Source organism: Heloderma suspectum, chromosome 3 (genome assembly GCF_057233095.1).
Source record: "Heloderma suspectum isolate Gila_16-S chromosome 3, 16-S_ref, whole genome shotgun sequence".
Taxonomy (NCBI): domain Eukaryota; kingdom Metazoa; phylum Chordata; class Lepidosauria; order Squamata; family Helodermatidae; genus Heloderma; species Heloderma suspectum.
The window spans coordinates 309,087,624-309,375,981 of NC_139460.1; the positions used below are offsets into that span (position 1 = coordinate 309,087,624).

Here is a 288,358-nt window from a genome sequence, read left to right on the forward strand (position 1 = left end):
CTTCCCAGAGAGCTTTGGCTATTGGGTGAAATAGAAATTAATTTAATAAATTTAACAACAGCAACAACAATAAAAAATATGACAGCAACAATTGTGTTATCCTAACAAACATAGGGTCTAAAATAAAGCCACACTGTAATTGGCATGTGACCATTGGAGCAACACACTTGTGACAACCCAAGTTACTCGGCAAGCACTTTTTCTGTTTTAACTGACTTGTTGGGTCAGAGGGCAGCCTGTCAGTTTCACCAGCAGCAGCATTCACAAAGCAGGAGTCACAAAGCCCTTGGAAAGTGGCTGCCAGGGTGTCCTCTCAGAAGGCAAGTCAGCAGCAATGGCAGTGACCCAAACCCTGGCAGCAGTGATGCTGGGTGTCATTGGAGGAAAGTGGATGTGTGATCAGCAGCGGAGAGAGTGAAATCAGCAGTGGCAGTATCGGTGATCGCAGTGGGATTGTTAGCAGTGGCAACAAATAGAGTGGTAAACTGGCAGTGGGGCAGGGGATGGGATTGGCAGTGATACTTCATGGGGGGCTGCAGAAAAGACCTGGGGGGGGAGTGCATGCAGCCACAGTCCATGGGTTGTTCTCCCCTGCCTAGAAGTAGGAGATAGAAATTGCACACCTCTGTCAAAAGACATTTGCTGTCTATGGGCTGTATCCAATGTTAGAGTAAAATGAATGGGACTTAAATTAGGGCCTTTCTACACGAGGCTGTTAATCCACTGCATCTACTTTCGTCCCAGAATTGAGATTCGAACATAACTGAGGAGAGTCTCCTTCCCTGCTTTTCCACTACATAACCTCTAGGCGGCACTGTGGTATAGCACAATAGCACAAATACACAAAAGGAAATTGCACTTTCTTTCGCCCTTGGAAATAATAGCCCATTTTCCCTGCTGTAAAAAAAACTCAAGGAAAGTGCTGTTTACAAACAAGTGAAACTGGAGGATCATGACATCGTCTAAAGAACCCATAAACAATTGTGAGTAGGGACTGATGCCACAACAAATGCCTCATGTAGAAAAGCTCATAGATCAACACTGGATATAACCCTATGGCTGGAAGGGAAAAGTTAAGTACAAGGGCATCAGCGCCAGTTGTTGAGATGTAGGGGTCCTAGCCTATGGCCCAATGACAGTTTGGGCCAAGGCTTGGGGGAAGCAAGAAGGAGAATGATGCCATTACCCATTTTTTCCTTCCCCATATGGGATCAAGCCTTTTCTTGTCCATGAAGCTCACAGGGTGCCCATGGGCCAGGCATGAGCTTTCAGCCTAACCTACCTTTACAAGGTTGTTGTGAAGATAAAATATGATCACCTTCCGTATGCCACACTGTGCTCCTTGGTGCAACAGCAGATACAAATGTGATGAACTGTGGTGATGATGATGGAGTGCCTGTGTGAATCAGGTTGCACACTGCACATTGAACCAGGTTGCACACTGATGTGAACCAGGATTTGACCTGTGAACCAGGTGATCATTGACCTGTGAACCAGGTTGCACCTTGCACATTGTCCTCTGCAGCTTCTATGGTCCGTAAAGGCACACAAGACCCTGAGCAATGAGCTAGGACAGGGTATTCTGCCGACTGCCTTGCCCTCCATCAGCCTTCCCCAACCTGGTGCCCTCCAGATATTTTGGGCTACAATTCCCATCATTTCTAAACTTTGGCCCAGCTGGCTGGGACTGATGGAAATCTGGAGGGCACCATGTTGCAGAAGGCTGCTCGACATGCATCAGGGGTGCAATGGTGCCAGTACTGCCCAGAAATGCTGCACGGGCTGGGATTAGCAGGGACGATCATGTAATCCCCACCCCTAGACTTCCCTAATGGGGCTTAATTGGCCATTCAAGACCAAGACACCCCCCAGATACTTAGCATTGCAACAGGGAACATCACTGATGGGAAAACACATTTCCCACTAGCAACTGTGAGGATTGCAGCTAAGCTCAGACAGAAAGGGTGGGACTGTGGGGCGGCAGATGACATCAGCAACCCTGCGAATTGTAACGTTCTGGCATTGTGTCCCTGTGAACTCTGGCTCCACTATACCACAGATGCTGGGGTGTGGGGGTGGGACACAGGTGAAAGGAAGGAGAATTCGTAGCTGCCTTGTCTCCTGCTGCATTTGGGTGATTAAGGGCACAATCCTATGCAAGTTTAGACAGAGAAAAGGCCTACAACTCCCAGCATGCCCCAGCCAGCAATGCTGCATGGGGCATGCTGGGAGTTGTAGGCCTTTTCTTTGTCTAAACATGCATAGGATTGCGCCCTTAAGGGGGCAACCCTATGCATGTTTAGACAGAAAAAGCACTGCTGGCTGGGGAATGCTGGGAGTTGTAGCACTTTGTTCTGTCTAAACATGCAAAGGATTGCGCCCTTAAAGGTGTATGACCAGTGGTGTAGTGGAGTCAGGGTTCACAGGCTCGTAGTGCCAGGACATTTTGATTGGCAGGGACAGCGATGTCATCTGACATCCCCTTCAGACTTCCCTCTTCCCTCTGAGCTTAGCTGCAATCATCTCAGCTGCATCATCTATGCAGATGGGAGGAAACAGGTTTTCCCAGCAACACTATATTGGTGTCAGCTACTGCTGTTGCAATGCAAAGTATTTGGGGATGGCTTGGTCTTGAATGGGGAATTCACTTTACAGAAGTCCTGCTCCTGGTGGAGATGAAAACTGCTAGACCTGGAGCATCTCTACACCAGCCTAAAATCCCGCATTTAAAACAGGGCTTTCTGCTTCCATTTTAAATGCAGGATCACGACAGCCTCCCTTTACACGCGCTTCCTTCCCCCCTTTCCCCCTCCTTTCCCCCCTTATCTGAGTCTTTGATATGTTTCATTATACAGCTGCTAGATAGCGCTGTGGTCTAGCTCCTCTTATTGTGGGATTTCCTCTTTTCACTGAGGGAACTGAAGCAGAACTCAAGCATGGTAATTTGATAGCTCATTATCTCCAATCTTTTAAAAAATGGAATAAAGTTCATTTAGTGCAGAAGACGCCCTGGAGATTGATGGCGTCATCTGAAAGATCCGCAAACTTCCATGAGTAACCATTCCCAATAGTGGGATAAAATCTCTGAGTGAAGAAGCCCTGGTGTTTTAATATGGATCAACACAGCTGCCTGCATTTTTGGACTCTCCTTGGTGGCGTGGCTATGGAGGCTGTCATGATGAGCATCTGCACTGCAAAGTTTACCACTACACCACTAGTAGGTCGAGTTCAGCTTGGTGGGTCAGGAGTTGTGCAAACCTGGCCTACATGCTGGGAAAGCAGCTATGGTCAAAGCATTCTATGTTCTTATGTGAGTGGCCTGCATGTCAATTCAATTTCTGTAGAAGAGACAACCCGCTTTGCGCCCTCCTGGATTAAAAGGTTGTTCCCTCTAATGGGCATCTTCTCCTGGAAAAGACCCACGGATGTGAATGGGAAGACTCGTGCAGGACCCCACCAATCGGATTGCGCCTAAAATAGGGAATGTTGCAGCGATCCAAATTCCCTACCAGGTTTGAATAAACAAGACCATTTGGCATAAGAACCCAGTCAAGCATCCCATGAACGTTTATTCCTGTCAGAGGAGACTAATGAAGTGCAGAAGCTTGTTGCTAAAGATGAGCTGTACGGAGGGGACACCTCATTAATTTGAAGGCCAGGCTTTGTTGTCCCAGCTGTCAAATCCCTGCTATATAAATGTCCTCTGTTGCCTTCTCTGGTGCAGGATGAGAGCCTCTTTTCCCCCAGTAGGCCTAGCACGGCTGTTCGCTTTGAAGCCGCTTCATTTTCATTTTCTGCCTCCTCGCTGTTCTGAGTTTTTTGGTCTTTAAGAAACTATCTTCTAATTGGTATAAGAAGTCTTCTATTATTCCAACCTGCAGGCAAACATAAAAGGATATGGGCTGTCAAACAATGCAGCATCCACCTGCTTGCAGGTATTCAGTGTTCTTTGTTACATGGATTACTTCCCCTTCAAAATGAAATGGTTGAGTTGGTAAAGATTGGATGATGATGACGACGATGACAATGATGATGCACAAATTCTTTCCCAAAGGCACATTTCATACCCACTGTGTGAATTTGGTATCTCGTGTTCCTATTTCACAGATGGGGAGTAGAGTCTGAGATGTAGTGCCCACTTTGATCAAAATAAGAGGGTAAGCGCAAATGGTAGGAAAACAACAGGATGTATGTGTGACTTTTCTTTGGATGTTATTCTCGGAAAATAAATAGATTGCCTCCACCTTTGAAGAGAGGCTACCTAACTTCTTGCATTCACATGTTTAAAAGGCATCATGTTCAATTAAAGGCACAATCCTACGCGTGTTTAGACAGAAAAAAAGGCCTTCAACTCCCAGCATGCTCCAGCCAGTAGGCCCCAGCTGGGAGTTGGGCCCCAGTTTCTGTCTAAACATGCATAGGATTGTGCCCTGAGCCAGGTTGGGATAGACAGGTCTTACCAACCTTCCCCAACCTGGGTATGTCCAGATGTTTTCAACTACAACTCTCATCAATCCTAGCAGTTGGGGCAGATGGGAGTTACAGTCAAAAACATCAGGACGACCCCAGACTGGGGAAGGCTGCTTAGGCAATGAGAGGTTCTCACCATGGCATATCCTCTGGCCCCTATATTAAGGTAATTTCCTGGACCAAATAACTCCAAGAGAGGCTGGTGTCAGTCAAAAAGATATTCAAGTCAAAAGATTATCCTATCTTACAAATTTAAATAATTTTGAAACCGGTTTAAAGGAATAATGGGTATTGTTGTTCTGAGATGGTGCAAAGAATTACCTGTTAGCGACTTCCGCTTCCATTCTATAAATGTAAACAGGCTGGAAACAGTTATGCTGTCTCAGGTTCCTCCAGTCAATCTTAGGAATTGCAATCATGGCAAATCAACAGTTACAAATCCCTAGTCCCATCCTATCAGAGAACAACCTTCTCAGGCTGTCCTTGGTTGAATGCCAAGACCATTAAATGTACTTAGAAACTGGTTTAGATCTGTAGGGTAGACAGGCCTTTAGACCAGGGATGGGGAACCTTCTGCTCATGGGCCTAAGGTGGCCTACAGAGGATTCCCATCCTGCCCATGGATGATGGGACTCCCTCTGCAGGTCCCACCCCATCTCCAAGCCCTGCACCTGCTTTCTGGAGGCTTATGGGGGATTGTGGAGGGAGTGGGGAGGGGAATCCCCCTGTTATATCAGTTGCTTGTTCAGAGATAACAGTGGGGATTCCCCTGAGCACTGCCTCCCCTCCCAGTTGGGGGGTCGAGTGGGGGAACCCCTGCTGTTATCTCTGAGCACTGATCTCAGATAACAGGGAGATTCCTCTTATTTTGGGGCTGTTCAGACAACATGCTAATCCACACTCAGTGGTTGAGTGTGAGTTGTTGTTGAACCGTGGGTTGTTTGTTGAACCGTGGCTTAGCGTGTTGTCTGAACATCTTCAGGATTGTTTGTTAATGATGTAGCATGGCTTATTTTCTTGAACAAGCCTCCCTGGGAACCCATGGTTTGTTGTTGGGTTGTTCTGGGTGGTTAACAAGCCACACTGCAGACGTTTAGACAACACGCTAACCCACGGTTCAACAAACAATGCATGGTTCAACAACCCACACCCAACCACTGAGTGTGGGTTAGCGTGTTGTCTGAATGGCCCCTTAGTGTGAAGTGCTTTGCCCACGACACATCCCCCCCAATAGGGGAAGGTGTGGAGCAGGTGAAGTCGCCCCTACCAAGGTGTAGCGTGGAAGGGCAGTCATCCACCCAACGCCTTGGCCAAGGAGGCTTCAGTACATGTGGTTTTTCTCTGACGTGCACCAAAGTTGAATTGACATCAAGGGGTGTGACTTTGCCCCTAAGGTCAGGAAGAGGCCCCTGCCCCTTGAGTCATTCAGTCTGTGCGCGTGCACCCGAGGGAGGGGTGATCTGCCCCTCGACCCCTCTGAAGTTCCCCATCCCTGCTTTAGACTCTTGGTTGGTTTGAACTGCGCACATGAGTGCAGTTACTCTTGTGTGGTTTAAAAGGCAGGCTCTTGTCATGATACCTTTCACCAAAGTCATTATGAACATATTTGATTTATTTGTTGACTACATTTAAATGTGGCCCAATACCAATGTTTTCTAGGCAGCGTACAGTACCATAAGGGTGTAAGTCTGTATGAAACGTTGCCATTTGCCCCTCTCCACCCCCCACTTAAAAAAAAATGGAATAGTCTGCTGCATTTGCCAAATCATGCTGTGTGTGGATGCGCTTGTATGTGGATGCACATGTAGTATTCCTTTCCCCCCCTTGGTAAGGCATCTGTTATTTTCCTGATATGGGATCTGTTATTTCCTGATGTGACAATAGTGCCTTCTTTCAGCCTGTGCACACTGCCGTAGGGAATTTATCAAAATGCTGTCTTTAACTGGCATTGAAAAACAGCCACTTTAAAAGGAAGGCACGCCGGAAAAATTAATCTTGAGCAAGTTTTCCTGATAAGAAGAGAATGCTAACAAAAGAGCTGTAGCTTCTGGTGTTTGCAAGCTGAAAGTCAGTGCAGGGAGAAAAATGTGCATTCCATACCACCATGGCAAGAACCATTTTTCTATTAAATCAAAATGAAGTTCTGAATAAATACATTTTCCTGAGAAATATCATTCACCAGAGGGGCTCAGTAAAAGAATAAAGGATGCCAAAAAATAATTCTTGCAGTTGCCATCCATCTTCTTCAAGAACAAACTAATAATTATTTTAATAAGTGGCATATTGAAATGCCTATCTCCCTCTCTTCCCCCCACATATATCATGAACAGCTATAAAACAATTTCAAAGAGTATCTTTATATGTACAGATGAGGACAGCATCCAGGTGTTCTGTATGAAAACTGCGCACATGCGCGCACACACACACACACACACACACACACGCACACACACACACTTACATAGCTGCATATAGCCATCATTCATGTTTATTCATAGGCATCACTATTCTCAGAAATGCAAATGGCCTGATAAAGTGAACACAAGCTAGCTGTGAGTTTGCAATTAATTATACACCAAGCCACCCCATTGCCTCCATTCTGAGATACAGGAACAGAAGATCGGTTCTTACTGGATTGTAAACTGCTCAGTCCCTTTTCCTAAAAAATAAAATTAGATGAATGCATCACTCTGACATCAGTCTGGGGTGTGTGTGTGTAGTCATAACGGACTGGCAGAATATGAATCCATCTCAATACAATGTGCCTATTGTTGCAGCTATCTAAAGATAGGGCTTACACATTTGGGGCTGCTTCTGTGAAAATGCTTTTGATAATGTATACAATAGCAGGTAGCAATGGGGTGCTGTTCTGTTAAACTACTAGCATGGCTTAAGTGGCTCCATTTCACATGGCTAAAATGAAGTCACAAGGAATGTACGGAGCTGCCTCATCCTGAGTCCATGGGTCCATCTAGCCTAGTATTGCGGACACTGGCTGGCAGCAGCTCTCCAGGGTTTCAGGCAGGAGTTTTTCCAGCCCTGCCTGGAGATGCCGGGGATTGAACCTGGGACCTTCTGCATGCAAAGCAGGGGCTCTACCCACTGAGCCACAGTTGTTTGGCAAGGCTTAAACAACTCAATTTTAACAAGATTTCCCCATAGCTCAGGTTATTCCATGTAAATCATATGGTGTTAACAGTCATATGGTACCTAGTGGACAAGTGTCTACTACGTGAAGCCACCTGCTTAGTTAAGATCTTCATCGTGCTGATCCAGACTCCCCTCCTTCATGATAATAGGTTAGGTGGGTGGCAACCAGGAATTGGGCCTTCTCTCATGGTTGTGCCCTCATTATTTCCTTCTCCCTCCCAATCCCTTTTCCTTTTGTGTCATGTCTTTTAGACTGTACGCCTGAGGGCAGGGCCTGTCTTACTATTAAACTTTGTAAGCCCCTCTGGGAGCTCCCCTCTGGGAGCTGGAGAGTGGGGTAAAAATGCAAAATAAAAAAAAATGTCCATTTGGTACCCTCTCTTCTATCTTTCCAAGTGAGAATTAAAACCCTTCTATTCGCCTTGGCCTTCGATGAGCTGGGATGAGAATTCTATTGCTGCTGTCAACTTTTTGGGGTTTTGTATGTTAGTTTGCTGTTTTCATGAGATATCATTGTAGATTCTTTTTTTATTGTTTGTTTGTAAGACACTTTGACAGGGGGATATATACATGCCCTGAAGCCCTACGCACTGAGACATTTGATCTTGTCTGATCTCAGAAACTAAGCAGGGTCAGCCCTGGTTAATACTTGGATGGGAGACCACCTGGGAATCAGGCTTCCTGCATGGAGCAGGGGGTTGGACTCGATGGTCTTGTAGGCCCCTTCCAGCCCTATGATTCTATGTTTTAATTTTTTTAATGGTTTCAGAATAAGAACAGGAGGAATAAAAGTGGAAACCCAGGTAGGATTTACACTGGAGCTGCTTTTGTTTGTGAGGCATTGCAGTGCTGGTATGTTTTGGAAACACAAAATACCTGGGGGCTCATGTTAATGAATACAGCGTAGTATCCACTCTGTTCATAACCTGGTCAAGTGCCACATACCAATGCATATTGTTGTAATTGTGGGAGAAGTAGGAAGAGCTTGAAAGTTCAGGTGTGTTAAATTGTTTGTGTTTATAGTGTGAGCACATGCTAGAAGCCACAGAATAGCGCTGCAATTGTCAGAGAAATGGGGAGGCATGCTGCTGTTTCAGGTTGATTTTTTACTTTTTGAGTCTGCTAACTACATGCGTACCTTGGCAGAAGTGCAGGAATCTAGTTTTAAAAATAAATGGTGCAGTTATTCACAGCAGGGAACCTAGGGCAGTATCCAATGGGGCGCTTATGCCCCTGCCGATTCCTTTCTGCCCTGCCAATTCCCTCCCGCAAGTGATGGGTCCTTGCTGATTTCGTTGAGCAAGCAGGACCCATGAGGAAGCTCTGAAATGAAGAGAAATGCTTGCTTCTGGATCAGGACAGGTCGGCGGAACTCCTTCATGTGAACTCTGCTGACCTGCCCCGTTGTAGAAACCAGTGTTTCTACTTATTTTGGGGTGCTCCCCGGAAGTGCTAAATTGTCGTTGTAGAAGTGGTGGGGGCTGCTTGCCCATTGGAATCAGTGGGGCAGAAGGGAACTGGTGTAGGGGTGTAAGGACCGCATTGGTTACTGCCCCAGGGTAGGTGCATGGTGAAAAATAGCCTCGCCCCAAAATAATGGATTTCCTGCCCACAAATCACATCCAAATCCTTGCAAGAAAAAAGCAAGAACTGGGAGGAAGCGGGGCGGGGGGAGGAGAGGAGAAAGAATTGGGGAGGGAGAGAAGGTGGGGAGGTTATGCTGCCATTTCTAGTTTTGTCTTTTTTTAAAGTCTAGTAACTGCGTAGGTACCTTTGTAGGAATTTATAAGTAAATTGTGTAGATGTTCACAGCTGCAAAGCTGTGTAGATGTGCAATGAAAAATAGCCATACACACAAAATCACAGATTTCCTGCCTGCAAATCCCATCAAAATCCTCATGAGGAAAGAACAGGGAATGGGGGGAGGAGGAGAAAGACTGGGGAGGATGGGAAAGGTGGGGGAAAATGTTGCAAAACAGGTTCTGTAGATTTAAAGACACTCCCACTGGTAAAAGTTATAGTTCTTCTCGATTAGAAGTCACATGACTTTTTAGCGCATGGAAACTGCAAGCACCAAAAAAGTCATCATAAAAGTGGTCAGGGAAAAAAATGGCATAATGAGGCAGAAATAGCAGTGGGACAACGGGTACAGGAATATGTAATGTGCTGCATGCATCAGTGAGATGTTGCAATGCCAGGATGAAATGCTAGTTTAGCTTGGACCCCAGTTCCTGCTGTTCCTATTGTTAAAAATTTAGCTTAGTTCTTAGGAAACCACAAGCCCATACTGCCCCCAGTATTTCTTTTCAGGCAGGCTGCTGCATCCATAGCTGGTCTCAATGGATATGCTAGGCCCAATCCATTGTTTGCATTGGGACTTGGGGTCACTTCTGATGTTCCCTTGAGGGTTGTGGAAACTTCCGCAGCTGTTGTCCACCCTGCCCCCACTCCTCCATTAATGTTGGAAGGGCCAGGTCACGAGGGAGGAGCCCACAATGTGGCTCTCAGGGCTTCTCCACATTAGCAAAACCCCCACAGCATTACTGGGGGCGTTGTCTTCTGGAGTCTTTGTGGATTTAACACTCCCCCCCCTTTCTGCCGGTTTCCTTCCCATATGTTTCATTTATTCCACCAGCAGATGGTGCTGTTTTATTGCGCAATTTCGATTTATTATTACATATTCAGGGTTTTATAAAATGGCAGATTCCAGCTTGAAAACTGCAGGAGAGGCATCAGAAGTTGACGATGCCATGAAAAGGACCCAAAAACGTCTGTGAGCGAACAATCATGAGTGCATGATAAATGCCTCGTGTAGAGACACTCTCCCTCATACCACCATTGCCCCTGCTGCTCTGGGAAGGGTGATACTGGTGTGAATATGGAGCTGTTTCTCCCATATGATTGGAACATCGGACAACCAGAGCTGTGTATGTGTGTGTGTGGGGGACAGATGACGGGACAGACAGTATGCTCCCAAAGACCAAGGAGGGACCAGTAGTCATACATCAGTTCTGTCTGGTTGTGCCCACTGTACATTCCTGTTTGTAGTAAGAAACTGGAGAAATGCCCCCCAGTCCATTCACACCTCAGAATACTCTCAGTGCAAATTCCAGATCCTTACTGTGCTAATTCTGAGATTTTCAAGCTGTTGAGGGACCTGCTTGAGGGAGATCAGCCTTGAACAGAAGATACTGGCAGCTTACTGATGGTATGATTTAGTAATGATGCCTCCTGTTAGAAAGGCAATTAGCAGAGTAAAAACAAAAAGCAGAACAGAAACCACAAGAAACCACATTGTAGGCTATAGAGATCCTAAGGCTAGCTCTGTTCAAAATTCCCATGAACCAACTTGCTGCAACACAGCCCCCTTCCAGGAACTTGCAGCGAGGTTGCAATATTCCCAACACTTACTTGTACATCCCATCTCTTCTGCCTTTCTGCATGCCTGTTTCCTCCCTCTGTCGCAGTGGTTCCTAACGTTGGGTCTCCAGATGTTGTTGAACACAATGTTTTTAATATTTTTAAACTTTTAAATGTTTAATATTGCATTATTTTGATTCTGTTGTTGTATTTGTTTATTTGTTACTTTGTTGTTGTTTGGTTTCATGATCGTTAACTGCCCCAAATGAAGGAATAATGGTGCTCTCTAATCCTAGACACTACTACTTGATAGCATTTTAGAACTGAAGTGCAAATATAGAAGGGGAAGGAAACGCCATCTCACTCTGTAATTTGCAGCATAAAAAGATAGGTTTACATTTCTTCATGGTAAGGCTGGGGCTGGAAGCAAGGCAATGTTGCCTCATCTGCAATTTGCTGACTGAAGCAAGTGCATCATGCTGCTTCATGGTAAGGCTGTTTCTGCCTAGCGTGTAATGTGTGAAGCATCTCTCACCATTATGTTGTTGCCTCATGACTTGACTTGCTCAACTTGATAACAGGAAAGCAGTAGGATTATAAAACAACTCCATTCCTTGGGTCACACAAAGCTAGAATAGAGCACCTGGGTTGTGTTATCCCATTGTCAGTGGTATACATCAAGTTATGGCCGTAGTATTTTCTATTTCTATCTCATCTGTCAAAATGAGACTTTGGAATAACTGCCCTCCATTGTGGTGTGTGAAGGGTGGAACTATGAGAGGCATAACTGATTTTTTATGTCACCACCACATATGATGAAGTTCCTGTCGTAGCACTGAAGCCAATCAAGCTGTGTAATTAAACTACATGTAACCAGCCTGTGCAAGCATCAAAATATCACATGCACAGAATGGGGAGAAACACGCACGTGCACACACACGCACACCCCTGCACAAAACTCATTCTTTTGACAAGACATTAGGTGAAAACATTCTACAACAATATCTGTTAGGCAGTTATAGTGCTCATTGGTGGCTTTCTCCCTGCACATTGGATTTAAAAAAGCGAACTTGGGCAGTGGGGTGGGGCAGGAGAGACGGTCCACCCTTTCCCTCTGTTTGCCTTTTTAAAGGTGCCGGTTTATTTGCCTTTGAAAAGAAGAAGAGCTGTGATGGTGCATCTCCTTGGGAAATGCCAGCACTTTTTGCTTTGTGGAAAATGTTTAAAGTGTATGACCTGGATGTCAGGTAGAAGACCTGCAGTTGGCAAGTGGCAATGGAGGGGATATTAAAGAACAGGTCTTCATTGAAGCTGCCAACACTGCTGCCACAGGGATTGGGCTGTTTCCAGTGAAAGTGTTTCTGACTGAAAACTAGAAAGGACTGCTCAGAGAAGAGCAGATTTAGCCTTTTAGTGACCAAGTTCTGTACTGTGCCCTGTCATGCTTTGAGGTGCGCTTGACAAATGCATGGGACAGGGCCTTCTTGATGATGGCACTTAGGCTCCCTCCTTCAAGATGCTCATTTAGCCCCTTCCCTCCCAGTCCTCCCCCTTCATGGATCACTGCCTTGTTGTGGCGAAGGGGCTTGCGTAACTCAGTGAAGCCATGAGCTATGCCGTGCAGGGCCACCCAAGACAGACAGGTCATGGCAGAGAGTTCTGACAAAATGTGGTCCACTGGAGAAGGAAATGGCAACCCACTCCAGTATTCTGGCCAAGAAAACCCCATGGAACGTATCACAAGGCTAAAAGGTATGACGCTGGAAGATGAGCCCCTCAGGTCGGAAGGTGTCCAATATACTACTGGGGAAGAGCAGAGGGTATTTCCAAGTAGCGCCAGAAAGAGTGAAGCGGCTGGGCCAAAGCCGAAAGGACACTCAGCTGTGGATGTGTCTGGCGGTGAAAAGAAAATCCGATGCTGTAAAGAACAATATTATTTAGGAACCTGGAATGTCAGATCAATGAATCAAGGTAAGCTGGAGGTGGTCAAACATGAGATGGCAAGATTGAACATCGACATCTTGGGAATCAGTGAACTAAAATGGACAGGCATGGGCGAATTTAATTCAGGTGACCATCATATCTACTACTGTGGGCAAGAATCCCTTAGAAGAAATGGAGTAGCACTCATAGTCAACAAAAGGGTGGGAAAAGCAGTACTGGGGTACAATCTTAAAAACGATAGAATGATCTCAGTAAGAATCCAAGGCAAACCATTCAACATCACAGTAATTCAAGTCTATGCCCCAACCACTGATGCCGAAGAAGCTGAGGTTGATCGGTTCTATGAAGACCTACAATACCTTCTAGAACTAACACCAAAAAAAGATGTCCTCTTCATCATAGGGGATTGGAATGCTAAAGTAGGAAGTCAAGAAATCACTGGGATAACAGGCAGGCATGGCCTTGGTGTACAAAATGAAGCAGGACAAAAGCTAATAGAGTTTTGCCAAGAGAACACGCTGATCATAGCAAACACTCTTTTCCAACAGCACAAGAGACGACTCTACACATGGACATCACCAGATGGTCAATATCGAAATCAGATTGATTATGTCCTTTGCAGCCAAAGATGGAGAAGCTCTATACAGTCAGTCAAAACAAGACCTGGAGCTGACTGTGGCTCAGATCATGAGCTTCTTGTTGCAAAATTTTGGCTTAAATTGAAGAACGTAGGGAAAACCACTAAACCATTCAGGTATGACCTAAATCATATTCCTTATGAATATACAGTGGAGGTGAGGAATAGATTTCAGGGATTAGACCTGATAGACAGAGTGCCTGAGGAACTATGGACGGAGGTCCGTAACATTGTTCAGGAGGCAGCAACAAAATCCATCCCAAAGAAAAAGAAATGCAAGAAAGCCAAGTGGCTGTCTGATGAGGCTTTACAAGTAGCTGAGGAAAGAAGGGAAGCGGAAAGCAAGGGCGAAAGGGGAAGATATATCCAACTGAATGCAGAGTTCCAGAGAATAGCAAGGAGAGACAAGAAGGCCTTCTTAAATGAACAATGCAAAGAAATGGAGGAAAACAACAGAATGGGAAAGACTAGAGATCTCTTCAAGAAAATTGGAGATCTCAAGGGAACGTTTTGTGCAAAGACGGGCATGATCAAGGACAAAGAAGGCAGGGACCTAACAGATGCAGATGAGATTAAGAAGAGGTGGAAAGAATACACAGAAGAACTATACAGGAAAGATCTGAATGTCCCTGATAGCCATGATAGTGCGGTCACTGAACTTGAGCCGGACATCCTGGAGAGTGAAGTCAAGTGGGCCTTAGGAAGCATTACTAACAACAAAGCTAGTGGAGATGACAGTATTCCAGCTGAGCTATTTAAAATCCTAAAAGATGATGCTGTGAAAGTGCTGCATTCAATATGCCAACAAATTTGGAACACTCAACAGTGGCCGCAAGACTGGAAAAGGTCAGTTTACATTCCAATTCCAAAGAAGGGCAACGCCAAAGAGTGTTCAAACTACCGCACAATTGCGCTCATTTCGCATGCCAGCAAGGTGATGCTCAAAATCCTACAAGCTAGGCTTCAGCAGTATGCGAACCGAGAACTACCGGAAGTACAAGCTGGGTTTCGAAGAGGCAGAGGAACTAGAGATCAAATCACCAACATTCGCTGCATCATGGAGAAAGCAAGAGAATTCCAGAAAAACGTCTATTTCTGCTTCATTGACTACGCTAAAGCTTTTGATTGTGTGGATCACAACAAACTGTGGCAAATTCTTAAAGTGATGGGAGTACCAGACCACCTTACCTGTCTCCTGAGAAACCTGTACGAGGGTCAAGAAGCAACAGTAAGAACCAGATATGGAACAACTGAGTGGTTCAAAATTGGGAAAGGAGTACGACAAGGCTGCATATTGTCACCCTGCTTATTTAACTTAATGCAGAGTACATCATGAGAAACGCCGGGTTGGATGAATCACAGGTCGGAATTAAGATTGCTGGGAGAATTATCAATAACCTCCGATATGCAGACGATACCACCCTAATGGCAGAAAGCGAAGAGGATCTAAAGAGCCTCTTGTTGAGGGTGAAAGAGGAGAGTGCAAAAGCTGGTTTGAAACTCAACATTAAAAAAACGAAGATCATGGCATCTGGCCCTATCACTTCCTGGCATATAGAAGGGGAAGAAATGGAAGCAGTGACAGATTTTACTTTCTTGGGCTCCAAGATCACCGCAGACAGTGACTGTAGCCATGAAATTAAAAGACGCTTGCTCCTTGGGAGGAAAGCTATGGCAAACCTAGACAGCATAGTAAGAAGCAGAGATATCACCTTGCCGACAAAGGTCCGTCTAATCAAAGCTATGGTTTTCCCAGTAGTAATGTATGGCTGTGAGAGCTGGACTATAAGGAAGGCTGAGCGCCGAAGAATTGATGCTTTCGAACTGTGGTGCTGGAGAAGACTCTTACGAGTCCCCTGGACTGCAAGGAGGTCAAATCAGTCCATCCTAAAGGAAATCAACCCTGAGTGCTCATTGGAAGGACAGATACTGAAGCTGAAGCTCCAATATTTTGGCCACCTAATGCAAAGAGAAAAGTCACTGGAAAAGACCCTGATGCTGGGAAAGACTGAAGGCAAAAGGAGAAGGGGATGGCAGAGGATGAGATGGCTAGATAGCATCACCGGTGCAATGAATATGAACTTGAGCATGCTGCGGGAGAGAGCGCAGGACAGGGAGGCCTGGCATGCTATGGTCCATGGGGTCACGAAGAGTCGGACACGACTGAATGACTGAACAACAACAACAACTCCCAGTCCTCAGAAAGAGCATTAAAACTGTGTTTTCATTGCTGCTGCTTCTGTTTTGATGGGCTTGCTTTTGTTGCTTTGCTTTTTGTTGCTGTTCGAGGCTGTTTTTCTCTTTCCCCAAGTTAGTTGTTCCTTTTAAATCTCATTTTACTGTTACTTTTTCAAATAGTGTTTGTGAGCCATTTCAGGTGCCCTCATATGGGCCCCCAAAGCAGCCTATAAATATTTAAATAATGAAAGTGACCACTCTCCATGCCGCATCCAAGTTGCTATGTGAGATTTCTAGGCACACAGGAAGCTGCCTTATGCCAGAGGATGCTTCCAGTCCGAGAGTTCCTAGTGCTCCCAAACAAAAAGCCTTATGCAGCTATTCTGCCTTTTCCTCTTCACTGATTTTTTTCTGGAAAGAAAAAGGATGGAAGAAGCAGTGGGAGAAAATGGGATGGCTACAAATGGAAGACATTGTCTGGATGCCCCCAGTAAAATTCTGTGAACAAGGAAGTGAAGTTGCACAATAAAGCCTTGTCTGGAAGCACCTTGTGTCAGGCTATTTGCCCATCTAATTAAGTGTTCTTCATTGCAAGGCCCGAGGGCTATTGGCAACTCCCAGTCTTCTCAAATGCGACTTTCCACTTCTTTCTCTCATTTATTCACTCATTAGGCCGGTTTGCATGATTGCTGCAGCCAAAGGTGGGTTGCGGCATGCGCGGGTGACCATTTTGAATATTCAAGCTGCGGTGGGCAGTTGCTGTGGTTTATAGTGTCATGCAAACATGGCAAGGGTGGTTAATGTGAGGGTTAAATAATAAATAAATAACCCTCCCATAAGTCATGGGCTGATGTAAGGTTATGCGAGGGTTGTTTAACCCTGTTGTAGGGTTATGTGAGGGCTGTTTAACCCTGGCATAAGTCACCCTCACTGAGTTTGCACGACATGATAAACCACAGTGACCACTCGCTACAGCTTGAATATTCAAAAGGGCGGGTGGCACATGCTGCAGTGATCGTGCGAAACCAGATACTCTTTTTGCAGTCGCTGTTCACTCTCAGCAAGGGCTCAATAGCTTTGGCTTGTTGTTTGCTTTAGTGCTAGGTTGGCTGCTGTGATCTGGCCTACTGGTGGAGACACTGGGGTTGTGGAGTCAGGACACCTTCTTTTCCTCAGCTATATTGTAATGGAGACTCCTCTAATCGTAGACACAGTGCCTAAGGAACAGCTGGAAGGACGGTAACTTAGTATGCATACTGTTCCAGTTTCAATCCCCAGCGTCTCCAGGTAGGGCTGGAAAAACTCCTGCCTGAAACCCTGGAGAGCTGCTGCCAGTCAGTGCTGACAATACTGGACTAGATGGACAAGTGGTGTGACACAGTATAAAGGCAGCTTCCTATTTATTTAAAATATATCACAGTTGAGGCCTAGAGCCTCTCACTACAGTCAGTCAGCCATCTTACAACAACATACACCTAACAGAACCAGAATTGTTCCTCCGAGACTGCCTCTGCGAGGCTGATGCCCCTCCTGCGGTGATGAACTCTTCATTCACAACAGCCTGATTTCATGCACTTTAACACAAGCTGCAAAGTGGGGGGAGGGGGCGGGGAACTCAGGAACAATCAGCCAACTCACTGTGGCGGAAAGGAGCCCAAGAGGCAAAGAGTAACGTGACTGGCTCGCTGCAGTGGGCAAGCACTGGAGGTAGAGGGAAACTGAATGCATGGGCGAGATGGACCTGTACTGGAGCATTTTGCAGCACTGAATAAGCAAAGCACTCTTCGTGATGACAAAAGGATCCATCCCAACCCTGAATGAGCCTGTCGGAATTTGTCTGCCTGGAGACTTGGTGAATGACTGATGAGGCCTTGCTTGGACGAGGCAGAGACAGATGGGGAAGACGGACCCCAAAGTGCCTCCAGTCGAGTGTCCTGCACAGTGTTGCCACTTGACTGCGGGGGGGGGGGAGCCCCCCCCCCGACTCAGGAAGGCCCCAAGTGGCCTCAGCGGTGGTGCCTAGAGCCAAAGTGGCTCCTGCTTGGAAAACAGTGAAGGCCACTGATCTAGGCAGCATTGTGTCCCCTGACCAGTAGTGGCTTTTACAGAGATGGATGTTTACATCACCTGCTGCCAGGGACTGAACCTGGGATCTGCACGCCAAGGAAGTGCTCCACCACTGAGGTGAAGTTCTTTCCCTAACGATCATCTCCTGAAGTTCTAAAGCAGCTTTCTCTGACCTGGTGCTCTCCAGATATTTCGGACTTCCAACTCCCATTAGGGCCAGCAAGCATAGCCAATGGTCAGGAATACTGGTAACTGCAGTCCAAAACATCCGGCGGGCACCAGGTTGGGGAAAGCTGTTCTAAAGATCCATTTCCAGGGATGGCTCTATCATGAAGCAGAGAGAGGCAGTGGCCTCAGTTTGCAGATTATGAGTACCGTCCAAGCACGGCAAATGCCTGTCTCTTGGATCGTCTTACCTCTTCTTCTTTTATTATGTCATTTACTGTTGTTTTTGTTTTTACATGGTGGTATGTTGCTTTGGCAACGAGCAGAATATACATTTTAGTATAAATACATGGAAATACATTTATTATTAAATTGTGAGGAGGTTATTTGGATAACCCTTCACCATCAGTCTCCTCTCGGAGATTCCAGCCTGGGCTGGTGCTATAGATTAAAAAAAAGAAAAAGAAAACGACAGAGGAGAAATTACACGGATTAACATCAAGTGTACCTTGAGCCTTGGAGTGGTGTGAGAAGCTGAAGAAAGTGGTTGGGGGCAGCGTAAGGAAAGAGATGGGGTGATGTAGTGGTTCCCCAAGCTGGTGCCATCCGGATGTGTTCGACTACAACTCCCATCATTCCCTGAAAATGTTGGGAGATGCTGTCTAACACATCTGCAGGATGCCAGGCTGGAGAAGACTGAGTTAGGGTGCAATCCTATGTATGTTTAGATAGAAACAAGTCCTACAATTCCCAGCATGCCCCAGCCAGCATGGCTGGCTGGGGCATGCTGGGAGTTGTAAGAGTTTGTTTCTGTCTAAACTTGTATAGGATCGCACCCTTAGAGTGTTAGACTAGGACCAGGTAGATCCAGGTTCAAATCCCCACTTAGCCATGAAGCTCATGACACTAACTCTCAGCCTACCCTACCATACAGGGTTGCTGTTGTGAGAACAACCCTGTTGTAGTGGAGGAGGAAGAGCCATAAATGTGATAAATAAGAAGGGAGGAAACTTTAAAAGTAAGATACCCCTGGTTTTCTTTCATTGTTTGTACAGTCTCCTGTATGGCTTGAATACACTGCTTGCTTAAATGGCCAGGCCTCGGTGACCAAAGGAGTAACTTCAGCTCACAGGTTGGCAGCTAAAGTCAAATGCCTCACTTAGCTTTCTGTCAACCCAAAGAAACAGATGGTTCCTTCTGGAAGAGGCCCCAGGTAATTTTTGGCAAGTGAGGCCTACCTTCTGTGGCGAAGGCGTCCCCTTCCCACAAAACATCTGCTGGGTGCCAGGTTCTAAGTGCTGTGGCAGCTTCAACGAGACATAAAAACTGAGGTTTTTTATGGCATGAAATATGTAAACAGATAATAGGCTCGGTACAGTTTATTCCTTGTGCTATTTAATTTGATATTAAATCCAATTCGTTTTACGTGGTCTATAAATTTTCCTTGGTGCTTTAGATTTTAGCACTGACAGCTCATAACTGCACTGCAGACATTGTCAGTTTTAGAAGCCAGAGGTTGATCTTGGGGGCTCGTGGGAAGCACTCGATGCCAGGAATGGGAGAGGGAAGCAGTTTGTGGCATAAATAAATTGTTCAGACATTACAAACCTGCCACAAAGATCAGTAGGGAAATTCTAAAGGTCGAAACAGCCATCCTCAGAATTACATCGCAATGGCTCTGCTGTTTTAAACTATTCTAACTGCACCGATGCATGGAAAGCATGAAGTTAGTTTACATTTGTTGCATGCTTATAAGATTTGCTTGGCTGTCATAAGGACAAGAAACTTAGGAAGGTATCGTGAATTCCTTTCATTTTTAAAGCTGAGAGCAGAAAGTAGTCCTCAGGTTATTCTGACTTTGCCATTGAATAGGAGGCTGAGGCAACTTAAAAGTAAGTAAGTCCTCATAAGAGTAAATGAGATACTCACTGATCAGTAGATTCCACAGATGCTAAACTGAAGAACAAAATCAATTATGTATACTGAAAAAAAAGGTCAAATAATCTGTAACTGCCTGCTTTTAAACAGGCATTAAAGCCTATTTTATTTTAGTGGACAATTTTTAATTAGAGCCCCCAAATGATGTGTTTTCAATTGCTGTTCCTGGTGTGTTTTATTGTGCCTTTTAATTGCTACTATGGATTTCTTGCTGTTATTTTTAGAATTGTAATTTAGCTTGATTTTGTTATTATATTTTATATGTAATTATATTTTTTATTCTGTATGCTGTGTTGGCACTAAAAAGTGGAATATAAAATGAATAAACAAACAAACAAAATTTGCTGCTAGAAAACTTCATTCATTTGTGCTTTACAGCTGTTATCTTGTTTGCACAAATGCATTGTCCTTCCGTTTCTCTCTTCTTCCTCCATTGTAAGTATTGTTAGTTACATCCCGTTTGGACTACTGTAACATGCTCTATATGGGGCTGCCTTTGAAAACCGTACAGAAACTTCAGCTGGTCCAGCAAGCTGTGTCCAGACCATTGATGGGGCTGGTTACAAGAGAATGCAACTCCCTTGTTACAAATTTTTCACTGGGTACTGGGTTGTTTCTGGGTGGAATTCAAAGTGCTGGTTATGATCTGTAAAGCCCTATATGTCTTGACCAGGTCACCTGAAAGACTGCCATCTCCCATATGAGTGTGCCCAGTTCCTAAGATCTGGAGAGGCCCTTCTTTAGAGATTGCCACCTTCAGAGGTACATTTGGTGGCAACCTGAGAGAGGGCCTTTTTGGTGGCCGCTCCCAGGCTGTGGAACTCCCTCCTGTGGGAGGCTAAGTTCACTCCCTCTCTGATGTCCTTCTGCTGGCAGGCAAAAACTGCTTTATTTAAAAAGGCCTTTAACCTGTAAGTGGGTCTGGGGGTTGGGTGCCATTTTAAATATTTTTTGTTATTATGTTTTTATTGCATTTTAATGTATTGTTTTAATCATTTTTAATTTGTTCTGTAAGCTGCCTTCAGTGCCATTTTTTGGGAGAAAGGTGGGATACAATTTAAATAACTAACTAACTAACTAACCAACCAACCCTCGCTTAGAAAAAAGAATCAAGGCCAAACTACATGTGAAGCAAATCATATGTGATTAGATCTCTCAATTTCTTTTTTTTTGATGTCTTTTAAAAAAATCGGCCGAGGGCTGCCATGGGAAGGGCGTGTGTGTGTTTTACTCTTTCCTGGCTGGCTGTACATAACTACTGGTTCAGGCTTGGTTCCTTAATGTGGACATTTTGTCTGTGCAAATATTTGCTGTACAGACTTCCCCTGCCTTGCTCCCCTCTTCTCTGCCTGCTCTGGATCTTGATGACCAGCCTGCTTTAGACCCTGTCATTTGCCTCTGGCCCTGCAGAATCTGCCTGCAGTCTTGTCTTTGACCAGATTGCTTGCCTCTGACCCCACCAGACTCTGAAACAAGGCAGGGAGAAAGGAGTTGATTGGAAGGGAAGGTCTGCTCATCAGCTTCTTCTCCAACTATGGGGCAACTGTTTTCTCAGCTGTGGGGCATCTATTGCAAATGAGGAATTGGGAAGCAATGGAAAGGCTGGTAAACTGGGAAGCTAGGGTTGGAAAATCCATTGATCATTTTCCCCGGACAGTGGGATTGTGGGAGAGAGTTAAAATGGTAGTCATTTTTTGTCTGAGAGATTTCCTGGCTCTGATATCAGGCTGCTTAGATGAGCAGAACACCCTGTGAGTGATGAAAGGGACTAAAAGTAATGCTTAAACTGGCCCTCAGCATCAGGTCTTGATTTTTTGGGTTACTTGCTCAAAAGGAATCTGTTCATTGTCTGATTGCCAATGCACATGCTTCATCGAAGCACTGGGGTTAAAGGGTATTTATATTCAATTTTATATTTCCCCCCCTTTTCTGTTTTTAATCTTCATTACATGAGAGATGGAGCACTTGTATCTTCCTGCTTTCTGTGCAACACCAAAGGAACCTTAAAGCACTTTTCATCCTTGTGCATCGGGAAAGATGAAAGGTATAATTCACTCTGTAAATGGCTGGATGGCTGACAAGTCAATTATTCGGCATTATATGTTAATTCTAAATTGACTACAGAAAAGGAGATGGCCTATGGTTCATTTAGCCACAGAGGAGAAGAGAAGTGCACATTTAACAAATATGCTATTACGTCTGCGATAATGTGAGGAAATTACAAACAGTTAAATATTTTCTCTGCAATTTATTAAATGCTGTCGGGTGGCAACGAAGTCTCTTTTCGCAAGGTAACTGGATCAAGCTGAGGACAGTGAACTGTGGAATTACTCCTCAATCAACAAGACGGATTTAAAAAAAAATTTTAGAGGGGATTTTTTTATCCAGAAGAATTTTTGTACTATTCTCCCCCGTTCCTCCCCCAAGACATATTAGATGGAAAGGGCTTCTACCTCTGCTGGGAGATAAGAAAAAAACACACAGTCTTTGTGTGAAATGAATAAAGATCGCTCTCAGGTCAAGAATGGTCCTATCTCAAAAGAAGCATCTTGTCAAGGGTATAGACTGTTGGCTGGTAGATAAAAGAGGGAAAGCAGATAGAAGGGACAGTTGGCTGACTCTGTCAGTCAAAAGAGGAAAAAAAAAGGATTCAAGGCAGAGCCACACACTCCAGACTCAAAATGATCTCTCATTCCCTCTTCCCAGGAGAATGCGGGAACTGTAGTTCTGTGACAGGGGGAAGAGTAGAAACCTTGTACAGAATTTTCAATACTTCCTTAAACTATAATTCCCAGCATCCTTTAGGGGAAAACCATGATAGATAAAGTGGGATAAAAGTGAATTAAGTTTGTAATGTAGAGAGGACTTAATATAGAAACTGCTGAAGGAATGTTCTGTGTTCTCTTTTGGCAGCATCAAATCTAGGAGTATCTCTACACCAGCCTAAACTTGTGCATTTAAAGTGAGGCTTTCTGCTCCCGTTTTAAATGCAGGTTCACAACTCCCTTTTTCACACGCTTCTTCCCCCCCCCCGCTCCTCTCCTCCTCCTTCTCTCTGTATCTGAGTCTTCCGTGATCTTTCATTGATCTCACTCCTCTTCTTGCCGCTTTCCCTCTTTTCACAGAGGGAACTCAAGTGGAACTCAAGCGGGGTAATTTGATAGCTCACTATCTGCGATCAATTTAAAAACGGAACAAAGGGCATTTCATGCAGGAGACGCCTTGGAGGTTCACGGCGTCATGTAAAGAGCCTGCAGACTTCTATGAAGTCAGTCGCAGGATAAAAGCTCTGTGTGAAGAAAGCCTAGGATGGCCATGTGTCCCCTTTTACATAGCATAGTCCTCTGTTTGAAGGGCTGTCCAGTCCAATTTCAGTTTAAAGATAAAGGACAGAATCCAATGCTGCCGAGCCACTAGCGGAGCTGGTCACTGATTCTGGCCCATGTGCAGCCAGCCTTGCCACTTCCAATCCGCAAGCGGCCCCTACTGGTTGCAGAACCATGATTTAGCACTCTGGGAGGCAAGCCCCGACATGAGCAGAATGCTCCTCCTGGAAGGGGGCAGGTTGGTCAGCGTTTCTGCTTGTTTTGGGGCTTTTCTCCCAGAGTGGTAAATCGCGGTTCTGCAAGTGCTAGGGACTGCTTGCGGACCAGAAGTGGCGAGGCTGGCTGTGTGCAGACCAGAATCAGCAGCCAGTTCTGCTAGCGGCTGGGCAACATGGGATTCTGCCCAAGAGCCATAAGAATTGTTGCCCACCATCAATTAGCACCTGTGCAGCAGACGGAAGAGGCAGGCACACAGTTCATCTGTGAGATGGACTGTATTTCTGTAATAATAATAATGCCTAAATTTACATCTATGCGTATAAATTAGCACATGCAAATTTCCCTCTTGCTCTTTGCTTTCTGGTATTTCATTGCTCCCCGCCCCCCCCCCCCAGTCTGTGGGTAATGCTCTCCCCACCCCCTAAAATAAGTTTCAAGTAGATGTGACATTAAATGTTGTCTTTGTATCTGGTGTGCAGGTTTTTAAAAGTGCAAATAGTATCAGCTGGGAAGGGGCAATTTTGGGGATCAGAGAAGGTGTGGAGGGGGAATTTGACCCTTTCCTCCCCTGCTACGGTCCTGAGGAAAATCCCTCCCCTGAAGCTGGTATTTGCTTTGGAAGGAAATCCTCCATTGGCACCAGTGAAAAAGCCTCCTGGACTTGCTCCTCCTCATTACCATTGCAACCTGCTCGTTCACCTGCCTGCCTCTCGCCCAGAGGGGTGGTGAGAAGGAGAAGCAGTAGATGCCTCTGCCCGCTTGCTCCCTGGCTCTCTGTCTGTCACGCAAGCACGGGGTAGCGAGGAGAAGGAGCAGGAGCAAGAGCAGCTGGTGCGAATGGTGGTGGGAAGGGAGATTCACTGGGGGAACGGGGGCGCTATTGAGAGTGTCTAGCCCAGGACACCCTCAAAAACTTGGAAGCGGCACTGGTTCAGGAGCAGCCCGTGACTGGCTAGGCAACATGCTGTGCCAAGCTGTTGCTGGCAAACTAAAGAGTAGGCCAATCCTTAAGGAGCGTGCACCACTGATGGTAAGTGGAATGTGCCAGTAGATCTCCAGGAAGCTTTAGCTTCACAACGGCATGTTTGAGATTATCTGTGGACAGCCCAAATAAACAACCCAAATTAATTAAGGAAGGTTCCATAGCAGTCCCCCCCAAACCTGGGACCCTCCAGATGTGTTGGATAACAACTCCCATCATCCTTAGCCAGAATGGGTGGTCATGTTGGCTAGAGGTGATAGGAGTTGCTCCCCCATGTTGGGGGAGGGTGCTCTAACAATATGTGAAGACTCAACACCTGGAAAGGGAGGGTTTTATGGGGTTGGGGGAGCTATTTTTGTGATGTGTGTGACTGTGGTTGTCCTTATGTTATTTTCATGCAGTTCTGCAAATTCTGAGCTTTTGAACAATACAAGAACCAAGTCTGTCAGAGATTGGTGAGTGCCTCAAAATGATACCCACACAATGCTGGTAGTAGGAACTTTTCTGGAATTTAAAAGCAAGCAAGCAAGCAAGCAAGCAAGCAAGCAAAAAAGATGTGAATACTCCACTTGCGTTCATTTTCTTTTTAGCTGCAGTGCAGAATAGATCCCCCCAATTCAATAATAATAAAAAACAACCTACATCATTCAGAATCATTAGGATGATTGAATGAAAACTGAAAGAGAAGAAGATATATCCATAGGCACAACGAGAAGAAAATAAAGTAGTAAACTGGTAAGTTCGGGGCTGGTGTCAAGGGTCGATATGGTTGGGCACCTGCCAAGGTCCCAGACCCCAGCTTGGACCTTCTGACAAGAATCCCCTGGAGTAGCTCCTCTTCTTCACCACTGCAACCTGCTTGTTCACCTGCCTCTCAATCTGGCCCAGACAGTGGTGGTGGTGAAAAGGAGGAGCAGGAGATGCCCCTGCCTACTTGCACACTGGCTCTCTGCAAGTGGACACAAGCAAGTGGACATAACAATGGGAAGGAGGTGGCGGAGCAAAGCAGCCGGTGACAGTGGCAGTGAGAAGGAAGACAGACTGGGTGTTCTATAGCTGTGTGTACTGAGAAGAGCCAAGCTTTTAACAGCATGCGGCAACATTTGAACTGACTGGGGAAGGGCGGGGGGCTATTGCCCAAGGGCCCTCAGAAGCCTGGAGCCAGCACTGCTGATGCTATTTGCATGTATCAAAAGATGCATTTATGGTCTCGTCTAGCTTAGAGCTACAGAAGAAAGCTACTTTGTCCACGCTCGGTACATCGCTAGCGTGTCCTCTAGCACCTCGGAGATTAAAGTAGGGATATGCTCCGTTCGTATGGAGGAGCACTTTGTGAGCCTCACCCCCCTCTGCTATTCCCCCACCGGGCTGTTTGAGACATTTCTTTCCTCTGCAGTAGTCAGCCCTCTGCTGATTTAAAAGCCAAGAGGCCGATGGTTCTTTTGGTTGAAGATACACTAGAAAAATGCAACGGTCCTTACAATGTGTTGCGAACAGATCAAAATATATCATAGGCTGCAACCCAGATATGATGCCTGTTTGTGTAACATGTCTGCAGCGGTGGAAAAAAGAATGCAGCCCCAGTTTTGGGGTGGGCGGGGGGAGGGGGGATGTTAAACGTTCTCCTCCCACTGCCATTTTCCTAATCTAAATTCACGCCAAAGCTGCTAGGAGCCCTTCAGCCAAAAGTATACAGCTACCGGTGTCTTTCCTGTTTTGTTTTCTCTCACTGGGGTTCCTAGCACCTTCGGGGTGGTCCATTTAGATCAGAAAAATGTTGCAGGGCTTAATAGTTAATTCCCTCTCCTCTTAGAACTGCTGCTATAATCAAAATTGGAGCCCCCTGTGACTGCTTAGAAGTTTAACCCCCCCCCCAAATACCAAACTGACAGGGTATATCACATCTCCCACATCACATCTGTTTTATCCCTACACCCTGCCAATTGGCTTTTAAGTGAATGCATTAATCTGGGACAAGTCTCTATTCTACAGATAGGATGATGAATGTAACAACTGGGACTGTATGTATGAATGAGTTCAAATGTTGCCACATGCTGTTAAAAGCTTGACTCTTCTCAGTACACACAGCTATAGAACACAGTTAAGGAAACACCTTTGTTGTTTTCCTGGTAGGATGCTAATCTGCCAAATGAACGGTCCCACTGTCTCCTACTGTATCCCACAGAGAATCATCTGTTCCCTCTCTATGAGCCTTTCTATACAAGGCATTTATTGTGCGCTCGAGATTCCTCACTTACCATAGTTTGTAGTTTATATAATGTTGTCATCTTCTAGGGCATCTCCCATGCTTTGCAACCATTTTACCGGTGTTTTTTTTTTTTTTTCTAATGAGGAAAGTCTGGTATTATTTGTGAATGGCAGAGTAAAGCCTAGTGTAATTAGGCAATTTCTACAGTGCCACCTAGTGCTTGTGTAATGGAACAGAAGGAAAGGAAGACAAAGAAAACTCCTGGAAAAAAACATGTATAAAGGAGCCAATCTTAATCCTGCAAAGAATCCAGAAACAGAAGTCTTGGTAAAGTGGCAAGTTAAAAGCCTCATGTAGAAAAGCCCTATATATTTGTCACTTCTTTTGTCTTCCTCTTTCATGCAAGGTGAAACATTGTGGGACAGGAGGTGACTACCAACTGTTGAGACCCCTTTGCAAATGAATGAATGAATGAAAGAAAGAGCCGGGATTCAAATAAAAATGGGCAAGGAGTGAAATTGATCTTCTGCATACTGCTAATCCCCCAAATTGTGGTGGGCCAGTGGTTGAACATGTGCCTGGCGCAGGGCCCACTGGGGCAGGGGGTTTGGGTGAATGAAGTAAAAGCCAATTGCTAGCTCTTGGCTGTCCTTCAGCCTCACCCAAGCTTCCTGGTGGTTGACATGGGGGGGGGGGGGCTAGGTTGTAGGGTGCCACTTATGAATCGCCAAAAAAGAGGAAATGTATCACCAAAAATGAGAACAAAAGAGGTCAGCAGTTTGTATAAAATTTGCATGTGCTAATTTACAGGTACAGATGCAAATTTAGAAATAATTATTATAATGTAATTAGAAATACAGTACATCTCACCATACTGTGGAAGGTTGTGACCAGGTGATCTGTGTGCCCGCCTGTTTAAACTGCTGTTCTTATGCTCACTGTTGATGACCAACAATTCTTATAGTTCTTTATCTTTAAAATGGAATTGGACAGGACAGCCCTTCAGATAGGGGACAGTCCTCTGGCAGCCCTTCAAATAGAGGACTGTCCTCTGTAAAAGAGGACAACTGGCCACCCTACTAGGTTGGCTGACCATGCTCAACCAGCCTCAGGCCCCAGATCAGTCGTTCATTTCATTTATTACCTTTCCAATCCATGAAGTTGATCCCCATTCATTGGGATGGGCAGTTGTTCTGGCCTTCATAAGAAGCATGTCTTGTGATGTGCCTTCCTCTGAGCTCAAGTTGTGACCCCATGCGTGGGTGGCTCAGAGGCAGAGTAGACTGAGTGACCTCAGCCCTCCTTTGCTGCTAAAACCATTGTGCAGGGCAAGATTGGCTTGGTTTGAGGGGAAGAGTGTGGCTAGTTGCTCCCTGTCCCCCAAACCCAAGAGCAGTCACTGCTGCTGCTATTATTATTATTATTATTGATGATAACAACAACAACAACAATATCATGCATGCATTGCTTACTACCTCAAAAACCAGTCTTGAAGCGATGTATGCACAAAAATACAGAAATCTATAAATAATATAACCTCCCTTCAATCAATATATAATCAGCACAACAATGCAAATCAAAATAAACACTATAAAAACAATACAATACAAACCGTGTTAAGAACATGAGAAGAGCCATGCTGGATTGGACCAAGAGTCCATCTAGTCCAGCATTCTGTTCACACAGTGGCCAACCAGCTGCCCACAGGAAACCCACAAGCAGGACATGAGTGCAACAGCACCCTCCCATCCATGTTCCCCAGCAACTGGTGTACATAGGCATACTGCCTCTGATACTGGAGGTAGCATACAGCCATCAGGAGTAGTAGCCGTTGATAGCCTTCTCCTCCAGGAATTTCTCCAGTCCCCTTTTAAAACCATCTAAATTGATGGCCATCCCTAGATGTCGTGGTAGCGAATTCCACAATTATGCACTGTGTGAAGAATTGCTTTTATCTCTCCTGAGTCTCCCACCAATCAGCTTCATGGGATGACCCCAGGTTCTATGATTGTGTTCATCCACAATACACAAAATCTCTCTTCCCCCCCAATCCTCACAGTCTACAGTGAGGCGACCATGTGTCCTACTTTACAGATGACAACGCTCTATTTGAAGGTGTCTCTGTTTGAATGCTGTATAGTCCCAAGTCGAGTTAAAGATAAAGAACCTTAAGAACCAGTGTGGTGTAGTGGCTAGAGTGTTCGACTGGGAGTTGGGAAATCTGGGTTCTAGTTCGCACTCGGCCATGGAAGCTCACTGGGTGACTTTTGGTCAGTCACAGACTCTCAGGGTTGTTGTTGTGAAGATAAAATGGAGGAGGAGGAGGATATTGTACGGCGCCTGGGGTTTCTTAAGGAGGAAAAAAGGCGGGATATAAATGTAATAAATAAAAAAAATAATAAGGGAGAGCAGAAGCTGTTGAAGTTGCCCTTCAGCAGTTAGAACCTGGACAACAAACTGAGCAGCCACATAGGTCACTTGGTCACAGCCTTCCCGCTATGATGAGATATATTGTATTTCTATTTAAATTATATTCTTTCAAAATTTGCATCTATACATAAAATTAATCATATGAAAATTTTATCCAGCTCTGTATCCTTTCCTTGTTTCTGGTGATGTGTAAGTAGAGATGAGTGAATCAGCAAAACTCAGGCTTGCTGAAGTTCTCCAAATTCCATCTCAAAGCTTGCTCCAACGGTATCAGATTGTGAGCTTTGTTTTGCTTTTTTCAGTTTTGCATGAAAATCTGTTTTCATGCATCTTTTTTCAAATATATACATCAATTGTGTGCATCTTTGAAATGTATGCATTCTTCTCCCTTCTGAGTAAAGTGTATTTGTGTGCACACAAGTATGCATTTTTAATAGTCTTTTTCAAATGTATGCATGCTGTCGAACTCATGTTTTTTGGGTTCTGTGAATCATATTGCAAGCTCGGAAATGTATGGACTTCGACTACAGATTGTATCTGAGTCTGTGTTCAGTCAAGAAGGTGCAAACTGGGTAAATCCTGCTGAGAAATGAACTGAAATGAATTTCTCATACATCCCTATGTATAATTGGCCACCCTGCACTACAATCATTTCGGTGGCTACGAATGCTTAGTCCTCCTCCACTCCTGAAAGGAGTGCAAAGGCTACAGGTTGCTGTTCTCCACCTTATCTCTTTTGCAATTGGGGCTGGGTGATGGTGGTTGTGGTGGGAAGAAATTGTATTGGGAAGTGCAGGAGGTGGTTTCTAGGGGGGTTGTTAATATCCAAAGCTAATTTGCAACTTGAATTTGCAATTACCGCATGAAATTAACATTAAATTGATGTGGATGAGAAAATAGCATGCTAATGCTTATAGTGTAGCCTTTTAGCAGAGCAAAATGGGGATTGGTCCAGATAAACTTCTTCCTCCCTAACATTATCAGTACAAAGTATGCTTAATAGTATTCCAGCAGGTTTTGGAGGTCATGCAGTCCTGATATGCAACTTTTCATACAGCAGTTATCTTTATTTGTATGATGGAGTCCTAAGAAAAACCGTCCTATGGCCAAATATTTACGCTTGAGAAAATTGTAATGGAAGTAGTAGAAAACTCTTTTCCCTGCCATTCATAGGGTTGGATCGTTTCAGTCTTGCATGCACACTCAGTGACGCCATCAGGGCTGGACCACAGGGTGGAGGTCCAGGGCCCCATATTCTGGGGAGGGCCCCCAACCATCCTCTGACAGGCTGGGGCGGGTCCTCCTGCAGCGGTGGCTCTTTGCCACTCTTGGGCCCTCATTGGCCATGTCCCTCCAAATGCAGCATCTGATTGGGTCAGGTCGCTGCTACTCAAAGTTAAGAAAGGAAGAAAAGCCTTTCCTTGAAAATGGTGCACCATGGGTCTGGCACCTTGCCTGGCTGGCTGCTGCAGTGCTTCCTTTTACCAGTGAGTCAAAAAGAGGAGGAGGAGATGCAGCAACGCCTCCTGGTAATAACCAAAACCAAAGGAAGGGCTGGCAGTGCAGTAAGGGGTGATGGTGGGTGGGGAAGCTACTTGCCTGCCCCCCCCCCCCCCCGCAAACCTAGCACTGTGTGTACACTGTTAGGGGCAGAGCCAGTGAGAGACATTTTACTTCCTCAGGGGAAAGACAAGATGGTAGCCTTGTATTCCCCATATAGAAGCCAAGGGGCTGGCCATTGAATTTTACTTCAACACGGGTGCAGGGCCACCATCCTCAACTGTACTTCAAGGCAGAAGGCTAGCTTAGGGGTTCACGGCAGACCTCATGGACACACAGCTTTGTCCTCCAACACGTTGCCACTGCTTGCCACCCTCCAGCATCTGCCACCTAAGGTGGCTACCTCACTCAGTCTAATGGTAGGGCTGGCCCTAGGAGGTGTACTGCCCTCTTGTGAGGACAGTTCTCTGCTCAAGGAAGGGCTGCTGATGGAGAAATATGGTCCTCAAGGAACTCCAGTGTGCAGAACAGCACCTATCAGGAGGAAGGAAGGATGGGACAAGGGGCTGGATCAGGCCCCAATGTCTTGCTCTGATTTAGTCAATAAAAGAAGAATAAAATGTAAGCTCAGTGGGACTTCTCTGGAGAAAACAGCTTAAGGCAATGAACTACTTTCAGCCTGAGGGCTGAATTCAGTTTTGGAGAAGCTTTCGGAGCCCGCGTTACAGTGGTGGGTGGTGTCAAAGGCAAAAGGGATGGAGTCAAAAATACTAAAAACACCGGCATATTTCAGCATATTTTTACTCCTAGCTGTGTTGAGTGCTGTTTTTTGGTAGAAAACTGGGGCGTAAATCAAATAAATAAAAAAATAAATAAATTACTGCCAGTAAGTAAGCCTTAGGAGAGGCATTTCAGCCTTTCAGAATGAGTCTAGGTGAGTTTTGGGCTCACACGCTCCCCCGCCCTTCTTCTCCAGTGCAGCCGCAAGGAGGAGTTTGGAACCTTTGATTTCTATTAACCACAGTTTAGTGTGTCGTCTGAGCCCTCAACTGTGATTAATGTTAACTATGGTTTGTTGAAACAAGCCAGCTTCATGACCCATGGTTTGAAGTTGGCTTGTTTCAAACAAACCACAGTTAACATTAAGCACAGGAGGATGGTCTAGACCAGGGCTGGGGATCCTCATTCCGCTTGAGAGCCAAATTCAGCTTCAGAGAAGCTCTCAGGGGCTGCATTCCAGTGGTGGATGGGGCCAAAGGCAAAGGGGATGGGGACAAGAAAAGAAACCAGCATATTGTAGCTTAAAGCTCTTAAAAAATCTTTGCAAAAGCCCGGAAACCACCAAACAATTAGTGGTCGGGGGAAACGGGGGTGGGCAGGGGAAGGGACATGAGCCATCTAGGGAATTTGGTTCACATGGGGGCCAGATTTGATCTGCAGGTGGGCCAGATTTGGCCTGCTAGCCTGGGGTTCAGTGCTCCCAATTTAAGGATTGTAACCAGAGTAATTCTTTCCCCCAAGAAGAGTGACATGCACATGGCTTCAACAAGCTGCTTGATCAATAGCAATATTCTTCTCTTCCATGGATATGTCTTTGCTTCTTTTTGAAGGGAGTTATCTTCAGTCCTGTTCTACAGTTTAGTTTCCATTTCTGAGGCAATACTAACCAGGGAACAACAGCAGTAGTCGCTGGCAGTTCAAGAAGGCAGGCATAGAGGAAGCAAAGGCCTACCGCCCCTTAAATGTTCATGAATTTCCCCACAGCTACAATTGTTCTGTTGCGCTCCTTTTACTTCTTCATGATCCCATCTGTTGTTACAGCTTTCAACACTTCATGTTTACTTTGATGCTTGCTGCGTGTGTTCCCTTAAAGCTCTAAGTGGTGTTGGCTCTGCTTTTCCAGTTTATGAAATTGCTATTCTTCTGAGACAAGAACAGCATAATAATAATAGAAGTAATTCCTGGAAGTCTTGATCTCTGCCTGGGAAATCTCCCCCATAAAATCAAGACTTGCACGAGATAGTTGTGTTTACTCAGTTGTGAAAAAATACACTCTGGCAATGCTCAGAGGCAAACTCTTATTTATTATTATCTCCCATGATCCAGGTCAGAGTCCTGATATGGGAAATACGTTCTGGGGTAAACCTCAAAACGGTAACCCTCATAACCTCATTGTTTACTTGGACTTCCAAAAGGCTTTTGACAAAGTCCCTCACCAAAGACTCCTGAGCAAATGTAGCAGTGATGGAATAAGAGGATGGGTCCTCTTATGGATCCGTAACTGATTAAAGAGCAGAAAGCAGAGAGTAGGAATAAAGGATAAATTTTCCCAGTGGATGGAAGTAAACTGCGGGGCCCCACAGGGATCTGTATTAGGACCAATGGTTTTTAACCTGTTCATAAATGATCTGGAATTAGGAGTGAGCAGTGAAGTGGCCAAGTTTGTTGATGTCACCAAATTATTTAGGGTGGTTAAAACAAAAAGGGATTGTGAAGAGTTCCAAAAGGATCTCTCCAAACTGGGAGAATGGGCATCTAAGTGGCAAATGCAGTTCAATGTAAGCAAGTGTAAAGTGATGCATGTTGGGGCAAACAATCCCAACTTCAAGTATAACCTGATGTGATCTGAGCTAGCGGTGACCAACTAAGAAAGAGATCTTGGGGTTGTGGTGGACAGCTCAATGAAAATGTCAACCCAGTGCGCAGCTGCTGTAAAAAAGGCAAACTCTGTGTTAGGCATAATTAGAAAAGGACGTGAGAATAAAACTGCCAATATCATACTGCCCTTATACAAATCTTTGGTGCGACCACACTTGGAATACTGTGTACAGTTCTGGTCACCACACCTAAAAAAAGGTATTGTAGAGCTGGAAAAAGTGCAGAAAAGGGCAACTCAAATGATCAAGGGGCTGGAGCATCTCCCTTATGAGAGAAGGTTATAACAGCTGGGATTGTTTAGCTTGGAAAAAAGGAGGGTAAGGGGAGACATGCAAAATTATGTATGGTGTGGAGAATGTGGATAGGGAAAGATTTTTCTCCATCTCTCAAAATACTAGAACTCATGGCTGTCCTATGAAGCTGATTGGTGGGACATTCAGGACAGATAAAAGGAAGTACTTCTTCACACAGCACATAGTTAATCTATGGAATTCGCTGCCGTAGGATGTAGTGATGGTCACCAATTTGGATGGCTTTAAAGGGGGCTAGACAAATTCCTGGAGAAAAAGGCTATCCGTGGCTACTAGTCTTGATGGCTATGTGCTACTTCCAGTACCAGAGGCAGTATGCCTATGTACACCAGTTTCTGGGAAACATGGGTGGGTGGGTGCTGTTGTGCTCATGCCCTGCTTGTGGGTTCCTGGTCAACAGCTGGCTGACCACTGTGTGAACAGAATGCTGGACTAGGTGGACCCTTGGTCTGATCCAGCAGGGCTCTTCTTATGTTATATTCTTATGTTCTTATGCACTGGCTTGTATTAATCCCTGCTGTAAACTGGCTGAAGGTGGAGGGAGACAAATCATAGAGATCTTATGTAAAGAGAAACGTAATGTATGAAGGATAGGTCTGTTGCTGGCTATCAGCTGCTGTATTTATTTATATATTTTTAAAAAATATTTATAGTCTGCCTTTCTGCAAATGTTACAAAGACGGTATACAACAATTAGTCAGGGCTGAGACCTTCCACACAGGGCCCATGCATGGGGCAGTGAGGAGAGGGGAAGGGTACACTTTACCAAAGCCCAGAGACCCAGGGTGGGGGGTGGGGAAGACACAGACCTGGCTGCAACACCATTACCATGAGGAAAAAATGAGGCTAAACTGTAAATTGTGCTTGAGAATATTTGTAGAAACTTATTTCCCTGTATTCATGTTCCTGTTGTCATGACGGTCAGTGCCAGCTCCAGGTGTTTGAGGGAACTTGGGCAAGACCCCCTCAATGGGCCCCCTTCCTCAGTGAGTTTACCTTCTCACTGCCATTGTCACCAGCTGCTATTGCTCCTCATCCTCTTTCCCATCATTGCTGCCACTTGCTTGCTTGACAGGCAGAGAGCCGGTGAGCAAATAGAGGCAATGGCATCTCCTGCTCCTCCTCCTGCTCACCACCCCCATTGTCTGGGCCAGAGTGAGAGGCAGGTGAACAAGCAGGTTGCAGTAGTGAAGAGGAGGAGCAACTCCAGTGGGGCTCTTGTCAGTGGGCCCCTGCTGGGCTGTGGGCCTCTGGCAGGTGCCCAACCATGTCTGTTCTTGGCGCCAGCCCTGCTGGTTGTCCAGATTTTTGTAAGATTTGCTGGAGCCAATCAGGAGCGGTGCTGGGGCAGAACAAGCAACATTCAGAACAGGGAATTGTGTTGGCACCAGCCCTTCTTTAGAACAGAGACAGTGTGTGTTTGAAGTAGGACTTAGTTCTTGTGCTCTAGAGTCTGGAGCTGCATTACTGCCAGGGACTGGCCAAGAATGACCACATAGGGAGGCCATGCTGAATTCTGAGTTCACCATTTCTGCATGGCAATGGGGATTGCTTGGCTGCTATCCTCTTATTATAGAGGCACATCGCACCGTGGGCTTCCTGGCTATGCATAGTCATATCCAAGATAGCAACATGCACAGGTCACACACATAGTGTTCCCATCTTGGAAGGTGTCATGAATGAGCAGTGTAATTGTGGGCCATGGTCAACTAGGAAGAGACTATGGGGCATCCACCATGTTGGGTGCATCCACATAAACTCAGTACAGCTGCTGTTCCTCCAAGCACCTCACCAAAGCAGCCTTCCCATTTTCATGGAATCTGCTTTGGTCCCTCAGGGACACATGAAGCAAGAAAAGCCGAGTGTATCGTACCTTTAAAATCCAGTTTTCATGGGTCACACAGTGCTTCAGAGGAACATACTTCCAGGTCTGATGGGGGGAGTGGAACGGAACGTCATCAACCTGGCAGGGGCTGCACAACCAATGAGAGAAGCTTGTTTCCCACCCTGTCCAGGCTCCTCCCCACCTTGCATAAAGAAGCCAAAATCTCCAGTTCTCTAGTACAGCATCTGAAGGCTCCCTATGAAAGCATCCCCCACGCAGTTGTGCCCCATTCCAGCAAACTCACAGAATTATTGCTCCCTCCCCCTTTCCCCAATATCCAGTTGGACTGTCCAGTTCCAGTTTAAAGATAAAGGGCCATAAGAACCGTTACCAGCTAACAATTAACACCTGGACAACAGATTGAACAGGCAGGCACACAAGTCATCTGATCACAGTCTTCTGCACTATGGTGAGATATCCTGTGTTTCTATTTAAACTAAATGATTTCTAAACTTGGATCTATATGTACAAATTAGCACATGCAAATTTTGTGCCAACGTGTGCCTTCTTTTGTCCTCTCTTTTGGTGATGCAATTCCTCTTTTTCATAAGCAGCCAAACCTGTTGCTTTCCCCATTACACATACACACCCTCGTTGTTTTCAAGGTTAGACGTACCAGCACTGGCCAGATATTTCGCACCTTTGTCCCCCAAAGAGTGACTCCCCAGGGTTCAGTGAGCAGGAACCTACGCATGGAGGTGGCAGACAATTAACATCTGGTCAGATCCAATTTCCCTTCACGGCTTTCAGTTGAGGCCCATGGATATGCGGAAAAAGAATGCCCTGGCTCCAGGAATTCAGGAAATGCAGCAAGTGAGCAAAACCAATCAGAATCTGCAGGAGTCCTAAACCCTTAGGTACAGCACAATTTTCACCTGCAAAAATCAAGCGTTTTTCTACTTACTTGTTTTCTGGCTTAAAAGCAAAACAAAAGGTTTTTTTAAACCTTAAAAATAATGTGTGCTTTTCCACCTTTCTTTTAAACATACCCCTCTTTGCAATGCTTTTCACATTTCTACATCATCCCCTCCTGCTTTTCTTTTGGCTTCAGTTCTATTGGAGTAGCATAGCCTCATGGTGAAAAATGTTTTGATCCTCTTAACGACTTTGGACCCAGCATGCAACCGTAGTTTGGTTGTGCCGTATGTTGTTCATCGCTGGGGCCTCATTTAGCTTTTTGGAATGTCAAACCAATTTTGACTTCTGCTTGAACTTTGCCAGATTTTAAACAAGGATGCAAATAACTACACATAAAAGGATGCATGCCCTATTCGACTCAAGTCTTGCTATTTTCTTACATTGCCATATTCATATATAACTTGTTCTGTCTTCTACCAAATACTATGGTGTTTTGCAGACTTCACGGCTTTTCCATCACACCCAATTTCCCCCCACCCCTCAATCTGCTTTTCCTGTTTTGCTTAACATCTAGCCCTAAAAACACTGAAAGCTTGCTCACTACTACATGACATTTTGGTTGATCCTAATAAAGTTATTAAGTTACTGTGGCTGTTGGATTTTTTTCTAGTGGTCCACATGGTATCTACAATTTTTGTCTCTTTTGTGACAAAATTAACAGAATTGGCTCCTCTCTCTTCAAGCTTCCCACCTACTTCCTCACTTCCCTTTGTGGTCTGTGCCTTGCTTTATCTCCTTATCTTGGATGCAGATTAAGTATGCTGTAGCTCAGCCTCTCTCAACCTGGTGCCCTGCATGTTGTTTGAGATGACAGTTACACAATCCCTGGCCATGCTGGCTGGTGCTGATGGGAGCTGTGGTCCAAAACACGTGGAAGACACCAGGTTGGGGAAGGCTGCTCTAGCTGATCAGAGATTTCCCTGCTGAGCACTGAAAAAAGGGAGTCTTTTTCAGTGCTCAGCAGGGAAAAGCTTTTCTCTCCAAACAGCTGCTGATCAGAGAAAAGAGCTTTTCCCTGCTGAGCACTGAGAAAGAGAGTTTTTCAGTGCTGAGCAGGGAAAAGATCTTTTCTCTGATCAGCTGCTGATTAGAGAAAAGAGCTTTTCCCTGCTGGGAAAAGAGGCAGGGCCTCTGGAAAAAGCTGGAGGGCTCAGTGGGGAACCCTGACAGGCCATATCTGGACTGTGGACTGAAAGTTCCCCATACCTGCTCTAGCCTTTTGGCTGATGTGTTTGCTGGTCAGAGAGGGTGGGGTGGAGAATAATGCACTGTACAGGAAACACAGTCCAGGGTCAGCCTAAGATGTTTTGATGCTTGAGGCAGTATAGCAAATGGCATCCCCACCACTCAAGTTAAGCTGTATAGTACTCAAGCTTGGCCAAGTTATTTTGGCACTCCCTGGGAGTAAAGATACAACCATAATAAGTTAAAGTTGCAGTCCTATATACATGTAGTTGGGAGTAAGTCCCATTGAACTCAGTCGAACTTACTTCTGAATAGATATGCATAGGATTGTGCTGTAAAAATATTTTTTTTGGCCTTTCATTACATTCCAAATCAGCTGTCAGAGGCAGGATTTATGTCCTTCTCCTCTTCCGAGAAAATGAATCACAGGATTTCAGAGGCAGGAATGGGAGCAGGGCAGTCCCACTGGGGAGATGGCAGGGGTAATGAGACATCTGGCAATTGTCCACAAAGCACTCCCAGCCAAGCAAGGCCAAATATGCATAACGGCCACTGAGCTGGACAGCCCTGCTAGCAGCCAAAACAACCTATTAGCAACCCCAAACTATTATCTTTTTCTTTCCCTCCTTGTGTCTTAAAAAGAAAAGAAAAAGGTGCCAAATGACTATTTTGAAAATCCATTTCCACACATAAAAGTTTTCGGCGGTCCCTTTTTGTATCCATGTTGGCTCCGTCTTTCTCCACATGGCTAAATCAGGTTGCTTTGGAATACAAAATCCTTAAAAAAAAAAAGTGGTATATGTACTGTAGCAGGAATTCTGTCCGCCCCCTTTCTAGCTGTTTGGAAAACAGGCACTGCAGCCGATATTCTGCTGCTTCAAAGGAAAAAGCTGAATGTTTTTCATTAAGTACAACAGCTGTTTCTTTTGCAACCACCAGACTTCAGTACTGGGGATGACAGTATCAGCACTCTTCATTTAACACTAATTGCACAGGCTGAAATTGTGGTTATTTTCTCCAACATGTGTAAATTAATTCGGTAGCAATAAAGACAAAAGAAGTAAACCTGGCACTGTGATTGTGGTAATTTTGGGGGTGGGGTGGGGTGGGGTGGGGTGGGGTGGGGAACAGGTGGCAGAGAGCTGCATACTCACACATGCATGGGATATCAGAGTCCATTGGATCCATTTGACCGGCTTAGATGCGTTTGAGCCAAATTAAATGTGCAGAAAAAACAACAACAGAAAGCTTTGAATGATCATCCTTCCCTGCCCCTATGCCAAAAACGCTGCAAATGGAAGCACGTTTTAGGGTGAAGAGATTTGCTCTAGCATTCTCCTTAATGTGCTAACGTTTTACATTCACTGAGTTTCTGGTGGTGGGGAGCACAAATACGCTTGAACCAATGCGAGAAGAATGCATACATTTCAAAGATGCGCACAACTGATGCATACATTTGGAAAAATATGCACAGATTTTCATGCAAAAAAGAAAACAAAGCTTGCACTCTGATATGGACTTGAGTCAGAATGAGTTTCGAGATGGAATTCAAAGAACTTTGGTGAGCTTGAATTTTGCTGGTTCACACATCCCTAGATCCAGTTAATTTGTATTTACTCTGATGTCACTGATTACATTAATAGCACGGAATGTATTGTGTTTATTATTTCTAAAGAATTTTCTCCTGAGGCAAATGGGAGATCAAACAGCAGAGACCCGAGAATTACTTTTGTGTTTGCATTATTTATCTCTTGAGATGAAACACGCAGAAAAGGGGCACTGTTTGTTTCTTGGTGTGCTCTCAGGACAAATAGCAATAACAAATAAATCATTTGCATAGGAAGGCATCCCGTACATGCATCATGAGTCACCAGTCAACAAAATAAGCCATGGTTATTATCTCTTTCAGATAAGTGTATTGTAGGTGCATTCCTAGAACTATGGTTTAAACCATCCTTCTCCTATCTGGGGCCTTCCAGATGTGTTGGGCTACAACACCCATCATTCCCAGCTAGTGTGGCCATGGGGATCATGGGAGTTGTAGTCTAACACATCTGGAAGGAGCTACATTGGGGAAGGCACTGCTGGCCACTCTAGGGAGCTGCTCCTTCAGGAACTGCCACTTGAAGGCAGACAATACTGAATACTGAGGTAAAAACAATGGAGAACTTGGGACACCTTAAGCGGTAACACATGTATTTATTGTGGCATAAGCTTTCATGGACACTGCCCACTTTATCAGATTGAAGTGTCAGCCTCAGATGGGCCAATCAGTGACCATGAAAGCTGATGTCATAATAAATACATGTGTTAGTCTTTAATGTGCCTATTTTAAGGAGTGCCTCCAGCAGCACCAGACGGGCCGCTTAACAAGATCAGCCTCGGATGGCCTTCTCTCTGTCCCATCAGCCAGGACAGCTAGACTGGTGGGGACGAGGGAGAGGGCCTTTTCTCTGGTGGCCCCCACTCTGTGGAACTCCCTCCCTAGGGAACTCCGCCATGCCCCCTCTTTAAGGAGCTTCCATCGTGCATTAAAAACGTGGTTGTTCAGGCAGGCTTTTGGGGTGGGTTAGGGTATTTTAGAAAATGTTTTTACTGTAGAATTTTATTGTTTTAAACTGTTTTATTGTATGTTGTACATCGCCCAGAGTGGCTTAGTGACCAGCCAGATGGGCGATTAATAAATTTAATAATAATAATAATAATAATAATAATAAATAAATTCTTTGCTGTTTTTGCTGCAACAGACTAACAGGGCCACCCTCTGGAAATCAGTATTGAGGTAGTTCAGCCAGTGGTCTGACTTGGTTTAAGGCAGTTTCCTGCATTCTGTGCCTCCTGGTTGGAGGCTGACTAAAATTGGGCTCATGAGAATTCTCTCTGCTTGGTCTGCAGTTGGAATTAGGGAAGTATGAACCCCACACTGTCCGGTTTCAGTGGGGGGTCTGTTGCGGGGCAATTTGGGCTGCTTTGGGCCCTGCAGAGTCCTCTGGAGCCCTGCTGCGTCTCCCAGAATTGGCAGAATGGCTCTCAGGCTTCCTATAAAATGCGATACACGGGAAAACAGCAGCCGTAAATGGAGTATTTTACACCAGTTGCGGCTGTAAAGCACTGACCTACCTAAATGACAGCTTTTTATGGCTGTATTTAGGTAAACAAAAGTGCATTATGGCTGTATATGGCGTACAATACAACATTTACAGCCGTAACTTTCCTGCGATAAACTAATGGCAGCTGCCATTAGTGTATTGTGTTTTATAGGAAGTCAGAAAGCCACCCCGTGGGAACTCCTCCCGACCTAGAGGTGAGTGCAGCTGGTCCACCACGGACTCCGCAGGTCAGATTCTTTGGAATCTAGCCACATTGGAGTCCATGGTTGATTTCTTCAGCATCCCTAGTTGGAATCAAGCATCCCATTTGCATGAACAGTCTAAACTGCTCAGGACAATTCAGATACTCTGTCTCAGTAATTCTCATAACAGCTTTGTAAGGTAGACTAGTGTTGTTATCTCCATATTGCAAAGTAGACAGAGATGCAGCTCAGGAAATATTCGCTTGCCTAAGATCACCTAGTGAGCTCATAGCTTCCTTCTTTTCTTATTTCTTAGGAAGAAAAAGTCTTCAAGCCTGATGCCTTGTCCATACCCCCAATGATTAATGCAATCTTCAGGTGGCATTTATGCCCCATCCCTGAAACTTATAGATACTTCAGCCCAGCATGAGTTAGCACAATGTATGACGTGACAGCATGGTGCTGTGCATTGTCCCACCTCACCTCACATAGTTAGACATATGCAGAAGAAGTGGGACGTGATGCACAGTGAGACATATGCGGAGGAAGTGGAACATGATGCACAGTGAGACTTATGCAGAGGAAGTGAGACGTGATGCACAGTGAGACATATGCAGAGGAAGTGGGATGTGATGCACACTGAGACATATGCAGAGGAAGTGGGACGTGATCCACAGTGAGACATATGCAGAGGAAGCGGGACGTGATGCACAATGAGACATATGCAGAGGAAGTGGTACATGATGCACAGTGAGACTTATGCAGAGGAAGTGAGACGTGATACACAGTGAGACATATGCAGAGGAAGTGGGACGTGATGCACAGTGAGACATAAGCAGAGGAAGTGGGACATGTTGCCCAGTGAGACATATGCAGAGGAAGTGGGACGTGTTGCCCAGTGAGACTTATGCAGAGGAAGTGGGACGTGTTGCCCAGTGAGACTTATGCAGAGGAAGTGGGACGTGATGCACAGTGAGACACATGCAGAGGAAGTGGGACGTGATCCACAGTGAGACATATGCAGAGGAAGTGGGACGTGATGCACAGTGAGACATATGCAGAGGAAGTGGTACGTGATGCACAGTGAGACGTATGCAGAGGAAGTGAGACGTGATACACAGTGAGACATATGCAGAGGAAGTGGGACATGATGCACAGTGAGACATATGCAGAGGAAGTGGAACATGTTGCCCAGTGAGACATATGCAGAGGAAGTGGGACGTGTTGCCCAGTGAGACTTATGCAGAGGAAGTGGGATGTGTTGCCCAGTGAGACTTATGCAGAGGAAGTGGGACGTGTTGCCCAGTGAGAAATGTGCAGTGGAAGTGGGACATGATGCACAGTGAGACATATGCAGAGGAAGTGGGACGTGATCCACAGTGAGACTTATGCAGATGAAGTGGGACATGATGCACAGTGAGATATGCAGAGGAAGTGGGATGTGATGCACAGTGACACATATGCAGAGGAAGTGGGACGTGATGCACAGAGAGACTTATGCAGAGGAAGTGGGATGTGATGCACAGTGAGAAATGTGCAGAGGAAGTGTGACGTGTTGCCCAGTGAGAAATGTGCAGAGGAAGTGGGATGTGTTGCGCAGTGAGAAATGTGCAGAGGAGTGGGATGTGTTGCCCAGTGAGAAATGTGCAGAGGAAGTGGGACATGTTGCCCAGTGAGAAATGTGCAGAGGAAGTGCGATGTGTTGCCCAGTGAGACTTATGCAGAGGAAGTGGGACATGATGCACAGTGAGACTTATGCAGAGGAAGTGGGACGTGATGAAGTGAGAAATGTGCCATGGAAGTGGGATGTGATGCACAATGAGACTTATGCAAAGGAAGTGGGACGTGATGCACAGTGAGACATATGTGAAGGAAGTGGGACGTGATGCACAGTGAGGCTTATGCGGAGGAAGTGGGACGTGATGCACAGAGAGGCATATGCAGAGGAAGTGGAATGTGTTGCCCAGTGAGAAATATGCAGAGGAAGTGGGACGTGTTGCCCAGTGACACTTATGCAGAGAAAGTGGGACGTGTTGCCTAGTGAGACTTATGCAGAGGAAGTGGGACGTGATCCACAGTGAGACTTATGCAGAGGAAGTGGGACGTGATGCACAGTGAGACATATGTGGAGGAAGTGGGACATGTTGCCCAGTGAGAAATGTGCAGAGGAAGTGGGACGTGTCGCCCAGTGAGACTTATGCAGAGAAAGTGGGACGTTTTGCGCAATGAGACTTATACAGAGGAAGTCGGATATGATGCACAGTTAGACATATGCAGAGGAAGTGGGACTTGACGCAGTCAGACATTTGCCGTGGAAGTGGGGCGTGATGCACAGTGAGACATATGCAGAAGAAGTGGGATGTGATGGACAGTGAGACACATGCAGAGGAAGTGGGACGTGTTGCCCAGTGAGACTTATGCAGAGGAAGTGGGACGTGTTGCCCAGTGAGAAATGTGCAGTGGAAGTGGGACATGATGCACAGTGAGACATATGCAGAGGAAGTGGGACGTGATCCACAGTGAGACTTATGCAGATGAAGTGGGACGTGATGCACAGTGAGATATGCAGAGGAAGTGGGATGTGATGCACAGTGACACATATGCAGAGGAAGTGGGACGTGATGCACAGAGAGACTTATGCAGAGGAAGTGGGATGTGATGCACAGTGAGAAATGTGCAGAGGAAGTGTGACGTGTTGCCCAGTGAGAAATGTGCAGAGGAAGTGGGATGTGTTGCACAGTGAGAAATGTGCAGAGGAGTGGGATGTGTTGCCCAGTGAGAAATGTGCAGAGGAAGTGGGACATGTTGCCCAGTGAGAAATGTGCAGAGGAAGTGCGATGTGTTGCCCAGTGAGACTTATGCAGAGGAAGTGGGACATGATGCACAGTGAGACTTATGCAGAGGAAGTGGGACGTGATGAAGTGAGAAATGTGCCATGGAAGTGGGATGTGATGCACAGTGAGACTTATGCAAAGGAAGTGGGATGTGATGCACAGTGAGACATATGTGAAGGAAGTGGGACGTGATGCACAGTGAGGCTTATGCGGAGGAAGTGGGACATGTTGCCCAGTGAGACATATGTGGAGGAAGTGGGACATGTTGCCCAGTGAGAAATGTGCAGAGGAAGTGGGACGTGTCGCCCAGTGAGACTTATGCAGAGAAAGTGGGACGTTTTGCCCAATGAGACTTATACAGAGGAAGTCGGATATGATGCACAGTTAGACATATGCAGAGGAAGTGGGACTTGACGCAGTCAGACATTTGCCGTGGAAGTGGGGCATGATGCACAGTGAGACATATGCAGAAGAAGTGGGATGTGATGGACAGTGAGACACACGCAGAGGAAGTGGGACGTGTTTCCCAGTGAGACATATCCAGAGGAAGTGGGACATATGCAGAGGAAGTGGGACATGTTGCCCAATTGGGACGTGATGCACAGTGACACATATGCAGAGGGAGTGGGACGTGATGCACAGTTAGACATATGTGGTGGAGGTGGGACGTGTTGCCCAGTGAGACATGTGCAGAAGAAATGGGATGTGTTGCCCAGTGAGACATATGTAGAGGATGTGGGACGTGATGCACAGTGAGACATATGCAGAGGAAGTGGGACAGATTGCCCAGTGAGAAATGTGCAGAGCAAGTGGGACGTGTTGCCCAGTGAGACTTATGCAGAGGAAGTGGGACATGTTGCCCAGTGAGACATATGCGGAGGAAGTGGGACATGTTGCCCAGTGAGAAATGTGCAGAGGAAGTGGGACGTGTTGCCCAGTGAGACTTACGCAGCGGAAGTGGGACGTGTTGCCCAATGAGACTCATACAGAGGGAGTGGGACGTGTTTCCCAGTGAGACATATCCAGAGGAAGTGGGACATATGCAGAGGAAGTGGGACGTGTTGCCCAATTGGGACGTGATGCACAGTGACACACATGCAGAGGAAGTGGGATGTGTTGCCCAGTGAGAGATATGGAGAGGAAGTGGGACATATGCAGAGGAAGTGGGACATGTTGCCCAATTGGGACGTGATGCACAGTGACACACATGCAGAGGAAGTGGGATGTGTTGCCCAGTGAGAGATATGGAGAGGAAGTGGGACATATGCAGAGGAAGTGGGACGTGTTGCCCAATTGGGACGTGATGCACAGTGACACACATGCAGAGGAAGTGGGATGTGTTGCCCAGTGAGAGATATGGAGAGGAAGTGAGACTTATGCAGAGCAAGTGGGACATGATGCAGAGTGAGACATATGTGGAGGAAGTGGGATGTGTCGCCAGTGAGACATATTTAGAGGAAGTGGGACGTGATTCACAGAGAGACTTATGCAGAGGAAGTGGGACGTGATGCACAGTGAGACTTATGCAGAGGAAGTGGGACATGTTGCCCAGTGGGAAATGTGCAGAGGAAGTGGGACGTGTTGCCCAGTGAGACTTATGCAGAGGAAGTGGGACATGATGCATTGAGACATGTGCCGTGGAAGTGGGTTGTGATGCACAGTGAGACATATGCAGAGGAAGTGGGACGTGTTGCCCAGTGAGACTCATGCAGAGGAAGTGGGACGTGTTGCCCAGTGAGACTTATGCAGAGGAAGTGGGACATGTTGCCCAGTGAGAAATGTGCAGAGGAAGTGGGACGTGTTGCCCAGTGAGAAATGTGCAGAGGAAGTGGGACGTGTTGCCCAGTGAGAATTATACAGAGGAAGTGGGATATGATGCAGAATTTGACATATGCGGAGGAAGTGGGACGTGATGCAGTCAGACATTTGCCATGGAAGTGGGACGTGATGCCCAGTGAGACACATGCAGAGGAAGTGGGATGTGATGCACAGTGAGACACATGCAGAGGAAGTGGGACGTGTTTCCCAGTGAGACATATGCAGAGGAAGTGGGACATATGCAGACGAAGTGGGACTTGTTGCTCAATTGGGACGTTATGCACAGTGACAGATATGCAGAGGAAGTGGGACGTGATGCACAGTGAGACTTATGCAGAGGAAGTGGGATGTGTTGCCCAGTGAGACATATCCAGAGGAAGTGGAACATATGCAGAGGAAGTGGGACATGTTGCCCAATTGGGACGTGATGCACAGTGACACATATGCAGACGAAGTGGGACGTGATGCATAGTGAAACTTATGCAGAGGAAGTGGGATGTGTTGCCTAGTGAGACATATGCATAGGAAGTGGGACATATGCAGAGGAATGGGACATGATGCACAGTGAGACATATGCAGAGGAAGTGGGACGTGATGCACAGTTAGACATATGTGGAGTAAGTGGGACGTGTTGCCCAGTGAGACATGTGCAGAGGAAGTGGGATGTGATGCACAGTGAGACATATGCAGTGGAAGTGGGATATGATGCACCGTGAGACATATGCGGAGGAAGTGGGATGTGATGCACAGTGACAGATATGCAGAGGAAGTGGGATGTGATGCACAGTGAGACTTATGCAGAGTAAGTGGGATGTGTTGCCCAGTGAGACATATCCAGAGGAAGTGGGACATATGCAGAGGAAGTGGGACATGTTGCCCAATTTGGATGTGATGCACAGTGAGACTTATGCAGAGGAAGTGGGACGTGTTGCCCAGTGAGACTTATGCAGAGGAAGTGGGACGTGTAGCCCAATGAGACTTATACAGAGGAAGTGGGATATGATGCACAGTTAGACATATGCGAAGGAAGTGGGACGTGATGCAGTCAGACATTTGCCGTGGAAGTGGGACGTGATGCACAATGAGACATATGCAGAGGAAGTGGGATGTGGCGCACAGTGAGACACATGCAGAGGAAGTGGGACGTGTTTCCCAGTGAGACATATGCAGAGGAAGTGGGACGTGTTTCCCAGTGAGACATATGCAGAGGAAGTGGGACGTGTTGCCCAGTGAGACATGTGCAGAGGAAGTGGGATGTGTTGCCTAGTGAGACTTATGCAGAGGAAGTGGGACGTGTTGCCCAGTGAGACTAATACAGAGGAAGTGGGATATGATGCACAGTTAGACATATGCGGAGGAAGTGGGACGTGATTCAGTGAGACATGTGCTTTGGAAGTGGGACGTGATGCACAGTGAGACATATGTAGAGGAAGTGGGATATGATGCACAGTGAGACTTATGCAGATGAAGTGGGACGTGATGCACAGTGAGACTTATGCAGTGGAAGTGGGATATGATGCACAGTGAGACATATGCGGAGGAAGTGGGATGTGATGCACAGTGAGACATATGCAGAGGAAGTGGGATGTATTGCCCAGTGAGACTTATGCAGATGAAGTGGGATGTGATGCACAGTGAGTCTTCTGCAGAGCAAGTGGGACTTATGCAGAGCAAGTGGGACTTTTTGCTCAATTGGGATGTGATGCACAGTGACAGATATGCAGAGGAAGTGGGACGTGATGCACAGTGAGACTTATGCAGAGTAATTGGGATATGTTGCCCAGTGAGACATATCTAGAGGAAGTGGGACATATGCAGAGGAAGTGGGACATGTTGCCCAATTGGGAAGTGATGCACAGTGACACACATGCAGACGAAGTGGGACGTGATGCACAGTGAATCTTATGCAGAGGAAGTTGGATGTGTTGCCCAGTGAGACATATGCAGAGGAAGAGGGACATATGCAGAGGAAGTGGGACATGTTGCCCAATTTGGATGTGATGCACAGTGAGACTTATGCAGAGGAAGTGGGATGTGATGCACAGTGAGACATGTGCAGAGGAAGTTGGATGTGATGCACAGTTAGACGTATGTGTAGGAAGTGGGACGTGTTGCCCAGTGAGACATGTGCAGAGGAAGTTGGATGTGTTGCCCAGTGAGACATATGTACAGGACGTGTGACGTGATGCACAGTGAGACATATGCAGAGGAAGTGGGACATGTTGCCTAGTGAGACATATGCAGAGGAAGTGGGACATGTTGCCTATTGAGACATATGCAGAGGAAGTGGGACGTGTTGCCCAGTGAGACATATGCAGAGCATGTGGGATGTGTTGGCCAGTGAGACATATGCAGAGGAAGTGGGACGTGTTGCCCAGTGAGACATATGCAGAGGAAGTGGGACATGTTCCCCAGTGAGAAATGTGCAGAGGAAGTGTGATGTGTTGCCCAGTGAGCCTTATGCAGAGGAAGTGGGACGTGATGCACAGTGAGACATATACAGAGGAAGTGGGATGTGTTGCCCAGTGAGACATATACAGAGGAAGTGGGATGTGTTGCCCAGTGAGACATATGCAGAGGAAGTGGAATGTGTTGCCCAGTGAGAAATGTGCAGAGGAAGTGGGACGTGTTGCCCAGTGACACTTATGCATAGAAAGTGGGACGTGTTGCCAGTGAGAATTATGTAGAGGAAGTGGGACATGTTGCCCAATGAGAAATGTGCAGAGGAAGTGGGACGTGTTGCCCAGTGAGACTTATGCAGAGGAAGTGGGACGTGTTGCCCAATGAGACGTATACAGAGGAAGTGGGATATGATGCACAATTAGACATATGCGGAGGAAGTGGGATGTGATGCAGTCAGACATTTGCCATGGAAGTGGGACGTGATGCACAGTGAGACATATGCAGAGGAAGTGGGATGTGATGCACAGTGAGACACATGCAGAGGAAGTGGGACGTGTTGCCCAGTGAGACATATGCAGAGGAAGTGGGACATATGCAGAGGAAGTGGGACTTGTTGCTCAATTGGGACATTATGCACAGTGACAGATATGCAGAGGAAGTGGGACGTGATGCACAGTGAGACTTATGCAGAGGAAGTGGGATGTGTTGCCTAGTGAGACATATCCAGAGGAAGTGGAACATATGCAGAGGAAGTGGGACATGTTGCCCAATTGGGACGTGATGCACAGTGACACATATACAGAGGAAGTGGGATGTGATGCACAGTGAAACTTATGCAGAGGAAGTGGGATGTGGCGCACAGTGAGACACATGCAGAGGAAGTGGGACGTGTTTCCCAGTGAGACATATGCAGAGGAAGTGGGACGTGTTGCCCAGTGAGACATATGCAGAGGAAGTGGGACATGTTGCTCAACTGGGATGTGATGCACAGTGAGTCATGTGCAGAGGAAATGGGACGTGTTGCCCCATGAGACTTATACAGAGGAAGTGGGATATGATGCACAGTTAGACATAAGTGGAGGAAGTGGGACGTGATGCAGTCAGACATTTGCCGTGGAAGTGGGACGTGATGCACAGTGAAACATATGCAGAGGAAGTGGGACGTGTTTCCCAGTGAGACATATGCAGAAGAAGTGGGACGTGTTGCCCTGTGAGACATATGCAGAGGAAGTGGGACATGTTGCCCAATTGGGATGTGATGCATAGTGAGACATATGCAGAGGAAGTGGGACGTGATGCACAGTTAGACATATGTGGAGGAAGTGGGACGTGTTGCCCAGTGAGACATGTGCAGAGGAAGTGGGATGTGATGCACAGTTAGACGTATGTGTAGGAAGTGGGACGTGTTGCCCAGTGAGACATGTGCAGAGGAAGTTGGATGTGTTGCCCAGTGAGACATATGTACAGGACGTGTGACGTGATGCACAGTGAGACATATGCAGAGGAAGTGGGACATGTTGCCTAGTGAGACATATGCAGAGGAAGTGGGACATGTTGCCTAGTGAGACATATGCAGAGGAAGTGGGACGTGTTGCCCAGTGAGACATATGCAGAGCATGTGGGATGTGTTGGCCAGTGAGACATATGCAGAGGAAGTGGGACGTGTTGCCCAGTGAGACATATGCAGAGGAAGTGGGATGTGATGCACAGTGACACATATGCTGGGGAAGTGGGACGTGTTGCCCAGTGAGAAATGTGCAGAGGAAGTGGGACATGTTCCCCAGTGAGAAATGTGCAGAGGAAGTGTGATGTGTTGCCCAGTGAGCCTTATGCAGAGGAAGTGGGACGTGATGCACAGTGAGACATATACAGAGGAAGTGGGATGTGTTGCCCAGTGAGACATATACAGAGGAAGTGGGATGTGTTGCCCAGTGAGACATATGCAGAGGAAGTGGAATGTGTTGCCCAGTGAGAAATGTGCAGAGGAAGTGGGACGTGTTGCCCAGTGACACTTATGCATAGAAAGTGGGACGTGTTGCCAGTGAGAATTATGTAGAGGAAGTGGGACATGTTGCCCAATGAGAAATGTGCAGAGGAAGTGGGACGTGTTGCCCAGTGAGACTTATGCAGAGGAAGTGGGACGTGTTGCCCAATGAGACGTATACAGAGGAAGTGGGATATGATGCACAATTAGACATATGCGGAGGAAGTGGGACGTGATGCAGTCAGACATTTGCCATGGAAGTGGGACGTGATGCACAGTGAGACATATGCAGAGGAAGTGGGATGTGATGCACAGTGAGACACATGCAGAGGAAGTGGGACGTGTTGCCCAGTGAGACATATGCAGAGGAAGTGGGACATATGCAGAGGAAGTGGGACTTGTTGCTCAATTGGGACATTATGCACAGTGACAGATATGCAGAGGAAGTGGGACGTGATGCACAGTGAGACTTATGCAGAGGAAGTGGGATGTGTTGCCTAGTGAGACATATCCAGAGGAAGTGGAACATATGCAGAGGAAGTGGGACATGTTGCCCAATTGGGACGTGATGCACAGTGACACATATACAGAGGAAGTGGGATGTGATGCACAGTGAAACTTATGCAGAGGAAGTGGGATGTGGCGCACAGTGAGACACATGCAGAGGAAGTGGGACGTGTTTCCCAGAGAGACATATGCAGAGGAAGTGGGACGTGATGCCCAGTGAGACATATGCAGAGGAAGTGGGACATGTTGCTCAACTGGGATGTGATGCACAGTGAGTCATGTGCAGAGGAAATGGGACGTGTTGCCCCATGAGACTTATACAGAGGAAGTGGGATATGATGCACAGTTAGACATAAGTGGAGGAAGTGGGACGTGATGCAGTCAGACATTTGCCGTGGAAGTGGGACGTGATGCACAGTGAAACATATGCAGAGGAAGTGGGACGTGTTTCCCAGTGAGACATATGCAGAAGAAGTGGGACGTGTTGCCCTGTGAGACATATGCAGAGGAAGTGGGACATGTTGCCCAATTGGGATGTGATGCATAGTGAGACATATGCAGAGGAAGTGGGACGTGATGCACAGTTAGACATATGTGGAGGAAGTGGGACGTGTTGCCCAGTGAGACATGTGCAGAGGAAGTGGGATGTGTTGCCTAGTGAGACTTATGCAGAGGAAGTGGGACGTGTTGCCCAGTGAGACTTATACAGACGAAGTGGGATATGATGCACAGTTAGACATATGCGGAGGAAGTGGGACGTGATTCAGTGAGACATGTGCTTTGGAAGTGGGACGTGATGCACAGTGAGACATATGTAGAGGAAGTGGGATATGATGCACAGTGAGACTTATGCAGATGAAGTGGGACGTGATGCACAGTGAGACTTATGCAGTGGAAGTGGGATATGATGCACAGTGAGACATATGCGGAGGAAGTGGGATGTGATGCACAGTGAGACATATGCAGAGGAAGTGGGATGTATTGCCCAGTGAGACTTATGCAGATGAAGTGGGATGTGATGCACAGTGAGTCTTCTGCAGAGCAAGTGGGACTTATGCAGAGCAAGTGGGACTTTTTGCTCAATTGGGATGTGATGCACAGTGACAGATATGCAGAGGAAGTGGGACGTGATGCACAGTGAGACTTATGCAGAGTAATTGGGATATGTTGCCCAGTGAGACATATCTAGAGGAAGTGGGACATATGCAGAGGAAGTGGGACATGTTGCCCAATTGGGACGTGATGCACAGTGACACACATGCAGACGAAGTGGGACGTGATGCACAGTGAATCTTATGCAGAGGAAGTTGGATGTGTTGCCCAGTGAGACATATGCAGAGGAAGAGGGACATATGCAGAGGAAGTGGGACATGTTGCCCAATTTGGATGTGATGCACAGTGAGACTTATGCAGAGGAAGTGGGATGTGATGCACAGTGAGACATGTGCAGAGGAAGTGGGATGTGATGCACAGTTAGACGTATGTGTAGGAAGTGGGACGTGTTGCCCAGTGAGACATGTGCAGAGGAAGTTGGATGTGTTGCCCAGTGAGACATATGTACAGGACGTGTGACGTGATGCACAGTGAGACATATGCAGAGGAAGTGGGACATGTTGCCTAGTGAGACATATGCAGAGGAAGTGGGACATGTTGCCTAGTGAGACATATGCAGAGGAAGTGGGACGTGTTGCCCAGTGAGACATATGCAGAGCATGTGGGATGTGTTGGCCAGTGAGACATATGCAGAGGAAGTGGGACGTGTTGCCCAGTGAGACATATGCAGAGGAAGTGGGATGTGATGCACAGTGACACATATGCTGGGGAAGTGGGACGTGTTGCCCAGTGAGAAATGTGCAGAGGAAGTGGGACATGTTCCCCAGTGAGAAATGTGCAGAGGAAGTGTGATGTGTTGCCCAGTGAGCCTTATGCAGAGGAAGTGGGACGTGATGCACAGTGAGACATATACAGAGGAAGTGGGATGCGTTGCCCAGTGAGACATATACAGAGGAAGTGGGATGTGTTGCCCAGTGAGACATATGCAGAGGAAGTGGAATGTGTTGCCCAGTGAGAAATGTGCAGAGGAAGTGGGACGTGTTGCCCAGTGACACTTATGCATAGAAAGTGGGACGTGTTGCCAGTGAGAATTATGTAGAGGAAGTGGGACATGTTGCCCAATGAGAAATGTGCAGAGGAAGTGGGACGTGTTGCCCAGTGAGACTTATGCAGAGGAAGTGGGACGTGTTGCCCAATGAGACTTATACAGAGGAAGTGGGATATGATGCACAATTAGACATATGCGGAGGAAGTGGGACGTGATGCAGTCAGACATTTGCCATGGAAGTGGGACGTGATGCACAGTGAGACATATGCAGAGGAAGTGGGATGTGATGCACAGTGAGACACATGCAGAGGAAGTGGGACGTGTTGCCCAGTGAGACATATGCAGAGGAAGTGGGACATATGCAGAGGAAGTGGGACTTGTTGCTCAATTGGGACATTATGCACAGTGACAGATATGCAGAGGAAGTGGGACGTGATGCACAGTGAGACTTATGCAGAGGAAGTGGGATGTGTTTCCCAGTGAGACATATGCAGAGGAAGTGGAACATATGCAGAGGAAGTGGGACATGTTGCCCAATTGGGACGTGATGCACAGTGACACATATACAGAGGAAGTGGGATGTGATGCACAGTGAAACTTATGCAGAGGAAGTGGGATGTGTTGCCCAGTGAGACATATGCAGAGGAAGTGGGACATATGCAGAGGAATGGGACATGTTGCCCAATTGGGACGTGATGTACAGTGAGACTTATGCAGAGGAAGTGTGACGTGATGCACAGTGAGACATATGCAGAGGAAGTGGGACGTGATGCACAGTTAGACATATGTGGAGGAAGTGGGACGTGTTGCACAGTGAGACATGTGCAGAGGAAGTGGGATGTGTTGCCCAGTGAGACATATGTAGAGGACGTGGGACGTGATGCACAGTGAGACATATGCAGAGGAAGTGGGACATGTTGCCCAGTGAGACATATGCAGAGGAAGTGGGATGTGATGCCCAGTGAGACATATGCAGAGGAAGTGGGACGTGTTGCCCAGTGAGACATATTCAGAGGAAGTGGGACGTGATGCACAGTGAGACATATGCAGCGGAAGTGGGACGTGTTGACCAGTGAGACATATGCAGGGGATGTGGGATGTGTTGGCCAGTGAGATATATGCAGAGGAAGTGGGATGTGTTGCCCAGTGAGATATATGCAGGGGAAGTGGGATGTGATGCAGAGTGACACATATGCAGGGGAAGTGGGACGTGTTGCCCTGTGAGACATATTTAGAGGCAGTCGGAGATGATGCACAGTGAGACTTATGCAGATGAAGTGGGACGTGATGCACAGTGAGACTTATGCAGTGGAAGTGGGATATGATGCACAGTGAGACATATGCGGAGGAAGTGGGATGTGATGCACAGTGAGACATATGCAGAGGAAGTGGGATGTATTGCCCAGTGAGACTTATGCAGATGAAGTGGGATGTGATGCACAGTGAGTCTTCTGCAGAGCAAGTGGGAATTATGCAGAGCAAGTGGGACTTTTTGCTCAATTGGGATGTGATGCACAGTGACAGATATGCAGAGGAAGTGGGACGTGATGCACAGTGAGACTTATGCAGAGTAATTGGGATATGTTGCCCAGTGAGACATATCTAGAGGAAGTGGGACATATGCAGAGGAAGTGGGACATGTTGCCCAATTGGGACGTGATGCACAGTGACACACATGCAGACGAAGTGGGACGTGATGCACAGTGAATCTTATGCAGAGGAAGTTGGATGTGTTGCCCAGTGAGACATATGCAGAGGAAGAGGGACATATGCAGAGGAAGTGGGACATGTTGCCCAATTTGGATGTGATGCACAGTGAGACTTATGCAGAGGAAGTGGGATGTGATGCACAGTGAGACATGTGCAGAGGAAGTGGGATGTGATGCACAGTTAGACGTATGTGTAGGAAGTGGGACGTGTTGCCCAGTGAGACATGTGCAGAGGAAGTTGGATGTGTTGCCCAGTGAGACATATGTACAGGACGTGTGACGTGATGCACAGTGAGACATATGCAGAGGAAGTGGGACATGTTGCCTAGTGAGACATATGCAGAGGAAGTGGGACATGTTGCCTAGTGAGACATATGCAGAGGAAGTGGGACGTGTTGCCCAGTGAGACATATGCAGAGCATGTGGGATGTGTTGGCCAGTGAGACATATGCAGAGGAAGTGGGACGTGTTGCCCAGTGAGACATATGCAGAGGAAGTGGGATGTGATGCACAGTGACACATATGCTGGGGAAGTGGGACGTGTTGCCCAGTGAGAAATGTGCAGAGGAAGTGGGACATGTTCCCCAGTGAGAAATGTGCAGAGGAAGTGTGATGTGTTGCCCAGTGAGCCTTATGCAGAGGAAGTGGGACGTGATGCACAGTGAGACATATACAGAGGAAGTGGGATGTGTTGCCCAGTGAGACATATACAGAGGAAGTGGGATGTGTTGCCCAGTGAGACATATGCAGAGGAAGTGGAATGTGTTGCCCAGTGAGAAATGTGCAGAGGAAGTGGGACGTGTTGCCCAGTGACACTTATGCATAGAAAGTGGGACGTGTTGCCAGTGAGAATTATGTAGAGGAAGTGGGACATGTTGCCCAATGAGAAATGTGCAGAGGAAGTGGGACGTGTTGCCCAGTGAGACTTATGCAGAGGAAGTGGGACGTGTTGCCCAATGAGACTTATACAGAGGAAGTGGGATATGATGCACAATTAGACATATGCGGAGGAAGTGGGACGTGATGCAGTCAGACATTTGCCATGGAAGTGGGACGTGATGCACAGTGAGACATATGCAGAGGAAGTGGGATGTGATGCACAGTGAGACACATGCAGAGGAAGTGGGACGTGTTGCCCAGTGAGACATATGCAGAGGAAGTGGGATGTGATGCAGAGTGACACATATGCAGAGGAAGTGGGACATATGCAGAGGAAGTGGGACTTGTTGCTCAATTGGGACATTATGCACAGTGACAGATATGCAGAGGAAGTGGGACGTGATGCACAGTGAGACATATGCAGAGGAAGTGGGACATGTTCCCCAGTGAGAAATGTGCAGAGGAAGTGTGATGTGTTGCCCAGTGAGCCTTATGCAGAGGAAGTGGGACGTGATGCACAGTGAGACATATACAGAGGAAGTGGGATGTGTTGCCCAGTGAGACATATACAGAGGAAGTGGGATGTGTTGCCCAGTGAGACATATGCAGAGGAAGTTGGATGTGTTGCCCAGTGAGACATATGTACAGGACGTGTGACGTGATGCACAGTGAGACATATGCAGAGGAAGTGGGACATGTTGCCTAGTGAGACATATGCAGAGGAAGTGGGACATGTTGCCTAGTGAGACATATGCAGAGGAAGTGGGACGTGTTGCCCAGTGAGACATATGCAGAGCATGTGGGATGTGTTGGCCAGTGAGACATATGCAGAGGAAGTGGGACGTGTTGCCCAGTGAGACATATGCAGAGGAAGTGGGATGTGATGCACAGTGACACATATGCTGGGGAAGTGGGACGTGTTGCCCAGTGAGAAATGTGCAGAGGAAGTGGGACATGTTCCCCAGTGAGAAATGTGCAGAGGAAGTGTGATGTGTTGCCCAGTGAGCCTTATGCAGAGGAAGTGGGACGTGATGCACAGTGAGACATATACAGAGGAAGTGGGATGCGTTGCCCAGTGAGACATATACAGAGGAAGTGGGATGTGTTGCCCAGTGAGACATATGCAGAGGAAGTGGAATGTGTTGCCCAGTGAGAAATGTGCAGAGGAAGTGGGACGTGTTGCCCAGTGACACTTATGCATAGAAAGTGGGACGTGTTGCCAGTGAGAATTATGTAGAGGAAGTGGGACATGTTGCCCAATGAGAAATGTGCAGAGGAAGTGGGACGTGTTGCCCAGTGAGACTTATGCAGAGGAAGTGGGACGTGTTGCCCAATGAGACTTATACAGAGGAAGTGGGATATGATGCACAATTAGACATATGCGGAGGAAGTGGGACGTGATGCAGTCAGACATTTGCCATGGAAGTGGGACGTGATGCACAGTGAGACATATGCAGAGGAAGTGGGATGTGATGCACAGTGAGACACATGCAGAGGAAGTGGGACGTGTTGCCCAGTGAGACATATGCAGAGGAAGTGGGACATATGCAGAGGAAGTGGGACTTGTTGCTCAATTGGGACATTATGCACAGTGACAGATATGCAGAGGAAGTGGGACGTGATGCACAGTGAGACTTATGCAGAGGAAGTGGGATGTGTTTCCCAGTGAGACATATGCAGAGGAAGTGGAACATATGCAGAGGAAGTGGGACATGTTGCCCAATTGGGACGTGATGCACAGTGACACATATACAGAGGAAGTGGGATGTGATGCACAGTGAAACTTATGCAGAGGAAGTGGGATGTGTTGCCCAGTGAGACATATGCAGAGGAAGTGGGACATATGCAGAGGAATGGGACATGTTGCCCAATTGGGACGTGATGTACAGTGAGACTTATGCAGAGGAAGTGTGACGTGATGCACAGTGAGACATATGCAGAGGAAGTGGGACGTGATGCACAGTTAGACATATGTGGAGGAAGTGGGACGTGTTGCACAGTGAGACATGTGCAGAGGAAGTGGGATGTGTTGCCCAGTGAGACATATGTAGAGGACGTGGGACGTGATGCACAGTGAGACATATGCAGAGGAAGTGGGACATGTTGCCCAGTGAGACATATGCAGAGGAAGTGGGATGTGATGCCCAGTGAGACATATGCAGAGGAAGTGGGACGTGTTGCCCAGTGAGACATATTCAGAGGAAGTGGGACGTGATGCACAGTGAGACATATGCAGCGGAAGTGGGACGTGTTGACCAGTGAGACATATGCAGGGGATGTGGGATGTGTTGGCCAGTGAGATATATGCAGAGGAAGTGGGATGTGTTGCCCAGTGAGATATATGCAGGGGAAGTGGGATGTGATGCAGAGTGACACATATGCAGGGGAAGTGGGACGTGTTGCCCTGTGAGACATATTTAGAGGCAGTCGGAGATGATGCACAGTGAGACTTATGCAGATGAAGTGGGACGTGATGCACAGTGAGACTTATGCAGTGGAAGTGGGATATGATGCACAGTGAGACATATGCGGAGGAAGTGGGATGTGATGCACAGTGAGACATATGCAGAGGAAGTGGGATGTATTGCCCAGTGAGACTTATGCAGATGAAGTGGGATGTGATGCACAGTGAGTCTTCTGCAGAGCAAGTGGGAATTATGCAGAGCAAGTGGGACTTTTTGCTCAATTGGGATGTGATGCACAGTGACAGATATGCAGAGGAAGTGGGACGTGATGCACAGTGAGACTTATGCAGAGTAATTGGGATATGTTGCCCAGTGAGACATATCTAGAGGAAGTGGGACATATGCAGAGGAAGTGGGACATGTTGCCCAATTGGGACGTGATGCACAGTGACACACATGCAGACGAAGTGGGACGTGATGCACAGTGAATCTTATGCAGAGGAAGTTGGATGTGTTGCCCAGTGAGACATATGCAGAGGAAGAGGGACATATGCAGAGGAAGTGGGACATGTTGCCCAATTTGGATGTGATGCACAGTGAGACTTATGCAGAGGAAGTGGGATGTGATGCACAGTGAGACATGTGCAGAGGAAGTGGGATGTGATGCACAGTTAGACGTATGTGTAGGAAGTGGGACGTGTTGCCCAGTGAGACATGTGCAGAGGAAGTTGGATGTGTTGCCCAGTGAGACATATGTACAGGACGTGTGACGTGATGCACAGTGAGACATATGCAGAGGAAGTGGGACATGTTGCCTAGTGAGACATATGCAGAGGAAGTGGGACATGTTGCCTAGTGAGACATATGCAGAGGAAGTGGGACGTGTTGCCCAGTGAGACATATGCAGAGCATGTGGGATGTGTTGGCCAGTGAGACATATGCAGAGGAAGTGGGACGTGTTGCCCAGTGAGACATATGCAGAGGAAGTGGGATGTGATGCACAGTGACACATATGCTGGGGAAGTGGGACGTGTTGCCCAGTGAGAAATGTGCAGAGGAAGTGGGACATGTTCCCCAGTGAGAAATGTGCAGAGGAAGTGTGATGTGTTGCCCAGTGAGCCTTATGCAGAGGAAGTGGGACGTGATGCACAGTGAGACATATACAGAGGAAGTGGGATGTGTTGCCCAGTGAGACATATACAGAGGAAGTGGGATGTGTTGCCCAGTGAGACATATGCAGAGGAAGTGGAATGTGTTGCCCAGTGAGAAATGTGCAGAGGAAGTGGGACGTGTTGCCCAGTGACACTTATGCATAGAAAGTGGGACGTGTTGCCAGTGAGAATTATGTAGAGGAAGTGGGACATGTTGCCCAATGAGAAATGTGCAGAGGAAGTGGGACGTGTTGCCCAGTGAGACTTATGCAGAGGAAGTGGGACGTGTTGCCCAATGAGACTTATACAGAGGAAGTGGGATATGATGCACAATTAGACATATGCGGAGGAAGTGGGACGTGATGCAGTCAGACATTTGCCATGGAAGTGGGACGTGATGCACAGTGAGACATATGCAGAGGAAGTGGGATGTGATGCACAGTGAGACACATGCAGAGGAAGTGGGACGTGTTGCCCAGTGAGACATATGCAGAGGAAGTGGGATGTGATGCAGAGTGACACATATGCAGAGGAAGTGGGACATATGCAGAGGAAGTGGGACTTGTTGCTCAATTGGGACATTATGCACAGTGACAGATATGCAGAGGAAGTGGGACGTGATGCACAGTGAGACATATGCAGAGGAAGTGGGACATGTTCCCCAGTGAGAAATGTGCAGAGGAAGTGTGATGTGTTGCCCAGTGAGCCTTATGCAGAGGAAGTGGGACGTGATGCACAGTGAGACATATACAGAGGAAGTGGGATGTGTTGCCCAGTGAGACATATACAGAGGAAGTGGGATGTGTTGCCCAGTGAGACATATGCAGAGGAAGTGGAATGTGTTGCCCAGTGAGAAATGTGCAGAGGAAGTGGGACGTGTTGCCCAGTGACACTTATGCATAGAAAGTGGGACGTGTTGCCAGTGAGAATTATGTAGAGGAAGTGGGACATGTTGCCCAATGAGAAATGTGCAGAGGAAGTGGGACGTGTTGCCCAGTGAGACTTATGCAGAGGAAGTGGGACGTGTTGCCCAATGAGACGTATACAGAGGAAGTGGGATATGATGCACAATTAGACATATGCGGAGGAAGTGGGATGTGATGCAGTCAGACATTTGCCATGGAAGTGGGACGTGATGCACAGTGAGACATATGCAGAGGAAGTGGGATGTGATGCACAGTGAGACACATGCAGAGGAAGTGGGACGTGTTGCCCAGTGAGACATATGCAGAGGAAGTGGGACATATGCAGAGGAAGTGGGACTTGTTGCTCAATTGGGACATTATGCACAGTGACAGATATGCAGAGGAAGTGGGACGTGATGCACAGTGAGACTTATGCAGAGGAAGTGGGATGTGTTGCCTAGTGAGACATATCCAGAGGAAGTGGAACATATGCAGAGGAAGTGGGACATGTTGCCCAATTGGGACGTGATGCACAGTGACACATATACAGAGGAAGTGGGATGTGATGCACAGTGAAACTTATGCAGAGGAAGTGGGATGTGTTGCCCAGTGAGACATATGCAGAGGAAGTGGGACATATGCAGAGGAATGGGACATGTTGCCCAATTGGGACGTGATGTACAGTGAGACTTATGCAGAGGAAGTGTGACGTGATGCACAGTGAGACATATGCAGAGGAAGTGGGACGTGATGCACAGTTAGACATATGTGGAGGAAGTGGGACGTGTTGCACAGTGAGACATGTGCAGAGGAAGTGGGATGTGTTGCCCAGTGAGACATATGTAGAGGACGTGGGACGTGATGCACAGTGAGACATATGCAGAGGAAGTGGGACATGTTGCCCAGTGAGACATATGCAGAGGAAGTGGGATGTGATGCCCAGTGAGACATATGCAGAGGAAGTGGGACGTGTTGCCCAGTGAGACATATTCAGAGGAAGTGGGACGTGATGCACAGTGAGACATATGCAGCGGAAGTGGGACGTGTTGACCAGTGAGACATATGCAGGGGATGTGGGATGTGTTGGCCAGTGAGATATATGCAGAGGAAGTGGGATGTGTTGCCCAGTGAGATATATGCAGGGGAAGTGGGATGTGATGCAGAGTGACACATATGCAGGGGAAGTGGGACGTGTTGCCCTGTGAGACATATTTAGAGGCAGTCGGAGATGATGCACAGTGAGTCATATGCAGAGGAAGCAGGGCGTTTTGCACAGTGAGACACAGTATCCTGCCCTATATCATTAGGATCTCAGGGCAGCATACAGATAAAAACAATTTAAATGGTGTTAAATAATAAATAATTTAAATCCCTAAAAACGTACTAAATCATTAAGCTAGTACCAATACTAATACCAATTTAAAATCTAAAAACAATAGAACCGTTAAAACAGTGGACAAAGTCAGGGAATCCAATTAGCCCTCAAAGGCTTTGGTAAAAAGTATATTTTAACTTGGCACCAAAATGAAAGCAGTGTCTGTGCCAATTGGGCCTCCAAGGGGAGGGCATTTCACAACCAGGGTGCCACAGCAGAGAAGCCCTCTCCCACATCCCGCCATTGTGTACATCTTGCACTGGTGGGACACAGAGGAGGGATCTTCCAACAGATCTCAATCCTCTGGCAGGCATATATAGGGGGAGGCGCTCCCTCAACTATCGAGGTCCCAAGCTGCTTAGGGCTTTAAATGTCATCACTAGCACCTTGAATTCAGACCAGAAACTTTTTGGCAGCCAGTGCAATTCCTTTAAGACTGGTGTTATGTGAACTTTGTGAGATGTTCCAGTCAACAGTCTAGCTCCTGCATTTTGCACTAGCTGCAACTTCTGAGTCATCTTCAAGGGCATCCCCACGTAAAGTGCATTGCAGTAGACTAATCGGGAAGCTACCGGCACATGCACTATTAAATCATAGAATATTATAGAATCATAGAATAGTAGGGTTGGAAGGGTCCTATAAGACTATTGAGTCCAACCCCCTGCTCAATGCAGGAATCCAAGTCAGAGCATCCCTGACAGATGGCTGTCCAGCCTCATCTTGAATGCCGCCAGTGTGGGAGAGCCCACTACCTAATTGGTTCCATTGTCATATTGCTCTAACAGTCAGGATGTTTTTCCTGATGTTCAGCTGGAATCTGGCTAGTTGTCACTTTAGCCCATTATTCCATGTCCTGCTTCCTGGGATGATTGAGAAGAGATCCTGGCCTTCCTCTCTGACAACCTTTCAAGTACTTGAAGAGCACTATCATATCTCCCCTCAGTCTTCTCTTCTCAAGGCTAAACATGCCCAGTTCTTTCAATCTCTCTTCTTAGAGCTTTGTTTCCAGTCTCCTGATCATCTTTGTAGCACTCCTCTGAACCCTCTCCAGCTTGTCTGCATCCTTCTTAAAGTGCGGTGCCCAGACCTGGACACAGTACTCGAGATGAGGCCTAACCTGTGCTGAGTAGAGGGGAACTAGTACTTCCTGGGATTTGGAAGCTATGCTTCTATTAATGCAGCCCAAAAGAGCATTTGCCTTTTTTGCAGCCACATCACATTGTTGGCTCATATTCAGCTTGTGATCTACAACTATTCCAAGATCCTTCTTGCTTGTAGTGTTGTTGAGCCACATATCCCCCATCTTGTAACTGTGCATTTGGTTTCTTTTTCCTAGGTGCAGAACTTGGCATTTATCCCTATTAAATGTCATTCTGTTGTTTTCTGCCCAGTGCTCCAGTCTATCAAGATCACTTTGAATTTTGTTTCTGTCTTCCAAGGTATTAGCTATCCCACCCACTTCTGTGTCATCTGCAAATTTTATCAGCATTCCTTGCACCTCCTCCTCCAAGTCATTAATAAAAATGTTGAACTGAGCCCTGCGGTACCCCGCTTGTTACCTCTCCCCAGGTTGAGAAGATCCCCTTGATAAGCACTCTTTGTGGCTAGGTTATCCTTGTCCAGGAAAGGCCATAGCTGGCAGATCAGCCAAAGCTGGCCCCAAGTACTCTGGGCCACAGAGTCCACCTGGGGCTCCAGTGACAGGGATGGATCTAGGAGTACTCTGAAGCTATGCACCTGCTCCTTCAGGGGGAATGCAACCCTATCCAAGACAGGTCACTAACCAAATTCCCAGACTTATGAACAACCACAGAGCTTCTGTCTTGTCAGGATTCAGCTTCAGTTTATTGGCCCTCATCCAGCCCATTACAGCCTCCAGGCACTGGTCTAGCACCTTCATCGCTCCAGCTGACTCCGACAACAAGGAGAAGTAGAGCTGAGAATCATCAGCACACTGGTGACACCCCACCCTCAAACTCCTAGTGCCCTCACCCAACGGCTTCATATAGACGTTGAACAGCATGGGGGATAGAACAGAACCCTGTGGCATCCCACAGCTTAATAGCCATGGGGTACAAGAGGAATCCCGCAATACCATTCTGGAATTGGCCCTGCAGGTAGGAGTGGTACCACTGTGGCACAGTGCCCCCAATTCCCATCCCACAGAGCCGATCCAGTAAGATACCATGATCAATGGTATCAAAAGCCACAGAGAAATCCAGGAAGATCAACGGGGTAGCACTCCCAGTGTCTTTCATCCAGAGTAGGTCATCTGTCAGGGCAACCAAGGCCATTTCAGTGCCATACCCTGGCCTGAAACCAGACTGAAATGGGTCCAGATAATCAGTTTCCTCGAAGAACATCTGAAGCTGCCCAGCCAGCACACTCTTAAGCACCTTGCCTCAAAACAGGATATTAGCGATGGGGCAATAGTTTTCACACACCTCTGGGTCCAGGGAGGGCCTCTTCAGGAGAAGGCGCACTACAGCCTCTTTCAAGGTGGCAGGAATCACCCCCCAACAAAGCGAAGCATTTACCACTCCCTGGACCCTCCCAGCCAATCCACCTCTGCTAGATTGTATTAGCCAAGATGGGCAAAGGTCAAGCTTACATGTGGTGGGACGGACTGATTCAAGCGTCTTGTCCACATCATCAGGCTGCAACAACTGAAACTGATCCCAGGAAACACAACCAGACGGAACACTGGACACCTCCCCAGACTCTGTGATAACTGTGGCGTCAAGTTCTGAGCAAATACGCGTGACTTTGCTACGCACTCTCCTCGAAGTGCCTAGTAAATTTATCACAGCAAATGATTGAGGGTTCCAATCCCAGTTTCCTTGAGCCTGAGCCAGATCCCAACAGGTTCTTCACCACTCAGAACATTACTGCTGGGTGACATTTTGAGGATGAAATAATAGAGGTGTAATAAGATTTTTTTGCCATCCTCATTGCCACATAATAGGCACAATGAAGAGTCTTTGCTAATCTTTGATTGTACTCACTCCGAGACCTGTGCTACCTGCACTCTAGCCGTTGTCCGGCCTGTTTCATTGCCTGTAGATCTTCTGTAAACCAAGGTGAATTATGGGCTCCACAGCACTGGAGTGGGGTGCTTGGGAGCTATTTTATCGATGGCCTTTCCCATATCACCATTCCATAGTGAGACCAAGGGCTCAAATCGCCAGCCCTATCAGCTGGAAAATCCCCCAGAGCGTTCAGGAATCTATCAGATTCCATAAGTCTCTGGGGTGCACCATCTTAACTGGTCCTCAACCTCTGCAGGGCGGATCAGCTACTGCCAAACCAAACTTCACAAGGAAATGATGTGACCATGACAATGGGGTGGTTGACCTCCTGCCCCCACAACCAGATCACCCTTCTTCCACCCAACAGCAAAAAGCAGGTCCAGGGTATGTCCTGTCAGGTTAGTCTCAGTGTGGATGTTGAAGTCCTCCAAAACCACAGTCCTAGGGTTCTCCAGCACCAAGACCACCTCAACCAGCTCAGGCAGGGTGGGTGGTACACCAGCAGCATACCTGTTCTGTCTCTTTGGCCCAACACAAAGTACAGACCTTCAAAACTGGTGCTAGGATGGATGGCTTTCCTTGTGAAGGAGATAGAATCCTTGTGGATGATGGCAACTCCCCCCTGCCCCCAACTCTCCAACCTAGATTGGTGCTACACTGAGTACCTGGGTATCTCCTTTGGGCCACTGTAAATATTATAGAAACAAATCCAGGGCATGAGATGGCTAGATAGCATCACTGATGCAATGAATATGGACTTGAGCACGCTCCGGGAGAGAGCACAGGACAGGAAGGCCTGGCGTGCTATGGTCCATGGGGTCACGAAGAGCTGGACACGACTGAACGACTGAACAACAACAAAGACACCTTTTCCCAAGAGCATGCCATGTGAACCATACAACCCCCCCCTCTTGTATTTCTAAATATGCACCTGCAACTTACATTAAAATATTTTTAGGTAAAGTATAGAAATTGATAGGGAAAAAAGTCTGAACACTTTAAAGAAAACCTCTCCTTTGAGGACTTTCAACTAGTTACTGCTATTTTTCCAGGAAGCCAAAATATTCACACTCCATTATGCAGGACCAATGTGTTTTTCCTTTTGCATTACTCAGTGGGTTGGTTTGGATGTAAATGTTAAACCATAGTTTAACGTTGTGAGACTGAGCCTAGCCTTTCCCAGGACTCCCACACTCTTTCCCCCCGCTTCTGCTTTAAATTAACTACAGTTTACTGTGTCATCTGAACCCAGACAGATGGTGGCTAATCTTAACTATGGTTAATGGAATCAAGTCAACCTCAAACCATACGGCAGTATCCAACACTGCCACTGCGCCTCTGCTGTGTGCGTTGCGCCCGTGTTGTGCTAGTGCAACGTGAGGCTACTGCTTCCTACAGCAACCCCGGAAAAGAGCCAAAATGGAATGGGCCAGGTTAGCGGAGCTCCTTTCTGCTAGCTTTGTTGACCTGTTCTGTTTTGGAAGCAAGCCTTTCGGTTCATATCCAGTTGGTTTTAGAAGCACTAGCATTCCATTGTGCTAGATATTGCCCATAGTTTATGAAACTGACTTCCCCCCACTAACCACAGTAAAGATTAATCACAGTTTAGGGTTTGGAGACCATGTTCAACAGTGGTTAATGTAAAAGGGGAGTGGAAGCTTCCAATCTACCCCTTGCAGCAGTGGCACAGGAGCCTGGGGGGAGGATAGGTTTGTTTGTTTGTTTGTTCTTGACTTGAATGCAGGCACTATCACAATGTGCCTTTGCTCCTTGCATGCTTGGTGTGTGTGTGTGTGTGTGTGGTGCAGATGCATGTCTATATGTACATATATATGGTACTGTCACTATTGCAGTTTGCTCAGTACAGTTCTGCGTACATTTTCATCAATAATTCCTAGCATCTTTTCTGTTCCACCTTGGCAGATTGCACAGGAAGGGTGGTGGTGGTGGTGGTGGTGGTGGTGGGAACTAGTTGAAAGCATATCAGTGCTAGGAACTGAACCCTTTTCAAGGTGAGAAGTTTGGGCATGAATTTGCCAAGGCACAACTTCCAGATAGTGATGTGACCAACTTTTTCAGAAACTTCAGAACAAATTTGACCCCCGAGATAGACCTTTACTTCCCAGCAACTGTGATATATGCTGAGTCTTCAGCAATGACTTTTTTTTTTACCTTTTGAATTTTATTCCAGACACGTTCTTTATCACTTTTCCTTCCTTCGAGGGTGTCCATGGCATCTGCCATTAGTGACTGCAGCTGTGACACCAAGATAAAAATTATCGGAATGGAATTCACACAGAAATAACTTCTCTAAATACACAGATTAAAACCTAATTAAAAAATCATTTGTACGCTGATGATTTTATTGCTCATCTTTCACACAATGAGCACCACCATCACTTCTTTCTTTTTTTCTTTTTTGGTCTCATCCACCTTGGCCTTGTGTTATTGTGGGACGTATAATGCCCAACAATAAGGAAGCCTCCATTGGAAAATGTGTACTTTAGAATGTGGGTTTTTAGCATAGGAGGTTTTTGCTTTGTAACAAGCAGGTTCATAACTATTGTATTTTATAAACATAGAACATGACTATAGAACATAAATATGATGAAGTTAGATGCATTTTCCCATTAATTTCACAATGAGAATTGATTGCCCGAGTAAATTTCTTCCACTGAAATCGACAGGGAAGCAGAAGTGTGTAACTGGCTGGCTGGTGTCCATTAAAACAAATAAAAAAATAATGATATTCCTTTCAGACCCTTAGGCTCACTCTACATGATTCATAAAAACCATTAAACAATTAAAAATGCACTCTGTGATAGAAGGTTATACACATATGGAAGAAGCATCCATTCAATGTGATTGGAAAGAATGATCCAGTCATTCAGTGGGTGTAACTAGGCATGATGTCTCTCTCTCAGTTTTAAAAGAGTCAGCAGCAGCTGTGTGGTGGACAATGAGACTGGACCCTTTCCCTCTGCCATTCCCACCACTGCTGTTATTTGCACTGCTGTTTTTTACTGTATGTGTTCCCCCTAGGGATGTTGGAGAAATCCACAATGGAACCAAATGAGTTTGGATTTTTATGAATCTGACCAGTGGATTCCGTAGCGGACTGGCCTTTCCCCTGTTGGGCAGATTCTGCAGACTTGCAGATTGGTTTCCTGAATTTTGCACAAATTTGATCGTAGGGAAATATGCAAAATAAAAAAACCCTGACCAAATGCGCATTTCCCCCATAGGCGAAAGTGTGAAAATGTGCCTTTTGGGGCAATTGGCACATTTTCATATGTGTGCATTTGTGCTAATGCGCATTTGCACAAATTAGGAAACAGAAAACAACAGATTCTGTCAATGGGCAGACAACAGAATGAAAGACGCCTAACAATCCACGAAACACAGATGGAATTGATTTTATACAATCCGTACATCCCTAGTTCCCCCACGGGGCAAACACAAGCTTTACACTGGGGAAACGGAATACAGGAAAGAGATACACTCTCCCTCCCTCCCCTACTGTTCTCTGCAGTCTAATTCAGCCCTCCACTTGTGGCTGCTATCAACCCCAAAACCAAACTGCAGGAGATTCTGATCATGGACCTCCTGCTGCACCACATCTAGCTGTGCCCTAAGAAAGATGAGTTTAGTCATTGCTGAATATTCAGTCAGGGCTTCTGGTGCTGCCAGGTTTGATAAAGAAAAGACTGAAAGCATTGCAAACACTCCAGAGATCTGCCGGAATTCTACCCTTGAGAAGGTCACTGCGCTTTCTGGAAGGTGACGTTTGCAGCTGGGAGAGCGGGTTTTTAAGTAATGTTTTCACAGCATGTGCTTAAGCTGTGATGTATGACTTGGGCTGCCACCCGTCCCAGAGGAGAAACACCAGCCACTGCTCATTTGCATATAGTAATTAATTTAGATGCATACACGTTTAAAATTACCCATTGCATCAATTGGAAGCTGAGCACTGGATTGCGTCTTATGGCAGGAGGGCCATTACATTTACTGAGGGTCTTCCGGGAATCTTTTTGTTGCAGACTCCCTAGATGCCCCTGAGGTCATAGTAAGAAGAAGCATGCCCTTCCTTGGGATAACTCCTTGTTGCAAAACCAGCTGCTTCTGGAGGCCTCTCATATGAGGATTTGAGCTTACCAGAAATGCTGAGGCTGGAGGATGCCAGGTACATGGTTACAGACTCAATCAGGGGTGGGGAACCTCAAGCCCAGGGGTCAAATCCAGCCCTCCTGGGGGCCATGGGACTCTACCCTCTTTCTCCCAATCACCAGTGGTTGCTGGGTGGCAGCACCATCTGGACTCAAGTCACTTTAACCCCCCACATCGTTATGGTACTTTAAGTTCTAATGAGCAAAACAGAGTCTGCAAAAGCTGAGCTGCAGATCAGACATGAGCTACGTGCAAGGGCTCAGCTCTTTTTCAGGGTAGTGGACATGATATGTAAGACACAGTTCCATTGCATAGCTGCATTGTGCTGAGGACATTTAGGGTACAATCCTATGCATATTTAGACAGAAAAAATTCCTTCAACTCCCAGCATTCCCCAGTCAGCCATGCACAGATCTGCACCCTTAGTCTCCTTATCCAGTCAAAAAGGAGGATGGAGCAAGGAACTCACATATCTCCTGGAAAGTCTATGCTTTCTCAGGGAAGGCTGAGAAAAAGCCAGATCATGTCCTGCTTCCCATTTACTTCCTAGTTTCTGCCTTCATCCCCACACTAGGGCCAATCTACACCACAGATTTAATGCTGTGGGGGGAGCAGTTTGGGGTCATTTATGACACATGATGTTGTTGTCAATCTGCAGCAACCTTGCAGATTCCCTCTGGAAAAGGCGCATTTTCGTAGAGTACTTTTAGTCAGTTTCCCCCCTTAAAGTGGCTCCCATGCAGTTCAGCTGTTGTGTGCCTCTTCCCTCCAGATTTAATCTGGCATGATGGGCATGCCCAGGGGTGTGTCTTTCACCTGACTGTGACCTTGGTCAAGGGGTGGGTCCTTGTTTTCCCCCACTGTTGTGCTTTCCCACCATTTTCATAGAATAGTAGGTCTGAAAGGGGCCAATATGACCATCGAGTCCAACTCCCTGCTCAATGCAGGAATCCAAGTCAGAGCATCCCTGACAGATGGCTGTCCAGCCTCGTCTTGAATGCCTCCAGTGTGGGAGAGCCCATTACTTCCCTAGGTAATTGGTTCCATTGTTGTATTGCTCTAACAGTCAGGACGTTTTTCCTGATGTTCAGCCGGAATCTGGCTTCCTGTAACTTGAGCCCATTATTTCGTGTCCTGCACTCTGGGATGATCGAGAAGAGATCCTGGCCTTTCTCCCTGTGACAACCTTTCAAGTCCTTGAGGAGTGCTATCATGTCTTCCCTCAGTCTGCTCTTCTCAAGGCTAAACATGCCCAGTGCTTTCAGTCTCTCTTCGTAGGGCTTTGTTTCCAGTCTCCTGATCATTTTGTGGTATCCTGCGCAGATACAGGTCAGGCTTCTGTACCACCCACTGTAATTCATTCTTCTTCCCTTTTCCACCCCTCCAAAGTAGGTGATCTGGGTTTAGCTGCCTAATTTTCCAAAAGCACTAAGTCTCTAAGGGAGCAATCCTATGGCTGCCAGACAGCGGCTAGACGGCCGTAGGATATGTCATTTTCCGGGGACTGACGTTGGAGCCCGTGCTCCGAAGTAGGTTCCCGGAGAACTGACTCCCCCCCACTTTGCAAGAGGAGCGCGGCCGGAAAGGGGCGTGACTGGGGGCGTTCCAGGGTGAGAAGAGCGTAACTGCTTGTACGATGCACGATGTACAGCAGCCTCCTTCTCCGCTCAGTCCTCCCGCGGCTAGACAGCTGCAATAGGCTGTCTAGCCAAAAAAGCAGGGCAGGAGAAGCGCAGAGGGAACAATCCCCTCCATGCTTCTCCTGCCTTGCTTTGGATAGGTGGTCGCCTCTGAGTTTGGAGGCAGCTGCTGATCTAGTTAGGATTGCTCCCTTAGTCTCTAAGACAGCAATTGGCCACTAGACACTGTGTAGAGGGTCATAGGATATTGCGGTGTATGGGAACAGAGGTAGGATCCAGTGCTCTGACTGAGGTTGCCAGAAACTGTGCTTCCTCCCCCTCCATCACCCCCTCATAGGTGGCATGGTTCTTGCCAGTCTCCGTTCTCGGAAATGGAGTGTGCAGAGGGCAAAAAGGGGGTGCTCCTGGGGCAGGGGTGGGAGGATACTGAGGAAGCCGATTTACACAGCCTCCTATGTGTCCTGCAGCCTCCCCTGCTGCTCTGAAGCACCCTGGCTAGACAGCCAAAAACAGCCATCTAGCCACAAAAGCTGGGCATCTGGAGCACAGAGCAGAGGATCCCCTCCGTGCTCTGCCCACCCTGTATAGGGTACTCGGCAGCCTCTGACTTCAGAGGCTGTTCACTATCCCGATAGGATTGTGCCCTAAAACGCTAAACCTCCAAAATCCCCAAATCATTAAATTGCAAAATCGCTAATTCGCTATAGCACTAAATTGCTATACTGCTATGTTGCCATATAGCTAAATCACTATAGCACTAAATCATTATACTGCTATACCACTTTTAGTGCTTTAGCGATATGGTGATATACTGTGAAAGTAGGTTGTTTGGTAGGGGTATAGCCCGCTTTTTTCAGCTTGGAGTGCCACTGACAGACCAAAACTGATTTCAAGAAAAAGCAGAGAAAAGCTGAAAGTGATTCTCAGTGCGTTTCTGTGAAGATTGCCCCACAGATGCTGCTAGTTGGGGTTTTTCCCATAATTTTTTTTGATGCACTTGTGAACAGTGTGTATGTGTGTGTGTGTGTGTGTGTGTGTGTGGTGTAAAGGTCAGACAGAATCAAGGCAAGAAGGAGTGGTGCAGAAGATGACCAACAAGTAACTAGCCCTCATGGTTTCAGCATATATTTAAACTGGAGAGCTGCCTTTTCCCCCCCAGGACTAGGAGCATTTCTCATTCTAAGTATGGTACTGAAACCAGCTTAGAAACCCAAGGCAAACAAATTGCACCCTGTGCCTTACTGAGTTATGGAATTCACTGTCACAACACATGGATATGGCAGCTAGCTTAGGTGGCTTTAAAGGGAGTGAGTGGGGGAGGCAAATTAATGGCAGATGGGTCTGCCAATGGCTATTAGTTATCATGGCTATATGGAGCCTTTAGGTTCAGAAGCAGCTTGCCATTGAATACTGGGTGCTGGGTAGCAACAGTAAGAGAGGGCTATAGCCTTTCGGAAGCTGTGTTATACCATGTCAGACTATTGGTCCATCTAACCCAGTACTGCCTACTCTGACAGGGCCGGCTGTAGGTTTTTGAGGGCCCTTGGCCAAGACACCCTCAATAGGCCCCCTGCCTCAGTGAGTCTACCTCCTCACTGCCATTGTCACCAGCTGTTCTTGCTCCTCCTCCTCTTTCTTATCATTGCTACCCCGTGCTTGCTTGACAGGCAGAGAGCCAGTGAGCAAATAGAGGCAATGGCATCTCCTGCTCCTCCTTTTCACCACCGCTGTTGTCTGCGCCAGAGCGAGGGGCAGGTGAACAAGCAGGTTGCAATGGTGAAGAGGAGGAGGAGAAACTCTTGTCAGTGGGCCCCTGCTGGGTTGTGGGTCCTTGTCAGGTGCCCAACCATGCCAACCCTTGACGCTGGCCCCGACTGGCTGTGACTTTCCAGGCTCTCTCAAGCAGAGACTGGACTTCCCCTTCATCTGCTACCTGACCCTTTTTAATTGGAGATGCCAGGGTCCGAGTGGGTGACCTTCTGATTCCAAAGCAGATGCTGTGCCACGAGGGCTGGCCTAGGATAAAGAGTGCCCTGGGCAAAGAGTACCTGTAATGCCTCTGCCTCCGGCTACCTTGCAGGGCACCCAGAGGGTTTATGGGGCCTGGTGCAGGTGTGATGTTGGGGGCCCTGTTGCTGCCCCCTACAAGGACCCATGCATATGTGTGCAAAGCTGGGGGCCACATGTGGGAATTCTTGCATGCACGGACTGCATCTGAGGATTCTTGCCTCTAGCTCCTCCTTGCCCTGGGATCAAGCAGAATGATAGATGTGCTTCAGGGTTTTTTTTAACATGGGGACAAGGGAATAGGGATTAGGTTGGGCTTCTCCGGAGTACCTCCTCCAAATTCTGGCAGAGCTTCTTTCTGCTCCTGGGGCCCAGTCTCCCAGGTCTTCTGGTTGTGTCCTGCTACTGGCCTTCTCCAGTACTCACTCAGGAAGGATTCCTCCCTTCAGGCCTGGCCTCACACCACTCCTATGCCTTTCCCTGTGGTAATGGCCATGGAAAATTACTCTCCACTGGCACTTGCCTGGAAATCTCAGGTGGTGTTCACTCACTCACTTTCCCTGGTGGGCCTGGAGTTCTTCCTGTGACCAGAACAGGCTGCCTACTCTGCCACAGAATCCCTCCTGAAAGCCTTCCCTGTTCCTTCTCTCCTTAGAACAAACTCTGCAACCGAGGCTGTTTGGCCTGCCTGACCAAGCTTATCTCTATTGCTTCCTGGACATAAAGATTTTACCTTGCCATGATAGTTTAGACTCCCTTACAGCACAGCTCAGCACTCGCCTCTGCTCAGCCTGGCACCCCCTCAACTCACTGCCCAGTTCACCCATCACTAAGGCTGGTCCTGTGTACCACTCTACCACAAGCAGGGGAGGGAGCTCTGGCCCCTTCACAAGCAGAGGGATTTGTGGACTTCCTGATAGCATTTGGTTGGCCCTTGTGGGAAACAGTGTGCTGGTCTAGATGGACTGTCTTCTGATCCATCAGGGCTCTTCCTACATTTTAATGTTTGTTTCCTCAATTACCATGATATTCAGAAAGAGCATAATAGTTGCCCTGTTTAGCGGGCTCCTGTTATGGCTAGTGGAACAAACAAAGCTCCTTCTTTGATTTTAGAGGGTTTTTTGTTTGCCTTTTGTTGCTCCCTGAATTGTGACATAATTTATGCCATGGAATGCTAATAACATTGTTTATAACGTGCATTGTTCCGTAGCGCATTAAAAACCAAAAACCACACTCACACTAAAGAGATGGGAGGGTGGCCTTTTGAAACAAAATCATGATTTTTGATGCTTTATATGCGTTCTCTGTAGGGATGTTAGAGAATTCCACCACGGATCCCAGGGGGGCCGAATTCCAGTGAATTCAGCCCCCCGGAATCCATGGCGGAACAGAGCAACCCGCCCCACCACCCTGCGAAAGCCCCGCGAAACGGAGCCTACCTGGCTGCGGCTCCGGCGGTGGCTCCGGCGGCGGCGGTTGCTGCTGGGCTGCTGCTGGGCTGCTGCGGACGCAAATGGCGTCCTGAGTAGGGGACGCCATTTGCGTCCCTATGGTAGCCCGTGATAGGCTACGTAAATATTTACGTAGCCTATCACGGCTAAAGCAGTGATGCAAATGGCATCTCCTACGCCATTTGCGTTCCTGTTTTCTCCATGTTAGGCTATGTAAATATTTACGTAGCCTATGACAGCTAAAGCGGGAACGCAAATGGCGTAGGGGACGCCATTTACATTCCCGCTTTAGCTGTCATAGGCTACGTAAATATTTACATAGCCTAACATGGAGAAAACAGGAACGCAAATGGCGTCCCCTACTCAGGACACCATTTGAGTCCGCAGCAGCCCGGCAGCGGCTGGAGGCCCCGCTGCGGGTTGGCCCGGCCAGCAGCTCTGCGGCCTGGCCGCGGAGTGGAGCCGGCCGGGCAGGATTCCGGGGGAGAGGAATGGATCGCCTCCCCCCCGTCAAGGATTTCGGGGGGAGGGACAGAGCACCTCGACCCCACCGTGGATGTCCCTAGATGAAACCAGGTAAGTGTTTCGTACATCCCTAGTTCTCTGTGCTTAGCACTTGCTCTGCCAAAACGTTGTGTCCAGGTTTTCAGAGCTACTGCTACTACTTTGTTTTAAAGTGCCTAGAGAAAATCAAAATAACTTTATGCTTTGCTAACTCCCTTGTCTATCGAAGACAACACAAAGATTGAAAAAAACAGAATGCTTACCAGTTCAGCATCCTGCTGGCTGATGTCTTGGAGGTAGGGAATGGTAGCAAGCTCAGCCATGGCTTGATTGATCACTTGGGACTGCTCCTTGATGCGCTGCAAGCGGCCAAGCAGGCTGGCATGCTGCAGCTTCTCTATCACGCCCGAACACGCACAGAAAGTCTCCTGGGCTCAGAACAAAAAGCAAACGAATTAGACTAGAGCCACAGGATACAGCCCTCCCACCACTTTCCTTGAGAGCTTACATTGCAGCTTATCACCACATATTTGCCCTTCTAAAATCAGGACTGGGCCACATTTGGACGTCACATTACACCATTGTTTAGCATGATGTAAATGAGCCTAGGCGAGCTTTGGGCTTACACACTCCCCCGCCCTTCTTCTCCAGTGTGGCTGCAAGGAGGAATTTGGAACTTTTGATTTCTATTAACCACAACTTAGTGTGTTGTCTGAACCCTTGTGGTCAATGTTAACTGTGGTTTGTTGAAACAAACTGGCTTCGTGACCCATGATTTGAAGTTGGCTTGTTTCAAACAAACCTTATTTGACATTAAGCACAGTTTGATGGTCTAGACCAGGGGTGGAGATCCTCATTCTGCTTGAGGGCTGAATTCAATTTCAGAGAAGCTCTCAGGGGCCTCATTCCAGTGGTGGGTGGGGCTGAAGGCAAAGGGGCAAGGCCAAGAATATAAAAGAAACCAGCATATTGTAGCTTAAAGCTCTTACTGCCAGGAACTAAGCCATCGTATACCCACATATTTCAAGCAATCCCTCTAGTACAAACAACAATAACAAATGCAGTGCTTAGAGGAGATATGTAAGGATGAACTGTAAATAGGTAAGAAGAATGTAATTTTTCTTCTCATTGTCAGAATTTTCCATAATTCTCTTTTTTCCTTTTTTAATAATAATAATAATAATAATAATAATATTTTTGCTGTTTTATTTATTTACAGCATTTATATACTGCTCCATATCTAAACAGATTCTGGAGCAGTGAACAATAAAAGATAAAAGAAATAAAACACAATATTAATATTTATATTTTAAAAAACAAAGTACCAGAGAAAACTGGCTGGTGAGTCAAGGAAGGCTTTCTGGAATAAAGACGTTTTCAGGAGGTGTCAGAAACAACACAGTGTTGCTGCCTGCCTTACCTCCAGAGGCAGGGAGTGCCATAGAAAGGGGTCCACTGCACTGAAGGCCCTTCTCTGGGTGGATTCCAATGGGACCATACGTCCATGTGGAACCACCAGGAGTGTGCCCTCTGATGACCTCAGTGACTGGGCAGGTTGATAGGGGAGAAGGCACTCTCTCAGGTATCTTGGTCCCAAGTTGTTTAGGGCATTATACACTAACCTTAAACCTGGCCTGGTAGCGAATAGGCAGCCATTTTAGTGAAATGTTAGGATTGAAAATAACAATCCTGTAATATATAAATCTTGACAGCCTTTTCATAGTCAACATGAATCCAGAATATTTAAACAAAACCTCACAAATGGCAGGATTTGAACTCGACCCTGAAAACACATTGGGGATGGGCTTACATTTATGTATCTCCTCTGATGCAATCAACGATGCAAGTTGCTTGTTTCTGCTATGGTCTTGTTCACATGTTCAGCTAACCTTGGATAGCGTCTCCTTTGACCACACTTTCAAGGGAATTAATTAATCAGAGGTTGAAGCAAGTTGAAAGTTTCAGGACCTCCCTGGTAGGTGCAAAGTTTTTGAGTCACATCCTTCATACCAGAGTCAACAGTCTGGTAAGCAACAATGGCTGTTGTTGCCTCTGGTGAGCAGAATTCACAGTCCCCACTGTGACTTATGCGTGAACCAAGGTCAGTAAGGAGATGGGGTGTCAACACCTAGAATTGCTTGTTTGTGTTGACTCAGAGATTGTTATCTAAGGATGACCTTGAAATAAACTAGGAAACTCAATGGGGAAAAAGTGAGAGAGGGGCAGGGTTCCCCTAGCATATCTCAGAACTCTTATTAGGAATGATTCTGCCTCTCAATCATGCACCAGGCAACCAGCTTGGCCCCTGTCATGGAGCAGCAATACCCTGTTTTGTGTGTGGACAGGAAAACAGGCAAAATAGTGTGCCCCATTCCTTTTTGCCCTTCCTGTGGCCTTTTCTGCTACCACCAGGTGAAAATCTTTTTTTCTCTGGCTGCGTCCACCAAGCCAGGCTTAAAACTCTCTGGTAGAGATGGCGTGGGTGCCCAATTCCATCTGGTAACCTGGCAGAACCCACCCTTTCCACACCCCCGAGCCCCGCTCGCTGAGCCCCTGCCCCTGCTTACCCCCTGCCTGTGCTCGGTGAGCAGCCTGCACTCACCCTGGTGGCCTCGTTGAGCTCTGCAGTCACCATTTTTGTCAATAAAATGGCAATCACAAAAATGCACATATTTGCATGTGTGCAAAAATGCGCATTTTACAAATGTGAACATTCGCATACACACAAAAATGCGCATTTTTGTGAATGCACACATTTGCGTATTCGCAAAATGTATATTTTTGTGATGGCCATTTTATTTTTCAAAAAATGGCCACTGCAGAGGTTGACGAGGCTACCAGGGTGAGTGCAGGCTGCTTGCTGAGCATGGGAGGGGCTTGAGCATGGTCTGGGGACCAGCAAGTGGGGGCAGGTGCTGGGTGGGTGCCCGGAGAACCTGGACTGGGGTAGGTTTGCACATCCCTACTCTCTGGTCTTTGGTATCTACTTTGGCTAGTATGTGGGTTGACCATTGGACAGGGGTGATGTGAAGATTTGCGGCCTACAGTGGCAAAGGGGGAAAAGATTAGGCTTAGAGGCCTGGAGTTTTCTGTTGGGAGGGGGTAACCCTGAAAGGAGTAGTTTCATTTCTCCAGTTAAGTGTCAGTTTCATTTTTCCACTTAAGTTTCATTTCTTCAAGTCTGAAGCAGTACTTTTGGTTTTGAGGGAGGAGGGTGTACTAAGAGAGCAAGAGAGCTAGTAAGGAGAGACACAACCACAGCCTGAAGTGAGAGCAGAGTCTGAAGAGCGAGCAGGAAGAAGCAGCCTAAAAAAGTCTAAGGACAGCTAGGGTAAAGGAACTTGTGTTTTGCAACTTTTATTTTCTTTTAAGGCCTTTTGTATCACTCAGTCTACTGTTGTGATTTGTAAAACTATCACTTTTAGTTGTGATTTGCTAGCTTTAAACCTACTAGTAAACTGTTGTGGTTAAACCCTGTGTCTAGAGTGTCAGTCACCCCATGTCTCCAGCCTAAACCCCACGTTACTGGGAAGGGGAAGTTTAAAAGAAGGAAGGTGGGAATCTAAAGGAGGCACGAGTTCCTTAAGGTGTTGCTCAGGGGGTCCAGGTCATAAGGAAAGCCTTGACAGGTGGATAACCCAATAAAGAAAAGAAATCACAAACTTTAAAGCAGCAGAGTTGAAAAGTTTACTGAAGAAAAATGTCACTAGGAAAATGTTTTAAAATCTTACTGCATATACCCCCCCCCCCATATGAGCAATAGCATAAACCAGGAATAAAATGCATCCAGCTAACCTGACTAGACTGTGTCCCTATTTTATCTAGATCCTTTATCCAAGCAATATCTTACTGTCATTGGTTCAGTTCTCTCAATCAGTTCTCTAGTTCCAGTGGCTCTGATTCTTTCTTTCCTCTAAATATCTGGGCTTCTTGCTTTTTTTATTTCTCCCTGCTTCTCTGCCTTTCAGCCTTAGGGTTTTATATGTTAAAAATAGTTTTTTTCCTCTTCAGCTCCAACCATGCAGGAAAGCAGTTTCTTGTTCATTTCTGCAAACTAAGCTTCTATTCCCCAAGTTTAAAACTTTCCCCCTCTTCCTCTGACTTTTGGTTGAATCTCTGACATAACTGAACATACACTGTTCAGTGTATGTTCAGTGACATACACTGAAGGCTCTGTTTGGCTTTTTGTGGTTAATATCCACTTATAGGTTGATCCTCCATTTATTTGCCATTCTTTTAAAGGTGCTACACAGATTATGCATCATGCAGAATGATGCATAATGAAGAATAATGGAGTAGACTGAGGACCAAATCTGGGCAAAACAACAGAATCCCGGATCAGATTTACCAGCCCTTTAAATGTTGGGAAAAAGCAGCTTGGGGAGGGCCAATTCAGATGAGAACTGTGTGTGTGTGTGAATGGAGTTTAACCTTTTCCTGCTGCTGTTTTCCTGATGGAATTTGCCCTCTTCATGATGCTGTTTGCTCAGTTAGGGAAAACTTGCAGGTATCTGAAATTTCCCCCGATAGGGTAAATAGCACCACTGTGTGCACATGCTGTGCAGGGTGGGGGAGATTTTCACTGGGAAAGTGGTGTGATGGAAAGAGTTAAATCTTTCTTCCCCCTCCACCAAGAGCCCAATCTGAATCATGGTCCTCTTTCAACTGCTTTTGACCCAGATTTAAAAAGTCTGGAGTGCCAATTGTGGATATTTCTCTTGCTCATCTAGCTTGACCATTAGGTGGGGGCAGAATTCTGGACCATACCATTTCAGGCTGCAGGTAGGGATGTAATATTTTAAAAAACTCCTTACATGTAGTAAATGTTGGTACTGGTGCACACAGCCCTAAACAACTTGGTACCAGGACACCTGAGAGAGTGCCTTCTCCCTTCTTTACCAACCTCCCTGGTCACTGAGGTCATCAGAGAGCATGCTCCTGGTGGTTCCCCATGGACCAATGGCCTGACTGGAGTCCACCCGGAGAAGAGCCTTCAGTATGGTGGCCCCCTTTCTTTAGAACTCCCTGCCCCTGGAGGTCAGGCAGGTGCCAACACTGTGTTGCTTCTGGCACTTCCTGAAAACAGCCCTATGCCAGGAAGCATTGCTTAACTGACTTGCCACAGTTTTTATTGGCATTCTGTTTTAAATAAGAATAATTTTAATAAGATGTTTTAATCTTTTAATCTTTTAAATACTTTACCTCTTATGTTCACCGCTTCAAAATCTGTTTCAGATACTGGGGTGTACACAAATGTTGTAAATAAATAAATACACGAGCCCATTAGGGCTACAGTAAACCTTGCTCTCTGCTGTGCTCATTTACTAACACAGGGAGCTTCCCCCCAACTCCACTCTAATGGTTCTAACAAGACCAAAATTGGGTACCTGATCTGGCTAACACTGAACAGACATGGCAATTTTGAACAAGCCTAGAGTGGGCCAGAAACTAATGGAACAAATAACCTCCGGGCTCATTCTCATTTTTTAAAAGGGGAAAAATGGGGGGATTATCGTAGGTTGGTTGAACGCTGTCAGGGGTTGTGTTTCAGTGGCAACGAAAAATGCAGAAAGAGAGTGTAAATAACTGCTTCTGGCAGCAATAAGAGTCCACGGGGATATGAAGTGCATGATGAGAATTACCTGAGCTACAGTGGAGTTCAAGAGGCGACTAAGCTGCTGTAAAGAACATAATAAAGTGGCCAAGGATGAAGCTGAAACCACCTCATCCTGGTACAGTGAAGGTTAAGTAAATAGCAAGCTTAAATGGAGGCTTTAGGCCGACAGAATTGGATGATTTAGCAAAGGAAAGAGCTGAATGCTTGACAAATGGGAACGGGGGCTGAGAAACAAACTCTACATAAGGTTTCTGAAAATGGGCTTTCAACAGAAATGAAATGAGCTAACGGAAGATTTGTTGGCAGCACATAGAACAAGCTCCGGTTCCCCTTCAATTGTGCAAAAGGTAAAAACAGCAGCAGCAGCAGCAGCAGCAGCAAAAGCAGGCAGTGGTTTGTAAGGAATGAAATGATAAAGCCAAATGAAAGAGATCCTTGGCCAACACCTGTTGGTAGGCTAGGATGGCATGACATGAACAATCATCTCTGGAAAGGGCCAGCCAAGATGCCTCATCAGCATTTCGCATCCTTCAAAGCCCAGGGGGTAAAAAGCAAAGGCGAGAAGAGTGCCCCCCCATGTAGAAGTTAACTCGTGCATTTACCACACTGCTCCCATCTGTTTAACAAGGTCCAGGAGAGTAGTGTAAAGATGGTCTTTGCAATGCTGATGAGGCAAGGTGGGATTTTAAAAACACTAAATACAGATGTCTGTCTCAGTGAGTGCAGGGCTTTTGTGTGACTGTTGATTTTTTAAAAGGATTCCCTTCCCCCTTTTTGTGTGTTTTTGTGCACACCCATGTGCAACAACACACACACACACCTGTGCGCGTGCATGCACACACACACACATACAGAATAGTACTTTGTGCAGTCATAAAACCCTACTTGCTTGTAAAGTCCTCAGAGCACCCCTCCCCTTTTCTTCCCTCAGGTGCATGGGGGGGGGAGGGCTCTTAAGTGTGAGAAGCATAGCTCATAACTAGGCTTTATTTTAAGCAGCGGGACAGGAGGCAGCAGAAGTGGCAGAGGGAGAAAGTACTGGGGGAGCTTGACCCAGGTTATGGGAGAGCCCTACATACCTGGTTGGGGAGTTGGTGTCAGCAGCAGCCACCCACCAGACAGGGAGTAGTGAGTAGAGGCACCTCCCAGTTAGTGCCAGCACTCAAGCTGTTCCTGGGAGCCCTGCTTGCTGCCTCTGCCTCTGCTACTAGACACACAGTCACAGAACGCAGTGGAAAACACAGGAGCAGCCTCTGATAAGTTCCTTCTATATCCCTCCAAAATGCACCGTGATTGGAAGTAAGAAGGAGAGCTGTGGCATAGTTATTCCCTGGTCTGCAGCTAGAGCTGTCAGTCACAAAACTACACCCCTCCTTGGAGTTTTCCTTATGTGGATTGCTTGGCTGAAAGGTAATCTGTTTTTGTAGACACCCTAGCCCGGTTCACATGTAATATGTCCACATATTACATGAATTCACCAGGGGTGAATTTCCCTGCAGGGTTTGCCATTTTGAATATTCAGGACATGACAGGGGTGCACTGTACGTGTGAACCTGATGAGGGTGGGTTGTCGGGATGGTTGATGAGCCGCCCGCATCCAGAAAACTGCCCATGAATTCTGGGTGGCTTGTCAACCACCCCAGCAACCCACCCTGGCCAGTTCACACGTTATGAGGAGCTGTGGCCAGGGGTGGGTGGGGGTGGCGGCTTGGATTGGCAATCTGGCACCTGTAGGTGCTGCACCCCACCATGGCCGATAAGTCACGGTGGGCTACAGTGATTGTGCAAACCAGGTCACTGTCTGCCTCTCCATTTGCCTCTTTCACAAAGCATTGGGAGGATAGAGGTTTGGTTTAGAACAATTTGGAGGGCCTCACCATGGACATCTCCCAAATCTCATTATTTGGCAAGATTTGGTTCGTGATCCAAGATTAGTTTGAATCTGGTGCACATCCATAGCTGATAACCAACAGAGAGCCCTCAACTTGCTTAGAGAAGGCCCACTGAAATCAATGGCACTTAAGTTTGTTATGACTAACTTGAGCCCCATTGATTTCAGTGGGTCTGCTCTAACTATGACCTGCTCTAGATTCGACCTGACATGCTTTGGCAGAACTCCCTTTATGTGCTGGTTTGTGATATTCACATCCCTCCTTTAAGTTTAAAACTTTGAAGGCAGATAATGATTGTGTGGTACTCTCAGCCAAGCAATGAATGCAGCTGAAATGCTCTGGGCAAGGGAGTGCAGGAGTTTCTAGAGAGTTTGATGGGAAGCCCAAAGGAATTACCTTGGACTTCCCATCCTAGGAAATGGCTGGGTGTACTGCAGTGATTTTGGTACTGCTGGTGCTTGATGGAGGGCAGCAAGGGAGGAAGAATTAAAAGGAGCCTTGCAGGGGTATTCTCTATGGTGATATGGTATATTTGGAGGACAGGGTGGATTATGCCCAGCAGGCCTCAGCCTCGATTCTATTCCCCAGAGACCTGAGTGTTCATTGGTGCCAATGGAAAGGTTTTTTCCCTAGCTGAATTGCCATGCAGGGGACAATTTTCAGGGGTGATAGTAGCTGTGGAAGGAAGGGCTAACCCTCTCCTTCCCATATGCTGCAACGTTCCCCCAATTCCTCCCCCCAGTCCCCCACATGGCAATTAAGCTGAAAAGAAAATGTTTCCAGTGGTACCAATAAGGAGGTTCAAGAAAGAACCTTAATTCCCAATCAGATAGGCACATTTTATGCAGATTTTTGTCTTATGGGCTAGACCCTGAATCTTTTAAGTGCCTAGCAACACTCCTGATCTTGGCCATAATCTCCTCACATTTTTGTTACAGACTTTGGGCTCCTTCACATGGAGCTTTTATCCTGCAATTGAGATTGCTCCTCCATGGAATTTTTGGGGCTCTTTACATGACACCGTGACCCTGCCATGACCCTCCAGGGCATCTCCTGCACTAAATGCCCTTTGTTCCGTTTTTAAATAGATCGCAGATAATGAGCTATCAAATTACCCTGTTGGGTTCCGCTTCAGTTCCTTCCCTGAAAAGAGGAAAAGTGGCAAGAAGAGAAGCGAGATCAATGAAAGATCATGGAAGCCTCAGATATGGGGAGAAGGAGGGGGAAGGGGATGAGGGAAAAGGAGTGTGTAAAGGGAGTTTTAACTGCATTTAAAATGGAAGCAGAAAGCCCCATTTTAAATGCAGGATTTTAGGCTGGTGTAGAGATGCCCTTTAGGTACTTGCCATCCATCAAAGCCCAATCCGCAGGGCAGTTCAGCTGAAATACTGAGAATCAACTCAAGCAGGCCAAGGACTGCCCATGAGCTAGAAACACTGAAATATTTTGGCATAGCTGGTTTGCAGATTTGGGCAGTTAATTAGCTTTCTTCCCCTCCTGCTTGCTGTCTTGTCCTGAGACTCTTCCATCACTGCCTTTCAATGGAAAACTAGCCAAAGTGTTTTAGATTGCACAGAAAATAATTGCTTCTTTTCAACAGAGGAATATTCCCCCCACCCCCCAATCAAGTATCCTCTTCTAAAAGCCAAGAGAAATTCAAAGAGCTAATAGCAGGTAACGTGAAAGGAAGTGTTCCATAAAGCACATTCTTCCATGGAAAGAATATTAAGGCTGATAAATAATAGTGGCAAATATAATTCAACCAAAAATTGGACTACTTTCACAGCAAACTGGAGTGTCCAATTTCATCAGTGTATAGATGGGAATGACAGAGCAGTTCTTGTCCTCCAGTGCCAACTTTAGATTGCTTTATAATCTGGTTTTGGGGTCGGAGTGCTCACTTTTCATGGTCGCTATGCAAAAAGATGTTTACAAGAGAGGACAGGGATTTTACTCTGCAATGATGTGTTCTGTTCTTTTTGTGTGTGCACTGAATTGTCAGATGCTCTTTTAAAATCCATGATACTCCCCATTAATACAAACCATTTGATTTGCAAGTGCAATCCTCTTAAACAATTCCTCCTTCCTCCTCTCACCATAAAAAGCCCTCTTGGGGGATATGGTTTTTGTCAGATAAAAATGGAAAATAAAAGTTAAAGTCATTCTTTTGTTGAGTATTGAGGAAAGATTCCCCCCACCCCACCCGGTTCCATTATTTTCTAGAGAATAATATAAGAATTGCATTAAAGGTCTAGTTTCCATTGCAAATGTTTTTTTTATTTTTGACCTTTCGTTCTAATAAGAAAGACTTACCAACCCTCTCCCCCAATGCACTCCAACAACCCCATGCCAATTGCCATACTGGCTGGGAATGATGGAAGCTGAAATCCAAGATTTGTGGAGGGTACCTGTTTGGGGCTCCTCTAGGGCCTGGAATCATCTGCCTCAGAGACCTTGCAGCCTTAGATCTGCTGGAATTAAACTCTGAGGGGAATAGCCGTGGATGTATCAACGGAGAAGGTTGTGTAACTGGACGTTGGAACCTGACTAACCGATGCAGAGACACAAGTCTTAGTAAAAACCTTTACTGCAGTAATTCCCGTAGTTAGCTATATGCCTTTGTAGTCCCAGAAAATATCCTTAAATTACCATGTAGCTCTTTGACCAGAATCAGTTCATGAGCATCACAACAAAAGACCCAATCAACCCTGGGTTCAGCAGACAGACTAAATCGAGACAAGTTTACAGTTCCAGTAAAACCAGGAAGCTTTCTAGGTTACACAGACGTTGTTTCTAGAAAAGTCTACTGCTTGTTACACTAGTTTAAATACAGTGGAAGTAGTCGCTAAAGGTCACTATCAGACATCCGATCCTCACAGGGAAACCAAGCTCTTGGGCAGTTGCTGCGCCTCACCAGATTCCTCTGTACTGCCCTCTTTGGTTGATGATGCACTTTAGGGCACCCACACCATGAAACCACCTGTCCTGCAGAGTCCACCTCCTGCAGCCCTGTTCCTACTGGAGACACCCCTGGTTGAGAAGCAGGGGCCTCTGTAAAGGTCAGGTCTCCCAGCTGTGGAAGATAGGCCCTATCAGCATCCTGAGTCTCACCCCTCCTGTGTCGTAAGCCAGTGGGAGGCCCTAGTAGAAATGAGTTATTTATTTATTTATTTATTTTCTTTTCTTTTCTTTTCTGTAGCATCCAATAGCTGAAGCTCTCTGGGCAGTTCACAAAAATTTAAACAACAAAGCATGGGATAAAACAATATAAAATATGAACGCTTAAAACCACAATATAACCGTACAACTGGAATAAAACCTAGCAGCAATGCAGGGATTTAAAGTACAGATTTAAAACACCAAAGCTAAAAGGCTAGGAAGTTTATGTGCTAAAATACTGGGAGATTAAAAAGGTCTTTACCTGGCACTGGAAAGAGTACAACGTAGGTCCCAGGCAAACCTCTCTAGGGGGCTCATTCCACAGCCGGGGTGCCACAGCAGAAAAGGCCCTCCTCCTAGTAGCCACCCACAGAAAAGGCCTGACTCTACAGCTTCCCTGTCTGACTCAGAATCGGTGTCACATGTTCTAGCTCCCCCCAGACTGGGGCAAAGTCTCACGCTTAGATCTCTGAATATTTTGTGTGAAGAGTTTGAATCAGTCCTTATTCCTGGAGGATAGGTCTATCCATGGCTATGAGCTATGATTGCTTAATCAAATGTCCACTTTAAGAGGCAGCGTGACTCAATTACTAGTTTCAGTGTGTGGGGGGGAACAGTGGGGGGGATATTTGTATTCATGCCCTGCTTGTGGGCTTCCTGGAAACATCTGGTTGGCCACTGTTGCTGTGATAGTTTAGATGGATCCTTGGTTTGATTCAGCAGGGATTTTCTTATGTTCTTACCCACTAACTATTTAAGGCTGTTTGCTCTCCTAGAACGAGACGGTAAACAACATACGTTGAGCCTATTCAACAATACCTCAATGGGCCAGTTCGCACAACCGGACAGCTCATCGTGGGTTAATTTACCCTTGAGGAGCTGTGGCGCATACCAACTGCTATTATGAATAGGTTCGTCTTGTTGCGCGAACCTGGCCAGCGGGGGTTATTTGAGGGCTAAACAACCCTCACATAAGCCTATCACAGACCATGGGTTATGTGAAGGCTGTTTAGCCCTCAAATAACCCCCGCCGGCCGTGTTCGCATGACATGACAAGCCATGGCACTCCCCGGTCGGGGGTTGCATATTCATAATGATGGCTGGCATGTGCCATGGCTCCTTGAGGTTTAATTAACCTATGATGGACTGTCATGTAATGCGAACCAGGTCAGTGGGTGGCTCTAAGCCAAGGGTGTTAAACCTCAGGCCTATTGGCCAAATCCAGCCTACCTAACTGGAGAGCTTCTCTGAAACTGAATTTGGCCCTCGGGCTGAACATTCAACACCCCTGGTCTAAACCATAGCATCATCCTTTTAAATTCCTTGCAGTTTCACCTGATGCACAGGGTGGGGCAGAGGAGTCTTAAATTCCTATTTGGGATAGCTTATCTATGGGGGTTAAGACACTGGTAACTTCAAGACTGGATTATTGTAATGCGCTCCATGTGGGGCTTTCCTTGGGTTTGGTCTGGAAGCTGCAACTGGTGCAGAATACAGCTGCGAGGGCTGCTAACTGGGCCTTTCTCTCGTCAGCTTGTTATACCTTTGTGACTATGACACTGAGCCAGTGTGGTGTAGTGGTTAGAGTGTTGGGTTGGGACTCGGGAGATCTGGATTCTCATCCCCACTCAGGTCATGAAGCTCACTGGATGACTTTGGACCAGTCACTGACTCTCAGCATAACCTACCTCGCAGGGTTGTGTGAGGATAAAATTGAGAGGAGGACTATGTAAGCTACCTAGGGTTTCTTGCAAGAAAAAAGAACGCGGGATAGAAATATAATAACAACAACAACAACAACAACAACAATGATGATGATGCCACTGGCTGCCAGCTACTGGGTCAAGTTTAAGGATGTCCCTGCCTGGTCTTTGCGATCCTCAGAAGGAGTACATTTGATGGTGCCGCAGGCTCCTGGGGCTGGCCTGAGAAACACTAGTAATAGAGCATTCAGGGTGCAATGATATGCATATTTTGACAGAAAAAAGTCCTACAGCTCCCAGCATTCCCCAGCCAGCCACGCAGAGCTTTTTTTGTGTTGAAACATGAATCAAATTCCTTGGTCTTGCAGCACCTGCCCTCTGGAACATGCTGCCCTTTGACATCAGACTGTTGTCTACATTTTTTACTTTTAGACATCTCCTTAAGACCCATCTCTTTGACCTGGCTTTCCCCGAGGTGTGACCCAGCGATGTGCTTTTAAGTTAGTCATGACTGAAGCTGCAATCCTATATGCACTTACCTGGGAGCAAGTCCCATTAAACTACATAAGACTAGCGAACATGTATAGGATTGCACTGCGGGTCCCTTTCAATTGCTCTCAATGGTACCTATTGCAACCAACAACTCCTTTTTGGTGGTGGGTGGTAGGGTGGGCTCATGTGCTCAAATTATCTGAAAAATGCCTGGGTAATTGTGGCAAGGATCTGATATCTGGAATCCTACATCATATAGAACATATTTGTATAAATGTCAAGTGAATGTATCACATTTCTTTGATAAATACCAAAGACATTTAAAATGGAACCCCATTCAGTGGTGTAGTTAGTTAATTTTAGCCTCTGCACTTAGGGTGTAACTGTATCAATTGAGCCTTCTCTGCTCAGAAAGCCCCAAAGTTGGATGCTCCTGAGTTTCTGATGCCACCTTTGCCTCCCCGTCCTCTGCTTGGTGACTTTTGTTAGGTGGGCTTTTTAGCCCATCTAGCGAGGGTGCTTCAGAAGGGGAGGGAAGGAGGCTAGAGGAGGCTCAGGATAACTTGTATCCTGACCTCTCTGGTCTCCTCTCTGCCAGTGGAACACCCCTTTTCTGTCAGGGTGGAAACTGAGCCAATAGAACCCCAGAGCAGTTCTGATTCTGAGGAGGATCAGCAATCCGTGGGAGAGGAGCCAGCTCCTCCCTCACAGGCACAGCAGCTGGCAGAAATTCCTCCTGCCGGCATTCCTGAGATAGATCATGATCCTAGCAGTGAGAAAGTGCGGGAACGAGGCTTGTTAGATGCTTGACGCAGATGCAGGGAGCGATGAGCGATGGAGGGCGTGGAAAGGAGGCGTAGCGCCTGTTTGGCGCACAAGCAACGGCCGCCTCCCATGGAGCCAAGGGAAAGAGGGAGGATCTCTCCCTAGCCAATAAGTTCAGGGTCTTCAAGTGACTCTCTTTCAAACGGGGATCAACTGCCTACTCGAAGCATAGGCCACTCTGCGTTTCCTTGGCTAGTCACTGGTGATTAGCATCTGAAAGAGTCATTAAGTTGTAAAAGGATTAAAGCCTTGAAAAGAATCCTTTCGTCTGTGTCTTGAGTTGGCTATTGGAGTCTACTGAAAGAGGCCGCAAGGGCGCTCCTGACATTTTCCTCCTCTGAGATTAAGTTCCCGACCTCGGAGAGGCAGCCGGCATGGTTGTCTCTGCATTGGCTGTGAAGGGGAGGGGTTTGGGCTTGGACCTCTGACTCCCCCTTCCAAGACTGGAACTTCATCTCCGACCTCAGATTTTTCCGAGCCATCCTATGGTCCCTGGGATGCTCACGCAGGACCATAAGATTGTCGTCTTAATCATTTTATGAGGGGACCCTCTTTAGATGGTAATGAGTACTATTTCACTTCAAAGTGTGGTAAGCAGTGGAGGGTGCTGGCTCCATTGTCAGTGAATCTGCTCTGGGTTTCAGTCAGAACCAGGCAGAATGCTAAAGGAGCTGTCCAAGGTGCTGAAGCCATTTTAGGGGTGGGGTCCAGCACCTTGGATAGCTCTTTTAGAGTTTGGACTGGTTTTGACTAAAATCCAGAACAGATTCACAGCCCCACGGATGTTGGAGCCATCTGGTGGTAAGCCAGCCCTGCTGCATTTGGGGGGCTTCCTGCTCATTCTGCTGAGCAGAGCCCTGGACATCTGCCCCGAAGTCCTGCCATGCAGGCACCACTGGCCCAATTCACCATTTTCAGGAGCTCCAGAACTCTCTGCCTCATGACACCCCTCTTGCCTGTTTTCTGATGGTTTTCCACTGCCATACCAAGACCTTTCTTTTTTGCCAGGATTTTTTAATTCACCAGCGGGGTAATTTTTTTATTACCTGTTTCTTTTATGCACTAGGTACTGCTGGGTTAAATTGTATTGCTGCTTTTAATGTGATCTATCAATTTTTTTTTTGTTTTAAACCCTGCTGCTTTTATCCGATGGTTGTTTTTACTGGCTTATTGCATTTTGTTTAGTGCTGTTTTGTTGCTAGCCACCTTGAGTGCCTCTACTGAAATGGAAAGGCAGGATATAAATACTTATCAACAATAATAAATAAATATCACAAGTTCATTCATTTCAGAGGTAGTGGAAGCAGAAGTAGTGGAAAGAATGGAAGTGGAAGGCACATAGTGCTGTAGGAGCTAAATGCATATTGCTGCGAGATTATCATGCTGCATTTTCTGAATTTGTTAAACTGTCATGTTGCATTCTGACAAGTGCATGGCAAAGACTGGCAGTTGTCCCCAAACATTTAATTTGCATTTTATCCTTGCTAAGCACTACTGGGGACCTTTGGGTAATAGCCATGTCTGCAATATTGAGAGTACAACACTTCATTACCTGCCTGCATGGAAATATTTAGCATTCATCCAGGAGGCAGGGAGAAGAACCAGGAAAAAAGATTCTTGTACTTACGGTTAACTTTGTGCCTCTAATGAAATCCATTATTGGCAAGATTCTTTTCCCTATGGTCTCCAGGTGTCTTCCTGCCTCTTCTTTGGTTAGAGGACTAAAAGGAGCTTTGTGCTCTGTGGGGATTTAAAAGAAGTCACACCTGATATCGACTCCAATCCACATTTAAGCTGGATCAACTGCGCTGGTGGAAGTGGACTTTCCCAACCCTGCTTTCGGAGGCAGAATTCCCAAAGATTGGACAGGAGGACCTTCCACTAGTAGACCCCTTCCTCTTGTGGAAGGCAGATCCTGGATCCAACCCAGTATTTTTAAAAAACATATTATTACTGAATGCTTTATAGAGAGTATGAAAATATTATTGTTATTGTTATTATTATTAGCAACATAACAGTGCAGCATAGAGCGCTCCTCTTCAGTGTTCCAGACAGCCAGATAACCAACCATGCCATGCACTGTTCCAGGTTACTCCATTCCATAGCAGAGTGCAGGCTCCAGGTTTTTGAGGGCCTTTGGGCAAGACGCTCTCAATGGGCCCCTCCCTCAGTAAGTCTACCTTCTTACCACCACTGTCACCAGTTTCTATTGCTCCTCATCCTCTTTCTCATCATTGCTACCTGTAAGGCATGGTAATGTAAATGTTTGTTTGAGTTGTAGAATGTTATCCAGGTAAGTTAGAGTTAATGGACTGTTGGTATGTGAGGGAAAGCTGAGAGGGGCTTGTGAGTGAGTGGAATTCTAAGGGGTTTAAAAAAGAGAGACGTGACGGTTTAATGGTCAGATAGGGTTTAGGGATCCAGTTAATGTACATCTAGTGAGATTGGTTTGGGTGATGGGCTTAGAAAGGGTAGGTAGGTAGGTTAGGAATACACATAATATAATACAATACAATACAATAACTTTTATAAACTTTCTTGTAACTAATAAAATATTACTTCTTTAATTATTTATATAATTCCCCGTGTCAGCTTGATTTGTTAATGCTACCAAATTAGAAAAATCTATTTTCCTGTTACTACTCCTATATCGGTTAAAGGAAACCAGGTAACCTAGTGGGTGTCTCCTTGACACATGGTAAAGAGGCTGAAGTGTTGGGATTCAGTGAGGATAACTGGGGCCAAAGCTGAGGCAGACATCCTAGGGTTATTTTTCAGTTTCGTGCATGTGGAAATGGAAGGGAGATTAACCCAGAGACAGGAACGTCACACTATTATTTATTTATTTATTTAAAACATTTGTATCCCACCCTATATCATTAGGATCTCAGGGCAGCGTACAGATAAATCAGTTTAAGCTGTGTAAAACAATAAACAATGTAAATAGCTAAAAACGTATTAAATCATTAAGCTGGCTAATACCAGTTCAAAATCAGAAAACAATAAAACAGTTAAAACAGTGTGCAAACTCAGGGAATCCAATTAGCCCTCAAAGGCTTTGGTAAGAAGCCATGTTTTAACTTGGTGCTGAAATGAAACCAGTGTCTGCACCAATCGGGCCTCCAAGAGAAGAGCATTCCACAACCAGGGTGCCACAGCAGAGAAGGCCCTCTCCCACGTCCCACCATAGTGTATGTCTTGCACTGGTGGGACGCAGAGGAGGGCCCCTCCAACAGATCTCAATCCTTGGGCAGGCATATATAGAGGGAGGCGCTCCCTCAACTATCGAGGTCCCAAGCTGCTTAGGGCTTTAAATGTCATCACTAGTACCTTGAATTCCGACCGGAAACATATTGGCAGCCAGTCCAATTCCTTTAAGACCAGTGTTATGTGATCTTTACATGATGTTCCAGTCAGCAGTCTAGCTGCTGCAACACTACCGCTTGCTTGTCAGGCAAAGAGGCAGTGAGCATCCAGGCATCTAATGCTCCTTCTTCTCATCACCACCATTGTTGGGATCAGAGCAAAAGGAAGATGAGCAAGTAGGTTGCAGTGTTGAGGAGGAGGAGCAACTCTAGGGGGCCCTTGTTAGTGGACCCCTGCTGAGAAATGGAGCCTTGGCAGGTGCCTGGCCATGCCTACCCTTGACCTTGCCTACCTTTCCCCTGATTGGGGAAAAAGCAGATGGGCGAGGGAGTTGTGGGAGAAAACCAGAGAGAAGGGTTATGCAGCTTCTTTCACCCAAAGTTTCTTCACTGCCATGATTTTCATAGGAGAAGCAGTGGCTGGGGTTTAAAGACCGGTGTTTGAAGGGAAACCAGAAGTTCCTCCTTTAGCTTATTGGCCTTCTGACTCTCAAGCAGACATTGCATGAGAATCAGAGAAGGCCCCCCCCCATGCCACCGCATTTGCTACCTGAAAATGTTGGCAGCTTCCTGCAAGACATCTTTTCTAGAAATTTCCCAACTTCTTTGTTTTTGAAGCCCAGCGTCAGCAGATAAGCCTGAGGAGATGGACAAGACCAGTCAGCTGTCTGTGGCAAATTGTGGAGGCCATGGGGGTCTGAAATATAAAAGTGGAGGAGGAACATCTTTTTTTTTCAAATTTCCCCCCCCCAAAAAACCCTTTACAAATCAAAACAGGCTTGCATGTAAATATTATAAAAATCATAGAAGGAAAATACTTTAACAAATTATTTCTTCAGGAAGGATTGAGGAGTTTTATTTTCTAGCACAGTGCTCAAACACAATTCTTTCCCTTGTGTGCTCCAGGGATCTCCAGAGTGGTACTGCTGAGCACCCCTTGGTGGACCCCAAGTGGATGTACTGCTGCTGGCTAGGCATGTTCCAGTCCTTGTGGCCTTCTCACACCTTCCTTACAGTCATCCAGCAGCCTATTCCTCTGTAGGCCTTACGTGCTGTGTGGGTTGGGTAGCCACTTACGCATCACCAAAAAGAGGGCAACAGAGGACACAGATTTCCATCAAATTCACATATGTTGACATATATGCATAGATGCAAATTTAGGAATAATTAGTGTAAATCAACTATAAATACAATATGTCTCACCCTAGTGGGGAAGACAGCGACTAGGTGACCTGTGTGCCTGCTTTGACTGTTGTTCAGGTACTAACTGTGGATGGAGAGCGTCAAGGCCCCCGTTATCCTACCCCAGCATGTGCTGCCTGAATCAGTTGCCGCACTCTGTCCAATGGTAGGACCGGCAAATAATTCATTGATTTATTGGTTTCTATTTTGTATTTTATTATTTTTCTCTCTAAGGGTGCATTCCTATGAGATTGACACCTGAAAGAATGGAAAGCTCAAAGACTGGAGGCTTCCAATCATCCTATGCTCTGCCAGACTCTTGCTGGCTGGGCGGGAGGAGTGACAGAGGATTTTTAGCCTCTCTGTCCTCCTTTGCAGTAGTTTACACTAGATGGGCCTCTGAGCCCACTTAGCTCAGTTGTGCTGCCAGGGGCAAGGGCAGGGGCTGAGAAGCTACTGGTTCCAGTGGATCTATGGCTTCTCCCCTCCCTGTCGACTAGCATGCCCTGTCCCTCCTTCTTTCTCTCCTTCCCAAGGCTGGAGTTTTGACCTTGGGAAAGGGATCCACCGTGGAGCTTTCTGGGGTGGCTGGGGCCCCCATCTACACTGGGCTTTTACTCCAGGGCAGGTGCGAGTCAAGGTCCATCGTGATAGATGATGCAGTTGCTACTTTGCAGCCATCTGTGGTTTTTGCCCGGAAAAAGTGGAGTTCCAAGGAATTCATAGAATCATAGGATTGGAAGGGGCCTACAAGACCATCGAGTCCAACCCCCTGCTCAGTGCAGGAAGCCTGATTCCCAGGTGGTCTCCCATCCAAGTACTAACCAGGGCTGACCCTGCTTAGCTTCCAAGTTCAGACGAGATCGCTCAGTTCACCTCTGTACCTCTGAGTCATTTTACTGTGATTTTTGGGGTTTGCTGCAGGTTCCCCTGCGGTTGCAGGCCATCTGTTCCTTCCCTGAACTGACTTCACATCTTACAGTGGACATGTTGTAGGTGTGCATAGTGCCTGCGTCATTCTGTGATGCCCCTTTATTCCCCCATCTCTTTGCAGCTGTGCAGTTAGAGGCACAGAGGGGCGGTTTCATTTATTTAACCCCACTTTCGCACATTTTTGCAGCTTCGTATCTTCGCAACGCTTGCTTTTGGACTCAGTAGCCAAGGGCTGGGGAGGGTCGGGCACCATTTTGGAGCGATGGCTAGGCATGTAGTGCTCATGCTTGGGAGTGCGAACCATCACGGGAGTCTCAGGCTGGGGAACTGACAAACTGATGGTGTGGAAATGAAGGAGCACATAACACCCGCTTTTTTACCTAAAACAGGGTCAGAAAGACACAGCAGAGCCCCTGAAATATAAAATAGCCACTGAAGTGTTGCACCCCCACACTCATGGGACTGCACAGCTGCACATTTCAGTATAATGGAAAAAAAAGGGCATGGCGAGTCTCTTAGGGAAGCGCGCAGTACATTGCAAGTGTATCGCAGGGCATGGTGATTCGAAGCCGCATTGCTGCACAGGGGTGGGGGTCAAAGCGGTGCCATATAGATGGAGCCGGGGAGGGGGTTGCCGGTGGTGGAAATTGCTGCTGAGATGTCCCCCTCTGAGTTTGTAACTGTTTATTGCCTGGGAGGGAAAAATCCACAGCATCCTATGGCCATCTAAGGTCTGTAGGATTGTGCTCTGATCCACATTGTGAAATTAATATAAAAAATTGTAAGGTGGGATATAAATACTTTAAAAATGAAAAAGTGAAATTATATTAGAATCAGTGGATATAAATGTGCTTAATTTTGGCTGGTCCACCCCTAAGTTGCTAAGGTCATCTTTGTCACCTGTATAGATGTATTCCACATAGTCGGGGTGTTTTTTGGTGAAAGCTTCTTTCAACTTGTCTATTTTTACAGCCTTTACTTTAGTTGCAAATGGTGTGTACATCACTGAAAAACATTCTGCTCTTGTGATGGCTTCTTCAATCATAGCCTAAAAAAAGAGAGAAGAAAGATAAGATACAGACTGTGTTTTTTAAACGTAAGCTGCTATTAAAAAAGGAGCGGGGGGGGGAGACAAGAAAATGAAAATGAAAAATAATTACCTTCATGGATGATATTTTCCTCTTAATAGTTGCACAGTCATGCAAAGATAACATATTTTGGGTGTGAATATTAATTAGAGAAAAATTCAAATTAGTTCCAGAATGCATTGCCTATCTCACCCTCAGAAAATCAATTTTAATGTAGAAAAAGAACATTTGTAAACACTTTTCACTGTGGCGGGTCTATGCCTTCAATGAGAAGAATAAAGGCATTAGAGAAATTATCTCAAGGATAAAAAGAAAATGACTTTTACTTTCTCTGAAGGTTATATCCATACCATTAGATAGTTTGTTTGAAGCTTGGAGAATTGATTTAAATGTAGGTTGTTTCAAATATGGATTACCCAGAGAAAAGACAGCCCACACAGGGTATAATGAAGGGGCAAACAATTTATGATCCTCTTATGACTACTTTTAAGGTGGCTACTTAACACATGGCCAAAAAAGAGGAAATGCATCATTCCCCCCCCCCAAAAAAAAAGGACTAAAGGGGACACACATTGGCATATATTTGCATATGCTAACTTAGAAGCAAATTTAGAAATAAATACTATTGTTTAAATAGAAATACAATACATCTCACCACAGTGGGGAAGACTGTGGCCAGGTGACCTGGGTGCCATCTAGCCTGCTCATCTGATATCCAGGTGTTAAGTGCTGATGGGCAACTTCAGGGCTCCTGCTCTCCCTTCTTATGGGCTTTATCTTTAAACTGGACGTGGACTGGGCAGTCCTTCAAACAGAGCAGGGGTCAGCAACACGCAGCCAGTACCAAACAGCTATGGAATGCTACCACAGCCAAATTTAGCTTGTTTCATTGTAGCTTTCCATAGCTGTTTGCTGTCTTGGATGTTTGGTCCCAGAAAGCAAGGGTTGGTGATTTCTGTTCCATTCCATGGCCTTTACCCTGTGGGTTGCCTCAAAGTTCCACGGTATCCACCCAGGTCTTTAACTGTCTAGATGAAATCGCTGGGAGAAGTCATCCAGAGATTTGGGCTGTGTAGCCAACAATATGCTGATGCTATGCAGCTCTGCCTCTCTTTTCTGCCTTTGAATCTCAGGGAGGCTGTGGATTTTATTTATTTATTTATTACATTTATATCCAGCTGTTTTTTTTTCCTCCAGAGAACCTAAGGTGGCTTACCTGATCCTCTTCCTCTCCATTTTATCTTTACAACAACCCTGTGAGGTAGGTTAGGCTGAGAGAGTCAGTGGCTGTCCTGCAGTCACCCGGTGAGCTTCATGGCCAAGTGGGGACTAGAACCTGAATCTCTCGAATCCCAGTCCAACGCTCTAACCACTACACCACACCGGCTCTCAGTTTTTATCTAGTATATTGTCTGTGTTCAATCCAGGCATACACTTCTTGGTTTTCATGTACATATCCCCGTATCCAGTATCTGGATGTGGTATTGGGATGGATGAAAGAGAGAACAAATTGAAACTTAATCTAACTAAGATGGGGCTTTTGTGGGTTGGGAAGCCAGCCAATCAGGATGGAGGTGTAAAACTGGTCCTGGATGAGGTTGCGCTCCCCTTCAAGGACCAGGAATGCAGTGCCTCCCGAGCTCATTGCTGTTGGGAGGAGCTCAAGTAGTGGTGGTGGCAAGGCATGCCTTCTACCAGCTCAGGCTTGTATGCCCAGCTGTAGCTCTATCTAGAGCGGCTGGACCTGGCCTTGGTCACCCATGCAGTAGTTACCTCCAGGATGGATTACTGTAATCTGCTTTACATGGGGCTGTCTTTGAAGGTCATTTGAAAACTTCAGTTGGTGCAAAATGCAGCCACTTGGATGCTAATAGGGGCCAAAAAGTCTGAATATGTAACACTATTTTTGCAACGGTTACATTGGCTACTTGTATGTTTTTGGGCCCAGTTCAGTATTGGTGTTTGTTTGTTTATTTATTTATTTCATTTATATCCTACTTTTTTTCCTCCTTAAGGAACCCAACGTGGTATACACAATCCTCCTGCTTTCCATTTTATCCTCCCAACAACAACCTTATGAGTTAGGTTGGGCTGAGAGTCAGTGACTGGCCCAAAGTCACCCAGTGGGCTTCCATAGCCGAGTGGGGTCTAGAACCCTGATCTCCTGGTCTAACACTTCCAGTCCAACATTCTAGCCACTATACCACACTGGGTCTCAGTGTTAACTTTTAAAGCCCTAAGTGGCTTGGTACCAGTTTACCTTAAGGACCCCCTTTACCCCTATGGTCCTGCCCGTACACTCACATTGGCTTGGCGAAATTTGCATGAAATTGGAAATACAAACCCTTTGTAGACTTTTGAATTTGAGGTACAGTCAATTTGTGTGTGGGGTGGGGGTGGGAGAAAAGAGGCTAACAAAAGTTAAGAGTAATATATACAAGCAACTAGCCAATAACCATGAAAAACCAATAACAAAATTATGGCTAAAAGTAATAGCGAGAAAAACATTGTCCAAAATAAGACCAGCAAAACCAGAAAGGACTATAGTCCCTTCAAACTAATAGGCTGCACTGCACCCCTAAGTCCTCAGAAGACAAACAAACCAACAGTCTTTATAAAGGTCCTTGGCAGATCACTCAAAGTCCAGAAGTAAGAGAACTTGGCAAACATCCCGTTGAATCATCTCCTCTATTGCTGATGTTTAGAGGTGAGTGCTGACGCTTATGTAGCCAAAACAGTACCAACCAAGATATCAGAAAGCTCAAGGAAACCCCAAGGGTTGCAAAAGTGAAACCTTAAGGGGTGGTGGTGGACCAAAAACTGCCAAATGAGGATTGTATATGGCTAACATGGAATGCTGACTGACCGTTGTGGGGTGGTGGAGGGGGCCCGGGATGTGGCGGAATGGAAAACTGTGGTTGGAAGTGGGAATGAAATGGAGTGGCTAGAATCCTGCACTTCACACTGCAGCTTTTTGTTGCAGCACTTGCAGGTCCCACTTGTAGAGCTCCAAAGCTTCATTTCTTGCACACAGAGCTTTGGGACATTCAAGCTGTATGTATGTACATTGGCTCTGTATGTGTGATCTGTATCCTCCATTTTTTCAGGAGACAGATGGCACAGACACAGTCTGGGAGCAGACAGAGTCTGTGTGCATATGCCTTCTATGTGTAAAGGCTCTGTGCACAAGGTCGGATCAATATGTAGAGGCTGGGGTCGGAGCCACTGAGAGCAATGCCAATACTCCTTCCACATGTCGATTGTATCCAAACTTAGAATGTATGCAGGTTTGCCTTTCACTTTGGATATTCATGATTATCTGATACATTAACTGGAGATGCATGAGCCCTAATGGGCAGTTTTTGACAGAGATTTGCCTTTAGTGGGGACAAATTGACAAAGGCAAAGGAGGAAGGCAAAAATTCTCACCCTGGAACGACGGACTGAAGCATCTCCGCGTGGAACTGAGAAATCACCGCTTACAGTTTCCTTGGCAGACTGAATGAACAGACAGCACTGCGGCACTCAAGGTCACTCCTCGGTGATGTAAAATTGCTGGAGAAATTATGTGTAAATCTGAGTAATGTTTCCAAAAGCCGAGACAATTGTCTCTGCTCAGCTGGAATTGAAAGGCTGAGGTAATTTGGGATATGTCTTCTTGTTCGTAATGGACATAAACAGGTATTTGGGTGCACATTATGCCACTTCACTTTCAGTCAAACACTGCCTCGGATGAAAGCAGTGATCTGATCTGTTTGCCCTTACACAATATATCCTGGAAATGAAATGCACTCTGATGCTGTCATGAGGCAGTGGATCTGCCCTGTCTAAGCATTTCAGAGCAGAAGCTATAGGTGAAAAAAGATGGCCTCATGCCTAGAGATCAAGCAATCCTTGGACAGCAAGGATTACACATTACAAAGTGGCTCTTGCATGTATTAAGGGAACTGTTCCCACTTGAGGGCGGGGGCACTTGTGCATTGCCAAAAACGAGGACACAGATTTGTATAAAATTTGGAGGAAATTGTCAATAAATGGTCACCTGAAGGGGAAAAGCAATAGATGAGACACTGGGATATATCACCACCAAGGGTATGACCCATTTTTCTCCCCACCATAATGGTCATGTATGTCAGAGCTATTTGCTTTATTATTCTCCTGGATTTGTGTGTGTATGTGCTAAAGGCTTCATGGACATGAAATCTCGAGTGCCTAAATATTTCATGATCAGAACAAGGGGAGTTTTTAATTTATTTTTTAAGAGTTAAGTGGCATTCCTCAAAGTGTATTATCCACACAGAATGACTTAAAGGATGATCACACCCTTTGCATGTTCCTTCCGCAGATTGTTCATAATATTCACTGCAGATTGTCCACAGGAGGGGACACTAGTTTTGCTGATGGTGATGGTCCACTAGACCCTGAGAATTTCAGCACTGAAAAATATAAAGCTACATTGTCCTGAATCAGATTATGAGTAGCCCAACGTTGTCTACTCAGGCTGGTGGTGGGATCCTTTAACCTGGAGATGCTACGGGTTAAACCCAGCACCTTTTGTATGCAAAATGTGTGCTCTGCCACTGAGGAGCCGCGGCTTCTTCTTCTTCTTCTTCTTCTTCTTCTTCTTCTTCTTCTTCTTCTTCTTCTTCTTCTTCTTCTTCTTCTTCCCCTCCTCCTCCTCCTCCGCCTACCCCCCCAACTGCTAGTTTCTAACCCTCATGATCATATGGGGGTTATTAATATCTTCTAAAGGCTCCGAGACTAAAGGAAATATGGAGCCCATTTTATCCAGCCATCATTAACTTAAACCTGTGACAGGATCAATATAGACCACCAACATGTTAAATGCTGAATCAGCCATCCCATCAGTCTTGATGATCAGCCATCAGTCTTGCCCCTACTGTCTTGCTTTATTTTAGGTTGGCTGTCATTAAACACACACACTATAGTGGAATATATATGTGTGAAGGGAAGGGGACTTGGGTCCTCAAATCTCAAGAGGCCTCTGGTACCTCACAGCCTGTGAGCCTCACAGCTGGTCCCATGAGCAGTAGGGCCCATTGCACTGCTCTCTAGCTTTAGAGACCTCCTTTACATTATGGACTTCCTCCTCATGGGTCTCCCTGTCCTCCTGCCACAATCTCACTGGAAGCTGTCAGTGGAGGTGCAGGGTTTTTCCTCACTAACCAGGTGTCCCACCCTTCAAATAGTGTGTGACAAACTGCCTATGATTTGTGAGACCCCAAGGACTTTCCCAAGGTTCGTATAATCAAAGCTATGCTTTTCCCATTAGCAACGTATGGCTGTGAGAGCTGGACTAGAAGGAAGGCTGAGCGCTGAAGAATTGATGCCTTCGAACTGTGGTGCTGGAGAAGACTCTTACGAGTCCCCTGGACTGCAAGGAGGTCAAATCAGTCCATCCTAAAGGAAATCAACCCTGAGTGCTCATTGGAAGGACAGATACTGAAGCTGAAGCTCAAATATTTTGGCCACCTAATGTGAAGAGAAAACTCCCTGGAAAAGACCCTGGTGCTGGGAAAGACTGAAGGCAAAAGGAGAAGGGGATGGCAGAGGATGAGATGGTTAGATAGCATCACTGATGCAATGAATATGGACTTGAGCACACGTCGGGAGAGAGTGGAGGACAGGAAGCCCTGGCGTGCTATGGTCCATGGGGTCATGAAGAGTCGGACACAACTTAATGACTGAACAACAAAGGACTTTCCCAAGACCTCCGGGCTTTTGGCTGAGAGAAGCCACATCCCTGTTACTTGGGCAACCACACTGCAGTGCTCTCCTTTGCTGGAGCCTGGTGGGTGACTGGGTGCCACCTCAGGTCCTGGCAGCCATAGCCAAGGCTGTTTCATCTGGTTGTCACTCCATGTAATTGGGACAACAGGTTGATTTAATCTTAAATTCACTCCACCATTATTATTGTTTTTGTTGTTGTGCCATCTGAGTATACTCTTTACTGAGTATAAGAGAGATGCTGTTAGTGGGTGGTCCTTCTGACCAGATGGAGGGTGTTCATCCTGTTCTGGATGGGGTTGCAAGGAGCAGGTTTGTAGCTTGGGGGTTCTCCTGGAGTCATCATCACTTGAGGCTCAGGTGGCCTCAGTGGCACAGAGTGCCTTCTACCAGCTTTGGCTGGTGGCCCAGCTATGCCCCTATCTGGACAGGGATAACCTGGCTCCCGTAGTCAATGCTGTGGTGACCTCCAAGTTAGATTACTGCAATGTGCTCTAAGTCGGGTTGCCTTTGAAGAAAGTTTGGAAGCTTCTGCTCGTGCAAAATGCAGTGGCCAGATTGATAGCAAGGACCAGAAGGCTGCTATCTGTACATTGCTGTCTGTACATTTCCAAGCCCAATTCACTGTCTGTACATTTCCAAGGCCAATTCAAGGTGCACATTTTGACCTATAAAGATTTACACAGGTCAGGACCACAATACCTGATAGAACACCTCTCCCAGTATGGACCTACCCATATACTAAGATCAACATCTGAGGCTCGCCTTTGATTGCCTCCTCTGAGGGAGGTTTGGAGGATGGCAACAAGGGAGAGGGCCTTCCTGGTGGTGGCCCCCCGATTGTGGAATGTTCTTTCCAGTGAGGTCTGCCTGGCACCAACATTGATTGTCATATTTTCAGCAACAGGTTAAGGCTGTCCTCTAATCCCAGACATTTGATGGCAAACTATGGGGCTTTTTGATGTTAGATTTTTTTTTTAAATTGGGTCCTCGTAATTTTATGGTTAATTGTTTTTAACGAATTCAAACTGTTTAAAAGGTTTTATATTATGTTTTATCATGTTGTGAATCACCCAGAGAGCTTTGGCTATTGAGTGGTCTAGTAATGCATGAATTCATGCATGCATGAATGAATAGAGCAGGTCCCTGCCCTGAGGAATTTACAATATAAATTTTAGCATGGGAAAGCTACAGAAATGGAGGCAGGGGTAAGCAGTGAAGCAATATGCAGTTGTTCTAGCTACACATTCTTAGGCTTAGTTGCAAGTTAACTTGCAGTCAGACATGGGAACCAGGAGACCTTGTCAAAGGCCCCTCGGAAAAGGTGGGTTTGGAGGAAAGATTTGAAGTAAGTAACAGAGGTAGTATCATGCAGGTGTTCTGAGAAGTTGTTCCAAGCAGGAGGGGGCAGCACAGTGCCCTGTTCTGTGGTCCCTTGAGGCTCAAAAGATGCTGGTAGCATCTGATGGCAGTCAGAATGAGGCAGAAAGAAAATAGGACCTTGGATAGGTCCAAGCAGTGTTTGCTGGCTGGAACTCTCTTGTACCATAATAAGAAGATGTTGTCTCAGCAGGGAGCTAAAGCCAACTGAAGCCTTATGTAGGCTGATGAGATCTGCAGTGTGATCAGCTCCACCCTTCCTGGAGGAGCGGACTCGACTGTTAAAGGGCCCTCACCTGATTTTGTCGCCTCAGACTTCTGCGAGGCTGGGGAGACGGAGGTTCTGCTGGGGACTCATCCTCTGAGCCAAAGAATGGTGGCAGGGCTGTGTTCTCTGGCTGGGAGGGCCATGAATGAGGCACAGATGGGCTTATCCCCGAGGAAGTAGTCTGTGCCTCATCCTCATCAGAATCCTCTGGAAGGTCTGAGGGCTGGGAGACATGACACAACAGAGAAAGGGGGATGTACTGTACTTTTAAAATCACTTGCAAAATTTCTCTGGGGATTGGGGAGGGGAAGGTCCATTGGCAATGTCACAAGTATTAGCCAATTTGTGCTTCCCTCCACAGCTGGATTTTCCCAGCTTTTGAGTGACCACTGCAGAAACCTTGCAGAGCCGGTTTTTCAATGCTCACCCTGGCTGAGAAAAAGCAGTGTTTTTGTACGAATGTGGCGACAGTGCTTCCAAACTGGGCCACCACTCTTTGAAAAATGTTGTGTCTGTCCCTGTGCTCACCCTTCACAAGCTTTAGGAGGCACTCAGCACAGAAATCAGATTTCTGTGGTTTCTGACCTTCTCCAAGGCCCAAGGCACACAGTCTTCTTCTTTATTACTGACAAACACGCACCACAACAACACTGGAGGCAGAATTTTGGACTTGCATTTAGCTCCTAAGCTAAAATAAAAGTTCAAATAAAAGTTGGATAGCCTATTTCAAAGAGGGCGGTGGACTCAAAACAGAGAAGTAAAAATGAAAGAAAAGAGCAGGAGGGAAAAAGCCTTGTGAGGAATATGACTCAGGTAGCCACAAGTTGTTATCAGACAGGGAAGAATTAAAGAATGCAGCTCTTTTTCTTGGCTTCTTGGCCAATGGCTCCTCAGGAATGTTAGGTGTCTAATGGTATTTGTTACATAACATGTAGGATCTGCAACAAAATTTTGCCGTGTGGAGTACTGCTGTTCAGGATTCCAGCCACCCATTCCCATTCTTAGCCCTGTTCTACTATTGTTTTTCCGCTTAGTCAGTATTATGTGGACACTGAACATGCCTCAGTCCTCATTGGGCTGTTTTGGGGATTCCTCCCCCTCAGAGTTTTTTCCCTATTTTTTTTTTGTAGTTTTGCAAACCTTGGGGTTCTCCCAAGTCTTCTGCCCCCTCCCTTTTGTGGGGGGGGGATGTCATTTTGGCTACCTAAACAATTGCACTCACAGCATTGGAAATAGAGAGAAAGATTGAACAATCGTCCCAATGTTTGGGATGAACAGCTTTCTATTTGAAAAATGCTGGTTCCATGAATGGGCCAGGAGGGCAAAGCCATGGCATTTAGACAGGCAAGGCACTAACTGGTGGGTCTGTGGCAGAGCTAGAAACTCTGTAATCTGATGTAATCTTATGGGCCAGAGTTGGAGCTTGGCAGGGTATCGGCAGAGCCTGGGAGAGTTGAGAATTCACTGGCTTTGCTAGTTACCCTAGAGAACATGGTTTCATTGGTTGGACCAGTAAGATACTGGTTGCTTCTTGGCAAGCCTCAGGGGTGGAATTTGGGGTTGGGAGCAGCCTAGCTAACCTTGTTATTTTAAAGGGTAAGCCCAGCCTAACTAGTTATTATCTTGAGGTCTCAGTATTTTACTGTATACTTCTTTTAGGTTAACAGAAAACAACAGAAATATTCAGAAAAGAAACATGGAGTCTTATGTCACATTAAAGACTAATAAATTTATGATGGAATTATGAGGAGCAAGACAGGAAGCAAAGGATTACAGGTCAGGGCATCTTTGCAAGTCACTCAGGTCCTACCAAGAAATGTGTTGCTTATAAATTTGCCTCAATAAAGTGAAGGTCTCAACAGCAGGGGGAGTGGGAGGGGGAGACAATGGAAAGAACAATGGAGCACTTGGCTATCTTGTTACTTGTTTATTTGTTTGTAATTAGCACCTTTATTTATAGCACAAATAGTGATACTCGTGTGTGTGTGTGTGTGTGTGTGTGTGTGAGTGTGACAGGGGGAGAGAGAGAGTGCCTGAGGGTCATCAGGTCCTCTGGGCATGTGGGAAAAAAGGGGAGGAGTGGGAAGAGAAGGGAAGGACAGGAGTGGAAAGAAAAAGAACACGGGGTGAGGAAAGGGTTGGGGAGGTGTGGCGGCCCATAAAAGGATTTTTGTTGCCTTGGAAATGTTATTATCCATATCGCCTATCAACTGTATGTAGCACACTATACTCTGGAGCAGTTCTAGTCAGGTTTAGTCAGGGCTTAAAGCTCTGTTGCTACACAAGCTAGATCAGGTCAGACAGCCATGAAAGATTCTGGTAGGCCTCAATTTAAGTGTTGGTTTGATACTGAAGTTGTTGTAATGATAAAATTATACTCTGCTTAGGCCACTGCTCTGCCTTTTCCTGGGTCTCTGAAGAATTGTACAGTGTGTTCTGTGCCTTAAAACAGGGAGGTTGACATGTCACCTCCCTATCCCCGTAATCTGTGTAGGCCAACCAGCGGTAAGCATTTTGCAATCTTGAACACTGGGAAGATGTCAAGGAAGAGGCTGAGAGATAAGGTGTTTCCTCAGGAGGCCCAAGGCATCATGCGGCACCAGTCCCTAATGACTCAGATGCATCCTGATGGAGTTTGCTGAGCTGCTTTCCCTTCTTATCATTCCTTATCTTTAAACCAGATGTGGACTGGTCAGTCCTTCAAATAGAGGACTGTCCACACGTCAGTATGTGTAGGTTAATTGGAGAGAACCCCATATTGCTTTTGTGAAATAGAAATCTATTTGGCCTTGTACGCCATGTTTTTTTTATGCCTGTGTTAGGTTTTCCTCTCTCTTCTGGTTAGTCAGTTTACTTGGATCAGTTTATTTATACTGTTATATACAAGGTTGTATGGATTGACTGATGCTTTTAATATGTATTTACTTACTGACGCTATAGTTGTGTGTAATTGTTCCTATTATGCTTTTTGAATGGTTATATTGATTACGATTCATTTGATATGCTGTGAACCACTTTTGTCACTATCTTGTGGTAAAATGGCATACAGATAAATGGATGATGATGGATAGGGGCTGTGGTGGAGCCCTCTGAGACATGAATGGCAGCCTTTCTCCGTCTCCTAGATCCTGATTTGGCTTGCCCTTAGCTATTGGGAGAAAGACAAGGCCCATGTTCTTTCCTTCAGTGGTGCCTAGAATTTAGAATACCCTCCTCAATTCACAAAATTATGCATGCTATGGAGGAAGTGGACAATATGAATACTACAATCCAGGGTCATCCCATGAAGCTGAGTGGTGGGAGATTCGGGACAGATAAAAGGACTGACTTCTTCTCACAGTGCATAGTCAAACTATGGAATTTGCTACCACAAGATGTCGTGATGGCCACCAATTTGGATGGATTTAAAAGGGGATTAGACAAATTCCTGGAGGAGAAGGCTATCAATGGCTACTAGTCTGAATGGCTACGTGCTACCTCCAGTACCAGAGGCAGTAAGCTTATGTACACCAGTTGCTGGGGAACAAGGGTGGGAGGGTGCTGTTGCACTCATGTCTGACTTGTGGGCTTCCCATGGGCATCTGGTTGGCTACTGTGGGAACTGAACACTGGACTAGATAGGCCCTTGGTCTGATTCAGCATGGCTGTTCTAATGTTCTCATATTCTTAAACAGTATATGAAGAATATGCTCCTATTGTTATGATCTCCTTAGGTTACTTTTAGTTCCTTGCGGTGGAAAAAAGTAGAATAGCACAGCGCATTTTTCACCCTTTCCCATTCAGTAGTAGTTATTCAATGAATAAAACATACAGTGTACAACAGCTGAGAACATCTAGCTTATCTGCCATTTTCTACTTCTACTAATGTAGGTCACATCACATATCAGCTTATTATTTAGGTTCTTAAATGTGTTTAATAACTTAAGAAGATGGCAGTATTTTTGTACATGATGTAGTTATTTTAAAACTGGCCTTGCAGAACAACCAAAAATATATCTGTGTTCTGCTGAGCTCTAAAAGGCAAAAGCACAAAGGCTTAAGAGATTTATTTTAAAGTTCAGGAAGCATTAGATGCTACAACAAACTGTAAGTGTATTATTTTGCAGGAAAGTGGATCCAGACTTAGCGTCACTTTGATCCAGCAAGGGAGATATGCACATGGAGGCAGCTTTCTGGTGTGGGATTTGTTGGTCGCATCAGAAATTTTCTGTGTGGGTTTCATGTGGATGTCCATCTAAAATGAGCATGGGGCTGGAGCATCTCCCCTATCAGGAAAGGTTGCAACATCTGAGATTATTTACCTTAGAAAGGAGGTGAGGAAGGTGTCAGGGTGAACACTGAGCCCATAGAATCCCAGAGTAGTTCTGATTCTGAGGAAGAGCAGTCGCTCCTGGGAGAGGAGCACGCTCCTTTTTCCCAGGGCCAACGGCTGACGGAGATTCCTCCCACCGGCATTCCTAGCTTAGATAGCAGTCCAGGGAGTGACAGAGCGCGGATAGCAGACTTGGTGGACACGCGACGCCAACGCAGAGAGCGGTGCCAAACGGAGGGCGCAGAAAGGAAGCGTAGTGCCTGGTTGGCGCGCAAACAACGGCTGCGCCCAGAGGATCCAAGGGAAAAGGGGAGGGACTCTCCCTAGTCCTTAAGTTCAGGGGTCTGCCAGTAATTCCCTTTCAAACGGGGACCAACTGTTCCAACTTAGGGCATAGGTACTGTGCTGCTCAGATCTAGTTGCAAATGGTAGAGTTGTTAAGTTGTAAAAGAAGAATAAAGCTTTGAAAGGAATCCCTTTGTCTGCGTCTGGACTTAGCTACTGGATTAGACTGAGAGAGGCCTCCAAGGAGCCCTTGACAGAAGGGGAGACATGATAGAGGTGTACAGAGTTATGCACAGAGTGGAGAAAGTGAATAAGGAGACATTTTTCTCCCTTTCTCATAATATTAGAACATGGACTATCTCATGAAGCTGATTGGTGAGAGATTCAGGACAGATAAAAAGGAAGGATTTCTTCACACAGCGCATAGTTAAACTATAGAACTCACTACCACAGGATGTAGTGATAGCAGTCAATTTGGATGGCTTTAAAAGGGAGGTTAGACAAATTCATGGAGGAAACGGCTATCAGTGGCTATTACTCATGATGGCTATATGTTACCTCCACTATCAGAGGCAATATACCTGTGTACAACAGCTGCTGGGGAACATGGGTGGGAAGGTGCTGTTGCACTTGTGTCATGCTTGTGGTTTCGTGATTGGCAGCTGGTTGGCCACTGTGTGAATAGAAAGCTGGAATAGATGGTCCCTTGGTCTGATCCAGCAGGGCTCTTCTTATGTTCTTATTGTGGGAAAAGCCTCTGCTCCCCTCCCTCGCAATTATGTTCGTATCTGCATTGTGATGCACATCCAGATGTGGATTGTTGTGCATGGTTAACTGCAGATGCCAGTATATTCTGGTACATTTTGGAGATCATTTGAAAATGTGTAAGAGTGCGGGTCAGAAGACCAGTATAAAAGGCAAGGGGGCCTGCAAAAAAATGTTGCAGTGTGAAGTGCTGCTGTTCACTGTTTCAGTCTGTTCTGTTTGCCATCCTGTCCTCCATGATCTATTCTATTCCCCCGCCCACGTGATTTTCAGTGTCCCCCCCCCCCCGATACCAGCCGAACAGCATTCCATTGCTCCAGAGTCCTCCTTGAGGCTCTCAGTCCTCCTTGGGCTGTTCTTGTCCCCCTCCCTTAGGCGTCCCCCCAAAAAGTATTTTTATACTTCTGCAGAACTGCTGGTATTTTCCTTTTGTGCCTGGATTACACCATTTTGGCTACGTAAACAACAACACTCACAGGACATTGGAAATAAAGGGAATGACTAAACTGCCTATAGGGTGGGCTGATGTCCTATGTTACAGAGGAGAGTCTTCTATTTTTTAAATAATTAATTTAAACACAAACATTACATAGGAAATTCAATTACAGTCAACTGGGATCATAGGAGTTTCAATATATTAATAACATTATATTTATCCACAAAGGTTCTTCAGGGGTTTAAGATTCAGTTGTAATTACTGAAATATATCTTTCCATATCTGTCCATGACATGATGGTCCCCAATTTTTCTTTCCAAGAATCCTTCCTTCCTTCCTTCCTTCCTTCCTTCCTCCTTTAAACCACTTTGTATGTCTTTCCCTTCCAGCTTCTCTCTCTCTCTCTCTCTCTCTCTCTCACAAGCCAATCTTCCTCCCCTCCTCTTTTCAACTACTTTGAAAATATATTTGCTTACCTACCTCCTATCCCCACTCTGTTTTTTCAACAATCCTTCCTTCCTTCCTTCTTTCTTTTTAATATATTTTATTTTTGCTTACTAAGAACAAAAACAAAACAAAACAACAACAACAATACCCTCCCCCCGGAGTCTATTTTGGAGAGCTTACAGAGGACAGCCCTCTGTTTGAACTTGTCCTTTGTTTGATGGGCTGCCCAGTCCAGGTCTGGTTTCAAATCAAGGAACCATAATGAGGAGAGTGCAGCAGAAGCTGTGAAGTTGCCCATCAACACTTTGCACCTGGACAGCAGACTGAGCAGGCACACAGGTCACCTGGTCAGTTTTCCCCACTATGGCAAGATATATTGTATTTCTATTTAAATAATACTTATTATATCTAAATTTGCACCTATACGAATGCTTTTTCTTATGCAAATTGAGGTTGTATCCCATGATAGATCTACTTAGAGTAGACTCATTAAAATGAATGGGACTTCTGTTAGTCATGGCCAATATAAGTCCCATTCATTTCAATGGGTCTACTCTAAGTAGGACTAACATTGGATACAACCCTTGGGGAGCAATCCTATGGCCACTAGACACTGTCTAGAGGGCCATAGGATATGCTCTTTTCCAGGAACCAACCTCGGAGCCCATGCTCTGAGGTCGGTTCCTGGAAAACTGACCTCCCCCCACATCCGTGCTGCCTCTGAGGCAGCGCGAAGAAGCCCCGTCCTCCACGGTTAGAAGAGGAGTGCGGAGTGACTGAAAAGGGGCAGGGTTGGGGGAGTTGCAGGGTGGAGAAAGTGGAGCTGTGTGTACGACACACCCTATGTGTTGTACACGCAGCCTCCTCTCCTGGTTGGCCCCCCATGGCTAGACAACTGAAAACAGCTGTCTAGTGGAAAATAGCAGGGCAGGAGAGGTGCAGAGGGAACGATCCCCTGTGCCTCTCTTGCCTTGCTTAGGATAGGCGGTCACCTCTAAGTTTGGAGGCGGCTGCCTATCTTGATAGGATTGCGCCCTTGGTGGCCTCTCTTTTTGGTGGTGTGTAAAGTTAGTAAAAAAAAGTTGCCCTGTATCTATTATTATTATTATTATTATTATTATTATTATTATTATTATTATTATTCAGGCTAGATTTGAGCTAAGAACCTATGGAAGGTACTTAAGCCACATTTATCCTCAGAGTACAGGCTCAATGGGACAGTTTGTACTGTCTGAATTTGTCCCGAGAAAGAGAACGGATTGAGTTTTTGGAGCTGGCTGGCAAGAAACATCTTGGAAGGTTACGAGGGTGTATTGTTGCTTTGGGGGACTGATACTGCTTTAGAACCAACACATGCTTCCCATCTACTTTGCCTGTATATTTGTAAGTAAAACAGGTATCTGTACAATGGCACAGGATAAGGAGGGACTATAGCTCAGTGGGAGAGCACTGGTTTTATATGCAGAAAGTCCCGGGCTCAATCCAGTGAAAGGATCTTGGGCAGAGGGGCTAGCAAAGACTTCTGTGCCTGAGACCTTGACAGAACAGACAGTCCTGGTGAGATGGACCCATGGTTTGACTCAATATGAGGCATCTTTGTATGACTCTGGGCCCAGAGAATCAGCCTTGGCATAAGGATGTCTAATGTGATGTAACACACAGTGGAGGCTGGTGGCTCCACACCTTGGACAGCTCCTTTAGAGTTCTGTCTAGTTCTGACTGAAACCCGGAGTGGATCAACTGCCCCACTGACATTGGAGCCACTAGCCTCAACTGGTAACACAACAATGCATTGAGGGAGCTGGCCCCAGCAGCACAGGTAAATGAGAGAGGTAGGTGAGAATGGGCAGCAGGCCCATTCCACCACCCCCACTGAAAGACTTAAGTTTTTTTCCTCTTCCCTCATAATTCCTTTTCCTTGTGTGTCGTGTCTTTTTAGATTGTAAGCCTACGGGCAGGGATGGCGTTGTTTTACTGATTATATCCGGGAGTCTTTTTGGCTGAAGAGCGGGATAAAAATACTATAGATACTATAACTAACTAACTAACTAACTAACTAACTAACTAACGAGATGTCATAGAGATGGCCTCCAAAATCCAAATTTACTATTCAGTGGGGCATTCATGACTATTTGCTGAGCTTGATACATTACATGTACTTGTGTAGCACATCCAAATCAGGTGTTGCTGGACCCTGATCACTGTAGCTTCTTGTGTCCCCTATTTTATTTTTTTGTAAATGGTCCAGAGGTTTGGTTAGTAAACTGGTATAATTTCAGTGCCCCAGGAATAGAATTTACTAGGCATATGCAGCTGTACAGCAGCATTCTCCTTCCACTGCTAAGAGAAGCATGACTCCAAGCAGGTCTACAGTCATGAACCTCATCAATTTCGCCCTGCTGCCAGTGCCGTGAAAACCGGGCTGCTACTTAAATGCTCTGCTTCTTCTCTTCCCCAAGGACAAAAGGATTAGAAGCTCTCATCCTACAGAGGCTTTTAAAATAACCTGGACTTGGAAAAAGTTGGCTAAAAACAGATGGGCTCATCTGCTGGTATTGGCCTCATGTAATTATGGCTTTGGTATGGAGCCCTCATCTTACACCTCTCTGTGTCTATAGCCTCATCCACAATCTACAACCTGATCCACAGTCAGGACTGGTTCCAATGCTAGGCCAGACAGGCTTGCCCATGTGGGCACTGGTGGGAGGACATTGGCTGGCTGGGGGAGTATTGGTAGAGTTTGAGGTGGTGGTGGGGCTTTAAGTATGAGCTTTAAGCTAAAACATGCTGATATTTTTGGCCCAATGCTCCTTTTCTTTTGACCCTGCCCTCCACTGGAATGCGGCCCCCAAGAGCCTGGAAAATGGAATTTGGCTCTTGGGCTGAAAGAGGTTCTAATTGCTGATGTAAGGGGTTGTATCACCCCCAACCATCACTCCCCAACCTTACAAATAGGTCTCTCAACAGCTTTCTTAATTTTGGGGGTACAGGTCTTCACATGGATCTTCTTGAAATTATGTTTGTGTGTTTTTGCAAGAGATCCCCCCAAAATGACCGTCAGATTAAAACTCACATCTGTCTCCATGTTCTGAACTATAAAAACCATGCATCTGGTACATCCAATGCTGCCATGATGGAAAAACCTGGACCTGAGGCACAAATCCTTCGCAATTGTAATGATTTTTACAAGAGATCCCCTCCCACCCCCACCTTCAAATCATAGGTCACCTCTCTGTCCACAGATGTGTTCTGTGATTTGATGGTGGTTTGGCTGGCATCCCATGCAAAAATCATGAAGATCTGTGCACTGGATCAATGGTTTTTTTGTCATGTCAGTGCTGCACTGTGATTCTTTACTGTGCAGTCTATAGACATTGATGTCAGCTTTAATCTGATGGTGGTTTTGGGGGAGGGGCAGGTGTGGAAACTCCAGTACAATTCATGCAAATTCACACTGTCCTACTTTTGACTGACTAGATCCGACTAGCCATGCCTGCATGGCAGCCACGTTGTGAATAGCCACGCACCACGGTAGCCATTTTGTGACTGGTCATAATTCCCATGGAGGGCACGTCAGGCTGCAGATGTGGGGTGATGTGGAGCAGCGGGGAGGTGCTGAAGAACAGAGTTTCATGTGCCACGCTGTCTGGCCTACACCCCTTAAGTTAGCCTGCTGCCCTCAGGTGCAGTGGAGAATGCCGTCCCTTCAGGAGTCTTGAGTTAAGATTCAGCTGACTTGACTCCAGTCAACTTTTATATGTAGAGTGGCCAGGGGGGAGGGGGACTGAGGGCGCCATCTTGTCCTCGACCTTAGGTAGAAAAATGCCTTGCACTGAGAATAAACCAGGTTGGTCAAAGGAGAGGGGCAACAGGCAGCAGAGGGCATGGCGGAAGGGTGTATGTGAGCCCCAATTCATTCAGGATCAGCTCAAAAGGGCCTTGCTCTAAAAGTAGCCATCGGCACTCTTGTACCAGTAGAGCCCAAGTTAATACAGGATGGGGAGGAGAAGCCAGATCAAAGGTGGGGAACCTCTGTCAGCCCAAGGTCCAGAATCGATTTTGGGGAAGGTCTCGGGAGCAACCTTCTAGTGGTGGGTGGGGCTGAAGGCAAAAGAGGTGGAACCAAAATACGAAAGTAGCAGCATATTTTAGCCTAAAGCTCTTCTTACTGCCAGTAACTAAGCCTTAGGAGAGGCATTTCAACCTTTTAGAAAGGAAGAAAAAACCCATGCCAAAACTGGACAACCACCAAACAATTAGCAGCCAGGGGGAAAGCGGTGTGGCAAGGAAAAAGGGCAGGTGGTCAGGAAAAGGGGGAGTAGCCTTCTGGGGAAACTCGGAGGGCCAGACTGGGACCACAGGAGGGCCAGATACAGAGGAAGATGAAGGCCCCTGAGCTAGATGAACAGACTCCTCCTCCATTGCTGATCTCTACTTATTTATATGGGAAAACGTACCTGTCAATAGACAGATCTTTTTATCTTACAAAATATGTTGCAATAAGATCTGCTGGGCACAAGCAGAATCCAGACAAACTTGACAAGAAAACAAAGCACAGTTAGAAAAACAAAGAAACCCGTAATTAATCAGCCAGACAGCTTACGAAGGGACATGATGGATTTCCTATCAGAGAAATCTTTACAAAGGAGACTCCATCTGTGTGGTTGTTGGGAAGGGGAGGCCAGGAAAGACTGAGAGATGGAGGATATGGATGGAGGATGTTAGACTTTGGGAAGGAATTGCTAGTGAAATGATTTGCCCTACACATTAGGTAGGAGGTCAATGTAGATAATCATCCCTCGTGGCTGTAACGTATTTCAATCTATGATAATTTCTTATCTTCCCAAGGCAAAAATGACACTCCTGAACCTAGATGAACAGTTCGAAAGAGGGGAGGCCTAGAGGAGAAAGGAGTAATGACACCTTGAGGGTTTGACTGAGATTTTAAAGAGGGCAACCCGCTTTTTCTTTTTGAACCCCCCCCCCCAACCTAGCGGATGTGACAGGTAACTTGCTCCCTTTCAGTCTGTTCTGTGTGTAGAGTGGCCAGCTACTAACCTGGGTGCTCTCAGCATTACAGCCTTTTCTCACACATTGCAGTAGCAAATGTGGGTTTGTTACTGAAAGCATACTTGAAGGGATCAGCAACCAGCAATGGTGATTGGTGGCTCCAATTTGGAGGAGCTGTGAATCCATTCTGGGTTTTGCTCAGAACCAGCCAGAATTCTAAAATGGCTATCCACGGTGCTGAGCCTATTCTGGGAATAGGGTTCAGGATCTTGGATAGCTTCTTTAGAGTTCTGGCTGGTTCTGACTGAAAACCAGGATGGATTCACAGTCCCACTGAAATCAGAGTCACCAGCCTCCACTGACAGCCACTTAGAGTTGTCAACTGGCCACTAAAAAAAATGCCCTGGCCTAATTAGTGTTACCAGATTCAAAGCCAGAGAACAGTCAAACACAGTGCTGGAGTGGTAAATTTTGATGTGCAGGTGCCCATAAGGACAGTCCTCCATGGCCAAGCAGTCGAGGAGTGTGCAAAAATCAGCTGTGTTGATCCATATCAACAAACCAGTTCTAGCACTTTCATCTCCACCAGGAGCAGGTCTTTTGTAAAACTAATGCGACTTAATTGCTCATTCAAGATCAAGTTGCTCCAAAATACTTTGCATTACAACAGGCATAGCTCACAACAATATATTGTTGCTGGGGAAATACATTTCTCTCCCAGCTGCCATGAGGATTGCAGCTAAGCTCAGAGGGAAGAGGGAAGTCTGAAGAGGATGTCAGATAACATCACTGCCCCTGCTAATCAAAATGTCCTGGCACTTTGAGCATGTGAGCCACTACTCCACTAGTCATATACCCTTAAGGGTGCAATCCTACGCATGTTTAGACAGAAAAATGTCCTACAACTCCCAGCATTCCCCAGCCAGCATGGCTGGCTGGAGAATGCTGAGAGTTGTAGGACTTTTTTCTGTCTAAACATGCATGCATATAATTTTACCCTAAGGCATTTAAAAAAGCAAGCAGTTTAAAACAGTCGAGCACCACAAATATTAATTAAAAGCAGCAATTAGGGTGAAAATAGACTTAGGGTGCAATCCTTTGCATGTTTAGACAGAAAGAAGTCCTACAACTCCCAACATTCCCCAACCAAAAGTTTTGGCTGGGGAATGCTGGGAATTGTAGGACTTTTTTTCTGTCTAAACATGCATAGGATTGCCCCCTTAAATCACCCCTAAATGCAGCAGGAGACAAGGCAGCTGCGATTTCTCATAAGAACATAAGAGCCATGCTGGACAAGACCAAGGGTCCACCTAGTCTAGGGGTGTACGAACCCCACTCACCCAAGTCCGCTGGGGGGTCCGCAGGGAGGGAGGCGATCCGTTCTTCCCCCCCAAATCCACCCCGGCTGCTGCCGGACTTCCCGTCGCTGCCGGTCTGCGGATACAAATGGCATCCAGTGTAGCGGACGCCATTTGCATCCCTGTCCCTTCATGTGATAGGCTACGTAAAGATTTACATAGCCTATCACGGCAAAGAGCAGGGACGCAAATGGCATCTGCTACGCTGGGCGCCATTTGTGTCCACAGACCGGCAGCGGACAGCAGCTTTGTGAGCGGATGGACCTGGACCCAGCCGGAGGCAGATAGGATCCAGCCAGCACAAACTTCGTGGGGTGGTGGAGGTGAGTGGTCCATTCCGCCATGGACTCGGGGGGGGGGGAGATTCTAAAGAGGATTCTAAAGAATCCAGCCTCATTGGAGTCCGTGGCGGAATTCTCTGCCATCCCTAATCTAGTCTAGCATTTTGTTCACACAGTGGCCAACCAGCTGTCGACTGGGAACCCACAAGCAGGGCATGAGTGCAACAGCACCCTCCCACCCATGTTCCTCAGCAACTGGTGTACATAGGCTTACTGCCTCTGGTACTGGAGGTAGCACATAGCCATCAAGACTAGTAGCCATTGATAGCCTTCTCCTCCAGGAATTTGTCCAACCCCCTTTTAAGCCATCCAAATTGGTGGCCATCATGACATCTTGTGGTAGCAAATTCCATAGTTTAACTCTGCGCTGTGTGAAGAAGTCCTTCCTTTTATCTGTCCTGAATCTCCTACCAATCAGCTTCATAGAATGACCCCGGGTTCTAATATTTTGAGCGAGGGAGAAAAATGTCTCCTTCCCTTTCACCTGTCTTCCCATGCACCCACCCCCCGCCATCCCATCATCAGTGGTATAGTGGAGCTCACAGGGACACAGTGCCAGAACCTTTTGATTATCAGGGATGCTGACGTCATCTGCAACCCTCCCCCGGCCCCCGTTTCCCCTTTTCCCTCTGACCTTAGCTGCAATCCTGGCAGTTGCTGGTGGGAAATGTATTTTTCCCCTACAGCAATGTTCCCTGTTGCAATGCTAAGTATTTTGGGGTGTTTTGGTCTTGGATGGGCAGTTAAGACCCATTAGCTTTCTAAAAGACCTGCTCCTGGTGGAGATGAAACCTATTTGAACTGGCTAGTTGATATAAATTAACAGAACAGCCCAGATTTTGGGACTCTCCTTCAGGATGTCACGATGAAAACCCTCCACTTCAAAATTTACCAGTACACTATGGCCCGTTAGGGGCTGCGGTGGCTTAGTGGTTAAGACGCTGAACTGTAGACCAAAAGATCAGCAGGACAGCAGTTCGAGACCCGAGTGCTGCGTGACGGAGTGAGCTCCCGTCTTCAGTCCCAGCTTCTGCCAACCTAGCAGTTTGAAAGCAAGAAATTGCAAGTAGATAAATAGCTACCGCTTCGGAGGGGAAAGGTAACAGCGTTCCGTGCACCTCGGTGTTCAGTCATGCCGGCCACATGACCACGGAAGCGTCTTCGGACAGCGCTGGCTCTTCGGCTTAGAAATGGAGATGAGCACCACACCTTAGAGTCGGACACGACTGGTTGGGGACACCTTTACCTTTACCTTATGGCCTGTTAGCCACCTTACTCCTCAACCTGCTGTAATTGATCAGGCTCCAGGTATGCCTCCAGGCTGCTTCTGGACTTGGGTCACAGGAAGGGCCAGAGCACAGAAACAGGAGCCTCCCAGTTCTTACAAGCGTAGTCAATTCTATGGGGCCTCCCAACTCCTGGTGGAAATAGCATAGCCTTTATTGGGCTCTTAATCTGGTCATGCCTGACATTTGATCACACAGCAAGATGAAGTACCTTTCAGGAAAGGGGAAGGCAAGGGCTATTTAATCCCAAACAATAAGAAGCCTTTATGGCTATAACAGGGCCTGGACACCCAACAGTGTCTTCTAGAGCAGGTGCAAGCAGAGAAGAGGATTTTATTGGGCTGGATGCTGTTCATTCCTTTTATTGTTGCATATTTATTGTGCTTTTAATTAATTGTTTTTATGGTACGTTTTAATTAAATTTTTGTTAATTATTGTTTGCCACCTTCCGTGGAAGTGGGGTATACATTTAATAAATAGTAAATAAATAGGTAGGTCAGGATCAACTGGTAGATCTCTGGTTGATTTGCAGTAGATCAGAAAGGATTTCCGACTCCCAATAAACAATAGAATGGTTTGTTAACCATGAAGAACCCAGAAAGAGAACTGATGGGTTGTGAACTCTAGGTTGTTTAAACCAGGGTTGTATGTGTGAACCCAGAACTGAGGCTGGGTTCATGAGTTGTTTTGCCAGGGTTCATGGATTGTTTCATAGAGGTGGCAGGCAAGAGTAGTCACCCCCCCCCCGCTGCTCTACATGCCAGTACTACAGCATTGCAAAGGCATTTGGGATACAGGAAGGGAGCAGGCAAAGGAGGAGGAAAACAAAAGACCCAGGGATTGAGAAAGCCAGACAGACCTTGGGTGGGGCAACAAATAATGTGTTAAACATGGGTTAAATAAACCATGGGTTAGTATTATTTGCAAACCAGGTCAGTGACATTCCCCCATGCTTGGATTTTTATGTGGAAAGACAATGAGCTCTGTGTTACAAAGTAGCTCTCTTTTGAGTGAACAGTACTGTGACTGCATTTTGAGACAGCCAAAAAGCCAGGCGTCATCCCCAGCCTCAGCAAACGTGGGAGAAAGGCACAGGAATGGGGTTGAGAGCAACATGCAAGACTAGATGGAGCAATTCAATTTCTAATGGACTGCTTAAAATGCCTTCCTCAAAGGCAAAGCTCGGGGTCACAATTCAGCAAAACATGAATGTGCTGGGTAGCAAGAGTGATATCTGGTAAGTTACCTAGTCAACCACCTGCAATATGCTCCCATTGTTGAACTCCAGCCTTCACACCTGTCTTTAAGACAGTCATTAAGATGCGCAAGGTCATCATTTCTTAAGTGAATAAGAGATAGTAAGTAGGACTTTTGTTTTTGGCAAGTACTGCCATCATCCTCAAGCACCCTCTTTTATTATATGGGATGGAAGGCCAACTCAGTCTTTCTCCCATAGCAAGCAGCACCATTTCTATTGCCTATGAGCAGTGTCGGGCTCATCAGGCTTGTGATATCACTGCCTTTCTCTGAACTGTATAAGAAGCCTCAGGTTGGGGCAGTCCCCAGTCCCCCTCTTCCCAGAGGTTGGGGGCCATGCTGCTGAAATCACTAGGTGCCTCACCCCTGCAGGGGTAAGGTGCCACACTGCTGCTGAAATCACTCAAGAGTCTCTCCTCCCAGAGGAAAGGCTCCATGATGAAATGTGAGAGCAAGGTGCCAACAGTGGGTGCTTTGCCTCCCCAGTCAAGGCTTTCTGCTTTCTTTCTTCTTCATCTAAGACCAGGAATTGCAATGCACACTAGTTCCTGTCTGCAGGAAAGGGCTTCAGCCCAAGGAAAGGTATATTGCTTTTAGAGGTTCTTTCTAGAAATTGTAGCCTCCACCCCCTCTTTCCCTTCTCTCTCTCTCTCTCTCTTGGTGCTTCAAGCCTTGAGAAGACTCCTTCCCACAGTCTTGAAAACTACGTTTAGGCCTGGAGCTCAGCTTCACCAAGAGTGCAGCTAATTTCTCCACCAAAGCTTAACCTGGTGAAGGCTGGAGCATCCCCAATTGGTCTTAAGTGTTAAATCCATTTGCTCAGCTAATTCCCCAAACTAGCTTGTGCATCTGAATCTTTGTAAACCCCAATAAATGTGCCATTGTAGTATTATTCTCTCCAACAGTGTCTTGTGAATCTCTCTGGGTGGGAATTGCCTTCTTAGCCATAGATGCTCTATTGCCAATGTCTAAAGATTCCTTATAAGCTGGTGTGTGAGTCTCGTTAGAACGTGTGCAAGGTTGTACACAGGTCTAATGAGAGCACATCACATAACTTCTGTTCAGTTATGGTACTTGAAAGAAATTCCTGGGTCCAGAATTCTTCAGTTCTAACTTTATGTCTTGTGTACCTGGCTTAAGTTGGTGGATCTTGGGGTTCTAATAAAAAAGAGTAGATCCTGCAAGAAACCCCTGTTCTAGGCAACAAGAAAAAACAAAAAACGCCTCCTCTAGTTGGGGAAATTGAGGTTATTTCAGTCCTAGGTTATAGCTAGGATGGCCAGGTGTCCTACTTTACAGCAGCCCCATTGAAGACCCATACTTCCAAGCAAACATGCAAAGGATTGCACTGTATGTGAACATTTTAGCAAGGAGTGGAAATAACAGCTGACAAGAGGATATGTTTTTTGGTACCGATGATAATGTTCACAAACCCCTCAAGCTGTTTGATCTCAGATTTATCAAAAGATTTCTCTCTACTAAAATTATGAAGGGAAATGTATTGGTCTTTTAAAAAAAAAATCCAGTTGCTTGGTCTTCTTTGTACCCTGTGAATATTTTTCTGAAGAGTTGTATGTGTTTTCTTTTAAAGAATTCTGGAGGAAGTGGACAGCTAGCATAAAAGTGTGTATAATCAGTTGCTGTTGCTTTGGTTACACAGAGACATATTCATGCAAAGTTGGGAGAAGTTATTTTTGGCATTATCTTAACTTTGAGATAGAATATTAATATATGCAATTGGATTTGGAAATACTGTCTACTGTGAATAGAGTAGTAGGCCTCTAAATGAAATCATACAAATAGGACTCTGTGTGTTCTGTTCCCACATAAATTGGTGGTGGCTACACAGCATCTCTACACCAGCCTAAAGTCCTGCATTTAAAACAGGGCTTTCTGCTTCCATTTTAAATGCAGGATCACAACGACTCCCTTTTTCACACACTTCGTTTCCCCCCCTTTCCCCCTCCTTCTCCCCGTGTCTGAGTCTTCCATATCTTTAATTAATCTTGCTCCTCTTCTTGCTGCTTTTCCTCCTTTCACAGAGGGAACTCAAGCAGAGCACAATGGGGTAATTTGATAGCTCATTATCTGCAATCTATTTAAAAATGGATCAAAGGGCATTTAGTGCAGGAGACGCCTTGGGGGTTCATGACGTCATGTAAAGAGCCCACAAACGTCTGTGATTGAGCCATCTCAATAGCAGGATAAAAGCTCTGTGTGAAGGGGCCTACAGTCTCACAGCATTTTGAGAAAACTCAGCGAAATAATAGTTCCATTCAATTCTGGGTTAGTCAAGCCACATTTGGAGGACTGTGTCCAGTTCTGGGCTCTACATTTTAAGAAAGACATTGACAAACTGGAGCATGACCAATGAAGAGCAGCCAGGATTGTGATGGGGCTGGAAACCAAGTCCTATGAAGAATGGTTGAAAGAGCTGGGTATGTTTATTTTGGAGAAGAGAAGACTAAGGGGAGATATGATAGCAGTCCTCAAATATCTGAAAGGCTGCTATGCAGAAGATAGAGCAGACTTTTCTCTGCTGTTTCAAAGGGCAGAATAGAACCAATGGGTAGAAATGGCAGGGAAGCAGTTTTCAGCTAATTTGGAGAAACATCCTAACAGCTATTGCTGCTCAAACTGCCTTGGGAGGTGGTGAATATCTCTTTCACTGGAGATATTTAAGGAAAGACTAGGAGGCCATCTGCCGGGGATGCTGAGCTCAGGGGTGGGCAATGTTTTGGCTCACAACTCCCATTATCCCTCACCATTGGCTATACTGGCTAGGGCTGATGCAGTTGTAGCCCAAAACATCTGAAGGGCCAAACTTACCCATCCCTGCAGGCCAGTACAGCTGTATCCTGTACTGTAGAGCCTGCATTGAGCAGCAGGCTGGATGATCTTCAAGGTCCATTCCAACTCTATAATTCAACCCTTGTTCCCTTCCTATGAAGCATCCTCTGAGTATTTAGGCTGAGAGCTAGTGAATCTTCTGGGCCTACTACTCTGCATTAGTGATGGACAAATAGGTCTATTCCTGATCCATGCCTCTTTTGCATGTGTTTACCCATGGTTCCGTTCTACCCATAGTTCCGTTCTACCATCTCTACATTAATCTGCTATTTTAAAAAAATGGTCTCAAAACGCCTATTTTCAACATGTGTTTTGTCTCAAAGTACTATTGAAATCCACCTCTGGATACATTTAAAGGCTGAGAACTGCATAGCATCATTCAGGGAAGTGTGAAATCTGTTGGGTCACTAAGTTCTGATCTGCATCTTAATTTGAGAGATGCAGATCATGACATTGTGTGCAGGAATTTGCAAAGATCACATTGCTCAAACATCCCTACTCTGCAGAAAACATTTTCTTGGTAAAACACAGTGATTCCGCTGGTGTAAGGTCAGGTCTCTTTCAATGGTTAACTCTGTTTGCAAAGGGCAGGGAAGAATATGAATGGATTGTGCTACATTTTTTTGAGGGATGCCTGTTTACCAAGAATAAATATATCTCTATCTCTATCTGTCATCTGTCTGTCTGTCTGTCTGTCTGTCTATCTATCTATCTATCTATCTATCTATCTATCTATCTATCTATCTATCTATCGCACTTGGGATGATAGAGTATCAAAGATGAACTTTTATGTTGTTCAGTCATTCAGTCATGTCCGACTCTTCATGACCCCATGGACCATAGCACGCCAGGCCTTCCTGTCCTCTGCTCTCTCCCGGAGTGTGCTCAAGTCCATATTCATTGTATCGGTGATGCTATCTAGCCATCTCATCCTCTGCCGTCCCCTTCTCCTTTTGTCTTTGATCTTTCCCAGCATCAGGGTCTTTTCCAGGGAGTTTTCTCTTCGCATTAGGTGGCCAAAATATTTGAGCTTCAGCTTCAGTATCTGTCCTTCCAATGAGCAGTCAGGGTTGATTTCCTTTAAGATTGTCTGATTTGACCTCCTTGCAGTCCAGGGGACTCGTAAGAATCTTCTCCAGCACCACAGTTCGAAAGCATCAATTCTTCGGCACTCAGCCTTCCTTATAGTCCAGCTCTCACAGCCATACGTTACTACTGGGAAAACCACAGCTTTGATTATACGAACCTTTGTTGGCAAGGTGATGTCTCTGTTTCTTACTATGCTGTCTAGGTGTGCCATAGCTTTCCTCCCAAGGAGCAAGCATCTTTTAATGTCATGGCTACAGTCACCGTCTACGGTGATCTTGGAGCCCAAGAAAGTAAAATCTGTCACTGCTTCCATTTCTTTGCCTTCTATATGCCAGGAAGTGATGGGGCCAGATGCCATGATTTTAGTTTTTTTAATGTTGAGTTTCAAACCAGCTTTTGCACTCTCCACTTTCACCCTCAACAAGAGGCTCTTTAGATCCTCTTCGCTTTCTGCCATTAGGGTGGTATCGTCTGTGTATCTGAGGTTGTTGATAATTCTCCCGGCAATCTTAATTCTGACCTGTGATTCATCCAACCTGGCGTTTCTCATGATGTACTCTGCATATAAATTAAATAAGCAGGGTGACAATATACAGCCTTGTCATACTCCTTTCCCAATTTTGAACCAATCGGTTGTTCCATGTCTGGTTCTTACTGTTGCTTCTTGACCCTCATACAGGTTTCTCAGGAGACAGGTATGGTGGTCTGGTACTCACTCCCATCTCTTTAAGAATTGGCCACAGTTTGTTGTGATCCACACAATCAAAGGAATCCACACAATCTGGAATTCTCTTGCTTTCTCCATGATCCAGCGAATGTTGGCGATTTGATCTCTAGTTCCTCTGCCTCTTCGAAACCCAGCTTGTGCTTCCAGTAGTTCTCGGTTCACACATACTGCTGAAGCCTAGCTTGTAGGATTTTGAGCATCACCTTGCTGGCATGTGAAATGAGTGCAATTGCATGGTAGTTTGAACGCTCTTTGGCATTGCCCTTCTTTGGAATTGGCATGTAAACTGACCTTTTCCAGTCTTGCGGCCATTGTTGAGTGTTCCAAATGTGTTGGCATATTGAGTGCAGCACTTTAACAGCATCATCTTTTAGGATCTTAAATAGCTCGGCTGGAATACTGTCATCTCCGCTAGCTTTGTTGTTACTAATGCTTCCTAAGGCCCACTTGACTTCACTCTCTAGGATGTCCGGCTCAAGTTCAGTGACCGCGCTATCATGGCTGTCAGGGACATTAAGATCTTTCCTGTATAGTTCTTCTGTGTGTTCTTTCCACCTCTTCTTAATCTCATCTGCTTCTGTGAGGTCCCTGCCTTCTTTGTCCTTGATCATGCCCGTCTTTGCACAAAACTATGAGCCAAGGGTTAACCACCTTGAATTTTACCCTTAAAATTAGTCTTGGAAAAAATCTACTTCATTATACTTATGTTACTGCTATAGAATGGCCTCCTGATTGATAAGCCTGAGAGCTGTCTGAGCCGGCAGTCTTTTAAGCACCAATCCTTCGTTTGGGTTCTAGCAGTGAAAGGGGCATCTCCTTCGTAGCTGGGCTATCAATTTTTACCTGCCAATACAGTTTGATGAGCTTGCTGGTATGTGGCTCCCTTCCTCCAGACAGCCAGTACATGTAGGCAGCGATCATGGTGCTCCTGTTGATGGAAAAGGAATAAGCAATTGAAATAATGGAGGGGGAGAAAGAAAGCTGATCGGAATACAAGGAGGTGATGCTTGTGACAGAAAGACCACTGTATGGCACAAAAACTATGCAGCCCCAGGCCAGCCACTGGCAGCCCGTGTGCAAAATCCGGCTCACTGGGGTGTTTCTCTTGATCCCGCAGTTGCCAATCCAAAGGCAAAAGTGGAGTCCAGCGGGAGAAGCTGCACGAATGGGACTCGGTTGGATGGGTGTCTTCGCACATTAGCGCTGTCCTGATCACAAGCAGAGACCCATGGGGTGGATTGGATCCTAGGCAGGCGGAATAGCCCTGAAGTTGCAGGACCTTGGACAGCCCCAAGCACGTGCTCCAGTGAGTTCTGGAGCTCAGTTTTATCACTTTTGTATTAGTCTACTCCCAGGCTTTGCCCCTTTCTGGAGAGCTTTAAAGGGATAGTGCTGTGGTCCAGAACCTAGCACTCAATTGCACATCAGTTAGCTCCTGCCTTTTTCTTTCCCTGCTCTGGTGACTAGTCACTGGGGAGCATGAGGCCCCTGGTGTAAAGCTGATCTCTCAGGAGAACATGTGCCTTGTGTGTCCCAGTTTAGGGGCCTCTGACCAAGAGGCTCAAAACTAGGGTGAGGCCTTGGTTAACCAACTCTATGGTTGCATCGCTGCTTCTCCTTTTCCAGCACATCATGCCTTCTCTGTGATAAGCGTCCTGGCTGCTGCTCAGGGTTGGAGTGGTGACACCACCATTGACTGTCATGTCAAAGGGACTCTCTGGCCAAATCTAGTTGCTGATCATGGACTAAGGCTAGTTATATTAGTGTTTACTCATAATGATCAGTCATTGGCAGAGGGCCTAACATCCATGGGGAGATTCCAGGGAGCTGTTTTATCAGGTGACAAAAGTGCAAAGGAAAAAAAACACACACCACCTAACTTTTAACAGTTGATGGGTTTTTCTATTTTTATTGTGTGCAAATACTTAATGGTCACTCAAAAATGTTTCATTCTGGCTTGCCTTAAAGTATTCATGGACTCCCATGCATTACAAACAGTCAAACTTTCTTCCAGGACAGTGGCGGAATGCCTGACATAGTGTGATGCTGGTGTCAGAGAATATCTCACTCTCTGGCAAAGTCAAACATAGTTCACCTTTGATTAAATTATACTTGTCGTTATGGAGTGTGAGGGGAGTGGGGTGGGGTGGGGAGATGGCAAATTCTGCAACTAATTGAATATGCTTTAGTACCCCGAGTGTTTGTAACAACAGCTACATTTCTCTTATTAGACTGGGAGGATATTAAAAACTATTGTGCAATGGATATTAATGCAGGCTTTAGCAGACTTCAGAAAATCACTTTGCTTTTTATGGCTGCTCCTCCAATACCCCTCTCGGTTTCCTTCCCTCTGGAGGTTCCAAATCCAATTAAATGCAACTAGATGTAATTCCAAATTGTCACTTAGTCAATTAAACATATAATAATCTTGTGTGCCTAATTACTAGCACAAAAAGTTTATTTGTTGATGCTTTCCTATCAACGTGTAGTTGCCCATCTCCCCCTCGTCACCACCGATATATTTATTGCTCCTTGACATTACTGTAAATTGAGTTTGGAATTCTCTCCCCAGTTACATGTGTTATAAAAACCCCAATCCCAGGCCGGTAGTAATACCGTTTTAGAACATGTTTTTGCAAGCGGCATTATGTTCTTAATGAGATACACCCAAATGAAAATAAAGGAAACAGAGGGTTTAAATCACAGACGGTTCAGAGTCGTCTGGGTGCAGTGGTGGAAGAATACTGTAGTGATACTCCATGGTAAGCCCAGCAAAAGATAAACCTGTCCTTGTACAGATGCATGCTTCTTTTGAATTCACTAGAAGAGCAATGCTTTGGTGGGAATTCTGTTGTACTTTAGATCAGGGGTGCAGGACCTTAGGCCCAGGGGCAAACTCCGGCCCACCTGGGGGCCAATCTGGCCCTCCAGGGTTTCCCAGAAGGCCCCACTCCTTTCCTCTGGCCCCACCCCGTTTCCTCTGACCACCAATCGTTTGGTGTTTTTTCAGCTTTTGTGCAGTTACTGGCGGTAAGAGCTTTAGGCTAAAATAGGCTAGAATGTTTTGTATTTTGGCCCCCACTTTTTCCTTTGGCCCTGCCCCATTTTCCTTCAGCCACGCCCACCACTGGAATGCAGCCCCCAAGAGCTTCTCGGAAATGGAATTTGGCTCTTCGGCTGAAAGAGGTCCCCCCGCCCCAGCTGTAAAGTACACCGGTATCATAAGGACATAAGAACACAAGAACAGCCCTGCTGGATCAGATCAAGGGCCTATCTAGTCCAGCATTCTGTTCACACAGTGACCAACCAGCTGTCGACCAGGAACCCACAAGTAGGACATGAGTGCAACAGCACCCTGCCACCCTTGTTCCCCAGCAACTGGTGTACATAGGCTCACTGGCTCTGGCACTGGAGGTAGTAGACTAGTAGCCATTGATAGCCTTTTCCTCCAGGAATGTGTCCTTTTTAAGTGACTTAAAAAGCCATCTAAATTGGTGGCCATCACTACATCCTGTGGTAGCGAATTCCAGAGTTTTACTATGTGCTGTGTGAAGAAGGACTTCCTTTTACCTGTCCTGAATCTCCAACCAATCAGCTTCATAGGATGACCCTGGGTTCTAGTATTTTGAGAGAGGGAGAAATATGTCTCCTTATCCACATTCTCCACACCATGCATACTTTTGCAGACCTCTATCATGTCTCCCCTTACCCTCCTTTTCCCCATCATTATCCCCATAACTCAATATGGCTAGGGTGGCCACTTATACATCACCAAAAAAGAGGACATGATCACAAAAAAAAGAGGACAAAAGAGGACACCAAAGATTGTATCCAATGTAATTCCTACTTCTAGTAGACCCAGTAAAATGAATGGAGTGTGATATGTAAGACACAGTCCCATCACAGCTGCATTGCACTGAGTGTGCAATCCTATGCATATTTAAACAGAAAAAATCCTTCAACTCCCAGCATTCCCCAGCCAGCCATGATGACTGGGGAATGCAATGAGCTGTAGGACTTTTTTCTGTCTAAAGATGCATAAGGTTGTACCCTTAAGGGGTTAAAAGGTTTTGGAGATTGAATACACAGTTGCTTAACCCAGGAGTAATTTATTGAAAGGAATTCAAGCATCCATTCAAAAGATCAGACTGAGGCATTAGGCATTTTATAGGGCTAAACTTCATTCATACAGAGTGCCAGCTCTACTCATTAAGGCAGACACATTAAGGTAAGGGTTTAGTATAGCTGACTAGCAGGTTGGGAGGCAGTGGGGAAAAGTCCTGGCAGTGGGGAGGAGGAGGAGGGAAATTGATGTGGGGACTGGCAGGGGAAGGGAAGGAGGCTGGTGGCTGAGCTTGGGAGCAGAAAGTGGCAGCTGGCCACTTGCTTCTCCCTGAAGACACATAAGCCTGGGGAAGAGATAGGAAAAGGAGCAGGGAAATGGGTTCTCCAGCAAAGTGGGGGTAAGAAGGGAAGGGAGGGGCATCTGGCAAGTTAATGGACTTGCTGGGAAGAAGTTAGTAAAGGGCTTGTTACCACTCCATATCTGCAGAGGGTTTTGGGGTTCAATGAAGGTAGAGGCAGTGGGGTGCCTCTTCAGCAACAAAAAGAGAAAGAGGGAGGAAGGGGGGGCACAGGATTCCTCTTGTGTGAGAGAGTGAGGCTTCTTTGGGTCAAAGGCCAATATCCAGTGGGGCTGTTGTGTAAGTGGCCCCTCCTGCCAATTCCATTGCACAAGCGGGACCCGTTGCTTGTGCAACGAAGATTTAACACTTTCTAGAGGAAGCCCCCAAATGCTCATTTCCAGTTTGGGAAAGGTTAGCAGAGTTCCCTTATTCAAGTTCCGCTGATCCGCCCGGTTCCAAAAACGAATGCTTCCACTCATTTCTAGTTGCTTCTGGAAGTGCTAAATCTCCAGTGTGCAAGTGGTGGGTCTCGCTTGTGGAACAGAATCGGCAGGGGCGCAATGAAATCAGCGGGGCACAGCACCCCATTGGATACTGGCCAGAAGTCCTATTGGGCTGTCCAGGTGCTGCAGCTGTGCCCCCAAATTTGAGTTTAATTATTAAAATTCAAACAATGAGTTTTAGTAATTATCTTGTCTTTGCTGGCTCATCAAAACTAAGTTGTGTGCTAGTTGGGACCCCGCCTCCCCCCAGCTCAAACAAGCAGGTAAAAAATAACAAATTATGAGTAGATTTTCCTGGTGGCTTTCCTGAGCTGGGTAAGAGGACAAGAGATTAATTGTGGAGAATAATGGTCATGCCTGAAGGTGGTGGCGGCTTTGTATCAAGTACACCATTCTGCTTTGAGTGTCAGGCCTGGCTCTCAGAACGGCAGACTTCTTCTGTGCTTTCCCAAGCAGGGGAACCTACCTTTCCATGTCAAAAAACAACAGAACATTGGGTTGTCTGGCAACAACCTCATCAAGGGAGGACACTTCAAATCGAGGACTGTCCTCTGCTAGCTCTCCAAAATAGAGGACTATCCTCTGTAAAGCAGGACATCTGGCTCCTTTGCATTCCAGGTTCAATCCCAGGCATCTCCAAGTAGAACTGGGAAAGAATCCTGCCTGAAACCCTGGAGAGCTGCTGCCAGTCAGTGTCGACAATACTGGGCTAGATGGGCCAGTGGTCTGACTTGGTGGGGCTTCATAGGAGGCTGCGGGATCAGTGACTTGCCCAAGGTTGTGTAGGAAGTTTACAGCTGAGGTGAGATTTGAATGAGGGATGTTGGGCAACAGCAGTAGATTTGTCTTTCCATTGTCAAGAAATGCTGATCATGCTGCCCAGGTTTACCTCGTCCGTGCAAGATGGATGTCCCAAATTAGAATGTGCGAGGATGAAGGGAAGCTGCAGGATGAAGCTTGAGCCATGCAAACCCTTTCACTCCATTTTATTTGAGAAGAATGCTAATTATATAAATCACTGTTTATTCCTACGTAATATCTAACACTTCCAAAGCAGCTGTAGTTTTAAGAGATTACATTCTGCAGATCTGCACTCTCAAATGTCATTTCTCGCTCCCCGTTCGCTGTGGCATGAACGTTACATTGTGCTGGCACTGCCAAGCAGCTCTGCGTTGGCCAAGTGAAACTACTTGGGGTGGCATAAGCTAGTGGTTTGCTTCCCCATCTTTGCTATTGGCAGCGTAGGCTGAATTCTCTCATCCGTTTGGCTGATTTGCAAATGTAGCATTTTTCTCTCTTCTTGCAATAAAGCCTCCCCACTCCTAGCATCCAGGGTGGAAGCAGACATTGTAAGGCAAACGGGTCTGTCGCCAAAAATGGCAGGCTGGTGTCTGATTCTTCCCTCCTTTTGTGTAATGTTTACTGCAGCTTAACTCATGTCCTAATGCCAGGGCAGGCTCTACCATTAGGCAAAATTAAGAGGCTGCCTCAGGTCGCAGGTGTTGGGGGGCAGGGAAGGACAGCAAAGTGCTGGAGGACAGAGCTGTGCCCCATAACCTAGCTGACTGCCCTCAGGTGCAGTGGAGAATGCTGTCCTGTCATCAGTGTGGAAGAATGATTCAACTCTTAGTCCAGTTGGCTTCTGTATATGGAATGGGGGTGGGGTGGGGGACACACACGCACAGCATCTTGTCTTTTATCTCAGGTAGAGATGGATGAGTCTGTCAGTTTTGCTTTCTCACGCATTCAGATTTTTAAAATTTCAAGTTCTTTCTCTCCCAAATACGAAGAACTTTGTGAATTTTGCTAAATCTGATCAGAAATGAATGGAAACAAAACTCTCACCTATCTGCACCAGCCAAAATCAATAGGTACAGCTATTCCCAGCATGGGGAAGACCTTGGTGTACCTGCCTGCCAGTTAGCTATTAATGGTAAGGAGCCTGTTGGGAAAAAAGAGATGGCAACCCTAATTCAGCACTAACATTGCTGAATACAAACCCATATCTTTAAGAGCAAAGCACTCAGACCCCTGGGCCTGGGTGAACAATCTGTCATTTTTGGTTTCTCCCACATTCGATTTTTAAAAAAAATCTTAAGCCCTTTTACTGCGAAATATGGAGAACGTTGCGAATTTTGGTAAATTCTTATTGCATCTCTAGTCTCAGGTGGCAAATAGTCTTGGGCCCGCCCTGCCTGATGTCACTCTGTCCATTCCCCTGCCCCAAGGCATAGCCAATTATGTGGAGCAGACATGGGATAAACCTAACTGAATGGCATCAGGACAAGTATAGAAATGTAAATAACAACAACAACAACATTGACAGAAGATGTGAGTGAGTGAGTGAGTGAGTGAGTGAGTAAACTCAACAAGGATGGACGTTTTCGAGGGCAGCCCTATGTTCCTTACAACATGCAGCTCTGCCCTTTCTGAGGCTTTGACTCTGAGAGATTGCATTACAGAACTGGTTTCACATGCTGGGTCTAGTCAAGTCACTTAGGGGACAATTTAGTGGAGTCAAGAGGGACTATTGCAATTTAAGTGGTCCCTGAATTGCCTCTTGAACAACTTGCCAGAGATCGCAAGGGAAATTCCTCAGCTTCTTGTTTGTCGGGAATGACTTGCCTTCACCATACAGACCATCTGTTTTTCTGACAAGGATGATCTGCAGAGCCGTCAATTCGCCCCTTCCAAGATTTCTCCAGGAAAGGAAAGAAGCGATGGTAGCTAAGGGGTGGGAGGGGCACCACATTAGGAGCACTGGACACATTTCATTGGGAGGTTTTCCTGGCTGTGCAAGCCTCACTGTAAGGAATGTGAGCTGCACAAGGGCACATGAGAGCAGACAGGGGTCTTTGGAGGCCCACAGAACTAGGGATGTCAATGAGGATGAAAAATAATCCAAGATTTATTTATTTACAATATTTATATACCGCTCCACATCAGAAGATTTTGGAGTGGTGAACAACAAGGTAAAAGACTAGAACACCAGGTTAAAAGGGTTAAAACATTTTTTTTAAAGACGAATTTAAGGTTGAATTTAATAAACTGTGGCTGGTCACACAAGGAAGACCTCTTGAAATAACGTCTTCAGGAGGCATCGGAAGGAACACAATGTTGGCGCCTGCCTGACCTCCAAAGGCAAGAAGTTCCACAGGAAGGGGGCCTCCACACTGAAGGCTCTTTTCCTGGTGGACTCCAACCGGACCATGGGTCCATGTGGAACCACCAGGAACATGCCCTCTGATGACCTCAGTGACCGGGCAGTTTGGTAAAGGAGAAGGCGCTCTCTCAGGTATCCTGGTCCCAAGTTGTTTAGGGCTTTGTACACTAGTACTAATACCTTAAACCTGGCCTGGTAGTGGATAGGCAGCCAGTGCTGTTTCCTCAGCAAAGGAGTTGCACGCTGAATAGGGGCAGCTCCTGACAACAGCTGAGCTGCTGCATTCTGCACTAGCTCCAGCTACTGGACCAACCTCAAGGGCAGCCCCACAGAGAGCGTGTTGCCAGCCGAAGCTGGTAAAAGGCACTCCAAGACACCATGGCCACTTGGGCCTCCAGTGACAATGATGGGTCTAGGAGTACCCCCAAACTACGAACCTGATCTTTCTCCTGTTCAGAAAACTCATATTGTGGGATGAACACTCTCATTTTATGAATGTTATATCCCTTTCAAGGTAGCCTCTTGTGTATTTTTCCCCTTAGGCTCTTGCACCGGTCCGGAAACTTCAGCTGGTGCAGAATATGACTTCTTGAGTGTTGGGGTGGGGGCAGGGTGGGGTGGGGGCAAAGCAATCAATTCATATATCACCTATGCTGCACCAGCTGCACTGTTTACCAGTGCACTTCTGAGCCCCACTGAAAGTGCTGGTTTTGACCTTTAAAGCCTTAAATGGTTTGGGACCAAATTGCTCTTCACTCGTATCAGCCTGGTCACACTTTAAGAACTGCAACAAGAGTCGTTTCTCACTTGCCCACCTTTGAGGGCAGTTAGCTGGGCAAGTACACAGGAGAGGGCCTTTTCTGCAGTGGCCCCACACCTCTAGAATGGGCTGCCATCGAGGGTCTGCCAGGCCCCAACATTGCAGGCTTTTAGAAAGGCCTTGAAGACTTCCTTTTTTTACCCTGGCCTTCCCCTGATTATGTGTTTGTGTTTTTATTTTTGTGTTTTAGATTGTTGCTTTTATGAAATTCTATCAGTCTATTTTATTGCTGTAAGTTGCCTCGAGAGAGCTCCTGCCCTGAACAGCAGCCTAGAAATATTTTAAATAAATAGGGTCCAGAGTGGGTTTTGATCAGATTCATGTCCTTGATTATGTATTCCCTTGTCTGGATGAAAGGTATATCTCCTGCTGATTTGATCCTCTTGGTCAAGCCAAACATGTCGGATGGCATGTGACTAAATCCATGGGGAAGTCATGATTCCTGTGTGTGCATGTGTGTGTGATAGATGAGTGTAGCATGGTTGCCCAGGGAATGTGTTGCCCTTCTCTGCATAATCCCCAAATGGCAGTATGATTCCTAAGTGGTAGTATGAAAACATGCATTCACAAAACAGTATCAACAAAATTAGAACCTTGGAGGGATTGGGAAAGAAAGTGAAAATTTTTGAGTGGTCACAAGGTTCACTGGATGGAGATGCAAGGGCTGTGGAGGTTTCTGCATGGCCTGCGAGGGGGCATCCAAGGTCTTATCTTCCCCTCCAAATCTTTATTCTTAGAAGGGGAGAGCCAAGCTATCCTTTGGCCCTGGGGCACCCTCATAGGGACCATAAAATTGTAGCCTAAATGAGTTTGAGAAGCCCCTTTAAGGCATTCAGAACTCTGTCTGTCTGTCTGTCTGTCTGTGTTTGTTTGTTTATTACATTTCTATACCACCCAATAGCTGGACCTCTCTGAATGGTTCACAGCAATTAAAATAATAAAATAAAAGACCATCAAATATCATATACAACATTTAAAAGTTTAAAAACATCTGGCCTGTCTGAGATTCCAGTCCACCCTCTGGGTTCCCCAGATGGCCACACCTCTTCTCCTCTGATTGCCAAATGAGTGGTGGTTTCCTGGCGTTTGTGCCGTTTGTTCCCATTTCCAAAGGGACGAAATACCTCTGCTAAGTCTGAGTGACTGGCAGTAAGAGCTGTAAGTTAAATATGCTGACATTTTTGGTATTTTCAGACCCACCCCTTTTGCCTTTGGCCATGCTCACCATTGGAATGCAGCCCACCCTAAGAGCTTCTCCAAGATGGAATCTGCCCCTTGGGCTGGAAGAGGTTCAACACCCGTGATTTAAGCCATCCCTCCATTGGCACCAATGGGAGCTTTCCTCCCCCCACCATGCTAATTGCCAAACTGGGTGGGCATTATTTTCACTGATATTGCAGCTGAAGGGGAAGGCTTAAACCTCCTTTTCCCATGTGCTGTGCTCCTGAGGGCAACCCCCTGTCTTATATTTCATTTTTTAAAACCCATGATTGCAAGTTACATCATTAATGTCACATGTCGTTAGACCTTCATACAGACCAACCAGTAACACCTCACACAAAAAGATCTGTTTCCATAAAGTTCTGTTTATTCCATTCCCTGTACTCCTTTCCTTTCGTCATGGGATACAAGACAGTGTAAGTATGGCCACCCATGCAGGCACTGACCAGATCCAAAGCTGCTTAGCTTTAGCTAGGTTACTACCTCGACTGCCTTCAGACCAGGGATGGTCAACCTGGTGCCCTCCAGATGTTGTGGACTGCAACTCCCAAAGAGTTTCACTATCTTGCTTTGTGTAATTTTGCGAAAGCAACTGATGCCTTTTCATGAATACATGAGTATGTACATGCTGTTATTCTTGAGAACATGTTCAAACATGTCCATTCCAGTGTGTCTTCTGAGATAGTCTAGTCCCATGACCTTCCTAATGACTATCATAAATCCTAACTGAACCTCTCTGCAGGCCTGAAGGCATGGGGGCAGGACAGGAATAAAGTCAGAATACTTTTAAATTGGGCGATGAGTATGTGGTTATGATTACATGGATATCCTGTGCTTCTTCTAAAGCAGGGGTGGGCAACTGGTGGCCCTCCAGATGTTTTGGTCTACAATTGCCTTCAGCCTTAGCCAGAATAGCCAATAGTGAGGATGATGGGAATTGTAGGCCAAAGCATCTGGAGATCCACAGGTTGCCCACCTCTGCTCTTAAGAGATCACACTGCTTTATATGTAGGGATGTATGAGAATTTCATTTCAGTTCGTTAAACATCAGAACTCGCCCTGCTCACACTCTCAAATGCAAACATGAGTGCATTTTTCGGGCAAAGCCTGCATATTCCCGAGCTTGCGCTCATATTTGCAAAATCCATTCATTAGAAAAAAGTGCAATTTAAAAATGGGCATGTTGGGAAAAAAGAGCATTTTTATGCTTTAGTCAATGGGGGGGAAGTATGTATTTGGGTGCACACTTTTAAGAAATGCATACTTTCCCCATTTGAACAACAACAACAACTACAAGCTTGCATTCAGGAATGAGGCGGACTGAGCTTCATTCCTGAAGCTGAGCGGACTCAAGGTTCTCCGAGGTGGAACTCGGAGAACCTTGAAGAGGTCAATTCTCCCATCCCTACTTATGTGCCTCCCTTTCATCTTCATAACAACCTGTGAGGTACGCTAAGTTGAGATACAGGTTCAAAATCACCCATCAAGCATCATGACTGAGTTGGATTGGATCATGGGTTTCCCAAACCTGAGGTTTCCCCAGACTGAGTCTGACAGACGAACCGAGCCTTCCTCAACCTAGTGCCCTGCAGATGTTTTGGACTTCAGTTCCCATAAGCCCTGACCAGCATGGCCAATGGTCATGAATTATGGGAGTTGTAGTCCAAAACATCTGGAGGATCCCAGGTTGCCTACTCTTGCCCTGGCACCTAGAGCCTAGAGTGGCTTCGAAGCATCTGGTGCTGATGCCGCATGAATCTCAAGATGAACACACTCAACAGCCTGCAGAGACAACCGTTGTTTCAGTTTATCTTTGAAGAGCCTCTTAAAGGAAGATTTGATCACCATTTTTGTGGAACACACAACTGTGCCCTGCAAGGGTGATGAAGCTGGAGCTAAATCATAGTGGAACAGCCAGGATTTCAGATGTGGGTTTTATTTGCTCAATCTGGCCACTGGGTGGAGTAAAACCCTAAGACATACAGTAACTGTAGGGCAGGCCAGGGCACACAACACTTCATCTTCTTTAGCCCCTTTCCCAGACATTTATGGCGGATGTACTTTTAAAGTCAAAGGCGTTCCTATTTTTCTCAGATCTGCCTTGAGTAAAAACTGTACTGTGAAGATCAGGTCAGAGACACTAGACTGATGACAACTAAAACAGTGTGCTATTAGGCACACAGAATCACTTTGCAGACGTTGAATTACATGTGTGCACACCACTTCTGAGCAGTGAGACATTCCAGGGGCTGCAGCATTGACCCAGGGTTCATTGTCCTTAGAAGGAGGTTGTTGGAGACTCATGGCATTTCAGTGATATAAGGCTTATCTCCACATATATTCAGGCTGAGCATAGGAGGAGGGTTCACAGCATGAGCACGCCAAGATGCTTACGGGAAGCCATATTGCCATATGATTTCCTGAAGAAAGGAAAGTCAGCTCTCTGCCTCCTTTTTCAGATGCAGTTCCAGCACAGACTAACTTGCTGCCACACACACCAGAGGGGTTTGAGGCTGTTTCACATAAGAGGCTGTGATCATGCACTTACTTATTTACTTACTTACTGATTTGTTGTTTTAATTCTGTTTTACTTTAATGTGTTTCTGACGCGTTTTACTTATTGTGTTTTATTTCAACATGATTGCTTTTTTTTTTTTTTGTAGAGAAGCAGGATAAAAGAAGTTAACTTGGGGTCAAACCCGAGGTGACATTGTGTGAATGCACATGTTGCAACTGCATTGGGAGAGGATATTTCTCTCCCAATGCTAACCCTTTCTATCCCTTATCAAGGTCCCAAAAAAATCCCTCCTCTCTGAAACTGCTATTTTGCATTTTGAGGGAAGATCCCACTGGCCCATACCTAATTTACTTTTGCAGTGGGAAGAATCCAGGAGGCACCTATCAGCAGTTGCATGGCCTGACCAGGGTTGTCCATGTCCTGGTACCCACTACAAAGGATTACTTCAGTGTGTTCTGCCTTTGGAGAGGGTTCGCAAGTTCAGAATTTAACTCTGGTTTTTGAGGGATCTCCTCTGTGCCTCATCATTCCATGCCTTCTGTTGGATGGTTATACAATGTGTATTGACAAAGGGTGCAATCGACAGCTGATCAGAACCCCCCAAACTTGGAGGTGTCCAACCATCCAGTGCAGGGCAGGAGAAGTGGCGTAGGTGATCTTTGCCTCCCCGTCCTCCCGCCCTGCAGATTTTGCTAGATGGGCTTTTTAGCCGGTCTTCAGAGGGGGAGGGAAGGAGGCTGGAGGAGGCTTAGGATAATTCATATCCTGGCCTCTCTGGTCTCCTCCCCTCCTTGCCCTCCAGAACACCCTGTTTCCTCCTCCTCTGAGGTTGCTTTTCTGACCTTGGAGGGCAGATGGCACGGTTCTTTCTGTGCTGGCTGTAAGGGGTCAGGGGAAGGGCTGTCTGACTCCTCCTTCTGAGGTCGGAGTGCTGTCTCTGACCTCGGAAGGGGGAATCTGAACAATTCTATGATCCTGGGGAGGCTCACCCAGGGACCATAGGATTGCACTCAAAGACACTCATATGTTACACTGTTGCTGTTTTATTATATTTTGTTATTGTTAATGTTGTGCTATTTTTTTTTTAAAATCTTGTTTTAGTTTTTATTAAAATGTTGACCAATGATGTCTGCACCTTTCATTGTCTTGCCTTGTGCAATTTTGAGAAAGCAACTGAAGCCTTTTCATGAGTACATAAATATGCAAATAGTTTTAGACTTGACAACGCACCCAGATGCATGAATTCCAGTGTGTCTTCCGAGATGGTCCAGTCCCAAGACCTCTTAACTGCTATCATAAATCTTAACTGAATCTGTCTGCAGGTCTGAAGGCATGAGGTCAGGACAAGAATAAAGTCTGAAGAATTTAGTTTGGGCAATAAATACTTGGTTATTATTGCACTGATATTCTGTGCTTCCTCTAAAGAGATCAGAATGACTTACATGGCTCCATGCCCCCATGTTATCCTCACAACAATCCTGGGAGGTAGTCTAGGCTGAGAGATAGTGACTGGTTCAAGATCACCCATTGAGATTTATGATTGAGTGGGGATTTGAACCTGGGTTTCCCCTGGTCCTAGTCTAACCGAGGAGCGGGCAGAAGGTAGATCTTTGGACTTCAGCTCTCAGAAGCCTCTGCCAGCAATGGTCAGGAATGCTGGGAGTTGATGTCCAAAACATCTGGAAATCTACTTTTGCCCATGACTGTAACCTAGCTTTCCCCAACATGGTGCTCTTCAGATGTTTTGGGCTTCACCTAGAGATGTCAGCGAAATCTGCAATGGGATCAAATGAGTTTGGATTTGTATGAATCCAGCCTGTGGATTCCACAGTGGACTGGCTTTTCCCAAGTCACATGAATTCCACGGACTTGTGGACTGTTTAAAAAAAAAAAAACTTTCTGTAATTTAATGCAAATTTAGCTGTAGAAAAATACTTAAGACAAAAAATCACCAGCCAAAAATGCATATTTCCCCCATAGTCTAAAGCATGAAAATGCACTTTTGTGGGGGATTGGCACTTTGGGGGGAGTGGGGTTAGCACATTTTTGCAAGGGCGAATTTGTGCACATTCAGGAAATTGGAAAAAAATCCAGTTCTGTCAAGGCTCCTGACAATCTGCAAAATGCAGATAGAATGGATTTTAAAAAATCCAGACATCCCTAGCTTCAACTCCGATCAGCTCCTGGCCAACTGGGAATTGTAGTCCAAAACATCTGGAAAGCCCCAGGTTGGGGAAAGCTGCTTTGATATACTGCACTGGCTTCAGAGTTTGCCTGCTAATGACAATAAGCACCAGTTGTAGCAGCCCAGATCCCTATCATTCCCTTTTTTTCTGTCTCCACCTTCACACTTCCCTGTGACTTAATGCTGTAGTAATATATTTCTGGCAGGCTTGAACTCTTGTTGCAACCTGCCAACTCTGAGCCTTTATCATATAAACAGGAGCCATTGAGAAGTGGCATCAGGCAGTCCCACAAGGGCTTGAGCATGCTGTTTCCATAATGTGCATATTCCCAGGTGACTTGGGCAGTGCAAGACCATGGCTGGGACGAATAAATACATCTCCTGCAAGGCACTAGAATGTTAACTGCCAGGCCAGAGACACTCTCTCTTCGCGCTTTCTCTCTTTGTACAGTGGTTGCCATTAAAGTAGAAACCTATCTCGGGGTAATAAGCCATAATGTTTCTATTCCTCCAAAAGCAGAATGTCGCAGTGAGAGAAATATGGTGTGGGGGCTGCGACAACGGCAAGAAAAAAAAAGCACACTCCTTTAAAAACGAGTCATTCTGGCATGCAAGAAAGGCCTTACCTGCCCCAACGTGAGGCATAATGGACAGACTGGAAAAAAGAGCAGAAAACGCAGCAGAACAAATCAACTGGAAGCATAAAGTAAAGCGAACATTAACAGTACCATCAGCCTTGTTGAGTTCTCATGTCTAACAAAGCTGGGTCAAGCTAGAGGTTAAGTGTGACTTTGTCTTTAATGTGCACTTTAAAAAAATGCAAACAGCATCTGTAGGGATGGGTGGCTTTGTTGCTGTTGATAATTATCAGGATTGCAGTAAGCAGGGAGGGGGAGTTTAACCCTTTCCTTCCCTGGTGGGGTCCTGACAAAAATTGCTCCTCTGAAGCTCCTGTTTGTATTGAGGATATTCCCTCCCCGCCCCCCCCCCCCCGGCACTTCCCGGTATTAACAGGAGCTTTTCTTCTAATGCAAATAGCAGCTTTGAAGGAGAGCTGTTTGCAAGGGTGGCAGTAGGGTAGAGAAAGGAATTAAATCCACATCCCTGCTCTCAATTTATGCTGAAATGCATGGAGATATGGAAACCCACTGTTTTCTATGTTCCCTGTTGAGTGGAGGGTGGCAAACCAACCAGAAAATAAGCTAGCTGGGCTGGGTAGTTGGTATAGAAATATCTCATCATCATCACTGCTACTGCTACTGCTACTTCTATGACTACTCTGGGTACTTTCAGGGGCATGCGTGGCTATTATCCAAATAACCCCTTTTTATATTTCCAAGTGGAGAGCAGTGCCATTGTCCCCCCCTCCCCCCACCGATCTGTTTGCTCAATAGTTTGTGAGGTTTTACTTTGTCATAATAAAGAACATGAGAAGAGCCATGCTGGATTAGATCAAGGGTCCATCTTGTTCGGCATTCTGTTCGCACAGTGGCCAACCAGCTGCCTATGGGAAGCCCTGAAGTAGGACATGATGGCGATAGCATTGTCTCAGCTGTGTTCCCAGCAACTGGTGTATGTAGGCATATTGCCTCTGACACTGGGGATAGCATGTAGCCATCATGTTTAGTAGCCATTGGTAGCTTTATCCTCCATAAAGGCCTTATCTTTGCTTACTTTTTCTTTTAAAGCTATATGGCAAGGATGGACAAACTGTGGCTCTCCAGATGTTTTGGCCTAAAGTCCCATTGTCCTTCACCATTGGCTATGCTGGCTAAGGCTGATGGGAGTTGTAGGCCCAAAAATCTGGCCACAAGTTGCCCCACCCCTGCTACACACCATTGGTGAATAGATAGCTTTTGCTCTGAACTCTGCCCTTGTCCCCCCCCCCCCTGCCAATCTGTTTATCTTTTGTTCATTTTATTTCTTGTTGTTCACTGCTCCAGAATCTGTTTAGATGTCTGGCAGGATACAAATGTTGTAAATAAATAAATAAATAAATAAATAAATACATACATACATACATACATAAATCCTGCTGGGTTCTGTCCAACATCTGCCAAAAATGCTGAGCCCCTTCCTCCCAGACTCACAAAAAACACATCTGGGCTCCATCCTTTCTTCTGGGCACTATTCCTTCCCAAGAACTCTGCCATAGATTTAGCCTGTGCATGGTGGCTAAGATCTTTAAAAAAGTTTTATAAAGGGATCCAGGGGGGATCTGGGAAATTACAGGCCAGATAGCTTAACGTCTCTTCCGGGTAAATTGGGTGAAAGCACTATTAAAGATAAAATTGGTAAGCATATAGAATGACAAGCCCTGCTGAAAAAGAATCAACATGGCTCCCAAAGAGGTAAGTCCTGTCTCAATAACCTTTTAGAGTTCTTTGACAGTGTCAATAAACATGTAGACAGGGGTGATCTGGTAGACATTGTTTACTTGGACTTCCAAAAGGCTTTTGATAAAGTCCCTCACCAAAGACTCCTGAGCAAACTTAGCAGTCATGGAATAAGAGAGGTCCTCTTATGGATCAGTAACTGGTTAAAGAACAGAAAACAGAGAGTAGGAATAAATGGTAAATTATCCTAATGGAGGGCTGTAAATAGTGGGGTCCCACAGGGATCTGTATTAGGACCAGTGCTTTTCAATTTATTCATAAATGATCTTGAATTAGGAGTGAGAGGCAAAGTGGCCAAGTTTGCTGATGACACCAAATTATTTAGGGTGGTCAAAACAAAAAGGGATTGTGAGGAGCTCCTAAAGAAACTCTCCAAATTGGGAGAGTGGGCATCCAAATGTCAAATGTTGTTCAATGTAAACAAGTGTAAAGTGATGCACATTACAGCAAAATATCCCAACTTCAAGTATAACCTGATGGGATGTGAGCTAGTGGTGACCAACTAAGAAACAGATCTGGGGGCTGTGGTGGACAGCTCAATGAAAATGTCAACCCAGTGTACAGCCACTGTAAAAAAAGGTGAACTCCATGTTAGGCATAATTAGGAGGGGAACTGAGAGTATAACTGCCAATATCATACTGCCTTCATACAAAGCTATGGTACAACCACACTTAGAATACTGTGCACAGTTCTGGTCACCACACCTAAAAAAAGATATTGTAGAGCTGGAAAAAGTGCAGAGGAGGCCAACTCAAATGATCAAGGGGTTGGAGCAACTCCCCTATGAGAGAAGGTTACAACAGCTGGGATTGTTTAGCTTAGAAAAAGGGCAAGTAAGGGGAGACATGATAGAGGTGTACAAAATTATGCATGGTGTGGAGAATGTTGAAAGGGAGACATTTTTCTTCTTGTCTCATAATGCTAGAACCCAGAGTCATCCCATGAAGCTGATTGGTGGGAGATTCAGGACAGATAAAAGGAAGTACTTCTTCACACAGTACATAGTTAAACTATGGAATTTACTACCACAAGACATAGTGATGGCTACCAATTTGGATGGCTTTAAAAGGGGGGTTAGACAGATTCCTGGAGGAGAAGGCTTTCAATGGCTACTACTCATGATGGCTATGTGCTACCTCCAGTATCAGAGACAGTATGTACACCAGTTGCTGGGGAACATGGGTGGGAGGGTGCTGTTGCACTTGTGTCCTGCTTGTGGGTTCCTGGTCAATAGCTGGTTGGCCCCTGTGTGAACAGAATGCTGGACTAGTTGGACCTTTGGTCTGATCCAGCATGGCTGTTCTTATATTCTTATGGTGTCCCCAAACCTCTTTCCCCCCCTTAATGCTAATGGGGGCAGCTCAGGTGTATTTGCAAGGGAGAATTGAGGGGCAGCTGGGATGCTTAAATCCTTACCTCACGTACCGATTCTTCTCTGCGAATTTGTCCAAGGAAGGTTTTTATTGAGCTTTCCTCCAACCAGGTTCCAAAAATGGAAGTCACTGTGGCTAAGGGGAAAAATGGGTCTTTTTCGCAGGGGAGAATTGGCATGCATGAGACGGGCTCAGCACCTCTCCCTCCCACCTGCTGATCCTCCCCTCCAAGTGGCTCCCACTCCTGCATTCCTGTTACCTCGGCACACACTGGGCTGAAAATATGTGTTTGCCAAACTTAATAGCTAATTCTGCCCTAAGGAGGCCTGTAAATGCAATTTGATGGACCCTTGGCAAACAACAGGAGCCCCTGACATCATAGAATCTGAGGAGGCATGCACAGTTTGCGATTAAAACAGCTCTCTGAGTTGGAGGGAAAGCAGAAGCGCAGGGAGAGATGTGTCTGCTTTGAGTTTTCCCTAGGATATTATAGCTGTGATATCTTGGCAGGTTCCATTGATCCAAGGCTGCTCCATTTACACAGCCAAGAGAAATATAGTCTTACTACATTAAGTTGTTTCGAGTGTATGTGTGTAGGAGGAGAAATCCTTCCAGCCTATTGCCCTATGAAGACATATGGATGCTGAGTGCTTTCCTTTCCTGGTCAAGTTTCTTCACTCTTCCATTTGCTCCTGAGGTCCATCTGGACTTTTTTGCTGCCCTACAGATAAGTGAATGTTCCAGATTTGTCCTCAGATTGGCCAGAAGCAAGTCCGCAATGAATGAAGCAGCTGCTTTCAGTGGTTCCCAAAAGGCTTTCCAAATGAAAGAACGAAGGCCACTAAATGTCTTTGATTGCATAGCATCAAATGCCCTGAACAGAAAAGTACACTTAAATGTGGGATAGTGGCCGGATTTTAACAATGGACTGGAAATTTCCACAGTGATTGGATGGAACACTCTGTGCTCATTTTGCAACTGCACATTTCACTGGTCCCTGGCAGACCTATGAAAATGATTCAGAGTTACATAAAGGCTGTAATGCATGGATTGGCATTCAATGCGTAAGCTGAGCCAAGGAGTGAGTGAGTGACAATGGTGCTGGGCTCCAGGCTTTTGAGGGCTCTTGAGCAAGGCACACACTCACTGCCTCCCACCTGGTGAGTCTACCTTCTCACTGCCCTTGCCACTAGCTCCTCCTCCCCGTCTTTCTCATCATTTCTACCACTTGCTTGCTTGACAGGCAGCAAGCCAGTGAGTAGGCAGGCAGTGGCATCTACTGCACCTCCTTCTCATCACCACCCTTGTCTATCCCAGAGCAAGAGGCAGGAAAATATGCAGGTTGCAATGTTGAAGAGGAGGAGCAAGTCCAGGGGGCTCTTGTCAGTGGACCCCTGATGGGGTGTGGCCCTTGGCAGATGCCTGACCAGGTCTACCCTTGATGCCAGCCATGAGTGCCAAGCCTGGGATTCACATGCCCTCTCCTCTCTCTTCCCCTTCACTCAAATTCTGGGATATCTAAACTGACTTCCTATTTGTCAGCAAACCATAGTCTGTTACTGCATCCAAACAGGGCAATGCAATGGCAAACAATGGTTTGCTGACAAACAGGAAGTCAGTTTAGAAATCCCTGGTGTGTGAGCAGAGAAGGAACGAGAGACTGTGTGTTTGGCTCTGCATATCTGCGGAATGACAAATGGTGGGTTGTTGTGATGTCTGGATGTGGTCAACAAGTAACAATGCATTTCTAGCTAGCCCTGCCCCCATAGCAGGTTTTAAACAGAGGTTTGGTGGTATTACAATTTGTGTAGCTACTATTTAAAGTTCCAGTTACATATTTCTAAACAGTGTATTCACTCCAGATGCAGGGTTGCATCCAATATTATTCTAACTTAAGTCCCATTCATTTTAATGGGTCTACTCTAAGTAGGACTAACATTGGATACAACCCTTAGATTCCATATTTTTGTAGGCTTTTAGAGGAAAGACCTGCTATTAGCGGCATCGGGCTATGCTTGAAAAACATGAGAGAGTTTCAATTGATCCAAAACTGTTGTCTGCAGCTGTCTGGTGGAGCATATACTCAGATGTTATTCCATTTTCATTGGCTACCTGTTCATTTCCAGGCTCAATACAAGGTGTTGGTCATAACCTTTCAAGCCCTAAATGGCTTGTGATCCAGGTACCGTGATGAACACTTTTTTCTGTATGTTCTCTCCCATGCATTCTGATCACTATTAGAGGTCCTGCTTCTCCTTCCACTGACTGGTACAGAAGGTGGGGACAAGGGGGCAGGGCTTTTCAGTTGTAGTCCCAACATGGTGGAATGCTGTCCCTGGAGAAGCCCACCTGGTCCTGTTCACAGAACTCACTTAGAGATGGCTTTCCCAAGAGGCATTTAAGGGAAGGGAGCTAATTCCCAGCTATGATTGTTGCTGCTTCTGCAATGGGGGGTAGGAGGTGGAACATCCATGTATGTGTTGATTTGTAATGGAAACACCAGTGCTTCAGGTGTGCTGTCAACATATTTATCTTTTCAAAAAACTTAAAGCAATGTATGAATGTTCACCAGTTTACTTGTGTGTTCATTGCATTTTAAAAAGAAACCTTTTCTTTAATTATAAAATTACTCGAGGGTTTGTATGTGAGATTTCTTGGCAATGGTACGTGTACCAGCCAATCAGTGCTGTGCACAGCCAGCTTCTGCTGTGAACTCACAGAACCATTTTTTGGGGGTCAGAACTCAACTCCAGGTAGGAATAAGCACCTTTGTTTTGAAAAAAGGGAGGGAGCTCCAAAGTGATCTTACTACAGTGACAGTGCAATCCTACGGGGAAAGTCGTCTGCCTCCAAACTTGGAGGTGACTGACTATCCAATGCAGGGTGGGTGGAGCGCAGAGGGGATCTTCATTTGCAACTAGACAGTGGGTTTTTTCTGTCTAGCCAGGGCGCCTTGGAGCAGCAGGTGAGGCTGGACGGTGCCTAGGAAGCGTCGTGATGGCACTTCTGCCGTCCCCTCCCCTCCCTGCCCCCAGGATCACCCCCTTTTTGGCTGCTCTGCACTGCTCTTACGAGCACAGAGTCGTGGATGAACTGCACCGCCTATGAGGTAGCAGGGGAGGGGGCAGGGAGTCAGTTTTCTGGGAACTGACCTTGGAGCACTGGCTCTAAGCTCGGTTCCCAGAAAATGAAAAATCTGGTGGTTGGCTAGATGCTATCTAGCGGTAGGGATGTACGAAAGTCACTTACCTTTCGCAGATTATGTTGATGGTGGGGGGGAGGCACTCCGTCCCTCCTCCCGGAATCCTGGATGGCGGGGAGGTGCTCCGTTCCTCCCCCCCCCCGGAATCCTGGCCAGCCGGCTGTGCTCCGCAGGGATCCTGCGGTGCCGCTGGCTGGCTCCGCCAGCAGCCGGACATCTGGCCGCTGGCTAGCAGGGATGCAAATGGAGACGGCTGTAGCCGCTGCCGTTTGCGTCCCTGCAGTCAGCCGTGATAGGCTATGTAAATGTTTATGTAGCCTATCACGGCTGACTTAAAACAACAACAACAACAACGCGTTCCTTATTTTGGCACGTCTTAGTCTATGTCAAGATTTACGTAGACTAAGATGGCGAAAATAAGGGGAACGCAAATAGCATAGCGGACGCTACACTATTTGCGTTCCCCTTATTTTCGCCGTCTTAGTCTATGTAAATCTTGATGTAGACTAAGACGTGCCAAAATAAGGAATGCAAATGGCGGCGGCTGTGGCCACCGCCATTTGCATACGTGCATTGTTGTTGTTGTTTTTTTAAGTCAGCAGTGAAAGGCTACGTAAACGTTTAAGTAGCCTATCATGTTTTTTTTTTAAAACCTAGCCGTGATAGGCTACGTAAATCTTTACGTAGCCTATCACATCTTTCTTTTTTTTTAAACTGGAAATGGCAGTGGCGGCAGCCGGTCGGGAGACCGGCCGCCGCTGCTGCTGCCACCGCACTGCCACCGGAGCTGCTGCTGGAGCCACCGCCGCTGCTGCTGCCAGGAAGATCCGCCCCAGGTAAGTCTCATCCTGGGGGGGGGCGGGGGGGGCAGACCGTTCCACCACGGATTTCAGGGGGCCGAATGCACTGGCATTCGGCCTCCCCAAGATCCGTGGCGGAATTCTCTGACATCCCTATCTAGCGGCCATAGGACTGCGCCCCAAAAATGTTATGTCTGTCTTCACCCGAACTTCAACTATTCTGGATGATGATAAAAAGAACAGCTGTAAAGCTTCACACAGAGAATACGATGATGCAGTTAAGTCAAGGCAGTTTTTCTGATCAGCAGAAAGATGACAGTACCATAATTATTATACACACAGCCAAAAAAGAGAGAAGAAGATCAAAACAAAATCTGAAGTCTTGGGGGCTTTAAACAGAGGCCAAATGTGAAGCCTGGTTGTTGTTTTTGCAAATTATCAGTTTGCACTCTGTGTTTATTCTGGGTCAACACTCTGAGTCTCTTTTTAAAGATCATAAGAATTGCCTTGCTGAATCAGACCATAGGTCTAACTAGCCTACCATTCTGCCTCCAATAGGGGACAATCAGATAATCCTCGGAAAGATCACGAGCAGGGCATGATTCTAACAGACACCCCGTTGTTTGTCCCCAACATTTGTGAGTCCCCAACACTCACAGCTGTGCTACCTTTGAATATAACAGTTTCTTTTCCAGTTATCATGATTATGAGACATTGGAAGTTCATTTTTATAATATTTTTAAAATCCATCTATGGCCAGGGCCATCACAGCATCATGTAACAATGTGTTCCATGGTCCACATTGATCAAACTTCTGTTGGATGGCGTGATGGGAGAGAATGTAACAAGAAAATAAGAACCTAAACATTACCTTTCAGGATCCCACCAAAGGTATATCCTGCATAGCATGCCGTCTGTAATACTGGCCTACAAGAAGGCCCAGAAAACTTCACAAGCAGGGCTCAGAAAACACAGAAGTCTACTTTCACAGGAATGCTAATTGCACTGGATCCTACACTCTACTGCTACAATAGACTGGACTGAGAGACATGATGAAGACTTGAAAGCCCCTGATTGAATCAGCAGCTAAGCCTGGGCTAGTACATGGGCTTCTCAAGGTCCATATTAAACACTTTGTCCCAAAGAACGACTGCACTGGGCTGCATTGTAGGTGGGAGCTGTGGTGTGGGAGGGAGAGAGAGGATCCCTATAAATTGGGTGGTGGCACCTTCTGTGAGAGGAGCCCTTCCGCCCACAGAAGGCAGATCCTGGCTGCAACCCCATATGTGTCTATGAATATTGTACAAGTGCGTGTGGAGTAGTGTGGGAGAATGAGGGGAGAACAGAATAGAGAGAAGGTATTACACACAAAAGAACCCTTCTGTGAATTTATGAGCATCTCCACTTGTATATCTAAGAACAGACCTTGACTCTTAATTTCAAAGGCAGATATTTCTGGACACCAGCGTCAGTTCATTAAAGATTTACAGCTGCCACATTAACCTTAACGTTCCCTCTTTATGGGCATGTTATTCCTACCATAATTCTGGCTTAACTCCTTATTGCAGTTTGCTCGCAAACTTCTCTGGGACTCTATCTCACTTGGAGGAAAAATCATTAGCCTTTCTGTCAGACTCTGAGTCCCTTTCCTAATGCTTCATCTACCTCTCTCTTACCATCCAAACAAACCCAGTTTAGAATCTCCTCCACTACATTTTTACTATTTGACATTGGCAACAATGTCAGGGGACCCTGTTTTGTCTCCCACATTTCAGCTGACGAGTAGTGATTCTAAAATTACCCTAAGAATATAAGTGCCCTACTGTGTCACACCTAGAGTCCATCTAGTCTAGCATCCTGTTTCCAACAGTGGCCAGCCATGTTTCTTCATATACAGCATTTACAGTGCGATCCAGTACATATCTACACAGAGGTAAGCCCCACTGAGTTCAATAGGGCTTACTGGCGCACCAGTGGACAATCCTTTTTTCTGTCCAGGGCTGCTGTCAGGCCCCAACTGGAGTCCTCCTCAGAGAAGGACCTAGAGCCCCCAGAAGCCCAGGATACCCCAGACCAGGGAGTGCCACCAGACCCACAGGAGCCTGAGCCCTCATGGGGGGGGGATGGTTGCAGGGCCATCCCTGTCAGGAGAAGGGGACTATGCCTCTGAGGCAGAGGCTGAGCCCCCCCTGACCCCCCGGGAGCGTCGTCACCTCAAGCAACAGGCTAGTAGGGCTCCTGTGCAAAGGAGTGCTTGCCTCCAGAAAAGGTCTCCTCAGGAGTAGGGCTCTAGAAAGGGAGGCTTGATTACTGCAGCAGAGCTCTGGGTGGGGTCCAGCAGGCTTTGGGCTTAAAAGCCTTCACTAGACACTTACCCAGGGTTGGAATAACATTGTCTATCCTGGCTGTGCTGTGTCTGGTGCGTCCTGAATCATACCCTGTGATTGGTGCAGTGGTGTAGTTGTGGGGAGGGGGGGGAGTCTCACCAGGTAAAAAACCCAGCACTTTTTCTAGAGCTGGGTCCCAGCCGGGTGCCTCCCACTCTCAGCCTACCACTGTGCAGATGGCGGGAAGAGTCTGAGAGGCTGTGGTAAGCCCTAGAGGGGTGGCAGCAGCAGTGGCTGCTGCTGCTATTCCAGCAGCTAGTCTTCCCGAAGCACCAGGCATGACCAGGAAGAGCAGCAAATTCCCCCTCTCCCATCTGGAAAGCCTGCCTGGGCAAGGCAGCCTTGCCCAGCAAAGGGCAAATTTACCCTCTCTTCCTGCCTGCCTTCCCCCTTTAAGCTGAAGGAGCTGTCTGCTGCCCCAGTGCCTGAGACTGTGCCTGCGCCTGCTGTCACCATCTGGTTTTGGGGAAGGACAGGAGCACATGGGCCAGGCCAAGTTACTTGCTGGAGATGGTGGTCCTGGTCATCAATCCTGTGCCCCCAGCAAGCCCAGCCAGTTGTAGAGTGGCAACCCAGCTGCACGCAGCGGCATACGTGAGGCGCCCAAGAACACACTGGCCAACATTGGACTCAGATAGGTCAGCTCAGTCAGTTTGTTGGTGGCGGTGACCAAAAAAGGCAGTGAGGTGTGGGGCATGTGTGTGTTGTGTGTGGGGAGGGCAGAGAGAAGAAGAAGGAAGTCTATATGAGTGAAAAATAAGTGAAACGAAATGTTAAAAATTAAATTGAAATGATAAGAAATACCTGGGAATAAACCCCATTGAAATCTAGACATGTATGTGGATACTGGGAGCCCCTGATGCCATGGCCGCCTCGCCTGCTCCCACACAGCTCTGGGCAGGGGCTACAGAACTTCTCCACTGCGTCTCTCACCCAGCCTTTCCCAGCCTTGTGCCCTCCAGATGTGTTGGACCGCAAATCCTATCATCCCCCCTCCCAGCCAGCATAGTGAATATGCTGCCTGGAGCCAATGGGAGTTGTCCTTCAGCAAATCTGGAGGGCACAAGGTTGGGGAAGGCTGCAATCTGCTGTGTTTCTTCTTGGCTGTTCCTGCAGAGGGTGAGGGCCTAAAGTCCACATTACCAGGAACCCTGATGGCCTTTAAATACATTTGTTAAGTAAAGCAGCTTTTCTCTCCCCCCACCCACACACACTCTTTTCCTCCATGTATCTGCTTTGTGCTTACTTGAGAGTAATCCCCCACACATGACAGTAACTTGATGCTGTTTACTGACCTTCATGACTAACAACCCTGCTTCTGGACTGAGTAACATGCCTGACTGATTTACTGTGTTTGACTTCTTGCTTGTTACCTTGACTACTGCTGCTGCTGCCTGATTCTCATTGACAGACTGACTGTGTTCTGACCTCTGCCTGCATTTTGACCACTCCTGCCTTAGCCTAAACCTCCTTGGACTGAAGCCTGTGTGCTTGGCTATTTGCTTGCCAACTTGACTATTCTATTGCATTGCTCCCTGTATTTGCTTACAAAGAGCCAAGACTTGGTCTAGAGCATGGAAGCTGCATTTCTCCATGGGTAATACATTGGGGGGCACATATGGGCAGAGTGGGGCTAAACCCAACAGTAGGCAAGGCCAGGGCCAAAAATGGGCTGCCCCCTTTTTTCTGTCTCACAATGGGCTGCCAGGGAAGGGACAGATTGTGCTTGCCAAAGGTGTGACTGGGTCACATGCAGATGGCTTTTGAAATTAGGCTGAGGGACGCATGTGGTCCTAGGTTGCCGACTTCTGATATAGAAGTTCTACAGGTTTATATGACAGAGGGAATGTTCACATAGCTATTTCAGTGTAGGGCATCCATGGAGAAAGAACACTGACTTCCACGTTTGTCATTCTGTTGCAAAGCTCATGCAATTCAGCAAAGACCCATGTTAATTATAAGTTTCCTATTTGCATTGGCTTTATTATTTCCTCTTGTGTGTGGGAGATTTGTAGTGAACAGTTTGTAAATTTACATGAGGTTGGAAAGAGGTGGGGTGGGGATCGCTTATAGGGTGGCCAAAGTGTCCTATTTTAGAAAGGACACTCCTCCATTTTGGTGACCTGGCAGAGGACAGTCCTCTATTTGATGGTGGTCTCTATTTGATGAACTGCCCAGTCCAAGTCTGATTTAAAGATTTAAAAAACCATAAGAAGGGGAGAGCAGGGGGCCTTGGAAGGGGCCTATCTGTTGCTCACCAACAGATAGCACTTGGACAGCACACTAAGCAGGCACACAGGTCATCTAGTCAGTCTTCTCTGCTATGGTGAGATGGATTGCATTTCTATTTAAACAATAGTCATTATTTCTAAATTTGCACCTATACATATAAATGTGCGTATGCAAATGTTACAAATTGGTGATGTGTTTCCTCTTTTTTTAGTGATGTGTAGGTGGCTACCCACCTTGCTGATCCCCAGATGAGCCTGTTTCCTGCTTCAACCACCCTCTTTAGCTTTTCCACACAGCAACAGCTAAAAGGAAGAAACAGTGGAAAATGAATGTATCCCACAGAGGAAGATGGCCCAATGAATCCCAGACCTACCTTGCTGCTTCAGAATATCTCTCTAAGCATCGGAACACAGTGGCTTGTCGAAGGTGGTTACGGAAGTAGGCAGGGTTCAGAATAATGCTCCTTGGTAAAAAGCAAAGCAAATATGCAAGTCAAAGCACTAAAGTGACACATCGCCAGAAGATCATTTAACACCCAACAATGGATAGCTTGCAGGTTGTATATACACATTCCTCCTACCAGTTCCATACTGATGTTTCTCCGAATACCCAACAATGAATCACCACATCTACTCTGTTGACAGCTGAGATCGACGAACAGGCATTATTAAAATGTCTATTAAAGCTGTGTCATAAATGTAATTTCATTCATAGCATCTCCTATTGCAGAAGCACTGGTTAAACCCCCCGTGAGCATATGTTTGACTGCATTTAGTGAGAATATAAAAATCAGCAAGACGTTACACATAATGGTAACAATGCCTTTTGTTATCTGTCATCTGCATTTTGGGGCTGTGATAATAACTGTATATTATGCATGCAAAAATCAACAATACAAGGCCAAGACCAAAACTATTGCTAGAACCAGCTGGAATGGTACAATCTTTTTTTTTGGGGGGGGGGGGATTACTGACATACCTTGTAATGATATCTCAATAGGTAGGCCCCACACCTGTCTGAAACCCTTTTGGAACTTTGTAACACACATGGGGCTAGAGATGTATGGATGTAACCTGTTCTGTCTGTGTTTCATGGATTCGCAGGTGCCTTTTGTTCCGTCGTCCACCCATTGACAGAATCGGATTTTTTTAGTTTCCTAATATGTGCAAATTCTCACATGTGAAAATACACAAATTCCCCCCAAATGCACAAATTCCACCCAAATTTTCATTTTCATGCTTTAGCCTATGGGGGAAAATGCACATTTTTGGCTATTTTTTGGCCTGCTGTGGAATCTGTGGGCTGGATTCATAAAGAATCCAAACTCACTTGGTTCTGTTGCGGATTTCTCTGACATCCCTACTTGGTGCTTCTGTTTCAGACTTTCAGCAAAGGCTCATGAAGCAGCTATTGGGTTTTGATGTGGGCGTAGGGGATAAGGTTGTAATATGGAGAGATGCCTAAATAAGAATATTTGCATATATGACAGTAGCTTTCAAACTGTATTGTGGGGGTGCTACTGCTTGGGTTTCTTGGAAAGTCATTGGGGGAGTTCTCAATGAAGGTGATGGAGCCATATTATACCAATTCTTAAGGAATTAGCCTGGTTCCCCATTTGCTATGGATTCAAGGTGCTGGTTGTTGCCTTTAAAGTCCTAAATAGCTTGGGGCCCAGATACCTGAACTACAGCCCCCTCCCATACAATCCTGCCTATGCACTAAGATCTTCAGAGGAGGCCCTTCTCCATCAGTGGGAGAAATACACTATGCATTTACAAAAGAGAGGGCCTTCTTTGTTGTGGCATCCCAACTCTGGAATGCCCTTCCAAAGGAGATATGATTGATGCTGATTTTGTTTTGTTTTTGGTGCCAAGTTTCTTTTTGCCCAGGCATTTAATATAACGCTTTAATATTTTACAATCCTAACATTTTAATTTTTTTTTTAAAGAGAGCAGTCCTATGGTCCCTGGGAGAGCATCCCAGGGACCATAGGATATGTTGGATTCTCTCCTCTGAGGACATAGACAGTCCTATGACCTTGGAGGAGGGAATCTGAATGGGGAATGTTTCCCCACGCCTCTCACAACTGCCATAGAAAGTATCATGGCAGTTTCCTCACCTGATGTCGGAGCTCTGACCTCAAGAGAGGATGCAAATGAAGAGGAAGGGGGCGGGAGGGAGGGTTGGAGGATACATACTGTCTTGAAGCCTCCCAGCTCCTGTCCCCAACCTGTCCCTGCAACTCCACTAGACGTGCTCAAAAGCGCATCTAGTGAGAAAACAAATAAAAAGGAGGATACCAGACAGAGAGGCAAAGATCACCTCCGTCAGACCTCCTGCTCTGCTGGGTGTCTAATAGACACTGTCTATTGAAAGAGCCTAGGACATTTGGAATGCTCTAACATCAGAGCGTTCCTTTGGAAAGGATAGGATTGCATTCTAAGTTACTTCTAAAATGAATTGATTTTCCAACTGTCTTTCTGTCTGTCTTTCTTTCATTCATTATATTTCTGTACCCCTGCCCCCCGATAGCTGAAGCTCTCAGGGCACTTCACAAAAATTAAAACCATTAAAAACCATTTTGTAGTTTGCACATTATACAAACTACAAAACCATTCACATAAAAACATATAAACAGATAGCATGCACACGACATATATCTCAAAAACCATTTTTAAACAATCAACCCAAGACAATCCGAAACTTGATCTAAAAACTCATTACATGTTGCCAAATGCCTGAGAGAAGAGGGCAGTTTTAACCTGACACCCAAAAGATGACAATGTTGGTGCCAGATGAGCCTTGCTGGGGAGATCATTCCAAAAATGGGGGCCACCACCAAGAAAGCCCTCTCCCTTCTTGCCAGCCTCCAAGGAAGAGGGTCTTGGAATGCTGAACATAGTATATGGGTTGGTTCATGCCGGAATTGTTGTTTGATTGTTGTTTGGTTTGCTGGTTGAAGAGCTGTTTAATTTGTTTTTTAATGTGACATTGCACAGTTTTTATATTGGGTTTGTTTGTTTTTGATGTTGTGTACACTGCCCTGGGATCCTGTGAATGAAGGGTGGTTTATAAATGTTAAAAATAAATAAATAAGGGCACAATCCTATACATGTTTAGACAGAAAAAAATCCTCCAACTCCCAGCATTCCTCAGCTAGCCATGCTGGGAATTGTAGGACTTTTTTTTCTGTCTAAACATGCATAGGATTGCACCCTAAATAACTAAGGCCAAACTAAACATGATGCTAAATGTGTCTGTGCACGTAACGTGTACATAAAGAAAAATGCAAATAGCAGTTGCAGAAGCTGATAATTATTGGGATCCTATCAGAGAGGAGGGGGAGAAGATGAGATGGGGAGTTGAACCCTTTTCTCCCTTGCTATGATTCTGACAAAAACCACTCCTCCAAAGTTGCTACTTAGCATTGGAAGGCCTGTCCATGGGAACTTTCCTCCCAATGCCAATAGTAGTGACTTTGGAGGAGTGATTTCCATCAGGACCTTAGCATAGGAGGAAAGGGTTAAGCTCCACGTCTCGCCTTCTGCAATCCTCATAATGATCAGCCCCACACCCGTTCTTTGTATTTAAAAATGCATATATTAAATGCTAAGACACATTTAATGTCATGTCTTGCTTGGCTCGGAGAAGTTCAGTAATGGAGGACTACCTGAAAGATACTTTGACCAGCACAATGAGTCTTCCCTTCTGTGGGCGCAATCTAAATTCATGTGAGTTCTAAAGCCTGCACCAAATGCTCTGTGTGAACTAGCTGCGCGCAAACAGAACATGCCCCAGAACACTCTGCAACGTGCTTAAGAGTTTTGTTCAGTCGTTAAGTCATGTCCGACTCTTCGTGACCCCATGGACCATAGCACGCCAGGCCTTCCTGTCCTCCGCTCTCTCCCAGAGTGTGCTCAAGTTCATATTCATTGCATCAGTGATGCTATCTAGCCATCTCATCCTCTGATGTCCCCTTTTCCTTTTGCCTTCAATCTTTCCCAGCATCAGGATCTTTTCCAGTGACTTTTCTCTTCGCATTAGGTGGCCAAAATATTTGAGCTTCAGCTTCAGTATCTGTCCTTCCAATGAGCAGTCAGGGTTGATTTCCTTTAGGATGGATTGATTTGACCTCCTTGCAGTCGAGGGGACTCGTAAGAGTCTTCTCCAGCACCACAGTTTGAAAGCATCAATTCTTCGGCGCTCAGCCTTCCTTATAGTCCACCTATCACAGCCATTCATTACTACTGGGAAAACCATAGCTTTGATTAGATGGACCTTTGTCAGCAAGGTGATGTCTCTGCTTCTTACTATGCTGTCTAGGTTTGCCATAGCTTTCCTCCCAAGGAGCAAGCGTCTTTTAATTTCATGGCTACAGTCACCGTCTGTGGTGATCTTGTAGCCCAAGAAAATAAAATCTGTCACTGCTTCCATTTCTTCCCCTTCTATATGCCAGGAAATGATGGGGCCAGATGCCATGATCTTAGTTTTTTTAATGTTGAATTTCAAACCAGCTTTTGCACTCTCCACTTTCACCCTCAACAAGAGGTTCCTTAGATCCTCTTCGCTTTCTGCCATTAGGATGGTATCATCTGCGTATCTGAGGTTGTTGATAATTCTCCCAGCAATCTTAATTCTGACCTGTGATTCATCCAACCCGGCGTTTCTCATGATGTACTCTGCATATAAGTTAAATAAGCAGAGTGACAATATGCAGCCTTGTCGTACTCCTTTCCCAATTTGGAACCAATTGGTTGTTCCATGTCTGGTTCGTACCATTGCTTCTTGACCCTCGTACAGGTTTCTCAGGAGACAGGTAAGGTGGTCTGGTACTCCCATCTCTTTAAGGGTGTTTGCTATGATCAGCGTATTCTCTTGGCAAAACCCTATTAGCCTTTGTCCTGCTTCATTTTGTACACCAAGGCCATGCTTGCCTGTTATCCCGGTTATTTCTTGACTTCCTACTTTGGCATTCCAATCCCCTATGATGAAGAGGACATCTTTTTTTGGTGTTAGTTCTAGAAGGTGTTGTAGGTCTTCATAGAACCAATCAACCTCAGCTTCTTCAGCCTCAGTGGTTGGGGCATAGACTTGAATTACTGTGATGTTGAATGGTTTGCCTTGGATTTGTACTGAGATCATTCTATCATTTTTGAGATTGTACCCCAGTACTGCTTTTCCCACCCTTTTGTTGACTATGAGTGCTACTCCATTTCTTCTAAGGGATTCTTGCCCACAGTAATAGATATAATGGTCACCTGAATTAAATTCGCCCATGCTTGTCCATTTTAGTTCTCTGATTCCCAAGATGTTGATGTTCCATCTTGCCATCTCATGCTTGACCACCTCCAGCTTACCTTGATTCATTGATCTGACATTCCAGGTTCCTAAACAATATTGTTCTTTACAGCACCGGATTTTCTTTTTACCACCAGACACATCCACAGCTGAGTGTCCTTTTGGCTTTGGCCCAGCCACTTCACTCTTTCTGGCGCTACTTAGAAATGCCCTCTGCTCTTCCCCAGTAGTATATTGGACACCTTCTGACCTGAGGGGCTCATCTTCCGGCGTCATCTCTTTTAGCCTTGTGATACGTTCCATGGGGTTTTCTTGTCAAGAATACTGGAGTGGGTTGCCATTTCCTTCTCCAGTGGACCACATTTTGTCAGAACTCTCTGCCATGACCTGTCTGTCTTGGGTGGCCCTGCATGGCATAGCTTATGGCTTCACTGAGTTACGCAAGCCCCTTCGCCACAACAAGGCAGTGATAAGAGGCCTAATAGATCTGACCACCCTTTCCCAACCTGGTGGCCTCCAGATATTTTGGACTACAACTCCCATTATTCACAGCCACCATGGCCAAGAACTCATGATACTTAAAATATGATTACCAGCACTGGAATCCACAGTTAGCTTTTGAAGCAATGGCTTTCTTTCTTTTATTTATTTAATAGCATTATATACCGCAGACCATATTTAAAAATATCTCTAAGGGCACAATCCCATGCATGTTTAGACTGAAAAAAGTCCTACAGCTATGCTGGCTGGGGAATGCTGGGAGTTGTAGGACATTTTTTTCTGTCTAAACATGCATAGGATTGCAACCTAAGAGGTTTGAAGCTTAGACATGTAAACCCAGCAGCAATTATATCCTAGCTCATAAGCTGACAATACCCTGAACACACAGAAAGTAAAATGAAGTAATTATCCAAGTTGGGATGTGGAACTCATAAAGTTGGTTATTTCTTGATCCTTCTACCCATCCTGAGTTTGGGTATGGGAGAAGTTCTATATTTAAATAAACAAACAGAGGTAGATAATGTGACTCTTTTGGTTCCTAGTATTTTTCTTTCTGCAGATCCTGGTCAATTCTACTTAGCTCTGGATCCCAGTAGTCTACTAGTAACAGACAAATCCTTTGTTGAAAACCAAAGGTTAGATAAAGCAATCCCACAGTGTCCAAGTATTTTTTTTCCCCTTTGGTGTTTTTAAGATGATCTGGCTCAGAGCCTTAACACGTTAACAAACTGGATGATCACCGAAACTGTCACAAAAGATTTTAAAGGCGATTATTGCTTTTGCAAACTGTAGTCAACAGTTGATAATAGCTATATTGATTCCCCCCCCCCCAGGTTATTGGCTGTACCGCAGCTAAGCAATAGCACAGTGGGTAAAAATCAATCATTTGCTGGTAGTTAGCACCCATTTTCTCCTCTTAGAGGATGATGTGTTCTGATAGGTGTGTATCCGTGCGTGCGCACACGCACACACACGCACACACTTCTGACAGAGTTCTAGCAAAATCTCAGCCAGTTAGTTTTCCCCTTTTCAGACCAATCCTCTCGTAAGAAAATCTGCTCTACAGCGCTCTCCACTTCTCTATGGAAGAATATCATAGTGTTTCCTTGTACCTTAGTATCTCACTTGCTAAATGCAGAGATCTGTAAGCTACTTTTGTTAACTTGAAAGTGTCATTATTTCTCCAGATGATTGTTCAAAGCATGCCCTGACCACATTTTAGCCTTGGCAGCATGGTCCCAGGAGTTCCAACAAAAACTAGTAGCATACCATCCAGTCCACGTGCAATGGAAGGGGGAAGGAAAGTCGTACTGCAGAGGGACAGCAAGGAGTGTGTGTTTGCTGAGTGGAAGGATTGGGTTTATTGCTTTGTTTTTCCTCAGAGGAGATATGTGCTTCTCATCTAGAGAGTACAGGTACAAGAGCCTTCAAGAAACTTAAACATATATATATATATATATATATATATATATGTATATATTTGAAAAATAAAAGCAAAAGGCTCACAAAATGACAGTATTGCTACGAGAAAGTCAGTCTTGTTTCTGTTTGCTGTGTAAAAAAGGAAAGGAAGGTCTGCTGCATAAATGTTCCTGTACCTCTGATTAAACATTTCCAGGGCCGGTTAATCTGCAAAAGGTTTGATTGCTTATTCCGTTATTTATGTATTGTTTAATTATTCCTATTAGAGTGCAGAGGACGACCTCTATAACGATTTATGTGCCTGTGAGTGCAACGGAATGTCTGCCTGTGTTCTCCTCATGAACTGTTTTACCAACCAGGACAAGGGAAGTATCATTAGAAATCTCAGATAGTGAAGGAGTTCCATGATGGGTATGGTTGCTCTGTGACTTCCCACCTCAGAGAAACAGTCTCCACAGTTTGTCAGCATTCTGTGGCACTGTCTGAGCACACTCAGTCCCATTTAGGCTGGACTGGGTCACTCCCTCCTATGCTTTCCCCCTCAAAATACATTTTGTACTTCTGCAAACCTCAGGGTTACCCTGAGCTGCTGATAGCTCCATTGTAGGTGCGGCTGTTGTCATTTTGGCTACATAAATGACAGCACTGGGGTTGCTGTTGCGCTCATGCCCAGCTTGTGGGTTTCCTGTGGGCAGCTGGCTGGCCACTGTGTGAACAGAATGCTGGACTAGATGGACCCTTGGTCTGATCCAGCAGGGCTCTTCTTATGTTCTTAAGGGCGCAATGCTATTAGTGTTGAGACAGAAAGAAGTCCTGCAGTTCCCAGCATTCCCCAGCCAGCCATGCAGGCTGGAGAATGCTGGGAGTTTAAGGAATTTTTTAATGTCTAAACATGAATAGGATTGCACACTAATTGAATCAGAATTATAATATAGGATAATGTAAATCACCAGCCTTGAACCTCAGGGCCATGGTTCAAATCTGGCTCGCCTGGGGCCCCAGTCTGGCCTTCTGGGTTTCCCAGACAGCAATGCCCCCTTCCCCTGATCACTTGGTGTTTTCCTGGCTTTTGTATGTCTCTCTCCGCTCCTCCCACCCCCAGCCCTTCTACAACGTTGAAACGCTTCTCTTAAAGCTTTGTTATTAACAGGAAGAGTTTTCATCTGAAATATGCTGCTAGTTTTGGAATTCTGGCCTTGCACCTTTTGCCTTTGGTCCTGCCCACCACTGAAATGTGGCCCCCAAGAGCTTTTCAAAAAATGCTCAGTGAACTTGCCCCTTGGGCTGACAGAGGTTCAACAGCCCTGATGTAAACTCTCAGTGGAACTCAGAGCTGTGTTGGAGCCATTCCCTTTGCTCCTGAGAGTTTGCACTGGGAACTGTCCCAGGTTCTGCCCTTCCTGACATAACCTTGGCTACCCGGAACCTGGCCTAAAAGTTTTTCCCCTTTCATCCTTGCGTCTTCAAGACACAAAGAGGGAAGGACTACCAAGAAGATATGAAAAAGGTATTACTTAATAGTGCTGTGCACTGCTTCGGTCCAAACCCTGAAGCGGATTGGGGTGGTTTGGGCTGAAGCGGTGCGGTTCCAGAGTGGGTCATGATCAGGCCAAAGCACTCCAAAATGGATTGGATCGCTCTGAATTGCTTCGGCCTGATCTGGACAGTCGCACCTCGCAGCCATGTGAGTCCCCCGCTCCTTACCTGGACCTCTGGGGAGCACCTATAGCCATTGCCGTCTTGGAGGGAGTTGCCATTTTCTTTCAAAATAAGTGACTCTTCTTCGTCTGGTAAGAGGAGTCACCATTTAGAGTGTGCTCAGCTGTAACGTTTCTAAACAACTGAATCTGCCTTTGGGTCACTGGGTGACAAATGCATCTTACCAATGCTCGCTGGGCAATTAGCATGTCAGGCAAAGAGCATGGAGATGGGGGTTGTTGTTGTTGTTATTATTATTATTAATTACATTTCTATACTGCCCCATAGCTGAAGCTCTCCGGGTGGTTTACAGAAGTTAAAATATTAAATACACTATAAAAAGTTTTAAAGCCATTTACATAAAAGCACAAAGACAATATGCACAAACAACATATAACTAAAACTGACTTTGAACTGTCAGTCATAACTAAAGACACATCCAGGGGTATGTTTCCATGCTATCGGCTTCACTTTGTTTGCAACTTTGTTGTGATGTTTCCCCAGTTGCATCTTCTCCTTTTCCAGTTTCCACAGCCCTTAAAGCCTCAGCTTATCATCGCTGTAGCCTGGGGCTCTGTGCTGTTTCCACTGAGTTCTAATCAAATTATTTTCTCGATGGCTGGGTGGAGTCTGAGTGGAGTCTGGGTTGGGTCTGATTACCGCATCAGTGTTCCTGCCTCCTTGGCCGTGTTTCCAGGACAACAGAAGGAGAAGCTACTGGAGGAGTACGGGATTTTTAAAAAGGAATCAGCTTTGCTGTGAATGGAGGCTTTCCCCCTCTCTCCCCCTTTCTCCCTTCCGCTGAAAGTCCAGATGCACCTGCATTTCAGGAGCAAACCTCATTGAGCACAATGAGAGTTACTTCCAAGTAGACACACATATGCATGTGCTGGGAAAGGGCAGGGGGAGAACACAAAGAGGGAAACTAGCCCAGAGGACCTCATTAACCACAATGGGAGTTACTTCTGACAAGACAGTAATGGGTTTGTTGTGGGAAAGACTGAAACCAGCCCTTATTTTAATGCACAGGATCTGTATTTGGAAGTTGTGAAGGAGTTATGTCCTAAGCCAATGGACCAAAGCCTCGAGATCACGCTTAATTGCATTTAAGGAATTGGGCTTAGAAGTGTGCCATTTCAATTGAGGGGGAATCTCTGTAAGTTCTGATGCAGGCATTCAAAGGCAAGCCTCATTCAGCAATATGGGAGTTACTTCTGAGGAGACACTAATGGGTTTGTTGTGGGAAAGAGAGTAGTAAACAGAATCCAGCCCCCATTGTAACCCGCAGGATAACTATACTGAAGCTGCACAGTACTTTCTTCCTAAGGCAATTCATTGGAGCCTCGCTTGGTCGCTTAAACACATTTAAGGAATTGGGCTTTAATGTGTGCCATTTCAATTGAGGGGGAATCGCAGCCTCATCCACTGCAATGGAAGTTACTTCTGAGGAGACAGTAATGGGTTTGTTCTGGGAAAGAGAGTGAAACCAGCCCCCATTTTAATGCGCAGGATCTCTATATGGAAGCTGTGAATGAGTTACTCTTAAGGCAATGGACCGAAGCCTCGAGATCATGCTTAATCGCATTTAAGGAATTGGGCTTTGATATGTGCTGTGTCAGTTGAGGGGCTTCTCTGTTATTTCTGTGATCATTGAAAGGGCAAGCCTCATTCAGCACAATGGGAGAACCCCCACCCCTGACTGGGGTCATGGGCTGTGTTCTAGTGCTTATTTTCAATGATGTTTTAAAAGTTGGTCCCTTGGCATCCTGCTCCAAAATGGTGATGAAACTTCCAGAAAACAGAGAGGGGAAGGGTTGGGTCACTGATGTCAGAGGGACACACCCACAGAGGCTGGGCTACATGCCCCATGGGCAGGACTATCATACCAGACTCAGTGAGATTGTGAAAACAGGTCAGTAATGGGGCAGTGGTAAACTGGAAAAGTTGGACTATATGTGGTCTCAGAAGAAGCAGTTGTTCAGTGATAAAATGCGGGGCTGGTGCTGAATGGCCACAACGTCATGAAAATGGAAACCTCACCGCGCAGCCAGGTTGGAGTAAATCGCTAGTGGAAACACAGCCCAGGACTGATTAAAACTCATCATATGCTGCCAAATGCCTGGGAAAAGAGATAGGTCTTAACCTGGCGCTGAAAATGTTGGCTCCAGGTGGACCTCATTGGGAAGTAGGGATGTACGAAAGTCACTTACCTTTTCGACGAAGTGATTCGTGGTAGGGGGGAGGCACTTTCCGCCTCCCCCCAAAATCCTTCTCTGGCCGGCTCCGCTCCGTGGAGATTCCATGGAGCCGCCGGCCAGGGGGGCTGCCCGCAGCCGGAAATCCGGCTGCTGGGCAGCCTTCCTTCCGGAAGAAAAAAACACACACCCGCGTACGCAAATGGCGGCGGCTATGGCGGCTGCCGTTTGCCTTCCCTTTTTTTTGCAGTTTTAGCTTGCGTAAATATTTACATAAGCTATTACGGCGAAAAAAGGGCAACGCAAATGGCGTAGTGGGTGCCATTTGTGTTCCTTTTTTTTTGCCGTTTTAGCCTACATAAATATTTACATAAGCTATTACGGCGAAAAAAAGGAACGCAAATGGCAGCTGCCACAGCCGTCGCCATTTGCGTACGTGGGTTTCTTTTCCCCTTGGCTTGCCGTGATAGGCTATGTAAATACTTACGTAGCCTATCACGGCAAAGGGCAGGTGGCAATGGCGGCTGCAGCAGCCGGTCGAAAGACCAGCCGTCGCCGCCATCTGGAACATCTGCCCCAGGTAAGCCTCATCCCAGGGGGAATCCGCGGGGGTTTGTGTGGCAGGCTGTTCTGCCACGGATTTCGGGGGGCCAAATGCCAGTGCATTCAGCCTTACTGAAATCCGTGGCGGAATTCTCCACCATCCCTATTGGGAAGCTCATTCCACAGCTGGGGGGCCACTGAGAAGGCTCTCTCCTTCGTTGCTGCCTTCCAAGCATCCCTTGGAGGAACATGTGGAGGAGGACCTTAGATGCTGAACATAATGTGTGGGTAGGTTCATTTTGGGAGAGGTGTGCCATCAGGTATTGTGGTCCCAAGATGTTATTATTATTATTATTATTATTATTATTATTATTATTATTATTATATTTATACCCTGCCTTTTTCCCAGTACTGGGACACAAGGTGGCTTACCAACATTACAACATATACAATTAAAACATATGAAAATTTACAAAAGTTAAAATATAATTGAACAACAATACAATTAAAATTATATTAAAAACATTAAAACAGCATTTTAAAACAGCATTTTAGCAGCTTACCCCCAGGTTCCAACTATGTCCCAAAAGTCTGGTGTAATAAGAATGTTTTAGCCTGCCTCCAGAAACACATCAATGAGGGAGCCATCCTAGCCTCCCTGGGAAGGGCGTTCCACAGCCGTGGGGCAACTACTGAGAAGGTCCTCTCCTGGGTTCCCACCAAACATGCCTGTGACAGTGGTGGGACTGAGAGAAGGGCCTCCTCAGAGGATCTCAGGACATGGGCAGGTTCATAAGGGAAAATACAGTCTTTCAAATAACCTGGACCAGAGCTGTATAGGGCTTTATAGGTCATAGCAGCACTTTGCATTGTGCTCGGAAACAGACTGGAAGCCAGTGAAGCTGTTTTAACAAGGGAGTTGTATGTTCCCTGTAACCAGCCCCAGTCAACAGTCTGGCAGCAGTTCTTTGGACCAACTGCAGTTTCCGAACACTCTTCATAGGCAGCCCCATGTAGAGCATGTTGCAGTAATCCAAACAGGATGTAACCAGGACATGTGTCACCATGGCCAGATCAGACATCTTCAGGAACGGGCACAGTTGGCACACTAGTTTTAACTGTGCAAAAGCACTCCTGGCCACCACTGAAACCTGAACATCTAGGCTTAGGGCTGAATCCAGGAGCACCCCTAAACTGCGAGCCCGAGTCTTCAGGGGGAGTGCAACCCCACCCAACATAGGCTGAATCCCTATTCCCTGATCTGCCTTTCGACTAACCTATAGGGCTTTATAGGTTAAAACCAGCACCTTGAATTGAGCTCAGAAGCATAGAGGCAGCTAGTGCAAGCAGGCCAGAGTCAGTCTTATATCTTTGGACCTTCTGGTCCCCATTATCCCCACTCAGCCATGAAACTCACCAGATGACTTTGGGCCATACTCTTAGCTTAATCTGCTTCATAGATTTGTTGTGAGGATAAAATGGGGGAGAAGAGCGGTGTATACCAACCTGAGCTCCTTGGACGAAGGGTGAGATATCAATGTGAACAACAGCAATAGTAGACACATAGCAACCAAACAGGACAGGAAGGCCTGGCATGCTATGGTCCATGGGGTCACGAAGAGTCGGACATGACTTAACGACTGAACAACAAAAAGCAACCAAAATGACTCCAGGATGTCACCAAACAGGTAGGGATGTGAAAGATGTTGGGCTTGTAAATTTATATGAGCTAACCCAGTTCACCCCCTTCATGGATCACTGCCTTGTTGTGGCGAAGGGGCTTGCGTAACTCAGTGAAGCCATAAGCTATGCTGCGCAGGGCCACCCAAGACAGACAGGTCATGACAGAGAGTTCTGACAAAATGTGGTCCACTGGAGAAGGAAATGGCAACCCACTCCAGTATTCTTGCCAAGAAAACCCCATGGAACGTATCACAAGGCTAAAAGAGATGACGCAGGAAGATGAGCCCCTCAGGTCGGAAGGTGTCCAATATACTACTGGGGAAGAGCAGAGGGAATTTCCAAGTAGCGCCAGAAAGAGTGAAGCGGCTGGGCCAAAGCCGAAAGGACACTCAGCTGTGGATGTGTCTGGTGAAAATCTGATGCTGTAAAGAATAATATTGTTTAGGAACCTGGAATGTCAGATCAATGAATCAAGGTAAGCTGGAGGTGGTCAAACGTGAGATGGCAAGATGGAACATCAACATCTTGGGAATCAGCGAACTAAAATAGACAAGCATGGGTGAATTTAATTCAGGTGACCATCATATCTACTATTGTGGGCAAGAATCCCTTAGAAGAAATGGAGTAGCACTCATAATCAACAAAAGGGTGGGAAAAGCAGTACTGGGGTACAATCTTAAAAAATGATAGAATGATCACAGTATGAATCCAAGGCAAACCATTCAACATCAATTCAAGTCTAGGCCCCAACCACTGAGGCCGAAGAAGCTGAGGTTGATTGGTTCTATGAAGACCTACAACACCTTCTAGAACTAACACCAAAAAAAGATGTCCTCTTCATCATAGGGGATTGGAATGTTAAAGTAGGAAGTCAAGAAATAACTGGGATAATAGGCAAGCATGGCCTTGGTGTACAAAATGAGGCAGGACAAAGGCTAATAGAATTTTACCAAGAGAACACGCTGATCATAGGAAACACTCTTTTCCAACAGCACAAGAGGCGACTCCACACATGGACATCACCAGATGGTCAATATCGAAATCAGATTGATTATGTCCTTTGCAGCCAAAGATGGAGAAGCTCTATACAGTCAGTAAAAGCAAGACCTGGAGCTGACTGTGGCTCAGATCATGAGCTTCTTGTTGCAAAATTTCGGCTTAAATTGAAGAACGTAGGGAAAACTACTAAACCATTCAGGTATGACCTCAATCATATCCCTTATGAATATACAGTGGAGGTGAGGAATAGATTTCAGGGATTAGACCTGATAGACAGAGTGCCTGAGGAACTATGGATGGAAGTCCGTAACATTGTTCAGGAGGCAGCAACTCAATCCATCCCAAAGAAAAAGAAATGCAAGAAAGCAAAGTGACTGTCTGATGAGGCTTTACAAGTAGCTGAGGAAAGAAGGGAAGCAAAAACAAGGGAGAAAGGGGAAGATATATCCAACTGAATGCAGAGTTCCAGAGAATAGCAAGGAGAGACAAGAAGGCCTTCTTAAATGAACAATGCAAAGAAATCGAGGAAAACAACAGAATGGGAAAGACTGGAGATCTCTTCAAGAAAATCGGAGATATCAAGGGAATGTTTTGTGCAAAGATGGGCATGATAAAGGACAAAGAAGGCAGGGACCTAACAGAAGCAGATGAGATTAAGAAGAGGTGGAAAGAATACACAGAAGAACTATACAGGAAAGATCTGAATGTCCCTGATTGCCATGATAGTGCAGTCACTGAACTTGAGCCAGACAAGCTAGAGAGTGAAGTCAAGTGGGCCTTAGGAAGCATTACTAACAACAAAGCTAGCGGAGATGACAGTCTTCCAGCTGAGCTATTTAAAATCCTAAAAGATGATGCTGTGAAAGTGCTGCACTCAATATGCCAACAAATTTGGAACACTCAACAGTGGCCACAAGACTGGAAAAGGTCAGTTTACATTCCAATTCCAAAAAAGGGCAACGCCAAAGAGTGTTCAAACTACTGTACAATTGCGCTCATTTCACATGCCAGCAAGGTGATGCTCAAAATCCTACAAGCTAGGCTTCAGCAGTATGCAAACCGAGAACTACCGGTAGTACAAGCTGGGTTTCGAAGAGGCAGAGGAACTAGAGATCAAATTGCCAACTTTCGCTGGATCATGGAGAAAGCAAGAGAATTCCAGAAAAACGTCTATTTCTGCTTCATTGACTACACTAAAGCCTTTGATTGTGTGGATCACAACAAACTGTGGCAAATTCTGAAAGAGATGGGGGTACCAGACCACCTTACCTGTCTCCTGAGAAACCTGTACGAGGGTCAAGAAGCAACAGTAAGAACCAGACATGGAACAACTGATTTGTTCAAAACTGGGAAAGGAGTACGACAAGGCTGCATATTGTCGCCCTGCTTATTTAACTTATATGCAGAGTACATCATGAGAAATGCCGGGTTGGATGAATCACAGGTCGGAATTAAGATTGCCGGGAGAATTATCAACAACCTCAGATACGCAGATGATACCACCCTAATGGCAGAAAGCGAAGAGGATCTAAGGAGCCTCTTGTTTGGGGTGAAAGTGGAGAGTGCAAAAGCTGGTTTGAAACTCAACATTAAAAAAACTAAGACCATGGCATCTGGCCCCATCACTTCCTGGCATATGGAAGGGGAAGAAATGCAAGCAGTGACAGATTTTATTTTCTTGGGCTCCAAGATCACCACAGACGGTGACTGTAGCCATGAAATTAAAAGACGCTTGCTCCTTGGGAGGAAAGCTATGGCAAACCTAGACAGCATAGTAAGAAGCAGAGACATCACCTTGCCGGCAAAGGTCCATATAATCAAAGCTATGGTTTTCCCAGTAGTAACGTATGGCTGTGAGAGCTGGACTATAAGGAAGGCTGAGCGCAGAAGAACTGATGCTTTCGAACTGCGGTGCTGGAGAAGACTCTTACGAGTCCCCTGGACTGCAAGGAGGTCAAATCAGTCCATCCTAAAGGAAATCAACCCTGACTGCTCCTTGGAAGGACAGATACTGAAGCTGAAGCTCAAATATTTTGGCCACCTAATGCGAAGAGAAAAGTCACTGGAAAAGACCCTGATGCTGGGAAAGACTGAAGGCAAAAGGAGAAGGGGATGGCAGAGGATGAGATGGCTAGATAGCATCACTGATGGACTTGAGCACGCTCTGGGAGAGAGCGCAGGACAGGAAGGCCTGGCATGCTATGGTCCATGGGGTCACGAAGAGTCGGACACGACTGAACGACTGAACAACAACAACCCAATTCACAGCTCCTGGGCCCAAACATGGACCTGAATGCAAACTGCGAGAGGAAATCAGCACATTTTTTTATCATGAAATTTTATTTTATTTTGAAACAAAGTTAACAAAATAAAGGCAACAACAACAACAAGAAGAATGTGCATAATAATAAATCACAATCATTAAAGAAACAAAGGAATTCACTAATTATATATCTAAGTAGGAGCTCAAATTCTTTGAGTTATTTCAAATGAAAGTAAAAATGCAAGTTCTACAACATATGAAAGGTGCGTGTGCAGGCGTATGCCATTTTGTGTGTTTGTGCAAAAAATAGGCAAGTGTAGTTTGTTGGAACTATATCAAAACTTTGAAGTGCCTCAGAGTAGGAAATGAATGCAAACCATGGTGTCATAATATTGTTCTTCACATTAAGATTCCTTGAGTGCTGCACTTGCTGAGAAAGTTTATACATTCTCATAGTCTCCCAAATTTTATCTATCCACTGCTGTTTAGTTGGTTGCTTTGGAGAGTTCCAGTTACAAGCTATACATAATTTTGCAGCTGTATTCAATTGCCTAAAAAGGCCTTTATGCAGGAATCTAGGATCACTGGGTTCAAAAAGACGAAGTGGCATTGCTTTAGGAGCTAACTATGGTCTAACATGAAGACATTCCTGACAGTAATCAGCAACCATGTTCCAAAATTCCTGCAGTGTAGAACATTCCCACCAAGGATGACAGTATGACCCAATGTGACCACATTTGCAGATTGTGGAAATCTGCAGATTTATGAGCTTGTGATCTGATTTGCACACACCCCAAATATGTACATTCGAAAAAAGCACATGCAAAATGCACACATTGGAAAACTGTGCACAAACATGCATTAGTTAATGGGAGAAAAGAATGCTTGCTTTTGAAAAATGTTTAGCAAAACTGTATACATTTCAGAAAAATGCCTGTGGAAATATGTACATATTTCTGTGAAAGGAAATAAACAAAAGTCTCACAATCTGCTATGTACCCGTGTTGGAATAAGCATTGAGGTGGAAATCAGAGAACTTCAATGAGCTTGATTTTCGCAAATTTGCACATCCTTGCTTACAAGTGGATCCTGCCACTGCATTCGTCACCATCATAGATGCTGGCTATGTTGATATAATGCAGCTTTGGGGTATAGTCAATGGCCAGCCATAAGCCTCTCTTGCTATTATGCCTTGCTGTTGGTGAGCAGGCCTTGTACCCTCCCAGCAGAACCTGGGGCTCACTGAAGTCCCATTCCCATGGCTGATGAAAACTTGATTACTGGGCAATCCAGATTTGAAGAAAAACCCACCCTGCGTTAAATAGGAAAACGAGTCAAGATAGATGTTAAAAAAAAAAATTCTGGGTGTGATGCTAAGAGAGGTAAAGAAGAAAAGCTAATCATTAAGCAAGAGCAGATGGAAAGTCCATCTGGCTGTGTGGGAAAAGTCCAGGATATGAACGTTCAGAACAAGTACATGTTGCAAAAGCTGCAAGTGCCTAAAACTAGGCCAGCTACACAACACGTTTCAAAAGCCTGTGAGGTGGAGAGAATGGTTTCTGGAAGCAACTGGCTTAGGGATGCTTCACATTAATGTTTCTGTGATGGTATCTCTCTTCTTCCGATCCATGTGAGATTACCTGGCAGCATGTGAATGGAAGAACATACGAATGTAGGAAGAGCCCTGCTGGATCAGACCAAGAGGCAAGCTGGTGCAGTATCCTGTTTCTAATAATAGCCAACCAGGTGCTTTTGGAAAGCCCACCAGTGGAGCAACTTCAGCCCTATGATTGCCCCTGCCCCAACTTGTATTTCCCTGGGAGTTGCCCTGGGCCTGGAAAGCAGAAGGGAAGCACACTGTGGCTTCTGCCATCAGCTTGGGGACCTAGGGTCACTGCTTCCCAGGAATAACATCAAGCCAAGGGGGGAACCAACCTGGCCCATCTGTCGACTAGAGAAGGAGCAGTTCCCCCTTCCTGCCAGAAAGAATACTTGGCTCCAACTGACAGTTGCCCTGGGACTGCAGGAGCAAGGGGAAAGAATGCTCTGCCCCAGCCATTGGCCAAAGGAATACGAGCCACCCATTGCTATTCAAGCAAGAACACCAGCAAGGGAAGATCAGCATGGACTGAAGTGCATTGAAATGTCTTCTTGTAGATCATCACCTTATTCTGGCCTTGAAAAACAGATCTCCCTCCTCTGCCTTTCCCTCCCTCCCCTTCCCTTCTGTGTCGTGTCATTTTAGTTTGATGGCAGGGCCTGTGTCTATCTTTTTGTTGAGGTGAGCCGCTTTGGGAGACAATAATTGTCTGAAAAGCGGGATAAAAATGCAGTAAATAAACACATACTTATTTAGTCGCATACTGGCTATCAAAAGGTAGGTGCCGTATAGCTATAATGGCTAATGGCTGTTGATAGACCTATCGTCCATTAATGTTTTACCCCCTTTTAAAGCCATCAAAGCCAGCTCCAGCAGCACATCCGGTGGCAGTGAATCCCATAAACCAAAGAGTCATTAAGTGAAGAACACACTTTAATCTGACTCTTCTGACTTACAACCAGTTTAAACTGGGTGAACCTGACTTTTAGTATTCTTTGCGAGAGACAGAGAGAGAGGGAGGGAGGGAGGGAGGGAGAAGGAGAGAGAATTTTCTGTCTGTTTTCTCCATGCCATTCATAATTTTATTAATCTCTTTATCAGTCATCTTTCTTTTACTAAAGAAACAAAAAAGCCCCAAAGGCTTTCACCTTGGCTCATATGGAAGGTGTAAGGAAATAATAGATCTCCCACTCGAAACATATCTTGGAACGAGAGGATACCCTAGAAATTAAACTGAAATGGTATCAAGGCTTCTAATAATAGGCAACTAGAAATGACCTGATAATGTTCACCAGTACTGCAGCCATGTCCTGTAGGCAACGTGGTGCCCTCCAGATGTCTGGGACTACAATTGCCATAAACATAACTCAGGATGGCTCATGGTCAGGGGTTATGGGAGTTGTAGTCCAAAACATCTGGAGGACATTGGGTTGCTTCCCCCTGAGTAGCAATCTGATACACAATGGTGGTTCTCAGATCCATTGACTCCAAAGAAGCCATACATCTAATGTTAGCCATGCCAAAAGCAAGTCACAAAGAAGAGAAACAGGTTCTCAGGATGCAAAAACATTTACTGTAGGAAGCCCAACACGTTTCGGCCCTTTTCCTTATTTTTAGGCCTTCTTCAGGGGTAGAGAAAAAAGTCTGCAGAATTTTTTTCACAAAAGATTGTCTCCTGTGTCAATCTACATACAATGTGTTGGGCTTCCTACAACAATTTTTTTTTTTTTGCATCCTGAGAACCTGTTTCTCTTCTTTGTGATTTACTTTGGATGCTCACCTCCTTCTGTATTCATGCCAAAAGCAAGGAAAACTATATTGCCATCGGAGGCTCTTTAGCAATCAGAGTAGATCTTTTTTCCAGCTCCTCTCCATTTCACCACTAGACATTTGTCAGATCACTCACTCTTTTCCCTTCTTCCCACTACATCATTGAATGGTGACCTTAACCCACTCCTTCCCTCATTTTTCTATGCAGGAATGTTTGCAGGGCGCTACTATCCCTCTTTCCCCTTCCTTGGGGTAGCCAAGGGCAGGTTAGGAATCTTTCAAGGCTGCCCCACTCCACTTTGTGAGCAGGTACTCCCAGTCTCAGGAACGGGAGAGAAAGTGAATATGCTAGTTTGTGAAATATAGAAACTTCCTCCCAATAAACACCTCTGACTGTCTCAGTAAGAGTGACCTTTGGTAATTTCTTAAATATATATTTGTTTATTATTAACTATATATACAAATAAGGTATATTCTCTGGGCAGCTCAGAGAAGATAAAAGGATGAGATACCATAAAAATAGAATATCAAAACAGTAAAATGCAACGTGTTTTGCTTTTTCCCCACCAGGGGAGAGAAAAAGTTTAGCGACAGAAATATACAATTATAAATTACAAAATCAGGTACTGAAAGCCCAGGTTTTAAAATCATGATGAATAAAAGTAAAGTATGCTCTAGGTGCCAAAAACACCATAACAAAGGCACCAGCTGAGCCTATGTAGAGGGTTTTCCACAGCTGGTGTGCCACCATCAAGAAGACCTCCTACCTGGAAGCCACTCACCTCACTTGACTTGACAGGGACAAGGTTTTTTGTGTGTGGGGTTAACACTCGTGAGTGGCATGGGTCCCCCCCCCTTTTAAAGGGGGCTTTGTTTCCCGCTGCAGAGGAGTCCCTTAAAGCAACTGCCCAAAGAAACCGATGAAGGTTCAAGAGAAGACCTTTTCAAGGAAGACAGTAGAAGAAAGCTGTAGTGAAAGCTGTTAGAAATAGGCTGTTCTAATAGTTGTCTGGTTTTACTCTGTAGACCACAATGAGAACTTTTTATTGAAAGATGATAACATGAATATTTTTAAAAGAAATGATGTAAACAAATAAACAATAAAGGGAGAAGTTCCAGTGTCTTGAATTCTCCTTGCAGAATGAACCATTATTGGGTTTCCAGTGCATCTATTGATGGTTGACATAGGTTGACATTCATTCTTTCTCTCTGTGTGTGTCAAATATCTATTTTCACATTATGCACACATGCACACACACATGTTTGAATTAAGAGAAATATGCAACACAAACTCTGTATATGAATATTAGACCTGTCATCTGGGGATGCTTCCCGCCTGCCACTTTTAAATGGCTGCACTAAAGTAAACGCAAAATAGATTTTCATTTATTTTTCATCGTCCCTGTAATCTAAAGGCTGTCCTGTAAATGCCTTCGGTAAATCACTTGGTCAGTTTTCCCTCACCCAAACTGCCTGTAAGTAATACAGTATATCAACCCATTTTTTGACATTTTCATTTTTTCTTCTTGACACTTTCTCAAAAACCTTCAAAATAATATGGTGTTCGCCCTATTATCTTTTTTTCAATTTTAAAAAAAGTGTGTGTGAAAGATAGGTGGTGGCAGAGAAGCTAGGCATAACCTCTCCACTGCAAAAGCCATCAGCGCACTTGAATAAAGAATGTTCATATTAGACCATCATTCTCTTCTTACAGTTTGTTGTTCATGTTTGCTGCCCAAGTCCAAGGAAACTGATACAATGAGAAAATCAAGGGGTTGTACGAAAATTGATTCCTGAAAGTCAGTGGTCTCCAGTATTAACTCCCACAGTAACTGTCTCATTGTTGCAGTCTTTGCCTCCTCAGGGCCATAGACATTTATATTGGAAAACCCTAATTTGTGTTAGGAGAACCCTAACTATGACATCTGGGCTCTAACAATCATTTTTAATGCAATGAATTCTTAGACCTGGCCTACATATGCAGCAGAGTCAGGTGGTTAGACTCCTGAGACAGTCGAGTGGACTGCAGGAAGGGAACACCATTTCTGAACACTCCCATATGTGCAAGGTAAAAATTAAATGCACAAGTTAAAAAAGGAGAGAGCACCCATCCGGAGGCATGGTTCTAATGCAGACATGGCCCTACTGTGCTGGCGTTCTACTTGCATAATTTTTGTTTTTGTTTAGGAGCGCTGAAGGAGATCTTCCACGGCAGTCTGAAGATGGGCCTGCATGTCGCGCTGTTCTGGCTTCAAGGCCTTTAAGGCCTGAGCAGAAATCTTGCCAAATTAGACTGAATGATGTCAGCTGGGCTTCTGTGAGAATTTTCTAAACCCCTCTCCCCACCGGGCCCCAGAGAGCCTGGGAGAACTACTCAGCCAGCTAGTGATTGGCTAAGGAGGCTCACCTCACATCTGTCAATGGCCTCTGAATATAAAAGAAGGGGAACTATGCCTGCCCTTTCTCTTTGTTCTTATCTTTTGTCTTGCTTCGGGCTTGGACTTTGAGCATCACCTTTTGGGCCCTGTTCTGTGTGAAGACCCGTACTTTGTCTAGACAGATGTATGTAACTTTTGTTATTTTCTGCCTGAAATATTGTTTCCAAAGGTTACTCTGGTTCTTGTATGCCTTTTTACTCCCCCCCCCCCGCCCTTTCCCCTTGTAAATAAACTTAACACCTACTTCTAGTCCCCACTCGGCCAAGGAAGCTCACTGGGTGACTTTGGGCCAGTCACAGACTCTCAGCCCAACCTACCTCACAGGGTGGTTGTTGTGAGGCTAAAATGGAGAGGAGGATTATGTACGCCACCTTGGGTTCCACAAAGAGGAAAAAAAGTGGGATATAAATGTAATAAATAAATAAATAAATAAATAAATCCTTACAATTAAGCCTTGGTACTAAATCCAGAACCTTCTGCTTGGTTACTGCTGCTGTTTAGAGTTGCAGGCCGAGGGCTTTGGGAACACAGACTGCCAGCTTGGGCTCTGATTTCTGAAGCCCCAGGAGTGTGCCGTAAGGTCTGAGAGTCCCCTGGCTCAGGCTGAGGTGGACGTAAGGAATGGTAGCAGCCTACCTTGGCAACGGTTTGCCCTTCCTGCCTACATTGCCACGAGTTAGAGGAACCCCCCCCCCTTCCTTCACATCCTACTACCTGAGGAAAGTGTTACCTCATTTTGTTGCATATGCAGACCAGGCCTAATTCAGGGATGAGCAGGAGTTCAAGGTAAGCATTGGGAGGAGATGGTCCTCGTGACATCAATTATGGGAAAGCATGCAAAATTGGATATATAATTTCGTATTACTTTCCTCCACCCCCCCATGTACCCATTTTCTGGAACTCTAGGGGCCTTCCAGGTGGCCCATGTCATAAAACAGTAACATCTACATTTAAAACTACTGTTACAAATTGGTTAACAGGAGGATAAACATCAACAAGTTCATAATTGCCCCATCTTTTTTAAACATACCTACAACACCTTTTGGCACATTCTTAAAGTATCATTTTAATGTCCTTGTTAGCACGTATCCCTATTGTGGGGGGGGGGGGCAGTTTGAAGGTGGGCCGTGAGGCTGGTGGGCCCATTACCCACCATTAGCTCTCACAAGTCATCTGGCCCTCCGAGGTTCCCCAAAGACCCCACCCTCTTCCCTTGGCAATACCTTTTCCCCCAGTCACTGATTTATTTGGTGTTTTCCTGGCTTTTGTGCAGTTCCCCCCCATTCTAAAAGGTTGAAATGTCTCTCCCGAGGCTTAGTTACTAGCAGCTTTAAGCTCAAATATGCTGGTATTTATTTGTTTGTTTGTTTATTTTTGTCCCACTCCTTTGCTCTTGGCTAGGTCCAGCACTGGAATGTGGCCTCCAAGAACTTCTCTGAAGTGGAATTTGGCCCTTGGGCTGAAAGAAATTCTGCACCCGTGTTCTAAAGGCCCAGCTGGTGATCTCTCTCCAGAGCCCTTCATGCCTCTGAGTTTGCAATGGGCAGTGAAGGCAGATAGTATCCACCAAGTGTCTGCTTTGGGTCTTGGAGCCTTATAGACTCCTATGTAATCAAACACAAATGCCTGTCAAATTATTTCCTTCTATGGAGTACATACATCTAAAAGACTCACAAACTGCACATTTAAACTGGGAGCACGATCCAGTGTCATGTGGGAGCAGCTGCTTGCCCATGGAGGGGCGTCCACTCTTATCCCCTCCCCACCAATTGCAATTCATCTACATGCTGAGCGGAGCACCAGGAATGGGAAGCCCATGTGTCCCTCATGTGCTCCCATCACCCATCCCTCACCCAGACGCAACGTACCTGAGCTGAGAACTCACGTGACATGCATCCAGGCGCAATCTTAATTTAGATGGTGAATGTATTTTCCACCCTCACAATTTTTTCATATAGCATTCGGTGTGTGTGTGTGTGTGATCTATTCTGAACTGCAAACAAACAGATAAATCTGTCCACAAGCTCTAGATTCATTAAGCATGGAAGGGAACAAGCAGATTGTTTTCTTACCTTCCTTGCAAAATGGAAAAGGAGCCTTGTTTTTGAGCATCCAGTTTGGCACCCTGAATTACTCCCAGTACACGCAGACAGATTGTGCTTTTCTCTGTCTTGTTCACATAGTACGTAGCTGACTGATTTCCCAACAGAATAAGGACCAATTTCTCGATTACCCAAATCTTGCTAATGTCTTTATAAACAGTTGTCAACTGAAGGAGGAGACGTATCATTACTTTTGGGAAAACTGTTCGTCTTTCCATTGCTGCTATAATTTCTACTCTCTCTGGGATTTTTTAAAAAAAGTCTGCCTAATGTGCTTCTCTGAGAATCATCCCCTCCCTCCCCCAGACATTGCAAGATGGACTTCTCTTTCACCGAACCATCAGAATCAATCGGTGTGTGTATATTGCTGTTGGCTTCTGTAGGAGCAATATTGTACCTTGTGGATGCTGTGATGATTCAAGAAGTTTGATTTCTGAGCCGAGTATGATAGTTCTGTTGGCACAGATAATTATCCCAGACTGTCTTTATATTCAATTCTATCCAAGTAACTTTCCATTAGAGAAAAAAATATCAGGGGCTGTATGTACAAATTGTTGTGTAACTTGGGTGTGATTGCAATTAAGGTGGTTAGTTTTAAAAAATTAAATCATAGCTTGGTGGGGGCAGGGGCACCATCAGGAGGGGTTTAACCTTCCTGAATGAAAAACCCGTCTTCAAGTGGTAGAAAATAACCTTCCTCCAGTTACAGAATCCTGCTCATGTGCGGCTAAGTTTGGTCACCAAAAAGAGTCACTAAGATAGCCTTGAGATTTTTATGAGAGAGAGGCATTATTCCAAGAACATAAACCAGCTTTAAAGAAGAGGGTGTAACAGCCAGACATAAATCTGTTTCACTAGAAAATGAGTCATTCTTCAAGTCCTGGCTTCTGGGAGAGGGAGTACACAGCAGGATGAAAATGTGGTTTCCTTCTAGGTAGCTACTCTTGTTGAGCCTAAACTGCTCAAGAATTTTAGGTTTCTTTTTTATTTAGGTAAAAACAAAACACCTCCTTTTTCCCAATCATTTTTTTTTTTTTGGCATCCGCCTTGAAGGTTTTCATTATTTTTGCCCGCCATTTTTAATGTACAGCATTGCACTTACAGGCGCAGGCGGTCTCGAGACTGAAAAGCAGTTATGGACATACCCAAGAAAGTTGGGGGGCTTCCTTGAAGCACATCCCTTTAGCCACTGTGAAAATTCAGCCGTATCAAAGGCCATTTCACCCTCAGGAATAATCTAAAAGAATGCGCCAAAATTAGGCAACAATCCTGTAATCCTTACTTGAGAGCAAATGCCATTAACTCAGTGCTTAACTCACCTATGAAATCAATGGGACAAATACACTGAACTTTGTCCGTATTGTGCCCAGTCCATTTTAAATTAGAACAGGGGTGAGGAACTGGTGGCCTGCCGGCTGTAGTTGGACTCCACTCCCATTGGCCCCAGCCGGCATGGCCAATGGTTGGGGATGATGGGAGTTGTAGTCCAATGTCTGGAGGCCCACGAGTCCCCCACCTCTGATTCTGAATCATCATAGAATCTGATGCTTTTGATCAGGTTGACACATCTGCTTTATTAGCTCTGTAAGCAATGAACTGAGGATGCAGTCAGTCCTCCAGCATGCCTTACAGAGTTTTGAAGAGAGGAAATCTAACCTATCCCATTGTGGAATAAAATCTAGATTGTTTTGTTTGGCCTCACATTTCTAATGAAGCCTCTATCCATTAGTAAAGTCAGTAGAATGCCAAATTCTCCTCCAATCATAAATTCCCTGTCTGCAAGCTTCACAATTTTTTTAGTGTAAAATTGATCAACAAACTTTTTCCATCCCAAAACACGGGAACAGACTGGACTAGATATATGCTCTTCCCTGTAGATTGTGACCTTTATCAGTATAAATCTTTCTTATAATAGCTTTGTGTATAAAGCACAATTTTGTTTATTAAAATTACCACTCTCCCTCCCCCTTAAAAAATAAAATCCATGTGAAGAGTAATATCCTTTGCAGAATTTATTGCATGCTGATTTACATTCTTGGATGCTTGTTATAATTGGTTTACAGAATATACAATTTCTGGGTTTTCTTTCCTGGTATTTCTTTCCCTGATTTACGACTCCTTTCTTTTTTCTTGGAAGATTTAAGTGACCTACATTGATGTGTGTTATCTATTCGTTGGACTGAATATGGATCCTGCCCCATGCAAAGGGTGGAGGGTAGGCGCTGTGTTAAAGGTATGAAAATATGTCTTACTAGGGTCAACGGAGAAACATTTACCCTGATCCAGCTGTGTGTATGCATTTTAAAACATTGACAAGTGACTAGCTGCATCAGACTGTGGACAGAGATGCACATTCCCACGTGGATGTGCTTGAGTGGAGGCTGGTGGCTTTGATTTTAGTGGGGCCATGTTTCCATTCTGGGTTTCAGTCAGAACCAGTCAGAACTCTAGAGGAGCTATCCAAGGTACTGAGCCTATTTTGGGGGATAGGTGCAGCACCCCGGATAGCTTCGTTAGAATTCTGGATGGTTCTGAGTGAAATGCAGAATGGATGCACTGCCCCACCAAAACCGGAGCCACCAGCGTCCACTGCTACCACTTTGCTTGATCACGGTGCTTCTGTTCCATTGTTTTTATTATATGTTGAAAATCAATGTGTTCACTTAGATACTTGGCTAAAATAGACCTGCACACTGGTATTGGCCATGACCCAAAGATCCCTGTGCACATACAAAACAGGCCTTTCTATAGGGCCAGCCATCCCAGAAGCAATATGAAGCAGTCGTTTCAAGCTGACTCCAGAGGGACTGTCATTTTCTTGCCAACTTCCCCTCCAGTATCCAACTCTATTGTTTTAAAAATGAACCCTAACCGGGAGCAGGGAGAGGCCTTATTGACATTTTGCTTCAGGTGTAAACATGGTTGAGGCTGGTGCTAGATTCTTGGAGAAAGTCTTGAATTGCAGCTCCGCCTGCAAACATGATTGACATGGCAAGTGGCTTGTTGTACTTGGATGAAGTTTTAAAAGTCACTTGCAAAGCATTAAGGGGGGGTGGGAGCCAAAAGCCCTGCTAATCTTGCTGCATGCCTCTCCGGATCTGTTTTCCGTTATGTGTAAGATTACCACTGACTGATGCTGCCTTAGACTGAGTCAGGCTATTGGTTCATCTGGCCTGGCACTGTCACCTTCAAGGGTGCAGAATCACAGGCCTTAGGGCCAATTTTTCCCCCAGCTAGCAGTCTTTGGGTGGTTTTCCCAGCTTCAGTGCAGTTTTCCTCCCATTCTAAAACCCTGAAATAGCTCTCCTACGGCCTAGTTACTGGCAGTAAATGTTTTAAGCGAACTTATGCTGGTCTTTTCTGGTATATTTGTCCTGCCCCTTTTGCCTTTGGCCCGGCCCACTATTTCAAAGCTGATGGACTGCACCCCTCAGATTCAAACTCTGCTTCCAAACAAACTTATAAGTTCTATTTGAACAAAGACTCCTATACAGACCCCTCTCAGCCTGTGGCCACTCTTTCACAGGCCAGAAGCAGTGTGTGTTGCCCTCATCTACTTCCTGGTTCCTCCCAGGAAGCACAACTCATTCATGCTGAATCCATCCGTTCTTTCATATTGTTACACCCACCACTGGAATGCGGCCCCTGAAAGCCCCTCCAAAATGGAATTCAGCCCACAGGCTGGAAGAGGTTCTGAACGCTTGGTCTCCTTTGCCGGCTCTCTTCAAGGTCTTAGGCGGCTCTCCCAAAAGCCTTTTAACTGGAGACTAAATCTGCCACCTTATGTATACCAAGCACATACTCTACCACTAAGCTGCAGCTTTTCCCTATAGTTTGCCTCTCATTTTGCATGTTATGGGCAACATTTTCCCCTCCTTCATACATCTGTTGGTAATATAAACCAAGATTTCGTAGCATTTCCAATTTCCTTAGGTCTCTATAGTCTCCAGTGAGCTGATCATAGTTGGCAGAAAAGTTGCTGTTCATCTTTCATATTGTTGCTGCACAATAACTCAATTCATAATGCAGAACATGAGATAAATCTGCTGTCCCTTTACAAAAATAAAGTCTGCAGGGGCAGACACATTCATCCCTCTGATATATGCGCGTGTTTTATATGCACACATATGGAACCCCTTATATGTCCTCTGTGAACCTCACCTATTTACTGTGCACTTGCTAACAAGCAGATTGTGTGAACTGACTTAGAAAGTATTGGATCTAAGACGAAACTTCCATCCATGATGTTAACCTATGAAGTTCCATTCACCTGTGCAAGTTTTCACTTGACAATGCGGTACTCAAGTACTGAATTTATTTTTATTTTTCTATTTTATTATTACATTTATATTCCACCTTTTTTCCTCTTGGAAGGAACCCAAAGCAGCTTACATGATCTTCCTCCTCTCCATTTTGTACTCACAACAACACTATGAGGTAGGTTAGGCTGAGAGTCAGTGAATGGCCCAAAGTCATCCAGTGAGCTTCAAGGCCAAGTGGGGAGTAGAACCCAGGTCTCCTGAGTCCTAGTCCAACACTCCAACCACTACACTAGACTATCCAGTGAATGTCCAAAATAAACCATGGTGTGTTAGCCAGCTGCAAACCCCAAATAGAAGCCATGGTGTGTTGCTGGCTTACGCAGTCTGGCTTGTTTAAACCATGGCTTGTTGTAATGTCTAAACCCAGAACTGTGGCTTATCCCTGGCTTGTTTGCACTGCTGTTCACCTTGAAAGAGGTGCTCCTGCCCCAGCAAGGGTAGCCTGAAAATGAAACTGCTCTGAAGGTTGGCAACATAGAGAAGCAAACCGGATACAGGAGAAAACAAGCCACAGTTTGCTTTGTTGTCTGCAAGACAATTCATAGCTAAAGCAACAAACTATGGTTAACATAAACCATGGCTTAGCATTACATGCAGATGCAGTATTAAAGTGGTTCTTGCTTCAATCAGCTTGAAATATGAATATGAAACCTGCATTGGCCTGAATGGCCATACACATTACAAATGCTTCTACTCCCACTCTCTCTATGCATTAGCATCAATCAGATGTTCTCATAAATACTAAATAACAGGGAATGAAATTGCTCAGAGGCAATTTACGCTCAAAGCTAGACATTACAAAGACACACACATCTACAGAAAAATGTAGAACTCCCCCTCTATAATGTCTCCTTCTGTCCTGGCATCATTAGGCTGACTGTCCCACTCAGTCCAGCATGGGCTGCCGGTGCTGCTAGCTCTAGGCAGGGAAACACTTGGAATAATGATGTCAGAAGATGAGGCAAGTTCTCCTAGACATTACATGGGGAGAGAGGAATTCTGCACGCAGCTGCCATTTTTGGCAGCAGTTGTATGTTTGGTAAAGTATAGTTCTTGTCCAGTCACTACGTATGAACAAGCTGTAAAGGCCAGGATCTCCCAATGCCTTTTTGTTTTCCTAAAAGTAGCTGTGTATGTGTGTGGAGGTGTGGCAATCTGCATCAGAGCCAGTGGAGGCCAGTGGCTCCGATTTTGGTGGTGCTGTGAAGCAATTCCGGGTTTCAGTCAGAACCAGCCAGAACTCTAAAGGAGCTATCTAAGGTGCTGAACCCCACCCCCAAAATAGGGTTGGAGCCATCAGCTTCCACTGATCAGAGCTGTTGCATTGAAGGAGGGGGGAATTTAATCCTTTAGCCCATGCTGATCTCCTGGTGTAAATCTCCCTTCTCCTCCAAAGTGGCTATTACCAATGTATCACTTCCTCCCATATATGTAGGGAGGCCACTTATGCATAGCCAAAAAGAGGACAAAAGAGGACAGCAATTTGGATAACATTTGCATATGCAAAATTAGATGTATAGGTGCAAATTTAGGAACAATTACTGTGATTTAAATAGACATACTGTACAATATATGTCAACATAATAGAGAAGACTGACTGGGTGACCGGTAGGGATGGATGGACTTGCCCAAGTCCACCTCACATGCCGCTCACCAGACTCCTGTGGGCTGCCTAATCCCTCACCAAGCCACCATTTTGCATAAAAATGGCGGTTCGTTCTTTCATGTAAAGGGCCTTTTATGCAAATGGCATCCGTACAGCAGTCATTTACTCAAGATTACAGGCATAAATGGTCCATTTCCGCCTGTAATTGTGCTTCAATGGCTGCTTTATGGCCACCATTTGTGCACCATTTGCGTAAAAGAATGGGCTGCTGTTTTTATGCAAAATGGAGACTCAGCGGACCAGCAGGGACTGCCGCATTTGCTTAACTCAGTGTGCACCACCTACACACCGCTAAAATGGGAAACACATCACCAAAAAGAGAAGACACCAATTTGCGTAACATTTGCATATGCACATTTATATGTATAGATGCAAATTTAGAAATAGTAACTGCTATTGAAATAGAAATACAAGACCTCTCACCATAGCAGAGCAGACTGACCAGGTGACCTGTGTGGCTGCTTAGGCTGCTGTCCAGGTGCTAAGGGTGGATGGACAACTTCAAGGCCCCTCCTGCTCTCCCTTCTTATGGTTCTTGACTTTAAACTGGACTTGGACTGAACACCTCTTCAAACAGAGGACGCCTTCAAATAGAGGATTGTCCTCTGCCAGTTCTCCAAAATAGTGGACTCTCCTCTGTAAAATAGGGCACTTGGCCACCGTATGAGGTGAGGCTGATGGCTACTAGGAGAGAGCTTTTTTTCGGTTGTGAACGCCCTACCCAGAAAGACTCACTTGGCACCTGTACTCCGGCCTTTTGGGTGCCTGGTGAACACCTTTTTATTTTCCCAGGCCCTTTCACTTTTAACCTGAAATTCTTGTAGTGATCTATCGATCTTGTGCCATTTTTAGAGTTAAGATTTGTGAAATTTCTGAGGCAGCTGTGAGTTTTATAGTATTTGTTTTATCTGCTGGCGCTGGGTGTTATGCTGTATTTAGAATTTATGGTTTATCTTGCATGTATCACTTCTCTTTTATTGTAAGCTGCCCTGAGAACTTTTGTTAGTGGGTAGTATATAAATGTTGCAACATAATTAATTAATCAAAAATAAGGGGGGGGGACTTCACGTAAAGTAGGACTAGCTACATATTTCCTTCTCTGTGTCAGCTGTTACTATCAGCAGCCGTTCCAGCAGGTTCTACAGAAGGAGATGAGAAGGAGAGAGGCATCATTCCACCAGCCGTGCTGAAATAATATTTTTCCCCTTTCTTCCCCATTCCCTTTTCCTTGTTTAATTGGTTCTATGTAACCCGCTTTGGGAGCCTTGTTTGGCTGAGGAGCGGCATAAAAATACTTCAACTAAATAAATAGTAGGAGCTTCAGAGGGCAATTGAATCAGGAAGTTGCTGTGGGAGAAAGGATTAACTCCCTCCCGCGATGCTGAGGCTCCAATGCAAATCCCCCTGTTACTGATTTTTGGAAAATAAAAAGACTCCAGGAGATCTCCTGCATCATGTGTAGTCTGGGCCTAAGTAACAGCATACAATAATTAAAAGTAACAGAATCAAAACTGCGGCATTACATTCCTAGACATATTGCTTTCATACATGGCAGTAACTGAATCATGTTTCTCTTGCTGCTTCTCTAAAGGACAAGTTTAACAGAGGAGGCTAAAGTGCTCCACTGCTGTTTCCACAATGTGTTGAGATCAGGCAAGTTACTCAACCTCTTAGATTAGTCTGAGTGACACAAGGGCTAAACATCACTACAAGGTTTTAGAGGCTGTTGCTTGACTCCTCAGACCTCCACTGCTTTGCCATCTGGCATAATTCAAAACTGCCTTCTGCAACAAAAGGGAAGATCCAATTTCATAGTTAGCCATATGGGGTCATTAGGATGATTAACTCCCCTGCATGCCATAACGCTTGGGCCAAAAGAATTGGACAAAAGGTAGGACGTGCACAATGCATTATGTGGCTTTAAAATCTGGGTGTTGTTTCACCAATGTACCTGGAGATTTTCTTTTCTTCTTCAGCTAAGGCAAACCAGCCTGTTTACAATTATTATCCCACCTGCTGTAAACCTATTGACATGAAGGGCTTGAAAAACATTCCTCTTAATGAGTGGTGCACTTTTAAAATGCTTAACTGGCAAAGAACTAGAATCCAACACAGCCCAATCCAGAGATGTGCATGTACCCACAGCATGTCAGGAACAGAGGAAATCGACTTATACCAGGTCAGATGAATTGTCCATCTAGCCCAGAAGAGTCTACTCTGACTAGCAACAGTTCTCTAGAATATCAGATAGAGGTATTTCCCATTACCTTACGTGGAGGTCTTTTGCATCACCTGTTACCCAAGATCATCTACTTGTGGCAGCTGGTTGGCCACTGCATGAAGAGAATGTTAGACAAAATGGACTCTTGGTTCGATGCAGAATGGTTCTTCTTACATTCTAACTGGAGATGCCAGTTCTGCATGCAAAGCATGTGCTCTGTTGCTGAGCTATGCTTAGGGTAGCCACATATGCATAGCAAAAAAAAAGAAAAAAGAAAATGCATCACCCAAAATAGAGGACAAAAGAGGGCAGATAACCGCATAAAACTGGCGAATGCCAATCTAGGATTGACTCAAAGTTGGAAAGAATTGTTGTTGTTGTTCAGTCGTTCAGTCGTGTCCGACTCTTCGTGACCCCATGGACCATAGCACACCAGGCCTTCCTGTCCTGCACTCTCTCCTGGAGCGTGCTCAAGTCCATATTCATTGCATCAGTGATGCTATCTAGCCATCTCATCCTCTGCCGTCCCCTTCTCCTTTTGCCTTCAGTCTTTCCCAGCATTAGGGTCTTTTCCAGAGAGTTTTCTCTTTGCATTAGGTGGCCAAAATATTGGAGCTTCAGCTTCAGTATCTGTCCTTCCAAGGAGCAGTCAGGGTTGATTTCCTTTAGGATGGACTGATTTGACCTCCTTGCAGTCCAGGGGACTCGTAAGAATCTTCTCCAGCACTACAGTTCGAAAGCATCAGTTCTTCGGCGCTCAGCCTTCCTTATAGTCCAGCTCTCACAGCCATACGTTACTAGTGGGAAAACCATAGCTTTGATTATATGGACCTTTGTTGGCAAGGTGATGTCTCTGCTTCTTACTATGCTGTCTAGGTTTGCCATAGCTTTCCTCCCAAGGAGCAAGCGTCTTTTAATTTCATGGCTACAGTCACCGTCTGTGGTGATCTTGGAGCCCAAGAAAATAAAATCTGTCACTGCTTCCATTTCTTCCCCTTCCATATGCCAGGAAGTGGTGGGGCCAGATGCCATGATCTTAGTTTTTTTAATGTTGAGTTTCAAACCAGCTTTTGCACTCTCCACTTTCACCCTCAACAAGAGGCTCTTTAGATCCTCTTTGCTTTCTGCCATTAGGGTGGTATCATCTGCGTATCTGAGGTTGTTGATAATTCTCCCGGCAATCTTAATTCCGACCTGTGATTCATCCAACCCGGCATTTCTCATGATGTACTCTGCATATAAGTTAAATAAGCAGGGCGACAATATGCAGCCTTGTCATACTCCTTTCCCAATTTTGAACCAATTGGTTGTTCCATGTCCGGTTCTTACTGTTGCTTCTTGACCCTCGTACAGGTTTCTCAGGGGACAGGTAAGGTGGTCTGGTACTCCCATCACTTTAAGAATTGGCCACAGTTTGTTGTGATCCACACAATCAAAGGCTTTAGCATAGTCAATGAAGCAGAAATAGACGTTTTTCTGGAATTCTCTTGCTTTCTCCATGATCCAGTGAATGTTGGCAATTTGATCTCTAGTTCCTCTGCCTCTTCGAAACCCAGCTTGTACTTCCGGTAGTTCTTGGTTCGCATACTGCTGAAGCCTAGCTTGTAGGATTTTGAGCATCACCTTGCTGGCATGCGAAATGAGTGCAATTGTACGGTAGTTTGAACACTCTTTGGCGTTGCCCTTTTTTGGAATTGGAATGTAAACTGACCTTTTCCAGTCTTGTGGCCACTGTTGAGTGTTCCAAATTTGTTGGCATATTGAGTGCAGCACTTTCACTGCATCATCTTTTAGGATTTTAAATAGCTCAGCTGGAAGACTGTCATCTCCGCTAGCTTTGTTGTTAGTAATGCTTCCTAAGGCCCACTTGACTTCACTCTCTAGGATGTCTGGCTCAAGTTCAGTGACCGCACTATCATGGCTATCAGGGACATTAAGATCTTTCCTGTATAGTTCTTCTGTGTATTCTTTCCACCTCTTCTTAATCTCATCTGCTTCTGTTAGGTCCCTGCCTTCTTTGTCCTTGATCATGCCCGTCTTTGCACAAAACATTCCCTTGATATCTCCGATTTTCTTGAAGAGATCTCCAGTCTTTCCCATTCTGTTGTTTTCCTCGATTTCTTTGCATTGTTCATTTAAGAAGGCCTTCTTGTCTCTCCTTGCTATTCTCTGGAACTCTGCATTCAGTTGGATATATCTTCCCCTTTCTCCCTTGCTTTTCGGTTCCCTTCTTTCCTCAGCTACTTGTAAAGCCTCATCAGACAGCCACTTGGCTTTCTTGCACTTCTTTTTCTTTGGGATGGATTGAGTTGCTGCCTCCTGAACAATGTTACGGACCTCCGTCCATAGTTCCTCAGGCGCTCTGTCTGTCAGGTCTAATCCCTGAAATCTATTCCTCACCTCCGCTGTATATTCATAAGGGATATGATTGAGGTCATACCTGAATGGTTTAGTAGTTTTCCCTACATTCTTCAATTTAAGCCGAAATTTTGCAACAAGAAGCTCATGATCTGAGCCACAGTCAGCTCCAGGTCTTGTTTTTACTGACTGTATAGAGCTTCTCCATCTTTGGCTGCAAAGGACATAATCAATCTGATTTCGATATTGACCATCTGGTGATGTCCATGTGTGGAGTCGCCTCTTGTGCTGTTGGAAAAGAGTGTTTGCTATGATCAGCGTGTTCTCTTGGCAAAACTCTATTAGCCTTTGTCCTGCTTCATTTTGTACACCAAGGCAATGCTTGCCTGTTATCCTGGTGATTTCTTGACTTCCTACTTTAGCATTCCAATCCCCTATGATGAAGAGGACATCTTTTTTTGGTGTTAATTCTAGAAGGTGTTGTAGGTCTTCATAGAACCGATCAACCTCAGCTTCTTTGGCCTCAGTGGTTGGGGCATAGACTTGAATTACTGTGATGTTGAATGGTTTGCCTTGGATTCATACTGAAATCATTCTATCATTTTTGAGATTGTATCCCAGTACTGCTTTTCCCACCCTTTTGTTGACTATGAGTGCTACTCCATTTCTTCTAAGGGATTCTTGCCCACAGTAGTAGATATGATGGTCACCTGAATTAAATTCGCCTATGCTTGTCCATTTTAGTTCGCTGATTCCCAAGATGTCGATGTTCAATCTTGCCATCTCATGTTTGACCACCTCCAGCTTACCTTGATTCATTGGTCTTACATTCCAGGTTCCTAAACAATATTGTTCTTTACAGCATCGGATTTTCTTTTCACCACCAGACACATCCACAGCTGAGTGTCCTTTCGGCTTTGGCCCAGCCGCTTCACTCTTTCTGGCGCTACTTGGAAATTCCCTCTGCTCTTCCCCAGTAGTATATTGGACACCTTCCGGCCTGAGGGGCTCATCTTCCGGCGTCATCTCTTTTAGCCTTGTGATATGTTCCATGGGGTTTTCTTGGCAAGAATACTGGAGTGGGTTGCCATTTCCTTCTCCAGTGGACCACATTTTGTCAGAACTCTCTGCCATGACCTGTCTGTCTTGGGTGGCCCTGCACGGCATAGCTTATGGCTTCACTGAGTTATGCAAGCCCCTTCGCCACAACAAGGCAGAGATCCATGAAGGAGTGGAAAGTATTACTATAATTTAAATAGGAATACAAGACATCTCACCCCGGTGGGGAAGCCTGACTAGGTGAGCTATGTGCCTGCTCAGTCTGGCATCCAGGTGCTAAGTGGGGATTGGCAGCTTCAAGGCCCCTCCCCACTAAGAAGCTGCCTTGTTGTGAGTCAGATCATTGGTCCATCTAGCCTGGTGTTGTCAACATGGAGTGGCAGTCGCTCTCCAGGGTTTCAGCAGGTGTTCTTCCAGCACTACCTGGAGATGCTGTGGATTGAACCTGGGACCTTCACATGGAAAACATGTGTTCTACCACTGAGCTACAGCCCTCCCAACTTCACAGCACTTGGTATTTCCGTGGAGTCCCTCACCATCCAGGTACCAACCAGTCCTGACCCTGCTTGGCTTCCAAGATCAGATGAGGTCAGGCATGTTCAGGGTGGTATGGCCATAGGAATAATGGCATTTATCTAGAAGCACCTACTCACCCAGCAGAAGCCAGTGCTGTCAGTTTTAACCCAAGACTCCTCTTTCCTCTTCCTCCTCCTGCAGATGGAAGGAAGGGGACTGGATTGAGCTGATGATTTTGCTTTGACAGCTTGCATTTGGCTGTAAGTGCTGGATCACGCAGATCGTCTACAGTAGGTACAGCATGCCTGATTCCAAATTTGGCATTAGGGCTTCAGGTGTCTAAACTTTCTCAATTGGTGCCTGCTGCTTTCCTGCATGGCCTCGCCCTCAGCAGACGAGACAAGAAGGCTTGATTATTCAAGCCAGCCATCACGGCAAACATCCAATAGAAAAGAATGGGCTGTTTGTACCAGCTGGTCATTTATTTATTTATTTTATTTATTGAATTTCTTAATTGCCCATCTGGCCGGTCACCCATTGGCTAAACCAGGTCTCCTTCCTGGGAGACTTTGCAAGGTTCAGAATCTTGCTATTGTTCCCTTCCAAATGAAATTGTCTCTTATCTTCCGATGGTTCTTGCCCCAGCGCACAATCCGGGCAGATGGAACAGGGAACAAAATCACACGCACAGCACCTGCTTTCAAATAAGCAGAGGAGGCTGGTGGCTCCGATTTTGCTGCGGCTGTAATTCCATTCTGGGTTTCAGTCAGAACCAGTGAGAACTCTAAAGGAGCTGTCCAAGATGCTGGCCCCATTTTGGGGATAGGGGTCAGCACCTTGGATAGCTCCGTTAGAGTTCTGGCTCTGATTGAAACCCGAAATGGATTCGCAGCCCCACCGAAACTTAAGCCTCCAGCCTCCACTGCAAATACACTTCCAGGATACAGATGCAAAAGCATCTGTGGCTGTTAGCTGGAGTGGGGCATTTCTCCGTATCTGCAAATAAAACTAAGCAAAATGATCTTTGAGCAAAAAAGAAGAGGAGAGATTAATTAGCTGCATTAGTAAGAGATCAATCCAGTCTGGTCTTGATTCAGCATGCCAGAATGGGTACAAGGTTTGTAGGAATCACCTAGCAAATGAAAATGAAGATTTGAATCAGGCTTGAGCCACAGTTGCTACTGGATCACTCTTATGCAGTAATGAGAGTTAAGACTCGCCAGGAAGGAAAAAGAAAAATTACAGAATGGATGGCTGAGAGCTATTTATAGTTGGAATGCTCACTATAATTTATTTATCCCCTTTTTTCCTTTTGAAAAAAAATACAGCTATTGATTATGCTTCAGTTTCTGTCTATGCTAATTGCATCCCTGAATTTTTTCGTGTTAAAGTGCCGTCTCTGTCTGCTCCTGCTGACCTGCTTTTAGTAACGTGGCAGGCATAGAGCAGCAGATTCATTCCGCATTCTCCATTATAAATTGCATTCAATTATTGTGAGTTTGGCCATGATTCCCCGCAGCTTCCCTCTTCCACTTATGCCCTCTTAATAGGCAAGCGATTTGTAACCAGATCACATTTTTATTTTTGTGATGGTGTTAGGCAGACCCGTCTGTATAATAGCATGACTCCCAAGTGTCATACAGCAAAACATCCGATCTGGCGCACATGGCCAAGCAGTTCTCTTCTTCCGTTCAGTGGAGGGGGCAGCTTTTTTTGTAATGTTCATATGCCGATTTTCCTATTGGGATTTCCAGAGCCATTCACCACTTCAGCATAAACCCATAATAAAATTACATACAAAAAACAGGATTAAAAATAACTACAAAAAAACCCCCAACAAGTGAGGCAAAGCAGCAGACAACTATTTACACAGCAGCAGCTTCAGAACACAACGATATTAAATGCAATCAGTTAAAAACTTGGCCTGCAGACCAGCCCCAGCAATGAAAGAGGAATCAGAGCAACTTTCAAAAGCCCCAAGTCACCCATCTTTTTTTCTTTTTTTTTTAAAGGAAGTGTTGGAATAAGCAACAGCCATTAGTTAAAACCCATTGTATTGAGAGAAAAAGAACTGGATGAAAAGCCACTGAATGGTTATTGTTAATGCATATCGGGTGTTGTGGTGCTGGTATTTGTTTCACTTTTGCCTTTTTTTACTTTGCCTGCTTTAGTTGTAACAAACCACCCAGCAAACTGACAACAGACCATGGGTTCTGGCTGGTTTGTTAACCATCTAAGCTAGCCAGCCTTACTGGGTTTGGACACCGGGTTCGGATGTCACTGCTCGGATGGTGAGGGTAATTTGGGAAATCAGCCGGCACACATTAGCCACCGTTGTCTTGTGCAAACCCAGTCGATGCCTATTAAGAGGTTCTGTTTAAACCTTGCAGGTGTCTTCTGTCAGAAGTGTGGTCATACAAACTTACTCTGCAACAGGAAGGCCTCTGAAGGCTAAGAAGAAGGACAGCAAGGAAGAGTGGCCAGTTACACATGGGGATGGATGGGTGCCCCCTGTCCTGGTTCTCCAGGTGCCCACTGAGCCCCTGCTCCCGGTCGTGCACCCCTGGACCCATGCTCGAGCCCCCTCCCACTCGCCAAGCTGCCTGCACTCACCCTGGGCCCATCCAGTGAACTCTGCGACCACCATTTTTGTGAAAAAAAATGGCGATTACAGATTTGCACACATTTGATCTTATGCAAAATGGTGCTGTGAATGGCCAATATATGTAAGATTACACGCATAAATGGCCCATTTACAGGGGGCGGGGGGCTCAGCGGGCGTGGCTCAGGGCAGCAGGCCGTAGGGAGTCCGCTGGACTCCCAGATCCAGTTGGGTGCTTCCACCATCCCTACTTACATATCGCAATAAAGAGGACAAAAGAGGACAGAGATTTCCATAAAATTAGCACATACTAATTTATAACTATAGATGTACATTTAGAAATAATTACTATGATTTAAATAAACAATACAATATGTAAGAAGAGCTGTGTTGGATCAAACTGAAGACCTATCTAGTCCAGCATTCAGTTCCCATGGTGGCCAACCAAATGCCTGTGGGAAGCTCACAAGCAGGACATGAAGGCAATAGCATCTTCTTGCTCATGTTCCCCAGTGACTGGTACTGAAAGGCATGCTGCCTCTGATATTGGAGATAATATGTAACTGTCAGGACTAGTGGCTATTAATAGCCTGATCTTCCATGAATTAGGGTAATCCTTTTTTAAAGCCATCCCAGTTGGTGGCCATGACTACAACATCTGACTCTAGTTGGGAAGACAATGGACAGTTGACCTGAGCAGTGTGCTTGCTCAGTCTTCTGTTCGGTTGCTAACTGTGGATGGGTAAGTTCAAGGCCCCTGCTCTCCCTTCTTATTGTTCTTTATCTTTAAACCAGACTTAGACTGGACTGCCCTTCAAAAAGACAAACATTCTGTGTAAAGAAGGCCACAGAGCCAACCTAGAACATGGTGGGCCTCCCTTGACAAGATATTTCAGAGCCTAGGCTCAGCCCAGAGACAGCTCCCCCTCTGGTACCAGCCAAATACATATAATAGGAGATATTAGAAAGCCTTCACTGAAGATCTTAAAGAGTGCGTAGGAGGTGGGTCAGAATAGACCTGGCACGGACCCTGGGCATGGTTTGGGCTGAGTACTGAGCTCCCAGGCCATCTACAGTAGTAGACTAAGAATGTTGGTGATCCTGCTCAGTGACCAACATTGCATTCAGCGCTGCAGCTGTTAATGACCTGGGGGCTGTCTTCACGAGCAATTTATTGTGAAGTTAGAACAGCTTGAGTTCCTTTGAGACAGATGATGTCATCACCAATCTGCTGCCAACCAGCCACTTCCCTCTTGAAAAGCCAAATTTTCTGAAATTCCTTTTACTCCAACTTTTTTTTACTGAAAGTGGCTCCCTGGCAATTTAACACAGTGCGCCATATCCCCACTGCATTAAATCCTGGGCATGCCTCTGTGACCTGGCAGTGATGTGGTCAAGGGGGTGGGATGGGATTCCCTCTTGTTTCCCCAATGTAAGTAGTTTTTCCCATTCCCATTGAGAAAATCCCCAGGAGTGCAGCAGAGAGCTCTCACATTACCACTGTTGTGGAGACACTCAATCATCTTAGGTAGCCTGCTTTTAATCTTTAACATATCCCCCCTCTTCTGTGCATGATTACCCAGAAGTAAGAAATAAATCTCACTCCCCTGCAGTAAAAGGGTTAAAGGCTATCTATAGTAACTCGCCCTAAAGCGCTCTTTCACTTCTCCAGTGCTCTCTTAAATCCCTATTGTGATGTTGTGCTTCTTTGATGTTCTGTAGTTTCTCTGTTGTTATGTAAAGTCCCTTCTCCACTTTATTGTTTTCTTTCAGGTTTACAGGAGCATCTCATTGCGGGCAGGGAGAAGGAGAAAGGGAGAAGGAGGGTGGGTTGGAAGAGGGGGTTGGAAACAATAGGCAAAAGTGCACACATGGGGAAAAATGGGGTGGGAGCAATAACTCTGCAGCAGATTTATGGGATGCGGCGAAATTGGGGTGGAGGGGGAGCTCTCAGGAGCTTTCAGATGCTGCACTGGAGAACTGGGGTTTTTGGTTTCTGGAGGGAAATCTGCATACAATGGGGAAAATTAGTTGTTCTCCATTCATAATGTAGTAGCAACGGGGAGTCTGGACAGGGGCAGGAAACAAGCCTCTCTCATTGGTTGATCAGCCTTTGCCAGGTTGATAATGTTCAGTTCTTCTCCCTCAACCCCACCTGGAAGTATGTTCCTTTCAAGCGCTGAAAACCAGATTTTAAAGGTATGCTATACTCAGCTTATCTTGCTTTGTGTGTCCCTGCTGGACCAAAGCCGATTCCATGAAAATCTGGATAATACTCCAACACACTTCTCATTCTGTTGTTGTGAAGGTCCGCCCCACCCCCTGGTCTCCAATGATGGTTCTCACCCAGTTTCTAACTGCCAATGGAGGATTCCTTCCAGATGCAAATAACAGCTTCAAGGGGTGATTTTCACTGAGATGACAGCAAGGGGGAAGTGTTAAACTCTGCCTCCATATCCCCTGTGGTCCTGCTACTCAGGCCCATATGTGGCTGCTATTTACATTTTTTTTTTTTTAAATGTGCATGCTAACTGCATGTTTAATTTGGCCCTAAACGTTTTTTTGGGTGTGTGTGTGTGGTGGGGATGCCAAAGTGAACTGGAAATTTTACTTTGGAAAAACAGCATGAACACCAATGCTACAGCTACCAGACGCTGGGAAACATTGCAGTAAAACCTCAGGATAAGGCCTATAAGGGCACGTCCCCATGTCAAAGTGGGTTTTTAATACTGAATTTTATTACATTACAAATTTTTATTAATGCATACAGCAGAGTGTTGTTGCTTTTTCCTGTGCAAGAGCTGCCACAAATATCGATACATCATAATGAACATAATGCATAACAAGCATAATTGTCAGAAGTGTGGTCCATCCAACTAAAGTTAAGTTAATAAAAGGAGCACTTGAGTAATTTGTGCAATATTTCCTATCCCGGTAATTAAGAAACAGTGACCAGAAGGCTTCCCGTGTAAAAGAATGAAATGACTTTAACCTCTGTCTCAAGCCTTATGTAACAAGTAGGTTATTCTACTACTTTTGTAGTATCTGGTGACTACAATTTTAGCCATGGTCCACAGGAACGGATAGTTACAGTTTTAACTTGTGATGTAACTTCAGAACAAAACAGCTATTTTCACCCCATCGATACTAAGTCCTTTCCAACAGTAGGAACATAGGAAGCTGCCTTATGTTGAGTCAGACCCTGGGTCCATCTAGCCCAGTATTGTTGACACTGACTGGCAGCAATGGCTCCCCAGGGTTTCAGGCAGGGTTTTTTCCTACCCTATCTGGAGATCTGGGGGACTGAACCTAGGGCTTTCTGCATGCAAAGCAGGTGCTCTAACACTGAGCTAAGCATAATTGATGCTAACAGTGGAAAGGACTGAAAAAGCTGAGGATGGCACATCTGTCCATTCATGGCAGCTTCTCTTTATGGGGTGCTTCCAGATGAGGCTGTTACAGTGCCATCATCCTGCCTCATTCACAGAATTTTACCGGGGGTCCAGACGACATAGTGTTCAACTAGTAACACCCCACCGTCTCCACATTCCCAAGGCCTCTGCTTCAGGATTCTTTGTGGGTTCCTGGAGTGCCTTGAAATGGCAGAACATACCAACATAGGAAGCTGGCTTATACTGAGTCAGAGCCTTGGTCCATCTAGCCCCCTATTGTCGACACTGACTGGCAGTGGCTCTCCAGGGTTTCAGGCAGAAATTTCTTCAGTCCTACCTGGAGTTGCTGTGGATTGAACCTGGGACCTTTTTTGTGGCTTTACCACAAAGCCACAGTCCCTCCCCTAAATCTCTACACATGAATGAGATTCCCCAGTGTACATGACAAGAAGAGAAAGCAGAAGACGCTGACGTGAAGAGTGCCATGCAAGCTTTTGAGCTGCAAGACAGCCTAGCCCAGATCTTATACAGAGGCACCTAAAAATCATAGGGTGGCCAAAGAAATTGTCACGAGGTTGAAACTCCAGTTCTGTTCAAGCTTAACAAAGTTTGAGCGTAGTTCCCAGGTCTGCTAGCACATCAGAAGACATTATGCAGTTATTCTATTTTTCCTTCGCTTTTTAACAGTTTTTCTGTGGTAAGAAAAGAGACTGAAGAAGTAGTGGTGGAAAAACACAGGAGGGTTACAAGTGGAAGAAGATGACATTATGCTCTACTTCTATAATGGCAAAGAAACCAAATATTAGAAAAACAGCATAAGAATCTCATGATTCAGAGGAAGCTGCCTTATGCCGAGCCAGGGCCTTGGTCCATCTAGCCCGGTATTGTCGGCACTGACTGGAAGCGGCTCTCCAGGGATTTGGGCAGGTTACTTCCCTAGTCCTACCTGAAGGTACTGGGGACTGAACCTGAGACCTTCTGCATACAAAGCAGGTGCTCTCCCACTGAGCTATGGCCCCTTCCTAAAAGAGCAGCTTCCTCTTTACTCTTGCAGTAACCAGGAGGGGGCTGCTCTGACTCTGTGAAAAGTGTATGTGTGTGTGGTGTGAATGGTGTGTGTGTGTGTGTGTGTGTGACTGAGCTGTGTGTGTGTGTGTGTGTGTCTGGGCATTCCATCCATTATGGGGAGCATCCAGAAGTGGGGCTGTCCCCCAAGGCGCTTGCCCGGAACCGATGCAGCCCTTGGGCTGAAAGGTCCCCCACCCCGCTATATAGGCTTTTAGGCTGCAATCCTTGTTACATCATGTACTGAAGCCCACTGACTTCAGTGGGAACGAACATAAGGGTCTAGCCGCAAATTGGCAAGGTTAGAGATGAATGCTAGCAGCTTGACTTGTTTCTGGAAGCTAACAGGCAGCCAGTGCAGTTTCCATAGTACCTACACTTCCTGGACCATAGGATCAAGCATGAGCTCTTGAACAATTCCAATCCCCCACTACACACACACACTGATCTTTGTGCATACGTTTACAAATATGTGCTTGAAGTCTTCTCTGAAAAGATTGCATCAAAATTGTGGTTTTGCTTTGCTTTACCTGTGAGAATGATTCAGAGCAAGGTCGGGTTTTCTCATCTTCAAGTAGCAGATGACAAGCTTTGTCTCGATGAAACTGGCGATACTGGAAATATCTTTCGGAGAGGCTTCAAAGGGTTTCCCTAGAGCTGCACCTTTGCTGCAAAGCTGGTGAGAAAGAAGACACTTATATATATATATAGAATTGACTACTTACTAATTTGATGATACAAAACTGTGAGAAGTAAATTTACATTTCCAGATGAAAAATGGAGCAATCAACTAATATTTACAGTATGCAAAGCATTTTGCATACATTAATGTACCATAAACTTATAACAACCCTGAAAGGTAGGTCAGTATTAATGTCCTCATATTGCCGGTGCAGGGAGCTGGGTCTGAGAGACAGAGGGCTCCTTCACATGGAGCTTTTATCCTGCTTTTGAGATTGCTCACTCACAGAAGTTTGGGGGTCCTTTTCATGATGCCGTTAACTTCCAGGGCGCATCCAGAGGTAGTCCTTATTCCGTCTGAAATAGATCTGGAACTAATGAACCATTTTTTAAACTCGGAATGTAACGCGATTAAAACAGCCACTAGATGGCGCTGTTTCATTGAGTTCTATGGAACCTTGAAAATTAAAAGCTTCCCCTCTCAGCAATCATGTGGTCGCTGAGGACTGCAGGGTTTTTCTTTAGTGTAAAGGCATCTAGAGGCTTGCCTAAGGCTGCCTAATGGGTTTGTATGAGGAGTGGTGGTGGGGGCATCCATAGTGCTACAGCAGCCCTCCAGGAAATAATTATTGCTTATTTTGGATTGATCAGATAAGCTGTTGTGCAGGGGTGTAGCCGATGTGAATGTTGAGGCCGGAGGGTGGGGGGCAGGAAATTCTCCCAACAAATTCTTCTAATTTGCTGGCAATAATTCAACAAAAAATATTTCTCATCGGTTTACTTTCATGTGCTGCTAGAATTCAATACCCTGTTTTGATTGAACGGCTGTCCCACCTTGGATCCATCCCCACTCCCCCAGGTAACTGGTTCCATTGCTGACCTGCTCTTACTGTTAAAAAAAGAACAGAAAAAGAAAGACGTCCAAGGAGGAATCTACACTTATGCTTTACTCAGTTTCCAAAGAGTTTCCGCTGCCCTTGGTTCACATGATGCTTCCCCTGTGTTGTTTTGGTGCCGGTATTATCAGTGGATTTTTAAGTGGTTTCATCACCCAAAGCAAGCGTGACATAATCCCAGATTCCCAACGATGTGTTCCACCTTCCTGCTTTGGTGACCGTATATCAGTGTGGGTTACTCATATCCATGTCCTTATATGGGAGAGTTTGTATTTCCCCACTGGCCAATCACAGCTCTCAAAGCATGAGGGACTGCCATTGAGGGCTCTACCACTAGGGATATTGTTAAATCCCTTCCTCCTGTCCTCCACAGGGATATCAGGATTGTATATAATCCTGTCTGGGTTTTCAGGTTTGCCCTTCCATTGGAAAATCCCTGGGGTCGGGCTTCCCTGTGCCTGCATCTTTTCAGGGAGGGAGGGAGGGCAGTCCCATTGAAAGCAAATTGCCTTTAAGGTTTCTTTCTGATTTGGAGGCAATGGAGAAGCCTTTCCCACCCAAGCATGAGTGCCTTATCTAAAGCAATTCCTTAAAAAAACCTTTTTAAAATGACTCTGCCAAGCTCTGCATCATGAGTGTATTCAGGGAGGTGGAAAAGGCACTTTAAATAGCCCCCTGTCCATCAAACTGGTGAGCAAAAAGGAGAAGAAGCAGGCAAGGGGTAAGGATGATAGTCCTCCTCTCATAGATGAAAACTACACTGGGGTCAATGGGAGGGGGAAGTTCCAGGTAAATGCATTGAAGGGGATGTGGGACCTTAAGATTGCTACGCGAAGCAGACTTACAGGGAACTCCTGTGCAAGCCTACTCAGAAGCAAGTCCCGATGAATTCAACGGCACTTAGTCCGAAGAATGTAAATGGGTCAGGTGTATTTATGAAGCCACACGTTTCACGATCTACAAGTCAGTTCAGCCAAACTCCCTCTTTTAATGTAGATTGGCATCCTGTTGCAGTTAGAACTGACACGGGATTCTAAACGCTTTGAGGATTGGAGCAGTAAAGCACAAGGTTTGCTGAGAAAGACAAGGCCTCCCTGTGCCCTTACCAAAAAAAGAGAAAAAGATAGCCTCACAGCCAGTGTGTTTACTCAGAAGTAAGCATTGCTGTGTTAGGTGGGATCTCAGAGAAGCATTGGGGATGGTTAACTAATTTACAGCTTGTGTCTACTCAAAAGTAAGTCCTACTGATCTCAGGTAAGTGTGTATAAGATTGAAGGCAAGAATGCTATCAATGGGCACTTTCCCTCCCTGCAGGAAACTTTTCCCTACAGGCAACCTCTGAGGAAACTCTCTGCAATACCCATGAGAGGAAATTGAGTTCTTTTATAGAATTCCAGGAAGTTCACCAACACAGAAGACATTACAGCTGGCTAGGATTTAAACTGAAAAGAAAACACCCATACCGCTTACTATGTTACTGGTAAGCATAATACTGCACGCACACACCCATATTAAATTTATAAGGGAGTTGCTGCTTCCGTAAATAACATTTTAAAAGCTGAGGAAATCACAGACCAATCCAGATTTTAGGGATGTACGAAAGTCACTTACCTTGAACGAAATTTGATTCGCGGTGGGGGGGAGGTGCTCTGTCCCTCCACCCCCGAATCCTGGCCAGCCGGGCTGCAAATGGCGGCGGCCGTAGCCCCCGCTGTTTGTGTCCCTGCAGTCAGCCGTGATAGGTTACGTAAATGTTTACGTAGCCTATCTCGGCTGAGTAAAAAAAAAAAAAAGCGCGTATGCAAATGGCGGCGCCCATGGGCACCGCCATTTGCGTTCCTTATTTTGGCACATCTAGTCTACGTAAACATTTACGTAGACTACGGTGAAAATAAGGGGAACGCAAATAGCGTAGCGTCTACGCTATTTGCGTTCCCCTTATTTTCGCCGTAGTCTACGTAAATGTTTACGTAGACTAGACATGCCAAAATAAGGAACGCAAATGGCGGCGCCCATGGGCGCCACCATTTGCGTATGCACGTCTTTTTTTTTTTTTTACTCAGCCGTGATAGGCTACGTAAACATTTACATAGCCTATCACGGTATTTTTTTAAAAATCTAGCCGTGATAGGCTACGTAAATATGTAGCCTATCATGTTTTTTTTGTTTGTTTGGTTTTTTTTACTGGAAATGGCGGCGGCGGCAGCCGGTCGGAAGACCGGCCACCGCAGCCGCCGCTGCCGCACCACCGCCGCACCGCTGCACTGCCGCCGCACCGCCGCCGGAGCCGCTGCCGCCAGGAGGATTCGCCCAAGGTAAGTCCCGTCCCGGGGGGGTGGGGGGCAGACCGTTTCGCCACCAATTTCGGGGGGCTGAATGCGCTGGCATTCGGCCTCCCCGAGATTCATGGCGAAATTCTCTGACATCCCTAGATTTATTAGAGTCCATTTCGGATTTCTCCAGCATCCCTAGTTCTTCCTGGAGTTACAGCCTGACCAGTCTGTTGCTCTTCCTTGAACCGCCCTCTCTTACTGCATCAAACATTACCCTACTGAAAGTGTGGGGCGAGGTAACACTTTCCAGGAGGTATGAGAATGTGGAAATTGAGTGGGTGAGAATTAGACATAATGCGATTGTTTTGAAAGCGATCTTCTGTCTTCGTTGCGCTTACATGCAAGGTGTAGATTCCCCCCAAACGAAATTAACCTCCTGTGTAACTTAGGGCTCAATCCTATGCATGTTTAAACAGAAAAAAAGTCCTACAACTCCCAGCATTCCCTAGCCAGCATGGGTGGCTGGAGAATGCTGGGAGTTGTAGGACTTTTTTCTTTCTAAACATGCATAGGATTGTGCCTTAAGCCCATTAAATGTAGTCCTGCTCTTGGGGCAGCGGAAAACAGTGCCGTGCTATATTTGGCAGCCCTGCAGGTATTTAAAGAGTGCTATCATTTCTCCCTTTAGTCTTCTCTTCTCCAGGGTAAACACGCTCACTTCCTTCAACCTTTCCTAACAGGAGGACTTGTTTTCCACCTACCACCTTTGTTGCCCTCTTCTCAACCTGGTGAAATTTGTCTACATCCTTCTGAAGGTATGGCACCCAGAGCCGGAGACAGTAACTCCAGGTGGGGTCTTATTGACTTAGAAGATTCCCAGCCAACTCCCAGGATGGATCCACTGCCTGATCAGTGCTGATCTCTGTAACACCTGCATTAGAAGTTTCGAAGTTCCTCTCTGGGATTTACTGAAGGTAAAGTGGGCGGAGGACAGAGATGGGGAGGTCAAAAGATGAGCTTAAAAGGTGACATTCTGCATATTCTCCTGTCTCAGGGAAGGCCTTCTGCCCAGGGCCGGCCCTCCCATGAGCAGGGTGAATCCCTTGCTCAGGCAGCAGATGTCCCCCCACCCCATGCAGGGAGGACCTCTGTGAGCACTGCCACCATACTGGTCCCACTTGCCCAAATGGAGAGCATCCAGCAGGGCTCATTGGACCAGCCCCCATCTCTCGGTCTAAGAGATGGAGGGCTGCTCCAAGAAGAGGCCGCCCATCCACCCGATCTCTCACTTTGAGGATTCTCCCAAAGCAAGAGATCAGGCAGGCAGCCTCTCCAGAGAGCCACGTCAGCTGCACAAAGTGTCTGACACACCTCTCTGGAGAAGCTGCCCACCCATCTCTCATTCCGGGAGAATGCCTCTCCAGGGCCACCTCACAATGCCTTGCTTTTAGGAAGGACCGCTCAAAGTGTGGCATTCAGGTCTGGGCAGCTCTCTGGAGAGGCTGCACACCTGATCTGTTGTTCGGGATGGTGGAAGTAATGGGGAAGGGAGTGTGGGCAGCAGTAGCAGTGGGGGAGGGGAGTGGCAGCACACATTTTCCTGCCTCAGGTAGTGCCACCACTCTGCCTACAGTGTCCGGGAGGCCTAGAGAACCTGTCCCACAGCGCCCTGTTAAGCTGTGCATGGTGCCTAGAATAGAATAGTAGGGTTGGAAGGGGCCTACAAGGCCATTGAGCCTCCCCAATGCGCGTTCAGAATTGACGCATACTTACGTCATATGCCTGGACTGAGGCACTGTTCACTGCACACAGTGAGAGAGTTTTTCTAAGAGGCATATTAGATCACATGAAGGATGAACTGAAACACATGCACATATATCTTAGAACCATTTAGAATAATTTTCTCCCAATGATCAAACGGAGACTCTGATTTGCATATCCCTTAGTCAGTGTAAAAGGTCATGCCCAAAGAAATAAAAATCTCAGAATACCTTTTATGATCCCCACCCCCACCCCAGCCCCATAATAATAGAGGAGAGGCTGCTTTAATCCATCATGAACACCATGGAAGAATCTAAGTAGAAAAATAATAAAAAGGGAGCAATTTTGGTTCTTAATTCTCAGTTAATGGAAGGGAATCATGTAAAAAGTGGTCCACCAAATGCTTTAAGGATGAAATAGGCTTGTTTTCATATTTCACCCTTATTCTTCTCCTGTGGAATTTAATATAGAATAATCACCTTATTACCACATACTTTAAAAGTACTCTGAAATTCTAATGCAAGGCTAAGGTTTATATGGAGCAGTTTGCAGCGTCATGAGAAGAGAGCAATTTTATCTCCTTTTCATATCTTCTTTTTGTGAGCACAGCGGTTGCAGAAGGTATCACTGGAAAGTGAGGTATCTGACATTTAGATATCAGAATGTTTCTTCTCATGGAGCAAATAGTGGCTTCATTGGGGGGATGACATGGGGGGGATGACACTGTTGCAGCCCCCATCTGAATTGCACCCCCTTTTCTGAATGGCTATGTACTACTTCCAATAATAGAAGTGTACAAAATTATGCATGGTGTGGAGAATGTGGATAGGGAGACATTTTTCTCCCTCTTTCATAATACTAGAACCCAAAGGGGTCATCCCATGAAGCTGGTTGGTGAGAGATTCAGGACAGATAAAAGGCAGTCCTTCTTCACACAGCACATTGTTAAATTATGGAATTTGCTTCCACAAGATATAGTGATAGCCACCACTTTGGATGGCTTTAAAAGGGAGTTAGACAAATTCATGGAGGAGAAGGCTATCATTGGCTACTAGTCTGGATGGCTATATGCTACCTCCAGTATCAGAGACAGTATGCCTATGTACACCAGTTTCTGGGGGACATGGGCGGGAGGAAGTTATTGCACTCATGTCCTCCTTGTGGGCTTCCCACAGGCAGCTGGTTGGCCAATGTGGGATCCAAGTTTTGGGCTGGACAGGCCTTTGGTCTGATCCAGCAGGGCTCTTATGTCCCTATATACCTTTTAAAAAGTGGATGATCCAGTCACAGATGTCCTAACATCTCATCTAATTTAGTTCTATGATACCTCCCCTAACACTCGCTGATCATTTGTTTCAGGATCAGCTGCCCAAATCACTTACCCCAAAGAGTAGCTACTGAATGAGGAGTACTTACTGAAGCTGGGAGCACAACCCATAGCTCAGTTCCAGCTCAATGTAGTAGTTATGATATGATGCATACGTTAGATACCCTGGGGTGGGGGGTGAGGAAAGCATCTTGAGGGATGAGTTGCAAATGGGAAAAAAATGGTGGCAAGGGAAGGGTTAAGCACCCTCTCTCTTCTATCCATCTCTTTGCTACAAATTGTGTATGGAATTCACTTCCACAAGATGAAGTAGGGATAGCCACCAATTTGGATGGCTTTAAAGGAGGATTGGACAGATTCCTGGAGGAGAAGGCTATCAATGGCTACTAGTCCTGATGGCTATGTGCTATGTCCAGAACCAGAGACAGTATGCTGATGTACACCAGTTGCTGTGGAACATTGGCAGGAGCATGCTGTTGCACTCTTGTCCTGCTTGTGGGTTTCCCGTGGGCAGCTGGTTGGCCACTGTGTCAACAGGATGTTGGGCTAGATTGATCTTGGTCTGATCCAGCACGGCTCTCCTTATGTTTTTACCACTTTGCAAAGGAGAAGTGGTGGCTGGGGCTTCACTTCATGAGGTGACTGGGTAACATATATTTCTAGCCTGTCCCACTGAAAGCAGTGGGGTGCATAATGTAGAGACATACATAATCTGAGTGTTTGGGGTGATGGTTGAAGCACGTTCATCACGCTTGAGTCAGATATACAATCTCCTCTCCAAGGAAGCAAATTGGTTTTGCCAGTTTGCAGCAGGGGCTACTTCTGACTAGTTGGCACCTAGGAAGGGGGCAAAGAAGACTAAATCAGAGCCATCAATGGCAGCTGTCATTGATAATGCTGAGGTGGCGGGAAGCTGGACTCGACCCTGGGAGAAAAGAGCCACAATTACTTCTGTTTATGTCTACTGTGCACACATTCATAAGTTATAGCACAATTCTGTACATGTCTACTCATAAGTAACTCTCCTTAAATTCAATGAGGCTTACTCCCAGGTAAGTGGGTATAGGCTTTCAGCCTTAATTAAACAACTAACTTCTTCCTATGGGTTCAGTGAAACTTAGGTTGCAAACCTACACCTTTTCTTGGCAGTAAGCCCCTTTGAACTCAATGGGACTAACTTTCGAGTAGACACATTTAGGATGATTGCACTGTTAGCCACGATTAACCACTTTAACTGGATTGGAGCCCATGTTTTAAAACTGATAATAGTATACCTAGTATTATTACCACTATTATTAATATTAATACCTAGTATTATTACCACTACTATTACTACTACTAATATAGTAATAATACCTAGCATTATATAGTGGTCTTTCAGTGTTCGAGCATTTCATGCACATGCACAGCATCTCAGTAATCCTTAAATAGGAATATAGGTCCAACATATTGGCCCATCAACTCCAGTATTTTCTACCCGATCCTTTCCACAGGAGATGCCAGGGCTTGAACCGGGGACTTCCGTGTGCGAAGTATATGCTCTACCACTAGGGATGTATGGATTTTGTAAAATCCATTCCAACTGCATTTTGCAGATTGTCTGCCCAGGTGCCTTTTGTTCCATCATCCGCTCATTGAGGGAACTGGATATTTTCCAATGTCCTGAATTGGCACAGATTCACACTTGTGCAAATCCCCCCTCCCCAATGTGCATTTTCATGCTTTAGCTTATGGGGGAAATGCACATTTTTGGTGTTTTTTTTAAAAAAAATTTACATATTTTTCTACATCTAAATGTGTGTAAAGTACTGGAAAATAAAAAAAAAACCCAGTACATAAGCCTGCAGAATCTGTGAGACTCAGAAAAAGCCGGTCCGCTGCAGAATCCCCTGGATTCATAGAAATCCAAACTCATTTGATTCCATTGCAGATTTCTCTGATGTCCCTATCTACCACTGACTTCACCTAAATTAAGACCCAGCTTGTAATGGCATTACCAGATTCCAACTACAGACATGTGATGAATTTGATCTTTGTGAATTGAACCTGGGACCTTTGCTGCAAGGAACTTGAGGCTGAGAGAGAAGGCCACCCAGTGAGTTCGTGGATTGTGCGTGCCCACCTTGAAAAGGATGCAGGATGAGGGCAGCATAGCAACAGACACAACTAAAAGTCACCAGAGAGAAAATGCACTAAGAGAGACTTACAAACACTGGATCAGAAAGGACTCCAGACTGCCCCACCTCCATTTTGCACTTGTCCAGTGGCAATGTGCATATGTTGCAATGGAGTTCCAAGGATGACGCAAGTGAAATTTTAGTGATTTCAGTTTTTGAATGGGAAACTGGAGTGTTGTGGGTTATTTGTGTGTGTGTGTGTGTGTGTGTAAATGTTGGTTCAAAATGCACCATGTGATTTTCCAAAATTCCAGTGCATCCATCACCCTTTTCTGATTCTCACACTGCAGGACTAGTGATCAAAAACTACATGCTTGGTCAGTATTTGGCTAGCCATCATCATCCATGCACAGGGGAATGGGAAATCAGTCCTTGCAAAGTACTGAGAACCCTCCTGTGACCAGGGTGGTAAATATATTACAGTACCCTTGGTGTGGGGAATCATGATCATCTGACATTTCTGTATAATTATGTTGATGCTTCTCCCTTTGAAAGCCTCCTGAGTGTTAAGCCTTCAAAGGACACAACACAAAGGTTTCTTCAGCCACACTGTCAAATAGGAGGACCACAATTCCATATTATACAGGGGATGTTCAGTTAACTAAATAATGCCCTTGATTTAAATGGACTAGTGGGGAAACAAACAAATGTGGGAATAATAATAATAATGGCTTGCTAAAGCTGTTGTAAATATTGCTGCAGGCTACACCAGAGAGCCATGTGCCACGAGGGGGCTGCTATCAGATCTTTTACCAAAGGTAGGGGATGGTTTTAAAGCACAGTATGGGCTGGCAGGAGGAAGGGAAGCTGAACCCTTCCCTTGCCCACATGGAAACAGCTTTAAAACCCATTTTTCTCCTGTTTAGACTCAAAAGCTGTAACTCTAAACCTAGGGCTCATGAGCTACCTTCCCCTGCTTCAGTTGTTAGGAGGAGATCATAAATGTTTGCCTCCATTTTAGACTAACTGCAGTTTAGTGTGATGACCAAACCTTAAACAATGGTTAATCTTATCTATGGTTTGTTGAAACAAGCCAGCTTCATAAACTACGGTTTGAAGTTGGCTTTTTTCAACAAACTATTGTTGAGATTAACCATAGTTTGTTGGGGTTTGGACATCATGACAACCTGCAATTAATCTAAAATGGAAGCGAAAGCTAAACCATGGATTAACACTACATGTGAACAAGGTCAGTGACTGGGAGCAATCGTGACTGGAAAACACACACACAAAGATCAGTTTCAGAGGGAGAACATGGGGTGGGGAAAGGATTCATTTTCACTCTTTTGCCAGCCCATGCTACATTTTCAAGCTGCTCTCTCCTGCTTTTTAGAGATCTGCATGATGTGGGTTGGGTTGTGCCATGTCATCTTCTAGTCTGAGCCTGAGAAAATATATGTGAATTGCTCTGAACACTTGAAATATGCCATACAAACACTAAATATGATTACCTCTTTTATTTTATCCCACCTTTTCCAGGAAAAATTGAGGACCATATATGACACTCCACAGTTTCAGATCCCCATATCATCTTGTTACAAGTAAGGGCCATAAATCAGAGAGTTCATTGCTTGTAACTTTGCCCCTGCTACCATATATATCCTTTAAAGTGTCTCAATAGGGAAGATGTATATATGACTAAAAGTGCCAGAGAATTATTTTCGCACACCTCAGAGAGCACAAACGCATTGTCATGTTTTTTGGGCAGGCTTTTACTGTGTGTGTGTGTGGGGGGGTAGTTAACATTTCTTGACAGACTAGACCCTGCGTCGACCTTGCAAGAAGAGATGGAAACTGGAGAGTGTGGACTGGAAGCTCTTAAATAATGGTGGGAAAAAGGGGAATAATTTGGGATCTTTACATTAAAGCCCCGTCTTTGAATACTTTTAAAGGCATTCCTTAGTTTTATTTTACTTTTACCAATTGGAAGAGTTTGGTTCAGCACCGTATTCCTCCAAAAGCCTTTGAGAAGAGTAAAATAAAACATTGAAAGTTACATTTGAGGAGATGGGTTTTTTCCCAGATGTTCTTTGACGTGGACAGGAAAGGAGGAACTTGAATATCAAGTGCTGGATTAAACTCTGGGTGGACTGGGATGCTGTTAGCAGCCCTTTTGAAGCAGCCTATCTGGATGGCCTATCTTCAGAGCACTCTTCAGTTTTTCGAATTAGTTTGCAGTCTACTTCTCCTGAGAGCTGGAACATGAATGGAAGCCCCACATGATGTATCTATTGTTGGGCAACACCATTTCAGACTGTGGGGACTAAATGCTAGAATGCTGTCCCACATAACGTACTGTTATGCAAACTAGCTTGATAATGAAAAGAATGCTTAATCTGACTGGCTTAACCTGTCTTGAAAAGAATGCTTAATTTGACTTTCTGGTTTTGTATGCGCAAGGGTGTATATGGTGCTCTACCTGCAGTTGGAAATGGTACAGCCCAGCCACAGATATGTCACATGGCTTGATCCTTCCTGGTGGAAGCTGGTAGCTATGTCCCGTGTCTGTTTTGATCTGTGCTGCCCACTCCTATTAGCTTAGAAGTAAGCCCCATAGAGTTCAATGGGGCAACGGGATTTACTAAGTGTGCACAGGGTTACACCATTAAAAGTGCTTTCCATAGAACTATTCTACCATTTTGGATACATCTAGCTCTTCTCCTAACAAGTTTCGTTATTAAAGAGAGATACAATTTTATTTGTTTAGCTATAAGCCATTACAAATATGAAGTCATTCAAATTTCGGCCAAAAAGGGGTCTCTCAGTTTCCTGGCTGCCAATGCAAATGATGAAACATGCATTGTAATGTAATTATCCTTGTCTAATAACAAAAAACATACAAACTCAGCTGGTATAACAAAAAATTTTCATGTGACTAAACTCAGATATCCTTTGCGAGGGTCATTATATAGGAGACACTGGGATTTTCTACACGAACCATTTATAGTGTGCTCGACATTCTGTACTCACACTTTTTACACATTCTTTAGACGATGTTGTGACCCTCCAGTTTCACTTCTGTGTCTAACCAACACTTTTGGCAAGTTTTTTTTAGCACTGGGAAAAATGCAGCATTTAATTGTGAAAGCGAAAGAAAGTACGATTTCCTCTTTGTATTTGCACCATTCCACTATACCACAGTGCCACCTAGAGGCTATGTAGCAGAACATTCTGCATGTAGTGCTCGGATCTCAATTCTGCGATGAAACCAAAGGTTGATTCAGCCAATTAACAGCCTTGCATACAAAAGCTCTATGTCCTCTATAGCTGTCGAACAGCTTAGCCCAAGGGTTCCTTTGCATTGCGCTACTATAAACTTAGAAGTAAGCCCCACAGAGTTCAACGAGGCAATGGGGATTTATTAATGTGCACAGGGTTGCACCATTCGAAGTGCTTTCCATAGAACTCTTCTACCATTTTAGATTCACTTAGCCATTCTCCTAGCAGATTTTGTTCCACAAGCAAAACAAGATGGTGCAGCTTTTGCAAAGCACTTTCCCACCTTTCTTGCCTGTACAATGTGTGCCATATTCAGGCACCATGCACTGTCCCCTTATGTACAACTCAACCTCCAAGACAAAAGGAAGGACTTCTTCACACAGCATATAGTTAAACCGTGGAATTTGCTACCACAGGATGTAGTGATGGCCACCAACATGAATGTCTTTAAAAGGGCATTGGACAAATTCATGACAGGAGAAGGCTATCAATGGCTACCAGTCTTGATGTCTATATACTACCTCCAGGATCAGAAGCAGGATGCCTCTCAAAACCAGTTTCTGGGGAACATGAGCAGGAGGGTGCTGTGCTTGAGGGCTCCCCGCTGGGGCATCTGGTTGGCCACTGTGGGAACAGAATACTGGACTAAATAGGCCTTTGGTCTGATCCAGCAGGGCTCTTCTTATGGTCTTAACTGATCCTGAAGAACACAGGAGTTGGCCATTCTTCCTTTAAGATGTGAACTTTATTTCAGGAAGTATGTCTTAAGGTAGGCTAGTTCAGGAAATACTTCTCAGAACACAGCATGCCGCTCACTGCTGTTTACTATGCTGTACACTGAGGCATTCACCCAAAAAGATTGTAACGTACTAGACAAAGAGGAAGGTCTTAATCTTAAACCATTCTGCAGGTGATACTCAGCATTGTTTTCCAGGTGAAATGACAGGAAGCCAGTATGATGATGGACTAGTTAATGATAATGCAGTGTGTGTGTGTGTGTGTGTGTGTGTATAACATTTATATCCCACCCTATATCATTAGGATCTCAGGGCGGTGTACAGATACAATCAATTTTGCCAGTATAAAACAATAAATAATTTAAACAGCTAAAAGCATATTAAACCATTAAGCAAGCTAATACCAATTTAAAATCTAAACAATAAAACAGTTAAAACAGTGTGCTACTTTAGGGGATTGATAAAGGCTTTGATAAAAGCCATGTTTTAACTTGGTGCTGAAATGAAACCAATGTCTGCACCAATCGGGCCTCCAAGGGGAGGGCATTCCACAACCGGGGTGCCACAGCAGAGAAGGCCCTCTCCCACATCCCACTGTAGTGTATGTCTTGCACTGGTGGGACACGGAGGACGGCTTCTCCAAAAGATCTCAATCCTCAGGCATGCATATAACGGGGGAGGCACGCCCTCAGATATCAAGGTCCCAAGCCACTTACGGCTTTAAATGTCATCACTAGCACCTTGAATTCTGAAGCGTATTGGCAGCCAGTGCAATTCCTTTAAGATTGGTGTTACATGATCTTTGCGAGATGTTCCAGTTAACAGTCTAGCTGCTGCTTATGTAGGAAGATGGGTGAAACCCTTTCGATTTTATTAAGGTTAGAATAACCCACCCCCCTGATTTTCATTTAACACTGCAGAACCATTTTTTGACTGATCGCATTATCTATTGGTGGCACAACTGTGCCTCCAATTCTCTCTCTCTCTCTCTCTCTCTCTCTCTCCCTCTCCCCCTTTCAGACACACAAACATAAAAAGAGGAAAAAAATAAGAACAGTGCTATCACTGCACACCATCCAATCTCTCTTACTTCCTTATTCAATTCGATGTGTTAGAGGCAACTTGGGATATATTTTCAGCTGAGTGAGTGGGAATTATATTTAAAAACAACCACCACCGACACTCTGCCTTTATTGTTAATGAGAGTTGTGTAAATAACTTCCTGCACAATGTCTTGAAATTTTCATTTCATGTTAATTCAATACTAAATCTGCATGCAGCTGTCATCCAAGACTAGCTAAATTTACTAGCTTTTATGTGAACCATTCCACAATTGCTGTCATTGAGAGTTTTATTGTTTGTTATTCTCACGGCGCTCTCAAGGACCTAGGTGGGCAGCGGCTGGGTTGAAAGTCTGGGATGTATGATAATGCCTTGGTCTGTGAAGACCTCTCCATAGAGGTGAGTTGTTTTACAGAGGATACTTCTTCCCTATACTGGTGACTTGGGACTTATTTGCCAAATCTAGATATAGAGGTTGTTTTCCAAGTGTTGTTATTCGGAGCAAAGACGCTCTGGCCACTGGCAGTGGTTCAGATAGGGCTGGACCTCAGAGCCAGTGACCACCCAGAGAGCAGACACGTTCACACCTGGGCCACCAAGGACACGACAGGGCTGACACTGGTCACTGCAGCATCCTTTCTTTCCAGTGGAGGCTGGTGGCTCCAATTTTGGTGCAGCTGTGATTCCGTTCTGGGTTTCAGTCAGAACCAGCCAGAATTCTAAAATGACTATCCATGGTGCTGAAACTATTCTGGGAATAGGGTTCAGGACCTTGGATAGCTCCTTTAGAGTTCTGGCTCGTTCTGACTGAAAACCAGAATGGAATCACAGCCCTACCGAAACTGGAGCCACCAGCCTACACTGTTTCTTTCTTCCTCCTCCTCCTCCTCCTCCTCCTCCTCCTCCTCCTCCTTATCTATCTATCTATCTATCTATCTATCTATCTATCTATCTATTTAAAAACATCATTTTATTGTCAGGGGGCAGGGGAGCCAGGCATTTACATGGTTACAGATGCTCACTGTATTCTTTTTTACTTTTAAAATATAGTACCCCTTTCCACAACAAAACAGTGCTTATTCCCAAGTAAGGGCACAATCTGATGGGTGTTTAGATAGAAAAAGTCCTACAACAGCATGAATGGCTGGGGAATGCTGGAACCTGTAGGACTCCCCCCCCCCCCCCCGTTTAAACACACAAAGGATTGCTCTCTAGATGTGCTTCGCACCAGGACAGCAGAAGCAAACTCCAACTCAGCGTTGTAGCCATGATGCTGCTGAGATTAAAATGAGTTTAAAATATGAAAGTGCACATGCTCAGAGTATTCCTTGTTTTTAATCAGGGTGTGCAAACAGAGCTTTTGGGGATGTGCATGTGTGCTCTAACATAGGAATGTAGAAGCAGTTGTAAAGTATGGAGTGGTGGTAGTGGTGGTGGTGTGTGTGTTTGGAGAGAAGAGAAATGTGAATTGTCTGGTTCACTGCTGAAATAATACACATGGCTTTCTAAAGGGAGGGCCCGATAAGATTGTTAAGTCCAAGGTCTAAAACTACCTACCTGCACCACTGACTACTGGCTTAGTTGTGCACACACCAGTGGAGGCTGGTGCTTCTGATTTCAATGGAGTGGTGATGCAGTTTGGGTTTCAATCAGAACCAGCCAGAACTCTAAAGGAGCTATCCAAGGTGTTGCATCTATTTGGGGGTTAGAGTTCAGCACCTTTGATAGCCCCGTTAGAGTTCTGGCTGGTTCTGACTGAAATCCAGGATGGCCATGGAAGCTCACTGGGTGACTTTGGGCCAGTCACATACTCTCAGCCCAACCTACCTCACAGGGTTGTTGTTGTGAGGATAAAATGGAGAGGAGGAGGATTATGTACACCACCTTGAGTTCCTTGGAGGAAAAAAGGTGGGATATAAATGTAATAAATAAATAAAAATAAATAAAATTCACAGCCCCACCGAAATCGGAGCCACCAGCCTCCACTGGCACACGCAAACCCTTCGGTGGCAATCTCCCCACCACCCTGTGCCTCTTAGTGCAATGTCGGGTACGGACATGCATGTCAGTCTCTCAGGGGCTGTTTCTGTGAGCTGATCTCACCGTCGACATGCCGGAATGACTGAAGCTGTAGCTCAGACATCCACAAGTAAAATTATCCAACATTTCACGAGGGGGAGGGGGACCATTGGTGTGAGCGGTGTTTGGTGCAACTGAGCTGATGCCTCGACTATCTGACTTGACTCTTGACAGCCCATTCATATGCATGTTTACTCAGAGGTCAGGCCCACTGCACTAAAATAAACTCATTACAAATTTTTATTTTTATTGATTTATTGCATTTATATCCCGCCTTTCCCCCTCTTGCAAGGAACCCAAGGCAGCTTACATGATCCTCCTCCTCTTCATTTTATCCTCACAACAACCCTGTGAGGTAGATTAGGCTGAGCATCAGTGACTGGCCCAAAGACACCCAGTGAGCTTGTTGACTGAGTGGGGACCAGAACTTGGATTTCCCAAGTCCCAGTCCAATGCTCTAACTACTACATCACAGCAGCACTCTACAAATATAACATTTGTAGAGTGCTGGGGTTGATTTGGGTAGGATCTACACTGGAGCCCTTTTGTTTGTGAGGCATCACTATGCTGGTATTTTCCCCCCAAACACAATTGCTGCTCTGTGAGCACATATTAATGAGTATAGCACAGTATTATGTTTATTATTACATTTATATCCCACCTTGTTTCCTCCTTAAGGAACTCAAGGTGGTGTACATAATCCCCCTTCTCCATTGTATCCTCACCACAACAAACCTGTGAGGTAGGCTGGGCTGAGAGTCTGTGATGGGCCCAAAGTCATCCAGTGAGCTTCCATGGCTGCGTGGGGACTAGAACCCGGATCTCCTGACTCCCAGTCCAGCACTCTAGCCACTACACCACATTGGCTCTCACCAGATACACCACAGTATCTGGTGTGTTTATAAGGTGATCAAGTACCATACACCAATGCATAGTGTTGTAATTGTGGGAGAAGTAGGAGGAGTCTAAAAAGTTATATGTGTTTTATCCTTTGTGTTTATAGGGTGGGCAATGTCAGAGGCTGCAATATGATGCTGCAATTGCGGAAGAAGTGGGAGGTCATGGGGATGTTTCAGACTGCTTTTTAAAAAAAGGTCTGTTAACTGCATGCACACCTTCGCTGTTGTGCAGGAATGCAGCTTTAAAAATAAACTGTGGAATTCAACAGCTGTGCTCCTTTGTTTGGGCACAGTGAAAAATATCCTAAAAATAAATAACTCATGGATTTCCTGTGGGCTAAGCCCTACCCTCTCCCATTCCGCGAGGTCAGCTCAAAGCAGAGGGCTTGGCTTCCTGTCAGCCCCAAATCCCAGAAACTCTTTGTGCTACTTTGCTTTTCCTTTTATTTCCCCCCTCCTTTCCTACTTTTTTTTAGTCACACTCCTCACGCTCCTCTGCGGAGCTCGAAGGAGATGCAGCAGCCCCAGCCTTGGATGCTGGAAGGCAGGTTCTTTTCATCTGTCTGTCCAAGCAAGGCTGCAAAACAGGTTTTACAGCTTTAAAGCCACGCCCACCAGTAAGAGTTACAATACTGCTAGACTGAAACACCCGTGGCTTGATAGTGCATGGAAGCTACAATCACCCTGCCCCCCAAGTCATAAAAGTAGTTTGGGGAAATAAAAAACCCATTGAGGAAGAAATAGCATGAAGACAACAGGATGTTTTTTTTGTCAAGGCATGTTTAGCCTTGAGAAGAGAAGACTGAGGGGATCCGGGTTCTAGTCCCCACTCGGCCATGGAAGCTCACTGGGTGACTTTGGGCCAGTCACAGACTCTCAGCCCAACCCACCTCACAGGGTTGTTGTTGTGAGGATAAAATGGAGAGGAGGAGGATAATGTAAGCCGCCTTGGGTTCCTTGCAAGGGAAAAAAGGCGGGGTATAAATGCAATTAATAATAATAATAATAATAATAATAATAATAATAATAATAATATGATAGTGCTCTGCAAGTACTTAAAAGGTTGTCACAGAGAGGAAGGCCAGGATCTCTTCTTGATCATGCCAGAGTGCAGGACACGGAATAATGGGCTCGAGTGACAGGAAGCCAGATTCTGGCTGAACATCAGGAAAAACTTCCTGACTGTTAGAGCAATACGACAATGGAACCAATGACTTAGGGAGGTGGTGGGCTCTCCCACACTGGAGGCATTCAAGATGAGGCTGGACAGCCATCTGTAAGGGATGCTCTGACTTGGATTCCTGCATTGAGCAGGGGTTTGGACTCAGTGCTCTTGTAGGCCCCTTCCAACCCTACTATTCTATGATTCTATGAGGGTGGGGAGTGCACCGCATGCTGCGTGAGTAAGCCAGACATTGTAGCACCAGGATAAAACTATAGTGTAGATTGGCTCTGGAAGCATCCTCACTGCATTCCGTACAAATGCATCTTAGTTCTGAAAAAAATGCTCAGCTCTGGAAAAAAAGTTCATGCAAGTTTTGTGTAAAAGTCACTTGTAGACAGCTAGGGATGGGCCAAAGGGTGATGTTTGGGATCTCTAGGATTCTCCAAACATTGTCTTGCTGCTCATGCTGTGCCTGATTCTTGTTCATGTTTGTGACTGCTGCTTGCTCTGCATGAACAGGGCTTGTGCAAATCAAGCCGTAATCAAATGTGGGATTTGTGCAGATTTCCCCAAATTTGCACAGCTTCCCTAATTTGCGCAATGTTCCTCCATAGGCTAAAGCAGGGCTTTCGGTCTGCAGGGGAAATTTGCACAAAATCGAACTGGGAAATGTGCACAAATTGAACGCAGCCACATGTCCGGCAATTTGCAAACATTTTCGGCGGACATGTGTCACGCTCGCATTCATGTCCAGGGTTTTGGACAGGACATGCTCTCATGTGGGGCAAGCAAAAATGAAATTGTCATACATCTGTAGAGGCAGCACTGACTGGCTAGCGAGTAGGAGGTCATCAGAACACCTCTCTGCTATCTCTGGTGCAGTTTTGCAACATTTTTAATTAAAAAAAATAAAGGGAAGGATGAAAGTATGATTACATACCCATACGTGTGATGCTTTATTTTTTTTAAAGGGATCAAAGTAGGCAGTTTGTTTAAAGCGTGGGGAGAGACACACAACTGATGGCTCGCTTGGCATTTGATGTCTGTCCTGCAAATTGTTACGCCCCGCTCACACCCCGGGTGAAGAATGCGCTATGGCTCCTCTTCAAATATTCCTTCTGCCTTCACCCTAAGCGTGCATAGGATTGCACCCTCAGAAGGGAATCCTGAACAGCACAGCTACCAATCTTACTGTGCAAATAAATACTGAAATCAGTTCCAAGATATGTGGGGTAAAGGAACACTAACCCATTAACCGCCCACCACCACACAGCACTTTGGGAGGAAATCCACAGCGTTTATTTTGCCGGATTTGGCCCACCGCTGCATGCTTTTTCTGAGTAATGAGCTGACATGAACTGCACAGCCAGCTCTTCACTCTCCTCCTCTGCCAGTTACATGGGGGAACATTGTTTCAAAAAGTGGCTGTCACCACTCAGCGGCAGAAAACTAGCAATCTCAAATGCATTATGAGCAAACAATCAGATAAAAGAGCCCCCATCCTGAACAGAGCCCCAAACCGCCGTGCATCCTCCCACACCTTTCACTGTCTCGTTCAACAGCATCTCTTCCCCTCTGCTCCCCCCACCCCACTGTTCATCCTTTGACACTGTAAAATAACAAACGTCTTTGGTAACAGCCGTCACTGTGTCCTGCCAGCGTGTCTCTGTGCAAATCGCCTAAATGTGAGCAAAGTGCTTTAATAACAATCCTGCCCCCTCCCCCCCGCCCCAGTCCTGTCCTTCCTTGCACATAAAAGTTCCTCTTGGTTCAGTCCATGAACTTTGTGCCTTAGCAAGGTCTTCTTCTCCAGTCCTCTTCAGAATATAATCAGTTTGCTTGGAAAATCTCTTCAGGCACAAATGACTACAAAGAGAGTCATTATCGCTCCGCCTTCTTCTAGTGGTTGAAATGGGGGTGGTGATAACTTTGGCTTACGGTGGGCTGCAGGTTTTTGTTTTTGTTTTAAAGGACACAAGCTGATTATTTTGGGTGCGTGCGTGTGAAATTAATTATACGTCAGATGTTGTAGCACTCATGCTATCCTAAGGGATCACAGCAAGTGACTGCATGGGAGATCATCCTTGTCTTGAATACTCGTGTGCCCTGTTCACACAACATATGCAGGCTAAGGAGGCCTGGCATCAAGCGCTGGCATCACAGGGCCCATGCTGAGGCCCACGTCCTAGCAGGGGTCACATTGCCGATCTGCCGAGCCCACTGGGCCTGCTGTTTCTCCTCCTCCTCCTCATTCACTGGCCCTCTCCAAGTGTGGAAGCAGTGACAAAAGTGAGGAAAGGGAGCAAGGATTCAGCTTTCTGACTAGGCTGGCCACCTACACCCAAACAATTGCATCACCAAAAAGGAGGGCAAAAGATGATACTAATTTGCATAATATTTGCATATGAAAATGTCTAAGTATAGGTGAAAAATTAAAAATAATAAGTGCAGTTTAACTGGAAGTACAATAGAACCATAGCATTATAGAATCATAGTGTTGGAAGGGGCCATTTAGGCCTCTGAGTCCAACCCCCTCCTCGGTGCAGGAATCCAGTTTAAAGCATCCCTGACAGATGGCTATCCAGTCTCTGCTTGAATACCTCCAGCAATGAGGAGCCCACCACCACCGTAGTCAGTTGGTTCTATTGCCCTGCTGCGCTGTGGGTTAGGAAGTTTCTCCAAAACTTTCTCTGAAATCTGCCTTTTTGTCACTTATTACTGTCAATTCATGTCCTACAGTCTTGGATAATAGAGGACAGGTTGCAACCCTGCATGGCAACCCTTTAGGTACTTGCAGAATGCTATCATATTCCCCCCACCCCACCCCGCCCCAGTCTTCTCTTCTCAAAGCTAAGCATACCCAGTTCCTTCAATCTCTCCTTGTATGACTTCATTTCTAGTCCTGTGATCATCTTTGTTGCCCTTCTCTAAACTTGTTCCAGTTTATCTGAATCCTTCTTAAAGTGTGGTGCCCAGAACTGGACACAACATTCAAAGTGAGGTCTGACCACTGCAGAGTAGAGTGGAACTAGTACTTCCCGTGGTTTTGAAATGATACTTCAGTTGATGCAACCTAAGATGGCGTTTGCCTCTCTCGCTGCCACTTCACACTGCTGACTCATATTCACCTTGTTGTCATCTCCAGCTCCAAGATCCTTTTCATGCATACTGCTGTCAAGCCATCTCACAATAGTAAAGAAGACCAACCAAGTGACCTGGCTGCCTGCTCAGTCTGCTGTCCAGGTTCTAAGAGTGGATGGGCAATGTCATGTCTCCTGCTCTCCCTCCTTGTGGCTCTTTAACTCTAAACCAGACTTGGACTGGACACTTCTTCAAATAGAGGACACCATCAAATAGAGGACAGTCCTCTGCCAGCTCTCCAAAACAGAGAGTCCTTTGTCAAAAAGAACACCTGACCACCCTATTTCAGACTAGGCCTGACAAAACAACACCACCACCACCACACACTACAGAACAGCTTATTCTTGCTAGGCCTTTTAAAATGCATACTTTATGTTGCTCTCTAGAAGCTCCTGTCGGAAGATGAACTGATTAAACTATAGCCCAGGAGCTTCCGAGTTCATAGCTTGCCTTTGTCATGGATTCATTTGTTGTTCAGTCATTTCCGACTCTTCGTGACTCCATGGACCATAGCACGCCAGGCCTTCCTGTCCTCTGCTCTCTCCCGGAGTGTGCTCAAGTTCATATTCATTGCATCGGTGATGCCATCTAGCCATCTCATCCTCTGCCGTCCCCTTCTCCTTTTGCCTTCAGTCTTTCCCAGCATCAGGGTCTTTTCCAATGAGTTTTCTCTTCGCATGAGGTGGCCAAAATATTTGAGCTTCAGCTTCAGTATCTGTCCTTAGAAGACTTTAATAATGATGTCCCTTATAGAGTTGGCATAAGGACTGCTGAGAGGATGGATGAGAAAGGAAGCATTTGATGCTTTGACTTGGATTCCTGCATTGAGCAGGGGGCTGGACTCGATGGTCTTATAGGCCCCTTCCAACCCTACTATTCTATGATGCTGGGATACGGTATTATAAATATACCATACAATGCATGGACACTGTTGTATATATTAATTGCTTTCCCTGTAAGATAAATAAAAGTAAGAAAGTAGCAGAGCTAGATTGAAAAAGGTAGCCAAATAAAGTAGGTTTTGAGAAAGGATTTAAACTAGGAATACATACGACACTGATAAACCATTTTTTTAACCCTAGGCAAAAAATCATCTGTGGGCAAAGGCACTGGAGAGGTTTATTGGGCAGATGAGACATTTGACCTGGGTGGTGGCTCAATAGAGTGGATCAGTTGATCAGCTTCTACTGAATCACCACGTCTTTGACAAACTGCAAGTTAAGGAGAGAAGACACAGGGAATAGTGGGTGAGAGAGAACACTTAGAGAAAAATAGAGGTAGTTGTAGTAGCTTGGCCTCCTGGATGCAAAGAGCCCAGTGGCAGGGAATGGTGGGCGGGGGGATTTGGGAGTCAGGGAATGCAGATCTGAAGGAATGGTGCAGACTTGGGAGCAGGTGCAAGATCAGATGTCCAAAGACATATAAAAGTGCATGGTTGTCTGGATCCGCTAACCATTGCCCGACATGGCCTCTCAGTAAAGCCTCTCAATAAAATTGTCAGGAACTGCTGAGCCTTGCCCCATGTGGCAAGCCATGCCACTACAGTTCCTCAGTGAAAAACCTTCCAGACTGACTCCGCTTAAGCTGCTCATTTGCTCATCCCGGGCAGGAAGGAGTATAAAGGGTTTCCTGTTGTAGATGAGTCTTGCTTGAGCATCAAGGTCTACCTGAGCTCTGGGGTGCCCTCTTATTTCTCCTTGGTGCTGACTCCTGGTTTGTTCTTCAATCCTGGTTTCCCCCCTGTTTCTGATTGTTCTTCAGTCCTGATTTTTGGTTGCCAGCTCCTGACATGCTCCAGATGGCCCATCTTCGTATCTTCACAATGGTTGCTTTTGGACTCAGTGCCCAAGGCCCAGGGGGGTCTTGGGGGAGGACCAGCTTCGCTCTGACCACCATTTTGGAGTAATGGATAGGGATGTACTGCTCACACGAACCATCGTGAGAGTCTCAGGCTGGGGAACTGACAAACAGATAACATGGAAATGAAGGAGCTCAGAACAGCCACTTTTTACCTAACGGGGGACGGAAAGGCACAACAGAACCCCTAAAATATAAACCAGCCACTGAAGTGTTGCACCCCCATGCTCATGGTTCTGCACAGCTGCGCATTAAAGTATAATGGCAAAAAAAGGGCACAGCGGAGTCTCTAAGAGAAGCCCACAGTAAATCGCGAGTGTATCGCAGCAGAAGCTAATTCGAAGCTGAAAGGCTTCGCAGTTGCGATGGAGTGAAGGGTGAAAGCGGTGCCATGTAGACAGGGCTCTACATAGTAGATGGGGTTAAGGTGTCATATTTGGAAACTCTGCAACTGACAGGGTAACAGCAACTGCACATTTATCATAGAATAAAGCAATACTCAGGAAAAGGCCCTTGACCTTAGTAAAAAATCCCTTTTCTGGCTTCGTCAGACATCAGACCCTCATAGGATGATCACTGGAGCCCTTACACAATGTAAATGACACCTTGTGGGGAAAGTCTAGAATTATTAATTACTTCATGTTTTCAGAGCAGTAGTGACATATTTTCTGCTTTAGAGAGATTGTCAACTGTGGGTAAAATAACCAAATGTACAGAGGAACCAATTAGACCTAATTATAAATTACCCAATCTGTTCTAGTTCTATCTTTCTCTTTAATGGAGAATTCTTGAACATCTGAGCATGCGGTTGCAAAGACTCAGATGTTCCTTAGGGAAGGAGAGAGAGAGAAAAACCCTCGGAAAGCCAAATAAATAACATGTAAAGAGTGTGGGAAGAGTAGGATTTCTAGTGGACAAATAACCAAATTGTTCTGCCTGCCATGCCCAGGATGATGGCACACAGCAGAAATGCCAAAAAGATAGATTCAAAATTCAGCTATCAGATGCAAGGGTGGGGGAATAGATCATTATAATGATTTTAAAAAAAAATCTCTTGCAGCAATAAAAGAGAATATAAAGCATGGAAGGGAGTGGGGGTATGTGTGAAAATCAGTTCCTTGGCATTGCTATCTAAAATATAGTGATGGTACCACAGTGAGAAAGAAAGGATTCACATAAAAAAATTAAATATGACTGTGTGTGGCTTCATAATTATACTCAGCTGTACTATATGCTACATGTTGCAGACTTCTGCAGGTTGGAATGATGGGGAAAAGGGTAAGGCATCCTTAATAAAATCCCCAAGTGTCTGATCCGCCCTAATTTGAGCCAAATGATGCCCCTCCCTGTAGCCTTCTAAAACAATAGCTAAATGGGGCATTGCAAAAGGTAGGCGGACTGGCCCTTCTTCAATTTGAGCAGTGGGCTATTTTGAGATTGATGGTGCTCCTTTTACTGGCATGGTCGGTGGAGAAGGCCATTAACATGCACTTTGGATTGGCGTGCATGGTAAAGAATGTGGTGCATAGAAACAACTCACTTTGCTCAGTATTCTAAACGTGTGTTTGAAGTTATGCTTTTTGACTGATTGCATGAGTTACCGTGCTGAAAAAGCAAAGGAAGCTGTGTTGGTCTATAACCAAAAATCCAAAATCCATAGTTGGGCCATGCCTTTATTAGGACCAACCAAAATGTCACAGAATAGCAAGCAAACTTTCAAACATAGGGACATGGGAACTGTTTACATTGAATCAGAGCACTGGTCTATCTAGCCCAGGATCATCAACACTGACTGGCACATCTCTCCAGGGTTTCAGAGAAGAGGTTTTCTAGCCCTACCTAGAGTTGCCAGGGTTAGAACCTGGAACCTTCTGCATGCAAAGCGTGTGCTCTACCACTGAGCCATGGCCCAGTGACAACCATGGCTCAATGACCGAGTTACAAGTTCTCTCCAAAACTCTTCATTAGGCTGGATATTAAGCAAAAGTGGAGGAAAAAAAAGCAGTAGAAAAGCATCTTCCTCCACTTTTAGGACCCAGGATGAAAAAGTGGCTCATGGGATAGGATGAACAAACAAATTGCTCTTCAAGTTGGGGCTGCTATCTGGCTATGACCCAATTCATACATTACTAACTGCAGTGTGAGATCTGCTGCCATGGGGCAGTTTCCATGGCATTCTGGTAATATTTGAAGGAAGCTGATTAAGGGCACAATCCTACCAGGATGCCCCTCAGCCTCTGAGATCGGAGGCTGATGGCATCCTGGAGCATGGAGGCAACCTTCACCTCCGTGCTCGTCCCACTCTGCATTTTCAGTAGATGGGCATTTTTGCCCATCTAGCTGGGGCACTGCGGAGTGGGAAGGAAGGAGGCTGGGGAGGCTGGAGAATTCTTCATAAGCCAGCCTCCCCAGTCCCCTCCCCTCCCATAGAAATGCCCTCTTTCCTCTCCGAGGTCATGTTTGTGCAGTTCTCTCTGCACTGGCTGCAAGGGGGAGGGGGTGGGGAGCTCAGACTCCTGGGTCCAAGGCTGGAGTGCTTCTCAGACCTCAGATCCAGAAATCCAAAAAATCCTACAGCCACTCTGTCTAGGGGCAGATTGCTTCTTAAATGGATAAGACAGGTAATGGGGTCCAGCATCAGTCCATCTTGGGAGCCAATAAAGATTGATGTGGGAAGTAGCTATTTCAGAACCTCCACCCATATGGTTGCATTATTTGAATGTTACAGGAGTGGGGTGGGAACAACCATGTCACAGTGGGAGCCATTCCACAGTTAATACATTGTGGCTTGGCTCCATTGCTTTCTTCCCTGGTGTGCACACACACATTTGGGACCCCAGCAATGTTGTCATTTCATTTCAAGAGAGCGTTGGACCCAGTTTCCAGCTATTTTAGAACACCCATCCCAGGAGCAAAAAATCAAATGAACCTGGCATACATCAAAATATCTGGTTGTGCCATTGACATGAATTTAAAGGTACGGATCTTACAACCACTGGTGACAAAAAGGAGTGACAGACGCAGATCACAGTGAATTGTATTGAAACCTGAGATGTAGTGAAGTGCTCCCTTGTACACAATTTTTATCTATATGGAGCCCAATCCTTTGCATGTTTACTCAGATGTCCCACGTTGTTCAGGCTCTATAGGTTTATAACAGCAATTGACGAAATAGCTGTCTGTCACATTAAGAGTTAAGGTTGCTCTGCCCATTCATTCTTCAGAACTCACAATACCAAGGAAGTGCAAGCTAAGCTAGCAAAAACTGCACAGCAATTATTGTGAATTACAAACAAAACAATGCACAGTGATTATCAGACAGTATTTTCTGGCTTGGCTTAGCTTGCATTTCCTTGCTGTTGTGTGTTTGAGTTTTGAAAAGTAATCTACTAAGAAAAAAAGATTTTTTTTGTGTGTCTATTAACTTCCTGTGTTTTGAAAACTTTTTTGTTGTAGACAAAAGTACATTTTTCGTTAATTTTTTTGGTGAGAGTCATCAGCAACTGGTGCTACTGGTGTCATTATCACCATTGAGTTGTCTCTTGAAACTTGGGGCTGATCTACATTGCGCCTGCCATTGCACCAAAGTTGGGGCCCTGTCGGGTTAAATGTACTCGCATTAAAATGTGATTATCCACACTCACCCATTTTCCCCGTTGTGGTTCTTGATTGAATGCGCAAGCTCGGTTCACACTTGAGATCTGTGCTGTTTTCCTGCTCTTAAAGATGGCGGCTCTCATTGGAGGAGCAGAAACTCTTCCTGTTTCTGCTGATTCCCCTCCCACCATCCCTCTCTTCCTCTCTCTCTCTCTCTCTCTGTGTAGGGATGGTGCGAGCATCCTGTTGGGGCTCGAAGCCCAGTTAGAGCTTGTCCCTTGCAGCCGCTGCTGTACCAGGTGGGGGTGGAGGGAAGGAGGAGGCACCTATCCTCTTCTCCCTCCCCCACATGCTGGAGGCCAGGGCAAGAGACTGGGAGGTGTCTGCCGATGCTCTTTTCCCTGTGCCAGCCCTTTGCAGCCAGTGCGAGGAAGAGGAGCAGCAGTGACAGCACCCAGCACTTGTGTTTTTTTTTGGGGGGGGGGGCTGCTAGCTTCTTCGAAGCTTCAAAGCTTCGCATCTTCGAAGACCACCCTGTGTTTGTCCCCCGCTCCTGAGATGACGTTAAAATTGTCCACGGACATTTTTATCGATGTTAGTCCGTGGACCCTGAGGACTGTCTGCCTGGATATGTGTGTGTTTTCCGTGCAGCAAGCATGGATGGGACTGTGAAAATATTTACGCTTGCCTGGGCTTGCCCGGGCAAGTTTGCGGAGCAATCAGGCTGGAGAAGCCATGATTCTTCGAAGATTCGCTTCTTCAAAGATTCACATCTTTGAAGATTTGAAGATCTGAAGCTTTGACGCTTTGAAGATAATGCCTTAATTTTTTTTTTAAAAAAGCCAAAGCAGGGGATAGCAGGGGGTAAAAATTAGCCTCATTTGAAGGGATAGAACAACCCCCTGCTCAATGCAAGAAGCCTGATTCCCAGGCAGTTTCCCATCCATGCACTGACCGGGACCGACCCTGCTGAGCTTCCGAGATCAGACAAGCGTGCGCACATCCAGCCCTTTGCTTATTGCTGAGGAAACAGGGAGTGCTGAGGAACCTATGGAAATAGTAGCTGGAAGACGACATGGGGCCGTCGAGAGCTGTGATTGGACAAGAGGGAAATACAAACACCGCCATATATGGACAGGTGTGGGAGGGGACTACAACCAGATATGGTAATGAATGTGGAAAATCAGAGCACATAAGGGGAAATACTGGGATATCAGGGTATTGAAAGCGGTAGCATGGAAGCAGGAAATTCTGGCTCCAATTTGAGGCGGGCACTGCATAGTGTGAAAGACGGGTGGTGAAACATCATTGGAAGCGAAAAAAAATGTAAGTGTAGATTGGCCCTTGGCTACCTATTCAGGCTGTACGCAGGTGCTGGTAAATGTAGCATTTTTATGAAATGGGGTTATATGCAGTTCCCTGGCAGGACTCTAAACACAGACCTGGAACAGGATTTTCTCCTAGTCCATGGGAAGACAGGGAGGCTGGGTTGTTAAGGGGCTAGTGCACAGTTAGTTCATTGTGTCTGCATACAGCACAGCCATCATGAATGAAACATGTATCAACCCTTATGTTTTTCACCAAACCATATCAACTCTTTTCATTGCTGAAGTCCCGTAATGTACCATCCTTGATCGTAGGCAGGGGTGGGCAACTTGTGGTCCTCCAGATGTTTTGGCCTACAACTCCCATTAGCCCTAGCCACCATAGCCAATGGTGTGGAATGACTGCAAATGATATATTAACTTTGGCTGATAAAAGGTGCTCAAGTAACCTCAGTGGCACAGACCGCTTGTTTTATCAGCTATAGCTAAAATACCAGTTGCAACCCCTTCTGGGCAGAGTTAGCTGGGTTATGGCTATCAGCATCCTGGGAACTTCTAGACTGGATTATTGTAACATGCTTTACATGGGGCTGCCTTGGAAGACATTTTGGAAACTGCAGCTGGTTAGAAACACTGCAGCCAGACCATTAATGGGAACCAGGTAATAGGCCCACACTTCGCCCATTTGGCAATACTTTTATTGGCTCTTGATTAATTTCCAGTCTCAATTCAAAATGTTAGTTTTAACCCCTATGCCTTGGGATCTAGATATTGGTGGACTGTCTTCTGTTCCAGTCTGGCTGAATGCTGCGATCATCATATGGAGCATTCTTCCCCTTTAGAAGTAGTTGGCTACTGGAAAGAGCGTTTTCAGTGGTGGCTCCCTATCTCTGGAACGCCATCCTGAGGGAAGCTTGCCTGGTACCTATACTGAGTTCACCTAGGCACCAGGTGGCTTCTGTGGCTGATGAAATTTATTTTTCTTGCTATTGCATTTTCATTGTATGTTTTCAGATCTGTTAGGTGGAGGGAGATAGGCAACGTGGAAGGGGCATGAATGTGCAAGAGTAGACATAGTGGCCTTCTTGTCTCCCATTGTATTGGGAGGCTAAAGGTCTCCAGCTGATGTCTAAGGTATAAGGTGGCAACTTTACTTGGCACCCATAGAAATGATTCCTCTCCAGCAGACTTCCCCAGCCTGGTGCTCTCTGGATGTGTTGGCTTGTAACTCCCAGAATTGACCATGCTGGCTGGGAATGATGTGGGTTACAGTCCAACTCACCTGGAGGGCAGCAAGTTGGGAAAGGCTGCTCTACAGAATGCTAGGGAAACCCATGCACGTAGAATCGCATCAGAAGGCACGCGAGGCTTTGTACTGGGTACATGCAACTGATAGCTTTGCTATCACCTCGCAAAGGGTTAAGCTAAAAAACTGAGACTACAATAAAATAAATAAATAAACAGGCTGACACTTATGTTTATTTCACAATTGCATCGGCAGAGCCCATAATGACCATCTGTAGGTTATGGAATTAATCCAGCTCATGAAAAGAGATCTCTATGGCCCTCTGGTGAATTAATCACACTTTATTTGAAATCTTCATTTCGCATCCCAGAGACAAACACCACAACTCGATATGGCATGCACGGCGATACAGTGGGAGCTCTTTCTAGGCTTTAAAGTAACACACCAGCCATTAACTTACTTCATTTGTTTGTTTAATGACCTGGAGGAGATTATTTTCAGGACAACAGAGTGTAAAATTTAATCCTGGAAGAGATTTATGGGACAAGGAAACCTTTCTAGAATGTGTAGACCATCTTTATCAGTATAATTAATTGGCTGTCAAGAGATCTCTTGCCCCAAACATCTTGCTAACAGCTCCCAATCCTGCAACAAAGCCAAAGTAAGGCCTGTTTATTTCAGTGGGGCAGCAGAGTACATTGACTGGCTTTGGATGTACACCTTCCATGGTGAACAAGAAGCACAAGTGCCTCATGCTTCCTGGTTTTGCACTTCTTTGGTAACGCTCAAAGCAGGGATCTTTTCTGCCTGCCCTGTGCCCACTGCATACCCAATGACCAATTTAAAGGCTAACAAAGAGTACAAAAATGAGTGCCAAGTAGTATCCGTTTGAGAGAGAGCCCATGTCCCTTCTCTCCCCACTGGAGTATGGAGGGAAGCAGCCTCATGGAAGCTGCAGCCACACAGGAGATTTGCAAAATAGGACACAGGGTTATTTCAAGGGCCAATGGAATGAAGGTAGTAAAGCTATCTGCAAATGAAAAGCAGGACTGCCATCAAATTTCATCTAAAATTAAATTTTAGTTGGAATATGGGGTTCTGTAAATGAACTGAGTTCTGATACTGTGGGGACATAGAAATCTGAATTGCTTTCATGATATCTGCTGTGCATCAACCAGAAAGTGCTCTGCTTTCAGGGAAGCTAATATTCGTATACTCATGATTGCATACATGAAAACTATGCATTGTTTATGGAGTCAGAAGACTACAAAACCCACAATGTGGTGCAACGGTGAGTGAAATTGGCTGGTACAAAAATATCTGTGGCCTGTAATTCAAATGACAAATTGCTTCTAGGAAGTATAGCAGGTAGGGTGGCCATTACACATCACCAGAAAAGAGGAAATGCATCACTAAAAGGGACGTCACCAAGAGAACAAAGGAAGATAGCAATATGCATAAAATCTGCATATGCTAATTGATATTATAGATGCCAATTTAGAAATAATTACTGTAATTTAAATGAAAATGCAATGCTGTGGAGGTTTGAGGCCTACAGAGGCAAGGAAAAGAAAAAAGTCAGGCCTAGACGCCTGGGGTTGTTTTTCTGGGAGAGGGTAACCCTGAGAAGAGTAGTTTCATTTCCCTGGTTAGGTTTCATTTTCCTGAGTTAGGTTTCATTTCTCCAGGTTTGAAACAGGACTTTTGTTTTTGGGGAAGGAAGGGATAAAAAGGGAGAGAGAGCCAGTGAGAGAGAGAGAGAGAGGAAGGCCAGAGCATGAAGAGAGTGCATGAAGAAGCAGCCTGGAGAAGTCTAAATGCAGCTAGGGTAAAGGAACTTGCATTTTTGCGACCTTTATTTTCTCTTAATGCCTTTTGTATCACTCAGCTCTATTCTGTAAATACCTTTAGTTGTAAGTTGTTGGCTTTCATTTACCAGTAAACTGTTGTGGTTAACACCTAGGGGTCTGAACTGCCAACCTCTCCAGGTCTACAGCCTAAACCCCATGTTATTAGGAAGGGGAAGTTCAAAAGAAGGAAGATGGGACTCATAAGGAGGCATGGGATCCTTAAGGAGTGGCTCAGGCAGTCCAGGTCACAAGGGGAACCCTGACAAATGCATTTCACCATAGTGGGTAAGACTCTGACCAGGTGACCTGAGTGCCTGCTGCTCAGTCTGCTGCCTGGGTGCTGTCCGTGGGCAACATCAAAGTCGTTGTTCTCTCTTTTTAGGATTCCTTATCTTCAATAGGACTTGAACTGGACAGCCCTTCAAATGGAGGACTGTCCTCCAATAGCCTTTTAAATATAGGACTAAGAACTTAAGAACATAAGAAGAGCCATGCTGGGCCAAGGGTCCAGATGGACCAAGGGTCCATCTAGTCCAGCATTCTACTCACGCAGTGGACAACCAGCTGTCGACCGGGAACCCACAAGCAGGGCATGAGTGCAACAGCACCCAGCTGCCCATGTTCCCCAGCAACTGGTGTACATAGGCTCACTGCCTCTGGTACTGGAGGTAGCACATAGCCATCAAGACTAGTAGCTATTGATAACCTTTTCCTCCAGGAATTGTCTAACTCCATTTTAAAGCCATCCAAATTGGTGGCCATCACTACGCCTTGTGGTAGAGAATTCCATAGTTTAACAGTGCACTGTGTGAAGAAGTCCTTCGTTTGATCTGTCCTGAATCTCCCACCAATCACCTTCATGGGATGACCCTGGGTTCTCGTATTATGAGAGAGGGAGAAAAATGGCCCCCTATCCATATTCTCCTATCCTCTGTAAAGTAGGACACACGGCCACCCTAATAGCAGGGCAAATGGGGGTAGCAGAAATCCATAATCACGGACTGGTGGACCGTGAACATTTGTTGTTTTGGGCTCAGATGCCAATGCATTTTTAATGGGTTTTTTTTCACCACTATGAGGGCTAGCAACAGTATTTGTGGAATCCCAGGCACTTATCAATCAGTCAGTTAAAAATATTTATATCCTGGTTGTTGAACTAAATTAACATCTCCAAGGTGGCTTGCAAACTTAAAATCCAAATACATATAAAACAATGAAAACAACAGAATACCACAGCAAAAATAGAAGCAGCAACTGGCAAAGCATCCCTTCAAGCTCAAAAGGCCTTCTGGAAAAGCATAGTCTTCACTCGCCACCAAAATGCCAATGGTCAGGGAGTGATGGAGCAAACTTCCTTCAAGGAGGGAGCTCCACTATTTTGTCAAAAAGTTCCTGCCCCAGGTAACCCCCCATGATATTTCAAGTAGCGAAGGGACCTGGAGCTGGGCCTCTCTGAGGAAGATCTCAAGGTACAGACGTTGCGATATGTACAAGATCCAATGCAGCTAGATGTGATCCAGCAGTAAGCTCTGGTTTGGCAGAATGCAACCAGCCCTTGGTAAGAGGCACATTAGGCCTATACAACTCTGGCTCTGGCTCAGCCCTTCATTTGCATATAGTGGCTGACTAGAGCCAGTGTGGTGTAGTGGCAAGAGCGTTGGACTGGGAGCTGTGAGATCTGGGTTCTAGTCCCCACTCGGCCATGGAAGCTCACTGGGTGACTTTGGGCCAGTCACACACTCTCAGCCCAACCTACCTCACAGGGTTGTTGTTGTGAGGATAAAATGGAGAGGAGGAGAATAATGTAAGCCGCCTTGGGTTCCTTGCAAGAGGAATAAAGGCGGGATATAAATGCAATAATAATAATAATAATAGGGACTCCATAAACATCTTGGCACCGCAAAAGCATGAGGCCTGTTGAGCATAATACATACAGGGCTGCCATCAAGGGTAGGCATGGTTGGGCACCTGCTGAGGGCCCACACCTCAGCAGGGCCCCACTGGAAGAGGCCACTGGAGTTGCTCCTCCTCTTCACCATTGCAACCTGGTGGTTCACCTGCCTCTCGCTCTGGCCCAGATAACAGTGGAGATGAGAAGGAGCAGCAGCAGATGCCACTGCGTACTTGCTGGCTCTCCACAAGGGACAGCAATCATGAGAAAGGGGATGAAGAGTAAGAGCAGCTGGAGAGAAGGCAGATTCACTGAGGGAGGAGCCCCACGGAGGGTTTCTTGCCCAAGGGCTCTCCAAAACCTGGAGCCGGCCCTGCCTCTGCCCCCTTATGGCTTGCATTTAACCAAAGCAGAAAACAATAATAATTAGTATCCAAAGCAGCTTTGTGCCACTGGCAAAGTGCTCTGTTTGTCAAACTAACCGGGGCCAGCATCAAGGGTCGCTATGGAGAGGCAGCTGCCAAGGACCCACACCCAAGCAGAGTGCTGTTCGGGGGCCGTTGCACTCCTGTCCTGCTTGTGGGTTCCCGGTCAACAGCTGTTTGGCCACTGTGTGAACAGAATGCTGGACTAGATGGACCCTGGGTCTGACCCAGCAGGGCTCTTCTTATGTGCTTATGTTCTTAGGGGTCCACTGACAAGAGCCCCCGGAGTTGCTCCTCCTCTTCACCGTTGCAACCTGCTTGTTCACTTGTCTCTCTCCCTGGCCCAAACAAGAAGGAGCAGTAGATGCCACTGCCTACTGGCGCGCTGGCTCTCTGCCTGCTAAGCAAGCCTTAGTGATGATGAGGGAGAGGATGAGGAGCAAGAGGAGTGGGTGACAATGGCAGTGAGGAAGTGGACTTACGGGAAGAGGGGGTGCACCAAAGGTGTCTTGCCTAAGGGCCAGTGGAGGCTGGTGGCTCTGATTTTGGTGGGGCTGCCCTATCCCCCAAATAGGGTCAGCACCTTGGATAGCTCCTTTAGAGCTCTGGCCGGTTCTGACTAAAACCCAGAATGGATTCACAGCCCCACCAAAATGGCGCCATCAGCCTCCAGTGCTAAGGGCCGTCCAAAACCTGGACCTGGCACTGAATGCATCGCGAGTGTGCTCAGCTTGGTAGGTCACAGCTTTTGCAGGTCTGACTTATTTTAAGAGTGGGCACTTGCCTAGTCTTGGTTTACACACCCATTGCCTGCTAGTGTGCTATAATTCCTAACATTCCTTCTCCAGTACCTATATTCCAGCACATGGCAATGTATTCCAAGAAAACCCTTTCCATCCTGCACATGCACAAACACACAGAGAGCTTTGGAACATCCCTGATGTATTCCTACCACAGAACTTAGGTTTTAGCATAGATTTAAGCATAGAATTCTGCTAGCGGCTGTCCTTTAGTAGTGAGAGTTCAAGGTAATCAGTATTAGACTACGGAGGAAAAGATCAAGCATTTTTAGTGCCGTGTGAATTACTGCACGAGGAACGCTGTAGCCTGCTTACTCATAAGAGCAGCTACCACCTCTCCCGGGGTTAGGTGCTAAGGAAATATTCCCTCTCGGGATAAATTACAGCAGCTAATTACATTTTGGTCCTCTGATGAAGAACACGGTTTGATAAACACACACAAGAAAGTAGGCCATTTTACCGCCTCTGGGGAGCGCTGCATTACCCAGAATGACCGAATACACCTTTTAAGCAGTTTTGAACAGCACAGATCCTGTGGTAATGAGAATGAGCTGCAAGACACGGTGCAAATCAGAGATGCTGGTTTTGGGAGCAGGCATTGCTGACGTGGGAGACCTGTGCATCAGGCTGGGGACAGAGGAAGATGATCTAGAAAATTAAAAAGGAGCGCAAGGTGGTGGTGGTGGAAGATGTTAGTGGGCAACGTAGGTGCAATTGAAACTGGCAGTGGATTTTTGATACGGTGCAGTGGATATTTGATTGACTGTTTTGTATAAGCTGGTGTAAATTGTGGAGGTGGTCCAGGACAGCTCTTAATGTCTTGTTCTGGGAGCTCTCATCTCTCCTTTGCACTTGCTCTTTGGTGAGGTATGATAAATACTCAGCACTGGTTAGGCCTCATCTTGAGTACTGTGTCCAGTTCTTCTGGGGCCTCCACCGAGAAGACCCCCTCCCTTGTAGCTGCCTTCTGAGCCTTCTTTGGAGTAGGCACCTGGAGGAGGACCTTAGACGTTGAGCCTAGTGTGCGAGTATATTTGACCTGGGAGAGGCGCTTGGTCCGGTACTGTGGTCCTGAGTCATTGTAAGGCTTTATAGGTTAAAACCAGCACCTTGATTTGGGCTTGGAAACATACAGGCAGCCAGTGCAAGCGTGCCAAATGTAATGACAAACATTACATTTCATTTCCTAACTGGAAATCAAACGACGGTGGCCATGTGTCCTCCTTAACAGAGCTCAGTCCTCGAAAGGCAGCCCAGTCGAAGTCTGGTTTAAAGAACCATCAGAGGGGAGAACAGGGGCTTTGAAGTGGCCCATCAACACTTTGCACATGGACAGCAGACAGAGCAAGTACACAGGCCACCTAGTCAGTCTTCTCTGCTGTGGTGAGATGTTTTATATTTCTATATAAATTATACTGATTTCTAAATTTGCACCTATACATATACATTATGCAAATTGGTAGCCTGTTCTGTCCTTTTTTCTTCTTCTTCTGACGCTTCAGTGGACAATCTAAATCAGACTCTCCAGTGAGTAACTCATGTCGACGTTACTGCGGTCAAATTGGGGCAGGCCCAGCCAGATTGCTCCCTGAGCTTTCTGCCCTGGGCCCCTGTTGCTCCCAGTGGCTGCCACCTCTCAAGCACAGTATCTCACAATTCCATACTGTGCAAATGCAGCAGCCATCAAGAATCACGAAGGTGTGTGTGTGTGGTGACAGTATGGGTGAAACCCCCTGATGCAGCCTGGGGTTTGCTGCAGCACAGATTTACGCTGTACGGCACCACTTCAGTGGGCTGCTGTACACAGACGGATCTGGTCATACAGCTGTAAATGCCAAGTCCCCAGCAGGCTGAATATGCTTTCAAAAGTGCTAGAGAGACACAAGGGCTTTTCAAATGTCGCCTCCCTGTGGGATTAATTGTCAAACACTGGGAAAGTAGGCTAGATGTCAGAAATGGCTCATTCGCAGCCTGCTAGCAGTTGCACGCAAGACGAGGTGGCATTTTTGCAAACTAGAAAAACCTGGGCATTCGCGGAGGCAAAGGTCAGCGGTCGCAACCCACGGAGGCTGGAACGTGATGAGAGGTGGTGGTTGCAGCCCAAATCAGCAGCCCCATATCTCTCGCCCCCAACATGATCTGGAGGAATAAAATATGTAGCATGACTGTGTTGGCTGCAGGGCTGGCTCTACTATTAGGCAGAGTCAGGCAACCACCTCAGGCAACGGTTGCTGGTGGGGATCAGCACATCCCTTAACTGTTCCTCTCTGCTGGAGGACAGAGCTTTGTATTCCTGTCTTTGGCCCCCTAAACTCACCTGCTGCCTCAGCTGGGGTGGAGGATGGTTCCCTGTCAGGAAGGGTTAAAGTAAGATTCATCAGCCAGGCCATTTGGCTTCTGTATGTGGAGGGGGCACCCTCTTCTCTTGCACCTCAGGAGCAAAATGTCTGGGGGCTAGCCCTGGTTGGCTGCCACTTGCAAGGGTGGTGGTGGGGGAACATGGATTCTGGTGACCACATATTGTCTCCCATTCCTAACCTGAGGCCCCTAGATGATGTTGGACTGCAACTTCCATCGTCCCTGGTCATTGGCCATGCTGACTGGGGATCAAGGGAGTTGTAGGCCTACCACATCTGGGGACCCACGGGTAGAATCCAATGGGGCACTTCTGCCCCTGCTGATTCTCTTCTGCCCCACCAATTCCGTTGCGCAAGCTTGTGCAATGGTGATTTAGCGCTTCTGGGGCCACCTGAAATGAGCAGAAATGCTCATTTCTGGAAGGAAGCATGTCAGCAGATCTCTCACAAAGAAGCTCCACCAACCTGCCTCCTTCCAGAAATGGGTGTTTCTGCTCCTTTCAGGGCTCCCCTAGGAAGTGCTAAATGTCCCTTGTGTAAGTGGTGGGTCCTGCTTGTGCAACAGAATTGGTGGGATCTGCCATTTGTGGAAGAGTCAGTGGGGCGGAAGGGAATCGGCAAGGATGTAAACGCCCCATTGGATTCTGCCCCAAGGTTGGGAAAAGCTGCTCCGCGGGCTAATTCTCACTGATGTGGTCAGCCTGTGTCTGGGCTATACCACTTGAGTTTGCAGGCGGGGGTTCACATGACTGAATCCTATTCCAGACAATTATTAAATAAATACATACATCCAGACTTCCCCAGAAGACCATGCCCCCTTTTCCTTGACCACCAATCATTTAGTGGTTTCCCAGCTTTTGCACAGTTCCCCCCTCCCATTCTAAAAGGTTGAAATTCATTCATTTCATTTATTATATTTCTATACTGCCCCATAGCCAAAAGTCTCTGGGTGGTTCACAAAAATTAAGAACCATTACAATACATTATAAAAAGTACAAAAACCAGTGTGACACCTGCTGGAGCCTTTGTGCATGTAGAGCAGTACAGGCATAGCCCTCTCTCTGTGCAATTCAGTACCTAGGAAAAGCAGGGTTTTGAAATGCATGGGGAGAAGCTTACAACATTCAATGCTATAGTTCTCCCACTCACGTGCATTCACTCAGAATGTACATGAGTACTCATGTCACCCCCCCCCCAAAAAAAAGCCTCCCCACATGCAGGAAACCAAGACATCTGCACATAGGGAAGGGAACATAGGGAGGATACTTAGAGGATACTTGGACGAAGGGAAGCAATTCTTAGATGGTCAAACTTAGAGGATACTTGGACAATCCACTGATAACTTGGATGGTCAAACTTGGATGGGCAAAGGGAAGTGATACTTGGATGGGGATCTGGGATTGCAGGAACATAGGAAGGAAACCTGGAGGATACTTCGATGAAGGGAAGCAATTCTTGGATGGTCAAACTTAGAGGATACTTGGACAATCCACTGATAGCTTGGATGGTCAAACTTAGAGGATATGTGGATGAAGGGAAGTGATATTTGGATGGGGATCAGGGATTCCAGGTACATAGGGCGGAAACTTGGAGGATATTTGGATGAAGGGAAGGGAACATAGCTCAGTCAAACTAAGTACATGCAGGCGTGCCCAAGATCCCATGTTCAGTCTGTAGCATCTCCAGTTAAAAGGAACTCAGGGAAGAGGGCTGAGGAAGACCTCTCTAGAGCAGGGATGCAGAAACTCAGGCCCAGGGGCCAGATCTGGCCCTATGGGGGTCCTCAAAAAGCCATGCCCCCTTCCCCCCGATGGCATGGTGGTTTGTCATCTTCTGTTTTTTCCTCATTCTAAGAGGCTGAAATGCTTCTCTGAAATGCTAAAATATGCTGGTATTTTTGGCATTTCCCCCCTGCCCCTTTTGCTTTCAGCCTCAACAATCACTGGAATGTGGCCCCCGAGTACTTCTCTGAAATGGAATTCGGCCCTTCGGTTGAAAGAGGTTCTGCACTCACGTTCTAGAGACCCTGACTGCTGCAGCAGGCAGCTCTGACCTAGATGAACCAATGGTCTGGCTCGGCACATGGCAGAATCCTATGTTATTAAGCCTTCTCCCTGACAGTCTAGTTTTCTGTGCAGGAGGCTTTTCATGGGGGTCATTAAAGCACACCAGCCCACCCTTAACCCCTGCACTGTAGTATATTCCGGAAAAGGTGTTGCTACTTGATTTTACTGAGCATATATACTTGTCCCAGGACTGGTTCCAGGATAGAGCAGGAATGCGGCAAATGCTCTCTAGTAGGGATGGGTGGATTCCCTACCGGCTAGCCTACTGCATGAAACAACAGAGACACAAACGGTGTAGTGGATGCCATTTGTGGGCGTAAAGTTGTCAGATTAACCTAAATGCAGCCGTAAATGGCTGCATTTAGGTTAATCCAACAGCTTTATGGCCGCAAATGGCATCCACTACGCCATTTGCATCCGGAGTTAGCCCTCAGCTCAGCCAGAGGCTGGCATACGGCATGGCAATGGCGGCTGGCCATATCGCCAGCGATGCAGAGCTGGTGGCCGGCTCTGTGGGATTGCCGTGCAGAGGAGCTGGCTCAGATGGATTCCAGAGGGAGGCGGAGGTAAGTACTCCATTCCGCCACAGACTCTGGAGGCCGGATTCTTTGGAATCTGGCCTCATTGGGGTCCGTGGCAGAATTCTCCACCATCCCAACTCTCTAGTGAGCAACCTCCTATGATTGTGCCATTTCTTTTGGCCGCAGGCTTACCTGGTGGCAGCAGTGACCAGCTGGGAAGCCGCCATTTAAGATTTCCCACAATGTGCCTATGCAGCATTGTTCTAAGAACCTAAGAACATAGGAAGAACCCTGCTGGATCAGACCCAGGGTCCATCTAGTCCAGCATTCCATTCGCACAGTGGCCAACCAGCTGCCCACGGGAAACCCACAAGGAGAACATGAGTGCAACAGCACCCTCCTGCCCAGGTTCCCCAGCAACTGGTATTGAAAGGCGTACAGCCTCTGATACTGGAGGTAGCATATAGCCATCAGGACTAGTAGACATTGATAGCCTTCTCCTCCATGAATTTGTCCAATACCCTTTTGAAGCCATCCAAATTGGTGGCCATCACAACATCTTGTGGTAGCGAATTCCATAGTTTAACTCTGCGCTGTTTGAAGAAGTCCTTTTGATCTGTCCTGAATCTCCCACCAATCAGCTTCATGGGATGACCCTGGATTCTAGTATTATGAAAGAAGGAGAAAAATGTCTCCCTATCTTCTTTCTCCACATCATGTATAGTTTTGTGCACTCTGAGGTGCGATGGGAAATTTAAAATGCTATTCTCCCAGACTCAAACACCAGGCAGGGATCCCAGGGCAGTTGTCAGTGCCAGTGAGCGCTGCCAGGGTGCCGAGGCCTTGGCAGATGCCCGAGGGCTCCAGGTTCTGAGGCCAGACCTGAATGTGCCAGGTAACTGTAGCTAGGAGTAGGGCATGTATCTCAAGGCTGAGGGGACAGGTATGTGATAGTCTGGAGGCATTTCCTTCGGCGTACGCTGCCAGCGTGACCCATCTTGTGATGCAGCCTCCAGCTCTGGAGCACTGCAATGTTTAACGAGCCAGTCACCGATGATTAAGAGAGCTCGGTGCCATCATTAAGGCTGAATCTGCACACGAGCAAACAGTTTATCATAGCCCTGTTCCCAGCAGTGGTAATCCAATTTCTGTTATTTTTCATTGTTAAAATGAATATATATATATATATATATATATATATATATAGAGAGAGAGAGAGAGAGAGAGAGATTGAGAGCGCTGCCATACATCAATCTGATAAAGATGTTTAAATAATGGGTGCTGCTTTTTTTCTTTTCTTACTTGGGGCGGGGGGCGATTATGTCAGTTTTATAGCAGTGTTATGGAAAAATGACAGGGAAGCTAGAATCTGATTAAGCCTAAATCCTGGCCCATTATGTGATTATTATGAGCCACAGCACAGTAGGAGTTATATCGTTATGATAGAAGGGATTTCCAATATAATTAGATCAGATTGGCAGCACCATAGAAATCAGGGCAGAGCATTATGATGGCTTTCCTGTAAATGCCAGTAGCCCCAGCTTCCAGTCAACACGCACTCAGCAGGTGTAAATGTTCAACTCCTGGTAAGGTCTCTCAAGCAAAGGTTGACATTTCTCTCTCTCCTATTAAGCTCGGGCCGGGAGGTGGGGATCCTAAGTGTTCCTTGACAGTCCCATTGGCAAGGCCTCCTGAGCTATGCCACCCAGTTGTACTGGCTGGCAGTGACTTTCCAGGCTCGTGTAGGCACTATTTTTTTAAAATTCTTGCCAAAGGCAGCTGGGATTCGAACTAGGAACCCTTGGATCTCTGTGCAGCTGTGCTGTGTGGTGAGCTACCAGAGATGTGGCTTAGAGCACCTCCTACGGCAGTGAAGTATTTGCAGGCTCTGGACTGGCCATTGGCTGGCCATGGGCCCTCCTAGACAGCAAGGGCAAGAAAGGGCTTCCTTGTTTTGACTGAGACCAGTGGAGGCCATTGGCTCTGATTTCCCTTGGGGCTGTGAATCCATTCTGGGTTTCAGTCAGAACCAGCCAGAGCTATCCAAGGTGCTGAACCTATTTTGGGAATAGTGTTCCATACCTTGGATAGCTCCTTTAGAGTTCTGGCTGGTTCTGACTGAAACCCAGAATGGATTCACAGCCCCACCAAAATCAGATCCATCTGCCTGAGATGGGACCTTAGCAACAACAGTCTTCCTAGCTCTGCTGTGTTTGGTTTGTCCCTAGTCCAGGGGTGAGCAACCTGCAGCTCTGGGGCCATATGCAGTCCTCAGCCTAATTTCATGTGGCCTTCAGCCCAGTTTCAAAAGCCCTCTGCATGCCATTAGTTTAGACCTTTGGCAAGAGCGATCTGTCTAGGCTGACCATATGTACCATTTTAAATGGGACAGTAACGTTTTTTTTCATATTTCCCGGCCATCCCGTCGTTTTAATATAAATGTCAATTTCGTCCCGTTTTTAATTTTTTTGTAAAAAACTGAACACGTTTAGCATAAGGCTCTATGCTAATCAGTGTGTGCAGTAAAACTTGTAGTGTGATGAAACAGGAAGTTCCATTTACTTTATCCAGTCAGGGCCAGGCTTCTTGAGCTAGCGACGATCAGATGCCGCCCCCTTGCTTGTCTGCAGTGGCGGGGAATTCAAGAGGCGGTCGCTAAGCCCCATTCAGTGTGTGGGAGCCAGGAGGGTGAGTCTTACTCTTATTTCTACCATCATTCCACCCATAGAGATTCTTTCTGCCCTACATTCAGTTTGATTTGGGCTTTTCAGACTCATATTTCAGTTCAACAGGCTGTTGATAAGGTGTTGAAAGACCGAAATTTGCTGCGTAAGATTACTTCATTGGAGAAATATTCATGGTACAATTGTGGTGAAATACAGTCCCCTCTACATCTACCTAAATTTTTGTATGAGTTCTGTCACTGAAGAATAATTGTTACCTCAATATGTTCATGTAATAAAACTTTTGTTATCATCTTACTTTTTCATGACTACGGAATATTACATAACCCCGTCCTGTTTTTGTCATCTCAGTATCCCATTTGTGTCTCAAGGAAATATGGTCAGCCTAGATCTGTCCCTACCCTGGCAGTCTGCTGGGAAGGGAGGAAGAGGAAGAGAGAGAAAAGGGGATGGCAGAACGAGAAAAAGAAATGGGGTGACTCACCCCCTTTTGGCTTCGAACATGAACACTACTGATAAGTGATCCCCCCCCACACACACACAACAGGCTACCCATGAGAGAATGCAGCCCTTGACAGAAAAAGGTGGCCCACTCCTGCCCTAGTCTGTCATGTCTCACCTGCTTCCTGTCAGGACCAGCACATAATTAAAGGAGACCTCAGAGGAAAAGGAGGACCCTGACACCAGCCCTTGTACCTCGTATAGAGTTAGAATCATAGAATAGTAGGGTTGGAAGGGGCCTATAAGACCATCAAATCCAAACCCCTGCTCAGTGCAGGAATCCAAGTCAGATTCTTGACAGATGGCTGTCCAGCCTCGTCTTGAACGCCTCCAGTGTGGGAGAGCCCACCACCTCCCTAGGTAATTGGTTCCATTGTCATATTGCTCTAACAGTCAGGAAGTTTTTCCTGATGTTCGGCTAGAATCTGGCTTCCTGTAACTTGAGCCCATTCCTGCACTCCGGGATGATCGAGAAGAGGTACTGGCCTTCCTCTCTGTGACAACCTTTCAAGTACTTGAAGAGCGCTATCCTATCTCCCCTTCCCAAGGCTAAACATGCCCAGTTCTTTCAGTCTCTCCTCACAGGGCTTTGTTTCCATTCCCCTGATCATCTTCGTTGCCCTCCTCTGAATCCTCTCCAGTTTTTCTGCATCCTTCTTAAAGTGTGGCACCCAGAACTGGACACAGTACTCAAGATGAGGCCTAACCAGTGCTGAGTAGAGGGGAACTAGTACTTCAAGAGGAGTCAGTGGATACCAACAATGCCCCCCAAACTCTACCTGAGAAGAGAATCTGCAAGAGGTAACAGCTGGCTCAGGGGAACCAATACACCATGACTGGCCCCACTAGGCTCAACGCCAGGAGCAAAGGCAGCTGAATGTCCAAGTTCAGAACCAAAGGTGCAGTGCTCACCTAGCAGTATGAGGCCTCCCATCACTGAGCCCTACCCATTAGGAAGAAAGCATACTCCTCACATGCTTTGGATCAGGGCCCTGATGGCATGCCAGGAAGGGCAGCAGAGGCAGCTATATAGCTGCTTAGTTTAGGGCTAGCGATCGCTGAAGCAATGTATTTTCCTGTGATGTCTCCTTGCTGGACAGCTCTAGAATACTGCTCCCTGGTCTTGCTTGGAAGGCAGAATGTTGAGACATGTCCTGGTGACGGTGGGAACGGGACATCGTCCTCATACCTTAGCTTCCCTCTGAGAGCTGCCTGTGCCTCAGTCCTGATACATTTGAAGTCCTGTGTGACTGGGGACCTGTGTAACTCAGAGAACGCTTCCTTGCCTGTTAAGATGGCCAGAAAGGGCAGTGCTCTGTATATTTTCTGCCAGAAAGATGAAACCTGCCCTTGGAAGGAGCAGGGCCTTTTCAGTAATAGCCCTGATGCTTTGTTCAGATGTTTAGTGAGTAGCTGGAGAGGAGCATGAGCCTGCAGTTTTATCTGTGCTTAAAAAGGAAGGTGCTATTTGAAGAATAAACCATTTTTAAAGTGTTTTTACCTAATGGTGGATTTGGAAATTCAGAATTCTCTCATGATTGTGAGCAGTTTTTTAACACAGGGGAAGTGATGAATATGAGCTTTTCTACAGAAGGCTGTTAATCTCCCTTGTGTAGAAAATACTTTTGGTTTTGTCACACAACTGAGATCCGAGCACTACACGAAGAGCGTTTCCTTTCCTGCTTTTTGCTACATAACCTCTAGGTCACACTGTGATATAACAGAATAGCGCAAATACACAAGTTAATAAAGTGGATTCTCTCACTTTCCCAATTAAATGCCTCATTTCCCTCCTTTAAAAAATCTTGCCGAAGGTGCTGGTTAGACACAGAAGCAAAACAGGATGGTCACAACCTCATCTAAAGAATGCATAAACAATCGTGAGTAGGGAATGATAGGCATACGATAAATACCTCATGTAGACAAGCCCTATATGTTTGAATTAATTGACACCCTGCCATGAGGCAGGATCATGCATTGACAATTAAGACCATGTGGGCATATTGGATGGCATGTTGGGATGCTTGTTGCTGGATACATGATGTTCACTGGATGATCTTGCACCAGCCACTATCTCTCAGCCTATCTTACCTCACAGGATTGGATCAAATATGAAACAACAGCTAGAGCTGTGCGCAAATGGCCTCTCAAAATTCTCCAGCCTATCTGTGGGCAGAGCAACTAGGGGGACAATCACCGAATCTCTCCAAGGAGGGGAGAAATTCTCGAACAGTTTCTCACAGAGAGGGATCCCTATTGGCAGGGGTTGTAGCATAGCTTCCTTCTTTGTACCTAAGGGTTTTTGGGTTATTGCACTGCTTCTGCAAGTGGCAACAGCATCAACTATGCTGAGGCTTCCACTCTTTGAGACAGAATTTAGAATGTCTTTTGGTGGCATTTTTGAGCTTCTCTAATCACTGCAAGGTGGCTGAGGGTCCTGTGTGTGTTTTCGCTCTCTATTACACATCTTTCCATTGCTCTGCAGCCTCCCAGGCCACCTTCTACACTTTCTGAACTGAAAAAGCTGCATGGGAGGAATTGCCTCACGATGTCTTCCTCATGATGGCTTTCACTGAAGTGCTGGAAGCCGAGGAGGTTACAGGCTGCCACAGAGATTACTGTATAATGACAGATAGGACACTCATAAACCCTCCTCAGCCACCATGGTAAGGTAGGTACACCCAATAAACCCAAACCCAACCCATGAGAATTTCTCCAAAATCTCTTCACCATTGAATTTCTTTTTGAAAGCAAATCATCTTCTATCAAATTGAATGAGAACGGTTGAAAAAAATGTGGGAGAAATTTTCGGCACATTACTAAGAACAACAACAACAACAACAACAGATGCTGTCCTGGGTGTTGTGAAGAAAGGGTAGTGTAGTGATCAGTATGATGAATTTGGACCAGGGAGACATACGTAGATTCAGATTACCACTTAGCCAGAAGTTACTAAGTGGTAATCTGAATTTCTGGGTGACTATGACCTAGTCACTACCTTTCAGCCTAATGTCCCTCACAGGGCAGTTCTGAGGATGAAGAAAGGGGTTTGTGCATTCCAGCGGCTCTGAACCTCTTTCAGCCCAAGGGCCAAATTCCATTTTGGAGAAGCACGGTGGGGGAAACATTCCAGGGGTGGGCAGGGCCAAGAGCAAAAGGGGCAAGGCCAAAAATGCCAGCATGTTGTAGCTCTTCCTGCCAGTAGCTAAGCCTTAGAAGAGGCATTTCAGCCTTGCACAGGATGCACAAAACACTGCACAAAAACTGGGACGCCACCCAAAGACTGTTGGTTGGGGGAAAGGGGGTGGGGCCAGGAAAAAGGGGTGTGGCATTCTGAGGAACTCGAGAGACCTATATTGGGAACAAAGGAGGGACAGATTTAGCCCTTGGGCCTGAGATTTTGCTATCTTGAGCTCCTAAGAGGAAGAATGGGATCAGTGGAGGCTGGTGGCTCCAATGTCAGTGGGGTGGTGAATCCACTCCGGTTTCAGTCGGAACCATTCAGAACTCTAAAGGAGGTATTCAAGGTGCTGAACCTATTTGGGGGGATTGGGTTCTGTACCTTGTATAGCTTCTTTGGAGTTCTGACTGGTTCTGACTGAAACCCAGAGCAGATTTACCACCCCACTGACATCAGAGCCACCAGTCTCCACTGAATGGGATAAAAATGCCATCATCATCATCATCATCATCACCACCACCACCACCACCACCACCACCACAAAGGTTCTATACTACAGAGGCTATTATCAGCAGGTAAAGCCGCAAGATCGCTAGCCACCTGAAATACCTAATTTGTGATGCTCAGAATGGTCATCGAATCTGAATCTCTCCCCCCACCACAGTGCTTGTTCATTCTACACAATGAATGCCTGAAATGGGTTTCTAATCTTACATGTGCCATAATTTAGAGCCGCCTAAAACTAAGGATTCTGGTGGAACCAACTAAAGGTGGCATCATGGTGGCCACCATTTGCATTTTCCCAGCTTGTTATGGCTGCCCAACACACTCGCTTTTCCCATGACCAAGCCCAGCTCTCCTTCTTTGGTCTCGTGCTTACCTCAAGGGCTGTTCTGAACTGTCCCGCTGCCACTGCATACTTCTTCTGCCTGTAGCAAGTGCTGGCATCCTTTAAGGACACCTGAAGCCATTTATCCATCTGTGGCAGGATGTTCATGTCAGGAGATCTCTGGGAATCTATGCTTATGACCTCTGGACATTTTGGTTGCTCACTAATAGGCCCCTGGAACTCCAAAAACTCATAGGTGATATCCTCCTCATCTGTGTAGACCAACTTCATTTCTACTTCCATGAGGTTCTTCAGGGGGATATGGGACAAAACCATTGCAATGGGTTGATTCTCCAGCTCAGCCAGGCGTGACTCTTTCCTTGCAGCCAGCTTTTCCTCACTTTCCAACTTCCGTTTAAGGTTTGACCTGTCTAAATCATTATTTTGCTTTTCCTTGATGTTGTTCTTCCCTGCTTTGGGTTTCTCCATTGCATTTTCTCCCCCTGAGGGGCTTTTAATCTCTTGCAAAGCTTCCAGAATATCATTCTGTTGGCACACTGTTCCCCTTGGCTCCTCAGTGATGTACTCCTTTCGGCACACTTCATTTGTGACGTCCTCGAAACTTGTGTTGCTTGCTGACTTCATGACTCACAAAAGAAATCTAGACAGAAGATCCTAAGAGAGAGGGAAAGGTGGGAAAGTTTACAATTCTGAGCTTTTCAAATAAACCATGCAAAGCAAATGTTTTATTCAATTTGCCCACAGCTGTTGACTTCAAATGGTGCCAATCAGCTATAGTTAGCAAAGAGCAGAGGGTTTTGTTTTGTATTGAAAGACGTCAGAATTATACCCTCTTTTGTATATAGGAAAATAAGCATAGTGCTTACAAAATGGTTGTATAATAGGTATTGTAAAAAGGTATCTTGACTTCTGTTTGTTGCAATTTCTCAGCTCTTAGGAACGGTTTCAATAATCTGGCCTGTTTAGCTTAGAGAAAAGGCAAGCGAGGGGAGACATGATAGAGGTGTACAAAATTATGCATGGTGTGGAGAAAGTGGAGAAAGAGATATTTTTCTCCCCCTCTCATAATATTAGAACATGGACTATCTCATGAAGCTGATTGGTGAGAGATTCCGGACTGAGAAAAGGAAGGACTTCTTCACACAGCACATAGTTAAACTATGGAATTTGTTACCACAAGAGGTAGTGATGGCCACTAATTTGGATGGCTTTAAAAGGGGATTAGACAAATTCCTGGTGGATAAGGCTATCAATGGCTACTAGTCCTGATGGCTATATGCTACCTCCAGTGTCAGAGGCAGTATGCCTATATAAACCAGTTGCTGGGGAACATGGGCAGGAGGGTGCTGTTGCACTCATGGGTTCATGGGTTTCCTGTGGGCAGCTGGTTGAACAGTATGCTTGGCTAGATGGACCTTTGGTCTTCTTATGTTCTTATGTACCCATGCCTGGAACCTGCCTCGATTCCTTTTATTGTCTGGAACTTTATTTTATTTTTGTTCCATAGGTCAGGAAATTGGGTTGGCTGCCAGGTAGAGTAATGGGTGTTGTGTTGGACTTGGAATGAAGAGACCTGGATTCAAATACTTGCATAGTCATAGAGCTTCCTCCATTGGTGTCTATGGGCCAGCCACCATCACTCAGCCTAATTCACCTCACAGGCGTCTTGTGAGGAGCTAATAGGATAACCCCGCTGCATACGACCATGAAGCTTTTGGAGAAAGGGTGGGATAAGAATGTAAGAAGAGCCATGCTGGCTCAGACCAAAGGCCCATCATCACATCCAGCGTTAAGAACATAAGAAGAGCCATGCTGGCTCAGACCAAAGGCCCATCATCTCATCCAGCATTAAGAACATAAGAAGAGCCATGCTGGCTCAGACCAAAGGCCCATCTCATCCAGTGTTAAGAACATAAGAAGAGCCATGCTGGCTCAGACCAAAGGCCCATCTCATCCAGTGTTAAAAACATAAGAAGAGCCATGCTGGCTCAGACCAAAGGCCCATCTCATCCAATGTTAAAAACATAAGAAGACCCATGCTGGCTCAGACCAAAGGCCCATCTCATCCAGTGTTAAAAACATAAGAACAGCCATGCTGGCTCAGACCAAAGGCCCATCTCATCCAGCGTTAAAAACATAAGAAGAGCCATGCTGGCTCAGACCAAAGGCCCATCTCATCCAGTGTTAAAAACATAAGAAGAGCCATGCTGGCTCAGACCAAAGGCCCATCTCATCCAGCGTTAAGAACATAAGAAGAACCATTCTGGCTCAGACCAAAGGCTCATCTCATCCAGCGTTAAAAACATAAGAGCCATGCTGGCTCAGACCAAAGGCCCATCTCATCCAGCGTTAAAAACATAAGAGCCATGCTGGCTCAGACCAAAGGCCCATCACATCCAGCGTTAAGAACGTAAGAGCTGTGCTGGCTCAGACCAAAGGCCCATCTCATCCAGCGCTAAGAACATAAGAAGAGCCATGCTGGCTCAGACCAAAGGCCCATCTCATCCAGCATTAAGCACATAAGAAGAACCATTCTGGCTCAGAGCAAAGGCCCATCTCATCCAGCGTTAAGAACATAAGAAGAATCATGCTGGCTCAGACCAAAGGCCCATCTCGTCCAGCGTTAAGAACATAAGAAGAGCCATTCTGGATCAGACCATTTAGTCCAGCATTCTGTTCACACAGTGGCCAACCAGCTGTCGACCGGGAACCCACAAGCAGGATGAGTGCAACAGCACCCTCCTGCCCAAGTTCCCCGCCAACTGGTGTACATAGGCATACTGCCTCTGGTATTGGAGGTATCACATAGCCACCAGGACTAGTAGCTATTTCCCACAGTGGCCAACCAGATACCCCAATAGGAAGCCCACAGCAGGACATGAGCACAATAGCAGCCTCCTGCTCATGTTCCCCAGGAACTAGTATTTAGAGGCATACTGCATCTGTTACTGGAGATAATATATCACCATCATGACTAGTAGCCATTAATGGCGTTTTCCTCCATGAATTGCTGCAACCCCTTTTTAAAGCCATCCAGGTTGGTGGCCATCAATAGTTCTTTGGATCAATATCTTCAGATTTTGATTGTAGAGTCATGTTTACTTCTCTTATGATTATGTATGCAAAGGGGTGGGTGGGAAGGGAGTGGTGGAGTCATGCCAGGGTGGGCAGTGAAGTAATTATGATGTGGGCAGTAAGCGTGTTGTAGGCCTGTCCCACTTGATTTCCTTTGTTCTAATATTACCAGGTTGATATGGGAAGTGAACACAGGGGAGCGGTTCCTGTCCATTAAAGAAATGTGAAAAAAGGTCTCAATTCACAGCTTTTATGATGGGAATAACAGTCAACTATCTACAGTATGTTTGAGCTCAACTGAGAGAAGGGGGAGGTGTCACTGCTCTTTCACTCCTCAGCTCTGGCTAATCATGACACAGCCACACTGAAGTACCTTTATGTCCTATTGATTTCAACAGGTGGAACTCAAGCACGCAATATCTGCATTGACATCAATGGGACTTTGAAAACAGTGCTTGACTTTGGCTGGTTCACTGCCATAGGTTGTAAGCTCTTTGGTTGGGGATCCCATTATTTCTGTGTGCTCTGCAGCACTTCGAACATGGGCTAGTGCTAAATGAATGCCACACACATGGAACATGACAGGACAACACACTGTGAGATTTCCAGACAAGCCCTTGCCCCCCGGGAGAAAGGGTATCATAGAGCTGGAAAAGATGCCCCAAAGAGACACCAAAAATTACAAGGGTCTACAAGAAAAGGCTAAATCTCAAAAGATTGACAAAATATGCCACTGAATACCAGTTGTTTGGGACGACAGCATAAGAGATCTATTGCCTTTATGTCTTGCTTGTGGGCTTCAGTGGTATCGTGTTACATTTTGAAGTGCAGGAACACATCATGACAGTGTACACCCCCCCCCAAAAAAAAAACACAGCAGTACATACCTTAATAAAATAATACCCAATTCAACTATCCTGCTACAGTCTGCCATGAAAACGCCAGCGAAAGCAGCGTCCCTCTAGGAGTCAGCAGTGACTCAGTGTTTGCACAGGAGGAACCTTTCCTTTCTATTAGGGTCAGCATGACTGAATCCTGTGCCCAGTTACCTGGGAGTAAGTTCCATTGAACTCAGTGATGCTTACTTTTGGCTGCATAAGTTGAACTTGCAAACACAGAGAGCTTGAACAAAGTACCTTCAGACAGCTGAAATGCAACCTTTAGCTTTTAATTAGAAATGCAAACAATCTTGCTAAGAAGTGTTGCCTTCTGAATGGCTAGCACAATGTAGGAATCCAATAAAGGGAAAGGAGCACCCGGCTTCTGCAGAAGTATTTCCCTCATTCTCTGGCCTCCTCTCTGCTAATCACTCACTCACAAACAACGGCAACACCTGAAAGCCTTGTTATCACTTCGTTCACTTCCCAGGGCAAGGAAGGTCTGTCAGTTACCTTAATACTCTGGCAGATGATGTTATCACTCCTTCTCAGAAGAAAGTCCCAGAGTTTCACTCCCCTGTATTCCCCTTCCACTACACCATTAGTGGGCTTCCTGAAGGCACCTGGCTGGTTTCTCTGATAGGTATTACATCTCAAGAGCTGGTGAGAGATTCCCAGCCATCAAGAGTGTTTCTCCTGCCATTATGATGGATGAAACATCAGCCCCAGTCAGCATGGCCAATGGCCAGGAATGCTCAGAACTGTAGTCCAAAACATCTTAGAGGGCTCCAGGTTGGGAAAGACTGGCCTAGACTAATTCCAAGCCAAACGCTTAACAAAGGATGGTTGCCTGACATCCATCACAACACACACTATTTTGTACATATCACACTCATGTACATCCTATCTGTGTTGACACGTGCCAAACTGTGTGTGTGCGTGCATGTGTGTGTGTGAGTTATCTTCCCCATGGTTGGTGGGAATCCAATGAAACTAGGTTCACGGGCATTGGATATATGATGGACCTTATGCACAATGGCATCTAGTGCTTACTTATGTGTAAGAGAAGGCAGATCTTTGCCCACAAGTAAGTGACCTACAGTGTCAATTTGAGCGTCTGAAGAAGCTGTTCTGTGCATTGAATTTGTAAAGACAAACAGATCACTTGACAGCTTTAAGGAGCAATATTAGCAAATCATCTTTGTCAGATAAACATTATTTTCCTGACCATTTCTCTCCAACTGCCTTTTTCTTTCTTTTAGGGAGATGTTTACTGTAAAATTGAATTCCTTGCAAGTGATATACTATTGAAAGGATAATTCTAGTTATAAACAGTCAAGGAAAGGATTTTTTCCTTTTCACCTAAAAGGTTCATAATGAACATAGCACATCAGGAATGAAAAGAAGAGATGGCTACCAAACATTATTTGCAGAGAGCAATTTCTTTCAAATTGACTTCGTGTGTTTCCCAAAGTGCCTTTATTTGGCTGATGTGATCGAGCAGGCTGATCTTTCTGTTTTTGGAATTAACTCTTTTTGTCCTTTTTGCTTGGACAGACAATGACAGGTCACAAAAATGACAAATACAACAGCAAGAGTGTACAGCCCTTTCAAAATGGAAAAGTCCCACAGTCGGGAGAGAAAATTGTACTGCCATAGTTCCGCCTTTTAAAACAGTCTAATTTTAGCTTCCTGCATGCTCCACTCATACTAGGGTGAAAGGGGGGGGGACCCTTCTAAGGGGAAAAATGGGGCCTTTTTATAAAGCATTTCCAGACCCCACTCTGCACTTGGCACACTGGCCCTGTATTTTTCTGCCATTTTATTAAATCACAAGTGTGGTTCTGCTTTCACTACATTCTCTTATCACTAAGGACCAGGGTCATATTAAAAGAGCACCTGCAGCGAAGTCACACTGACACTTCTGTTGGCCCTGTTGTAAAACTGGGCTATCAAAAGTGACCCTGTTGCAGTCTTTGTAATTTGACCTTTAGGGTTTTCTTCTTCTTCAAGCACTCCAGCAAAAAAATGTGTCTCTCAGTGGAAGCTGTGGCTCTGAATTTAGTGAGGCTGTGCATCCATTCTGCATTTCAGCCAGAACCAGCCAGAACTCTAATGGAGCTATCCAAGGTGCTGAACCCCAACCCCCAAAACAGTTTCAGCACCTTGGATAGCTCCTTTAGAGTTCTGGCTGGCTTTGGCTGAAACCCAGAATGGAATCACTGCCCCAGTGAATTGGAGTCACCAGCCTCCACTGTTGTCTCTTACTGCAAAAGATGTGGGACGGACTCATGAACCTGGATAGATACATGCTCTAGAATGAGGTGGTGTGATCCTAAAATGATCGAATAGGATGTACCATTTCAGGTGAGGAATATAATTTTTTAATACTCCCCTACATCAACCCCCACCCCAAACAAACAAAAAACCACTCCCTGCAAGTAGAAAACCAGCAGGGCAGACAGAAGGCTGTCTAAAACTTCTCTCCCTATGATGCTAGCTTTCTTCCAGCATAAAGAATTTGACATTTATCATTACATTTATAGCCTGCCTTTTTTCCTCTTGCAGGGAACCCAAGGTGGCTTACATGGCCCTCCTCCTCTCCATTTTGATACTCACAACAACCCTGTGAGGTAGGTTAGGCTGAGAGTCAGTGATTGGCCCAAAGTCACCCAGTGAGCTTAATGGCTGAGTGGGAACAAGAAACTGGATCTCCCGAGTCCCAGTCCAACACTCTAATCACTACACTGCGCATGCTTTCATGAGCATGGCACCCTACCTACAATCTGCAGTGATGCAGTGCACACTACTACCTCTGGCTTTTATCACTTCATTTTGTTGCATGTGAAGACCAGGCCCATGTGTGCTTACGATGCAATAGAAATAGTACACAATAATAAACCATCCTGACCAGGTTTTTTGACCTCTCAGCCAGTTGCTTGTGTGTGTGTATTTGTAAAGCATGGGAGGGGAACCTCTGGCCCGTGGGCCTAATGTGGCCCATGGAGGTTCCCCATCCAGCCTGTGGAGCCTTCCTGGCTTCCTCTAGAGGGCAGGGCAGGGCTTGGCCTCTAAGCCCCTAAGCCCTTCCCTCTGGAGAAATCCCGACTATTATCTCCAATCTGTGATCAGAGATAACAGCTGGGATGATAGTAGGTGTCATGCCTGGCCCAGGTCTGACCTAGGATACCTCCCCCACCAGAAGATGCTCAAGCTGGCATGGAGTCCAAAGATCCTATCAGGCAGACAGGGCCCCCTGATTCCAGTGATACCCTGGACACCCCCAGCATCCTGGGAGACACTGCCAGGGTCACTTGCGAGGGTCACTTGCAGAGGACAGTCAGGAAACACCTGCACAAAGTATCCCCAACAAACCTGTAGCAGATGCCTTACTTGCAGAGGGGAAGGCCAAACTGCCTCCCACCCTCCGAGAGCGCCGACAGCAGAAGGTGCAGGTGGCCGCCTGATGATAAAGCACATGCCTCAAGGCTCAAAGGAACCAGGATCCTCAGTGTAAGGGGCTCTTTGAGGGTAAGGGTTTCTCCAGGAACAGGGAAGCCTTGAAGACTGGACTAACTGGTTGCAGCTGGACCTGCATGGGGTCTGGGAAACCTGGCTGTATCGGCTCTCGGTTAAGATTTGCTGGTTGCTGGAACAACACTGGTCTTTACCTCAGTCCTGTGTAACCCAGCTTCTCGACCTTGCTTCTCACACTGATTGATCTTGTGTGCTATGGATACCTAGAATCCTGCTGGACCTTCCTTCTGGAGTGTTGGAGTGTTCCACCATGCTTCACCCCAGCTTCTCCCCGAGACCCTGGTTCTCTGGACTGCCCAGATACCTGAGTGATACTGTTCTTCTCCTGGCCTTGGCCAGCCCATGACCAGCGTGGCACTGACTCAACTTGACCTCTGGTCAGGGGCCAAGATGGGGTTCTGCCTGGGCAGGGCAGCAGCCTACTTGTGGCGTTTGGGTAGCACCCAATTTTAGTCCTATGTAGAGTAGTCCAATTGAAATGAATGGGACTTAGCCAAGATGAACTAAAATCTCATTCATTTGAATGGGTCTACTCTGTGCAGGACTAACACTGGATACTACCCTTTATCCCCAGCATTTGGTAATGAGAGGTATATTGCCACTGGCTATGGGCATTTCATTATTAGCTGTTAGGGCTCAGATCCAGTGCTAGAGCTATCATCCATACATGTGTAATAGTTTGTTAAAAATGCCATCAACACTAGCGGCCCTTATCACATCTTGAGGAAATTAATGTTGTATGTGAATTTGGGGTGGCATTGCCAGAACTGCTTTATTTTGTTTGCCCTGATCCTACTGTCAACCAATTTAATTCGATACCTTGAGCGCTAATTTATTTTTATTTTTTTCAGAGAGAGGGAGGGAGAAATTGTCAGAGCTTCAACATTGTTGCCTTTATCAGTGCTGGTCCAAGACATTTTGCTTTCTGAAGCAGAGCCCAAATGGGGGCAACCCCCTCCCTTGCTAGGGTCACCACTTTAAAAAGCCTTGGTGCACTATTCAGACCCTTATGCCTGCTTTCATCTATCTCCCCCCCCCCGCCCCTGCTCCCCTTTCATGGTGCTGCCTGGAGTGGGCAGCTTCACTCTGCTGCATGGCAGGGCTGGGCCAGAATTTTACATATTCCTGGATGTATAGCAGAGGTGGCCCCAAGGTCTGAATCCCATTTTGGAGAAGCTCTCAGTGCCATGTTCCAGTGGTGAGTGGGACAAAGGCAAAAGGGGTGGGCCCAAAATGCCACATCCCCCCCCCAGCATATTTTATCTTAAAGCTCTTACGGCCAATAACTAAGCCTTAGGAGAGGCATTTCAACCTTTTAGAATGGGGGAAAAACTGCACCAAAGGCAGGAAACCACTAAATGATTGGTGGCTGCGGAAAGGGGGTGGGGACAGAGAAGAGGTTGTGGCCATGTGGGGATCCCCGGAGGGCCAAATTCGGAGCTAAGATTTGGCCTTTAGGCCTGAGGTTCCCTGTCACGTTCCTCTGTCCTCTCCCTTCGCAATCAACACACCCCAGGAAACCAGGCTTCAGCCTAACAGTACTTTATTAGTTCACGACGAGCTACTCACAAATGCATATTCTAGGAAACTCTTAGACTGCAAAGAAATTGGTAATCCACACAACTACGGATATCAATAGAGGAGATGAAGTGGAAATTAGAGAAGTTGCCAGCAGTCTGGGCATGAACTTCTCGGCCAGACTTGCTTCTCAGGGATGTCCCTCCCTTAGGGTGGCTCCCTCCTACATAGGCTTCCATGAGTGGCCAACCTGGCAGAGCATCTGAGCCCTGCCCCTAACTTTTCCGCTTCACTCTGCGACAGACCTTAGCATCCTTCAAGTCATGCCCTTCGCTCTCCTCCTCCTCCTCCTCCAAACTCTGAGTTCTCATGGTAGAGGAATGGGGGAGCCATTCAGGCTGGACCATCTGTGTGTCAAGGTATTGGGAAGAAAGTCTCGTTTATCTGGGCTCACTAGGGAAGGTGCCTCTCTCTGCTCTATCTGTTCCCATTCTGAATTCTAAGTCTGAGCTGCCAGACATCTCCACATGCTCAGGTTCATTCCTGACATTCCCCACCCCTGATGAAGTTTTTATAGCAGGTCCTTAATACATAGTAGTAGTAGTAGTAGTAGTAGTAGCAGCAGTAGTTATTAACACCTTCGTCTTAACCTTAGAAAGCACCAACTTCTTAAACTTTTTGTAAGGTGCTCCTTTCCCTGGATCATTTGAATCCCTCTTTTCTGTACTTTCTCTAACCCCATGATGACCTTTCTGAGACGTATCTTCCAGAACTGCATACAGTATTCTAAATATATGAGCATGCCGTAGATTAATATATTGGTAGGGTAAGATACTTGCTGCTTTATTTGCAATCTTTCTCCTAAAGCAGCTCTAACACTGTGCTCATACAATCACTCTTAGAACAGGCTGGATGTTATTCCAAACACTGATTATCCAGTGTAGGTTCTCTGCACAAAGAACCCACTCAATCCATGTAAATTGTACCTCTGTTTAGCCAAATGATACATTAACTGAAATATATGGTTATTATAGTTAGATTAACAAAATATCTCTCCCCCTTCCTCTTGTGTATGTGCTGGGGATTTTAATGCAGCCTTTACACTGTCTCCTTCCGTTGGAGGCATATGGTGCCATTTAAAATGAAGAAGTGTGTTTACAATGTTTATGTCGAACAAGCAGCACACAGAGTTCCCAAACAACATTCCTTCACCATGCCCAAATCCATCCAATCCTTTGATATGTGCACCTATTTCAGAGGCTTGCATACGAGCAAGAATGTTCAGAACCCGTGAGTGAGTTTTCCTGAAGAATAATCACATGATGTGTCATGTCTCAAGCAATGTCCTATTAGGGGGCATCTATATGTGGGTATATAAAGCACCCATTTATTTATTTATTTATTTATTTATTTATAACAGGAATGGCAGCTCCCACAGGATGGGAGACCTCATTCCCCCTAGAACCCATCAGGGGCTGCATCCTGCCCTTGCCAAAATTGCAGCTAAATTTGCTGTGGCAGCAAAAAAATGCAGTGTTTTTGCAAGGAAGCAAAGTGCATGGGGAGCATGCACCATGTCTGCAAGCAGAATCGCATTCTCAGGAAACTTCAGGGAGCGTGGTTCTGCTTGAAGGAAGGGGCACGCTCCCCACATGCCTTGTAAAATTGCTGTGGCTTTTGCTGCCCCCACTATGGCAGCACATTAGGCAGCAGGGTAAGGGGCCTTGCAAAAATGGCCATGGGGGGGGTATACGTGGCCCATGGGCTGCATCTGTTGCATGTTGCCCACTCCCGATTTAAAGCATTTATACCCTTCCCTTCAGCTGGAAAGGCTCCCAGAGTGGCTTTCAGATCAATAAAAATAAGATGCCCTCAGGCTTACGATCTAAAAACACACGACACAAAAGGAAACAGCAATGCGGAGGGTAAGGGAAAGCTAGAAAACTCACAGACCAGTTCTTAATGAGAATACTTATACTGAGTTAGATCATTGATCCATCTAGCCATATAGCCTATGACTGGCAACAGCTCTCCAGAGTCTTAGCTGAAGATCTTTCTAGAACTGGTATCTGAAGTAGGGATGGGCAGATGAGTGTGTTTCCTGTCCATGCCAGTTCCACACATGTTCATTCTTAGGCCTATTCCATCTAGTTTCTGAATCAATCTGCAATTATTTTAAAGGAAAAAATGTGCAAGAATGCACATACTTTTTCCATGACATTTTGGTATGCATTTTACCCTTAAATGTACATTTTAAATGCATTTTACCCTAAAAACAACACATTTTTATATGCATTTTGGGACATTTTTTGAGCTGAGAACTGTTCTGCAAAATTCCAAGAAGCACAAAACTTGGAGATTTTTCTTGGGACCCACCATATGCAAAGTATGGGTTCTACCCCCGAGCTATGGCCTAATTTAAATTCTTTCTTAAGAGACTGAGCATACACCAAATACGTAGAAAGTGCTTATCGGGAAATTATCAATGGAGTTTTGCTTCCAGAAAGCTCAGGCTTTCTGAAAAAAAAGACAAATACGACTTCTGTGGGAGTCATGAAGCCAATTCCGATGATCAGAGTTTGTTCTTCATGGAGGGAAAAGAAACAGACAGGCCACATGTCACACCCTGTCATCCTTCTTCACTTCAGCCAACAGAATTAAGCAGTTTCCTGACAGATTAGCTGCACAGAATGCTGGAGTGTTGTGCACAATGCAATTTATCTGGAAGCTTCCGCTCAGGTGATCCTTAAAGGTAGCATTGGAATTCTTCTGCTTGGCTTCCGCTGCCTAATAGGAATCTAAGTGATAACCAGTGGGAGGGCACTGAAGCATTCATGCATGTGCAATTGCCAGATGCACACCCACACCCTGGAATTTCCCAGTGGCATGAAACAGAAGGGCAAAAGTCCCCCAAACTTTCAGAATTCATCTTCATGCTAGCTAAAAGCAAGTGGGAGATAAAAAGGTGTCTCACTGGGACTATAAGGAGTTTTATCCTTCAGATTCAGTTCCCGCAAACTCAGTTCAGTTTTATCCCTCTGATTCAGTTCCATCCATCACATTCTACTGTGACCAGAAAACAGAACTTGGGACAGAGCTACAAAGTAGATGCAGACTTGAATGTGAAGATCAGTGGGTGACCTTTGGCTAGTCACATAACATGCTAACCCACACTCAGTGGTTGAGTGTGGGTTGTTTGTTGAACTGTGGGTTGGTGTGTTGTCTGAACCCAGGACATTTTTCACAGAGTGGCTTGTTAACCATGCAGTGTTCTTGTTAACCACTCTGAACCACCCAACAACAAACCATGGGTTCTCAAGGTGGCTTGTTTGAGAAAAATAAGCCACACTGCATGGTTAACAAGCCACCCTGTTGAAAATGTCCAGGGTTCAGACAACATGCTTCAACAAACAACCCACGGTCCACTGAGTGTGGGTTAGCATACTGTGCAAACCCCAGTCACTGGGGATGTTCACACAACACACTAACCATGGGTTGTTTTACTTTGAATTGTGGGTTGTTTGCTGAAACATTGGTTAGTGCGTTGTCTGAATGTAACCATGCAGTGTGGCTTATTTTCTCAAACAAGCCACCTTGAAAACCCATGATTTGTTTTTGGGTTGTTCAGGGTGGTTAATAAGACACACTGCATGGTTAACAAGCCACCCTGGCTGCATTCAGACAGAATGGTAACCCATCCTGTGGAAAACATGCTGCATTCAGACAACATGCTAACTCATGGTTCAACAAATAACCCACGGTTCAAAACCGACCCTCAGCCACTGAGTGTGGGTTAGTTAGTGTGTTGTGTGAACAGCCCTGATATCTCTCAGTCTAACCAACTTCACAGGGTTGTTCTGATGACAAAATGGGGCAGGAGGCAGATTCTTGTATGCCACTCTGAGATTATTGGAGGAAGAGTAGAATAGCAATATAAATTTTCCTGATTTAAATCCTACTGTTTGTCTGGACGATGGGAATACAGGTACCTGCATATTTTGTGCTGCAGGGCAGATAACAGCAAATTTGGGGTGTGTGATTTAAATTGGGGAAAATGGCACAGCGTTTGAGGTTTTAAACCTTCTCCCCAGTCCTGATCTGGATTGCCCCCTCACTCCCATAAGCGCTTTTAAATTAAATTTAAACACTCACACAAGAACCCCTGCAGAATATCCTGTTCACAGAATATCCACGTCTTGTTTACAATTGGCCCTGAGTACATTTACTGTCCCCACATAAATGATTGGCAGCTATTTCCTTCCATGAGGACTACTGAAGTGCTGCACTTCGAGGCAAAGGTGGCCATGTGTCCTACTCTGCAGAGCACAGTCCTCTATTTGCAAACTTCGCATGATGCATCATTCGCTACCGCAAGGTGTGGGGAGGGCCACCAAGGTAGATGGCTTTGGAAAGGGATTAATTCGACTTGTGGAGGATAAATCTTATCCCCAGTTATCGCCCATGACAGCTAAATAGAATCTATGTATCCAGAGACAGTGTGCCTCTGTCTGAGTGCAAGCTGCTAGGGACAAAAATGAGAGAAAAGTCCTCAGCCTTCTGCCCAGTTTGATGATGTTGCTGCTGCAGCCAGTTGCCACTGGGCACTGTTGAAAATGAAACAATGGATTAGATGGACCTTTGGTCTGATCCAGCAGAGCTGATCTTATGAATGCGCACATACCATGGGTGATGAGGCCTCCATCACCTCACCTTCAATTTTCTGAAAAGAAATAATTTGTCTCCAGCCACCGATGTTCACTTAAGTATTCTTCCTTCTTAGCACTTCCTTTCATTTCCTCTCCTGCCGACAGCTGGAAGGACGCCAGCATTGTCACAGACTAATGCTTCTGCTTTAGCCCATGATTTTGTAACCTTTAAGTTAGTGTGCAGTAATGTTTCATTTTATGACCTTCCCGAGAAAATTCCACAAGGCTCAAAAGGGTGCAAGATGTCATCGCCGGAATTTCAATGCACGACAAGGTGACTCCAGCTTCTACAATGGTAGCCTTTGTGGGGCTTCTCAACTACCCTTCACAATGGCTGTGGAAGTATTTTCTCCTGGCAGGAGAAGATCTGAAACATTCCTCTGGAGTAGATTGTTTCAATGGATCCTCCACCTTTGTAGGATCTGTGCTAGGGTGGCCACTTAAGCATCACCGAAAAAGAGGAAACACGTCATCCCCCAAAGTCAAAACAGTGATTTGCATAATATTTGCATATGGAAATTCATGTGTGTATTTGTGCAAATTTAGAAAAAAACCTATATTTTAAATAGAAATGCAATAAATCTCACCATAGGAAGAAGACTAAGTGACTATATGTCTACTCAGTTTGCTGTCCAGGTGCTAACTTTTGATGGCCCCTGTTCCCCCTCCTTATGGTTCTTTAATTTTCAATCAGACATCTTTAAATAGAGGACATCTTCAAATAGAGGATTGTCCTCTGCCAGCTTGCCAAAACAGAGGACTGTATTCTGTAAAGTGGGACACCTGGCCACCCCTAATCTGTGCCAAATGGAGTTTCTGCTTTGGGCCTGGGAAAATGCATCAGACCACACACCATGAAATGGGATAGTAAGTGCCTCGTGTTTTACTTATAAAGGAAAATCACAGCAACACATTAGTTTAATTAGTGCTGACAAGTGATTAAATAATTTTGTTGATTATTCACCTGCTTTTTAACCAATTAAATGGCGCATTAATTGATTAAATTTTAATTAATTTGCATATTATCAAAACATCTATATAAGAGAGGGCTATATTAAACTTTTCTCCCCGATGTTCTAATTTACATAAATGAGTGTTGTTGCTGTTGTCAATGTGGGGGACATTTTAAAATGGCAGGGTCCCTGTCAGTTTACCACGTTGTTCTGTGCAGTGAGCAGATGAGCTCTGAAAAAACCCCCAACTATAAACATTCTATATAAAAAAAATTCTCTTCTATAATTTTGCAGTGCTGTTGCTGGAGAAGCCACTGCATTGGAAGCATTTAAAACCTAAAGATGTGTCCTCCCCCTGTCCCCATACCCCATACAAAAACAGATCAGTACTCAGGAAAACAACATATATCTTCATCCCTAAGACCAAAAAAGCTCTGTTCTTCTCATTCAAGATGAGATTACTGGAAAAGATTTTATAATGTGATTCCTCCCACCCCCCCTACCCCCCGGTAAACAAGATGAAAAGAAGTGGCAATATTTTAAAATTTGTTGGCATGCGAGTTCTAAATTGGACCAGGGAGAAAAAGTTACATTTCTTTTCTCCTGGCCATTATTTCTGCTCGTATATATATATATATATATATATATATATATATACACATATAAATATCAGACCAGCAAGCTAAGGATAATTAGATATGTTACATATTATTAAATTAGCTGAGGGAATATAAAGGACACTTATGGAGATATAAATCAAAGATCTTTGCAGAGAGAGAAAAGGGGAGAGGCCTCCATAGGCATGGGTTTGTAACTGCTATTCTTTCTTTTTCGATTAATATGGGGGAAATGTTCACAGTGGAGTCCAGTGGCTGGAGTTGAACTAAACAGTTGGGACATCAGGCTTGTCAGATGTCACCTCTGCCACATATTCTGTGTATGCCCCTGAGACAAATCTTTTTAGACTCAGTTATTTATTTTGTGGAAAGCAACAGAATTCACAGGATTAGTGGGGGTGTTAACCCCTCCACCAACATTGTGACGAATGTTGTACATTTTGAAAGTGTAATAAATAAAGGAAAAAATAGTCATATTTATTTATTTTATTGTGCACAGAATCCATCCCATCCCAGGATCCATAGGAGAAATGGTGAACATACACAGGGATTGAAGAGAGGGCACTGCCTTATTATTATTATTATTATTATTATTATTATTATTATCATCATCATCATCGATATGACAACGTTATGACTGAAGCCTTTAGTCAATGAATTGTTCAGATTAATCGAGGGGTGGGTAGAAGTCACTCTTGATCCACTGGTAGGTCCAGGGTGATTTGCTATAGATCCTGGGTGATTTGCAATAGATCACCCAGGATTTCTGACTTCCAGTTCTTTCACTGTAGCCAGTGGTGGAGTGGAGGCAAGGCTCACAGGGATGCAGCCCTGGCACTTTTTCATTAGCAGGGACTCTGATGTCATCTGCCATCCTCCTCTGAATTTCCTGTTCCCTCTGAACTTAGCTGCGATCCTCACTGTAGCTGTGTGTGTGTGGAGGGAATGAATTTTCCGAGCAACAATATGTTTCAAAAAGATGGACCCGATTTGAAATCGCTATATCTCTGCAACCATGAACTGCCCATGAATGAAACTCTTACCACTTGAAAGGGTGGGGCATAGAGTTTCAAATGATTACCGCTAGATGCCTTTCGCAGCGCACAAACAGCCCCTAGCCTCAGCCATTCGCAAGATGGTGACCCCACAACACAAGGCGTTTTGCATTCTGCACTTCAGCAAGACTGAATCCGCAATCGCGGTGCAGTGTGCGTTTCAACGGCGTTTTGGCATTGCTCCGCCAATGCCAAAGAGCATTCATCGTTGGTACTGACAATTTGAAGAAACAGGCTGTTTATGTAAGGGGAAGAGCACAGGGTGACCACACACTTCAGAGGAAAACGTGAGAAGAATTCAAGCGTAGCCCACGCTTTTCAGCTTTCAGTTTTCAGCATAGCCCACACAAGTCCACTCGTCGTGCCAGCCGAGAACTTGCGATCTCTCATACGACTATCTGGCATGTGTTAAAGCAACGTTTAATCATGAGGCCATACCGGTTGCAGTTGGTACAGGCTCTTCATGCAGGTGACAAAGGAAAGCATGTAGAATTTAGTGAGGCAGTGTTACAGAACATGGAGGACGACAGCTTCTTACTGTGTTTGATTTTTAGTGATGAAGCAACGTTTCATCTAAGCGGTAAAGTTAACTGTCACAATGTGCGGATATGGGGATTAGGGAATCCACACGAAACGATAGAGAATGAGGGTAATTCCCTGAAAGTGAACGTGTTTTGTGCCGTTTCTCCAAAAAAGGTTTATGGCCCTTTCTTTTTTGAGGGAAACACAGTTACGGGGCAAACTTATCTCAAAATGCTGCAGAACTGGCTCTTTCCACAACTTAATGAAGATTCCAATGACTTCATTTTTCAGCAAGACAGAGCACTGCCACACTGGCACCTGCAGGTTCAACATTTTCTGAATGACACACTGCCTCAACGTTGGATAGGTCGCACGGGACCCCAAGACTTGGCACTACACTCTTGGCCCCCGAGATCTCCAGACATTACACCCTGTGACTTTTTCTTGTGGGGATACATTAAAGAACGTGTTTTTGTGCCACCATTAGTGACTAATCTGGATGACCTCAAAAACAGAATCATGGCAGCGGTGACTTCAGCGGAAGGAGACACTTGGAGAGGCGTTTGGGGATTGGGATGAATTCAACTATCGTCTCGATATTGTCCATACAGCAGGTGGAGGGAACATAGAGCATTTATAAAATGGTTAGTAAAACTTGATAACTCATTAAACCACTTGTAACTTTTGTTGTAATTGTAACATCTGGCCATTGTGAAATATACTGCTTTGAAATTGGGTCCATCATTTTGAAACACCCTGTATTGTTCCATGTTGGAATACAAAGTATTTGGGATGACTTGGTCTGGAATGGGCAATTAAGACCCATTCGCTTTACGAAAGATGTGCTCCTGGTGGTGGAGATGAAAACTCCTAGAACTGGTTTGTTGATATGGATCGACACAGCTGCCTGAAATTTTTGGACTGCCCTCGGAGGCTGTCACAATGAGCTCCTGCATTTCCAAATTTACCACTACACCACTGACTGTAGCAGCCACAAAATGACTCCCCCCACCCAAATATCTTGCAGAAATGGAAAAAGTCTCAGATAATCAGGAGTGGACTTTTGTGTGTTAAGACTGTGAGCTGTGTTCAGACCACACAAATCATGACCCACAAGGACAAATCATGTGGGCCAGTTAATGTATGGGGGCTACCAGAGGCTTGATAAACCACCTTGGTTTTTCCTCTTTGCCTAGGGCTTTCTGTCAAGCACTGAGCTGGCTGCAATACATGGCAGGCATGCTGTGTTTGGCTTAGTGGGTCACAATTTGTGCAGTCTTAAACTAAATAATAAGCAATGCCCACTGGAGAAGAGGCAAGGGTAATTGTACCAGACTGCCTGGAACCAGACAATCTCTCTGCCACCTAATTGGGAATAATCCATGCAGACCAACTGCCCTGTGAGAGAGAAGAGTGAGAGACAGAAAGAAAGAGAGAGAGAGAGGCAGGCAGGCAGGCAGGCAAATCCCTACTGCACACCTGCTTCTTAGATCAGCTTGGAGTTGCCCCTTCCATTCTCCCCCTCCCTTACGTTCAGAGAGGTTTCCATATTTGTTTGTTTTAAATTACATTCCTTTTTAATCCTGCCCTTGCTCTAAGGCAGGGGTACCCAATGTGGCACCCTTGGGCATCACTGTGCCCTCAAGGCCACACTGAAGCATCCGCCAAGCTATTGATCCCCTCCGTTCACTTGTACAGGGTGGGAGGAAGTCCTCCTTGTCAATAAATGGCTGGAGGGGCAGGGTGGATCAGAGGGGGGGAAGCATGCCCCACCAAGGACCCTTGGGATGACAGAGTCCTTAGTGGGGAAGGGTGAGCTTTGCCCCCCTCCAGCCAATTTTCCATAGGCATGTATGGGAGGGGGCTTTTGCTGCCTATACAAGCCTATGGAGCAATTCCTCAAAGGATTGCATGGGGCATGAAAAAGCCCCACTGGAGAAAAATGGCTGGAGGAGGGCTAAAGTCCACCCCCACCAAGGACCCTTGGGGCAACAAGGTTCTTGACAGGTGTGTTGCCCCCCTCCAGAAAATTTTCGGCGGGAGACTTTTTTTTTCACCCCATGCAAATGAATGGAGAAATTGCTCACGTCAGTTGCATGGGCATGGGCGGGGGGGGGGGAGAGAGAGAAAGAGAGATCAGAGAGAAAGAAAGAGCAGAGAAAGGTAGATGAAAGAGGGACCAGAGAGAGAGAGAGAGAGAGAGAGAAGAAAGAAGCAGCCAGAGAGAGTGGGGGAAGAAAGATGAACCAGAGAGGGAGGGGGAGATTGAAAGAGGAATGAGATATAGGGATAGAGGAGCCAGAGAGAGAGAGAGAGAGAGAGAGAGGAAAGAAGGATGGAAGGAAGAGCAGCCAGAGAGACAGAAGGAAGGGAGGGAGGGAGGGAAGAAAGAAAGAAAGAAAGAAAGAAGGAAAGAAAGAAAGAGGAGTTACAGAGCAAAAGAATAGAAGGAAGGAAGAAAAGTCTAGAGATAAAAGAGTTGGGGGGCAGGGAGAGAAGCCAGAATGGGCAGCACACACAAACACAGAGGCACTCCTAACGTTTTTGTGATCCCCCGTCCTGCTCCCCTAGCAATCAATTTGTGGTGGTGCCCAGGGCACTTTTTCAAAATGCCAAATGTGTCCACAGGGCAGGCCCCAAACTGTTGGCATTCCTGCTCTAAGGAGCTCAGAGCAGAGTACAGTGTTCTTATAATGTGGTAATGTAGGGTACCACCCAGTGAGCATCGTGACCGAGTGGGGATTTGAACCTGGGTCTGGCTGGTCCTAGTTCAGCACCCTATATCTCACTGGCTCTTTTTTTGAGTTCAGTATTTAAAGAAATTGATTTTCAACCTGTGTTAATTCTTCCTTTCTTTGTTCCTGTGTTCTTTCCCCCACATCTCCTTATCTTTCTTCACAGATCCCAAGGCTCCAGTAAGCTCTTCCATGGTTTTAATTTTCTTTTTAAGTGTCAGCTTTCGAATGGAACTGCTGTATTTTATGAATGTTGTAGGCCACTTTGGTAACTCTGGTCCAAAAACAGGATACAAATCTAATAAGTACAACAGTGAATTCATGCAGTCCCCCAAACTGGCAACATTTACTCACTGTGAAGGACTCAGGAGGAACAGTCCTGGGGAAGTCCTAGTGTTTCTGACCGCCTCGCCTTGCCTCTTGAACTACGCCTAGTTGTTCAGCGAGTTCTGTGTTTCTCCAACGGGCAGAATTCGTGCATTGGATTTGAAATGTAACATTCCAGCAGCAACTGCTCATTCACTGGCATTCTGGAACACAGAAGAGAAGGCAGATTTAGATGACAAAGTAAGCTGTGTTGGTCCATAAGAGAAAGAAAGAAAGAAAGAAAGAAAGAAAGAGAAAGAAAGAAAGAAAGAAAGAAAGCTAAATTCACAGTCAGACAATACTTTTATTGAGACCAATAAAAATAATGGTGGGCAAGCTTTTGAAATCTCCAGATCATTTAGGCAAGACGTTACAAAAAGGAACACTGGGGAGTGATAGGGAAAAGAGGAAGGGAAGAAAAAGTTAATGTGATGCCAAAGTCATTGTCAGGATTGTGAGATGGAGGAGGATGTGCAGACTTAAATGGATTAGGCCTGGGCCACGTGTTTTAGACTACAACTCCCATAATCCCTGACCATTGCCCATGCTGACTGAGGCTGATGGGACTGTAGTCCACAACAGCTGGAAGGCCCTGGATTAGGCTGGCCTTACTAGGTGTCCAAAGCCAACAAAAAGGGAGAGGAAAAAAAGATATTTAATACAATAAAAGAATGCCCTTCGAACCCTCAGGTTCTTCTTCAGGGTAATGTGTTAGAATGCAATGGATATAATTTGCTCCATAACCCCCAGTCTCCTATGCTATGCTTACTAGGTGTCACACAGATTTCAGGTTACACCTAGGGATACAACAAAGACGTAATAGCTGTTTCCCCCATGTTTGAAAAAAATAAAAATAAAATAAAACCCAGTGGTTACTCAGATTTATTTCCAACTTTAGGCAAAAGACATAGGTTCCTTGATAGACAGGGAAGAAACGTAAGGAGAAACATAGCCATTTTTATATTGGCAAAACTGGAGATTAATGCTGGGTGGTGCACTAGGTAAAAAAGTCAATAGAAGCTAAATGGGGGCAGTGTTGCCTAGTGGTTGGAGCCAAGGTAATTTTCAAAAAGTAAAGTCCCATCTTCAAGAGGCAGATACTCATCTTCCTCTAACTGTAGAATCTGCATGACAGTAGTAGAGCCTGAACCATTTAATTCTGCACTTCCTCCTCAAGTCCATCTTAAGACTCTGTGCAGACTTCATGACTTCAGAATCAGGTCAGTTTTTCTCCCTTGCTTCCCCCCACTCCCTTTTTTTGGGTAAGATCTTGCCTGATAAAGAGATTTGGAGTTCTCAAAAGCTTGCCCATAATTTTGTGCATGTTTGGTCGGACCTTACGGTATTGCCTGACTGTGTGCTTCAGATGATCATGTTATTCATTTTGTAAATGTCTCAAGATGCTTGATTGATGTTTAGGAGGGTAAGGGGAGACACGATAGAGGTGTACAAAATTATGCATGGTGTGGAGAATGTGGATAGGGAGACATTTTTCTCCTTCTCTCAAAATACTAGAACCTGGGGTCCTCTCATAAAGATGATTAGTGGGAGATTCAGGACAGATCAAAGGAAGGACTTCACACAGCACACGGTTAACCTACGGAATTCGCTACCACAAGACATAGTGATGGCCACCAATTTGGATGGCTTTAAAATGGAGTTAGACAAATTCCTGGAGGAGAAGGCTATCAACGGCTACTAGTCTTGATGTCTATGTGCTACCTCCAGTACCAGAGGCAGTGAGCCTACGTACACCAGTTGCTGGGGAACATGGGTGGGAGGGTGCTGTTGCGCTCATGCCCTGCTTGTGGGTTCCTGGCCGACAGCTGGCTGGCTAATGTGTGAACAGAATGCTAGACTAGATGGACCCTCCGTCTGATCCAGCATAGTTCTTCTTCTTATGTTCTTATAATATTGATTTCCAGACTACTACTGTATTAGTGGCCAAGTGTACTTCCAACATGCTGTATAAAGATTTTACAGCCCTTCCTCGGAAACTGCCCCCACATTTGTCTTTTACCTGCTTGTATGGTTTTAGATACGAAATCCTAATTAAACAACTTGTAGTTAATGGAGGTTAAAGGATGTTATAGTGGTCAACATAGGACAGCTAGACATTGTCCACTTGGAAGCCAGGAGGTAGAGGATTTGGTTCACTTCTTTTTGGAATACCCATTATATTTAGATTTGAAGACTCCGTACCTTGATCCCCTTATGGCTGGTATTAGAGATAACTCCCTTTTAAACAAAAATTTATTTTTATAGCCTGGGACAGATTATTTTGTGAATACTGCACTGTTAAATTTGTTAAGCTAGCTCTAGGGAAGAGGAAATCTCTTAACTTGACAGATGATAATACAGGTTATTGAGCTATTTTAATTAATCTAATAATGTTTAGTGTACAAATCAGTTGCTGATGGCTTGTTAAAATATCTCATATTTTCTTCTTATTATGTTCAGTTTAATTTCCTTGTATGTTGACATTCTGCATGGTGTGTCTGTGTATGTGTGTGTGTGTGTGTTCCTAATCTGAAGTATATGCAAAAGCCTGGTAGGCTATCAAGCAATAAACTGAACTAAACGTGTAATAAAAGCAGCATTTACATGGTAGCTTACATGTTAAGCTTTTGTCATATCATGCATTATGAGATAAACTTGTTCAATGCAATCGTAATCATGTCTTCTCAGAAGTAAGCTCATTTTATTTCAGTGGGACTTACTCCCAGGTAAGTGAGTATAGGCTTCTAAACATACTTGTCTAAGTCTACTGGACTCCCCCCTCCCCCCACATTGAAATCCCATTTGATTAATTTTATGTCTTTATGTAAAACTTCTTGACTAAATTTCTAAACAGCTCTATAGCAAAGCGCTCTGAGAGGTTCATAATCTCCATCCTGAAAGTTGACGCTGCCTCCCCTTTCCTCTGTCCCAGAAACTTACATTTGGGATGCTGGGGAGCAGCAGAGGGTCTTTTCCCACTGAGGCCTCTGGGACTTGTAGTCCCAGTCCCCAATGGGGAAAGATATTTCCCTGGGGCATCGGGAGTGCTTGTCACCTTTTGGGATGCAAGGTGGGATGCCTGAGCGTCTTTTAGATTAGGGGTAAGTATAGTTTGGCCCAGTGTCCTACTTTAAAGAGCACAGTCCTCTATTTTGGAGGGCTGGCAGAGGACAGTCCTCTATTTGAAAGTGTCCTGTATTTGATGGGCTGTTCATTCCAAGTCTGGTTTAAACATAAAGAATCATAAGAAGGGAGAATGAATGAAATTGCCCATCAACGCTTAGCACCTGGACAGCAGATTGAGCAGACAGGTCACCTGGTCAGTGTTCTCCACCATGGTGAGATGCCTTCTATTTCTATTTAAATAATAGTAATTATTTTAAAACTAGCACCTATATGTATACATTTCCATATGCAAATGGTATGCATGATGGTGCCCTCTTTTGTCCTCTTTTTTGGTGGTGCATTTCCTCTTTTTTGATGATGTGTAAGTGGCCACCCTAGGTAGGCAACCTGGTATCTTCTGTTTAACCTCCCCAAAAGAACCCCACTATATCAGGGTGCTCTAAGGAGTGGTAAATATTTGGATTTTCCTCCTTAGCATTCCAATTCATGCTTATGGCTGCAGAGTATTCTAGTCTGCATGAGCAATGGTGGCCCTTCTATCACAGCATAATGTGGAAGATAATGAATCCAGGGGCATCTCTACACCAGCCTAAAATCCTGCATTTAAAATGGGGCTTTCTGCTTCCGTGTTAAATGCAGGATCACGACTCCCTTTTTCACATGCTTCCTTTCCCCCCACCCCTTTCGCCCTCCGTCTCCCGTATCTGAGCCTTCCATGATCTTTCATTGATCTTGCTCCTCTTCTTGCTGCTTTTCCTCTTTTCAGGGAGGAAACTCAAGCAGAACACAATGGCGTAATTTGATAGCTCATTATCTGCAATCTATTTAAAAACAGAACAAAGGGCATTTAGTGCAGGAGACGCCCTGGGGGGACATGGCGTCATGTAAAGAGCCTGCAAACCTCCATGAAGGAGCCATCTCAATCGCAGGATAAAAGCTCTGTGTGAAGAAAGCCCATATTGTGATGGTTAAAGTACAGATTTTATCAATCCAGTCCTCCATCATTTTTGTAGCATTGTCACAAGGTATTTTGAACTGGTTTTGTTTTTGCTGACTTTGCTTGCTTTCCCTCCATGTCTGAACTCTTCGTGTGTCTGTGACAGGTTTTAGAAAGACCAATAGGACCTGGCAGGTATTTAGGCCTTGATCCAAGACCCATTTTTAAACAAATGACTTTGAATATTTCCTGGACATTAATGTCTAAGAGAGGATACTGTTCATGTTCCATAACCACTTTTCATAAATGTTTTAATACTTCCAAGCTTGAACTCCACTGAGGTCAATTTGAAGATTCCAAATAAATCTCTCTTCTTTTTCACAGATTTGTTACCGTACTGCCTGCATGAGCAATAATGGTGCTTTTGTTTCTCTCAGACAAATAGAAAATTACAATTGCTTTGCCACTGGAAAGTACCAGGAGTGCATTATTCCTGGGAGGCAAGAAATTAAGGGGATACTTCCAAGATGGTGGTGGTGGGGTGTAGTTTAGAGAAGTATATGAACCTTCCCTGAGATAATTCACTAGTGAAACTGTTTATTGCTTGACATTCATGAGATGTTTCTCACAAGGAGGAATCTCCATGTTCACATCAACCTTCTCCATTTCTTTTTTTCTTTTGCATCCTGTCTCTTTCGGTAGAGCATTTCAGTCTGTAGCCCTGTTGGGATATCACAAACCTTTGTGTTTGGAGGTAGTGTGTCACTGAATACTAGATGCTAGGGTGGGGAGCGATGGCAACTGAGGCCAATGGCCTCTGTGCCCTCTTTATGGGCTTCTTAGAGGCATCTGGTTGGTCATTGTTGGAAGCATGATGGGCAAGCCTTCCCCAACCTGGTGCCCTCCTGATACTTTAGACTACAGCTCCCAGCATTCCTGACAATTGGCTGTCCTAGGTGGGGCTGATGGGAAGTCCAAAACATCTGGAAATCAGAAGTTGGGGAAGGCTTGCTTAGACCTTCAGTCCGATGCAACAGAATGTTCATGAGAATAGTCTTGCATCTCACAAACTCTTGAAGTCCTGCTTTGTACTTTTCTGTATCTTGGGTTTATTGTGTTTAAGTTAATCTTTCTTCTTGGATGTCAGGCGCACAGCAGAATCACTGCAACCATTCAGACACCAATGCATAAAGTGGACATTTGATAGGGGTTTTGGTGGTGGTGGTGGTGTGTGTATATGTGTGTGAGGGGGAAGGGCAGGGACAAAAATCACAGTAATTTCTGTTACATGTTCTGACTCATCCCTACTTTGAACCATGGACAACTCCATAATTCCCTTTTCTATTGCATTTGATTCATCAACGCTTTGTATTCATGCCAGGTTTGGCTGGACTGTGGCATATTTTATGGGATTAAAAAGAGAATGTTTACCTCCTGAACAGGAGCGGGGAAGTGTAATTTATTTTGTTTAGTGTGTGTTTTATAAAAGAATACCAAGAACATGTTACTGTGAGTGGATGAAGAAAGGTTTGCCACTAGAGGGAGATATCAGCACAGTCATTAGGATGGTAAACTAAACTTAACTAAAACTACTAGTAGTCCATGCATGCCATTCTTCTAATGTTGATAATGTTCATGCTTAGGCCTGATTCACTTGATTTCTCATCACTTGATTGTTTGGGGCTTGATGACTTGGAGCTGAATGTGTGAACTAACTGCAGGGAAACACATTGTGCTTGGGCTGTTCTGAACTACTGTGAAATTTCTTTCTGGGAAGTTTGACCTGCAATGGCTCAATCACATGCTGGTCACCGCTTGATGATGCAGTCATTAAGTGATGGCCATGCATGTGGGAACCATTTCCTCTAAACCAGGGTTAGGCAACCTGGTGCCTGCCAGATGCTTTGGAGTACAACCCCCACAATCACTGAGCATTGGCCATGCTGGCTGGGGCTTATGGGAGTTGTAGCCCAAAACATCTGGAGGGCCTTAGGTCACCCACCCTGTCCTATTTATTTTAGCCTCTAATTTTTTCTTTCAACACCTAACAACCCGCCAGATAGAGTCCAGTTATCCACAATGCTTTTTTCTTTTGCTGTCTCCTTTCTCCAATTCTGATAACTTTAGCATTTTGCTATTTTCCATATCATTCCAAACATCAATAGTAGGAGTTTTCTTATCTTTCCATTTAGTCACAACAATGTAGATTTTGCTTGTGGATAGTAGATTTATGATAAATTCAGCAACACAGCTTTCTTTCTTACCTTTTCAGTTATTTAGAAGACACATTTCAGGGTCGTTTGATAACTCATATACTTTGATATATTTAATTCATAACCTAATTATCTTTGTCCAATAAATCTTTATCCTGGGGCAAACCCACCAAATATGAATAAAATTTGCTGGTTGAGCATTGGATCTCTAGCACACAGCATGCTCTAATGTGTGGTTTTTGTTGGACATTTATAAGGAGTCAGGTCCCAATTGTTGCCATGTGTCCCTGTTCAAATGTGTATGTGAACTCATGTCTATACACATGTACTCAACTGACATGGAAATGCTAGGATCTTTTGCAGAGGCATGATGCGTACCTGGCAGATGGCATGCTGCACTCAGATAAAGCGGAGAAATTAGCTAAAGAACCCTGACAAAATGTCAGATTAAAGAATACAAGTTTTATTGCAACACAAATGTTTACAGAAAGAAAGCATTGATTAGTATGCCACCCCCTAGTACTGGACCAGAAGACTATTCCGAATAGAAGTGGAAGATGGAAGGGGAATGTTGGTTTGCCCAAACAAGGAGCAGGGAGGTTGCTAGGGAAAGAATGAGGTGGTACTTGGAGGCTGTAGCACAACAAGGAAACTTGATGGCACAGAGCTGACCATGTGAGGGGCAGAGCGGATAGATTTATCAAGTCTGACCATTGGTCCATCTCCCTCAATATGGTCTACTCTGACTGGCAGTAATTCTCCCAGGCTTCAGACAAGGGTCTTGCCCAGCCCTACCTGGAGATGCTTGGCATTGAACCAGGGACCTGCTGCATGCAACACACATGTTCCAGAGCTGAGGTTCAGCCCTTCTCTCTTCTCTCATTCCTGCACTGGCACCTTCCCTGCTTTGGCTGCTTTGAATCTTTAGACCAGCCTTCTCCAACATGGTGCCCTACAGATAGATAGATAGATAGGTAGATAGATAGATAGATAGATAGATAGAGAATATTTTATTTTCACTTTCACAAATCTGATAAAAAAGCTTACAACATTGCAAACTTAACGTAGGGATTCGAGCCATCCATGAATTTCGAGTTCCAGTACATGGCAAATAATGACCAGTTCTGAATAAACTTGTTTACAGAGACTTGTTCTTTATACCTTCTTAAATAAGTCAATTTTATCATGTAAACTGTATCCCAAACTCTCTGCAACCAATCTTCATTAGTCAGAATCCTGGTCTTCCTCCAGAAAATAGGCCCTACAGATATTTTGGACTGCAACACCCATCAGCCCCAGGCACCATGGCCAGTGGTTAGGAATTCTGAGAGTTGTAGTGCAAAACATTTGTAGGGAACCAAGTTGGGGAAGGCTGCTTTAGACCATTATTTTGCCATTATATTACTAGGGTAGGGGTGGGCAACTTATGGTCCTCCAACTGTTTTGGCCCACAATCCCATCATCCCTCACCATTGACTATGCTAGCTAGGGCTGATGGGAGTTGTAGGCCAAAACATCTGGAGGGTCACAAATTGTCCACCCCGATCTAGGTGGATCATAATATTTTTTCAAAAATTATTTATGTATTTATTTATTTACAATATTTATATACCACTCCACATCAAAGATTTTGGAGCAGTGAACGACAAGATAAAAGAATAAAACTGCAGAATTAAAACAGTTAAAACCTTTTAAAAGAACAGATTCTGAACTTAATAAACCACACCTGGTCATTCAGTGAAGGCCTCTTGGAACAGCAATGTCTTCAGGAGGTGCCGAAAACAACACAATGTTGGCGCCTGCTTGACCTCCAAAGGGACGTCAATATTCAATAATAGTGAAGAACACTCATTCATTCAAGACCATCTGTGATCAGAGATTCATGTAAATGTTGCATGGTAGGCATGCTTCCCTCCCTGACCATACACATTTTCAGTAATGTTTGTGTCTTATGAGTTGCTGAGCAGCATAATAGCATCATACCAAGCGCTGACCAGGACACTGTTCTCTTATTTTAATTTTTAATTTTTTACACTTCTTTCGTCCCTTCCCTTTATAGTTATGTCTATGCCCAGGCCGGCCGATGGAGATCAGAAAGTGCTCGATCAAGTCCCTGGAATGCAGGAGATATGGCCTGGTCGACAAGGTGCCCTAGGCACTGTCCTTTCTTTAGGAGAAGGGCTGTTGCTCAGTGACAGAGTATATACTTTGCATGCAAAAGTCTCCAAATTCAGTCCCTTGCATTTCAAGTTTGGACTGGGAAAGAATCCTGTCTGAAACCCTGGAGTGCTGCTGCCAGTCAGCGTTGGTGCTACTGAGCTAGATGGCTCAAGACCCCGGCTTGGTGTTAAGGCAGCTCCCTCTGTTCCTTTCTATGACATTAGGATAGCTGATAGATGCATACCTGGAATTTTGGTGGTTGGGAAGTTGTCTGATCCACCATTATGGTTGGACTAGCCTTGGCTCGTTGCAGCATGACTCACTTCAACCCGCGTTGCTGCTTTTATGTGTCAAAACACTCTAGAGATTCTAACTGGCTTTCTTGCATTTGAAACTGAGCTCAAAACTGTGCTGAAAAGGTAGTTCTTGGAGAACGGCATTTCGGCTGAATTAATTACCCAAGCATCAATCCATTGAGAAGCATCTGGTGATAACCACAGTCAGACTTATCATCATCATTGCACACTTGCGATTCAGAATATTACTCTGGATGTATTGATACAGCCATTATTTCCCCCCTAAGTGTTATATTTATTTATTATTTATTATTAAATTTATTAATCGCCCATCTGGCTGGTCACCCAGCCACTCTGGGCGATGTACAACATACAATAAAAACAGTTTAAAACAATAAAATTCTACAATAAAAACATTTTCTAAAATACCCTAACCCACCCCAAATGCCTGCCTGAACAACAACGTTTTTAATGCATGACGGAAGCTCATTAAAGAGGTTATGTATGTGTTAGAGATTTGGCCATCTTGATGTCAAAGATTTTTTTTTTTTAAACCCAAAACAGAGGGGTCAAAGGCTCTGGCACTTTGGCTGTGGCTGAGAAATCTCTTGTTGGTTCATTAAATGTTTGCATCCTATACCACTGTGTGAGAAGAAAACTGTCTTCCAAAATTAGTAATGTTCGGCATCAGCTTTGTGAATTCCAGCTGGAACTCTTAGAAACATGTCTCTTGCTAGAAGCAGGCAGAAAAATGTTCAAGTGATTCAGTAAAATGCATAAGAAAAGAAAACAAGAGTTGCTGGGGCTCCCCCCCCCCCCGTGCCTAAGAAATATAATCACTGTCTTAGATTAAGAACAAAACATCCACAAGTGTGGCTTTTTATTATGCAGCTAGCAAAACACCAACTTTTATGACTAGATGTGCCACAGACGTTCAACATTATCTGGCTCACAACATCTCATGCACTTCATTTCATTTATTGTTTTTCTATACCGCCCCATAGCCGAAGCTCTCTGGGCGGTTCACAAAAATTAAAAACCACTAAAATACATTATATAAAATATAAAAACCATTCACATAATGACATAAGAAATAATAATACACACAACAACAACATATATCTAAAACAGTTTAAAACAATCAGCCAGAGACAATCAAGACACTCATTATATGCTGGCAAATACCTGAGAGAAGAGGGCAGTTTTAACCTTGTGCCGAAAACATGACAATGTTGGAACCAGATAGGCGTTGTCAGGGAGATTATTCCATAAATGGGGAGCCATCACCTAAAAGGCCCTCCCCCGTGTTGCCACCCTCCAAGCCTCCCTTGGAGGAGGCTCCTGGAGGAGGGCCTTAGATGCAGAGGGCAGTGTACAGGTCGGTTCATGCTGGGAAAGGCGTTCTGTCAGGTACTGGGTCCCAAGCCATGTAGGGCTTTATACATCAAAACCAGCACTTTGAATTGGGCTCAGAAGCATATAGGCAGCCAGTGCAAGCAGGCCAGAATAGGTCTTATATGCTCAGACCTTCTGGCCCCCATTATCAGTCTGGCTGCTGCAGTTTGCACAAGCTGCAGCTTCCAAACCGTCTTCGACAGCAACCCCACATAGAGCGCATTGCAGTAACTGAAGCCAGGTTATCCCTGTCCGGATAGGCGCATAGCTGGGCCACCTACCGAAGGTGATAGAAGGCACTCCGCACCACTGAGGCTACTTGAGCCTCAAGTGACAGAAATGGCTCCAGGAGGACCCCCAAGTACGAACTTGCTCCCTCAAGGGGAGTATAACCCCATCCAGAACCCCCAACCCTCCATCCGGTCAGCAGAACCTCCCACTAACAGCATCTCAGTCTTGTCTGGATTAGGTTTCAGTTTATTAACCCTCATCTGAATGTATTTAGAGACATGCTGCCTTGCCCCTGAAAATGATGCTCTGCTCACAGTCAAAATCACAAATATTGTATTGGGGTGGTCTGTAATCCACAATACAGGGGTGTGCAACCTTTCTGGCTCTGAGGGTCACATGTGATGCTGGCTCAGGGGTTGGGGGCCACATGTATATAAACACACATGCACGCACGCGTGCACATGTCTCAGTGATGCTAACACAGATCAGTCTTTCCTGGCTGACTAGGGATGTTAGAGAAATCTGCCGGGGATTCAAATGAAGCCGGATTCTTTAGAATCCGGCCTCAGGAATCCGTGGTGGATCAGCCCCACTTACCTCCTTTTGTGGAGGATTCCGCGTGGGACAGCATGGCTGCTTGTTGTACCTGGAGCCATTCGCCTCTGCGCCGATCACCATTTTTTAAAAAAATGGCGATCGGCAGGATGTGCCCATAGACTTATATGCAAAATAGAGCCATGAATCTTGCGTATAAGTCTACATAGAATGCTGGGAGTTTTTCCTGTCTAAACATTCATAGGATTGCACCCTGAGAGTAGGCAGACTCGGGTTCAAATCCCCACTTAGCCATGAAGCTCACTGGATGACTTTGTGGCAGTTACTATCTCTCAACCTCACCTACCCCCTAAGATGGTTTTGAGGATGGGAGGAAGAGCCAAGTAGATTGCCCTGAGCTCCTTACTGTTTATATTTGTTTTGTTTGTGATATTTATATACTGCTAAATATAATAAAATCCCTATGTTCTTTGCAGGATGTGCAGGATACACATAGAATAAATAAAATAAGTATGCCATTTAATCAGGTGTGTTCTTCTGCCTTGTAATGAAGGGACGTGCAGCCTTATTCTGCGTGGCCTGGGGATTTAACAGTTCACCGCTGTTGGGAAGCACATGGCATTGCAGGGAGGGCATTTTAAATGAAACCTCACTAATGTATCTAGCATAACGATGAATACTCCAGCCCTGAGCAGGCAAGAGGCACCCTAGGAGAGAACAATGGGACTGTGTTTTTGAATCCCAAGCATCAAAATATAACAAATAAATAATCTGGTTCCTTAGAAATATTTGGATTTAGATTTGTACTGCTTTTTTAAACAACAAGGAGAACAACTGGGCACGGGGTGTTCACGTTGTGTAACAAAGCTCTTTTGCTTTGGGAGATCCTGACAAAAGCAGAACTTTGAGATCCTGCTTCAACGATGTTATTGATTTGACCAGAGGCCTCCAAAGGGAATGGTCAGCCTCATTACACAGGGATTCCCGAGTTTCTCTGGCTCACTACCATGTCTGTTTCTCCCCCAGGCATCAACACTCTCATGATTTCAAAAGGTCTTATTCATGGCTGAGATCGATTCCACACAGTGCAGGGATCTTGCTTGAGATGGACAGATGATTTCCTGAGTTCTATGGTGTTAGGAGAGTTATTTGTATATTGTGGTAGTTTCTAAAGCAGTCAATGGTTTCTTTAATTCACTGGGGGTTGGGGTGGAAAGGACGAGGGAAATCACGTTGCTCCACACTGCCATGTTGGAGAGGGATTTACCTCTGCAAACCTCTGTTGTCTTCAGAGAGCTTCCCAGGGCTCCAGCTAAAGAGCTCTCATTGCAGGAAGCAGACTTGCTTAAGGAGAACTCAACCACAAATTTGAAGTTACCAGTTCATCCAATGCCTAGTGTGTGGAATGATTGTAGGAAGTTAGCCCATAGCTTAAAATGAAGAGTAGCTGCTTGCTTGCTTGTTTATTTATTGATATATCACCACCAGTGCACATAGGGGGAGCCAATATGGTGTAGATTCTTGCCTGTCCTTATCCCCTGCCCTTATCTCTGCTCTCTGACTGCACACACAGGGGATTCCTTCAGGCGAGCTCCACCCTCTGGAGGAATCCTGGAAGGTGGTGGGCAGGATGGGTATCCTCTGCTGGCTGGATTAGGCCAGTAGGACAGTAGTTGCCCTCCCTTGGTGTAGTGGTTAGAGTGTCAGATTAGGAATGGGAAGATTTGAGTTCAAATCTCCACTCAGACATGAAGCTCACTGGGTGGCCTCAGGCTAGGGATGCTGGAGAAATTCAAGACAGACTAAAATGAACTCAGATGTCTAAGATGCTGACCTGAGGACTCTGCTGCAGACCGACCCCCTCAGGCCACACGGAGCCCGTGGACTTCCAGATATTTTTTTTTTTAACTTCCCCAAAATGTACGCATATTTATTCATAGGAAAATATGCAAGTTTCTGCTCAGACTGGTAAATATACGTGGGGAAAAGTTGAATGGAATGGGGGACAATATGCTAGATGTTACGTACTAAGGTAAATTATGTACATTGTTGCAAACCCTCTTGCAGAATTATCTGTGTATTTTTCTGCATAGCGAAAAAAATTCGAATCCATCTGTGAGTGGACGATGGAACAAAAGGCGCCTGAAGATCCACGAAACACAGGTAGAGCGGACTTTACACAGTCTGTACATCCTTACCTTAAGCCAGGTTTTTTCTTTCACTCTTAACTACCCCAGTGAGTTGTGAGGATAAAAATGTTTGAATGTGTGCATGCGCATGAAAGAGAGAGAGAGAAGAGAGAGGGGGAGCGCCATGTTCACTGCCCTGATTTCTTTGGGGGAAGGATGGAATGCAAATTTAATAACAGTAGTGCATTACAGAGTAACATATGTCCCCCCTATGGCTGCACATGCACAAAGGTCTCTGCTCTAAGAAGCTTACAGTTTCAAAGGCGGAGACACAGCAAAGCTAAGAGAGTCCAAGGTTATGAGTGATGTGAATGTGAGCAGTGATTGTAACACCGCAGCCCACCCAAAACAGAAATTGCTCCCTTGACTGCAGCTATATTCATGAACAAATGTTGTTGAAATATGATGTGGACCTCCCTACGGAAGCATAAAGACTTGCTAGAGGAAGGAGGACTCTCTCGGGCCCATTTTATGAGCATGTTTGTTTGAGGCGTCTCCTCTCTATCACGAAAATTGCATCCTGTTCCATTTGTGCTAATTAACTCTGCAGAAGACCAAGCTCTTTTCTCATGACTTGAGGTCGGGGCCAGCCCTACCACGAGGCAGAGTGAGACAATCGCCTCAGGCGGCAGGTGCTGGGGGGCAGCCCCTGAGCCATTCCTCCTGAGCCCCCTGGCCATTTTCCTCTCTTGGAGGACAGTTTGTCTAGCACCCCCTAAACTAGCCTACTGCTGTCAGGTGTGATGGAGGACTATCTTCTGCTGCCATTACTGAAGGAGACTCAATGGTCAGCAGTGGAGGCTGGTGGCTCTAAAGTCAGTGGGGTGGTAAATCCGCTCTGGGTTTCAGTCAGAACTCTAAAGGAGCGATCCAGGGTGGGAAGCTCCTTTAGAGTTCTGATTGGTTCTGACTGAAACCTGGAGTGGATTCACCGCCTCACTGGCATTGGAGCCACCAGACTTCACTGACTGCCAGCCCAGTGGAATGGAGGGAGACTCCATTTTTGTCCTTTCCCTCAGGCAGCCTGGACCAGGCTCTGCTTGAGGTCACAACTTGGGCGTCTTGCTTTGGTCTTCCACTGAGCAAGAGTCAACACTGCTAAGCAAACTGTCTTTATAAATCTTCATTCTCGGAGATGCTGCCATGCCCCCTCTTCCCGCTTATCCAGCAAAGAACGCCTGGGCTACAGTCAGGTTGGTGGGAGAAAGAAGTGCTGTTGTCCACCTGAGCAAGGCTGGCTCTCCTTCTTGCCCCGTTTGCAGATGGCATCCTCATCTGCCCTTTGCGTTCCCTGCATAAATCATTTGGCAGGCTGGCCCACGTAAAATGTCCCTGCCACAACGAGGCGTGAAGTTCTGACCTGATTCATATCCTAGTCAGAATGATTGGCATAAATGAGTATGCAATTCGACCCTGAGTGAATATTCTTGTTTCTTTGCAGTAGCACCTGCAGTGTGTTTACAAAAAGCTACCGTCCCTTTCCAAAGAAACCTAAATGCTATGGACAGAATGACAGGCAGTGCAGGCTGGAGGCAGAAGGCAGCAAGGGAGAAAGGTAATGCATTCCATGCAAACTCTTTGCCCCCCCACATCTGTTGTTTCATGGTTTTCGTGTCTTAAGCCTTCCCAGTGTCAGATTAGGTCTGGGAAGACCCAGGTTCAAATCCTTACTCATCCGTGAGGCTCACTTTGGACCGGTCAATCTCTCTCTTAGCCTAAATTATCTCATCAATGGTTTCTCATCAAGCTAGAGGGAGGTTTTGGTTCTGGTTTTATTTTTAATTTTTATTATTACATTTATATCCCATCCTTTCCCCTTTTGCGAAGTACCCAATGTGGTTTACATCATCCTCTTCCTCTCCATTTTATCCTCACAACAACTACCCTGTGAGGTAGGTTAGGCTGAGAGCCAGTGACTGGCCCAAAGTCACCTAGTGAGTGGGAACTAGAATCTGGCTCTCCCAAGTCCCAGTCCAACACTGTATCCACTATACCCACACTAACTGGGTGATACTGGATTCTCTCCTGAGCCCAGTATTCTTCGACATTTTTATTAATTACTTTTTCAGGGGTCCCCGACCTTTTTGGGCCTGTGGGCACAGTTGGAACTTTGAGACAGTGCCACAAGCACTGTCACAAAATGGCTGTCATGAGGCCAATCAGAACACCCATTTCACAGAAAGGGTATCTGGGTGTGCTTCGGTGCCCATGGGCATTGCATTGTAGAGTCCAGACTTCGATGAAGGGATGGAAGGAATCCTTATAATATTTGTGAATGACACAGAACTGGAAGAGATGGCTATTAGCTCTCACATCAGAAGCCAGGAATAAAATTCAAAATTAGCTTGATACAATGGAAAACTGGGCTGAAACAAACAAAGTGAAATTCAATAGAGACAAATGCAAATTTCATCCCCCACAAATAAAAAGAATCAAATCCAGAGGTATAGGATGGGAATCCCTGGCTTAGCAGCAGTACATGTAACAAGGATTGCAGGATTGTAGTCTAGCACAAGCTGAACATGAGTCAGCAGTGTGATGTGGTTGCAAAAAAGGCTGATGTGTTTTTAGGTTGCATTAACAGAATGATAGTTTCCAAGTCATGAGAAGTTCTGTGCTATTTTGACCTTAAATGGAGTATTGTGTCCTGTTCCAGAAGATGGTGTGGTCTATAGAAAACAAGGCCTATGCGGAAATTTTGAAGGAACTGTGTACGTTTAGCCTGGAGAAGAGAAGGGAGGGGGGCATGGGGCATGAAAGCACTAATTAATACTGTAGATTTTCACATCCTCTTCTCTTTGACATCCTCTGTCATTTATCTGTATTTCTTTCTAGCCATTTAAGGAAAATATATTTCTTTGGATTAAACCAGGGGTAGGGAACCTCTGGCCCATTGGCCAAATGTGGACCTCCAGGCCTCTCAATCCAGACCTCCCATTATCCCCAGGCAATGCCCCTGTAGCAGCCCTACTCTAGGCTATTGATATTATTTACTCCAGGGGTCCCTAACTTTTTGGGACCACATTTGGGAAATTGAGAAACTGCTGTGGGCACCACCACAAAATGGCTCTCACAGACAATGTGGCTAGTCACATAATGGCTGCTGTGAGGGGCCTGGCTAGTCAAAAGAGGTGTGGTGGGGACAGAAATAGAGAGGCTAGAGGCTGGGAGGAAGGGGGAACTGGCAAGGCAAAGGGGTAGAAGAGAGAGAAAGAGCAAGACTAGAGTCTAAAAGGGGAGAGAAAGAAGAAGGCTACAGATGGGCAAGGGAGAGAAATAGCAAGGAAATGGGTTGGGGAGACAAATAGTGAGGCTAGAGGCTGGGAGGGAGGGGTCCATGGCAAGGTAGAGGAGAGAGAAAGAGGAAGGCTAGAGGCTGGTAGTGGAGAAACAGTGAGGTAAAGAGGTGGGGAGAGGAATAGCAAAACTAGAGGCTTGAAGGGAGGGGAAACAGCAAGGCAAAGGGGTAGAGAACAAGCAAGGCTAGAGTCTAGGAGGCGGAGAAACAGTGAGGTAAAGAGGTGGTGTGGGAGAGAAATAGTGAGGCTAGAGGCTTGGAGGGAGGGGGAAATAGCAAAGGAAATGGGGTAGAGGGGAGAGAAAGAGCAAGGTGAGGGGCTAGGAAGGGAGAGAAAGAGCAAGGAAAGGGGTTGGGGGAAAGAAATAGTGAGGTTAGAGGCTGGGAGTGTGGAGAGAGAGAGAAAAGGGGAAAGGTCTGTGTGGGGTGGAAGATTGAGTGGGGTCTTCTTTCTTTGCCTGCCTTCTTTGCCTGCCTGTCAAGAACTGATCTGCAGAAAGTTCACGAGCAGGAAGGAGAACCGAACGCCCTAATGTTTTTCAAGGTTTTCATTAAAAAATATTTTTTGAAGGGGGCAGGGACTTGACAGCTTCATGGGCGCTGTTGGAAGTCTCTGCAGGCACCATGGGGGACTGTGCTGAGGACGTCAGATGTCCTCCATCCCCCAGCTTCAAAGCTGATGGAGGGTGGCTTGAGCAAATGGAGAAGGAGAAAGCCTGGATGAAAAGGTCTCTCTTCTCATTGTGTACTGAACACAGGAAAGAGTCACTTCCATTATTCTGTCTGCTTTTGACTCAGGCCCCACTGCTGCAGGAAGGTGGATCACCATCAAGTTTTGACCAAGGTAATGTGGACCTTGACAGGAAAAAGTTTTTCCCCATGTCTAGATGAAGCCATCATGAATGAAACCCATGATGCATCCTTTTAAAAGACAATCTTGATTGTTTATTTATTTATTTATTTATTTATTTCATTTCTATACCGCCCAATAGCCGAAGCTCTCTGGGCGGTTCAGTAACTACCTCTGGGAAACCACTGTCCCTGTTTTTGTCCTTCCTTTGCCTTTTTAGGAGAATTTGAGGGATAATTCTTTAAGAAGAAATGTTGCTATTGCTAAAGATGCAATTCCTCGGGATTTTCCTCCTTGTGCTTCCTCCCTCTGCAGTTCCTGGGTGGAACAGATATAGGAACATAGGAAGCTGCCTTATGATGAGTCAGAACATTGGTTCATCTTGACCAATGTTGTTGACACTGACTGGTAGCAGCTTTCAGGCAGGATTCCTTTCCAGCCCTACCTGGAGAAGCTGGGGATCGAACCTGGGACCTCCTGCATGCAAAGCGTGTGGTCTACTGCTGAGCTATGGCTCTCTCTCTTCCCACATGGTGGTGGAGAGTGATCAGATCCTTTTGCCATAGAGACTCATTGCTATCATTCCTGCTGGAGAAGTAGGTGTTACCCATCATGCTGCTTTTCTCAAAGTATTTGGATGAGACTGAGATCAGCAGACCTCTCACATGTTGGTGACCGCAGGGGATCACATCCAAATAAGCCACAAGCGAAGGATTAATTTGTTATTGGGTTTTTTTTTTTAAAAGCAGTTATTAGGAGCAATGGCAAGGGTCACTCAGGGTGCAGAGCTAATTATCAGCTTGAGATGCCTCAGAGAGACTTGGGTGCAAATAGGCATCACCAGTTTGTGTGTGGGTGTGTGGAGGCAATGTTGCCTAGCAGCCAGGTAGAGCCAATGAAGTCTTGCTTTAAGGTAGCATGTTCATTATAGGAACATAGGAAACTGCCTTATACTGAGTCAGACCTTGGTCTATCTTGCCTAGTATTGTCTACACTGACTGGCAGCAGCTCTCCAGGGTTTCAGGCAGGATTCTTTCCTAGCCCTATATGGGGATGCTGGGGATCAAACCTAGGACTTTCTGCATCCAAAGCATCTGCTGTACCACTGAGCTACGGCCCTCTCCATATATTCTGTAGTAGTACTTGTCATTCTGTTAAAAGCCTGGCCTGGCTTGCTTTGCTGTTTTATACTTCTGGGGGCTTAGCTGAGGAGGAGAGGGAAAAAATGGGTTTGGTGGGAAGGTTTAATCCTCCCTTCCCCTCCAAAACACCACGGTCCCAATCTGGATTGGGACCATGTGTGCTTACATGGGAGAAAAAGAGTGGCCTTGGCTATGTGAATTTTAAAGATTAAATCAGGGTGAAGGAAATGGCAGCAGTGTACCTTTACAATTCCAGAACTGCACACTTCCGGGGGGGGGGGGGTTGTGAACAAAAAAAGGAACGCCACACAAGCAACATGGTGGGAGGAAGTGTGATAAATTCACAGTGGATTTCTGGAATCCCACTTTATCGCATCACCATCTAATGAAATATATCTAATGAAATCTAATGAAAGGTATAGAACTTGCCCAGAAAGAAACCCCTCCAGAAACAACTATGAGCAAAGGAGGCGATCTTAATCCTGCAGGGAATCCAGAAGCAGAAGCCCAGGTAAGGGTGTGGGATTTTAACCTCATGTGGTAAAGCTCTAGGAGCCCTCTGTCTAGAAGAGCCCTAAGATGCATTGTTTGCCAAGCCCTTCACTTTCTGGATTCAGTCTGCTTTATCCAGCCACTTCTGCTAACATCAGGAACATATATAAGCTGCCGGATGGTGTTGACAAATAGTACTAGTTAATTTGTTGTTTATTCACTCAGTCGCTTCGGACTCTTCATGACTTCATGCACCAGCCCACAGCAGAGCTTTCTGTCGGCCGTCACCACCCCCAGCTCCCCCAAGGTCAAGTCCATCACCTCCAGAATATCATCCATCCATCTTGTCCTTGGTCAGCCCCTCTTCCTTTTGCCTTCCACTTTCTCTAGCATCAGCATCTTCTCCAGGGTCTCCTGTCTTCTCATTATGTGGCCAAAGTACTTCAGTTTTGCCTTTAATATCATTCCCCCAAGTGAGCAGTCTGGCTGTATTTCCTGGCGTATGGACTGGTTTGATCTTCTTGCAGTCCAAGGCACTCTCAAAATTTTCCTCCAACACCACAGTTCAAAAGCATCTATCTTCCTTTGCTCAGCCTTCCTTATGGTCCAGCTCTCGCAGCCATAGGTTACTATGGGGAATACTATTGCTTTAACTATGCAGACCTTTGTTGTCAGTGTGATGTCTCTGCTCTTCACTATTTTATCAAGATTTGTCATTGCTCTCCTCTCAAGAAGTAAACGTCTTCTGATTTCCTGGCTGCAGTCAACATCTGCAGTAATCTTTGTGCCTAGAAAGACAAAGTCTGTCACTGCCTCCACGTTTTCTCCCTCTATTTGCCAGTTATCAATCAAGCTGGTTGCCATAATCTTGTTTTTTTTGAGGTTTAACTGCAACCCAGCTTGTGCACTTTCTTCTTTCACCTCCGTCATAAGGTTCCTCAGCTCCTCCTCACTTTCAGCCATCAAAGTGGTATCATCTGCATATCTGAGATTGTTAATGTTTCTTCACTTGGTCATGATACAGATTCCTCAGGAGGCAGACTAGATGACTTCGTATCCCCATACCACCAAGAACTTGCCACAATTTGTTATGATCCACACAGTCAAAGGCTTTAGAATAGTCAATAAAACAGAAATAGATGTTTTTCTGAAACTCCCTGGCTTTTTCCATTATCCAGCGGATATTGGCAATTTGGTCTCTAATTCCTCTGCCTTTTCTAAACCCAGCGTGTACATCTGGCAATTCTTGTTCCATGAATTGCTGGAGTCTACCTTGCAAGATCTTGAGCATTATCTTACTGGCATGTGAAATAAGTGCCACTGTTTGATAGTTTGAACATTCTTTGGTGCTTCCCTTTTTTGGTATGGGGATATAAGTTGATTTTTTCCAATCTGTTGGCCATTCTTGTGTTTTCCAAATTTGCTGGCATATGGCACGCATCACCTTGACAGCATCATCTTGCAAGATTTTAAACAGTTCAGCTGGGATAGCGTCATCTCCTGCTGCCTTGTTATTAGCAATGCTTCTTAAGGCCCATTCAACCTCACTCTTCAGGATGTCTGGCTCTAGCTCACTGACCACACCGTCAATTCTATCCCCAATATTATTATCCTTCCTATACAGATCTTCCGTATATTCTTGCCACCTTTTCTTGATCTCTTCTGCTTCTGTTAGGTCCTTGCCATCTTTGTTTTTGATCACATCCATTTTTGCCTGGAGTTTACCTTCAATGTTTCTGATTTTCTGGAAGAGGTCTCTTGTCCTTCCTATTCTATTATCTTCTTCCACTTCCGCGCATTGCTTGTTTAAAAATAATTCCTTATCTCTTCTGGCTAACCTCTGGAATTTTGCTTTTAATTGGGCATATTCTCCCCCTATCACTGTTGCCTTTTGCTATTCTTCTTTCTTGGGCTACTTCCAGTGTCTCAGCAGACAGCCATCTTGCCTTCTTGGTTTTCTTTTTCTTTGGGACGTTTTTTGTTGCCGCCTCCTGAACAATGTTGTGAACTTCTGTCCATAGGTCTTCCAGGACCCTATCTACTAAATCTAGTCCCTTAAACCTATTCTTCACCTCCACTGCATATTCATTAGGAATATTAGTGAGCTCATATCTAACTGATCTGTGGGTCTTCCCTATTCTCTTTAGTCTGATTCTAAATTGTGCAATAAGAAGTTTGTGATCTGAACTACAGTCAGCTCCAGGTCTTGTTTTTACCGACTGTATAGATGTCTGCCAGCTTTGGCTACAAAGGATGTAGTCAATCTGATTTCGGTTTCGACCATTTGGTGAAGTCCATGTATAAAGTCGTCTTTTAGGTTGTTGGAAGAGAATGTGTGTTATGCACAGTGAGTTGTCTTGGCAAAATTCTATCAGCCTATGTTCCACTTCATTTTGTTCTCCCAGACCATGCTTGCCTGTAATTCCAGGTGTCATTTGACTACCCACCTTAGCATTCCAGTCTCCTGTAATGAAAATAACATCTCTTTTTGGTGTATTATCTAGTAGGTGCTGCAGATCCTCATAGAACGGATCTACTTCTGTTTCTTCAGCATCTGTGGTTGGGGCGTATATTTGGATCACTGTGATGTTAAATGACTTACCCTGAATTCGAATTGAGATCATTCTGTCATTTTTTGGATTGCATCCAAGCACTGCTTTAGCCACTTTATTATTCATTATGAAGGCTACTCCATTTCTTCTGTGTCCTCTTGTCCACAGTAGTAGATCTGGTGGTCATCTGATGTGAAGTGGCCCATTCCAGTCCATTTCAGTTCACTGACACCCAAAATGTCTATATTTAGTCTTGACATCTCCCCAGTAACCACATCCAATTTGCCCTGGCTCATAGATCTTACATTCCAGATTCCTATGGTGTGTTGATCTTTAGAACATCGGATTTGTCTTTCACCACCAGCACCGTCGGCTGCTAGCCATCCTTTCGGCTTTGAGCTAGCTGCGTCATCACATCTGGGGATAGTTGAACTTATCCTGTGTTCCTCCTCAGTAGCATTTTGACCATCTTCCGACCTGGGAGTTCCATCTTCCGATGGTATACCGACGTATCTCTGGTTGTACTGATCCATTTAGTTTTCATGGCAAGAATACTGTGGTGGGTTGCTGTTACCTTCCCCAGGGATTGTATTTAGTCTGGCCTCTCTGCCATGACCTTGTCATCTTGGGTGTCCCTTCATGGTTTAGCTCATGGCATGATTGAGGTGCTCCAGCTCCAGCACCATGACAAGGTAACGATCTCCTTTGCTGGAGTAATACTCATCTACAATACCCTAAATGACTCAGCACCCAGGTACTTGAAGGACCCCCCACCCCAATTACCAACCACCCCAGGTTTTAAGATCAGCCAGGGAGGCTTTGTTTGTGGTGCCCTTGAGGAATTATGCCACGGGGGTACCACATGTGGGATTGTCTTCTCCGTCATAGTACCCCAATTATGGAACTCCCTTCCAACAGAGATCCAGCTGTCCCCCACGCTGTTGTCATTCAAGCTTTGGTGGCCGAAGGCAAGCGTTTTATCTGCTTGCTGGTGTTGTAGTGATGGTTTTGTTGTATTTTATTGTGTATTTGTAATTTTAGAGTTATGATTTTAACAGAGTTCATGAGTTGTATTGTTTTTATATTGGTTGTTAGCCACCCTTGGCTCTTTGCGAGGAATGATGGGATATAAAAATAAATACATACATACATACATACATACATTAACACATGTGGAGTGGGGCAGGAATCAAAGAGGTTTGCCTTTGTGATTCACCTCTCCATTTGCAAAACGTTCAGCATGCAGTAATTGAATAATGTGTATAAATTGTAATATTGAAGACGAATGAGAAACAAAGAGAAGTTCCACAAACGCAAACTAATATCTCAGCTTTCTTCTCAACTGTTTAGGAAGGACATTGTTCTGTTCTACCTGGCCTGGCGGAACAGTTCAAGTGGAGAAGCACACAGATGTGCAGAGATGCAGAGCATTATATTTTTGGTATGTCATTGGACTCTAACTTCGATAGTTGTGCCTCCGAGTCTGGCAGTCTGAACTTGAACATTTTTACTCGGAAAAGTAAGTTCCAGTTAAGGTAAGCACAGCTTGCTTGTGAGTAAGTGTACTTAAGACTGAGGTATTAAAGCACTTCACAGGCCATACTTTGAGTGTCCCCAGACAGACAGACTGTGTGTGTGTGTGTGTGAGTGTGTGTGTGTGTATATATATACACAATTACATATATATGTAATTGTGCATTCAGTCAGAAAAGACACACGTTTGAGCACTGACTGTACATCAGACTTCTTGATTAGAATATTGAGTGAAATTTGGGAGAAGGTATAAATAATCTTTTCTCTTTGACCTGAATAGGGGAAAAACACAGGGCCAATTCTCCTCTTAATTTTACTGATTTTACATAAATCTGGCTCCATTTGCACCTGATTTATATGTTTCTCAGATGAGAACATAGCCCAAATTCATTCTTAGCATGCAGCAGTTTAGTAAGACAAGTGAAATTTTGTTTACAGCCTCTTGTCAAGTGCAATAAGAATTTAATAGAAAATTGGAAGTTAAAATACTTTATAAATTTTATAGTCTAACTAACCAGTGCAATATCTCCATACTCTTTATTTCAGAACATACTTGCATTTAACATTATGAACCCCTGGAATAGATTTCAAGGATGCTGCTTTACCAGGGCTGGCCCTGCCATTAGGCAGAGTAAGTCAGCTGCCTCAGGGGGCAGATACTGGGGGCGAGGGGCAGGGAGCAGACAGAGCTGTGTATGCCATGCAGTCTGCCCTATGCCCCCTAAGCTAACCTGCTGCCCTCATGAGCAGTAGAGGACATTACCCCTGGTCAAGGGGATCCAGAGGAGGTACCTTGGACTGGCCCAGCTTATACCAAGTCTGTCTAGCTTCCTAGCTCTACTGGTTGATGCCAGGGATCAAAACTTTTGTATGCAAAGCACGTGTTCCACCTAGGGATGTATGGATTTTATTAAATCCATTCCATCTGTGTTTCGCAGACTGTTAGGCCTCTTTTGTTCTGTTGTCTGCTCAATGACAGAATCTATCTATCTATCTATCTATGAGAATTTTGTTCCTGTTTGTAAATGCATTTTGCACAAATTTATTTACTTTGCACAAATTTATTTATTTATTTATTACATTTCTATACTTCCCAATAGCTGAAGCTCTCTGGTAGGCTCACAACAATTAAAACCACAAAATACAGCAAATCCCCCTGCCCCCCAGTACAAAACCGGTCCGTAAGCCCACAGAAACTGCATAACTTTGAAAAAAAAATCCCTAGTTGTACCACTAATCTGTAGCCATTCCTCACTACCCCAGTAAAGAAATCCAGACATACTCAGCAGTGCAGGCTGGTGGCTGTGATTTCAGCAGGGCTGTAAATCCATTCTGGATTTCAATCAGAACCATTCAGAACTCTAAAGGAGCTATCCAAGGTCCTGAACCCTATCCCCAAAACAGGTTTGACATCTTAGACAGTTCCTTTAGAATTCTGGCTGGTTCTGACTGAAACCCAGAATGGATTTACAGCCCCACCAACATTGGAGCCACCAGCCTTCACTGATGCTCAGATGTTTGCATGGATATTCTGCACATACAGGGACCCCTAATTATGTCAACCATTTGTTTCTGCGGGGAGATGTGTTCCATCCATTGAAATGAATGGGGAAGCCATTGTGACTGCAGGACTTCATGCACATGCTGTTCCATATGTGCCCTCAGTTATGCTTAATTTCCTTGATTTCTTGGCCTAAATGCTTTTTAGAAAAGGCTGACCTATATTTTTAAAACTGTCCCTCGAGGGAGAATACTGTGTACAATAAATGTACAGCTAGGCTCCAATATGAAGGACCCAATCAAGGCAATGATTGCACGAGTAATCAAGAAATAAACGCAAGTAATCAAGCATTTACTTACTCAGCAAAATGTGAAGCAATGTCCTATGTAAAATTTAGATACGTTTATTCCACTTGTCCATGTGCGGCCTATTTATGAGCTTTTCTTTTTCTCTCTCTTTAAAAGTAAGGTTTCTAGCTCTCACTGTGTTTCAGAGAAAAGTCTGAAAATGAGTGGGGATATTTTCTAATGCCTTGCACACTAAAATGACAGCATAGGAAGAATAGCCATTACCCTGACTGCATGTTTTGAAGCTATCTTTATGTCTACTGGTCAGTTGCTGCCTCTTAGGAATGGAAAAATCTGTTAATTCTGGTTTCTGTCAGTTTCACATTTTTCCAATCAAGGCTGACTTTTGCATCAGTTTCCATGAAAATTCATATGGATTTTCTTTTCTTTTTTAAAATTTGTTTTGTACCCTGCATTTCTACCAAGAAAATGGCACTCAAGGTGGCTAACATCCATAGATAAATAAAAACTTAATAAAAGCAGTATTAAAACAAATACATTAAAAGCATAATTAAAACCACAATAGTAACAGAGTAAAAACAGCCCCCAATCCAACAGACCCGCTTATACACCAAAGGCTTGCTTTTCATGCACATTTCCACTAAGACACATACTTTTTAATGCATTTTTGGCTGATATATGCGTTTTCGCCAAGCAGTTTCCTCTAATATAATGCATTTTGGTATTTTATTTTCACCAGTACATGCATTTTTGTACACATTTTTTTTTAAAAAAAATCAGAGAACTGCATTGCAAAATGTTGTGGAGAAGTGTGAATACTGAAGAAAAACTGCATTTTGGGTCACGTATTGGTTTGGGAAGTGTGAATTAAGTTGGTTTGGATTAAAGTGCAAACCAAATGAATTACTCCCCAATTCCTAATGTTAGGGCTATGGTAGTGCCAGGGATGGCTGTACCTAAATCCAGATCTGGGTTGTAATCTCCTCCTGTTTATTGGTAGAATTGGGGACCTGAGCTGAAGCCAGGTGAGAAGTCCAGGTTACTGGGATTCATACTACACCTGGCCAATCCATAGTCTTCATGCTGGCTGCCAATCATAATCAATAGTGTTGCCTACTCCTCTTGCTTTCTGTGTAGATTGATTGATTTAATGTCTATCGTGCCTTTCCACCAAAAAGATGGTGCTCATGGTGTGAAATATGAATTTAAGTTCTACCCAGGACCATTAAGTTGATCAGGCTGAGAGGTTTGGGTTCTTAGGAGGTGGAGATAGGATGCACGCACATGCCAATGTAGATGAAAGAAAAGGAGATTTATTGAAATAAGCAAAAGTAGAACCTCCTCAGAGAGTTGCATGCTCTCTGAGGCTTAAGAGGTTGCACGCCTCTTAGTTACAAATTTCATTAAAAAGAAATCTCAAAGAGTTGCACTCTGTCTAAGGCTTAATACACGCCTCCCAGGTACAAGCTTAACACAAAACAAGTCTCAAGAAGATACATGCTTCTTAGTCAAAATCTTAGTTACCCAAATGTGGTACACTGAATGACAAAATGTACAGTTAATCCCTGTTTGTTGTGCAGCTCCCTGCTTGGTCCACACCGCAACCGGCCCACTAGGCAGCGATGACACAGTGTCAGCCAGGCTCAAGCTTAAACCTTCTGTCTTGTATCCAAACCCAAAACAATAAGTGTGACAGAACAAAGATAACTGCTCCTTATCTAAGGCCTGGACAGTAAAATCCTTTCCCTGAATTCTACCCAACACCACATACTATCAAGCACATGGCCACAGCACTTAATACATGTCATGTGGATCAAGGGTACTGTTGGTATGTTCACCAATGTTGCGTGGATACGAAATCCAGCTATGCCCATTGTAAAAGGGACTTGGTGTGGATCATGGGTTGCAGAACTGCAGGCAACAAAACCTGGTACAGATACTGCCTAACCACACACACGCATGCACACGCACACACACACACGCACGCATGCACGCACAAAGGGCTCTGTGTGGAAAACCCCTGGGCCACATGAAATGGTATCAGGTTGTAATGTTTTTGATAAGCCTAGTCCTTGACCCCAGCCAGGATTCCAGAAGATCATGGTTGCCAGATAGCCCATCCCAGATCTTCTGCTGGAGTTGTAAGACAGAGGGCTACTCTGAGGAGAGAACCCATGAGATACTGTATGTATATACCCATGTAAGCCTATATGGAACCGGAAGCATCAAAACCTTCCAGTGTGTACTTGGCCTTCTAAAGGGGCCAAAGCCATACAGTTACTGTTTTTTGTTTTTTTGTTTAATGTCAGCAGATCCAGAATTGGTAGGAACTGCAAGATTTTCCTGCTTCAGGCAGTTTAAGATTTGGAAACATCAGTAGCTCAAATTAAAAGATAATCCGATACAAAGGGATTTTAAAAAAAGATGTCAGACCTAGCTCCTGTTTAGTTGGGGATGAAGCCAGGTAAAAGATGTACTGTAGCCAGCTCAAGGAGAGAACAGAATCTTCTGCTTTTTCATAACAGCAAGCAGGCCTGATTTGGAAGTCTTAATTGGGATTAGGGGATTATCCTGTGTTCTGGTTCAAGAACCTGTTTCTCACAGTAGCCACCCTTTGGGAAGTCCACATGCAGAACATGAGGGCAAGTTCTCCCCCCCCCCCCCGCTGCTGTTCCCCAGCAACTAATATTTAGAGGCATGTTGTCTCTGATCCTGGAGGTGACACCTACAGCAGGGATGTGAAGAAGGTAGATCTCCAGACACTTTGGGCTTCAATTCCCCAAAGCCCCTGCCAGCATAGCCAAGGTCAGGAATTCTGGGAGCTGAAGTCCAAAATATCTGGAGATCTCCTTTCTGCCCACCCCCTGGTATATAGACATCATGACAACTAGCTAGTGATAGCCTTAACATCCATGAATTTGTTTTAAGTTGGTGACTGTCACCTGGTACTAGCCCATTTTGAAGCATTTCACATCACTCACACTCAGATCTTGCAACCTTTATCACAAAGCCACTCATTGCTTGTCATTATGACAGGAAGGGCTCCCAGCACACCAAGACTATTATCTGTTGAAGCTGGCAGCCAAAGTATACAAAAGAAAGTTTGGTGTAATTAATATATTAAGAGTGAAAGAGTAAATCACCAGGACGAAATTGCAGGATGTGGGTGGCGTTCTGCTTCCAGTTGCCTAGCAATCGTGCTTGTGCATGGCGCGAGATTGATAGATATCACCCACTCAGATCGCTGGATTCCGACCTGCACCACAATCTTGTTGCAGGCAGAAATGGGCAAGGAACCAGAAAAGGGAGAGCAGATGGGGAAAAGAAGAAGCATGGGGTGACCTAATCTCCTGGCCTCCTGTAACCCCGCGCCACGAAGACCAGCTTTGAAACAATGAGCCACTAAATCATTTTACATCTCCTTTCTTTCCCTTTCAACAGCCTGTGTAAATAGAAACATGTATTTAAAAATATAATTCCTAGTCATATCTCTCTGGGCTGTGCAAGTTGAGGTAATAATATCCTAGAATTAAAACAGCAATTTAGTTTCATAATTTTAGTGACTCATATTGCATTACTTCTACGTAGGATGAATAGAAAATTCTCAGGTATTATACATAATTATGATGTGATTATAGTGTTCTTGATCACATATGCCAAGGTTAAGATGCACCTCAGTTCCCCCCTCCCCATTTTTTCTTAGTACATCTTCCCCACTCCCCTTCCAATATACATCTTTTTATACTCAACACTTTATCCTAGCTTGTAGGATGTGTTTTTCCCAGAACTTTAATCCAACTGCTACTTAACATGTTACTTTTTAAAGGTGTACACTGATGAAGGACTAAGTATACACCACTAAGGAGTGAACACAGTAAACATATGCTTGCATGTATCATATAGCCATACTCATCCATGAGCCAAGACTGGCTGCAGTCCCAAACTGAGCTAGGCTGCCACAAAATGTATGACAAGACTCAAAGTGTCAGCTCTGAAAGACAGCAAAAGCAGAATCTCCTGGTCAGGGCTGGTACTCAGGGTTGGCATCATCAGGTGCTTGTCGAGGTTCATACCCCAACCGGTTTCCCATGGCTGACGCCCCCCCCCCCGAATGTCCTGCTTCTGCTCCCCAAACTTTCTGTAGCTGGCTATACACCTGCCTTCTCCAAGCATGCAAGGCAGTGACAAGAGCAAGGAGGAAGACAAATAGCCTCCAGTTGCCTTGACCTCTCCTCCTGGTCAGTGGTGTGGATTGGGCCCGGAAGAAGAGGGCAAGTGAATGGACAAGGTGACAGTGGCAGGGAGGTGGGTCCACTCAGGACAAAGGTCCTACAAGGGCACCTTGCCCTAGGCCCCCCCCCCCCAAATCTGGAGCTGACATGGCTGCTCCTTCATCAGACCAGGCAGCATGTCTGACCTGGAAGCCTTTCTAAAAGTCAGGAAGTATCACTTGACCTACTGCACTATTGGGGTAAAGAGATGTCCTCACTGGTGTGGTTAATAATAGCCCTGAAATTCCCTGCTTTGGCCAGAGCTAGCTGGTACTTCAGAGGTAGAATCCCTGCCTCTGGACATCAGTTCAAGATATACCGTGGTCTTATGTCCTGATTCAAAGTTGATGA

At 45.5% G+C, this 288,358-nt stretch overlaps 1 protein-coding gene and 1 pseudogene across 1 annotated transcript; one reads left to right on the top strand and one right to left on the bottom strand.

The window, feature by feature from the left end:
* Positions 1 to 3,544: 3,544 nt before the first annotated feature.
* On the bottom strand, positions 3,545 to 239,650 carry SPATA16 (spermatogenesis associated 16). The gene is made up of 10 exons (XM_084842071.1): positions 239,027 to 239,650; positions 192,959 to 193,104; positions 149,089 to 149,178; positions 122,352 to 122,436; positions 93,762 to 93,909; positions 91,297 to 91,443; positions 89,009 to 89,121; positions 73,957 to 74,121; positions 66,097 to 66,180; positions 3,545 to 3,875 (listed from the first exon to the last, which is right to left on the bottom strand). The coding sequence occupies exons 1-10, from the start codon at positions 239,618 to 239,620 to the stop codon at positions 3,753 to 3,755; spliced, it is 1,695 nt and encodes a 564-aa protein (XP_084698197.1). The 5' UTR covers positions 239,621 to 239,650; the 3' UTR covers positions 3,545 to 3,752.
* A 15,765-nt stretch (positions 239,651 to 255,415) lies between these two features.
* LOC146351557 (uncharacterized) lies at positions 255,416 to 256,497 on the top strand (annotated as a pseudogene).
* The last annotated feature ends 31,861 nt before the right edge of the window (positions 256,498 to 288,358 follow it).

Excerpts from the sequence above, each read along its gene's own strand:
- SPATA16 (XM_084842071.1), bottom strand. The coding sequence starts at position 239,620 with ATGAAGTCAGCAAGCAACACAAGTTTCGAGGACGTCACAAATGAAGTG. Across the intron at positions 193,105-239,026 it reads AGTTCAGAACAGCCCTTGAG|CTTTGCAGCAAAGGTGCAGC; the intron begins GTAAGCACGAGA and ends CTTTCTCACCAG. Across the intron at positions 149,179-192,958 it reads GCTCTGAATCATTCTCACAG|GAGCATTATTCTGAACCCTG; the intron begins GTAAAGCAAAGC and ends CTTTTTACCAAG.